At 41.8% G+C, this 214,729-nt stretch overlaps 4 protein-coding genes and 1 pseudogene across 5 annotated transcripts; 2 read left to right on the top strand and 3 right to left on the bottom strand.

The window, feature by feature from the left end:
- Positions 1–583: 583 nt before the first annotated feature.
- On the bottom strand, positions 584–96,981 carry SMC6 (structural maintenance of chromosomes 6). 2 transcript variants are annotated; one of them, XM_074947565.1, is made up of 27 exons: positions 96,825–96,981; positions 92,739–92,887; positions 90,724–90,841; positions 89,279–89,384; positions 88,156–88,292; positions 87,326–87,387; positions 85,724–85,804; positions 85,047–85,148; positions 84,673–84,792; positions 84,468–84,566; positions 81,334–81,480; positions 78,839–78,927; positions 65,351–65,515; positions 64,013–64,191; positions 60,025–60,226; positions 59,736–59,850; positions 54,364–54,524; positions 52,021–52,156; positions 49,030–49,110; positions 46,102–46,272; positions 40,525–40,662; positions 33,465–33,610; positions 22,162–22,287; positions 10,976–11,081; positions 9,358–9,510; positions 7,591–7,688; positions 584–3,778 (listed from the first exon to the last, which is right to left on the bottom strand). In XM_074947565.1, the coding sequence occupies exons 2-27, from the start codon at positions 92,880–92,882 to the stop codon at positions 3,670–3,672; spliced, it is 3,291 nt and encodes a 1,096-aa protein (XP_074803666.1). In that variant the 5' UTR covers positions 92,883–92,887; positions 96,825–96,981; the 3' UTR covers positions 584–3,669. The 2 variants fall into 2 exon arrangements, with proteins under 2 accessions (XP_074803666.1, XP_074803665.1); XM_074947564.1 differs by lacking the exon at positions 96,825–96,981 and adding an exon at positions 93,674–93,803.
- A 128-nt stretch (positions 96,982–97,109) lies between these two features.
- Positions 97,110–131,153, top strand: GEN1 (GEN1 Holliday junction 5' flap endonuclease). The gene is made up of 15 exons (XM_074946800.1): positions 97,110–97,216; positions 103,797–104,003; positions 104,471–104,657; positions 108,175–108,351; positions 110,348–110,458; positions 117,461–117,534; positions 118,145–118,236; positions 121,450–121,600; positions 121,717–121,753; positions 121,849–121,929; positions 123,919–124,049; positions 125,772–125,833; positions 126,430–126,573; positions 126,851–128,235; positions 129,811–131,153. Exons 2-15 carry the CDS (start codon positions 103,843–103,845, stop codon positions 129,865–129,867), a joined length of 2,850 nt encoding a protein of 949 aa, XP_074802901.1. The 5' UTR covers positions 97,110–97,216; positions 103,797–103,842; the 3' UTR covers positions 129,868–131,153.
- An 18,264-nt stretch (positions 131,154–149,417) lies between these two features.
- MSGN1 (mesogenin 1) lies at positions 149,418–149,936 on the top strand. The gene has a single exon (XM_074946799.1). It carries the CDS (start codon positions 149,418–149,420, stop codon positions 149,934–149,936), a length of 519 nt encoding a protein of 172 aa, XP_074802900.1.
- Positions 149,937–177,351: 27,415 nt separating this feature from the next.
- On the bottom strand, positions 177,352–202,078 carry LOC141984287 (uncharacterized). Its single transcript, XM_074947224.1, has 22 exons — positions 202,044–202,078; positions 198,726–198,852; positions 189,316–189,436; positions 188,282–188,409; positions 187,449–187,592; positions 186,696–186,779; positions 185,808–185,975; positions 185,643–185,739; positions 185,281–185,504; positions 184,567–184,720; positions 184,284–184,492; positions 184,079–184,196; positions 183,758–183,963; positions 182,029–182,143; positions 181,706–181,875; positions 180,738–180,811; positions 180,521–180,648; positions 179,667–179,856; positions 178,159–178,300; positions 177,813–177,909; positions 177,511–177,606; positions 177,352–177,409 (listed from the first exon to the last, which is right to left on the bottom strand). The coding sequence occupies exons 1-21, from the start codon at positions 202,076–202,078 to the stop codon at positions 177,539–177,541; spliced, it is 2,799 nt and encodes a 932-aa protein (XP_074803325.1). The 3' UTR covers positions 177,352–177,409; positions 177,511–177,538.
- A 1,616-nt stretch (positions 202,079–203,694) lies between these two features.
- LOC141983788 (small ribosomal subunit protein uS11-like) lies at positions 203,695–204,150 on the bottom strand (annotated as a pseudogene).
- Between the last annotated feature and the right edge of the window lie 10,579 nt (positions 204,151–214,729).

Here is a 214,729-nt window from a genome sequence, read left to right as displayed (position 1 = left end):
ACTGTGAACTGGTAGTGTTTGTTGCTCACCACAAACCTGAGGTACCTTCTGTGTGATGGTGTAATTGCTATATGAAAGTACGCGTCCTTCAAGTTGAGGGCAGCATACCAGTCCCCTGGATCCAAGGAAGGGATTATGGAGGCCAAAGAGACCATGCGGAACATCAGTTTGCTCATGAACTTGTTGAGCTCTTGCAGGTTGTCAGGGTTCTCGCCCCACTCTGAACTCTAGGGTATATGAAAGTGCATGAAAGACCGCCTAAGCTTATCGCTACCAACTTAGGTTAAAAACTTCCCCAAGGCACAAATCCTTCCTTGTCCTTGGATGGGCACTGCTGCCACCACCAAGTGAGTTAGACAAAGATTCAGGAAAAGGACCACTTGGAGTTCCTGTTTCTCTAAAATATCCCCCCAAGCCCCATCACCCCCTTTCCTAGGGGAGGCGTGAGAATAATCTACCAACCAAATAGGTAAACCAGATTCTTAAAAAACAGAACTTTATTATAAAGAAAAAAAGTAAAAGAAGCACCTCTGTAAAATCAGGATGGAAGGTAACTTTACTGGGTAATCAGATTCAAAACACAGAGGATTCCCCTCTAGGCAAAACTTTAAAGTTACAAAAAACAAACAAACAAACAAACAAACAGGGATAAACCTCCCCCTTAGCACAGGGAAAATTCACAAGCTAAAAACAAAAGAATTTAACACAAGTTGCCTTATTTAATTACTCTTTTTGCAATATTGAGACTCATTTTAGGATGATTTTAGAAGGAGTTTTCTGACCTGATGCTTCTCTGCTTCCCCAGAGAACACACAAACAAAGAGCACAAACAAAGCCTTCTCCCCGTCCCCAGATTTGAAAGTATCTTCTTTCCCCATTGGTCCTTTTGGTCAGGTGCCAACCAGATTATTTGAACTTCTTAACCCCTTACAGGTAAGGAGGAATTCAAGGCTACCCTTAGACCTGTGTCATAACCATACAGCTAGGATGGGCCTGAGCCTGCTTTTGGCTTATGGTATTAGGAAATACCGGGAATAGAAACCCTTGCCCTTCAGCTCCTGAGGAACCTCTTCCACTGCTCCTAGTGATAGGAGCAAGTGTACCTCCTGTATGAGGAGTTGCTCATGAAAAGGGTCCCTGAAGAGGGATGGGGAAAGGGGGTGGAAGGGCGGGAGTGCAGAGAACTGGAGGGAGTATCCCCTCTCTACCATATGGAGCACCCAAATATCCGATTGATTCAGGCCCACACAGGGTAGAAAGGAGATAGTCAGGACAAAAAAGGTAAGCTGAGTTGGATTCAGTCCAAGTTCTGTTGCATCATCCTCGTTCGCACCTTCAAAAGGCCTGCTTCTGGTTTGGATGGGCCAGAGCCCTGGCCTGAGGACAGCTGCAGCCTCTTCATGCTGCTCCTGTTTCTTCTGTGAGCCGTCCTCTGTTGGTAGAACCGTGGAGGAGGTTGCAGCCTAAAATGCCTCCGCTGAGTGGCATGGATGTGGAGGCCCAGCGATTTGAAGGTGGCTTTCAAGTCTTTTAGGCTATGTAGCCTTTTATCCATCTTTTTGGAAAATAGAGTCACACCCTCAAAGGGGAGATCCTGAATGGTCTGCTGGACCTCCTATGGCAGACCTGATACCTGGAGCCAGGAGTCCCTTCTTCTGGCAATCCTGTAGACATACCCCCAAGTGGCCACATCAGCCCCATCCAGAGTGGCCTGCAATGAAGTTCGGGAAATGAGCTTGCTCTTCTCCACCAGGGCTGAGAATTCAGCACAGGAGTCTTGCAGCAGCAGCTCTGTGAACTTTGCCATTCCCCCACATGTACTGTAGCAGTACCTGCTGACAATGGCCTGCTGATTAGAAACGCGGAGCTGCAAGCGCCAGTGGAGTAGACCTTTCTACCAAAAAAGTGGAGTCGTTTCACCTCCTGATTCTTTGGGGAGGGGCCTTGGTAGCCCTGGCGCTCGCGTTGATTAGTAATGCCCACGACCAGGGAATCTGATGGAGCCCTCTCCAGCCTCCTTTTCTTCTGCAGAACCAGTAATTGAGACCAGTGCCTGCCTGCGGCATGTGATCCGCGAGTGGAGCCATGACGGTGACAAGAATCCTTGTCTTTGCTCAGCGCTGATCCCCATGCCGACAGTGCCGGGGCACTGCATACCGAGGAGGAGATACTTGGTACCAGGTCTGCCGACTCAGGGTCGGACTAGGGCCGGAGTGCCGCTTCCATTAGTAGTATCTTCAGGCGCTGAACTCTCTCTTTCAGTGTCCTGGGGCAAAACCGTCTGCAGTTCCTGCAGCAATCCTTTTGATGGCTCTCCCCCAAACATTTCAAACACGAAGTGTGAGGACTGCTTCTGGGCATACACGTACCGCAGACCTCACAGGGCTTTGAAGCCAGGAGACGGCAGCATCCCTAGCGCTGGGATAGCACTGGAGGGGAAACCCCTCCAAAGGAAACTTAAGAACTAAGTAAAGTACCTACTAACTACTTAACACTAACTACAGAACTAATGAGAACTATATACAGACTGCTAAATGCGCTTGTCACGACAAGAGCAAGGGGAAGTTCCAGCTAACTGTCACTGGCAGTAAGAAGGAACTGAGGGGGTGGCCGGTCGGTAGGGCTCTATATTGAGTGCCAGGATGGCACCATTCCAGGGGGTGCCCGAACCGACTCCACGGATACCGCTGGGGAAAGGTTTTCCGGCTGCTGTGCACTTGTACGCGCACACCTGACTGGAATTGACATGAACAAGCACTCAAAGAAGAACCTATTGTTTTGTTACACTTGCATTTATAAGTGGTTCTGTTCTTAAATATATCAAGAACAAATACTGCAGATAATATTTCCACAGCTGAATAAGTAAACACAATTAATATACTCAAAACAAATCTCAGATACTGCCTGATGGCAAAATGATCCTGTCCTGGATAGACTGAACAGCAAAATCCAGTCTTGAAAATTTAGTACATTTTACGTCACATTTTAAAACCTTCTTGAACAGTGCTGAACAATATAAACTTAGCAGAATTTAAGTGTACTTGGACACTTTTTATTTTTAAAACATTACTACTTATATCAGTTTTTAAAGTTTTTTTAAATGATTTTTCTCCAGCATAATTACACAAAATATATTTCAATTTTTCAGAAAAACCAAAAGAGTATATTTTATGTTTTAATCTCCAGCAATTGGCAGTTTAAAAAAGGTTAATCAAAATGAACATTTTCATTTAATTTTTTCCAGTGAACCAAACTGATTTTTTTTTAAACTAAATTCTAGTTTTACTAAAATTACACACTTCATTTACATTTTCATTACACAAACTATTTCTCTATAAAATATAAAGGAGTTGTCTCCTGTACTAGAAATATCCTTCAACTGAATTCTCTTAACCTGCAATAAGAAGCAAGTATGGGTTTGTCTACACAGGCTGTGGAGTGAATTACATTAGGGAAATTTTAATGTGTACCAGCAGGGTATACACAGACCAATAAGCGTGCAACACGCTGGTATGCTTTAGAAATCCTACCCCTGTAGTGCACACTGCTGCACCATGTGTGTAAACAAGCCCTTAGTAATCTTACAGACATATAAATTATATACATTTATACTATAAAAACCTGAACATGAGGGATAGCATATTAATGTGTCAAAGGTATTTATTAATTTTAGTCTTCTTCCTCTTCTTGATGTCTACGTTGAAAATTCAGTGTTGTTTGTCCTCTTTCAGGGTCTTGCATTCGGAGGATCCGAATAAGGCCACTTGTAGGTAGGGAACTAGAAACAAAACACACAATTTAAATTATGACCCTTGCGAATGAGTTAATGTTTCTGCCAATTTGACTCTCCATTACCTGTTTGCCTTATATGACAGCAATTTTTCTTTGATCATATGAAACAGTAAAATGGAGTGAAATTCTGGCGCTACTGAAGTGAATAGCAAAGTTTCCACTGACTTCAATATGTCCAGGATGTTAACCTTTACCTCGAGCTGTGAACTCTATATATTTTATGCAACAATACCATTTTTATTCCAACCCCAAAATTTTAAAATCTAGACTGTATAAATTATACAAATTGAGTTTTAAACTGAAAGCACCAACTCCAAGAGATATAAAATTAGTGCTCAAACACCCCTTAAAGTTTACATTTACCTTAGATCCTGATGCGACAAACACACACTCAACCCAAGTGTAGTTATGCACATATGTGTATGCAGGATCCAGGCTTTAAATTGTGGCAACAAAATAGCTTAACTGTACTTTCTTTGCACTTTTGTTTCCATTATATTAGTGTTCCTCCATATTAATACTGCAATTAAATGCATATACTTTAACAAAATGTAAAATTTGACTTCATAATACTTCACTTAAATGTATGAAACCATATAGCTAGAATTCGATCAAATGGTGAAGTCCAACATACCTAACTAAATGTAGCTTCATAAATTATTCAGAAAGGTATTAGCTTTTTTAAAATATTATGATAGAATATAATTCAATTCTGCTCCTAAATTAATAAGACATTTATAAAAAATAAATTTCAACATAAAGGCTTTAATTCCATCCATATCTTCTGGTGACTTCTTGATGGTTCACATTCCATATTCAAAAAAGTTATTAGCATTAATGCCTTTATTAATACTAACTTTGACTTTTTATGATGTGATTTTACTTACTCTAAATATTGATTATCCATGGAAAAAGAGTCCCCTATATTTATGGAAAAAACCCACAAAACAACCACAAACCTTCCCTGTTACGTCAACATTTTTCTTATAGCTACGTGGTTTGATTAGATTAAGTTTGTGATCTCCTTAGATATACAGTATCGTATTTCCTTTTCCTGGATTATAACACTACCATGTTGACTTACACTAAATTATCTTGAGCTGGGTTTGTGGGGACTTTAATTGTGCTCTTAAATCCTAAATGCCTTTAAAAAATCCCAACCCAAATGCTTGATAGAATAGCTATGATACATCTATAGCAAACTTGCTCTGTGTTCCACTTCAGGCACATTCTTGTGATAAAAACATTCCCTGTTTTTTTTAAGTTATGTAACATTTATTTCTGCTCACATTATTCAGAGCGACAGACACTAAGACTAGCATCAATTGTATTTCATATCATATCCTACTCTCCATTTCCCAAAGTAGGAATTTTTTTTTTTAATAACCATGTCCAGTATTTATTTAATCATTAGTTTTCCAGTAACTTAAGTATGCTATCCTCATCTTCAGGGACAGATTGTGCCTCACCTCACATAGCTGCATAGATTAAGGGGAGATGGTGCAAGCAGTATTCCACACCTGTCTCTTGGGTCCTTGCAAAAGGGCCAGGCACAAAACCAGATCCTCATGGTTCATGAGCATAAGGAGAGACATCTTTATTGGCACCAGTGTGGCTAGTAAACATCAAATGAGGAGGGGCTTGTAATCAATCTACCCTCCTGACTGATCTGATTGAAGCCAGGAGGGTGCTCTAATAGAAAGCTCAAAAGGAACTTCTAGATGTTTAATGATCATCAAGCTCAAACCTACAGACTCTCAGAGGTGGAGATACAACAGCCATTCTTTCCTAAACGATTTTACATAAGGATGCATGAAAACAGACCACTGAAAAGCAAACCTGTCGACTCACCTAGATATAACAGCATTTCTGAAACACCATGGCACAAAAATTAGTAATTCCTGGCCATCAAACTATATAGTACTCCTGGGGGAATTCTGCACCAAAATATTTTAAAATTCTGCATATTTTATTTGTCAAAATAACACTACATAATTACACCAGTTTCAATTATTTTGGTAATTTATTCCAAAATACCTGTCAGCAAGTATGTCTGTAACAATACAGACACGCACAAAAATTCCCCCAGTAGTAGAGAGTTAATGAAACCCCTATGACAACCCAGTTCCTGTTTCTCTAGTCCCTTCCCCACCCCTCCAGAGTTCAGCTGGGGGGCCAGACATCCACAACGCTTCCCCGCCAGAACCCAGCCACGGGGGCCTCCCTAACCAATACATCCAAACAACCTTTCCCCCTCCACGCCTGAGCGTCCCCAGGGCCCAGATACCCACACCCCCTTACCCTCCCAGAGCCAGCTGCAGACCTGCCCACGATATCCACACTGCCTTCCCCCCCTCAAAGCCCAGCCACAGAGCCCGCCCCCCCCAACACTCACACACCCTCCGCCCCAGAGCCGAGCTGCAGGGCCCCCCGTTGCCCACACACCCTCCATCCCCGAGAACCCAGCCCTGGGGACCCCCCTGCCCAGATGCCCGCCACAAGGCCCACGCCTGCCCAGATACCCCTCTCCCTCCCGCAGAGCCTAGGGATTCAGAGGGAGAAACAGCCTGATGCTCAGTGCCAGGCTTGCACAGTTTCCTGTATGATGCCCTGTCCTTCCCTCAGGGCATGCTGGGAACTGCAGCTGCCAGGAACCCTCTAGCTCCCTCCCCCCAGCAGTGTCTTCTGGGAGCTGGGCTCTGCTGGGTCTGGCAGCCCCTAGTAGCAGCTAGCAGCACCACAGCCCATTTCTGTGGGGGAAAGGAAATTGTGCACACACAATGTTAATTTCTGCAAAATTCTGCATTGCGCATTGGCGCAGAATTTCCCCAGGAGTAAATACAGGGAAGAAACTTGGTCACCAAGGTGGAGGAATACTACAGTTGCACTGGCTATCAAATGAAAATTTCTAAGGGCAGAATATGTGTAGCTACAAAATCCAGTCCATAATATTAACAATAGTAGGGGTGTATTAACAGCTTCTGAATGAGTGAACAAGTCAGAATGTTGCAGGAGATGAGAAAAGCATCAAAATCTACTAACATAATGAGAGAGAACAATAGAGAACAATTACTCCAGATAAAATGGTTTACTGTAACAGTAAAACAGTTTGGAGAAAGTCTGATATCTTAAGCAAATTACTTCTTGGAATAGTTTCTTCTGGAGCATACAGAGGAGAGATGACTTTGAATTAATTTTAAGTAACACGGGAAGTGGTTCAGAGAGCTAGTGTAGCGAAGACACTAAGGCGACATCTACACTATAAGCTTGGGGCCTGACTCCCAGCTTGTGTAGACATACTAGTGCTGGATCTCATCTCAGCTTGCACGCTAAAGCAGTAGTGTAGCTGTAGCAGCACAGGCAGCACCAGCCCAGACTGGCAGCTCCAGCTATGTACCCGCAGGGTTTGCCCTCGGGGCAGCGAGCACAGTGCCACTGCTGCCGCTACCCATGCTACCACAGCTACACTGCTATTTTTAGTGTACTGGCTCAGATGAGAGTTAGTGTATGTCTATGTGACCTGGGAATCACACCCTATCTCACAGTGAAGACGTACCTTAAATAAGAGTGACCTTAAATAAGATCTTGAAACTTGAAATCGTTGAAGGAGAATGGAGTAGGGAAGTGAACAAATACCAAAAATCCCCAAATCATCACGGTGGCCATTTAAGAATGCTTTTGATGCTGATATCCTAGGCATATATACTGTGAAAAAAGTCTATTGCCTTCTTTCTTACGTACCTATTTAACATTTCTAGTGCACTTTTTGAGCTAGGAAGTTTAAGGAAAAATGATTACCTCATGCTCTGTGGGGTGAGCAAAATGAATTGTCGATGACGTTGAGAATCTGCCATCTTGAGCATCATGTCCATTGCAATTCTTCTATTAACCATGTCCTAAGAACAGAGGATTGACCAGTTACTGATATTTAGAATATATTTTTATTGTCTTGCATTTCTGTACAGACAAGCTATTAATATAAACACCTGCAAAAACTTAATTAAGTTTGGAGATATTTTGCTAACACAATTATCTAATTAACTAACTAAAACATGTACATTGAAATTCCATCCAAAAAAAAAAAATCTACATCAAGAGAACATGAAGGTTACAGTCAAGCACTGAAATTCAAGAAGTGAATAGGGGCTGTGTGCCTGTCATTACCACTATCCCTTTGCATATGTGTATTATGATACAGCCTTCAATTACGCACTCACATACGATATCTTAATACATCATACCTTTTTCTACTACTTTGGATATGTGCAGCCCCTTATGCTATCATACACCACTCAGCATACGCTTAAGAGTGCTTGGTAGTCACTTATATACAACATGCACAATGTACAAAGCACAGACTCCTACAATGACCTGCCTCCCCTTTGCTGTCAACTACACAAATGGACCATACAAAGATGTAGAAAAACATGCATGTATATTGTATTTGAAAACCAGAATATGACCATGAAATTAAAGACTGTATTGTAATGCACATGCGCAGTGGTGTTGTTACCTATGCTGTCCTGATCACTTCACCGTGCAACCTTAAAAGTTCTCTCAACAAAGTTTCTCACTGGAATTTTCTAGATTTGTTTGTTTTTAGGACAATGTTCAAACAACAACTGAATTATATCACAAAAACCCCAAATCGGGTAGGAAGTTGGCATTTATGTTTCAGGTACATACACTGCAGAGTGTCTGTATCCTCCCTGTCCAGATTCATGATATTTTGTAAAACCAACGTATAGAATGCATCTATCATGCAAGGTCTTGAAGCCATAAATGCCCATCCTCAACATAATCCATGATCATGTTCTGGTCAGAGAGGTACTCAGCTATAACAGAGGAAAGATGAATGGCAACTACTTGGCTCACCACTGACAAATTGAACACACACTACAAAGCAGTCTGCCTGATCTCCACAGAGACATCCTTTGGTAGGAAGGTGCTGTACAGGGTTTTCCTATATACATTCTTTATAAATCAAGTAAGAAGATAGGAGTGTGTATTGCTATTTTGATACTAATTCATCGGTGTTTCAATAGCTTTGGAAGAACTCTGGTGTATAAGCGTGGAGAGGGATGTAAACCTACCTCACGTTTCCAAGAAGCAACACTGAGCTAAACTGCTACATTTGTTCTACCAGTGAAGGCAAAACTGTACACTGATGAAGTGAGGGCATGAGCTAGGACCAGAGTTTCCTTAGCAGACCTCTGAGGAAACTCAGCGATGTTATGTGGACAGTTATGGACTGGGGAAAATGTTAAGATCCAGAAAAGCAAGTTATGTGGAAGTTATATTTCTGAGTTATCTCATGAATTCGACTTATATTTTAAAGTAGTCAGACTTATTTACACAGACAAGCGCCTTATTTCTGGTTACCAACTTGGAAAACGAGAGAGTAAAGTTAATGTATTCTCTAATTAGCATTATGGAGGGAAAATGTTAGTAGGTTCACAACCAAAATTAACTACCATAGTCTTTCAACTTTCCAATGATCTCCACTTAATTACTTTGGTAGTTTATCCAGCAAAACTGGAAGATGTAGCTGAAATTTATACTTACCATGAAGACATCAAATTCATCCAAGCATCTGAAAGGAGATTCAGCAATGGACCATAGAGAAAGAATGAAACAAACTGTTGAAAAAGAACGTTCACCTCCTGATAGAGATCTCATGTCATTTAGAGCAGCCTTGTTTATATCTCCAGGCTGGACCTTGAATTAAGTTAAGACATTCATTTAATTAGTAGATCATGATTGATACTTGCATAAGAAGAATACTGTAATTTTTTCATACAAGATTTAAGTTTACAAATATTAAACATGAAAATCTATCTATAAAATGTAGCGACACAGTAAGTTTGTATACTTCAGTGTAAATGTGTTTCAATGAAACTAAAATAGTTCAATCACACACAATTTTGTAAGGGGTAGTTGCAAGGCAACTGTCCCACTGCTTTGCCCAAATAAAAATGGAACAGATTTAATTTAAACCAATAACTCAGCCTGTGACTTGTTTAATTCTCCATTTTTATAACTGTTAACCTCATCACCCAGTGTAGTTATGTTTCTGTCAAACACCAATGATCTTAGAACTGCAGCTAATTATATCACTACTGGTGTTTTAACAAGGAATAGCCCCTCTGTATGAATACATGAAACAGGGTAAACAGTTCTGTCTTCCTTGGATTACAGTGACACCTTGTGGTATCTATTTATATTTTTTTACTGGTATTCTGAAGTGCTTGAAAAAAATAAAAAAGTTGTTTTAATTAAAGATATTGTAACAAAATATACTGGTAAACAAAATCTGTTTGCTGGTAAAAATTTTAAACAAAGTGTATTGTATAATTTGTTTCTTCCTTTTTTACCTTTCAGGACTCATTTAGGTGTTGAATCACTCTCCACAATACGTCAACAGGACAGAAATCAAGCCAAGAGGGACCCAAAAGAGGGACTTGATGCATCTGAGCCGCAGAAATAATGAATTGCCTTGTTTGTTTTAAGATAGTGTTTGTATGTTGCAAAAATTTAAAATGCTATGCAAGTTTTGTACCTTATTCCATATTTCTCCCATCTAGAGAAAAACATTTTGATCACAAGTAATTTCTATGATTTTTTTAAAAAAATTATAATTGGCCTTCAACTGTTCAAGGGTCTGAAAAATTGTGCAAGTCTAGTTAGAGAAACTAACCACACTAAGGTGGGAGGACATCAAATGATTTACTAATTGTAAATATCAGGTGGAATTTACTGGACACCATGACTTCTCTTGTTTTCATTTTCTAATCATTATTTGAAAAGTTAGAATGCAAGTCTGAAACAATGCTGACCAATTATACATTTACTACATCTTCACATTTTAAATTTACATTTAGGCATCTACTCCTGTAACAGCTCATCTGTTCGTCTTGTTTTTTTCTGCATCTCCATCCTCTGACAGGATAATCAATTCACACTAACTGTAATGTCAGATGGAGAACAGAAAATAGTAAAGTAAGTTGACAGAAACCAAATATTTTATTTTCATGCAAAAAAATCTGTATTAGTAAATGCCAAGTAACTGAAATACAAAAAAGGTACCGGAACAGATTTTTTTAAGGGTTAAAATTCCACCAAAGTTTAACATCAAACATAACTTTTGGTAAGGTATTAATAAAGAAAATACACAGTGACTTACTGTTATTGAAAGTGTTTCATTCTTGTGGTCAAAACTCATTTTTCCAGAGTAAGATCGCTGACATAATAAGAAGTCAAAATAGAGCTTGCATCGTAAAGTAAGGCACCTTTTTGGATAAATTGTGCAAATAAACATCAGATCAGTGATCTTTAAAAATAATATACATAAAAAGGTGAACAGATTTAGAGTCGAAGATCCCACATCAAAAACGAAAGAGTGGAATCTTAATCAACATTTAATTACTGCTTCATTTTAATAACAGAATACATAACACACAACAATACCTTTGTTCTATGTGTTAAGGTTGCAGCTATAACATACCTAATAGAACCACAAAAACAAGGAAATAAATCAAAATATCTAAAAGCACATACCCCTTCTACTCCTCTACCCAGACACACGTACACCCCATTACTAAAACACTCGACAACTTAGTTTTACTTTAGTATGGATGGGAGCCATCTAGCACCAACTTCCCAGACTTACTCCCACTACTTTCCATTCTTCACAGTTCTGGGGGAAAAAAACCACATTCACTCAACGTTTGGAGAAGGGTTTGCTGGAATGTTGGCATTTCTATTGGGGCAAAGTTGAAGTTGAGATGCTTTGTGTGGTACAGTGGTTATTTTAGTTGTGAAGTGTGGATAGAGGAGTAGAAAGTAGGAACTGCTAGAGGCCTTAACTTTTCGTTGCTTGCTTTAGTGGTTTTGCATTGGATGTAAAATCTACAACTTTAACTCACACACACCATAGTGCTTTTGTCTATTAATTTCCCACTTTAACATTTTAGATTAAGAAAGGCTCTCCAATGCAGCAATGACTACGTTTATGAATAACAATATCTGCTCCTGACCCAGAAAGGCACTTTCATGAAGAGCCTAGTATTTGTCAAAGTTCCTGTTGCTTATTCATAGATCCTATTTTCTGTTGGTTCAGAAGAGGAACTCTTAAGCCAGCTGAACAGTTTGACAAAGAACAGGATCTTTGAGATTGATAGTGGTTGCTTTCATGAAGTCCAGGAGCTCCTGTGCTGGCTGCATGATTTCACAAAGAACGAGATCCTTGACGCAGTATTAACTGCTTTATCAAAGAGGCTGCTGCAGTTTTATGGAGCTCCTAGTTTTCAATAAACCAGCAGCTATTGCACAGAGGATCCTAGTCATCGTGAAAGCTGTTCAGCCATAAGTGTGTCATAAGAGGGCCTTTCTTTGAGAAACCAGCAGCTACATGATAATTATAAATCTTGATCTCCCCCTGGCTAACTTGCGCAAAAGACCACTCATGGGGGCGGGGGTGTTTACAAAATATTTTAACAACTCCAGAGAACCCAACAAACCAGCACTATGTACATTTTTTTGACTTTCTATAATTTGACATTTTGAAGCCAAAAAATGAGATTGAGAATGTGAACTTATTTGGGGGACAAAATTAACTGATTTTCTTGAAAATCCTCAGAAAATGCAAGCTTTAATCAGAAATTATATACTAAAATTTGGGACAGATGCACTGTCTTTGAGGTTGAACTCCCATTTTAAGAGCACAACACAATGCAGCCTTAGCTGTGATGTCTCAATGGTTCCACCATAACATATATTAGAAAAGTTAAATCCACTTCTGGAGATCAACACCAAGTAGGTATTTACTGCACAGCATCTTAAGATAGTTTTTTAAAAGCAATAATTTAAACTTTAGTTATATACTGCAATTAACTTGTTACTCTACAGCCAATACCCAAAAGCCACTGGAGATGTAGAACGGGGAAGGATCTACAGCTTTTTTGTTAAAATATATTATCTCCCCACTCTACAAAAGCTCCACTTCACAATTCCTTCAAGAAAGAACAGTTATTTACCTTACAGTAAGTATGGTTCTTTGAGATGTGTTGTTCACATGAATTCCACTCTTGGTGTACGTGAACCCCATGTGCAGAAGATCAGATTCTTTCGGCCAGCAGTGTCTGCTGGGGCTGCACCTCCATACTAAATGCTCTCACCCCAGGGAATAAAGGACAGAGCAGACCCATCTGACCCTCAGTTCCCTCACAATATAGAATTCCAGAGAAGTAGGACTTCATAGCAGCAGGGAAGGAGGGCACGCTGTGGAATCCATCTGGACAACACATCTTGAAGAAACACAGGAAGCGTACAGTAGAAAGTGTAAGTGATTTTCCACATGGATTCCACTCTCTTTGACTAACAATAAGTTATCTATTTGCTTGGAGGTGGGTAGTTGAAACCTACTTAAACAATGAGTGCAGGGAAGCCCTACCAAACTGGGCATCCGATTTGGAAGCCTTTACCAAAGAATAGGTTCCTGTGAACATGAAGACTGAGCTTTACAGAGCTAGTCTATATATTTCCAGAATAGGGACATTCTTCACAGGCAGAAGAAGCTGCTGGAATGAGCTCTAATGTGGCTAAGGTGGATCTAACCTGGGTAACTCATAACATGTCCTTATGCAAACGGAGATCCACTTGAATTGTCTTGGAGAGGATAGCTCCTGACCCCTCAGCCCTCTTTGGAAAGGCCATAATCAGTCTAGTGCATTCTTGAATGGTTTTGTCCTGGCAGTGTAAAAAGACAACAGATAAGAAGTGTATGAAGTTTAGTTTCCCCCAAGGTCGAAGGAGTCTTGGGGAAGAAAACAGATAGATATGAATTGGTTGATGGGGATTTCTGAAACAACTTTGGGTATGAGGAGGGCTGAGAGTATCAAACTTTCCTTATCAAACACAGTGGAAACTGCCATGAGGGCCTGAATATCACTACCCTTGGAGCTAAGGAAGCACAGAAGGCTTCATTGAGAGGTGGCAAAGGAAGGACCCAACAACGCCATAAATACTACACTGAGGTCCCAAGAGGGAGGGGGCTCCCAGACTAAAAATAAAATGTTTAGGGAATTTTACCACAGTGTCACAGACAGGTCATGGGCAGCCAGACCTAGTAGTTCGAACCAAAGTCCAAAGTCATGAGACAGGAGTCAAGAGTTGGCTGGGTCAGAAGTAGGAGACAAACTAGAAATCAGAACCAAAAGACTGGAACCAGAGTCGGGTTGGGATACCGGTGGGTCAGAGGCAGGAGACAAACTGGAGGTCAGAAACCACATCTTAGATGCCAGGAAATCAAGCCAGAGAAGCAGGAACAGGAATAAGTAGTGGGCAGCACGAAGTACAAGGCACACAGTCCAGAACAGGATGGAGCCCCATTGTTTGACAGCTTCCAGTTCCTGCTGCTGTATCTTACGTAGTGCCAGCAGGCCAATCAGACCTCAGGGACAGAGCCTCACACCAGTTTCAGAGCTATTAGATAGTCCAACACTACTGAAATGGGTATTGTCAAGGGAGACCGCTGTTGCTGAGAAGCTCAAATAGAAAACTTCTTCCACTTTGCTTTATAAATCAGTCTGGTTGAGGCTCTCTTACTTAGGAGCAGAATGTACTGAACATCAGCCGAAAGTCTTCTTTCAGTGGGCACCAGCCAGCCAGCATTCAGGCTATCAGATGAAGCAATGCTGGGTTCAGGTGCAGGATTTGACCATTTTTCTGTCAGGCTCAGCAGGTAAAGTAATTGGTGGTTCCTGAAACATTCCTCGGATCTGAATACCAGAACAGTCTGGGCCCATGCTGAAGCTATCATCACCACCATCCCTGAACCTTGCTTCAGTTTTCTTAGAACCCTCTGGATCATGAGGATCAGTGGAATGGCATCCATGAGTTCTGGGATGAGAAAGGCATCCATCAGGGAACCTGGGCTGGAACGCTTTGTGGGAAAAGAAGTTTGACACTTGTTTTGGCTTGTGGCAAACAGATCTTTAACTGGGAACTCCGCACCTGCAAAAGATGTTCTGCAAGACTGCGTATTTTAACCGACCTCTTGCGATTATCCGAGAGCCGTCTGCCGAGTTGATCTGCCAAGATGTTCTGAAGGCTGGGAAGTTGCAGGGCTCCAGAGGTAATTGTACTGAGTTGGTCATCTGTTACGGTGATCTCCCCAAATCAGCCAGTCATTGAGTTATGGGTAGACCTGATGTCTTTGCCACCTTATATGAGTTGCCACATATAACAAATACTTTGTGAATATCTGTGGTACTGTGGAAAGTCCAAAGAGCAGGATGCCTTATTGATAGTGAGAAGTTCCCACCAGGAATCGGAGTTATTGCCTGTGAGTTGGATAAATGGACATGTAGAAATATGCATCTTACAGGTTGAGAGCCATGAACCAGCCTTGAGGCTTTAACAAAGGAATTACGAAGGTCAGAGTTGTCATTCTGAACTTGAAACAGCAGATGAATGTATTGATATAGGAAAGGTCCAGGGTGGGTCACCAAACCCCTACCTTCTTTGGGGGATGAGAAAACAATGGGAATAAAATCCCTTGTCCCTGAACTCTAAGAGCACCTCCTCCACTGCTCCAAGTTGTAGAAATGAATCTTCTTGTTTTAGTAGTATCTCACAAGAAGGGTGAGAGAAAGAAAAAGAAAAAAAGAAAAAAGGATGGAATTGGATAGAATACCCCTTCTTTATAGTTTCTAGGACCCACTGCTCTCAGGTGATCCAAGTCCAGACTTCCTGAAAATAAGAGGCGGGTGCCAAAGGGAGGGCAGAAAGAGAAAGGTTCTCATGCAATTCTGTCAGGCTCTCAGTTGCATCAAACCTACTGTCTGGTGGAAGATCCAAACTGTGGGGTGGAAGATTAATTAAGGGTATCTTTGGTGCAACCTCTGACAGAATCCTCACTGGAGTTCATTTCTGACTCCCATTGTGCTACCCACCCAAGGAGGGGAAGGCGGGTTGGACGATGGCTCTCTGCTGTTCTCAGATGAGGATGAGGAAAAGGAGTAAATTCCTCCAAAAGAGGAGTCATTTTATTCAGAGTCTTCATGGGCATATCAGAGATATATCAAATTAAGGGGAGTACCAATAATTCAATAATTAGTGGCTTAGATATTACTACTCTGAGCCTCTCTAGGAGAGGCAGCTCCAGTATTGGGCCCACAGTTAAGTTTATATGTTTTTTGTACTGAGATAGCCGCTACCAAGGAACATAGTTCCAAGGTTACGAATACAGAGATAGTAGGTACTGGGTCTCTGGGCACTGAGACACCCAGTACAGAGATTGGTGCTGAAGGGACAGTACCAAAAAGAGAGAAAGTCCACAAATTCAGTGAGTACCACAAGCACTTTCTAACTAATCAGTATCAGGGCTCCCGAAGGGGTCTGATCAGGCTTTTGGCCAAGATAAGTCAGAATTCTGACGACTTCTGTCTTGGCTCGCTAGGCATTAGACAATGTGATATGCACTTGCTCCACTTCTCCATATTGGAAGAGAAGGTTCAAGGTCTGGAGAAACAAGTATCAACCCTGTGTTGCATAAGAGAAACTGAAGATTTCCTGGCAGACGTCAGGTCATGCTTCTACGGACACAACATACTGAAGATTCAGAGCAGGCTAGGCAGCGGGGACAGAAGAACAGTGAAGAAATTTGGCAGCATGTGACCTCCAGAAGAAGAAAGGGGAGCATCCATGTACCAGCAATGCAGATACAGGTAAGCAACCGTTTTCATGTTCTCTCCACAGGTACTAATGCAGAGAATGGACTAGATGATACATCTGAGGGAAGGGAACAGAAGGAGGCTCCGCCAATTGGAAGGCATTAGATGCACTGTCCTAGGGATGGGGGTTCCACGACCACCGCTCCCAAGAGAAGGAGGTGGGTGGTGGTGGTCGGGGACTCTCTCCTCAGGGGGACTGAGTCATCTATCTGCCGTCCCAACTGGGAAAACCGAGAAGTCTGCTGCTTGCCAGGAGTTAGGATTGACAGAGACTGCCGAGACTCATCAAGCCCTCGGATCGCTACCCCTTCCTGCTTCTCCACGTGGGCACCGATAATATTGCCAAGAATGACCTTGAGCGGATCACTGCAGACTACGTGGCTCTGGGAAGAAGGATAAAGGAGTTTGAGGCGCAAGTGGTCTTCTCGTCCATCCTCCCCGTGGAAGGAAAAGGCCTGGGTAGAGACCGTCGAATCGTGGAAGTCAACGAATGGCTACGCAGGTGGTGTCGGAGAAAAGGCTTTGGATTCTTTGACCATGGGATGGTGTTCCAAGAAGGAGGCATGCTAGGCAGAGATGGGCTCCACCTAATGAAGAGAGGGAAGAGCATCTTCGCAAGCAGCCTGGATAACCTAGTGAGGAGGGCTTTAAACTAGGTTTAAAGGGGGAAGGAGACCAAAGCCCTGAGGTAAGTCGGGACGTGGGATACCGGGAGGAAGCACGAGCAGGAGAGCGTGAGACAGGAGATCTCCTGCCTCATGCTGAGAAAGAGGGACGATCAGCGAGTTATGTCAAGTGCCTATACACAAATGCAAGAAGCCTGGGAAACAAGCAGGGAGAACTGGAAATCCTGGCACAGTCAAGGAATTATGCTGCGATTGGAATAACAGAGACTTGGTGGGATAACTCACATGACTGGAGTACTGTCATGGATGGATATAAAACTGTTCAGGGAGGACAGGCAGGGCAGAAAAGGTGGGAGAGTTGCATTGTATGTAAGAGAGCAGTAGGACTGCTCAGAGCTCCGGTATGAAACTGCAGAAAAACCTGAGTGTCTCTGGATTAAGTTTAGAAGTGTGAGCAAAAAGGGTGATGTCGTGGTGGGAGTCTGCTATAGACCACCGGACCAGGGGGATGAGGTGGACGAGGCTTTCTTTCAGCAACTAATGGAAGTTACTAGATCGCAGGCCCTGGTTCTCATGGGAGACTTCAATCACCCTGATATCTGCTGGGAGAGCAATACAGCGGTGCACAGACAATCCAGGAACTTTTTGGAAAGTGCAGGGGACAATTTCTTGGTGCAAGTGCTGGAGGAACCAACTAGGGGCAGAGCTCTTCTTGACCTCCTGCTCACAAACCGGGAAGAATTAGTAGGGGAAGCAAAAGTGGATGGGAACCTGGGAGGCAGGGACCATGAGATCGTCAAGTTAAGGATCCTGTCACAGGGAAGTAAGGAAAGCAGCAGAATACAGACCCTGAACTTCAGAAAAGCAGACTTTGACAACCTCAGAAAACTGACGGGCAGGATCCCCTGGGAGAACAACATAAGGGGAAAAGGAGTCCAGGAGAGCTGGCTGTATTTTAAAGAACCTTTATTGAGGTTACAGGGACAAACCATCCCGATATGTAGAAAGAATAGTAGATATGGCAGGCGACCAGCTTGGCTTAACAGTGAAATCCTTGCTGATCTTAAACACAAAAAAAGAAGCTTACAAGAAGTGGAAGATTGGACAAATGATCAGGGAGGAGTATAAAAATGTTGCTCAGGCATGCAGGAGAGAAATCAGGAAGGCCAAATCACACCTGGAGGTGCAGCTAGCAAGACATGTTAAGAGTAACAAGAAGGGTTTCTTCAGGTATGTTAACAAGAAGAAGAAAGGCAAGGAAAATGTGAGCCCCTTACTGAATGAGGGAGGCAACCTAGTGACAGAGGATGTGGAAAAAGCTAATGTACTCAATGCTTTTTTTGCCTCTGTCTTCACGAACAAGGTCAGCTCCCAGACTACTGCACTGGGCAGCACAGCATGGGGAGGAGGTGACCAGCCCTCTGTGGAGAAAGAAGTGGTTTGGGACTATTTAGAAAAGCTGGACGAGCACAAGTCCATGGGGCCGGATGTGCTGCATCCGAGAGTGCTAAAGGAGTTAGCGGATGTGATTGCAGAGCCATTGGCCATTATCTTTGAAAACTCATGGCGAGAGGGGAAGTCCCGGACGACTGGAAAAAGGCTAATGTAGTGCCCATCTTTAAAAAAGGGAAGGAGGATGATCCTGGGAACTACAGGCCAGTCAGCCTCACCTCAGTCCCTGCAAAAATCATGGAGCGGGTCCTCAGGGAATCAATTCTGAAGCACTTGGAGGAGAGGAAAGTGATCAGGCAAAGTCAGCATGGATTCACCAAGGGCAAGTCATGCCTGACTAATCTAATTGCCTTCTATAACAAGATAACTGGCTCTGTGGATGAGGGGAAAGCAGTGGACGTGCTATTCCTTGACTTTAGCAAAGCTTTTGACACGGTCTCCCACAGTATTCTTGTCAGCAAGTTAAAGTAGTATGGGCTGGACGAATGGACTATAAGGTGGATAGAAAGCTGGCTAGATTGTCGGGCTCAATGGGTAGTGATCAATGGCTCCATGTCTAGTTGGCAGCCGGTATCAAGCGGAGTGCCCCAAGGGTTGGTCCTGGGGCCGGTTTATTCAATATCTTCATAAATGATCTGGAGGATGGTGTGGATTGCATCCTCAGCAAGTTTGCAGATGACACTAAAGTGGGAGGAGAGGTAGATATGCTGGAGGGTAGGGATAGGATACAGAGGGACCTAGACAAATTAGAAGATTGGGCCAAAAGAAATCTGATGAGGTTCAACAAGGACAAGTGCAGAGTCCTGCACTTAGGACGGAAGAATCCAATGCATGCTACAGACTAGGGACCGAGTGGCTAGGCAGCAGTTCTGCAAACAAGGACCTACGGGTTACAGTGGACGAGAAGCTAGATAGGAGTCAATAGTGTGCCATTGTTGCCAAGAAGGCTAATAGCATTTTGGGATGTATAAGTAGGGGCATTGCCAGCAGATCGAGGGATGTAATCATTCCCCTCTATTCGACATTGGTGAGGCCTCATCTGGAGTACTATGTCCAGTTTTGGGCCCCACACTGCAAGAAGGATGTGGAAAAGTTGGAAAGAGTCCAGCGGAGGGCAACAAAAATGATTAGTGGGCTGGAGCACATGACTTATGAGGCGAGGCTGAGGGAACTGGGATTATTTAGTTTGCAGAAGAGAAGAATGAGGGGGGATTTGATAGCTGCTTTCAACTACCTGAAAGGGGGTTCCAAAGAGGATGTATCTAGACTGTTCTCAGTGGTAGCAGATGACAGAACGAGGAGTAATGGTCTGAAGTTGCAGTTGGGGAGGTTTAGGTTGGATATTAGGAAAAACTTTTTCACTAGGAGGGTGGTGAAACGCTGGAATGCGTTACCTAGGGAGGTGGTGGAATCTCCTTCCTTCGAAGTTTTTAAGGTCAGGCTTGACAAAGCCCTGGCTGGGATGATTTAGTTGGGGATTGGTCCTGCTTTGAGCAGGGGGTTGGACTAGATGACCTCCTCAGGTCCCTTCCAACCCTGATATTCTATGATTCTCTCTGGAGCAACGTTCCTTTTGGCCCATCAGTGAACAGTAACCCTGGAATGCGGTGGATGACTAGGGCCTCTTGGAACTGGTCCAAGATCTTGGGGTGAAATATTGGCTCATCAGGACACTAATGGAGAGAGACTGACTAGATGAGTGTAGTCCAACAATGATTCTTCTGTGTCTGTGGCTTGCATTGAGCTTTTTTGTAGAAACAACTTCAGGCACGCTTCTCTAGCTTTCTGAATTCACTTAAAGAAGGAGCGACATATGGAACTTCACTTGGGGATAAGTCCCTCTCACCTAGGTAGAGCAGGCATGGGGAGTGCCAGTCATTAATTAGCAAAGCTTCACATGAGGGGCAGATCCTGGAGCTTTAGCTTCTCCCATGCTGTTACCATCTCTGTACAGGAGAGCAAGTTTAGTCTAGCTGAAAATTTATCTCAGAAAAATAATCTAAATACAGATGTGACTAATGAGAGACCTGGGAAGTACAAGGAGTTCAAACGATTATATTAAAATGTGCCATTCAGGCCTGGATTTTGAGACAATAAGAGTTAAGTGGGTTTCCTGAGGAATCCCTACAGAGTGATTAATGTAAATTGCATAACCATGGTTATGCAAAAAATAAATAAATAAATCAAACATATTGAGGTTACTTACTTCTAACTCTAAGTTCTTTGATGTGTGGTCCCTATCTGTATTCTACATGTGGGAACGCATACCATGAGCCTGAAACTGGAATATCTTGCAAGTAGTGTCCATTAGTTTGTACCTCTGCCCTGGAATTCCTAATGCTCAGCACTGCGGATATAATGTGGGGTGTGGACTGACTGCCTCTCCAGTTCCTACTCTACCATGAATCCAGTCATGATCTGAAACAGAGGGGAAGAGGACTGCTCTAAATAAAATAATAAAGTAAGTACCAAGAAAGAAAAAAGATTAAGCTGAAGAGGTAGCAAGCTGCATAGATAGCCAACGACACAGCAATGCTCCGTCTCAAGCTGCAGGTGTCTGAGAAGGAACTGGTCTGTCCCCTCCCTATATACTCTCATACCAGAGCACAAGGGTGTCTATGGCACAGGCATGGATCTGCAGACACTACTGACAAAAATCTCAGTTGAGCCGTGAGCACCCCCTGGCACATTGGAAAGTTGGAGCCTGTAGCTCCACCCTGGAGTCGGTGCCTATACAAGGAGCCGCATAGTAACTTCTGAAGCTACAGGTTGGCTGCCCCTGTACTAGCACAAGTCAGAGAAGAAGATGGACGCTGCAGAGGTTCTCTCTTGCTGCCATGGGTGGTAAGAAGAAACTGAGGGATGATTGGGCCCGTTCTGCCCTTTATGCCCGAAAGCGTTTATGGCACAGGCACATCCCCAACCGACACTGCAGGCCAAAAGAATCCAATCTCACGTGCATGGGGCATACGCACACAAAAAGTGGAATCCACGTGGACAATCACTCTAAGAAGAATGAGTCAATGCCACAATATCCCACACAGAAGAGAGGGCTGCTAGAAAACAGTAGCTTCTAATTTTAAAACCATATTCTAACCCCAGGTGCGCATTCAATAGCATATTTTTATTTCTGAACTCTCAGCAATAAAGAACCCATTTGCAAGTTGAACAACATATAAGCAAAGCCTTCTGGTAACATCCAGTACATAGAACTCTCTTTGGAATTAAGCGATGCAAAGATTTGATTTTTTTAGCTGCAATTAGTTGCAACTCTTAAAATATTTTATGTTATACCTTTCCCAATTTCAATTTTGTTTGAGTATTTTTAAAAGACGGGCAAGAAGAGGATAATGGTCAGTCAGAATTATTGAAAAAAGCACATATGGTATGGAGGCCTAACATAGGAATTTTAAATGTGTTGAATACAGAAATTTCTTCTGAGTGGCCCTGGGAAATACCTACATTTTCCCAATCAATAGAATTTTATGACAAATATTTTTAATCTGCCCCATCACAGGTATTTGAACCACTAACACTAAAATGAAGATCACACTCACCTTCTGAACTGTTGATACATTTTGTATCTCTGTGTCATTATTTGATCCAACAATTTAATAAACTTCTTCAAATTCTTCACTTTACCTTCTGCATCCTGATATTTGTCCTTTGCTTCAAGAAGCTGCCTGTTTTAACAGCAAAAAGATTCTCATAAATATCTAGTTAAACTCAAAAGATGCTGTTAGGACCAAAGCAAACTCTTGATGCTTAATTTAAAACCATACTGACAACCAACATTCTCTTTTCAGAAAACAAAAACAAACATATGCTTACAATCTATTAAACCATCACTCTAAAACTAACATCATGTGGGTACATAAGCTGAATTTTCTCAGGGAAGAGAAAATCATTGTTAATAAAAAAAGATTATTGTTGTTTGCTGGGGGAGAAAAGGAATGGTAAATTCCTTAGCTGATACAGTGAAAGCTTTTTTAACTGGCATGCTGAGAGAATGGGGACGCTGGTAAATTAAAAATGCCGGTTAACTCAGAGGGAGGAGTTTGGAGGGGGGCGGGGGCAGGGGCGTGCTGCAAGGCACACTCTGAAAGGAAGTTTGGGTCCGGGAGGGGACTTGGGGTGCCGTGGGGGGTGGCACGCGCTCACCTCCGGCAGCTCTCCATCCCTGCTGCTCCAGGTTCAGGTGTGGCCAGGTGCCCCTGCAAGCAGGCACGCTGCCTCTATCTGTAGGCGCTCCCCCCCATTCTCCCCCGCAGCTCCCACTGGCCGCGTTTCCCGGCCAACAGGCTGGGACGGGAGCCATGGAGCCAGTGCTCGGGGAGTGGGGGACAGAGGCAGCGTGCCTGGCTGTGCCTCTGCCAGCAACAGCAGGGACGGGGAGCCACTTGCAGGGAGCCACCTGAGGTAAGTGCCCCCACCATCTGGCACCCCGAACCCTGCCCCAGCCCCCTGCCGGCCTCTCAACAACCGTACTATAAACCAGACTTTCAGTGCAGATCAGAAATGTCGGTTTATACAGCTTGTCAGCTGGTGAAGTGCCAGATAGAAGAGCTTTTTCTGTACTTTCTTTTCTGCTAGCAGTGTCTCACACAATTCTGATACGTTTGGGCTATTTCCCGCTCTTCTACTTCCCTTCCATTCTGATATATATGGACTATTCCCCTCCTGTCTTCAGTTTCCAGTACAAAGCTGTAGCACATCTTATGCTAGACAGGACCCCTTCTCTGGTTTGCTGCCAGATGAGTCATTTCAAAGTAAAAACTCATAGAACGTGATTAGTAACAGTAACTTCAGTGACAGCCAGTTAATTGTGTACGGCAGGCTACAGTCTACAAAGGTAACTATCAAAATAAAATTTTGTCCCTTGGCTATTAAGACATCCAAGGAGGGTCGAATTGTGGGAGATACTGCTAGCAGAAAGGAATTATCAAATAAGAAATTTATCATTCTGCAGCCCAGTGTCTCCCACAATTCTGATATACAGAGGAAGTAGCCAGCAGTCACCAGAAGTAGGGATGGATGGAGAGAGAAAAACAAAATTGGGCAGGGAACAGCATTGTTGATTGCTTAAAGGACAATACTATTAATGGACCACCATCTGCAGCACCATCTCACCACAGGAGGCCTCTGCTAAGGACAGAAAGTCCACTTTATAGTGCCTAAAAGGTGTTAGCCTGAGACCATGGTGCTGTCCTGCAGATCTCTATGGTGAAAGTACAACTATTTTGGCCCATGAGGTTGCCACAGATCTTGAAGAATGTACCTTGATTCCACCTGGAATAGGAGCCCCTCTTATGCCCCGTATACCTAAGATACAGAGCTTGATCCATCTAACGAGGGATAGTTTGGAAACTCTGAGCCCTTGGCACTTCAGATGAATGGAGACAAACAAGGATCCCAAGCTTCTTGTTCATTCTGTGCACTTGACATAGATCTTTAGCGCTCTTCGAACATCTATAGCACGCCACAGCTTTACACTCGGGTACTGTGGCTTTGGACCGAATGAAGTAAGGATGATCTCTTATGAAGCATGGAAAGATGAATTCACCTTAGGCAAGAACAATTCTGGAGTTCTTAACACCACCTGGTCATCTTGGAACCCACAGTGGGGTTCCTGCATGGATAGGCTACCAGTTCAGAAACTTGTCTGGCAGACATCATGGCCACCACAAAACAGGTTTTGATGGACAGATAGAAGGCAGATATTTATGTCAGTGGTTCAAAAGGGTGAGTGGTTATGGCTTTCAATACCAGGGGTAAATCCCACTTAGGGAATACTGGTTTTGCTTGGAGGAATCTGGATACCTGAGGATTATCCACTAAGGAAACAGAGGATCCTACAAATAGTATGCTACTTATGGCTGACATCTGAAGTGCTATGGTGCTGGACTGAAGTCCCTTCTCTTCAAGAAAGTCCTGAACAACAGGAGTACTAGAATCCTTGGCATTCTTGACACCATGAAACCTGCTCCAGATGGAGAAGTAAGCCTTTAATGTGGAAGCTCCTCTGGAGGAGAGCAGAGTTCTGATCACTTTGAGGATAGACCAACACTTCCCTCTCAATAGCCAGGCTATTAGTTGTATAGATGGTCTGGTTGGAGGAATGGGCTTTGGCGAAGGATGTCTGTGTTCTCACTAGTAGCTGCAATGGTGGTCCCAATTTCAATTCTACCAGATCAGAGAAATATGGTCTCCTTTGCTGTTGTGAAGTTGGCAATGTCACCTTTGTGCCTTCTCACTTTATCTCCTGGATCACCTTTCCTGGATGTGTAAAGGGCATGAATGAATATAGCAGGCCTTGGGGCCACATCTATGTGAAAGAGCATCTGTCCCCATGGACACTGGATCTCTTTCCCTGGTGAAGTATTTCTCCGGTGAAGAACCCTGCTTTGGGTTCTTGCGATTGGCAAACAGGTTGACTGAAGTGAAGCCAAATGTCTACAAGATCAGAGTGAAGACTTTCTGATTTAGGCACCATTCTAAGTTGATGACTGTCTGCTGAGCCAGTCTGTCTTTTGGTTCAGTTCTCCTTTTGTGTGTATCGCTCTAATGGAAGGAAGGGTCCTCTCTGCCCATTCCAATACTGATATTTTTTCTACATGTAAAGTTGAACTCCTTTCTCTTCCTGGTTGTTCAGATAGTACAAACTTCTGTGGCCTGTCCAACTGGTCATCCTCTAGACAGCTCTAGAACCTTAGCAGAGCTAGTTTGACTCTCTGGTTCCTTTCCCACGAGTCTGAGGCATCTTGTGTTGTTCTGTGGCTCAGATGCGTGCTCCCCACCCCATCAGGCTGGCATTGGTTGAGAATTTCTGTGGGTCTAAGAGCATATGAGAAGACCCCTGCGGATGTTCTCTGGGATTGTCCATCATCTTAGAGAATCCAGAACCTGGTTCAGGACCCGATCCTGGATGTGTTCCAGAAAATGGTTCCATACTTTCAGTACAAAGGCCTGGAGACCCCTGATAAAGAGACCTTGTCCATGGGGTGATCTCTATACAGGGTATCAAGAGACCCAATATTTGGAGACAACATGTTATGGTTGGCCTTATACACTTGACCAGCACAGATATCACATACTGGAACTCCTGGAATCCATCCAGTGATAGGTAGACCTTTGCTGCAGAAGTGTCCATTTCCACTTCGAACTGAATTATCTGGGGGGGGGGGGGGAGGCGAGGGAGGGGAAATCAACATTTTTCTTGGTGTTTATCACAAAGCCATGCATTTGCAGAAGTTTGCCTGCCCGTGTCCTAGGTCCACAAAAGTGAGATGCAAAATTTCATTCAACGCCAGTTCATATTAGATGGGGCTGCTGGGGATTGGGTGAAGGGATCATAGAATATCAGGGTTGGAAGGGACCTCAGGAGGTCACCTAGTCCAACCCCCTGCTCAAAGCAGGACCGATCCCCAATTAAATCGTCCCAGCCAGGGCTTTGTCAAGCCTGACCTTAAAAACTTCTAAGGAAGGAGATTCCACCACCTCCCTAGGTAACGCATTCCAGCGTTTCACCACCCTCCTAGTGAAAAAGGTTTTCCTAATATCCAACCTAAATCTCCCCCACTGTAACTTGAGACCATTACTCCTCGTTCTGTCATCTGCTACCACTGAGAACAGTCTAGAGCCATCTCTTTGGAACCCCCTTTCAGGTAGTTGAAAGCAGCTATCAAATCCCCCCTCATTCTTCTCTTCTGCAAACTAAATAATCCCAGTTCCCTCAGCCTCTCCTCATAAGTCATGTGCTCCAGCCCACTAATCATTTTTGTTGCCCTCCGCTGGACTCTTTCCAACTTTTCCACATCCTTCTTGTAGTGTGGGGCCCAAAACTGGACACAGTACTCCAGATGAGGCCTCACCAATGTTGAATAGAGGGGAACGATCACGTCCCTCGATCTGCTGGCAATGCCCCTACGTATACATCCCAAAATGCCATTGGCCTTCTTGGCAACAAGGGCACACTGTTGACTCATATCCAGCTTCTCGTCCACTGTAACCCCTAGGTCCTTTTCTGCAGAACTGCTGCCGAGCCATTCGGTCCCTAGTCTGTGGTGGTGCATTGGATTCTTCCGTCCTAAGTGCAGGACTCTGCACTTGTCCTTGTTGAACCTCATCAGATTTCTTTTGGCCCAATCCTCCAATTTGTCTAGGTCCCTCTGTATCCTATCCCTACCCTCCAGCATATCTACCTCTCCTCCCACTTTAGTGTCATCTGCAAACTTGCTGAGGGTGCAATCCACACCATCCTCCAGATCATTTATGAATATATTGAACAAAACCGGCCTCAGGACCGACCCTTGGGGCACTCCACTTGATACCGGCTGCCAACTAGACATGGAGCCATTGATCACTACCCGTTGAGCCTGACAACCTAGCCAGCTTTCTATCCACCTTATAGTCCATTCATCCAGCCCATACTTCTTTAACTTGCTGGCAAGAATACTGTGGGAGACAGTGTCAAAAGCTTTGCTAAAGTCAAGGAACAACAAGTCCACTGCTTTCCCTTCATCCAGAGAACCAGTTATCTCATCATAGAAGGCATAGAAGGATGGGGTGAGGCCTTTAGTACAAAGGACTTATCTGTAACTCACTACCCCTCTTACCACTTGCCTGTGGTTGATATGTACCATTCTTCTGAGAAATAGGATCTGGTCAGGCACACATTTGTTCCTTGTCATAGTGGGTTCTTACAGGCAGTGGGACTTCCTCTGGATTTTCCACCCAAGCCCTGGTTCCAGGGTTTTCCCCTGATATGTCTGTTGTCTTTCCTCTGGTACTTTTGTGAGGATGGATTAAAGGAGCATTTCTGTCTCTTGCTGGGTTTCTAATCACTCTTCAGAGCACTGCATAGAGAAGGGAGGGACTGTTTCCATTTGGCAGCACTTTCTGCCACTATCTTATCCAATTTTTCCCCAAATAGGAGAGAGACAGACTGTTAATTTAGATGAACATGGGATTTGTTTGGTTTGTTCCACAGAAGAAGCCATACACTGTATCTGGCTACTGACCTGGATTCTATGGCCCTTGCTGAAAATCTCATTACCTGCATTAAGGCACCTGCCATGAAGGCTGTTGCCAGGAAAATTTTCTTAATTAGCAAGCCAGAAGTCTAAGTGGTCTCCGTTCTTCAGGCAGGATACTGTAACTCTTGTAACTTCCAAGGATGCTCTAAGGGCAGACAAGGAAGATTCCAAGTCCCTTCCAAGGCTGGCTTCCACCTTTCTGTTGGCTGGATCTTTGGGAAAGAAATCCCCTTCAGATGGTATCACCATATCTTTTGCTAGTAATGTCACTGCAGCATTGACCTTTGGAACGTCAAAATTACACTTTTTGGGCCCTTGACATTTATAGTATTTTAGGTGCATGCCTGTTTCTATGTTCACCCTTGTCTAAGGTTTCCCATTCTTCTTGGATCACATCCTCAAAGCATGGGTACAGGGGAATTGCTTCCTCAGGTGAGGATTTGGAAGGCAAGTATTTGTTTTTAGGCTTGTCCTAGTGTTCCTCTTCAGGTTGGATCTGGATCGTGGATGCAACCTTTCTGAACATGGTTCTGAACATCTCATGGTGAAGTCCTTGGCTGCATTTTTCCCATGTCCTGCTCAGAAACAGAACCTCAGCAGAGGAGGAGCTGCCTGAGACAGAGGACTTTGTACCTTTCCTTACCCTCTTTAGTGCTCTGGGGATTTTTTTGTCCTGCTTTGTAGATGTTGCTGCCCAACTGTGGCAGAGCATGGTCTCTTGCAGTTTGCTGAATGCAGAGTCTTGTGCGCTCTGGATATGCCTCCCTCATTGTCCTCCCACTTTAAGGTCCCATTGCCTCTGCTCAGGAGATGGGGTCTAGTTCCCTGGTTTGAACCAGGAAGAAGAGGAACTAGATAAAAGCCCCGCTTCTCTCCCCAGGGAATAGAGAACTCATTTTAGGACCTAGGCAGGGGGAGCAGGAGGCCCCTAAAAGTTTTTTTTCCCCTCCTTCTTTCCAGTCCTGTGCTGCCCTGGGATTTACACCATGGGCTTGCTGACTGAAGTCCTCCTCATTCTTGGAATCTCTTTCGCCACTCTGTCTGGGTCTCCCGATTGGACTTTTTGGTGTTGGAGTTGCAGCTTTTTGGGGCAGTAAGAGACTCAGCATGCCTTTCTGATTAATAACCCTGTGCTCTAGCAGTACAACAGTAGGCTAGCTGAGAACAGGCAGAGCACAATTTGCCCTCCAGAGAGCCTGCAAAAGCTGTCTCAGATAGAACACTGCTTGAATTTAGCTTGGTGATGATGCAGCTGCTCTGCCATACCTTGGGGGGGAGGGGGGAAAAGGGAGGGAGGGGAGAAGAGGGACAGGAGTCTTGCAGGGAGTGCTGCACTGCTGGCTCCGCGTGGCTGGGACCATAACACTGCTCAAGACCCAATCCAGGGGAGGAAGAGAATGACAACAAAGGACAGCTGCTTACTACTGCCCCTCACCTTCAACTAAAAAAAAAAAAAGCCTGGCAAAGAAGAGTCAGGAGCAAAGCAATTAGCCATGTGACTAATGCAATGAAAGCAAAAAGATCTGGCGGCTAGCCAGAGAAGGGGACATGCTAGAACAGTGCTGTGCTACCACTTTGAACTGCCTCCGGAAACTGCAGACATGAGAGGAATAGCCCATACATATTAGTGTTGTGGGAGATGCTTGACGGTTGAACAACAATTTCAGTTTTACCTCTACATTTGTGCTCTCATAACAAGAAGTTATTTAGTCTAGAATGAACTATTGGATTGACTGTGTCCAACAATACACAGCAGTACCTCACTGGTTGAGATTTGCTATCTAACATCTCCCCAAATAACGGTATTACAAGCTCCATTAGATAAATTTCAAATGCTTCTAACTCTATAAAACTCAAATTTACAAGGAAGAGAAATAATCCAGACCAACAGATTTTCTGTTATGAGCAGATAAATTACAGGTAAGAAAAAGTCTCACAATCTGTCAGTCTGGAAGAGATTGTTTAGAATTAGCAAGCAGTCCAAACCCAGATTCTCCACCGCTCTGACTCTTCAGAGTCAATACTCAGAAGAATCAAAAGAACATTTGGCAAGGAACAGGCAGACAAAAGGACACTGAGCTGCCTTCCCAGAGTCAGGACACAAGATGTCACTCTAAGACTGGATAGACTTCTGAAATCTATGGGCAAGGATACATTGGTAATGGTTCATATTGGCACTACTGACACTGCGTTGTGAGATCTCTCGCAGATAGCGGATGACTTCAGGGAACTTGGAAATGTGCTGAAGAACAAAAATATCCAAGCAATCTTCTCTGAAATCCTTCCTGTCCCACAAAGAAAGACAGGAGGCGGAAGATTCTGGAAGTGAATTGCTGGCTAGGTAAGTGGCATTGGGGGTTGGTTCTGTGGAAGATTTGTCCACCTTCTAAGCTATAGGAAAACGGAGCTACATAGTTTACATGGTCCTCACCTCAGTAGAGGGTAGACTAATCTCTGACTACTCTAGGCTGGCTAGAGTAGTCGAGAGGGGTTAAACTAATAACAAAAAGGGGAGGATAAAAAGAGGGAGAGATAAGCAATCAATACAAAAATCAGGATGTTGATTAATCAAGGAACATGGGCATGAAGACAAGAAATTACTGAATTGCCTATACACTAATACTGAAAGACATGGTAACAAAAAAAGAATTGGAATTGCTAATTTAGGAGCATAAATTCAATCTAGTTGGTATTACTGAAACCTGGTAGGTTTATCTGCACACCTGGAATCTTAAAATCAATGGTCATAACCTATTTAGGAAGGAGTAAATGGGCAAAAAGGGGAGGGTGAGTAGCACTCTACAGCAAAAATGGCATTTTTTCCAAGTCATGGACAACTCAGAAGAAAATGGTCTTGAATACTTATAGATCAATGTCCTAACAGATAAAGCACAAGATGGGGTAGTAGTTGGTGTGTGCTACAGACTATCAAATCATGACACAGAACAGGATGACTTCCTTAGGTGCCTCTCTACAATGTGTAGGAAAAAACCCTGATCACAGGTGTCTTCAATATGAATGATATAGGCTGGAGGTCTCATGTTGCCTGTACTAAAATATACTTAGAATTTCTAAACGTATAGATGACAATTTCCTAACTCAAAAAGTGCTGTAGCCACCACAGTGGAATTCTATATTAGACCTTGTTCTACAGATCAAGTGGAACTGATGACAGAACTAAAAGTTAATGGTAACTTAGGTACAAGTAATCATGGCTTGATGACATTTATAATGTACAAACAGAAAAAAGTCTAGACCGGTAACATAAATTATTTGATAGACAAACAGACAGAGCTTTAGTAGGGCCAATTTCAGAAAGATGAAAACAATTGTGAGCCAAACCAGCTAGGAGGAAGAATTTAACGAGAAGAGTGTGAATGAGAATTGGAAATCATTTAAGAACACCTTACTAAATGCCCCAAAAGCAACAATCCTGCAACTGAGGAAGAAGGCTGTGCTAGTTAAAAAACAACTTTGTTTAGAGGGTAAGTGAAGGCATCTGTAAAAAATAAAAAATAATATATAACAAATGGAAGAAAGGGGAAGTTGATAGAAATGATTATAAATGAGAGGTTAGTAACTGTACATAATTGATAAAGAAAGCCAAGGGACACAAGAAGAAATCTAGGGCCAATGAAGTTAAGGACAATAAGGAGTTGTTTTTTTCCTAACTATATTAGGAGCAAAAAGAATCCTGAAAATGGTACTGGTCCACTGCTAGATCCAAATGGTAGAATTATCTGCAACAATGCACAAAAGGCAAAGGTGTTCAACAAATATATTTGTATTTGGGTAAAAAAACCACATAATGAAGACTCACCACATGGTGATAATACTCCATTCCACTAGTATCTCTGGAGAATGTTAAATAGAAGTTATACAACAGTTATACAACTCATACATTTTTAATCAGCAAGGTCAAGATAACCTGCATCCAAGAATTTTTAAAAAAGCTGGCTGAGGAGCTCACTGTACCATCAATGTTGATTTCAAAAAAATCTTGGACCATGAAGTTCCAGAAGACTGGAAGAAAGTGAACATGCCAATGTTAAAAAAGGGTAAACTGGAAGGCCCAGGTAGTTATAAGCCTGTCAGCCTGACATCAATCCCAGGCAAGATAATGGAACCAGCTGATATGGTACTTGATAACCATAAGAGTTATGACACACTGCACAGCAGATTCAAAGCCTCACCTATAGCTATTCAGACCAAAGATTTTTCATATGTTTAGTAAGGAAAACCCACATTGTGTCTCCCCCTGTCCCCCCGCCCCTCCCCGCAAAAAAAATTGGCTTGATAATTAACTAATGGAGGGTAATGGAAATAAACCCAAAATAAACAAGCTAATCTTCAGCCAATTATCCACCAAGTACCTACATGGGGAACAAATATTTAATAATTGGCTCTTCAATCTAGGAGAGAAAGGTATAACATGCTCCAATGGCCGGAAGCTGAAGCTAGACAAATTTAGACTGGAAATAAGACAAATTTTTAAACTGTGAGAGCAATTAATCTTCAAACAATTTATCAATGGCCAAGGTCGATTCTCCATTACTGACCATTTTTAAATCAAGTCTGGATGTTTTTCTAAAAAATATGCTCTAGGAATTATTTTGGGGAAGTCCTATGGCCTGTGTTATACAGGCAGTCAGACTAGATGATCACAATGGTAACTTCTAGCCTTAGAATTTATGAAATCAAGACTAGATTTCTTTTTCTAAAAGGCAGCTCTAGTTCAATACAAATTTTTGGACTTGATTTAAGAATTACAGAGCGAAGTTCAGTATCATGCAAGAAATCAGACTAGATCAGTGATTCTCAAACTATGGGACGGACCTCACAAGGGAGGCATGGGAATGCACCAAGGGAAGTGCGAGCTGTGTGCCATTATTTAAGAACTCTGGCTGTCAGTCCCAGGGGCTGGGACATGTGCAGAAGGCCATGCACACCCAGGAGATGGGGATACAGGTAACAGCCAGAGGCCTTCCAAACTACTCACCTGGAAGCAGCGGGGGTCCGGCTATCAGCCCCGTGGTGGCAGCAGTAGTGTAGAAGTAAGGGTGGCAATGGAGTGCTAAGTCTACTGTGAAAAGTGATATTGACAAATATCACTTTTCATTTTGTTGCCCTTACTTCTGTGCTGCTGCTGGTGCAGCGCTGCCTTCAGAGCTGGGAGCCCAGACAACAGCCGCTGCTCTTCACTCTGCCTTCAGAGCTGGGTGGTGGTATACGTACTCGGGGGGAGGAGGGATGGCGGTGCGCAAACTACAGACACAAAGAAGGGGGGAGGGCAATCAAATATATTTGAGAACCACCAACGTAGATAATCATCCTGGTCCTTCTGGCTTTAAATCTATGAATTCTCTAACTCCAAAAATGCAAATGCCCACAGCAGCTGGCACCACTTACTTTGATGAGTATGATGGACCCTGCCTTGGAAACAGTGCCATGCAAAGTGAGGTGGTCAGCATCCTAATGCCAGAGCAACAGACATAGGTGGACAGAGGTCCTTACTCCACTCTTCCTATTTTTGTTACATTGTATATAAAAATAGAAATTGTAAACTGTTTATGGTAGGGACCATGTCTTATTCAGTTTCTCTAGAGCACACAGCACCACATTTGGGTGATGTAGAAATAATGCAATGAGCAGCCAAACATATTTAAGGCTATGACTACTCCTTAGTTCAAGAAGAGCACCCGTCACCATTAATCAGACTTGTTTTTTAAAAAAAAGTTTAGAGATAATTAAAATAAAATTAATCTACTGTCCCAATGAAGCAACTATTCTGCCCCCCAACCCCAAAATACGTAGCCACTGTTTACTTTATTATTTCTTCTCTGTTTCCATGATGATCTCTTTCTGAATTGATCTTGTCTCTTAAGCGATTCATTTCTGTGTCAAGACTCTTGACAGTTCTGTTGACTTCTATCCGTTGCGGGCAGATTTGTGTGGCCTGTGCAATCTTTTCCTAAAGAGAAGTTTGAAATGCTAAAAAACGCTATACAAATAAACCATAATGTATCTTCCTCTCAATAGTTAATATTTTGTATGGTGAAAAGCAGTACAAGAGAAATTCTGAGTTCATTACTAATGGGCTCTCCACCTGTGGAATTCAGAGACAGTCCGGTGTTGTAGCTGGAGGCTCCAGGACTAAGCTCTGTCTTTCATCTCAGGCCACCCAAAAAAATTTCCACAGCTGTAGAAACACTCCAGCAACCAATCATCAGTATAAAGGCAACCGGATGCAAATTGTCAATGTCTAAGTCTCCCTTCAGAGAAAAATTTCAATTTATATTCTGATCATTTACCAGACTACCAGGGTGGATGGAATACAGAGAGAAGCTGCTAAAAAGAAAGAAAATTATCAGGTAAGATACTGATCATTCGATTGCAAAGCTTTTCTGCTCTTTAATTATTCATGGGAATTAATAAGCAGTGTATACCAGAGGTAGGGAGGGAAAGAATAAGTTGAATTATTAGAGCAGAATAATTTAGATGGAAGTTCCCCCCATTTTTACCTTCTCCTTGCAACAAACTTGAAACTGTGAGGCCTCGGCATTTTGGATAGAATGAGATGAAAAGGTACATATGTACTTCAGATGCTTGAGAGAGATCTTTCGTACTCAAGGAATGCCGATTTATGCCACACCTTCCACAGGTTAGAACAAAATGGTGGGAGAACTATTTGCCAGAAATTGTGGAAAAGGGAACTTATCTTGAACTGAAAGGTTTTTGGACCTATAAGCATAATCTTTCTCTCGTGACAAAGGCAGTGTGGTTCTTGTATGAACATGGGAATTAATTCCAAAACTTGCCTTTCACAGGTAGTATGACTAGCAAGGCCAACCGCAAACCTGTCTAATTTGTCACTGTGATTAAACATGGTACCTGATACTCCAAGTACTTGATGACAAAACGTTATGGCTGGTACCCACATTTTTATCATGCTTGGTTGTAGGACTCCAACCAAGCCGCCTGAAGAAACTCTAGTGTACCTGAAATCACATCAGAACTTTGGGATTATTATTGCATTTCTATGACATTATCATCTAGAGGTCAGGGACGCAGTGTGCTGGGGACTGCACAAAAAAGCAGTCTTTGCCCCAAGGAGCTTTTTGTTTCCCCTCACACCAGGAAAGTAAATTCGACTAAACCAGTGATGATACACCCTGACTGAGTTTTGTTGGGAAATCAACTTTACCGGAGGTTAATGCTAAACTACACTTCTCTTCTGATGCCCAATTTGTTAACTGTAGATGTTCCCAGTCTGACTGAAGGAGTCCCTGCTTCAAGAAGTCTGGTGTTCTGTGTAAGTATAATGTGGGGTCTTTGGCTACCTAGCAAGTCCAAAGTGCCTTCTGTAGGAGGACCACTACAATCCTCTCTCTTTCTCTTTTCTGTACCCTTTATGTAAACTATCTTGAAAAGTAGCAAATTCTTCTCTACTCAGGACATTATTTCCATCATCAAGGAGAAGCTTTTGACCGCTGTTTATTTCCTGATTTGGAAAAGGATATAAACACTCATGTCTCAATCGTAAGCCAACCTCTTATGGTGTATGGGGTCTTTTTGGAAGGAAGTCCCCTTATGAAGGTTTGACTGTCTTTCACTGGTGGAGCTACTACTGCATCAACTGTAGGCTCCCAAATAAGGCTGTCAAGAGATTAAAAAAATTAATCGTGAGATTAATCGCACTGCTGAACAATAATAGAATACCATTTATTTAAATATTTTTGGATTTTTTTTTACATTTTCAAATATATTATTTCAATTACAACACAGAATACAAAGTGCACAGTGCTCACTTTATATTTATTTTTGATTACAAGTATTTGCACTGTAAAAAAACAAAATAAATAGTATTTTTCAATTCACCTAATACAAGTATTATAGTGCAATCTTTTTACCATGAAAGTTGAACTTACAAATGTAGAATTATGTACCAAAAAAACTGTGTTCAAAAATAAAACAATATAAAATTTTAGAGCCTGCAAGCACACTCAGTCATACTTCAGCCAGTCGCTCAGACAAACAAGTTTGATTACTGTTTGCAGGAGATAATGCTGCCCACTTTGTGTTTACACCTGAAAGTGAGAACAGGTGTTCACATGGCACTGTGGTAGCCAGCGTTGCAAGATATTTACATGCCAGATGTGCTAATGATTCATATGTCCCTTTATGCTTCAACCACCATTCCAGAGGACATGCATCCGTGCTGATGACAGGTTCTGCTCAATAACAATCCAAAGCGGAGTGGATCAACGCAGGTTCACTTTCATCATCTGAGTCAAATGCCACCAGCAGAAGGTTGATTTTCTTTTTTGGTGGTTCGGGTTCTGTAGTTTCCGGTATCTGAGTGTTGCTCTTTTAAGTTTTCTGAAAGCATGCTCCACACCTCATCCCTCTCAGATTTTGGACGGCATTTCAGATTCTTAAACTTTGGGTCGAGTGCTGTGGCTATTTTTAGAAATCTCACATTAGAACCTTCTTTGTGTTTTGTCAAATCTGCTGTGAAACTGTTCTTAAAATGAACATGTGCTGGGTCATCATCCGAGACTGCTATGACATGACATTTATGACAGAATGCAGGTAAAACTGAACAGGAGACACATAATTCTCCCCCAAGGCGGTCAGTCACAAATGTAAATAATGCATCGTCAACATGGAAGCATGTCCTCTGGAATGGTGGCCGAAGAATGAAGGGGCATATGGATGTTTAGCATATCTGACATGTAAATACCTTGCAACACCAGCTACAAAAGTACCATGCGAACACCTGTTCTCACTTTCAGTTGACATTATAAACAAGAAGTGGGCAGCGTTATCTCCTGCAAATTTTACCCAAACTTGTTTGTCTGAGCAATTGGCTAAAGTAGGATGAGTGCACTTGTGGGCTCTAAAATTCTACATTGTTTTATTTTTGAATGCAGGGTTTTTTTGTACATAACTCTACATTTGTGAGTTCAACTTCCATGAAAAAGAAATTGCACAGTACTTGTATTGGATGAAGTGAAAAATACTATTTATTTATTTTTTTTACAGTGCAAATATTTGTAATCAAAAATAAATATAAAGTGAGCACTGTATACTTTGTATTCTGTGTTGTAATTGAAATCAATATATTTGAAAATGTAGAAAACATCCAAAAATATTAAATAAATTCAAATTGGTATTCTATTGTTTAACAGTGCGATTAATTTGTTTGAGTTAATCGTGAGAGTTAACTGTGATTGACAACCCTATTCCCAAAATTTATTAAATTTTTCTTTTATAGAAACATTTTAATTTAATGTTTTGCTTAATCAAATATCCCCATTTGAATTTTATGATGCTCTCATCAATGGGAAAACATGTATCTAATTATATCTGAAAGGGAAGATATTGTATAAATATCAATAAGTTCCTTGCAAGCCATTGATTGGGATCCACTCTTAGAAATGTCTTGCTGGTTGGTTGTTTTTTGTGTGTGATGTATTTATGGTACCTCTTTCCCTGGCTGTTTACAGAAGGGAGGTAATACATTATTCATCCTGGCATGGATACCATACAATTCATAGTGGGAGGAAAGGGAGCTGTGTTGGAGCCCTGGTTCTTTCTCCAGGGAACTGAAAACTCACTTTTGTATCTTCGGGGGGGGGGGGGGGGGGGAAGGGAAGAGACAGAGAAGATGAGGACTCTGGATCTTTTTAGGCTTTTTCCCCTCCAACCCGGGTCTGTTGCAAGAATTTACCCATAGCTGACCAGATAGCTTCCTCCTCATCTTTAGACTCTCTCCCAAAAGCCCAGAATCACTTAATTGGACTTCTCTGTGTTCAGATCACAGCTCCTCAAGCAGGGTGGGGAACTGACATGCTAATCTGACTGAGCCCCTTAATCTGGCAGGGCAAGGGCTGGCTAGCTGGAAACAGGCAGGGCATAATTCACCTTCTGTAGAACCTGCATACACAGCTTCACATAGGGAAAACTGCTTAGATTTAAGTCAGGGCTTTATAAGATAGTTCTGTCACGCCTGAGCAGAGGCACAGGAGTCTGGTAGGAAGATGCTGCAGTGGCAGATCCAGGCACTTGAAATCAAACACTGCTATTTACTCAATCCAAGAGAAGAGAAGGATGAGAATATTGGAAGTCGCAACTGCATGAAAATGAATAAAAAAAATAAAAGATTTTAAAACAAAATGGTCAGGAAAAACAGAACTGCCAACTTGTTCCAACACTGGACACAGAAAATCTGGTGGTCTGAGCTGAAGGGAAGAGCTCAGTCCTGGAGTCTCCAGCAACAACACTAGACCGCCTCCAAATTCCACAGGAGCAATAGCCTATTAGTAATCTATGAAAGAAGCTGTGCAACAAGAAATGAAGTCCCTAATGCAAGCGTGTCTCTCTTGTTTGCACATAGCACTCAGTACAATGGATCTCCTCTTGGGGCTCTTCGTCATTATTTTAATAGAAATGTGTAGTAGTAATAATTTATTTATTACAATATGAAAAGGGAGTATCTGAAAGCGCCTATATATTGATAGTAATTTATCTATATCTATAATAAACTATATTTTAGACACATGATCTAAATCAGTAGGTTTCTAAAATCCTACGTTCTATTCATTTATTAACAAAACAATGAAGCTGCACTCCTTTAGCCATCTAGTGTTGTTTTAGTCATTTTTCCTTGATGCTTGTAACTTAAAATCAACTTCTAAAGGCAACCTGGTAGCAGTGAAAAGGGGAAATGTGGGATGCAGCATGCACCCCAACTTGTTGATGCTTGACTTCGGCATAAACTTACTGCCCAAGACTAACCAGACCAGATGAGGCATCCAATTCGAAACCTTATGGCTCCTGGCAAGTTACTGTACAAGGAGGCCCCACCCCTGCAGGCTACCAATAGGACAGGACGCCTTTATCAATTGTTTGCTGTTCTAAATTAAAATAAAGTTACAGCCACTGGTCAAAAATCTAATGCTTGTGTCTGTCCCCTGCCATTTGCTAGATACTTTCCTATAAAGTTTAGAATCTAAATAGCCTTTCTTTTGTCCTCAGTCTTGAATCCTTTCATAGAGCTCTCTTGATGATTACATTTGTGTTTAAATGCCATATTGATGGTTTTATAAAAACTATCTGACTTTTCCTGTGATGCATCATCACCCTGAATAAATGTAATGCTCAGAAAAACTGGTATTTGTTTTCAGATCGGAGACAGTAAGTATACATTTTACTGAGTGAAGAAATTTTCATCATATATTCCCCACTGGTACAAAAGCAGCACTCTTGGCTTGATAAACCTGAGTTATCGAATGGAAAAGTTCTTACCAATCATCTCCTTTCTGCTAGCAGTGTCTCCCACAATTCTGTATGTCTGCATTGCTCTCTTCTCTCTGCAGCTCATGGAGGCAGATCAGTGTTTTGGTGACACACACTCTGGCCATAGCCCATCTGCTCCTGCTTGCTGCCAGATGAGTTATTCCCAAGCTTTACAACTTGCATAATATCGTTAACACATATACCAGAGATGATGAAATAACTATATACATTAGATGAAGGAAGACAGTCATATGGTAATGATTCCACTTAATAGCTGACTCTACTCATTAACAATCCTTGGTGGGTAAAACCGTGGGAGACACTACAGGCTGAAAGGAAAGCGGTAAGAAATTTTCTGCTCTGCAGCCCAATTCTCCCACAATTGTGGATGTCTGGGAAGTAGTCAGCAGTGAACAGATATAGGAAGGGTTGTGAAACAAGAAATTTGGTAGGAAAGAAGTACCCTCCCCTATTCATGAGCTTGCTCAAAAGTCTATTATTTTTGGACCACGGCATGCAGCACCTTCCTACCATAGGTGGTGTCCGCAGAAGGTAGAAGGTCCACCTTGTAGTACTTAAGATGTTAGCTGTAGACCAAATAGTCACTTTGAAAATTTCCCAAACTGGATGCATTTGCTTTTTCCCCCCACTCATGAGAGTGTGAGCCTTGATCCCTTCTGGGAGAGGAATCTCTGATGATTTATAAGCTTCCACAATACATAGTCTATCCACCTAGTGATGGAGGACTTGGAAGCTCTTAGTCCAAGGTATTTCGAGTGGAAGGAAATGAATTAGGAGCCCAATCTTCTTGTGGAATCTTTATGCTTTCAAAACTTATGACACCTAAGATGTGTCACACCTTTGCAGTTGAACAGAATGAAGGAAACACAACCTCGTGGGAAGCAAGTAAGGAGGAATTTCTCTTGGGAAGAAAAGATTTTGTCCACGAGGGAGATGCAATAGGGGAGGCTCAGGGAGGGTTAAACCCTGAACGATTAACTGATCAAGAAAGAGGAGGAATGCCAAGGAGGGAGAATACTGCTCCCTGCCAAAAAATGTGCAGTAAAGTTAAAATAGAAGGAGGGAAGGCAGGAACAAAAGAAACCACCACTGTCTGCGGCTGTGGAGGTATAGAATCTGGCAGCACGCAAGAGCAGAGTAGGTGTGACCAGACCATGTGGCGCCAAAATGCTGAACCTACCTCTATGAGTGGCAGAGAGAGGAGAACAGCCCAGATGTGCAGAATTGTGGGAGACGGTGGGCTGCAGAAAGTTTTAAGTTAACTGGTAGGCTTAAAATCACAATAATGTTTCATTAAGACATATATCAAAAGGAAACTACACTCCATACACTTCAAGTTCTTTTTAGCTGACCTAGCAATCAATACTTAAAGACAACTAAAATACCGACAATAGTATGCAGGACAGATTTCTTGAGTACTTGGGGTTAGAGCAAGGGACTATGATACTAATTTTAAAATAACAGAAACTTCACTTAGCAGAGGGAACAGCTGACTATCCAAGTAATAAATGGACCTTGAATACCCAACTTCTGTCCCCTACAAATTGTCAAAAACCCTCATACCTTTAATTCTTTTTCTTTAGCAGCTAGTTCTCCTTTAAGCTTTTTTATGGATGCCAAATGCTCTTTCTGTTTCTCTTCATAGTGCTGCCAGTGGTGTTTACTCTTTTCCACTTCTAAGTCAGCTTGGTTTAATTCATCCTGTTTGGAGCAAATCAAAATGTCACATTTAATCTGGAGTGGCAGATTTGTGAACATCTGCCAATATTTACTGACTTAAAATGGGGGAGTATGTTCAGTCATCACTGCTCCACTAACATAGTTTATAGATTTTCACATTTTATAATGTCATTCCCTCTTAACTCCAGTGGCAGTAACAGCAATTTATGTGAGTGCACATACTCAATTCTGGCAGAAAGAGTATAGTAAGAGAATGCCTTGTGTTGCTCTTCTGCCATACTGGTAACTTTTAGGGGTGGTACGTGGTCTGTAAATGAGGAGTAGTATTCTTTACTCATTGGGAAGAAGAGCTCAGAAACGCTGAGCTGAAAAATGGGAAGAGAACAGAGAATCCCATTAAATGAACACTTCTCTTATAAAAAGATATAAAATGTACTGTAAGCATTTACAGGCACACTGTACACACACACACACACCATCCGCTTTCAAAACTTTGAAAATTCGAAGTCTTTTCCCAGTTACAAAATGGAATATTTTCCCAGTCAGAAAGTGACTGCAAATTGTACCATATGCCGTTTTCAACTATAATACATACATAATATAGCAAATGCCATACCCAGATCAGACCAATGATCCAGCCTCCCATCTCTGACAGTTACCAGTACTACATGTTTCAGAAGGATCAACTGTAGTAGACAATTATGGAATAACCTGCCAAAAAGGAAAATCCTCCCTAAACCCTATTAGGTTAGTGGTTGTCTTATGATCTGAACAATGAGGGTTTATATCTAATATAGCTTTGGATCTTCTCATTCCTATAAATGTTTAATTCTTTCTGGAATCCTACATAAGCTCTTGAGCTTTATTATATAATTTGGCAAAGAGTTCCACAGGTTAATTTTACATTATATGAAAAAATGTGTCTTTTTATGAATTTTAAAAATGTATTCTTTCAGTTCCATTGAACGTTCCCTTGTTCTCATATTATGCAAAAAGGTAAATGGCAGTACTCAGTTTATACTCTCTAAAGCATTCAGTATTTTGTATACCTCCATCATGTTCTCTTTTAGAGTTCTCCTCCAAACAGTCCCAAGTTTTCTTACATTTCCTCATACAGAATTATAGCTCTCTCTTAGGGTATGTATATACTTTAGAACCCATGGCAGTGAATCTCAGAGCCTAGGAGTCTACGGACTCGGGCTCGAGCTACAGCATTAGAAGCAGCTGTGTAGAAGTTTGGGCTCGGGCTCTGAAACCCACCCCCCTCTCCAGGCTTCAGAGCCCAAGCTCTACCCCGATCCCAAAGCCTTACATAGTTGGTTTTAGCACTGTAGTGTGAGCCTGAGTCTGTAGGCTTGGGCCCTGAGACTTGCTGATGTGGGTTTTTAATCTCAGTGTAGACATACCTTGTCTTTTCTCACCTGGCTGAGACCCTTTCATTCTGTTGCATACCTTCTCTCCTAATTCATTACTCATGGGCTAGTGGTGCCCCCCACCTGTGGAATTAGGATGAGGTCCAATGTTGTTGCTGGAGGCTCCAGGACTAAGCTGCGCCCTTCAGCTCAGACTCAGGCCACCAAATTTCCTGCCACTGGTGGAACAGGTTGGGGGTTTAGTTTTTCCTGACCATTATTAAAACCTATTTTTTCTTCTCTCTTTAGTTATGACATATAATCTTCCTCCTCTTCCTCCCCTGGACAGGATAAACAGTAGTGGGATTTCAACTCATCTGCCACCGCAGTACCTTCTTGCCAGACTACTCTGCTCCCATTCACACACAGCAGAGCTGTCCTGTTAATACCTGGCTTAAATCTAAGTGGTGTCCCCAATGTGAGGCAGCACTTACAGGCTCCACAAAGGATGAATTATGCCCTGCCTGTTGCCAGTCAGCAGACCTTTGCACTGCTAAGGCATAGGGCTTAGTCAGACCGGAATGTCAGGTGCCCACTATGCCCTGAGGAGCTGTAACTTCAACACAGAACTTCTGAGCTTTTGGGGAGAGAGTCTAAGGACAAGGAATAAGCTATCCAGCCAACTCAGGGGCTAAGTTCCACAACAAAGCTGGAGAAAAAACCCTACAAGGATCCAGAGTCCCCAGCCCCAGATACAGCAGTGGGTCTGCAGTTCCCTGGGAACCCACTACTGTATCTGGGGCTGGGGACTCTGCCAGTGTCCTTCACAAGGCAGCGATTAGTATTGTTAATGAACAAACTGGGTGACAATCGCTTCTCCTCCCCCTGGGGGAGTGTTTGCTGGGGCATTTCTCCTACATAGTTTCTCTCACAGTAATCTGTATCATGCTCACCATCCTTCCCCAACCCTGCAGCATGTCTGGGCCCGGCAAACAGCAAAGCTTGTTCCTCCTCTGCAGTCCAGCCAGTAAGTCAAAAATTCCAATTAACTAAGAAGGAGGGAGTTTGGGTGCAGGAGAGGGCTCAGAGCTGGTGTGCTGGAGGTTAGCACCCGGGAGTTACATTTCCAACGGCGGTCAGCATTTATGAGGCCCTTTACCATTAGCCAATGTGGGGACCAGTATATTTGAAAAAGTGGCTTTTGGTGAAGAAGCAGTAGTCTCAGATCTGTAGTTGCTTTTTTAACAGTAGATACAGTTGTATTCCATTGGGTTGGAGATAGTTGGGTATCCAAAGCAATTCTCAGATTATCAATCTTTTGGCAGAGTTTTTTTGCACCAGAAAACCAATGTAAGGATATTAACTGTCCGAATAAATCTAGAACAGTGGTTCCCAAACTGGGGTTCATGAACCCCTGGGAGTTCACGAAATGTTACCGGGGGTTCTTGGGAAAAAATTCCCTACTGGCAGACAAAGACGTTCCTAGGGCAGCCCTGAGTCCCAGGGATTTTCAAGAGCTATGCAGATCAAAGCAAACTCATCCATCACACTGAGGAGATTTAAACATTAAGACTCCTTATAAGAAATGGAAAAGAAGGTGGATATTTTTTTCTATTTTTAGAATTAAATAGGCTGCTAGTGTTGGTTTTAAAATTATGAAGAACAAGTTTAAGCTTTGTTGTAATGTGCAGTGTTTGCCTGGACTGCTCAAGACCCGAATGCTTGGGCAGGAGGAACTCTTTATTTAAGTTGGTTACATCCTTTATGCTGTTTTATATCTGATACTCCTTGATGAAACGTAGGAGCCTTGTCTTATAACAGGCTTAATCAAAGTGATGCAAGCTACAAAAGTGAGATCTTGGAAGAGTGTTGCCATTTTCATAATGTAATAAAATTAATACTGTAGTTATGAATAATAATAAATAAATAAATAGTGTGTAATAAGCATGTCATAAAAATAAATTTTATATTTCCAAGATCATTGCTTTTATAATTTATGCTCAGGTAAGGGAGACCATCCCGGGAAATATTCATTTTTAGGAGGACATTTTAGTGACAGGGGTTCGCGGGATGTTAAAGTTTGGGAACCACTGATCTAGAAGTTTCCTCCAAAGTATAAATTCTGGAGGTTCTGGAGTTCCCAATGCATCTGGTCCAAATACATTCATAAGTAAATGCTTTAACTCAGTGATATTCAGACCTCAGTGGTTCAGGAGCCAGATTAGCAAGCAACCACAAAAGATCCACAGAAGTATGAATTCATGGTTTCATTTAATATACATATATATATTCTCACAGCAAAATAACTGACCAAGTATTCTATAATTGGTTTAACAACATAGTAAAACCATTCTGATTGGTTAATAATTTAGATTGATTAATCATTAAATCACATAGCATTTTAAGATCACGGGCTGCAAAGAGCCACAGGAGAAACACTAAAGAGCCACTTGCAGTTCATGAGCTTCAGTCTGAGTATCACTGCTTTAACTAGAGATATTTTCATGCTCTAGAGCAGGTGAAGCCAAATTGTTGTGAAAGATATTTTTAATTTATCATTGTCAATTAGCTGCGACATAGTCATAATTCCTCTGTCCACCCACTCTCTCAACATCAAAGTTTCGCCACTGATTTCAAGGAAAGGATTGCTCCATAGGCGACATGTCCCTGCTGCTCCTAAGTGGAGGCACAGCCAGGCAGCTCTGTGCACTGCCTTTGCCCGCAGGTGCCACCCCCCGGCTCCCATTGTCCGTGATCTCCAGCCAATGGGAGCTGTGGAGCCAGCGCTCGGGACAGGGCAGGGACAGAGCATGAAGTCCCTGTGGCTGTTCCTCCACTTAGGAGCATTGACCGTGGTGCCAATTGGAGCTGCAGGGGCAGCCCCTGCGGGCGGAGGCAGCGCGCAGAGCCACCTGGCAGCACCTCCACCTTCAGCTGATAGGGAAGGCAATTGATCACAATCTTCTTTATAACAGCCCTTAACATATTTTGAAAATTGTTACCAGCTCCCGCTCAGTCTTCTTTTCTCAAAACTGAACATAACCAGTTTTTTTAGCATTTTCCTCATAGGAAAGCTTTTCTAAACCTTTGATAATTTTTGCTGCTTATCTCTGGACTATCTTCAGTTTGCCCTCATCTTTCTTAAAATGTGGTGGCTGAAACTGGACACACTACTCCAGCTGAAGCCTTACCGGTGGCCAAGTAAAACAAAACGATAACCTCTACTTTCTTACATACAATGCTCCTGTTAATAAACCTCAGAATATTAGCCTTTTTGACCTCATCATATTGTTGGCTCCTGTTCAATCTGACACACCAGAACCCCAGACCCTTGTCAGCAGTATTACTGCCTAGCCTGCTATACTCCATTTTGAAGACATGCATTCAATTTTTCTTTCCTACGGGTAGCACTTTGCACTTGTCTTTATTGAATTTCATCTGCTGATTTCAGACCAATTGGAGAATTTGTCAAGGTTGTTTTGAACTCTCATCCTGTCCTCCAAAGCACTTGCAAACCCTCCCAGCTTGGTGTCACTTGCAAATTTTATGGGCATACTCTCTATTCCATTATCCAAGTCATTAATGAAAATACTGAATAGTACTGGATCCAGGACTGACCCCTGTTGGAGCCCACTAAATACATTCTCCCAGTTTGACAGCAAATCATTGATAATTATTGAGAGTATGATCTGTCAACCAGATGTGCATTGCCCTTATAGCAACTTGATCTAGATTCACATTTCCGTAGTTTGCTTATGAGAACGACATGTAGGACTGTATCAAAAGGCCATACTCTAATCAAGATACATCATGTCTACAGCTCCCCCTGCATCAACTAGGCCAGTAACCTGTCAAAGAAGGAAATTAAGTTGGTTTGGCATGATTTATTCTTGACATACTGGCTATTTCCTATCATCCTATTATTCTCTAGGTGCTTTCAAACTGATTGTTTAATAGTTTGTTCCAGTATCTTTCCAGATATCAAAGTCAGGCTGACTTGAATAATTCCCCAGATCCTCTGTTCCCCTCTTTAAAGATTAGTACGACGTTTGCCAACAAATGAAAATCAAATATGTTTTTAAAAGCTGTATATTTGTACGGTTTCTACCTTGACTGGACTGGCTATTTCTTCTACTTGGTGAAGTTTTTCTTTAATTTCTTCAAGTTTATGTTCAGCCACTCGCAGAATATTTTTCAGTTCCTCCATTTTTCCCCTTTGCTGTTCCATATCCCGCTTAACGGATTCCATCTTATGCTTGTTTTCTTGAGCTTCATCTTCCTGTTAGCATATAAACATAGGTTTGAAAATTAAGAGAAAAAACACCACCCTTGGTTGTTGTACAAGATATTCATTTCAGACTCACTTTTATGGCTGTGAGATTACATGCAACAGAGTATTCAATTCTCTAATAAGAATGCCTATGGATCAACGGGCTAACTAACAAGCCCAGGAGTGGGGGATACTGCAGAGGGCTGTTACAGACCACCAAATCAACCCAGAGAACTGAATGAGTTACTCCTCAGGCACTTGTCTGTAAGGTGTGGAAAGAAAAATTGTGCTACAAGGGACTTTGATTTAGGAGACATATGCGGAGGTCTCATACAGCGAGTGGCAAAATATCAGAGTCTCAAAAGTCCTAGATTATATAGTCTTAAGACAGAAAGTATTACACCCAACATAAAATAACTATTTTGAACATCGTTTTCTGCATACAGATGCATTAATCACTCAACACTGATTATCGCCTAGGAACTAGTGATCATTAAGGCTACGATTTAGTCACAGTGATGGCGGAAGTCACAGAAACTGTGACTTCCAGTGATCTCCGTGACTTCAGCGGTGGATCCTCTGCTGCCCCCGGGGCTGGGAGCTGCGGGGTGTTCCCGGCCGCCGCAAGCAGCAGAGGAAAACCCGAGCTCCCAGCCGGCGGTGAGGGAACCCCTGAGCTCCTGGCTGCCGCAGATCCCCGGAGCGGTGGGTAGTAGGGGGTACCCCGCAGTTCCTGGCTGACACAGGAGACAGGGCACCCCACAGCTCCCAGCCCCCACTGGCAGCGGGGAACCCCAGAGCTTCAGGCAGCAGGGGTACCCCACAGCACCAAGCTGCTGCAAGTGGCTCCTAGCCCCCACCAAGCTGCCCCCGTTGAGGTAGTGCGGGGATCCACAGATCCCCATTCTGTCCTGGACATATTTGGTAAAAGTCACTGACAGGTCACAGCTTGCATGAATTTTTCTTTTTCATCCGTGACCTGTCCCAGACTTTTACTAAAAAATCTTAGCCTTAGTGATCATGAACTGATTACATTCAATATGAGCAAACAGAGGACAGTTCCCAACCAGTCATATCAACACACACAAACACACAGCTTCAAAAAGAGCTAGTTTCTCAAAGCTGAGAAAAGTTGAGACACTGATTAGGAGAAAAAAACATGAATGTGAACTGACAGTTCTTTAAGAAGAGTTTATTAGATGGCCAAAAAGCCATGATGGCAATCAACACAAATTAGAAAATTGATAAGGGAAGTTAAAATTATCAGGGAAAATATCATGACTGGCAGCTGTTGAAACAATAAGGAGTTTAGGTGTATTAATAGCAAAAGAAATTACAGCAATACTATAGGCACAATACTAGATGGAGATGGTAAAATTGTTAACAACAATGCGGAAAAGGCAGAAGTATTCATTAAATATTTCCATGCTGTACTGGAAAGAAGCAGAATGATGTACTTGTATCACATGAGGATGATTAAGCTTCTTTCCAGTACATTAACTAACAAGAATATCTACTAGGGATAAAAATAACTTAAAACAGGCTCAAAGAACTTGCACCCAACAGTGCTCAAAACAGTTGGCTGAGGAGATTTCTGGCCCGTTGATGTTCACTTTTAATAATAAATCTTAATAAATATTCTAATAGAATACCAAGGAAATTCAAGAAGACTGGAAGAATGCCAATGTTTTGTCAATACTGAAAAAGGGCAAGTAGGATGACTCAGTTAACTACAGGCAGGTTAGACTGACCTCAGTCCCAGGCAAAACAATGGAAAAGCTTATACGGATTCAATTAATAAAGAATTAAAGGATAAGAATATCATTAATGCCAGTCAACATGGTTTTACTGAAAATAGGTCTGGTTAAACAAACCTTAATGAAATCAAAAGTTTAGTTGATAAAGATAACTGGGTAGATGTCATATACTTAGACTTATGCAAGGCATTTGACTTAATACCACACAAAAATTATAAACTACATGATAAATGGATTAAGGACTGGCTGGCAGATCTCAAAACTAATTGTCAATAGGGAGTCATCATTAAACAGGGGTGTTTCTAGTGGGGCTCTGCAGAGATTGGTACTAGGCCCGATGCCATCACAGTACAATTTAAAAGGATGCTGCCATTATGGAGATTACTTAAGGTGGAGTCAAACATCTTGGTCTGGACAGACGTCACTGGAAAAGATGGGTTGCTTCATTTGCCCTATGCACAGGAGATTCTAAGTCTGTCTCCAACACTGTCATCAATGATCTCAAAGTATCAATTTTAAGAAAGATATTGAAAAATTGGAGAGCACACAAAAAAGAGCCACAAAGATGATTGGAGAATGAGAGAAAATGCCTTATAGTGTGAGGCTTAAAGAACTCAATCTTTTTAGTTTATCAGAAATATGATTGAGAGGTGACTTGATTTCAGTGCAAAGAAAATACTGGGTACTAAAGGGCTTTTAAATCTAGCACAGAAACGAGTGACAAGAACCATAACAAGAAAATATCAGGTACTAAAAGGCTTTTCAATCTAGCACAGAAAGGAGTAACAAGAACCAATGGCTGGAAGCTGAACCTGACAAATTCAATCTGGAAGTAAGGCACAATTTTTTGTATTTATTACTTTTTAAGTGAGGGTGATTAACTATTGGAACAATAGTCTTGCTGTCTTCAGATCAAGGCATGCTTTAGCCAAAAAAGTTCTCATTACTAGTATTTAAAAAAATAGAATAAATACATGAAGGTGAGAAAGAATACAGTAATCATTCTTACTAATGTAGAGATGTCTACTGATTGGTGTTCTTCTACGTTCTCAAGATCTGCTATTTCTATGTTTATTCTTCTTATTTTCATCTGAAAAAAGAAACAGTTTTTTTCTTAGAAAGTTAAACAGGTAACACAAAATCATACCAGAACAAGGACATTTTGATCCAGAAGTGCAGGCACTCCAAAGAGAAGTGATTTTTAAAAGTTACATTTTCATTAATTACTTTTTTCTCAAAATAATGGAGAGTAAAACTTTCCTATATTACATAAAAAAAACATCAAAAATATTTTTCTGCAGTAGTTAAATTTTGGTCCATGTGCCGATACTGTACAACTGTTTATATGCACTTCAGTGCACATACTTCCATAATAGGACACTAGGCGATTGTTTACCTGATAATTTGAGCATCATTGGCCAATATAAGTGAACTGTAGAACCTAGCCTACTACTATAAAGAGGCATTCTGAGAACAAGAAAAATGACTGATTGGAAAGAGATTTATAAGGAAAGGTAAAAGTAACTAAATATGCAAAACTCGATTAAGCAATAACTAAGGGAATGTGGAGGGAAGGAAAGATATCTGCGAACAAGGACCATTTTGATGCCAATTGGCAGAGGGCACAGGAGGTCGTAAGGGCTACAGAGATCCCCTGATGAGGTGTTTACACTCTAGTTTACCAAAGTGTCTCTCAAGGTTTCTGCTGAAAGCCTTTATCACACTGGTCATCATAATCTCTGCGAAACATACATGCCAATAATATCTATAAATATACAGCTATAGATAGATATAGATAAAGAAATTATGTTCTTCAGGCCTTGTAGCAGTCACATGCCCTGAGACTGATTCCCAGACAGGAGGTGGAAGACCATTATCTCCCTAGCTTTCTGTTGTGTCTTTTACAACAGAAGTCTACTAGCATAAAAAATTAAACGCCAATGCTGAGACCATAGCGACTTCAGGAGGAAACTTATCAGGAACAGTGGGAGGTGGGGTGTCTGTTTGAAAGGTAAAGAACAAAGGACTGGTCTTACAATATCTAGCGGTGCATAAAGATGCCCTGGCATCCTTCATCTGGGGGGAAGACAGGCTACCAGCAGGCTTGGTCTCATGTAAGGTGGATCTCAGTCATCCTGGTTGAAGAATGCTGTGAGACAGTCTTTGGGCAAGCAGTACTTTATAAGACAAGAGGGCATTTTATTAGCTGAGTTTAGACACTAGTATGTGTGGTACAATTTTATTTTATTTGTAACCCTTTGTTTCCAATACAATATATTTACATTTATCCAAAACCCTATTATCTTAACCTCCACATTATGTGAATTCCTTCCTTGTCCCCCAGCACGAAATACATGCCCTCCGCAGCATGTATCATTTATCCTGCTGGGGGACAAGGAAGGGATTCAGATAATGTGGAGGTTCAGATAATAAAGCAGAGCACCCTGGCCAGAAATGAGAGAAGGACAACAAGTCCCCAGCAGCAGGGAAGGCCATCCTGCTGCTGAATGGGTCCAGCAAGTCTACTGTCATGGGAGTAAGCAAGCAACAAGACCATAATAATAGAGCTTCAAAGGGCTCCCTGTACTGCCACAGGGCTGGTGACTCCCCTCTGGAGATTGCAAGGTGCAAGATGGCTGTGGTCCTGGTGGGGCAGGGTAGAGTTCTGGCTGGGGGTCTCTGTTCTTCTTCACCAGGACTGCAGCCTCCCTCGGGTGTCACCAGCCCTGCAGGGAGACCTTTGCAGCCCCACAGTCAGGGGATTGAGTAAGTGGGGGCAGAGCAGAGCCCCCGCCCCAGACAGGACTGCAAGGAAGATGGCTGTGGGGAAGGCTACCCTACTGCTGAATGGATGAATGGCTCCTGCCCTGCTGATTATCCAAACTCCCGATTATCAGAATCTATGCTATTCAAATAATCGGGGGTATACTGTATTTCTGTTTGTTATCATTCGAATCTATAGTCTTCATTAACTAAATTTACACTTGATTTTCTCTATGAATGAATCTAAGTATTGTCTGTTACACAGCTCTGTGTTAAGCGGTGGTGTACTGTTCCTTTGGGAACAGTGTGTCTGGTAATTCTGTGAATGTCCAATGGATAAGGGGCTTAACATTGCAGGGGACTGCTCGGAGGATTTGGGGTCTGGAGTACGCCTACAGCTAGTTGCATAAGGGACAGCAGAGCCTGCGAGCTTGTGTGGCCTGTGGCTTGGAGAGTCAAGGAGTTGACCTGAGGAAGATACAGACAAGGCTTCCTCACATTAAAAATAGGTGTTAGCAAGGTGCCTCACAACCCTGGATACCCCTGGGAAGTGTCACAAAATTAATACACAAACAGCTGAAGGATGCAAATGCTAAACAGGAAGAGAACTTAATTATGTTTGAATAAAGCATAAACAAGGATTAATAGGACAAAATTAAGAAAAAGAAATTAGACTGAAGATCAGGAATACACATCCTAGAAAGCAGTACACCTCTACCCCGATGTAACGCAACCTGATATAACATGAATTTGGATATAACATGGTTAAGCAGCGCACCCGGATGGGGAGGGGGGCGGCGGGGCTGCGCGCTCTGGTGGATCAAAGCAAGTTCAATATAAGGCGGTTTCACTATAACACAGTAAGATTTTTTGGCTCCCGAGGACAGCATTATATTGGGGTAGAGGTGTATTTATTATATTGGTCTCCCAAGGAAAGCAAAAACCCTAATTTTTAATAATATTTTACATAGAAAGGGAAAAAAATCAATAAAAAATATGCTGTAGTGAGCATTCATAGAACCAGGGAAACATGCTAGCATAAATCTAGCTGCATAATGCAAGGACGCTCAATGACACTAGAGCCTGAGACTCTGCACATCTTTAAACAAAAGCAAAGCCACCAAAATAAATATATGCGAAAATCACTTGTTTAAAAGTGTACTGTTTAAAAAAAGACTAATACAATAGGCTAAAACAGATGCATTTTTGACTTTAGCAGTCTATTACATATTTGTACCTGTAATTCTTTTTGTTGTCTACGACGATGATTAAGATAATCTTCATTCTCTCTCGTCTCATTTTCAATGGAACGTAAACGATGTTGAGATGTTGACAACTGTGCCATTTTGTTTTCAATTTCTTTCTGCAAGTGACTTAACATATACAATTTATCATAAGATTATATGCTCTCCAATTACAAATTCTACCAAATGGACTGAACCATGGCTATAAAACAAGAATTCTGACACAGGCTCTAATGACTGATAGGGAGATTGAGCGCTTTATCATTAGTTCACTAGTTCATAATTGGTTATCATCCGATAGCTATTTAGTAGTCTCCGTTCAGTCCCTAGTGGGTACTGCATTCATGTCAAATAAACCACCACCTCATTAAGAGCCCTTATCGGCAGCCTTAGCAGAAAGGCCAAGTACCTGAACTAAACTGTGTTATTAGTTCTAAAAATGCTAGTATACTTTAAGACCAGATAGAACTTTGGTTGGAGCAAAGTAACTAAGTCAGTATGGAGAAACTTGGCCTACCACCTCCCACACTTGTTCTTTTTAAGAAGGATTTCAGTCCTCAGGACTGTTAATATGGCACTGTTAGTGAGCAGTAAATTAAAAAGCAAACAGACACGCTAGTTAACCTTCATATATAGTGGACAAAATACTCATATATAGCGTTCATAACTGGAAATGGCAGTGGCAGCATCTCAGCTGACCATACTAAAAAACACTTTTTGCAGTAGAACATGCATAATTCAATATAGGCTTTAGTGTTTAAAAAGGAACAACAGATTAAGCAGGATCCCAATATAAGGTTTAATAATATTTTATAGTATAAGAATTAATAAAAATATAATGTTTATAATACAAAAGACTAAAAAAAAAAACCCACTTCCCTCCCCTCACAAAATTTGCAACAGAAATATTGTAGCATTTTGGTAACAACTAAAAACTTGAAAAAAGTAGTGGACTAGAAACTGGCTATGAACATAAGAGAAGCTGACTGGTTTATTTCAATAATCTAAATGGAGAAAAATATAAATACTAAACCATACCCTAAATAGCAAAAAGTTGTTATTAGAACTCACAGAATTTAAAAAACATCTTAGCTGTTAATAGTTAAGGAAAATTTCTTTTCAATACATTTTTAATTCAACGGTGCCCTATTTTCTCACTTCATCTGCATTATAGCTCAGTCCCCAAAATAAAGTATTTTAATGGTACTAATTGGAGTTGGTCAAAGAAGTTACCACCACCACCTCTGAAATCTCTCAAAGGTAAATGCTGGTTTTCTTTTAAAGCTTGCTGTTTTGAAAAAGTAACCAGAATAATCAAGATGACTACATATAGCTGCACGTAGGTATGCCAAATGCTTGGAACTGCGGCCTGGTCTACACTACAGAGTTAGGTCAACACAAGGCACCTTATACTGATCTAACAAGATAAGTGTCTACACTAAAATTTTGCTCCCATCGAAGTAACTGCCCTGCTATGCCGACTTAACTCCACCTCCACGAGAGGCACAGAGTCAACGTCGAGGTATTTAAGTTGACACAGTGCTACACTGCTTACACAGACGTATTGGCTTTCAAAAGTCATCCCACAATGCCCCAAACTGACAGTATAATTGATACAAGTGCTCCTGGTGAAGATGCACACCACTGACACACGGAACAAAGTGTAAACATGCACAAGCAATGTAATTACTGCAGTGGCTGTATGTGGACCTAAATTAGATTGACTTAATTTTGTAGCACAGACATGCCCTAACAAAATAGCTACAAATCGTTTAACAAAGGGCTTTTGGCGTGAGGCTAATTTAGAATAGAAAAACTAAGTTATCTTACTCTCAACCAAAGCACTATTCCATTTTCAGAGTACTTTTAGAGACCTTTCATTTCAGACTTGCTCTTTGACCAAGGCTACAAAAATGAAAGGAAGGTAACTGGATTTTTCAGAGTACGTTGCCTCTGCAAATCCCATGTCTCTGGGCCACATCCACATGCCACAAGATCAAAACAATTAAGAAGGAACTCAAGAATGTGCATCTATTACAAAAGGTACTTCTGGAAAATATATACTTGATTTTAATAAGTCTGGATGAGGAAAAAAAACTTCACAAGAAAGAAGTGTGATGCAGGTACTGTCATGGAGTTAAGTCTACGGGAAAAGAAAGGTTAATTGAAGAGAGGGGTACCTTTTTCTACAATGCAGAGGGGAGGGGTTTTTTTAGATTTTGTGCTATAAAACACTCCTGAGCCCCTCAAACAGGAGTAGAAGGACAAAGAGCAAGATGTTACTTCTAACACCTTGAGAGAGAATACTTTACACTTCAGCAATACATGACACTAACCTTATTTCTGCTTCCACGTCTTTACTTAGGAATTTTGGCCTGGTATTATCAGATGAATAATAGCGTCTCTCAAACACTTGATCACCCTCCGCAGTAAAAGCTTCTCTACAGTTTTTTGGAGGCCTCTTTCTCTGCATTACCGCACGAGCCTCTGGGTTACTCTGAAAAACAATGTTTTTTCTCATAAAAAGTACTCACAATGGCTAGCAATTTGAAATGCTATGTTTCTGATCCTTAGAGCACCCAACGCTCTCACTGACTTCTATCAACCTCAGGCGTGATATTTCTTGCTTTCAGAACGGTAATAAAACTGAGTTTAAGATTTAAGAATTGATTTGAAATTTAAGAGAAGTTTAAGCCCCTTACACTTGGAATAAAAAAAACAACTCACTTAAGAGTTACCTGGACCAATGAGTCTACTAAAGGGTCTTAAGATGACAAAAATACTGATATTCAAGATGGAATACACCCTTAGATCATCTACTGAATTCATCTGGCAGTGTTCTTTGTACAGCTGCATTTTAAATCTCTCAATTAAATGACATTTTCCCTGCTTCCTTTGGAAAAATACTCCACAACTAAATGATTGTCTACATACAGAAAGTTGCACTGGTTTAATCAAAACACCTTAAAAATCACATCTTCAGTAAAACTGATGCAGCTTTGTTTAGGCCAAGCCCAGTATGCTTGGCATCCAGTTTCTTTTAGGGCTACATTGGGGACTTATATCAACATAACTACGTCTCTCAGGGATGTAAATAATCCACATCCCTGAGAGATGTTGTTATGCCGACCTAACCCACACTGTAGACAGTGCTAGGTCGATGGAAGAATTCGCCACTCGGGGAGACGGATTACCTACACCAATGGGAGAACCCCTCAGTGCAGGCAGTAACTTCACTGAAGCATTACACCATTTTAAATGTAGACAAACCCTTAGAGGACTGTGTCCTTTTACTTACTCAAGCAATACTTATCAGAAGAAAAATTAATCAAATACTTGTAATACTAGTTTCTTTCCTCATAAGCGATTATTTCCTGCCCTGTAATCCGTTTTCTTGCTCCTCTCCACGTTCCCTGCAATTTTCTATATCTTTCAGATATTAAGATGCCCTGAACGGGGAGCAGTATGTTAAGTGCAGTCCGGATAGAGCTAATCCCATTAGTCCCGTCCCCCCCCGCCATATTACATTGTAAACTTGTATCTATTTTGCTGAGAACCAGAACTTCGGGGGGGGGGGGGGCAGGGGAGGAGGAGAGAAGGTCTCAGATATTACTGCTTTTCAAAGCTTAGTCTACATTAGGAAACAGACAACAACTGCCAGCAACGAGTCTCTCTGAACCATGGTGGATAAAAATCAACGATTTTTTAAAAAAATAAAAAATTGGATTTTATTTAAATCTGATTTTTTGGATAAAATGCTTTTTGAGGAAAAAACAATCTAAAGATAGTTTTAATTAAGATACATTATAGCTCAAAGATATCTCATCATGGAATAGGGATTATAAATTCTAATTCTATAGTATGAGACAATAAATTCATGTAATGTTTAAGAAAAGTTTTGTAAAAGAGTTCCATTAGTTCATGGATTAGGGACCCAATCTTATGGGGTTCCAAAGGCTTCTGTATAGATTATTTAGGTTAATCTTTCTAGCTACCCAATGGGACTCAGTGCTAAGTCTAGAAGATACCATCAGAGATGTTTAGTTTTGCAGTTCTCAAACTGTGGATTTGTGTCTCCAGAGAACATGCTTGTTAACAGCAAAAATGTTTTTAAATAAATAACTAAATAAATAAATAAAATATAGAGGTGAGAAATAACAGACCTCAACCCTATTGTCCCTCTGCAAATTTGTGTACACAGAGTCAATCCCTTACCTCTCTCTAAAAGTGCAAAATTTCAAAAAATTCAATGAACAGAAGACTGTTGGGAGCGGAATAGATCTGGACAAGGAGAAGAAGTTCTGGAGATAAATGTGAGATGGGAGGGACAAGCAGTAGAAACAAAAGTGAAACTGTCTGAGCAGCATATTCCAGAAGTCTTGAGGTCTCTCTCAGTGTAGCCTTCATTGATTTGAGATCTACCATACCATTCTCACTAGAAGGGAAAACCTATAATGGCAGCAGGCCGTAAAAGAGACCCAGTTTGGGTCTCATATCTCTGAGTTGTGAAGAATATGTATTAAGGTTATAACAACCAACAAGAACTCACTTTTATGTAGAAATCCATGATTAAATAGAGTCTTCCTGACTAGTGATTTAAATCATGATTTAAATCAATTTGATTTCAAATCCACCCTGCCTTGAACCAGTGACAAGAACTATTTTAACTGCTAGCAAAATCGGAACAACGTTATTTAACTCATTTAAAGAAAAGCTTTTTGAAAACACGGCTTTCTGAGGGTGCTGAAAATAGCTTTGACCAACAGACAAAGGCAGTTAAACAGTTTTCAGCTCTGGTTCAGGCGGACTTGCTGTCATCAACTACTATCAGTAACAGGTTAAATTTCCAACTGTAGATGGTTCTCTGGTGTGTCCTTAATATTATATATAGACTTTAAGGGCAGAAGGGACCATCCGAATTATATAGTTGGACTTCCTGCACCATTGCAGGCCAGAGAACCTCAACCCTCCACTCCTATAATAGTCCCATAGCCTCTTGCTGAGTTACTGAAGTTTTGATTTAAGAACTTCACATTACAGAGAATACATGATTTACTCTAGTTCAAACCAGCAAGTGACCCACACCCCACGCAGCAGGAAAAGGCAAAAAACCTCTAGGGTCTCGCCAATATGACCTGGGGAAAATTCCTTCTCGACCCCAAAAATGGTAATCAGTTAGACCTTGACCATGTGGGTGAGAACCACCTGGGAAAGAATTCTCTGTAGTAACTCATACCCCTCCCCACTAGTGTCCCATCTCCAGCCATTGGAGGTATTTGTTAAATGCGGTCACAAATGGGCCATACATCACTGTAGGCAACCTCATCATATATCCCCTCCATAAAACTTATCATGCTCACTCTTGAAGCCAGTTATGTTTTTTGCCTATACTACTGCCCTTAGAAGGCTGTTCTAGAACTGCAGTCCTCTAACAGTTAGAAACCTTTGTCCAATTTCAAGCCTAAATGTGTTGATGGCCAGTTCATATCCATTTGTTCTTGTGCCAGCATTGGCCCTTAACTTAACTCCTATCTCTCCAGGATGTTTATCCCTCTGATATATTTAGAGAGAGCAATCATATCTCCCTAAAGCCTTCATTTTATTAGGCTAAACAAGCCAAGCTCCTTAAGTCTCCTCTCATAAGACAGGTTCTCCATTCCTCTAATCATCCTACTAGCCCTTCTCTGCATTTGTTCCAGTCTGAATACATCTTTTTTGAACACAGTATTCCAGATGTGATCTCACCAGTGTCTTCTACAACGGAAAACATCACTTCCCTATTTTTACTGGAAATACCTCGTCAGATGCACCCTAGGATTGTGCTAGCCTTTTTCACAGCTGCATCACATTGGCAGCTCAGTCATCCTGCAATCGACCAATGCACGCAGATCTTTCTCGTCCTCCCGCTTACAACTGCTAAGTCCCCATCTTATAGCAAAAATTCTTTTAAGTAAGCCATTAACCTTGCAAATTGCAGTTACATTTCATCCCATTTCTATTACTCCAATTTCAAAGTTCATCCAAATTTTCTTGTGAGATATTCCAGGCCTCTGGATTCTGTATTGGCAATACCACGCAAACTCTAGGTTATCCGCAAATTTTATTAGCATACTCCCATTTTTTGTGCCAATGTCATGAACGAAACTTTCAAATAAGACTGGTCCCAAGAACCATCCATGGGGAACTCCATTAGTAACCTTCCATCTGCCTGACAATACACCTTTCACTATGACCCGCTGTAGTCCCCCATTTAACCAGTTCCTTACCCACCTTTCAATTCTCATAGTAATCTACATCTCCAATTTAACTAATAATTTACCATGTGGAATTGTAATGAATGCTTTCCTAAAATCCAAATAAATTAGATCTAGTGCATTTCCTTTGTCTAGAAAATCAGTTAGCTTCTCAAAGAAAGATTAAGTTGACCTAGCACGGTGGTTCCCAAACTAGGGGCGCTGTTTGTTCAGGGAAAGCCCTGGGCAGGCCAGGCCGGGCCAGTTTGTTTACCTGCTGCGTCCACAGGTTCAGCCGATGGCAGCTCCGACTGGTCGTGGTTTGCCATTCTCGGCCAGTGGGGGCTGCGGGAAGCAGCACGGGCCGAGGGATGTGCTGGCCGCCCTTCCCGCAGCCCCCATTGTCCTGGAGCGATGAACCGCAGCCAGTGGGAGCCGCAAATCGGCCGAAGCTGCAGACGCGGCAGGTAAACAAACTGGCCCGATCCACCAGGGGCTTTCCCTGAACAAGCGACACTCCTAGTTTGGGAACCACTGATCTAGCATGATCTACCTTTGGTAAAATAGTGTTGTATTTTATCTTAATTACCTTTTACCCCTATGTCCTTAACTAATTACTCTTTCAAAATTTGTTCTAAGACCTTGCACAAAATTTAGGTCAAATTAAGGGGTCTGTAGTTTCCTGGATCACTCTTTTTTCCCCTTTTCTTAAAGTAGGATATCCACATTTCTCCAGTCATAGGATATGACCCCAAAGTTGACAGATTCATTAAAAATCTTTGCAATTGGGCTTGCAGTTTCATGTGCCAGTTCCATTAATATTCTTGGATGGGGGTTATCCAGGACCCCCTTTGATCCTATTAAGTGAGGTGCTGTTTTAAGCACAAGTCTTGGACCACTTGAGTCTTATTTTTAAAGGAGTGGCTAATGAAGAACCTCTCTAATGTGCCCCTCTCCTCAGCACAACTAACAGCAAATATGGGGGTCGTTATTGGGAATAGCCATCTCACATGAAGGACAGTTCTCAAACCCTGGCGAGGGCATAGCACTATATAACACTAACACAAATGAAAGCCAGCTAACTAACTACTAATTATTTACAAATAACTGATGTCGAAAACCAATGAGGAAAAAACAACATGGGAAGCTCTGACTGTAGAATGAAGGATGTAAGCACAATTGGGGCTGCGCTGCCCTTAAATAGCCATGGAAAGGTCTTAGGGCCAGAGTGCAGAAGCACCACCCCTATGGGTACTGCTAGGAAAAGTTCTCCAGCTTCAGTGCACTGGCTCTGTGCACGTGTGTACTGAGTGGAATACACATCTGCAACCACTCAAAGAAGAATGCCTTATTTCTATAGGTATCTTGGGCAGCAAGAAGCAATCAGGTTGCCTTTTTTTAATTACAAAAAGCCTCATTAGCATATAAATTCATTTTAAAACATAGCAAAAACAAATACAGCAGTTATGTCCTACCTTAATTAGCAGGATTGTTTCTATACCCCTCATGTCAATCAAACAATTAGCAACAACTGCATTATCTATTTCTAAAGCTGTAAGGACTGATGGGAATTCTGGATGGTGAACAGCCCTATGAGAAAAGAAGAAAAGAAACAAAACTAAAATGTACATATTTAAACAGTGCAAACCGCTTTAAAGATTCACCTGACTGTACATTAGAAAATGCATTATATATTGGAGTTACTATTAAGCCATTTGGATCAAGGTTCTGAAGCAGCAATTTTATTCAAAACTTGGAACTCACCTAGGTCTGACATCATAAACTTCATTTCGAAACCTACTGACAATTATTTGGGGCCGATATCCAGATGGATAAACCTTTGACATCAGTGTCTGAAGTGTTCTCTCATCATGGTGATTATCACAACAAAATGCCTGCAGTAGGCTTTTTAAACAAGTTTCAACAGCCAAAGTAAGTTCAGCATCTTTGAGACTAATGAAAGCACCTAAATATAGACAAAAGTCAAGACTTCAGAGGCACAGTATCAAATATATTTTAATATGTAACTGCAATTAAAATGTAACTACATTATTCTTTGTTTTAGTTTAAAAAAACATTTGAGAACATATATTTAATTTTTTTAAGCTCAGGTTAGGTTTTCTAAGCAATAATGTAAATACAAATAGATAATTTGTTCTCTTACATGCAAATTTCTCTTCTCACAAACACTTTGAGAAGCAGACCCTCACAATGGGTGGGTCCTTTCCCCTGAAATCTCTGGAAGTAGTTCATGGCTAAATCCATGAATCTCCATGGTAGCATTCTCTGAAATGCTTCCAGTTCCATGAGCAGGGCCAGACAGGCAGAACTAAAAGGTCTCAATGTGTAGAATGACAGGTTTCAGAGTAGCAGCCATGTTAGTCTGTATCCGCAAAAAGAAAAAGGAGTACTTGAGGCACCTTAGACTAAAATTTATTTGAGCATAAGCTTTGTGAGCTGTAGCTCACGAAAGCTTATGCTCAAATAGATTTGTTAGTCTTTAAGGTGCCACAAGTACTCCTTTTCTCAATGTGTAGAAAAGATTATGGCGATCGGAGGAGGGATTTAGGTTTATTAGTAACTGGGGACCTTTTAGGAAAGGAGGAGCTTATACAGGAAGGATGGGCTCCACCTGCACCAAAAAGGTGCTGGCATGTAAAATTAAAAAGTTCTTAGAAGAATTTTTAATTTAAGGCTGGAGAAGGCTGATAGGTGCAGAAGAGCACATTGTTTGAACAGACACATCCCTTAGGGGAAGGTTTATTAAAAGGGATACTCTATCAACTTCTAACTTCTCCTCTTTAATAGGATATGAAGTACAGGAAGAAACTGAAGAGAAACAGTCCCATTCAATTACATCACATGGAGGCAGATAACTAAATACTGACAAAAAATTTTCTGCTTGCTTCTACAAACATGCTTGAAGTCTAAATACTAAGATGGGTGAACTATAGTGCCTATAAATTCAATGAGGGCTTCAACTATCCATACTGACTGGGGTACATGTCACCTCAGGAAGGGATACAAGAGATAAAATTTCTATACACCATTAATGACTGCTTCTTGGGAGCAACTAGTCCTGAAACCCAGAAGGGCAGAGGGAACTCCTGATTTAGTTGTAATGTACGGGGAGATGTCAGAAAACCACTAAAGCACCTGAAACCACTATGGCTTATTGCTAAAAGCAGACAAGTCAGCAGGCTGTAAAGTGGCCATGTAGCAAACTCAGCTTGACCAAGGAAGGAGGGGAGGGGCTTTTGGGTGCCACAGAAAGGGCAGCTTGATCCCGTGTCCTTCCTGATAAGAGTTGTGTTGAAGTTGCTGATACATGCATTTTAGAAGAGCAGGATTGTGCCCCAGGAATGTCTGTTGGGGCCTCAAGGCTGTAAACTCTGGAAAAACCCACACGTGGTTAATCAATAATCAGAAGGAGCTTCTTGCTTGACCATTGGAACTGCTTGCTTAACAAGTTTTCTTTAAGGGACATGTCATTCTATTACTAACTTCAGCGTATAAATAAGGGGGAAAATTTGAGGTAGTGGGACGCTTCAGGACTGGACTCCCCCTCTGGATGCATCTTGTGTTCCCCACTGGCAGACGGGCTGCCGCTGTGCCACTCGAGAGCCACGCTCAGCTTTGGTAATTATCAAGGGTTGGGGGGTGTTTTACTAACCTGTTGTGGAGCTGTGTATAAGTGCTTGAGACTAAGTAAAGTTTAGCTTTAAGTGAAAGTACTCGTGTTGTCCTGTTTGTGCCAGCCATCTATTGGTCGGACGGCCGTGTCTCCCCTGATTTATTTCCTGACACCACCTCGCACAGAGTAAAAGTTACCAAGAGCTTTGGGTTGAAAGAACCCCGGGTAACAGTAAATGATGCACAGGATGTGGTCCAAGAGGTGAATACAACCGAATCGCTTGGCAATAGCAACCATAATGTAATGAAATTGAACATCCTTATAAGGGGGAAAATACCAAAGAAACTCACCACAGTGGCATTTAACTTCAGAAAGGGTAACTACACAAAAACAAGGAAGCTAAACAGAAATGAAAACGGACACTCAAAAGAATGAAGTGCCTGCAAGCTGCATGAAGACTTTTTAAAAACACCGTAACAGAGACTCCAACTATACGTATACTTCAAATAAAAGAAAAAACAACAAGAGGACCAAAAAATACTGCTTCTTTTACTCTGTTTAACCATAGTATAAAAGAGACAAAAATTGGAATTCAAATCCTACTGAGAAAAATAGAAAGGAACATTTACACTTGATTTGCTAGACTTCAAGTATAATTAGGCAGGCCAGAAAATAATTTGAAGAGCAACAAGCAAAAGACATGAAAACTAATAGCAATTAAAAAAAAAAAATCAGAAGCAGGAAGTCTGCTAAACCATCAGTGGGGCCGCTGGACAATCAGAGAAGTAAAAAGAGAAGTATTTTGAAGAGCTTGCAACTATGCTGCAGTCTATGTCAGATGTCAGTTAAAGATACACCCCCACAATTGGTCAATACCATCTATAGTGTAGGAGTACTCTTGAATTCCTTGCTGACACAGAACTCTCACATAGCAGCATCTGTAAATAATACTTTCTACCATACCTTCTTGGCTAGGAAACTGTCCCATTCTGGAGGACAAACATTATTCATGCTTTCATCACCTTTCAGCTGGATTACAGTTATGCAATATACCTGGGCATGGAGCCTTCACCACTTAAACTCCAACTAGTTAATAATGCAGCAACACAAGCTACCACAAACATATCAAACTAGTCCTCTGCTCTCTACACTGGCTTACCATAGAATTTCAAATCAAGTTCAAGGTCTCAGTCCTTCTCTTCAAAGCACTCCATGACCTGGAGCCAGGATACCTAAGAGATCATCTAAAAGCTCCAGGATGAAGACCACGGTCGACAAACTTTGCTTCTCTGGCACAATGTAACTCTTAACAATAAGAGAAAAGTTTGTCTGTGAAGGAGACAGAACTTTTTCCAGGTGCTGTCTGAGATGGTGGAATGAACTCCTCCAGGAACTAAGGACCAACACAAACCTCACCACTTTCTGCTCCAAGTGGAAACCACATTTCTTTGACCTTGTCTTTTCTAACAAGACATAGCAACAGCTATATTTATGTTAAAATAAAAAAACAAGACATTACAAAAACAAAACACTCCACTGTACATGCTTCTCCCTCTGGAGAGAGGATGTAAGCAAAGAAACACATGCTAAATGCAGTTATATGTTGCTAAATGCACTACCGCAAGGTGCTCAGATTATATCACGGTGATGAGCATGGTATAAAAACCTATACACAGAATAGAGGAGAACAAGATCATTTCCTAAACTCCATTTTCCTAAACATAACTGCTATCTTCAGCAAGGCCTGGGGTGACCCAAAGACAGCAAGAATTCAACTCAACAATGAAACTACATGAAAATTACAATTAGATTCAGACTGAGTCTACGCACAGACCTATTCAAACTATTTAAAATGATTTCCATTCAACTAACCAGCTTGGTAGAGGATGGTTCTGTGACTGCTCCAGTAGATTGAAAAAGAGCGAAACTGAGGTACAGTTAGTGGGCTGGGGTATTTATATATTTGGTCTAGGAAATGCAGACCTTAAGAGAATTGGACATCATGCCCCTTAAGTGACAAATACTTTTCAAAAAGGCTCCGTGTTCACATGACCAAGTGTACAGTGGGACTCTATAGAGGCAAACTTTTTACGTTCCTTTATGCAAGGGCTATCTTACCTAGAGGTCCAATAGGTTTGTGTTTAAAATGTCCTTTTCTATAGGCATCTTCAATTGCTTCAAGAAGGACTGGCACATGTTGTCCAAATCTTTTCAATCTATTTGTTTTACTGTCTGTCAGCTCCTTCAGCTGTCTTTGCTTGGAATCCAATGCTTGTTTCACATCAAGTTCTTCTCGCCTGAGAAAAGGAAAGGCTACTGAAACATTTACTTTAATTAATATAACAACTTTTGACAAAATTTTATTAGCTGTCAAATTTAGCAGTCAGACTTTCTTGTTGCCGTAACAAAGCTTGTTACAATTGGAAAAAGGATTTAGGCTTCAAAATGAAGAGTATGCTGAACTATCCTCATTGCTCTAGAGTACATGGATTTGAAAAACATTTTCATTTGTACCAAGGTGACATGCACAGAGCAACAACACAACACAAGCAAGAGTACCAATAATAAAAACAGAAAGAAAGATTTCCAAGATAACTTCAAAAAGGTACACAGTAGTAATATCGGAAGTGTGACTACAGAAAGGAATTTCACTAACTCGATGTTAGGTGTACACAGGCTCAGAACCGAAATGTGAAGGTAGGGATGGTAACATAATATTAAGTGAGCTCAAGAAAGTGTAAGCTCGAATATGAACATGTGTTCCATTGTACATGTGAGCTTACCAGAAGAGGCTTGATAAATGCAATTTATAAATATGGTTCTACCATTTATCTTATGGATATCATCAACATTTCATAAATAGTCTCCACAAACAAATGATATACAAAACATACAGGAAATATCAGTAGAATTCAAGTGGTAATCATGTTATGAATGTAATTAGAAGTCCAGCATCTTCCAGAAACGTTCTTCTAGGTAACAACACACCAATAAGAAACAATTTTGATGTAGAAGTAAGATAGTGGGAATTAAGGAAGATTAACAGGACTAATATGAGAAGAGTAAGCATCAACATATGTCAAGTCCCTTATTATATTACAGTCACAACCACCATTATCTGCCTTTGATTTTTTTAAAAAGTCAGATTTTTTTTTAATTTAAAAAAAACAGGTTTCACCCACCCTGTCTTAGATTAAATCAGATTTTAATTTTAGCACTGCATGTCACCTTAAATGCCAGCACATTTTGTATTTTGCGCTGAGAACTTTCAAACTTAGTCTCACTGTGGATGATGACAAAGAAGTACCAGATCATAAGGTGCTTCGGGAGAATTAGAACTAAAAAATAAATTAAGTCTAGTGCTGCATGGAGTACTTTGAAATACAGGTAACGAAGCAGAACACCTATTGCCACTTGTAAAGAAACTTGGATAATTAAAAACAAAGTTAAACTTACTTGAGTCTGGCATGTTCTTCCTTGGATTTGTAGACAGCCTGCTGAAATTGATCCATATCTTGAACCATCATGACTTCTTGATCATGGACGATCTTCAACTGCTCTTTCAACTGGGCTATTTTTTTCTGTGTTTCCAGCTTTTCAGACTCTGAAACTTGATCAGCACTGTAAAAGTACACAGACCACAATTCAACATTTTAAAATCACACACAATGGATGACTGTGAAAAGAACAAGGAGGAGGAGACCAAAAAGTGGCAATTCTTCAACAAAAAAGCTTCAAAAACAGACTCCAGAGAGAGAGTGCTGAATTGGAATTAATTTGAAAACTGGATACAATTAAATTAGGCTTGAATAAAGACTGGGAGTGGATGTGTCATTACACAAAGTAAAACTATTTCTCCTTGTTTATTTCCCCTCCTACTGTTCTTGTAAAGTGCTGGAAATGGCCCACCTTGATTATCACTACAAAAGGTGTGTCCCCCACGGCCCCACCCCTGCTCTCCTGCTGGTAATAGCTCACCTTTCCTGACCACTATATTTTCCACTGTATGCATCCGATGAAGTGAGCTGTAGCTCACGAAAGCTTATGCTGTAATAAATTTGTTAGTCTCTACGGTGCCACAAGTACTCCTTTTCTTTTTATGGATACAGACTAACATGGCTGCTACTCTGAAACCTGAAGCAAAAAGACCTTCTGTTATCCATTTACTGAGGAGAACCCAGTAGATCCTGATTTGACTGAAAATCAGCAAGCTCTACAGAAAAACGGAGTGTGAGAAAACTGCTTTAGCCAAAGGACTGGCTGGTAGGGAGTAGTCTGTTATGAAAGAAGTAGAGCCTTTGATCACAGCTGAGGCCTGACTAGGGCTCAGGGTTTCCCTAATCAGCAGGCCTCTCAAAGCAGCCAAGCTGTCAGTCAACACACAGAGCTGAAAACTAGGTGAACATGATGTTCTGTGTTTTATTTATTTATTTAGGACAGCAGCTTAGGAGGGACATTATTCTACAGAGGGTACCTGAATGGTGCTTCATTTGTATCAAGTGCTGCCTGACAGAACTGATAAAAAGGAAGATCCAAGGTTTAGAGATGCAGCTAGACACTATGGTTGAGTTTCGACGGGAATTTCGCAGACGATGGAGGCTGAAGGGAAAACTCAAGACTTGCAGATACAAGCTGGACCAGATAACTGTGAAGGTAGATTGCTTTCGTGGGCCACCTTCCTCATCCAGCATGTGACTACGAGAAAAGGGTAGGGGAAAAAAAAAGACAGGCTAGCAAAAGAGAACAGAGGAATGTGTTTGCTGAGTTGCAAAATGAAGGAGCGAGGCAAGTAGTAACAAAAGAGTAGCTAAGTCCTACAGGAAGAGAGAAAGTCAACTAAGATAGCCAGAGCTCAGAGCCCCAGGAGGACAGAGAATGACTCTCAGAAGATTTCAAATGAGAACAAAAGACAAGATGACTTGCAACCAGAAAGAACAGAAGGAAGGAGGCAGGCCAGAGAATTGCACCTACACCAGGAAAAGAGGGGGTCTATGTGACTGAAGACTCCCTACCAAGAACAGCAAACAGGCCTGTCACCAGAGCTGATCCAGAGAACAGAAGGATGGGCTGTCTGCCAGGAGCTAAGATATAGGATGTGGACCTGAGGTTGAAGAAGATCATAATGGGAGCAGGAAAGAAACCAAGTGTCCCTTCACATGGGAGCAAATAATACTGTTAGGTTCTCATGGAACACACCAAGGAAGACTATGCCAGGCTGGCGAAGATTATTAAAGAAATAGACACTCAGGTCATCTTCAGTGGCATTCTACCTGTCCCTAAAGGAGGAATGCGAAGAGGAGACAAGATTATGATAATCAACAGATGGCTCAGGAAATGGTGCTATAAGGAGGTTGTTCGACCACCAAGAGGCATTCATGGACTGAAGACTGTTCTTATGGGATGGACTCCACCTGAATAGGGAGGGTATCGACTTCTGGGATGGACGCTGGCAAAACTGATTAAAATAGCTTTAAACTAGTAAATCTGGGGGAGACGGTTGGGAGATATTTAATTAAAGATATCCCTATCCACAAATACTATTGGGAATTGTGTGATTATGGGAGATTTTAATGTACCAGGTCCAGCTATGAGCACAAATGTTACTAATACCAACTGGGCCCATATATTCCTGGATGTGATAGCTGACAAACTGAAGGTCATACACTTAGGAACGAACAAGAATTTTTGCTATGAGCTGGGGACATATCAGTTGGAAGCGACAGAGGAGCAGCAAGACCTGGGTGTATTGATCGATCACTGAGAGCCATCAGTGTGATGCAGCCATGAAAAAGGCTAATGCAATCCTAGGATACATCCAGCAATGTATTTCCAGTAAAGACAGTGAAATGATATTTCCATTGTAGAAGGCACTGGTGAGACCTCCTATGGAATAGTGTGTGCAATTCTAGTCTCCTGTGTTCAAAAGAGATGAATTCAAACTGGAACAAGTGCAGAAAAGGGCTACTCAGCTGATTAGAGGAATGGAAAACCTACCTTATGAGAACAAGGAGTCTGGTGGCACCTTAAAGACTAACAGATTAGGTTTAGATAATCTGTTAGTCTTTAAGGTGCCACCAGACTCCTTATTGTTTTTGTGAATACAGACTAACACAGCTACCCCCTAATACTTGCTACTTTATGAGAGGAGATTAAGGAGCTTGGCTTGTTTAACCTAATGAAATGAAGGCTGATATGGTTGCTTTCTATAAATACATCAGAGGTATAAACACCCTGGAGAGAGAGGAGTTATTTAAGTTTAGGGCCAGTGTTAGCACAAGAACAAATAGATATAAACTGGCCATCAACAAATTTAGGCTTGAAATTAGACAAAGATTTCTAACCATCTGTCAAGGTTCCTCCCACACTCTGAACTCTAGGGTACAGATGTGGGGACCTGCATGAAAAACCTCCTAAGCTTATCTTGACCAGCTTAGGTCAAAACTTCCCCAAGGTACAAAATACTCCACCCTTTTGTCCTTGGATTGGCCGCTACCACCACCAAACAAATACTGGTTACTGGGGAAGAGCTGTTTGGACACGTCTTTCCCCCCAAAATACTTCCCAAAAACCTTGCACCCTACTTCCTGGACAAGGTTTGGTAAAAAGCCTCACCAATTTGCCTAGGTGACTACAGACCCAGACCCTTGGATCTTAAGAACAATGAACAATCCTCCCAACACTTGCACCCTCCCTTTCCTGGGAAATGTTGGATAAAAAGCCTCACCAATTTGCATAGGTGACCACAGACCCAAACCCCTGGATCTGAGAACAATGAAAAAGCATTCAGTTTTCTTACAAGAAGACTTTTAATAAAAATAGAATTAGAAATAAGAAATCCCCCCTGTAAAATCAGGATGGTAAATACCTTACAGGGTAATTAGATTCAAAACATAGAGAACCCCTCTAGGCAAAAACCTTAAGTTACAAAAAAGATACACAGACAGAAATAGTTATTCTATTCAGCACAATTCTTTTCTCAGCCATTTAAAGAAATCATAATCTAACACGTACCTAGCTAGATTACTTACTAAAAGTTCTAAGACTTCATTCCTGGTCTATCCCCAGCAAAGACAAAATGTAGACAGACACACAAACCCTTTGTTTCTCTCCCTCCTACCAGCTTTTGAAAGTATCTTGTCTCCTCATTGGTCATTTTGGTCAGGTGCCAGCGAGGTTACCTTTAGCTTCTTAACCCTTTACAAGCGAGAGGAGATTTCCTCTGGCCAGGAGGGATTTTAAAGGGGTTTACCCTTCCCTTTCTATTTATGGCACGCCCCCCAAATCTCAGCTAGGGTGAAACACTGGCTGGGATTTCTTCCTGGAGCTCTAGGAAAACAGAGTTAATAAGACACATGCATCTCTAAATATGCTACCAAGTACATAAAGACTAACAATATTTTCCACATCTCAAGGACGATTTTAACCAGTTGAGTCTGGGAAACTTTCACGTGAGAGTGCATCAGCCACTTTGTTAGAAGCTCCTGAGATGTGTTGGATGTCAAAATCAAAATCTTGGAGAGCTAAACTCCACCGAAGAAGTTTTTTGTTAGTTTCTTTGACGGTGTGAAGCCACTTCAGTGCAGCATGGTCGGTTTGCAGGTGGAAACGCCATCCCCAAACATATGGGCGTAGCTTTTCCAGAGCGTAGACAATGGCGTAACATTCTTTTTCAGTGATTGACCAGTTGCTTTCCCTCTCAGACAGTTTTTTGCTGAGGAACACTACAGGGTGGAATTCTTGATCAGGTCCTTTCTGCATTAAAACTGCTCCCACACCACGCTCGGACGCATCTGTGGTTACTAGGAACGGTTTGTCAAAGTCTGGGGCCCTTAGTACAGGGTCAGACATGAGGGTCGCTTTTAGCTTGTTAAAGGCCTTCTGACACTTTTCGGTCCACTGAACAGCATTTGGCTGTTTCTTTTTGGTTAGGTCTGTCAGTGGGGCGGCGATTTGGCTGTAGTGCGGTACAAATCGTCTGTAATAACCGGCCAAGCCTAAGAAGGATTGAACCTGTTTCTTTGACTTTGGGACAGGCCACCTTTGGATAGCATCCACTTTGGCCTGTAGGGGGCTGATAGTTCCTTGACCCACCTGGTGTCCAAGGTAAGTCACTCTGTTTAGGCCTATTTGACACTTCTTAGCCTTAACAGTTAGTCCTGCCTCCCTTATGCGCTCAAGGACTTTTTGTAGATGTTCCAGGTGGTCTGCCCAGGAATCCGAAAATATGGCCACATCGTCAAGGTAGGCGACTGCATATTCTCCTAATCCCGCTAGGAGACCATCTACAAGTCTTTGGAAGGTGGCGGGTGCATTTCGCAGCCCGAAAGGGAGTACATTAAATTCATACAGCCCGAGATGTGTGGTGAAGGCTGACCTTTCCTTGGCAGATTCATCTAGCGGTACCTGCCAGTACCCCTTGGTTAAGTCCAAGGTAGAGATGAACTGGGCCCGTCCCAGTTTCTCTAATAGTTCATCTGTGCGTGGCATTGGATAGTTGTCTGGGCGAGTTACAGCATTTAGCTTACGGTAGTCCACGCAAAAACGTATTTCCCCATCTGGTTTGGGAACTAGAACCACTGGAGATGCCCATGCACTTTCAGAGGGGCGGATTACACCCATCTGTAACATATCCTGGATCTCCTGTTCTATAGCAGTTCTAGCTTGAGGAGACACCCAGTAAGGTTGGACTCTAATTGGGCGAGCATTACCTGTGTCAATGGAGTGATATGCCCGTTCAGTCAGTCCTGGGGTGGCTGAGAACGTTGGCGCGTAGCTAGTGCACAGCTCCTGGATCTGCTGTCGCTGCATACGCCCAAGGTCATGGAGAGGTTCACCTCTTCCACACCACCAGCACATTTCCCTTCGTAGTAGACACCTTCAGGCCACTCAGCCTCGTCTCCTCCCTGGGCTGTAAACTGACAAACCTTTAATTCTCTGGAATAAAAGGGCTTTAGAGAATTAATATGGTACACCTTAGGCTTTCGGTTGGAGGTGGGGAATGCTATGAGATAATTAACAGCTCCCAGGCGCTCCTGGACCGTGAATGGCCCTTCCCACGATGCTTCCATTTTATGGGCCTGGAGCGCCTTTAAGACCATAACCTGGTCCCCTACTTTGAAGGAACGCTCTCTGGCATGTTTATCATACCAGGCTTTTTGCTCTTTTTGAGCATCCTGTAAGTTTTCTTTAGCAAGGGCTAAAGAGGTTCGGAGGGTGTTTTGTAGGTTGGTTACAAAGTCCAGAATGTTAGTTCCTGGTGAAGGTGTAAATCCCTCCCATTGCTGCTTCACCAACTGCAATGGCCCCTTAACCTCACGGCCATATACAAGTTCAAATGGGGAAAACCCTAAACTGGGGTGTGGTACAGCTCTGTAGGCAAAGAGCAACTGCTGCAACACTAGGTCCCAATCATTGGAGTGCTCATTTACGAATTTACGTATCATGGCCCCCAAAGTTCCATTAAACTTCTCCACCATGCCATTTGTTTGATGGTGGTAAGGAGTGGCAACCAAGTGATTTACTCCATGAGCTTCCCAAAGGTTTTTCATAGTTCCTGCCAGGCAATTAGTCCCTGCATCTGTGAGGATGTCGGAGGGCCAACCTACCCTGGCAAAAATGTCTGCTAGTGCCTGGCACACACTGTTAGCCCTGGTGTTGCTTAGAGCTACTGCTTCCGGCCATCGGGTGGCAAAATCCATGAAAGTCAGTATGTACTGCTTTCCTCTGGGTGTCTTTTTCGGAAAAGGACCCAGAATATCCACAGCTACTCGCTGAAATGGAACTTCAATGATGGGGAGTGGCTGGAGAGGGGCTTTGACCTGGTCTTGGGGCTTTCCCACTCTTTGGCACACCTCACAAGACTGGACATAGGTAGAAACATCCTTGCCCATTCCCTCCCAGTGGAATGACCCCCCCAAACGGTCTTTGGTCCTGTTCACCCCAGCATGGCCACTAGGGTGATCATGGGCTAAGCTCAAGAGCTTGGCCCGGTATTTAGTTGGGACTACCAACTGTCTCCGAGGATGCCAGTCTTCCTGGTGTCCACCAGAAAGAGTTTCCTTGTATAAAAGTCCTCTTTCTACAACAAACCTGGATCGATTAGAAGAGCTGAGAGGCGGTGGGTTGCTCCGTGCCGCCGTCCAAGCTCTCTGGAGGCTTTCATCTGCTTCCTGTTCGGTCTGGAACTGTTCCCTTGATGCTGGAGACATCAGTTCCTCATTGGATTGTGGACCTAGGCTTGGTCCCTCTGGAAGCGATATAGGGGATGGAGCTGTTTCTGTTGACTGTGAACCGCTCTCCGCTGGTGCACTATGTTGGGGTTCAGGCTCCGGCTGAGCCTCTTGTGTCGGGTTATCGGCTGCTGCCAGTTCAGGGTCGGTGGGGCCCTCTGGTGTTGAGGTTGCAAGTACTGGATTCAGTGCTGGCAATGGGTCTGGTGTTGGTTGTTCGGCTGGTTCCGGTTCTGGGACTGGTTCCGTCTGGGTCTCTGGGACTGGATCCACTACTGCTGTTGCAGACATTGGTCTGGGGTCCGGGTCCATCACCTCTGACCGGGTCCTGATAGAAGTTTCCGGAACAGAGCTAGGCCTCACGGCTTGTTTAGCCTGGCTGCGGGTGACCGTTCCCACCCTCTTGGCCTGCTTCACATGATTGGCCAAGTCTTCCCCCAACAGCATGGGGATGGGATAATCATCATAGACTGCAAAAGTCCACGTTCCTGACCAGCCCTTGTACTGGACAGGCAACTTGGCTGTAGGCAAATCGAAAGAGTTGGACTTGAAGGGTTGAATCGTCACTTGGATCTCTGGGTTGATTAAATTGGGGTCCACTAAGGAAGCATGGATAGCTGACACTTGTGCTCCGGTGTCCCTCCACGCGGTGACCTTCTTCCCGCCCACACTCACAGTTTCCCTCCGCTCCAAGGGTATCTGGGAGGTATCTGGGCCTGTGGACCTCTGGTGTGATTCCGGTGCAATGAACTGTAATCTGTTGGGGTTCTTGGGGCAGTTGGCCTTTACATGCCCCAGCTCGTTACATTTAAAACATCGTCCAGCTGATGGGTCACTGGGGCGAGGAGGGTTGCTGGAGAACGGGGTGGTGGGACGATAAGGGGTCTGGAGGGTTCTTTGGGAGGTAGGTGGGGCTTTGGGCGGCCCCCGGTAATAGGGTGTGGTCTGGGGTTGTCCCTTCTGGTCTCCGCTCCAACTGCGACCAGTTTTTTTCTTCTCTGCCACCTCCACCCATCTGGCTCCAATCTCTCCTGCCTCGATTACAGTTTTGGGCTTCCCATCTAGGATGTATCTTTCTATTTCCTCAGGAACACCCTCTAAGAACTGTTCCATTTGCATTAGGAAGGGCACATCTACTGGAGATTCAACACTTGCTCCTGATATCCAGGCATCCCAATGTTTCACAATGTGGTAGGCATGTCGGGTAAATGACACGTCTGGTTTCCACCTTAGGGCTCTGAACCTCCGACGAGAATGCTCGGGTGTTATCCCCATAGTAAATAGAATAGTAAATATGGCAGGAGACCAGCTTGGCTTAATGGTGAAATCCTAGCGGATCTTAAACATAAAAAAGAAGCTTACAAGAAGTGGAAGGTTGGACATATGACCAGGGAAGAGTATAAAAATATTGCTCGGGCATGTAGGAAAGATATCAGGAGGGCCAAATCGCACCTGGAGCTGCAGCTAGCAAGAGATGTCAAGAGTAACAAGAAGGGTTTCTTCAGGTATGTTGGCAACAAGAAGAAAGCCAAGGAAAGTGTGGGCCCCTTACTGAATGAGGGAGGCAACCTAGTGACAGAGGATGTGGAAAAAGCTAATGTACTCAATGCTTTTTTTGCCTCTGTTTTCACTAACAAGGTCAGCTCCCAGACTGCTGCGCTGGGCATCACAGAATGGGGAAGAGATGGCCAGCCCTCTGTGGAGATAGAGGTGGTTAGGGACTATTTAGAAAAGCTGGACGTGCACAAGTCCATGGGGCCGGACGAGTTGCATCCGAGAGTGCTGAAGGAATTGGCGGCTGTGATTGCAGAGCCCTTGGCCACTATCTTTGAAAACTCGTGGCGAATGGGGGAAGTCCCGGATGACTGGAAAAAGGCTAATGTAGTGCCAATCTTTAAAAAAGGGAAGAAGGAGGATCCTGGGAACTACAGGCCAGTCAGCCTCACCTCAGTCCCTGGAAAAATCATGGAGCAGGTCCTCAAAGAATCAATCCTGAAGCACTTACATGAGAGGAAAGTGATCAGGAACAGTCAGCATGGGTTCACCAAGGGAAGGTCATGCCTGACTAATCTAATCGCCTTTTATGATGAGATTACTGGTTCTGTGGATGAAGGGAAAGCAGTGGATCTATTGTTTCTTGACTTTAGCAAAGCTTTTGACACGGTCTCCCACAGTATTCTTGTCAGCAAGTTAAGGAAGTATGGGCTAGATGAATGCACTATAAGGTGGGTAGAAAGCTGGCTAGATTGTCGGGCTCAACGGGTAGTGATCAATGGCTCCATGTCTAGTTGGCAGGCGGTGTCAAGTGGTGTGCCCCAGGGGTCGGTCCTGGGGCCGGTTTTGTTCAATATCTTCATAAATGATCTGGAGGATGGTGTGGATTGCACTCTCAGCAAATTTGCGGATGATACTAAACTGGGAGGAGTGGTAGATACGCTGGAGGGGAGGGATAGGATACAGAAGGACCTAGACAAATTGGAGGATTGGGCCAAAAGAAATCTGATGAGGTTCAATAAGGATAAGTGCAGGGTCCTGCACTTAGGATGGAAGAATCCAATGCACCGCTACAGACTAGGGACCGAATGGCTAGGCAGCAGTTCTGCAGAAAAGGACCTAGGGGTGACAGTGGACGAGAAGCTGGATATGAGTCAACAGTGTGCCCTTGTTGCCAAGAAGGCCAATGGCATTTTGGGATGTATAAGTAGGGGCATAGCGAGCAGATCGAGGGACGTGATCGTTCCCCTCTATTCGACACTGGTGAGGCCTCATCTGGAGTACTGTGTCCAGTTTTGGGCCCCACACTACAAGAAGGATGTGGATAAATTGGAGAGAGTCCAGCGAAGGGCAACAAAAATGATTAGGGGTCTAGAGCACATGACTTATGAGGAGAGGCTGAGGGAGCTGGGATTGTTTAGTCTGCAGAAGAGAAGAATGAGGGGGGATTTGATAGCTGCTTTCAACTACCTGAAAGGGGGTTCCAAAGAGGATGGCTCTAGACTGTTCTCAATGGTAGCAGATGACAGAACGAGGAGTAATGGTCTCAAGTTGCAATGGGGGAGGTTTAGATTGGATATTAGGAAAAACTTTTTCACTAAGAGGGTGGTGAAACACTGGAATGCGTTACCTAGGGAGGTGGTAGAATCTCCTTCCTTAGAGGTTTTTAAGGTCAGGCTTGACAAAGCCCTGGCTGGGATGATTTAACTGGGAATTGGTCCTGCTTCGAGCAGGGGGTTGGACTAGATGACCTTCTGGGGTCCCTTCCAACCCTGATATTCTATGATTCATTCTGACTCTCGCCTTGGATTTAAACAGTTCATACTCATTCATGCGTTCTCTAGGCATTTCAGCCGCCACCTCAGCTAAGGGTCCACTGAGCTGTGGCCTCAGCTCTACCATGTATTGGTCGGTAGAGATGCTGTACCCAAGGCAGGCCCTTTCGAAGTTTTCTAAGAAGGCCTCAGTATCATCACCTGCCTTGTAGGTGGGGAACTTTCTGGGATGGGAAGTGGTACCTGGAGAAGGATTGCTAGGGTTTGTTGGTATATTCTGCTGAGCCTTTATCTTCTCTACCTCCTCCACATGCTTCCTCTCTTTTTCCTTCTCCTCCTCCACATGCTTCCTTGCCTCCATTTCCCTCTTGTGGGCAGCCTCCTGTACCTCCTTCTCCAGCGGCATGAGTTCTATCTGTCTTTCATGTTCCCTTTGTTTTTCCTCAGCCTGAAATTTGGCTAATTCCAGCTGTAGTCTAGCCGCAGATTTTGTCATTCTAACCTCTCTGTTTTTAACTAACTTTACACCCGAGGTTTAGAAATAAACAAACAAAACTTGGCTGTAAAATTTTGCTGTGCTGGAATAGAATACCTATTCTCTGATCGTGATTGTCAGCCTACAGAAAAAGACAATTCCCTTGTCTCTGCTCTGGGCCCAAATCAAAGCAAAAACTTCCAACTACTTGGAAACCTGTTTACCCAGCCCAAAGAAAAAACAAGTTTCCTTTTTAAACTTGTGCTCCTTGTAAAAAATCAAAATCCAAAAAAAAAAAACCCCTGCCACTTTTGTCTCCAGGCAAATGGGTAGAACACCCCTCCTTCTATTTACTTTTAGGGAAACAAAAAACTCTGGGTTGGAAGACTGTGAATTTCCCTGCAGGAGTTAAGTACCCTGCCTCCAGGCAAAGAAAACCTGCAATTCACAAAGATAATCCCCTTTTGTCTCTGCTTGGCCACAAAGCAGAGAAAAACAAGCTGACACCATCAAAGGAGTGAAGTTCTAGAATAGCCTTTAAGGAGTGTAGTGGGGGCAAAAATCCTAACTGGCTCCAAGACTGAGCTTGTTAAATTTATGGATGGGATGGTTTGATGAGACTGCCTACAGTGGCTTATAGCATCCATGAGTGCTATCAGTAAATATTTTAACGTCTGGAGATGGGACACTAGATGGGAAGGAATCTGACAACGGAGAATTTTTTTCCAGGTGTCTTGCTAGTGGGTCTCGCCCATATGCTCAGGGTCTAATTGATCACCATATTTGGAGTCCGGAAGGAATTTTCCCCCAGGTCAGATTGGCAGAGACCCTGGAGGTGGTTTTCACCTTCCTCTGCTGGTCTGAACCACAGTAAATGGTCGATTCTCTGTAACTTGAAGTCTTGAAATCAAGACAAACAAAAAGGCAAACTATTTATTTTAATCCTCATTTTCTACTTTTAAAGAAAACAGGTAAGAATTAAAAGATCAAATGAGGAACAAGAAACAGGCAATCATGGCAGTTCATGTATGGTTAAATATGAACAAAAGTGGAAGTTTGGGGGTTTTTGAGCCCTTGTCTAAGTGTTTTACATTTCTCTTGTCCAACTGTTTATCATTTGCGTGTGTGTGTTCGTGTGTGTGTGTGTTCGTTCCTGCATCTAGGTCAGATTTCTAAATGGTATAGCTCCAAATTCTTCGGTCAAAGGATTTAGTCCCGTTAAGAGCAATAAATGGGCACGTAACTCTTCTTTTTTTTTTTAAATCAAACCTCAATTCCCTACCCCCAGCCAAAAAATTCACTCCTTCACCAGAAATGTGTGTCAAAAACTCACAGATGAATATAGTAGGTGCCAGTCACACTAAAAACAAGACACAAAACAGCAAGAATACAACCACTACTAAAGCAGTACACATTAAAAGACTTCTGCTCCTGGTAAAAGCTTTAAATACATGTTTTAGTCCAAGGGTTCTCAACAAAATTTTGGTGGCCTCAGAGTGCGGCCACCAACTCTTGCTGTGGCCACACTGACAACTTTTCCTAAAATACTTAATTAACTTTAGGAAAAACAAATATGCACATATACATGTCCAAATCATTGTAATTTATCTACAGAGGGGTGTTTGGTTTTTTGCAAACTCAATAATAAAAATAATGTACAGTTGTCTCTATTCTTTACTGGACCTACACAAAATAGAAACACAAATAAGGTGCTTTGAACATTCTTGTCTTTTTTATTTTTGTTTCTTTTGCTTTTTGGTTTTGTTTTGTTTTTTAAGACTTGCTAGCTATAAGTCTGCTGTGAAAAGTGATATTTGTATGTTTGTTAATAGCACTTTTCATAGCAGACTTACTCAACCCCGGCAAGCCCGTGAACAAATTAAGCTCTGGATAGGGAGGTACCTGTAGACGCAGCTACAGGGGCACTGGGGGAAGACAGCGGGTGCCAGAGATGATGGGGTGGGTGAGCTCAGGGCCAAAGCCCACCACCGCACAGCTTGGGAATGGAACCCAAAGCCCTACACCCTGGGGACAGAGCCTGAAGTCCCGTGACTGATGTCTGACGCCCACCACCCCAGGGCTGAAGCCCAACCCTAACACTTCCGGCAATGTGGGGAACTCACTGACTGCCTGCTCCCTCCAGCTTGTCTCTCCCCAGAGGTGGGCAGGGCTCAACCACTGCTGGTGGCCCCTGGGGAGGACGGACCGCTGCTTTGCCCCTCCCCCCCAAAATCAGCTCCCAGAAGGCTGTGGCCACAAGAAAAGCCCCTGGTGGCCGCATGCGCCCACAGTGGCTGCATTTGAAAAACGCTGCTTTAGTCAGTGTCCTCTAAAATTAAACTGTGTTTGAAGCCATGTTATCTGGTTCTAGATATTTAAATGAATACTCAAATTATGAGAGGTTTTTTTTTTTTTTTTTTTTAAAAAAGAGAAGTAAACTCAAAAATATAACGTCTGGAGAGAGTAACAACTTGAACTCCGAGTTTCAGTTCACTAAAGGCTTTTGTAACGGAGACACTGAAATCTCGGATATTAGTTTATAGTAAAAATGCTAAATCAGCCTTGCATATAGCGAAACATACCTGGAAGGCTTGCTCTGTCAAAAAGCCAGATTTTTCTATTTTGTTTCCAACTTCACCTGTCAAAAGTTACATTGGACCAAAAGTGTATATCTAATGACGACACTTCTCAGAAGTGTACTTCTTCTCTCACAGACCATACTATTTTCAATTGAAGTGGCTATTAATAGAGATTAGAAAAACAAGCCAGGCTGTGTGTGTACGTCAGTCCCAGGACAGAATTTTCAACCTTTTTATATTTTGCGTTTTAAGCAAAATTATAGAGTCGTGAAAATCTTAAATTCTGCTGGAAGCTAGAGGTTTTTTTAATAAAGATATTGAATCATCCAATTCTGAAAAGCTCATTCTCTGCATACCACAAATGTGTATTACAAACGCTGTGGGGCATTTACCTATTTTTCAGTTCTTCAATTCGTTTCCGTAGCTGTTCATCATCTTTTTCTAGTCGTTTTAATTCTGTTCTCGAACGATTATAATGTGCCTACCAAGAAAATTAGACACACAAAATATATTCATTCTTATTGGATTTGGCTTACTTGGTCTTCACAAAGAATAAATTAAACACATCTACTATTTTTCTGAAGACAAACACTAATGTTATTTGATTTACCATTTTGCAATACTGCAGCAGAAGATCAGAGCTTGAATTTCATGCTAATCATTTTATCAGTTCCTTTTCTAATTATGTTAATGTGCCACCAATAGCCATCCAGTCTTTAGTACCATTATAAAGGATGTGCACACTATAGTCCTGATCACACAACTGGCTCCATTCAAGTGGAAGCCTCCACGTGGATGAGCTGTTTGGCCCTGTGCACTCTCTTGTGGCAAGGGTGCCTCTACTCTGCCCTTTATTCTGCCTCTTCTAGGCCTTTTTACAGAGACTCCACACAATCGCAGGTCCATTCACCACTCTTACAGGGTGTGGGTTAGAAAATAACTCAAAAGTAAAACGCAGAGTCCCAAAAATCTGCCCCAAGGCACGGCTCTTGCCGCAGAGACTGGCGAGAAAAAGGGTGCTTTCCTCTAGTCCCTTTAAAAAAAAAAAAAAACAGACTTCTTAGGGGGTCACCAACCTGTGGTTTGGCTTGCAGCTGTCCTGCTCAGAGCGGACATCCTAGAATCACCTCCCTCAAACAACTGCTTCAGCTATCTTATTAGAAACCAGCTGTTTGCGGTTCCCTCTCCATGCAAGGTGTATCTGGTTAGCTCATTTAGCAAGCCTGCTCCAGGCTTCAAGTCTCCTGCAGGCAGCTCCCTCACTCCCTCTACTCTCTCACACTGCATTTGCCTTAAGTCACTATGATTTCAGTGGGCCTCCACATAGATGCAGGAGTCCACCTGGGCAGAGCTCAGAGCACGACTGGGGCCTTTTTCATAAAGAACAGAAGGGATCAATGCGGTCATCAAGTCTGACCGCTGTAGCCAGACAGCCAGCCCCCCCCTCTCAGACCAGCATTGCGGAAGCCAAAACAGGGCACGTAACATAAATAGCAGCACAGCCTTTGAAGCTGTGAAAAGCACAGGTGTGCTGCTACAATGTGCCTCTGGGAACATATACAACAATTGGGCTCACAGCAGGCAGAGGCGCTGTGACAGACATGGCTCTTAGCCCCTACTAAAACAGCATGATGCACACACACCAACATCCTAGGTGGGAAAACATTTACCCTAATAAAAGGAATGTCCAGTAGTTGACACTTACTGTTTCTCTCCCTTGCAAGTGTAAACTACTCTTGCGAGAGCTGGCGTCACCCAGATAGACCAGCCCCAATTTGGCACAAGAAAGGAGAAAGAGAATAAAGGAGTACAGAGGTATAAGTAGGGGACCTACAGCACCATGATTTTTGAGTGCTTTTCACTATCTATCTGCTGGTCAGATAAGTGACAGCCTCCCAAGGCTTCTGCAGCTAAGAGGGTCCCTAAGCCTTGTCCCTTATTCGTCTTTCCGCGGAATTGAGTGACCGATCCTGGCTTGGCACCGCTGGAATCGAGAGATGCAAGGAGGGTAAGAAGCACCCACACCTGATCTCCTATCTTTAGTGTACACATATTTTGAAATAGAGCTCTATACTTTGTTTTCTTTCTTTGGGATTGTAGCTTCAGTTTTGTAACTTGTTTGTGTGTGTAACATCTCTACACTTAAATAAGTAGGCACTAGCAATTTTGTAACCACATGATTAGAATCTAGTTTAATAAATTTTGGTAACCATTTATGCATAAGCCTGACTTGTTTCTCTGGTTTACTGTAAAGCAGCCAACACAATTAAAGAACCTCAGCCATTTTGGCTATAAAGCCTGGCCATTAGGTGAGAGTACTAAGAGCCTAGCGTTGAGTTGTGCCGCCTCCACGGGGCAAACTCTTGGGGCACCTGTCAGTCAATCCTGACTGCCCGCTGCGAAGGAGCTCTGAGCTCTAGCAGTTAAAGTCACGGGTGTGGAGAGGCTCTTAGTGCTGCCATTGGGGCACCTGTCAGTCAGTGTTGACTGCCCGCTGCGAAGGAGCTCTGAGCTCTAGCAGTTAAAGTCACGGGTGTGGAGAGGCTCTTAGTGCTGCCATTGGGGCACCTGTCAGTCAGTGTTGACTGCCCGCTGCGAAGGAGCTCTGAGCTCTAGCAGTTAAAGTCACGGGTGGTTAGGACCTTGGGGCATCCGTCAGCCTAGCCCGGGCTGCCCGCCGCGAAGGGACAGTGCGTCCTAGCGGTTAAAGTCACGGATGGTATAAAACGGGCATAGCTGGCACCTCACCAAACATCCCTGGCCATCGGCTAACAACCGCCTATATACACAGGACATAGAACTTCCACAAAGTAATTTGAACTACAGCATATGTTTCAGAACACCACCATTAGCATTATAGGATTAGAAAATGTGTTTTTCCACCAACCTCAGCCTCGTTGTATGCTTTTCTTTTTGCTTGTACATCAGCTTTCAAACAAACACACTGAGGCTGCAATGCTTGTGCTTCTTCACTTATCTTCTCTAACTTATCTTGGATGGCCTTGTACTTTTCTTCTGCTTCATTTACTTTGACCTTACAACAAAATATAGAGAATACATGAGTTCACGTAATGAAACAAAATATTTTATTTCCACAACTCTTTAAACCAGGAAAATCTTTCTGAGACAACCTGAAGCCAGCTATTTCAAGTGATTTTTTTCCCCAAAATTATATTCCACAGGGACATTAGAAGATATGAGTAAGTCAGTCCATGGTTTAAGAAACATATAAAAAGTTACCCAGTAGTTATCCTTTGAGTTGAAAAATTTAATGCAAAGAGTTTGTTTTGTTGTCTGGCAAAATTTACTACATTTGAGTTACCAAATGTGTGGCTTCTGGGAAAGTAAAAGGATATTTGGTTCTGCGCATTTTAACAATATAAACCAGAAACTTTGAAAAAAAAAGTGTCACGAGTAGTGTCACAGTGTGACTAACTCCTTTAAGGAGGAGCAGGCTCCAGAGCACCTGTGGCTGACTGGCTGCCTCCCAGCATACCGAGTTTATAATTGATATATTTAAGGTTTGCCGTGTTTTACAATGTACCTTAAGACACTGTTTAAAATACTTCTATATTTAACGTGGTTTAAGTTACAAGCTAAGTTTAAGAGGAAAGCCTTCAGTATTAAAATAATAGGTCTGTTGCTGTCATTGAGATTGCTCTCAGTCCTTAAAAAAAAAAAAACTGTATTCATGTCAAAAGAAAAAAAAAATGCCGTTAAAAGAAGGCACCTGGGCCATATAAAGGAAAGATTGGAAAAAGCATGTGATAGCTGTCTGGAAAAATCAAGAAAACATGAAGAGGACAGATGCCTGAGAACACAAGCTGAAAGAGCAAGGAGAGGTGCAGGTGAGAGCTGCCTGAGGATCAGTCAGGAAAGGGACTAGCCTGCTGACCTTCCTGAGCTAGAGAGCCAGTGCCAAGAGATTGAAAAGGGCTGAGTTGTTGGACTGTGTTTTGAGCAGAAGAGTCATGAGACTGGTCACTCTCTCAGATGGATGGCCTGAAGAGTGGGGCTCTGGAACAAGGGCAGAAAGGAACTGCTCGTAGACTCACCAGGTGGGTGGACCTTGAAGTGATATCTCTGGAGAGAATTGAAAATCCATGTCTCTTTCTGTTTTACTCTGGGAACTGGGAGAACGGTTTTACTATGAGGATTCTAAGAATGAATAAATGATGCCCAGAGATGGGAGTCTGAATTAGAAAGTGAGAGCTCTCTTTACATGGCTAGACAGAGGGGAAACTGAGATGGGTACACTGATTGTGCTACAGTGGCCTACAGCAAGAGGACGCTCCAGGTGGTGGTTGCCTTATTAAAAGTAGTTTTCAAGTCTATCTATCTCTGTTTCCTTTGTTCTTGTGGTTTTACAATTTTTTTAATTTTTATTGTAGGCACAGATGACCCCTACAGAGGAAAGTCCATTAAACTGATCAAACACAAAGTGCTGACAACGGCACAAAGTAAACTCTTACTGTGATAACAGTATGTAAAAGAGATTAAGCTAATGGCCTATTTTTAAGACGACTGAAATACTCCAACTGAAAAAAGTAACTAAAATCAGCTTCATTTTAAACATGTGTATTTGGCTCATATGTAATTTTCAATCACGAACAAGTGCTTCGCTAAGTTTGAAAAAAAAAAAAAACAACACTGAAAGATTTTAATGGACTCAAAACCACACACACAGAACAGTAATGTTTTATAGATCCAGTGTTGAACAAATTCTACGCATATCACCCGAATATCTGATTCGCCAGGTCCCTCTCAACACATCTGAAAGTTCCAGTGCCATGAAAGGTCAATTTAGTCTCTATATGGCTCAGGGAATGATTTCTTTGCGGAATACTTGTGCCTCTCTCTAGTGGTCTCCAGTTCTCAAATGGCCAGTGCTGACTTGACATAAACACATGACAAATGTTAGTCACGTTGCTTAATACACTATTGAAAGGCATTCAGATACTATTGTGATAAGCATTGTATAAGAACCTATATATAACAGAATTAAAAGTAACCATCATTCAAATTCTACTCACTAGTCTATGCAAAATTGGTCATCTCAGTTTGGTTCTCAGTGAGTGATTCCACATCACATAACAATCACAGATACTCATTGAGTGAATCAACGAAACAAAACACCTAGGACTCAGCAAGCACAGAGAACAAACTACCTTCCCATCCTAGAATTGGTCCCCAGTGAACTGGAGGGGTGAACGAGCACTAATCTGACCATGAAGGTTCAGACTGCTAATCAACAGTGCATAAATAAAGACTGTTATTTAGATATGGCTCTTTAGGCTATACCTGGAAGAAACTGAGGAGATAGCTCTAATAATCTACTTAACAGTGGAGAATTATAAATTTAATTAAACTAATTTCACTGCCTCACTAGAACAAAAAAGCCATATAGTCTGGGAGCAATTCCAAGGGCAAGTTAATGACAGCAAAGTAAGGAAGGAGTCTTTTGACTGGTAAAAAATCTACAGAATCAGAATTTCAATGATGCCACCCTTTGTAACATGGCAAGGGAGACTCGCTGTTCACCCACCCACCTTCCAACTTGAAGTATCCTGTTGGTGGAAATTTTGATCAAATGTCATCAGAAATGGGTCGAGAGGAGTGGCATTCGAAAGCCCTTTCTCCCACAAACATAATGTTACCAAACACAACAAACCTAGAACAATTATATAGATATATATATTCAAGAAAATGTTTAAAAATCAACTTTTTAAAATTATAATTTAACATATGCATGTCAAATACGCTGGCCTCACAAAGTTAAATTGTGGCCCTTGACTGATAGTACTGTGTTATCAGTTAATACTAAGAATATGAAACCTGATTAACTCTTTGAATGTTACAAATGACTATAAACGGACGGAGTTCTTCAAGTTGATTTGCCATCATCAGCAAAAAAGAAGCAGTTCAGTGGTATTGATTATCAGCTTTGTTTACTATGAGATTTTACTACATTATGCTTCCAGACTAAATTCAGAATTAACATGTTGTTTAAGACAACCCTACCTGCCATTCGTTTAACTTCTGATCATACTTTTCAGTACGTCCTTCCTCAATATCAATACTATCTTTGATTGGTTTCATTTCTTTTTCAGTTTCATTCACCTGAAATGTTTAAAAGAAAGACCGAAGTATACATCAGACCTGTCAAGGTAATTTGAAGATAAATGAACTTCAGTTGAAGAAAAAGATATTCTAACAAGAAAGTTACCACTGCCCAGGCCATTTTATGTTTCAAAGCCTCTAGATTGGTTTGCATTTCGCTCACGAACGCAATACTTTTGTAGTGCTCCTCTTTCTCAAAATAGTGCTGCCTAAGGTCTTGAAGAAGCTAAAAAAAAGTAAAAAGATTCAAATGTTAATGAGCACAAAGGATTGTTGGTGTAATATGGAATTGTAGGAGGATAATTTTTTAAAAGTTTAAAATGACTCAGATTAATGAATGTAAGCAACCCAGCTAAACTATATTACAAGTCGATAGTTAATTTATGGTGCAACTGCATTTTATAATGGGTAATATCTGTATTTCTTATATTATTTCAGTGTCCATGTGTGTAGTAGTTAACCACAGTAACCTTTACATACCCCTACTCCTTGTTCTATCTGGTCATGAGTTCTTGACTTAGTTTCCATAATGTATGAATAATCAGCTTTCATCTGCTCCAGCTGGGTTGCTTTCATAAAGAACTAAAACCAAAGAAGAGAGAGATCGAAACTTCAGCTTTGGTAAAACTGTAAAGTGAATTAAGTGGATTTTAACAAACTGTTAGAAAACGTGCACCCATCCAATACTCTGAGCACCCTAAACAGTCTTATAAAACATTAAGCCAATGCACCAGACACTGCAGATCACATAAAATCAAATAACCCAGCAATAACATAACAAATAACGGAACTACAATAAGTACTTAACCTCCCTATACAATTCCCCATAGTCCCACACCACCATTATCCCGACCTACCAATAGCCATCTCCTCACAGGCCAGGGAGTAAAAGTAAGCTTTGCAATGTGCTTTGAAGGCTGTCAAATTCAGACAATTAACTTTTTTTTTTCAAAATTATTTTTCAAATGCCATTGGTAAATTCTTTACACAAATTTGAAACAAATATATTCCCATTTACGTCATTTTTCTGAATATAACTCTGCTTTCATTGAACTGCATGCAACAACCTCACAGAAGTTTTCAAAATTAAAAATGACTGAACAGGAACTGTATTTTATAATATTTTATTTAAATGCCATTGATCTTGATTAGCTTACCTTGTATTTGTCACCTTCATTTTTAGACTGTAAGAAGTGCTTGCTCATCTCTTGGGTTAAAACAGACACAGGATTATCTACCTGTAACACCACATTTACAAACAATATAAGTATTTTAAACTGAGTTAATATTAATGAAAGCACAGACAGAAATGGGAAATGAGGTTTCCATTTTTCCTACATTCCTCTATCAACTTGACTAAGTCATGACCTGGACGAGCCACATCTCAAGGAGAGACATTAGTCCAGTCTTCTTGTTCATTAAACTGACTGCTGAGTCTTCCAAGAAGGCACACGCTAAGACAAAAGAGAGGTACACTGTGGGAGTAGTGTTTACAACGTGAACACTGGCTACTAGGACGCGAAATGAAGGTAAAAATATATATGTGGGGAGGGGGGTGGAGGAGGTATGGTTTGGTATGGTTAAACAGACCACTGAACAGCTATAGAGTGTCATGATTTTCTCCACGACTGATCTGGAATCAATTCTATATGAGTGAAATAAAGATAAGACTCCATCTTCAGTTCCATAAACCATTCAGCACATCCCAAAAAATTATACTTGGTACGGAAATTCCAACAGAATCAGTACAATATTTACATTAAGTTGTAACATACTAAAGATTTTCTCTGCATATGTGTTGCTGTAACACATTTTATAGGGCTCTGCATAGTAGTACATATTGTTCTTCACCGAATCACTTAACAGGAAGAAAACCAACCAAATAGGTCTCTGCTAGAACAGGTTGATCTACAGACCGTCTGCAGAAACTGAGTAACATAAGATACCATAACAATCCCCAATTATAGTAGAACCTCAGAGTTACGAACACCTCAGGAATGGAGATTGTTCATAACTCTGAACGAAATGTTATGGTTGTTCTTTCAAAAGTTTACAACTGAATATTCGCAAAAAGAAAAGGAGTACTTGTGGCACCTTAGAGACTAACCAAATAAGTTGGTTAGTCTCTAAGGTGCCACAAGTACTCCTTTTCTTTTTGCTAATACAGACTAACACGGCTGCTACTCTGAAACCTGTCAACTGAATATTGACTTAATACAGCTTTGAAACTTTACTATGCAGAAGAAAAATGCTGCTTTCCCTTCATTTTTTTTAGTAGTTTACATTTAACACACTATTGTACTGTATTTGCTTATTTTTTGGTCTCTGTTACTGCCTGATTGCGTACTTCAGGTTCTAAATGAGGTGTGTGGTTGACTGATCAGTTCACACCTCTGGTGTTCGTAACTCTGAGGTTCTACTGTATGGATGAAACAACAGGCATCAATACATAAACTGGGAATTCCCAGAACAACATGACTGAATCCCAAACATGAGGTCACATCTGGTTTGTTTATTTGGTTTATCCAACCTCTATAGCAAATTCATATCCTGCAGAATGTAAATTTTCTGTTTTTCCTTTTCAAACCTGAGTTCCTAGCCACTGCCTGTAAAGATAACCTTTTGAATGTAACGGACGCAGCACTGTGTTAGTATGAAAGAACTAGTGCCCTCGTTCATCAAAATGCAGCATGCTTTAGCAAGTGTTCAGTTTGCCTCTACAAGTAACGTAGAACTCTAACAAATATTTCAGCAATTACCTGTATATTAAAGTGATCCAATATTGCAGTAAGTTCTTCTTTCTTAGAAGAAATTAACGTCCCTGAAGGTATAAAAAAAAAACAAACAAAAAAAAAACCCGTATCAGTTTATATCCAAAATCATAGATAAGTACAAAAAATGTATAGCTTGATATACTGTGACTGAATGCACCACTGTATTCACATTCTACACACTATTCTAATAATCTCTGTACAAAATATACATTGTGAGGTATCACTTGAAAACTAATAGCTCACTGGTCAATAATATGATCGTGAAATGTATGCAGCAACATTATTTAAAGTTATTAACATAACATTATGCAAAGTTATTAACAAACTGCAATTATGACTGAAATACGTTTAGGAGACAAGTCTGGGGACTGGCTAAACCAGTTTCTCAAAGACAAAGGACAAGTTGATGCCTCTAGCCAGGTGTCAAAGTTAATTGGCAACAAGGGGTGAACCAACCTGTCACTAGTCAGAATGTGACAAATACTACTTAGTATTTCTTAATTAATTGTAAGAACATGGCTAATAATTTCACAGTACCGTTAAAGTCAGAATACAGAAATGCAAATATGCTACTAGAAAGATATTACGCTTTACTTTTTAAAATAATGGAAGTTACATTTTTTTGTTTATTCATTTTATTATTCAAGCATCTCTCTCTCTCAGAGCCAGTATAGAAAAACTAGCTAACGCTGTCATATCCTTTTGAATGTTCACTGGCTCACAGGAAATACCTAATCCTCCACAAACATACGAAAGGCAGTAATGAAAATATTTTTTTCAAATGCTTTAAAATTGAAAATGAAGTACTGCCAAACCTGTTTTGCTTTTCAGTTTATAACTTCGACTTCCATCCATGCTAATGTGCTGAGTCACAATAATAGAACTGCCATATACTTCTGGTTTAAATGCATCTTTACCTCGGTTTCTTAACGTTATTGAAACATCTGCAGAACTAAAATAAACATTAACTTAAAATATCTGAGTTTGAATCATTCAAGATAAAGAAATAGACTTTCCCCCAATAGATTTTCAATTCCTGTTTATGCCACAACCGAAGTTAGTTGGGTCTGTTTCATCCAAATTGTAGTTCAACAGAGAACTATCGTGGCACTGTGTTTGCATAGGAGAGTTTGAGCTCCAAAGCAAAAAGTTCTATAGGCCAAACTGAGATGCATGGCCAGAGCTGTCTGAGCTATGTGTCTGGATCTAACCATGACCCTAGACCTTTACTTTTATGGGCACTCAGCTATAGTACCATGTAAAACATAATGTTAAAAAAGGCTTTAAGTAGTATGTTAACAGAAAGTTTAAATCTATCTGAAAGGGTAGGATGCAGACTGGCTGTGCTGCAACAATTTTAGATGCTCTGATATTAGAGCAAAAGGCATTCCATTTGTCTCTGCTCAACTCAGTGAAAAAGTAATAAATCAAATAGATAACTGAATTAGTACATAAGTCAACTTTCTACTTTGGGGGCTGAGAGGAACATTAACAATCAGCTCTGGGGATCGGACAACCCATTCCAGACGAAAATAAGGTTGCCACGGCAGAAGGGGATAAATAGGCTGCTCAGAGTAAAGAAAAGAGTTTAAAGAAAGTTCAGTACTTATGGGCATTCTTTAAAATATTTAAGTTATCTTAGAATTGACTACTGAGAGGAAATGAAATTTCTATTTATATAGCAGTTTAAAGACTGACTAAATTTCAAATTAATTTAAAAAATTTAATCGTTTCAGATATCACACCGAAGTCCAACCTACTAATTTTTATTATTTTAAAACCACACGTTCCTGTATTTTTAAAAATGTTTCTCATCCTATAAAAGGCCCAAAAAAGCAAAAAGGAAAACTAAGGACCTTGTAACTCAATGGACCAAACTAATTTTAAACATCAAACTAACAGCCCACCTCAAACAAATAAATACACTGTTTCGCTTACTTCTCTCCATCTTTCACAAATACTTTCAAGGAGGATCCTCTGTTAGTTGTGGTAGCTTTTCCCCCAAGCCCAACAATAAGAGCAGTTAATACAGCACTCTTCCCACCTGAAAAAGCAAACAAGCAATCTTCTATTTATACAATTCAATTACAGTGTATATAATTTTAGCCAAACCTGTACACATCTAAGTCAGACTAATAAAATTGAAAATAGACTTTAAGAATATCTATTGTAAAAGATCTGATAGGCGCATACACCAACCATTCCAATGTTGGCAAAATATTACCACTTTTCCAGTTTTTATTCCACAAAAAGCTTTCTTAGTTCAATGTATTCAAACTGAGTTGAAAAGAATATCCCTAATTTTGTCTCCTAACATGAACAAGTATAGGTCAAGTAGTTCATGTTCAAATTTGAGAAGTAATAGTAGTGTTTGTGCATTTTGTTTTTTCAAAGCCATACTAAAAGATTTTACAGAACAAAAAATTCAAAGATCACCATTTTAAGTATGAAAATAATAAGTTTCTCCAGTGTCTGCAATCCAAACATTGCAGTGCTACACTAGGACAGAACACACAAAGAGCAAAAGTGATTAGAAATGCAAGCCGAGGTGACTAGTTATTTTTCTATTTATTGATTGTCCAAGCAGGTGAAATGCACAAGAAAAATTTAAATTGGTTTGTTTTACTTAACACCCGTCCTTTAAATTGTGAATAAAGGACAGATAAACTTACTAAAAACCCAACTTGAAAAAGCCCCAAACAAAACAAAGTCATGCATTTTACCCACTTGAAGGTAACAACGCATTTAACAAGAGTTATTTTCCAGAGCTTGAATGTGCAAGAGTTCAGTTCATACTGACCTTTTACCTCTAATCACAAAATAATTTTCAGAGAACAAGAATTAAGACAAATCATGCACCAGATAAAGTTCTCTCAACTTTTGTACATTTTGGATCTATTCTGAAAGTAGTGAGTCTACCAGATGCGTAGTATTTTTCTTTTGGACTTTTTGGTTTCTTTGTCTTATCACAATTCTGTTCTCCACCTGAAGAATATTTATTTTATATATATCAACATTTGTTTTGGGGCATACTTTACAGATTTTTGTAATGAACTTCCATAGACTCACAGAATCGTAGGACTGGAAGGGACCTTGAGAGCTCATCTAGTCCAGCCCCCTGCACTCATGGCAGGACTAAGGACTATGTTGTATTGTATAAATTAAAATCACAACATACAGAAACCTCTATCTTGTTTAGCACTGAGACAAACATTAATGAAAAAGCAGAAGTTTGTATAAATAATGATTTTCCTTTTCTGTAGTTAAAAAGAAGACTTTTTAATGAACTTTGGCTCTAAATATTTAGGAACATATTTGGTTTAATTTTTGGATAACTCCCCCAAAAATGCTCCTGACAGAGAAATGAGAAAATTAATACTTACTTCCATTGTTTCCAACCACAAAGTTTACATTGGATCCAAACTGAAAGGGCCCCAACATTGAATGGCACATGAAGTTCTTCAATTGGATGCTTTCAATTATCCCCACTTCCCCTGAAGTCTACAGAAATATCATGAAAATGACATAAATCAAACACAAATGTGAGTCACGTAGAATGAGAAATTAAAATGAGAGCTTGGTGATAAAATGGCAGTGGTAACAAAAGTCATACTTTTGTAGCCAAAACAGGACAACAGATGGAATGGCTTTAGGTGATGATGCATACAAATTACACAACAATATGAAAATGTATAGTTGGTGGTGTAATTCAGACATAAGGTAGCATTAAATGCAAATAGTTATCAAAATCCTTCATTTATCAAAGATAGTTTTAGGGTACATCTACACGGCATACTCCTTTCCATTAGCATGTAGAGTATATACACCACAGACACCCCTCCGGCATGGGTATAAATAGCAGTGTAGATGATGAGTCACTGCGTAGATTAATAAAGACACTTCCCGAACCCTGTGGGTATGTACCCGAGTATGTACCGTACAGGGCTCTCTACTTGCCCACACAGTGCCTCCCTACGTACGCTGCCCTATTTAGCAGTGCAGTGTCCTGCTGTTGGAGTCTTCCCCTGCAGCAGGGAGGCAGTGAGGAAAGGCTCCAACAGCTCCCTGCTTCTGGGGACACATGTAGCTACACACAGTCGTGTGGATGCAGCCTGCTTTTCACTGTGGGGTGTAGGTACACAAGAGGTATGCCGTGTATATATAGTCTTAGTTTTTCCCCTTTAAATTACCGAGTCATGAACTTCTTACACAGCATGCTTTTATTATTTAGCTTCCATGTGGTATAATTTTCTTCATACACCATATAGATTTTGTTTGTTTGTTTGTTTTAGAATAATCTTTACTCTTTTTGAACAACTTTCAAAGTTGGGAAGAAGGAGCTGAATTTAGAAGCAGAAGGGATAATCCAGTGGCAAAATGTTGAAATATATTTTGTTAGAAAGTTTTTAGGGTAAAGTTAAAGCTTTTGGAATACATTTCTCTGTACTTTGTTTCCTAGAAACAAGTAACAGTTTTAAGCATATATAAAAGCCACCTGTAACTTGAGTTCTCACATCAGACAACACAACACTGCATTTGAAGAGCATTTCTTCTTAAAGCATTTTTTCTTAAAATATTTATCTCATTATGACTCATCTACTCTAGAGAGCAATAACGATGACATTCATCCTCATTTTATTTTAAATTACCACTTTACACAAAAAAAAATATTTCAAAAATATGATTCTATTTTGATGGTGTCACAAAGTATTTGGGATATGTTTAACAAGCTACAGTGGCTCCAACTGCTCCTTCCAAGTCACTCATTTATCTTTTAAATACTTCCCACCCACCCCCCATTTTTGTGCAACATAAAATCAACCTGCACAACATATTTGGTTCATTTTTGGATGACTAACCAAACATTTTGTTTCCTTAACTTGGTTGCCTATGTTTTTTGACCTCAGAAGTAATGCAACTGACTGTGGTTGCCAATGCAACTTATGATTTTAAATTTTAAACAATGCTTAGATGCCATGAGTATGTATTGCACAAATTATTAAAGTTGAATTTAAAAAAACGTAATCTTTACTGTCTATTCCAAAGGACAACTGGGGACTGTAACAGGCTGTAAAATTTATAAAAGGATCAAAACAGAATGCTTCAAGAAATTGTGTAACACGTGCGTATGAATCTGAGGAAGAGATCATTATGGTTGATAGCACCCTAAAAAATTATTCCAGAGGAAAGATGTTTCCTCAAATGTAGCAGAGGACAACTGAAGAAGACAAGATAGAAACATCACTGGTAGCTTTATTTTCATATTGTTCCCTCTGCAGCCTACATGCAAGACCCTCCTGCTTTACAATCAACCTGAGTCAAACTGCACTATATTTATACCAGTTTGCTTATTTCCTCTTTTTCAACACTACCATTTCTAACAGGACACCCATCTTACCGACTGCGAACTGGAATTACTGTCAGACTGAAACTGTAAACGTTCTTCTTCATCAAGCTCATCATTAGATTCATCTGTGTATTCCTGTCTTGGCCTTTTGTGGAATCCAGGTTTTGAAAAGCTTTCCTCTTTTCTCTTACCCATAAGTACTGAAAAAAAAGTAGGGTAAATCGTAAGTTCCAGTTAGCTAAACGAAAAATATCTCAGATTGTAACACATAGGTCTATATCGACGTAAAAATATGAATGATCACAAAGAGCAAACTGACAGAATCTGCCCACTTTTGAAGCAATATTGACATGTCCCAGTAAAACAAAGTGAAAATTAAGTCGGACAAAAAGAAAAAATTTTGAAAACCTAAAGCTGAGCAAACCCAACAGAGAGGCATCAGTGCTGGTACAATTATGGTAATGACGACAATTGGACTATAAATGGATAGCTCCTATTCAACTTAGAGATTTAGTTATGACACTAACAAAGTACACATTGTACTGGAATTTATTTATTTCCACAGTACCAAAGTATGGTTAGCACTACACGAAGCATGGGCGGGGGGAAGCACACTTCTGCATCAAAAAGGAACAATAAAGCTTCAATCATGCAAACACTCATGCACATTTTAATTTTATGTATCTAAGCATTCCCACTAACTTCAGTGGATCTGCCCAGTAAGTAAAACTAAGCCTGTGCAGAAGTCCTTGCAGGATCCGGAAATGTCAACAGTTTCAAAACACTACTCCAATGTTAAAAGATTTCTAACTGGTTAAGTTCTTCTACTCAGGATCTCAACTTTGTATGACACACGATTTACTTGAAAAATATCTTTCATGAACATACAGCAAGGGCACAATTTTACAAGTTACTAAACACCCTGTGCAAGGTGCTTAGAAGCCCTGAACACTGAAGTCAACAGGTGTTAAGAACTCAGTACTCACCTCTACAAGATAAAGCACTAGCTGGCAGACGAGGACTGGTTTCAGATTTAAAAAAAAATAAAGAATTACCAGTCTTAAAGAATTTAACATATCCAAAGTTAACAGAGCAAGTGAAGTTACTCAGCAGGTGAGGCTCAAGAAAGATAAATCCCAAGTGCATACAAGTGGCTCTGTCATTAGACCATGAAGACACTTGTCACTTGACAAGTTTACAGACAGCGCAGAGCCTATGCTGAAAGCCAGTCACTCATAGCCTAAGGAAAAATAAAACAGTATCAAGGAGGCCTTACACCAGGGTTACATCTGTTCCATCCTACTTCCTGTTTGATTGAAGAGAGAAGAGACAAACAGATAAAGATAGAACAGGGTAAAATCACCTCACCTGCTGTCAGTAAGAAAGCTGGGCTTACTTTGTCATTGCAGAGACAAAGTCCCCCTTTCATACGTTTCTGAAATGAACCCAACACAGGTTTTAGATGTTGTGTAGAATATAATATTAAAGAATTAGAGTTAACTTAAGTTTGGTTAAAGAAATACGTGTTGTAAAGAAAAACACAAACCAGTGTTATTTCAAAAATTAGGGCCGAGGTTAACCCACATGCAAGGGAAAAACTGTTGTTCAGCAAGGAGCGAAGAGATAGGGAGGAAAGGCCTTGGGAAGACAGGAGATTGTAAATCTTATCTGAATTAAGACCGGAAATAAAGATGAATTGTCTCAATTGTTTTTAGGTGAAGTAGATAATTGGCAATGACATCATTTGTTCATTAAAGGGCATTAAAAAGTAAGGGTTCATTGCTAATACCTGCCTGACCAAGATGATCTAAGCACTCCTAGGTTTAGCCCATTTGTAAGTATCTTCATCAAATGTTTATAAATGTTTTATATTACTGTTTGGACATAGTAAATTACTTATTATTTTGACTTTTTAGTCATGTTTAGAGCAAATAAAGGAATTTATGGTTAAATTGGTGTTGTGGTAATACACAGCACGAATAATAATTAAGGCCAAGATTTTGTCATGGATATTTTCAGTAAAAGTCACAGACAGGTCACAGGCAATAAAGAAAAATATCCATTACAAAATGGGAAGCTGCTGGGCAGCTGCAGGGTGAGGGTGGCTGGGAGCTCCGGGGGCCCCTACCACTCATGGAGGCTCATAGCTCCAGGGTCCCCCTCCACCTGCAGGCATCCCCCTGCCACGTGTGGGGAGCTGCTGGGGTAATAATAATTCTAGCATGCTGTAATCAAGTAAAGATTAGGACTGAGATTTTCAAAGTTAGCATTAATTTTTATGGGAACTGAGCTGAAGAATTCCTTTAGGCACATTTGAAAATTTCTCACTGTGTCTAAGAGACAAATAAACAAGTGTCACAATTTAATTATGTTGTTTTCCTATGGAAATTATAAGCAGTGAGTAAGCTTTTAAGATTAACATTAATGAAAAGAAACAAAAAAAATACAGCTAAACTGGTTAATTTTCATTACTAAGGCCTCATCTATTCTGGAGATTAGTTCTGATTGATTAATCAGTGGACAACCACCAGCGTCATGACCAAATTTTTCCTGCAGATATGGAAATATTAAAAAAAATTATATCTTTCCTTCAGATAGTAGAATACAGTTTCATTTGGGATGTAAAGTAACAACATGGACTGAATAATCATCACACTCTTCACTTCAGCCACTATAATTGATGAACAGCAATTTAGAGTGGGTTTTCCTTGGGGAGGCAGAGGAAAGAGTGGAAATTCTCCCTAGTCACTCTTTTGTTACCAGAATTATTTGTTCCGTTGCTCAGAACATTCAATAGCTGTCTTGCTACAATATATTTCTTCCCCTCCCCGCCCATATTTTTCTGTAGTGGTCTTTCACCAAGTATAACAATAGACTATTCGCCTTCATCAGCAACTCTAAGATTTCAGTGGCTTCTCCCTTATTCCATCCTTCTCTAGTGATTTTACAAATAATTCACCCTAAAGGAAAGTTATAAATGGAGCACCAGAAAGAAATAACCACTCTTTGTCCTAAAGCTAAAAATAAACCCACATCACTTCTCAACCACACCCTGGCTCCAACTAGAAGAGTTTCCCATTCCTTCTAACCTTGTGTAATAGGCAATATGTGACAGTTTTAGGATTGACAATCTGGAAAGCATCTAACACACTGCGAGTACTACAACGAACAAACATGTGAACCCTGGTTCCTGAAACTGTCCCACACAAAAATATACTACAGAGATCTGAAGACCAGGCTAACAGATCCCTCTGTTGCAAGGTACCATATTTTGTCCAATTACAGAATGGTTTCCAGATTTTGCAGACCACTTCCATTGGCCTGATCTAGTGTACAGAGACTACAGTTTATCATGCTGACCAGTATTGTCTCACTGTTTACACGTACTCCGTTGTCTTTAGCTTAACAAAACAGAATTTAAGGGGTATCTACATAGGGAAAGAATATACAATGGGCTCTTCAGTCTAGCACAGAAAGATAGGACACAATCCAATGGGTGGAAATTGAAGCCAGATACATTTAAGATGGAAATAAAGCATAAATGTTTAACAGTGAGCATAATTAACCACTGAACAATTTACCAGTGTCATGGTGGAGTCTCTATCGCTGACAGGTCTGAAATCAAGATTAGATTTTTTCTAAAGGTAGGCTCTAACGGATACCAGTATTAGTTCTAGGCAGTCCCGGGTTATGATCACAGGGGTCACTTCTGGCCTTGGAAGCGACGAGTCTTGTCTGTTTCCCCTAGTAAGCGCTTCTGGGCAGGGGCTGTCGTGTTCTGTGTCTGGGCAGCGCCGAGCACAATGGGCTCCCTGGCCCCCAGCGCTCACGAAAACCAGGATCTAGCTTAGTGGCACCTGGGGGTACAATACAACCCAACAGTTTTTGATACACTGGGAAGACCCACGTTAGTGTGACCACAGGTTTCCCACGGCCACCCAGGGACTTGGCAGCCTGGCCACCAAGGACGCCATCCTAACGCGCTGCCCAGCAGCTCCACCGGCCCGGCGAGCGGGGGCGGGGGCTCAGGCGACCCCCACTTCCATGAGGGTAGGGCGATTTGCCTGCGCCAGCGGCTGTGCCGGAGAGCCCCGCGCACACCGCGAGGAGAAGCGGCTCCCCAGGCGCCCCGCTTACCTCGCGGGCAGGAGGGCGGGGCTGCGGAGAAGGAACGGCCGGTATCGTTAGGATCCGTTTAGATTTGAAACCCGCTCCGAGTCCCAGCGTTCGACCCCGCGCTGCGCTGCGCTGCCGCTGCCGCTGCCGCTGCCCCAGCCCCAGCCCCAGCCCCAGCGAGGCTGCAAGCCTGCGACCACCGGCCGGAAAGGGAAAGCGGGCGCCCCAGGTCCCCGCGCCTGAGTGCGCACGCGCGGCCCGAGTACTTCCGCGCCCCGCCACCTTGCGGAGGTGGAGCCGCTTCCGGGAGGGAAGGTGGGAGGGTCCCGCGCCAAATACGAATCCGACGCCGAGGCCGGGACTGAGTGATACAGTCTGTAGAGTGCGACGTCGTGGTGCTGCTGGCCGCACAGGTGGGACCCCCTGGAGACTGGTTCGTTTCCCAGCCCCCACCCCGCTTGGGCTGTTCCCTTCTCTCACCCTCCTCCCCACCACACCCGCGTTCGGTGCCCAGCCCCCACCTCGCCTGGGCTGTTCCCTCCTCTAACCCCCCTCCCCCACCACACCCGCGTTCGGTGCCCAGCCCCCACCCCGCCTGGGCTGTTGTCTCCTGTCACAACCCGTCACAACCCCCCCACACACAAACACATCCGGGTTTGGTTCCCAGTCCCCTCCCTGCCTGGGGGGTTTCCTCCTCTTTGCGTCCCATCCCACACTAGTTCTCCCCTTACCCTCCCTCCCGCCCCCCGGCTCGGATCCCCTCCCACACTCACTCTCCTGACACCCAGGTCACATCTTGGTCTCCCTAAAATATCCAACCCTGTGTTACATCCCAGTTGTTCCTGCTTAGCATCCTGGGGATGTGTGTTTATATTCGGACCTCATCAAGACTGTTACCTGCTTCCCACTGTGGGGACCTGAACTCCAATCCTGGCCTTGCCCTGGCTCTATTTGTCTGTGTTTCCTCCACTGCCCCACCCCAAAGATCCACACTGCAACTCTCCTCTTCCCCACTCTGGTGCCATTGCACCCCAGAAACCAGTGCAGGAGCCCTGGGTGCAGTGTAGCCTATAGTCCCCCAAGAACCTAGTATCAGGAGTGAGCTGCAGCGGTTTAGTGAAAAGAAAAGGAGTACTTGTGGCACCTTAGAGACTAACCAATTTATTTGAGCATAAGCTTTCGTGAGCTACAGCTCACTTCATCCGATGAAGTGAGCTGTAGCTCACGAAAGCTTATGCTCAAATAAATTGGTTAGTCTCTAAGGTGCCACAAGTACTCCTTTTCTTTTTGCGAATACAGACTAACACGGCTGTTACTCTGAAACCAGCGGTTTAGTGGTGGCCCCCCAGGGATATTAGTTGACAGTTCCTCCATGGAGCCGGAAGCACAGGCATATGTATCTGATGCAGTTCGCAGAATTCCCTAACACCTGTCCTTTCTGCAGCAAGAGGGAGACTGTGGTGCACATTTGCATAGAGAAGAGGTCCCCAAACTGTGGGGTGTACCCCCTTAGGGGGTACAGAGGAATATTTGGGGGGACACAGCAGGGCCCAGACCAGCCCCCACCCGGGGGGGGAGGGGGGGTTGTGCAGGAGCACCACCCAGCTCTGCTCCCAGCCCTGGCCATGGCTCTGCACCTGGCTGCTGGCTCCCACCATGGCCCAGCTGCAGCCCCAGCCTTGGACCCCTTACCTGGTCCATGTCCCCCTGCCCCTGGAGCCACAGCCTCCTGGGGGGGGACAGACAGCAGTAACGGGGGGCAAGACCCTGAAAACCTTGGGACACTCTACTCCAATGGTCTTGAGGGGCTGCCACCTGATGAACCTCCTACTGAGGTTCTGGCTGCACTTCTCCCCACACCTCATTTACACACACCCCATCCATGTCCTCAGAAAGTCACAAGACCTCGTTGTCAGCCTCCTGGCACTGGTGTCTCTGTGACTGTGGGGTTTATTTCTGGTCCCTTGTCTCATACATCCAAGCAAAGTTCCTTGGGCAGTGTCCACTGGCTCCCTAGACACCTTTGAGGAGCAGTGTGCACTGCTGAGTGTTCTCTGGTCTATTTCTTGTTCTAGTTCTCTGCTTTTTAACTTTTGACCCTCCCTCCATTCTTGTTTGTTCATCTGTTGCCCCAAGACTTCAATTGTGGCCTGGGTGAGTGGATAGACCTTTAGTTCTGGGTGGGCCGTCCCAGTACCCACAATCATAGGTGCTGACTCCATGGGTGCTCTGGGGCTGGAGCACCCACAGAAAAAAAAATAGTGGGTGCTCAACACCCACCAGCCCCAGGTGTTTGGTGGCACCCTGAAACAGCTGATTGTAGGCTGGGGGAGGGCAGTGAGCAGGTGAGGGCCTTGGGGAGGGAGCAGAGCAGGGGCAGGAAGAAGCGGAGTGAAGGTGGGGCCTGAGGGAACGGGATGAAGTGGGGGTGGCCCTAAGAGCAGAGTGGGGGTGGAGCACCCTGAGGGAAAAGAAAAACTCAGTGCCTATGCCCCAATGGGTTCAGGATTTTAGTGGTTCTCTTCCCTTCCCCCCTCCAAAATCCACTAATGCTGAGAATACACATGGATTGGTAAAAGTATTGGTATTTTAAGGGCAGATGCAGCATTGTGTGCAGCCTAACCAGCTAGTAGCATGGGGACTTAATGGTTTTATTCTTGTGTTTTACTTACAGAAAGAAAGAATTGCAAGTGTTTAATCTTGTGCAACGTGTCTTTTTATATTTGAAGAGTAAGACTAAATTGCACAGAATGTGTTTTGCGTTTCATTTCATAAAACTTTTTCACTCTTTTGTCCTACTGAAAACAAGGGGATATCCCACAAATGAAATAGCAGTGGGTGATGCACTTTGGGAGCTTAGGTGTGTTGGCAAAGCTGTGTGGTGATATCTCAGGACTTGGAATACTGGTGAGGATTGTAGTTCAAAACAAGTAATTGCAGAACTCTCCCCTGTGGGGAGATCTCAGTAGGGGAAGGGCAGGGGAACTGTAGGGCAGAATTGAGGGGCATTGGCCAAGATTTCTTGGATAAATTTGCATAGTCAGATGACCTGTCTAAAGCAAACCATTAATTGTCATCAGCTTTAAATTCGTTTACTCATTTTAAGTACTCCTTTTGTTTTTGTTGAGTTAATTGTAATCATGTAAAATGTTCATTGTTTGTAGACTTACTGGCTCTAAACTTTTAAAGACTGGTTTGGACCTGATGTCAGTGTCTGTATTGCAATTCACTTTTGTGGAAGCCAGACCAACTCCCTAAATTTTGTTGTTGTTTTTGTTATAACATCAACAGTGTTTTAGGGTGATTTACAGACTTACAGGAAAAATAAGGTCCTGCTGTGAAGATGTAACCTTCTCTAAGGTATAGAAGGTGGGATGGGAGATTTGGTATAACTGAGGCCCCTGAAATAAAATCTGTTTAGATGGGTCTTTTGCAAAGAGCCCCATTCAAGACAGTACAGTTTTCTGCAAGATGGATTAGCACCTAAATCATTTAAATGACAAAAATAAAAGAACCTCCAAAATTTATTATGGCACGTCTACCTACTTCAGCAACTAATATACTTTGTTTGAATCATGGAAAGGAAAAATCACATCCCTAGTTATAAATTAATATTTTACTATGGTGTTGAGAAACATTGTCTTGTTTTATTTTTCATTTTGTAAGTTGCCTTAGCCACATTTTTGTCTATATAGCTACTTCTGCATGTGTATGGAATTAGAAATACTTTTTGATGCATTTATCCTCCCTTTGCATTAATACTGATGTGCTATGTCATCATAGTACTAATAAACCAATTAACACAAAGGTTATAGGAAGCTATATAAGAAACGTAGACTGATTTATAGGCAACAAATGGTAACATCAAAAGGGCTTTTTGCTAAGTGTTGTCTCGTTCACCTCCCAAAAAGCTGGAAGTCCCAGTTAGGTGGTAAGAAGGTTAATTTTCCCCCTGCAGAGTGCTCTGTTCAAGGCTTTCTATTTTTTAAAGGTAACTATTGGAAATATTAAAATATTATGGTGGCAAAAAAGAATACTTCTGTGTAGTTTTAAAGCATCTTTTATCTGAGTAAGTATATACTGTTGAGGCTACTACTTAGCAAATGAGTGTCTCTGCGGTCATGTCTACACAGCAACTAGACACCCACAACTGCCCCGTACCAACCACTCAATCTTGGACTGCAGGATTCTTTCATTGCTGTGTAGACATCTGGGCTTGGGCTGGAGTCTTGGTGCTAGGACCTTGCAAGGTGGAAGGGTTCCAGAGCTTGGGTTCCAGCCCAAGCCCTGAAGTCTACACAGTAGTGGAACAGCTCTGCAGCCCCAGTTGGCTGGCACAGGCCAGCCCCGGGTGTCAGCAGAAACACAGCAACTAGAGTGGGAAAAATCTCAGTTTCCCGTTTCTGTTCTCTTGCCTGTGCTGTTCACAACATCAGATTTCTTACAGTGCAAGAGGTAGCCCAACACACAATTTTTTTTTTTTTTTTTAACAGATTTGCACTCAGGGCCACTTAATTTCTTACAATGCCTGTTCTGGTACATAAAACTTCAGAAGCATAGCTATGCCAATGTATTTGACTTGTATTACTAGATCTTTCCAAATGCCCATCGGGCACAAAAATGCTTAATATAAGTCATCAGCTCTTTACTAGCCAATTAATTAACTTCTGGGATTTCCCAGCATTTAGAAGCTGAAGTTCTTAAGTTCTTAGAGAAAGGAAGCCTACATTGTTGCTAAGGGGGATAGTTTTCTTGCCAGATGCAGTACTACAATTTAGCAGGCATGTGCTTTTTCTCTCGTTAAATTTATCTGTTTGAAAAATTATATTGGCTCCCACTGCAAAGCAACTGGTCACCTTACCATTATGTTTATGAAAAGAAACAGCAGCCTTTGGGCTTCAAAAACCAGCAGAGAAGCCCTTTGCTCAAGAGCAAAAGTATCAATATCCAGTAATAAACTAAAGCAGAAATCTTTCAAAGGTCAAACAAGGTAACATTTCCAAGCTTGGATTCTTAAAGGTAGGAGCGTAATTAAGTGACCTGATTGGGGCCAGGGAACAAAGGTGCTTAACCACCCAGAGTGAGTGATTTCCCTAGAAACCTGCTTCAGTTCAAAGGAAACTGTATGTGGTCTGCACTTCTGAAAATCAGGCTTATTTGAGTGAATTAATACAGATTTAGGACCTGCAAATTCCAGAGGCATGGACCATCTACTGGGAGAATGTAACCCCTGAAAATCAGTAGTGAGAAGTCCTTCAATTAGAACAACTTGTAATTCCTGCAATGAGAGCAAGAGAAATAACTGATCAATTAGCTGAATCCCAGGTATATAGGGCTTTATACTTCTTTGTTAGTGTTGCATTAACACTGTTTCTCTGATACCCCTTTTCTGTGAAAGCCACATGCTCAAGAGGCTGCTAGATGGCAGCATTCCTCATCTGTATCCAAACTTCTCCGCGGTTGTCTTCCTATTTGATACGATTTTGACCTACAGGGTCATGATTTGCTCTCGAAAGTAGTGCAAAACTCTTTAAGCACAAACAATCTTTTTTCTTAATGTGACAATGTAACCTGATTGTTGTGTCATTTCTATGAGAGATTTTCTTTATTTCAAAAGTAAAATAGACACATTCATAAACCATTAACAACAGTGATTTTAAAAAAATCCAATTTCTATTTAAGTCTATTTCATATTGAAATGTAGAGAAATAAGCATAAGGAAAATGTATTCCTCCTCCTTCCAAGAGGAATGGATTGGTGTTGCGGTGAAGAAATGGACACTAGCAAAGAAGCAGGGTAGAGGTAAAAGGCTGATATTTTAAGAGTGGCAGGGGGTGCAAGTGAGAACAGCACTGGAAAGGAGGGTCGGTTAAGGCTGAAGGGGATGGGAAAGAGGACGAGAAAACAGAAATAAAAGGAAATCAGATTACAGGAAGGAATGGGGGAGGGATTCAGGAAAGGAAGAATTTAGAGTCATAAGCAGAGAGAGTCAAAAGGAATGTATCCCATTTAATATACTGGGGTAGATCCTCAGCTTGTATAAATGATCATAGCTCCAGTGTGGAGCTGTGATCACTTCCACCAGCTGAGGATCTGTTCCAGTGTCTTTCTGGTTGTGGACAAAAAGCATTATTTCTATAAAAGTAATTCCCAGATGTTCGATGGAAGTGGGAACTTCAAGAAGAAATAAAGGAGCATGAATTTCAAACAGTCTCACCCTCAGTTTTGGAATAGAAAGAGACAATGGCATGTATCTGTGCTCTTTTCTTGTAGTCGAACAGAAATATGTTTATCCATAGAAATCCAGATTTTCTGTGAGAAATGATTGGGACAGTAGATGTTCAGTTATCATGTAAAGTGAGAAAGAAGTACTTCAGATGTAGATGAAAATGATTTCTTAAACTGGACATCTTTACTATTCTGTTCAGACAGCACTGTAGCCTGTTTATAATAAAAGTTGTCCTACAAGGAGCTCATCCATTAAACAAGGGGTTTATAAACTGAAATCTCTAAATATTTGGATGGCTTGATTGTGTCCTTCACTTAGTCCAGTGGTTCCCAAACTTGTTCAGCTGCTTGTGCAGGGAAAGCCCCTGACAGGCCGGGCCAGTTTGTTTACCTGCCATGTCCGCAGGTTTGGCCGATCACGGCTCCCAGTGGCTGCGGTTCACTGCTCCAGGCCAATGGGAGCTGCTGGAAGCGGCGGCCAGTACGTCCCTCAGCCCACGCCGCTTCCAGCAGCTCCCATTGGCCTGGAGCAGCGAACCGCGGCCAGCGATCAGCCAAACCTGTGGACGTGGTAGGTAAACAAACCGGCCGGCCCACCAAGGGCTTTCCCCGCACAAGCGGCGGAACAAGTTTGGGAATCACTGACTTAGTCATTAACAGTTATTTTTAGAAGTACTTAGAGCACTTACTTCTGCCCCCCCCTCCCCCCCCCCCCCAAAATTACCACATTCCATATTATGAGCTGTAAACTTTTGTTTTGATCAGTCTTTACAACTGATGCCCTCACTTTGGCAAGGAGGAATTCAGGACAATGGGAGTGACTAATCTATGGCAGATCCTGGAGCCTGTGAAAGAACATGTTCATCTGAGAAGTCTCAGGGGAAAAACCCTTGCTGTTGATTTAAGTCTGTGGGTGTGTGAGGCACAGACTGTTAAAAAGATGATTGGAGTAGTCACCAAGCCTCATCTTAGGTACAGTATCTTTTTTTTTTCTCCCCCTTTTTTTGGGTGGGTAACTGTAACCGGTAAGTGTTTGAATCTGTATGATATAGTTTGCTCATTTGGTGCTGTGCTTCCAGAGTTATGCCAAGGTACTTCCAAAATCCATGGTAGTCCATATTACCATATAGTTATGTACCTGTACAAAGACTTGCAATACAAAATGGTATGAAACCTTTTCTGATGTTTTTGTGTATGTTTTCCAAATGGCAGCTATAGAATCTTTTTGGGTGGATGGAGAAGCATTGGGGTAGGGCTATAATCCAATTGTCCTTAAGGTGTTTCTTTTGTTGTTTTTTTTCCTTGGTTTGAAACTGTGTAGGTTTCATTATGAAGTTCTGACCAACATGAAATTTCCATTTAGTGTATACACACCAGTTGTCATGTGGCTTAATTTATAACTAAATTTTTCAGTGAAATTATTTACTTTGTTAATACAGGAATCTATTTTTTCGAATCTCTTCTTTAACCTCAATGGAAATCAAATTGGTGTTTGTGATGGAGGGGGATGCCCCAAAGCTGAAAGCAGAAACAATCAGTAAGAGGAATGAGCTGCGCTATGGGTCTTCGAAAAAACCTAGGGCTGCAAAAACAGGGAGATCCTATTTTAAATCCATTTTAAAAGAGGTGAGTGATAGAGGAATTTCATTATTTGTGGTATTAGAGAACGGAGATGGAGGAAAAAACATTTAAAAAAAAAAAAAAAGGAAAGAATTTACAATAAATCTGACAGAGAAATGACTCCACACAGATTTTTCAATGAGATTCTACCCCCTCCCCCAAAATTTGCATCACTTTGAGATTGGATATAAATCCTGTAATTTGTTAAATTAAAAGTTTATGAACCCCCTTTTTTTGTGAAGTTCATATAAACTTCTTGGGGCAGTGTGTTCCCATATGTACTGTACAGCATTGAACACAAAGATGTCACTCACTGCAGAATGATCATTTGAACTAGCACATGTAAAAATAATGATGCACACTCTGGAGTCTACACACTTCGTAGTCTCCCCTAACTATGCAAATTTCAATACATTTTCATAAAACCCCAAGGTATGCATATTGACAGTAAATCCTAAGTAAATATAGTGCCTGTTAATAGTTCTAGGTTGACAATGCTGGAGACTTGTCTCTAGCTAAGCACACAATAGGCATTATGCAGGTAGTGTTGGTACAAGCTCTCTTCACCATTCCTTGGATGCATCTTAAACCTGACTTACTCTGTTCCATTCCTTAATTTCTTTGCTGATCCTGGTAAGAAGGTGGACTATTGTTGTGGTGATTTTGGCATCAGGACACCCATCCATTTGAAAGTAGATTGAAATTCTAGCACTTCTTCTAACAGCTGTTGCATGACAAGTCGCTCCAGTCATTATTGATCTGTGCTGGATTCAGACCAGTGATTATGAGGTAAAAGGCTTTGTATCTCATTACCAATTTCTTAAGCCATCTAATTCCTCAAAGCCTTTTTTCTTTTATATTTTTGATTACTTACCTAATAAACATATTTGTGTTGTATAGACCTATGTATATGTCTCTAAAGCAGGGGTTCTCAACCTTTTTCTTTCTGAGGAACTCCAAACATGCTGTAAAAATTCCACAGCCTGTCTGTGCTGCAAGAACTGTTTTTATGTATTTTAAAGCCAGAACCAGCATTAGTGGGTAGCAAGCAGGGCAACTGCTCAGGGCTCCTTGCCACAGGGGGCCCTGTGAAGCTAAGTTGCTCAGGCTTCAGCCCCAGGTCTGAGGCTTTGGCTTTCTGCCTTGGAACCCAGCAAGTCTAATGCCAGCCCTGCTTGGCAGACCCCTGGTTGAGAACCACTGCTCTAAAGCATCTAGCACGCTTTTGGTCATTACATAAATAACACAATAGACTTCTTTTCTAGCTTAGATCTGTGAACCAGGCAAATAGCCATGTGTCATAAACATACAGCTAAGGGTAGCATAAAATCCCTCCTTTACCTGTAAAGGGTTAAGAAGCTCAGATAACCTGGTTGGCACCTGACCAAAAGGACCAATAAGGGGAGAAGATACTTTAAAATCTGTGGGGGAAGGTTTTTGTTTTGTGTTTCTTTGTGTTCTCTCCTGGACAGCGAGGAATCAGGGCAGGGAAAATACATCTCCTAAAGCCATACCTGAACTAAGCATCTAAGATTACAAATTGTAAGTAATAGAAAGGAAATGCATTAGATTATCTTTTGTTTTAGCTTGTGAATTTTCCCTAGGCTAAGAGGGAGGTTTATTCCTGGTTTTTTTGTAACTTTAAAGTTTTGCCTATAGGGGAATCCTCTGTGTTTTGAATCTGATTACCCTGTAAAATTACCTTCCATCCTGATTTTACAGAGGTGCTTCTTTTACTTTTTCTTTATTATAAAGTTCTGCTTTTAAGAACCTGATTGGTTTTTAGCATCCTAAAACCCAAGGGGCTGGTCTGTGCTCACCTTGTTTACTCTCAAGCCTCCCCAGGAAAGGGGGTGAAGGGTCTTGGGGGGGGGGATATTTTGGGGAAACAGAAACTCCAAGTGGTCCTTTTCCTAAATCTTTGTCTAACTCACTTGGTGGTGGCAGCAATACCATTCCAAGGACAAGGAAGAATTTGTGCCTTGGGGAAGTTTTTAGCCTAAGCTGGTAGAGAGAAGCTTAGGGGGTCCTTCATGCGGGTCCCCACATCTGTACCCTAGAGTTCAACTTAGTTAGCTGTGAAAATGAGAAATGTATTTAACTAGGTTGAAAGAACCAAGGTTGCAGCACAAATAGCTCTGTCAATCTGTATGGAAGTTTTTGTTTATCGATATCTTTCGTTACTAATTCCTCATTTCCTTAGTGTTCAGCTCTTTGCTCTCGTGTCAAAATAATGTACTACATGATGGCTTGTGGCATGTAAAAATACATGGCAATATCAATTTGCATGTTGAATTTTGGGGCCTTGGACCACAATTACTACTGTCCTTTTAAATAACATTGTAGAGCAATTAGGATCTTGGGAGATACTAATTGGGAGATTCACTTGTTTGCCAGATTTCTTTTGTGATTGAAGTAAACTGTACTTAAAGTTTTTGATAGTGTTGGAAAAGTACTTATAGAACAGGAATGAAATGAGAGAAGACATTTTATTTGCTTTGTTTGTTTGCTCTTCAAGGGCAAACAAACAAAATAAATAAATATTTATTTTGGAAATAAATATTTCCAAAGCCCAGTGGAAATATTCCCTTTGATTTCAGTGGGTTTTGGCTCTGGCACCAGATGAATAACCTGAATAAAATATATTAATATTGTCAAGCTGCTTGGACTGAGCTATACTCCACTAGGACAGCAATTCTTACAATGTCACTTTTGTGGTTTTGATTTGTTAAAAATCCTGACTTGTGAAGAGAAGCCACCATAATAATTCAGTACAGTAACTTCAGGTAGTTTGCACACAACACTTCTACAAAGATAACCTTCCTTTTCTGCTGTTCTGACCATGATTTCCCCTGGACCCCTACCTCACTCATGCACATGCACAACTTTCTTGCATCTATGGATTGGCTCCTCTGTTCCTCTGCACATTCCCGTCTATTACTTTTCCACTTAAGCTATCGCTGTAATTACCACAGAGATGTTATGTGATCATGAATGGGAGGGGACGTGGATCCCTGAGGCACTTCATTAAGATGTGATCCATGATGAAAGTTTAAGAAGTCCTGTTTCATACTTTGTCTTGCCTATGCTCCACCCAAGCTTCGCTCATTGTCTACTTCTGTGCCCCTTTCTGCACAGAAGCCTCCTAAGCAATGTATGCCAATCCTCCAGCCTCTCTCCTTCAAAAATCTGATGAGACTATCTGATCTGTGAATTGTTCTGGCAGGAATGAGCACTAATCACTCAGTGTGAGTTTAGTACTGGGAAACTGAACATAACCATGTCCCTACTCACTATAAATTATAAATTAATTCAGTCAAGGATCTATTCTTTGTTTGCAATGCCACATGTATTGCAAAGTGACACGTACAATGATAGTACTACGTTGATGATGATAATACTAATGATGGCCACTGCAGACATACACATGACCCTGAGGACCATTTAAAAAAAATGGTTAATCGTAGAAAGGGATGATTGAAGATTCAATCTCTGTCTTCTCTTGAATATTTGTTTTTTTTAGTGCCTTGAAATGTTGGAGTGTTTAGGATTACCTTGGGTTCAAGCAGCTGGTGAAGCGGAGGCAATGTGTGCTTACCTGAATGCAAATGGATATGTGGATGGCTGCATTACCAATGATGGAGATGTTTTCTTGTATGGAGCTCAAACAGTTTATAGAAATTTCACCATGAATGCAAAGGTACTGTGTTAGGTTTTTTGGAGTCTTTTTTCCTTCAGACTACTTCACTCTCATTATATTGCTCAAATAAATGTGAAGCACCATAAATATTTTGAACAATTAAGTAGGTATCTGTTAGGGCTTCTCCCTCACCCCTCCCTTGATTCTTGTCAGACAGACATAAAGCGGAAGACAAGAATCCAAAGAGGAGGCAATGTAATGGTTATTGGGGTTAATCAAGCAAGTATATCCATAGCTCTGTACACTGCAGAGCTTTTCCCCATTCCTTTTTCCCACCTCCTCCTTCTTAATTATATCTGTAGTGCACACCACTGGTCCCACCCCTTACAATTTATGGTCATGCTCCGTTTTGGAGGGTCATGAGTCTTGGGTCTTTGGTATCACCTCTTTTGTGTCTCATCGGAGGGGTAGGGAGCGAGGTTTTGTTTCAGCCAGGGTCATGATTTCTTTCTCTTTTTGGTGTTTCTTATGCCGCCCCTCCCAACTGGTTGCTTGACCTTGCCTTGCGATAGGAGTTGAGGCAGTTGTACATACTAAACTCCCACCAAAACCAGCAACACTTTAACTCACTTCCTTATCTTTTTTCATTGTGCTTTAAACCCCATCTGGTTGTGGGCAAATGCAACACAGTGACTTTGTTCACACATATTGGTAAAAATATAAAAAGTCAAACAGGCAAACAAACCCCAAAATTTTATTTCAGGCAAATATACAGGCCTAAATACTCTATTAACGTCACTAACAGTATCATACTTTTGTCTTCCTGTATTTGGTCTTGCTTAAAATCTGTTTTTATACAGCAGACTTTCTTCACTTGATTCATTAGTGTTCAAGCACTGAATGAATGAGAAAAACAGCTGAGTTGAACAACAAACATGAAATTATCTGCTGTCTGTTTAGGTTTTCTATTACATGAATTCTTATGTGACTTAAAGCTGTAAATTTATACAGGACACAGCCCTGCAGTGACAGTTGTGTGCCTATAGGAGCAACAGGTCTATGGGGTTATATAAATGCAAATTCACTCATTTGCATCATACATACAAATTAAAATGTGTAACACTTTCACACTTGATAATGGCTGCTGCTCCTTAAATCAAGCACTGATGATGCCAATAAAACAGACCACCTGATTAAAATTATGGATACATTAGGAATGTAGTTTGATATCACCCTTGGAGAAGACAGAACAAATAACTTCGTTGGGCACTCTTCTATAGTATGCAGAGAGATGAATGCTAAGTCTAAGGCATCAAGCAAGTGTGGTAGCAAATGGAATAAAGATTGGGAGTTTTAAAGGTATCCTGGTGTGAGAAACTGTTTTTTAGCTTAAAAAAAAAAAGTGCTTGTATCTTTGTGAGAACTAATGGAACAAAGAGAGGCAGAGCTGGGAGCACATAATTTAAAAAAATAAAATGGTGTAGGGCAATTTGCTTGTGTTCACTTGGCTATACATGTGTACAGAGTAAACTAGAGCCCAGTTTTCAAAGTGGGATGCCCTAAATTAGGTGTTCAAATCAGCATTAAAATGGGTATTTACTATAGTTGTCTAAATAGCTGTCGAGGTGCCTAAAAAGTTTGAAAATTGGGTTATAATTTTTTATATTTTTTTAGTTCAGATACTTTGATAGAGGTCAATCCTGACTTCCTCCTGTTCATTCATCCTTTGCAGCTTCAGAGTGTTCTTTTGTAATTCTATAAGCCTAGGATGTTGGTTAAATTTCTAATCCTCGATTGTTTTACTTAAAAACAGTTACATTTGTATGTAGATTTTGGAAGCTGCAGTTCTTAAAATCATGTGGTCAGTCTTCGATATAGGATGATATTTTTGTCAATCATACTTTGTGTAGCAATGACAAATGGCTTGGTCTCTTCTATGCTAGCCGTTGAACAACAGTAGGCCAAATTGTTGTTAATCTGTGTCCGCAACAAGCCAATTTGCTAGTCACCTGTGGTCCTGCCTACACTATTCCCAGCTGTAATATTTTTCTTGTAGGACCCACATGTTGACTGCTATACAATGTCCTCTATTAAGGAGAAACTGTGTTGTGACAGAGAGTCTCTGATTGGGCTAGCAATTCTTCTCGGTTGTGATTATCTTCCGAAGGTGAGTAAGCTGCAAACTAATTATTTACCATGTTCCTGTGACTTCTATTTTCAGAACATACAGTACCAATTAAGGTTTGAGCATGTATTAAAACATATGAAATGCATGGTAGGCTACAGACTTCTAGCTGAAGAAAGTACTTTAACTCATACTGTAAAGGCATTTTCATAATACTTTGTACTGAAGATTAATGTTGGCAACTCTGTGAGATAGGTAAGTATTATCATTTACAGAAGTTTAGATGGCATGCAACAAATATGTGGATGAGCTGGCATAGGTAAGTAGGAGCCTATTAAAACTTTGAGCTCCCACTCCCACAGTTAATCCATTAGATTATGCTGTCTGTCCACATTGTGGCTGTAACTATGCTAGTAATAAGCATATTTGAAAATGGGGTAGTCTGCAGTATGTTTATGGAAAGCACAGTTGCCAATGTGATTGCTGGTAGACTTTTCTAGACACCGTGGATGTGACCAAAAAGCATGGCTATGTTTAGAAATTGGGGAGTTAACCACTTCTGCTGCCGGGCTTAAAGAAATGTCTAATGAATGCATTTGTCTGGTGTGACCAGACCAGCCTGATACTGAATGTCCTGACATTTCATTGGAAACTGCTGCTGGAATGCATGCAGAGGAAGCTGAGAGGAAATAATAGTCTCAGTTTGTAAGTACTGCTGCTCTTGACTAGAAAAAGATGAGCTGAAGTGGAAGCTGCCAGTAAGGTTGATGTGCACTACTCTTTGCAAACTATGGCAATGAGCACCTCATTATGAAGCTGTTATGATGTTTAGTCTACCCAACTGCTTCTTCATTCCAAGTGAAATGCAGTGATCCCAAATCCAGTTTACCAGACTAAAACCTCATTTGTGTCTGCCACTTCCACTCAACCAAGAATGGCTCTTGAGCTGTGCTAAACCCTAGTCTCTCAAATATGCAAGATTATCCTTTTGAGAGCTGAAGCTCATTGCAGATTAGAATGTACTGAGTTACATGGCAGAGGCATATCATTCAAACAGGGAGGTGTAACATGTCCTACACTATCTGTTTAGTTTAATTTGCACATATTCACTAATCCCGCTCTAACAAAGTCATTGGGAATTTTGCCATTGACATCTGAGGCTCAGGATTAATTCCAGAACAAAAACTCAAATAGAGAGATTCTCTCCCTCCCCTGTAATGTTTCTGCAATTTTTTTTTTTTTTTAAAAGGCAAGCGTTTCAGGTACTACTTTCTACTCTAGACCAAGCCTCAGGAATAACTTATAAAATTTCCAAAAGAAAATGACTTTTGTTTCAAGTTGATGGTGTCTGTAAATCAGGTGTTTAAAACCTTCTTTGAATCACCCCACCTGAGCTCCTTTTTTTAAAAAAAAGCTTGGAGCCCCTTCTCCCCAAAATAGCGAGAAGGTACTGCCACCTAGCACTCAGTGTTTAGATGGCATTGTTTGTTCAGATTAGGGGGGTCAAGCACCACAAGTTGCAACACCACTCACTCAAATTTGGTCCCGCCACCCCTCTGTCAAGACAGGCCATATTTGAGTGAGTGGCATTGTGACCTCTGGTGCTTGGGTGTCTCACACACTTTTACTTTACTTACTGCATTATTAGAAGACTTGTTTTGCCCTCCCTAGAAACTTTGACATACCTCACACCCTGCCTGAGAACCTCTGCTTTGAATCATGGAGCATCAGTCGTCTGCAGGACCTCTTTGGTAGACAATTCTGACTTTTTTTTTTTAATAATTAATTGTCTCACAAGTGAATAACAAACAATTTTTCTATATGTACTGGTGTATAGTATGCAAAGACCAAGATTAAGTTATCGGAATCAAATGAAGAATTTGAGAATCAAGCAGTGGACATTTGTGTTTTTGGAAGGGACTATCCAGGAGAGGATTTCCTTTTCTTAATGAAGTGCTTTGTAGGCAAAAAGAAAACCAAAGGAAAAACAGAACCTCTGATTTAATAAATAGTACAATGGACTGGGAGCTTCTGAAATACTGGGTTCTTATGTGGTTCTAAAGTGAGTTGGCTATGTAATAGTCAAAAAGGCTCTTGAAGTATTGCAGCTCAGTAAAAGTGAATGAAGGTAGGACCTCCCAGAAAGAGTTATACTACTGACCCTTAGCTACTACTACTGAAATCTTAACTTAGAAACCTGAGGGAATAGGTTTTGGGTGAAATATCAAAAAAGAGCTAAGCAGAAAACTGCACCATTTCAGAAAAGGTCTCACTTTTCTTTCTGCCGTGTCTCTCTGGCTGGCTTCTTATGACTGAACATCTTGAGTTGTCAGCCAAAAGGCTTTGCAGAAAAACAATCACAACTCCTCTTTTTTCCTACACGTGTGCTTGCTCGCTCATACTCATATTACTTTGGTTATCTCTGCAAGAGATATTTCTAATATGCAAAGAAAAGAAATCTGAAAACAAATTATGTAACTGATCTGTGCTGTATACATCACGTTTGTCAATAGGGAGAGAATTCGTATCCTCCTCTGAAAACACAGGTATCAGTCTTTTGAGGAACTTAGCCTGTGTTTTCAATGTATTGTAGGGTTCTTAACTTTATTTTCAGTGTCAGGAAACGTGAAAATATAAAATCGTATTTGGGAAGAATTGCTCTGATTCTGGAGTTGAGAGTTAAATAGCAAAATTATGAAGGTTAGGGCTTGTCAGGGCAAGATTAGCATTTAATGTTTTTCATAACAGGATTAAGGAAGTACATCTTTTAGCCTTGTAAAGGTGTCAGAAAACCTAATGAAAGGCTTGTGAACCAACTCTACTTGGCTCTGCTTGCATTCCACCAGTTATTTGCTCTGATCTGATGTAGATGATGATAATTTTGATAGGATAAGGGAGGCACAGTCATCTACAATTTGAAAAAATCTCTGAGAAAAAGGTGGCAGAACCACAGAATGAAACAGATGTCAGAAAAAAAGTAAACCTCCAGAGTGAAGACTAGAATGAAGGGTGTGAGGAAGGGAGTGAGTCCATATAGCAGCTTCTGTCTTTTTTATTTTAAAACGTAAACCAAATAATTAGGTGAAGAAACATAATATTAAGGAGCCACATTCACAGTGGGGTCCAAATGGCCATGTGTACTATTTATATGCAACATGCTCCTTGCAGGGTTCTGATGGCTTTGAAAACATAGAAAGCAGTAAGGGCTTTTAAACGCCTCACAAACTATCTAAAGCAGGGGTGGGCAAACTTTTTGGCGCAAGGGCTGCAAAACTGTACAAAGGGCTGGGTATGGAAGGCTGTGCCTCCCCAAACAGCCTGTGTCCCCCCGCCACTTCCTGCCCCCTGACTGCCCCCCTCAGAACTCCCAACCCATCCAACCCACTCTGCTTCTTGTCCCCTGACCACCCCCTCCTAGGACACCTGCCCCTGACTGCCCCCCAGGACCCCACCCCCTATCCAACACCCCCCCAGACGCCCACTCCCTATCCAACCGCCCTCTGCTCCTTGTCCCCTGACCGCCCCCTCCCGGGACCCCCCGCCCCTAACTGCCCCCCAGGATCCCACACCCCCACCCCCTGACGGGCCCCACCGGGACTCCCAACCCTCCCTGTTCCCCATCCCCTGACCGCACGCCCCCTCCCTGAACCTTCGCCTCATCCAACTGCTCCCTGACTGCTCACCACCCCCTTACCATGCTGCTCAGAGCAGCAGGAGCTCGCAACCCCGTCGCCCAGCCGGAGCCAGCTGTGCTCCCCACGCTGCCTGGTAGGAGCAGCGGGCCAGAGCACTGCCCGTGCAGCGGCATGGCTGCGGGGGAGGGGGAACAGCCAGGGAGGGGCCGGGGACTAGCAACACCACCCAATTCTTATATACAACAGCTTTTTAGCTAAGTTGCTGTGATCAGAATTGATATTTACCAATCTTCTTCTGAGGCAGCTGTTGTGGTGGTGGTATTTCTGAAGCATCATGAGAGTGTTTGGCACTTTATAGACAAAATGTACCTGAGAGACCGCAAATCATTAATATATGATAGATCAGGAAAGATGTATTGATTAACCTAACCTTATCTAAATGGAAACTGTCTTGAGCCAAAGATAATTTCAGAATATCCTCCTGGGAGGGAAGGGGGCAGTCTGCCTGCTAACTCCTGAAGAGCCAGAGACTACATAGGCCAGAGATGCTGACCAGAGTACTTGAGAAGCAATCTGTACTTTAAAGACCAGCTGCGCCAGTACTTTATGACCAGACATGGGAAGAAAGAGCTAGATAGGACAAGCCTGATCTGGTAACCTCAACAGAGACAAAACTATACCTTTACTGAGAGCGAAGCACAACCAGATCCTTCAGGCCAAACCTGAGATGCACTAATTAGATACCAGAGTCCTAATACAGATCAAAAATAAATTTAACCTGACTATCTCATTCATGTTGTCCTCAGCCATTGAAGAGTATTGTTTAGTTTCTCAGAGGAAGCTTTTAAACCTCAAGAAGTTGTAACTGGCTATCTTCTGGAGTGGCTTCCTGATAACTGTAGTATTAAAAGGAAATAAGAGGTGGTTCATTCTACTTTGACTATAACCATTTATTTCCATATTCCTAGTTAGTTACTCTGAAATGATACATTCCTTAGAAGTAGTTGGAGATTGACATGCTGTAATTAGATGCCTAAGCAGCTGGCCACAGTCCAGTGACAAACTTTTAATTGATTTTTAAATGTGTATTCAAGCTATACAGTTACGTATCCAGTTTATTCAGCTGCAACTCTACAGCTCCCCAGTCCTCTTGAATTATCAATTTATTCATTATGCTAATGATATAACCTATGTTTGTGCTGCAAATTCAAGCCATGTAACTTAGCAGTACTCTGTAAACTGTAAGCTCCTCAGAGTAAGGACTTTGTAAAAAGTCATGCACGCCAGTGGTTCCACAGGAACAATGGATTATAAAAAATCAAAATTAAAGTAGCAATCATTGTTTCATTTACTTTGTCAGTAAATGCCTCCATAGTAGAGCTCTCAGGACTACTGTTTGCTCATATATGGCATGAACAATTTGAGTTACCATTTTTGTAAATTGTCTTTATTTTGTTTAAAGCCTTAATTAACATGCATTAAGCTTATTTGAAGTGATCAGTTACTCTTAACTATACAAAAATATTTGATAGGACACACTTCTGTCATACAAACATAAGGCCCTTAAGTTTATGTCAGTGTAGTACCAACTAGCTACTTAATTTAATAAGATCTATACATTTTATTGCCACACACAATTTTTCAGTAACTACTTTTACCCAATACGTGGGCAGTCATTATCAAATTGGGAATTGGGGGAAGGGGATGGAGGGAGCGACAGTAGAGTTAAACTATTAAATAAAACTGTCTGGTTAGTAGATCATCATCCCATGTGATAGAGATTGGATGTTTTGGTCTAAAGTCGTTGGGATTAATATAGCTGAAAATGTAATAGCCTGTGGTATACAGGAGGTCAGACTAGATAATCCTTTCTGTCTTTAAACTCTCTCAAACTCAAGTTTGTCAGGAGTTCAGGAATTCAGTTCTCCATTAACACAAGCAGATTCTCATTCTGTTGCCTTGGATTTCCCAATATCCAAACATTTTGCACTCTGGCCTTACTCTTCAAAGATTCCAAACATTTTTTTACCAAACTTTTTTTTTCTTATAGGCCTCTCGCTTTAATTTTTTGAGTTGTCATCTCATCTAAGTCTCCAATACAACAAAGCACTTACGCGTGTGTTTAAAGTGCTTGGGTGAATCAGGACGTAAATCTCTGCTTTAGCATGATTTCAAAACAACTCTGTTTTGGCCATTTGACTGTTTAAGGGCCATATCATGCCATTGGTTTCAGTGCTTAAAAAAATAATGTGGAATTCTTCTTGTAAATCAATGGCATAATGTCTCTAAGCCCTGGTCTATACTACACAGTTAGTTAGGTCAACATAAGGCAGCTTACATTGACCTAACTATGTCATTGTACACACTACAGCCTTGCTCCCACTCATGTAAGTGCCCTACTACACCAACATAATAACTCCACCTCCCTGAGAAACGCAGGGCTTATGTCGGTGTAGTTAGGGTGACGGTGTCCATGTAGACACTGGGTTACTTACATTGGCTGTTGGCTGTCATTCTTGTCAATTTCATAGCTCTCTGCTGGAGCTATGAAATTGACAAGAAAGTCTTCCCCACTCCCAGCTGGGCTGCTGCTGGCTGCCTGGGCTCCCCACTCAGAGCCCAGGTGGCTGCCCCATTCCTGACGGAGAAGCAGGAGCTCTGGCAGGTAGCTGGAAGCCCATGGTGCAGCTGGGCTCCCGACAAGGAGCAGAGTTGAGAGCCCGGGCTGTCAGCTCCCTCCATGGCCTCTCTGCTAGCCTGTCTTCCACCCCTTCAACAATATTGTGAATACATTATGGTGTGTACTGTCTCTCTGAAATCCAAACCCATGCCTTTATCTCTTTTTATCAAGACAATAGAAGCTCCCTTCTCCGTGGAACTCCTCAAAGTCCCAGCTTCTCAGACCTCTGCTGATGAGAATGTTATTCCCCTACTGAGACATGTAAACAAATGTGACCTTCTCTTTTGATTGTCTTTCCAGTCACATCAGGAGACACAGTTGAAAATTACCCTCCTGGTTTACACAACGCTTCTTGAAATTGCTCCTGTCTGTCACTATGTTTTTTCTCTACTTTACTTTCCTGTCATCTAATACTGGTACCACCTCTCTCTTCTTCTGTTAGTGCAAGACCCTCTTCTGCAGCTCCTGTCATTTAAAACTACCTTCCTGTTTGTGTCTGTCTTATTGGTCATTTCAAATCTTAGTCAAAACCAATTTTTGTACCCCCACCCATACCTCTGAATTTCTTTCCTTTTTTCTTTTTTAATGCATGGATTCTGTAAAGCATTTGGGATGCAGTTTGTGTGAAAGACTACAAAATCGTGTTATATTACACCTAACAGATATCAGTGTTTTACATTAGTTTAAACTTTAATATGTACCATGTTTCCCTCTCTCTCTCTCTAAAAGGGAGTGCCAGGAGTTGGAAAAGAACAGGCTTTAAAGTTAATTGAGACTTTGCGAGGTCAAAGTTTACTCCAGAGGTAAAGTTAAAGTTTGTCTTGTCTCCTAAAATATTTCGGGGTTTTAAATTATCTTATTGAAAGGCAGTATTATGATGCACTTTGAACCTGAGTCTCTACACTACTCATGTTTTAATTTTTAAGGAAACAAAATATTAAATTTCTTACATGATGATCAGCTGTGTATTCAAACAATACATTCTGCCAGGCAAACTATCTTTTTAAAGTTAATTATTGCTTAAAATTGCATTAACTCCTAGTCCCTATTCTTGCAAACAACAACACACGTATACATGTTTGCAGGATCAGAGCAGGTAGATCCTGATCCCAAGACCACAAAAGTAATTTGGAAAGACTCTCGTTGACTTTAATGGACTTTAGATCCTAATGTTGTCTGGTATGACTTGCCCTGTTGCCCCAATGAGTCTTAAAGCTAGACATCCCAATAATCCATAGTACATACTCAAAAGTACATTTACTGCAAACAAATTGTGTAATGGAAAACTGAATAGTTTTAAGAGGATGAATTAGATGGTATGATTTTTTTTCCCTCATATTTAACTTAAGTGGTAGATTTTGCATGAATAAGCTATGGGATTGCATTACATTAACGTTTCTAATATAATTTTAGGTTTGATCAATGGAAAGGACAGCTTCAATGTGGTAATGCATCTGCTCTAACAGTTAACAAGATGACTCATTATTCTGTGTGCCATCATCCAGGTCAGTATGAAAAGGGGTAGATTTTTGTTTTAATTTGAGATACATTTTATTTGCTCCCCCAATCAGCGCCCCTGGGTAATGATGCTGCCCTGCATTCTGGAGCCTTATAAGTATAATACCTTTTTAAAAAGGATAATGCCCTTTAAAATATTTTAAATCACTTGCATTAAACATTGCTTTTTATGCAGGTCTCAACTTCTGGATTATCTTTCTTTAAAAAGTATAAAAGGTCTCTCTTGAGGATTGGTGATGGAGTAAGAACTTTTTTTTTTTTAACCAGCAGGCCACTGGTACAAGCCTAGGCCCTGTTGTGTGCAGAAGTTGTTAACAGTGAATTGCTGTTAGGTATTGTAGGTCTAGTTTGGGCTGGTGTATACATCACAAACTGCCATCATAGTTGGTACCTTTTTGGCAGTGTCAAGAAAGAGGGCAAAGACTGAACTGACATTGAGACTGAACGACTCAGTCATTCATGCTGGCAGGCCCTCCATTGACAGGATTGAGATATATTAGCAGAGAAGATTTGTATTGCTATTCCTCTCACTGTGTCTGGATTTTATTTTTAAAGTGGCATTCAGTCTCAAGGACTCTGTTCAAACCCAATGCTGCTTACAGCAAGAATATTTTTTTTTGGAGGGGGGAGAGAGAGAGAGAGAGAGAGAGTCTTTCATTCCACAGTTTTCTCACTATCTCACGTATGCATGATATTTGTGGGCCTTTAGAGAGAGAATTTTCCAGAATAACATTCTGCAACATTTGAACTAACAAGAAAAATCTGATTTTTATTGTAACTATTACTCAGTATTGCTAGTGTGCTTAGCTCTGTATACGGCAGCTTTGGTGATATACCCATGTATATGCGTTTATGACAGGTTTCAGGGTAGCAGCCGTGTTCGTCTGTATCCGCAAAAAGAAAAGGAATACTTGTGGCACCTTAGAGACTAACAAATTTATTTGAGCATAAGCTTTCGTGAGCTACAGCTCACTTCATCGGATGCATTCAGTGGAAAATACGGTGGGGAGATTTATATACACAGAGAACATGAAACAATGGGTGTTACCATACACACTGTAACCAGAGTGATCAGGTAAGGTGAGCTACTACCAGCAGGGGGGCAGGGGCAACCTTTTGTAGTGATAATCAAGGTGGGCCATTTCCAAAAGAAACTACACCATTTGTTCAAGGAACTCCCTGAAAAAGCACAAGAACAAATCCGCACAGACACACCCCTGGATCACCGACCAGGGGTATTCTAACTGCTACCCAAGATCCATAAACCTGGAAATCCTGGATGCCCCATCATCTCGGGCATTGGCACCCTGACAGAAGGATTGTCTGGCTATGTAGACTCCCTCCTCAGGCCCTACGCTACCAGCACTCCCAGCTATCTTCGAGACACCACTGACTTCCTAAGGAAACTACAATCCATCGGTGATCTTCCTGAAAACACCATCCTAGCCGCTCTGGATGTAGAAGCCCTCTACACCAACATTCCACACAAAGATGGACTACAAGCCATCAGGAACAGTATCCCCGATAATGTCACGGCAAACCTGGTGGCTGAACTTTGTGGCTTTGTCCTCACCCATAACTATTTCACATTTGGGGACAATGTATACCTTCAAATCAGCGGCACTGCTATGGGTACCCGCATGGCCCCACAGTATGCCAACATTTTTATGGCTGACTTAGAACAACGCTTCCTCAGCTCTCGTCCCCTAATACCCCTACTCTACTTGCACTACATTGATGACATCTTCATCATCTGGACCCATGGAAAAGAAGCCCTTGAGGAATTCCACCCTGATTTCAACAATTTCCATCCCACCATCAACCTCAGCCTGGACCAGTCCACACAAGAGATCCACTTCCTGGACACTACTGTGCTAATAAGCGATGGTCACATAAACACCACCCTATACCGGAAACCTACTGACTGCTATTCCTACCTACACACCTCCAGCTTTCATCCAGACCACACCACACGATCCATTGACTACAGCCAAGCTCTACGATACAACGGCATTTGCTCCAACCCCTCAGAGATCTTATAGGTGTTTGTCTCTGTCTATCAAGTGTTCTTACAACTACAATACCCACCTGCTGAAGTGAAGAAACAGATTGACAGAGCCAGAAGAGTACCCAGAAGTTACCTACTACAGGACAGGCCCAACAAAGAAAATAACAGAATGCCACTAGCCATCACCTTCAGCCCCCAACTAAAACCTCTCCAACGCATCATCAAGGATCTACAACCTATCCTGAAGGATGACCCATCACTCTCACAGATCTTGGGAGACAGACCAGTCCTTGCTTACAGACAGCCCCCCAAATACTCACCAGCAACCACACACCACACAACAGAACCACTAACCCAGTAACCTATCCTTGCAACAAAGCCTGTTGCCAAGTGTGCCCACATATCTATTCAGGGGACACCATCATAGGGCCTAATCACATCAGCCACACTATCAGAGGCTCGTTCACCTGCACATCTACCAATGTGATATATGCCATCATGTGCCAGCAATGCCCCTCTGCCATGTACATTGGCCAGACTGGACAGTCTCTACGTAAAAGAATAAATGGACACAAATCAGATGTCAAGAATTATAACATTCAAAAACCAGTCGGAGAACCCTTCAATCTCTTTGGTCACTCAATTACAGACCTAAAAGTGGCAATACTTCAACAAAAAAACTTCAAAAACAGACTCCAACGAGAGACTGCTGAATTGGAATTAATTTGAAAACTGGATACAATTAACTTAGGCTTGAATAAAGACTGGGAGTGGATGTGTCACATTACACAAAGTAAAACTATTTCCCCATGTTTGTTCCCCCCCCCCCCCCCCCGTTCCTCAGACGTTCTTGTCAACTGCTGGAAATGGCCCACCTTGATTATCACTACAAAAGGTTCCCCCTCGCCACCCCACTCTCCTGCTGGTAATAGCTCACCTTACCTGATCACTCTCGTTACAGTGTGTATGGTAACACCCATTGTTTCATGTTCTCTATGTATATAAATCTCCCCACTGTATTTTCCACTGAATGCATCCGATGAAGTGAGCTGTAGCTCACGAAAGCTTATGCTCAAATAAATTTGTTAGTCTCTAAGGTGCCACAAGTACTCCTTTTCTTTCAACTTTATGAAACACTTGTGTAGTTTGGGAAACATGGTTCATCTCGTTCTCTTTCTTCCTTTTTCTGTAGGCTCTTGTAAGGACCATAAGCTCAGTGGATGTAAACTGTATGGAAGTGTTAAGTACTGTGAACCCCATGACTACCCATACTGCTGCCCTTGTGAGTGGCATTGTTCAGAGCGAGCGAAACAGACAAATGCAGTGGAGGACAATATCAGAAAGTAGGAATGTCTTCAAAATGAACTGCTCCTCATTGCTTTCAGGTGCAGGTTGAGCATGCAAGTCCTGCATCACACACATTTCTATCCTATTCCTAATGTGTATGTTTTACTTGCAGAAAAGCTAGAGGTTGTGAGGGCTTTCCATTTTCTGAGGTAACTAAAAAGCCTGCTAAAGGTTCATTTTGAATTAGTGAATTGGATTTTCAGCTAACTTTCTTCTAAGTGTCCTCTTTTTGCTTTATTTCAAGGTTATTGAAGAATTTCTTGTAAACAAAAACAAGCTGGTCAGGATAATGGAGTGCCAGAGGCCAAATTTATTGTCCTTTCAGGTACAGAATGATACGTAGAGAATCCAGCTCTTTGACGTGTTGCATTTGTTAGTATGCAATGCACTTGAGAATATTAATGTTAATTAGTAACTTTTATCAGTGGGAAGAATGAAAGAACCTTGCTACAACCTTAATATACATATTTGTTTGGAAATCTGAAATTAAGGCCTTAGAATAGCTGTAGAAGGGGACAATGTAGTGAGAGAAACAGGAAAACAGGGTCACTCACAACTACTGCAGCTTTAGCTAGATATGAAGTTCCTTTTCACATCCTGTCCTGAATAGTTGAGTTATGGCAGCTGGTCCTCACTTACCAGTTCTGAATTGCCACCTACCAAATTTAAAGGCTTTTCTGGGACAGTCCATCATCCCAAAAATTCAAAGATCTGCCCTGGCATGCTCCCCAGAGGTTATGTGAGTGGATGTAGATTTTTATCAGCCTACAGTGTGCGTGAGAGAGAAAGAGATCAATGTATCATTAACACTGTTTTCCAGTACAATGGGTGAGATCCTCATCTGGTGTAAAACAGCACAGCACAACTGACTTCAGTGTAACTAGTATGACTTACAGTAGTTACAGATCTGGACCATTAATAGATAGCTCTATAGGGGTGAGCAGGATGTAGCTTTCTGCCTAGTGGGAAAGGAGGAGGATGATCTATTAAACGAGAAAATAATGGGGGGCCAGGAAATAGCTGAAAATAACAACCCTACAGAGAGAAGGAAAGCATGCAAGGGAGAGAGCGGGCAGAGAACACATGAGAGAAACTGGACAGAATAAAAGAGAATTTGGTGGCAACTGTCATGGGTTGGTAAAAAGGACACATTGTAATGTCCATTTGCTAATCTGTAGCAAAGAGAGCTGCATCATATATTATTTAAAAAAAAAAAAAAGTGAACCGCTGGTCTCTTCTTTCAAGAAATCTGTTTCGATATTGATGTTATATTTTTCTTCTGAGCATTAGTGCTATAAATGATGCCTTCATTGTGCTGTTGAACTAGGCTGACTACCAGTAGCCTACCAGTGAGAACTCTGCATTTATACATTTAATCAAACTCTAAGATGTGTTTTAGTTGTACTCTTATCAATACAAAAGGACACATAATTGAAATGTATACATGAAATTGTATTTAATCAACACAGTTGAAGAGGTCACCTTACAGTAGAACAGCTTTGTCTAAAAGTCTGTAGATAAAATTTGAGACTGATATTTACAATGCAAAGATTGGTGATGCCATTTAGTGCTAATCACAGAAATACGTCAGCCCTTTATGCCTTGAGTGAGTGATTATGTTCTTGTGCCCAGAAAAGAATTCTCCCAGTTTTATTGTGCGGGGTGATTTCAGTGTCCATTGGGACAATGACTCTTCTAGATTGACTTACAGACTACCCAGCAACATAAATGTGCAATATTATCAAGTGGATTCTTGTGGCATAAAAGAGAACTATCCATCTGAATTTTGTTTTGGGGCTGATGTACAGAAGTTGGAAACTATACCCTTCTTGGTTAGGTCATCTCCAAGGCTAATGTTAAGGCTCACCTTTCCTGGCAGGGCAGAAGATCTGTTTCGATGTTCCACCTTCTCAGACTACTGGCACTGTTTACAAGAATGATGTATAGACAATGGACCACTAATGAGTACTCTAGTGGAATGTGATAAAAATCTGTGGGGGTACATGCATGGGAGAGATACGTTACCAGAATCTGATGAGAAAATTTTTAGCTTTCAATGTGGCCTTCCCATTCCTCCTGCTGCTACTATACAACTGCTCCCTTAATTCTCAGGTGAGCAGGCTGCTATATCTATCCTCTTATGGATGTCCATTATTGTGCCATCTTGCACTGAGAGGTCATTAGTGTCTTACCATAAGGTGGGTATTGAACCGATGTATAAAACATAATAGATATTTAAAGTGTCCATTGAAATAACTGTTAAGGACACTGTAACAACAAAGTAAGAAGGTATTAAGGTTGTGTTTCTTAACAGAGATTTGCTTTTGAGAAGATGGAATGGACCAAACACTATGCATGCAAGAAACTGTTGTCACTGTTGACACGCTATGACATGATCAAAAGAAAGTCTGGTCAGACAGATACAGAGCAACTGCAGGCAATACGGTAACGTAATTTGTGAAGTTTTTGAATTCACTCCATGTTTCTGTTCACTTTTGTTGATGGAGAAAATCTTTTTACTTAGGAAGTAAAATTTACTTCCCCCTTTTACCTCATCCTTGAGTTATATGCTGCCTTTCGAAAAAGGTAAAAGCTTAAAGCAGTGTCACATTTCTGTCATTGCTGCTACACAAAAGTAAAGTGTAAAGTAAAATGTGTACAGAAGTTTCTTTAATGTTAGTTTATAGATCATGATTCTTCACACCCTCACTTTTAGCCATAGTCTCCTCAACTTCAATGGGACTATACATGACATACCACACTATGGGCATGAGTCTTTGCTCATTGAAGTCCATGCACGATCAGGCCTGTGGTCTATAAATCTTAGTGGGTAACAGTTTGCAGCTGGGGAGCTGAAGTTCTTGTCATACCTACTGGCTTTTCTCTTGTTATGGCTAATAGTGAATGGTCTTGCTGTTGAATTCTACTATACTTTCTTGTCAAGAACGAATATCATTATTGTCTAACTCTGTTAAACTTTCAGTTCAGTATTACCATCAAATTCTAGTACCAATTCAGCAAAAAAGGGGATGCAGAGAGGCTGTGCACTGCTTAGATGATATACCCACACACATTGCCAGTATGTACCTGTGACAATCTCATCACCAATCTTGCACCCTCATGGATAGCCAAAGACATCTGATTACCCTTCTCCTTTCCTGCATGGGTGCAAAGCCACTACTGAGCAGAGTTATGCCTACTACATAGCATAGTAATTTCCCCTTCTGCTTCTGTGTAGCACATCCAGTTTCCATATATGCAGGATTAGTGCCTAAAACCTGGTTCAGCACACATTTACCCATTTTTACTTTATTGTGAGTAGTTCCATTGATTTCAGTGGGACTGCTCACAGATGTGAAATAGCACAAGCGGTAAGGTGAGTTTTTGCAGGATCAGTGGTGGTTATTCAGAATTCTGTCCCAAAGAAATATTGGAAGCAGGGACTGAGTGGTTTGTAGGAGTGTTAGTAGAATGTGGAACTTTTTAACCTCTAAGTTGCTGGTTCAAATCAACTTAATTTTGCTATTGGCAATGATCATCTGATGGCTGCTCAGTTGCAACTGTCAGTGTAACAAAAAAACATCGGCAGCATATGTACACACACACACACACACACACACACACACCTAAATAAACTGCACAATGCAGACAAAATGAATATTGCCCCCCAAGCAATATCTCTCTGGCTCAAAACTCTCCAGTCTGAGCAAAGAGACACAAGAAGTGAATGAACTGAGTCACAACTACTGTGTCAGGTCGTCCACATGCTAGGGTTGATGGCAATAGGCAGGGCAGTATGAGGACGTTTTTCAGTATCACTGCCTTTGTATCTCTTTTGAGAAGGGGACTTCACTCTCCAGTGATTCTCATCTGGTACCTGTTTATGACCTCTACGTTCACTAATGGTCTGTTTAAATGTTCAAAGTCAAGAACTGAAGTTTATTATTTACCTGCACCAAAGAAAAAATTACAATCTTAAAAGAAAATCTTTCTGATTTTTAGAATCTGTACTAAATCTACTGATAGAGGAATAGGATTTTTTTCCCTCTGATTAATTTGCATGGATTATAAAATTAAAATTTTGCAATAGGTTTGTGATTTTTCATATTTCTTGCTTTTGCAAAATCACTTAGTGAAGTTGGTACCATGTCTGCTTTTGTTTCACAGGATAGTCAAGACACGTGTTAAAAATGGAATTCCTTGTTTTGAAATTGAATGGCAAAAACCAGGTTGGTGCTGTCTTGTACACGCATGGGTTATTCTGTAATGTAACTAAAAACAGTGGACAAAAATCCCCTTTAAAGGAAGTGGGCAACCAGCAATATGCACAAGTGACCTATAGTACAGATTGGACAACTGTTCTATGTATGTATGCAGAAAACGCACACTTTTAAAATCAAACAGATTGACAGTGCAAACAATGAACCCTTGGTGGGGGAGGAGTTGTCTGTGGCAGTCTTTAGGCGTGTCAGAGCAGCACTTGGTGCACAGTTGGAGGAGAGCAAAGATGCCCCTTACACTGGCTTGGGATCACGACAGCACATTGGACTCCAGTTTTATTTCTTCTTGGCCCCAGCATATCCCCTGTATTATGATGGCACTACTTCAAATGAAAAAATCCCCCAGGATAGGAGAATCTCAACTGCCCGCATCAGACTGGTGCAGAGGGGCCTTAGCATGACCAGGGTCTGGCCTGTAATCTTCTGCTACTGACATTTATATTTGAAAATTGTAGGTAAGGACAAGGAAACTGCATTGTTCTTGCTTTTGGTCCTTTCCCTTTCTCCATGCCCTCAGCCCTAATGTGCCTTTGTTAATTTTCTAGAGCATTATGTTACAGCAGATGATCAGCCCACAGAGTCCTTTGTGGTTACAGTAGAGGAAGAATCTTTGTTTCAGTCTGCCTATCCTGACATAGTTGGTGTCTATAAAGTGGAAAAGTTGGAAGTTTTGGAAAAAAAACAGAGAAGTAAGTTTGAAAGCTGACCAGTGCTTAGCACTCTGTGAGTACTGCCATAACACAAATAATAAAGATATTTTCAGGACTGCATCAGCTCTTCCATAGCTGTTTATACATCATATTCAGTGGAAGATTATGGCTCTAGCAAGATCCCATCTCCTTCTCTCACCCTGCTCTTTTTCATCTGCTAGCACTATAAATTCTGAACAGCTGAGGTTAATTTTTGTTTTTTACTTTGACAGCAAAGAAACACCTGTTGTTATATATGGTCTTTTTGTCTTTTCAGGTAAGAAAAATAAAGAAAAAGAACACTCAAATATCGATGGTAAAGTTGCTGATCTTCTGTCTCTGATGAATTTGCAATCTACATGTGAAAGCTTTCCTGAGCAGAATTGCAAGTCAGATTTAAAAACTTTTCCTGATAATCAAATGCAGCAGAAAATTATCTCCAAATCTAATGATTCCCTTTTAGCTGCAGATTTCTCCACTGTAATTGCGCAGTTACAAAACCCAGTATCTACCCTTCCTCTAACTGCTTCACCCAACTCTCAATATCAGAGTGTTTTAGGTGACTCTCTTACTTCAGCAGCACAGTTTACTCAACTCCCTGAGGCATCATCCTCTTATGTTTCCTGTATGATAGCTGATCTGCAATTGAGTGGCATTGATTGGGAAGGAACCTCCTTCAGCATTTCACCAGCACATGCTGATTCTGCCTGTTGTTCAGTGTCTGAGCTTGGTGCATCTAACAATTGTATAAGCCAACCATGTACACTTCAGCACAAAACAAGAGAAAACACAAAATATTCTGGTGCTACACAATCCGATGATCCTTGCAGCAAAGCAGAGTATTTGGTTCCTATCCCTACTGATCTGGTAGGACAGCTTCAGAAGTTGCCTTTAAGAGAACGAATATTTCTGAAGACATCTGTGCAGAAAGATACTTCACTGTCTCTAAACATAGTGCAACCAAAACCTTTACAGTTGTTGAAACAAATGAAAGAAACATCAATTCCTGAGACTGTTTCCACTTATCCTTCAATTCAATTAAGTGACTCCACAAAGAAAATCAAAATGTTATCAGAAAAATATTTGAGGGTCTCTAGTATACAAAATTACCAGGAACAGTACAAAAAACCTGGCAACCTGCTACAAATGGAGCAAAAACACCCCAAACAAAACTGTTCGAAGTCTGTGGGTTTGAGCAGTCAAGCAGCAGAGCCTTTGCACTCCAAAGATGAATCACTGAAGTTAGCAAAGGCCACAGATAACTGTCACATTAGAAAATTCTGTTCTCAAGCTACTTGGAAAACTTCCATTAAAAAGAGTGTTTGCCATGAGAGACCTTCTTCTAGTGAGGACAGTGATGATGGGAATATGATGGATAAAAATCAGACTTATAGAATTAAACAGCAGAGGCAACCGAATCCAGCTCAGATGAAGGAAAACACCACCAAAGAGAGGGGTAACGGAGGATCAAGTCTTTCAACTAAACGGAGAGAGAAAGCGGCAAATTTAAAAATAACTAGCAATAATTTGTCAATGGAAGTATCTCCAAAACCTGCCTCGGTAGTGGAAGCTAACAGTATTGGGCTTGGGAAACTGTCATTTAAAAGATTAGATTCCTGTTCTTCTCTGCAACGAAGCAAAAATGACGACTCTGATGTATGGGTAGGTAGTCCCCTGCCTCTGTCTGAAAGGCTCAAACTAAGACTCAAAAGCAATTAGTACTTCATAAAAAATACATTATGCTAAACAGTTAACTTGGTGTCTAAAACTCCTACATAGTTCCTCTCCTCATATTTATAGCATTGGTATATGCAAGCTCAAGAGACACTGTGTTGCTAAGTTGACATAGTCCTAATTAATAAAAAGCATTGTGAAGTCCTGCTTACTTGGTACTGAAGTTTGAAATGTAAACTGTCAAAATTATGCAGTCCCTGGAGTACAGCTGACATGCACTGATATCCATTTACAACTGTATAGTGTTTTCTTGCCATAAGCACCATAGCCATGGACATAATATACAACACTGATATTTTATTCCAAAGGAGGTAAGGTTTATTTAATGAAGCATTACCCTTTCGGCTTGTAAAGATAGACTCATAATATAGTTACAGTGTGCTATGCTGCTACCAGGTATCCTCAGCAAGACAAACTGATACAGCTTTTGTGTAACTGAAATTCCCCATTGTGCTCCACTCTCTTGATAGGGTGTTAACTTTAAAACAGGCTTACAAATACTTGGTTACCAGTGGTTTTGAGCATTTTTAAAATAAATGACCAGATAAATTCAGCAGTTGAGCTTGTCCAGCGTGGCTGAATTTATTTGTCTGACATGTCCTGTAATAAACTGCCAGAACACATGCATGTTCCAGAAAAGGATTAATAACCACTTGAATCAGTGCCAGCTGAGTGGACTCAGAGTGAGTATTTTAGGTGCTTTCTATTTCTGTAATTGCTATTGCTAAACTTTTATTTATTTAAATGTAATTGAATTAAATTAATGTTTGTAGCTGGTGGCATTTTTTTTGCTACAAAACAAGAAGCATGAAATCTCTGCAAGATTTGACTTGCCTTTAGGTAATAGCACAGAAGAGGTTAAATTATAGGAAACCTAAAATTAAATTTGTTATTGCAACTTCATTTACAAGCATGACATATTTTAAATCATTGTAAAAGGAGCCTTGAAATTAGACTTAAAACAAAAAAGCAACACAATAGTTCCCGTCCATTAATACAGAGATACAGCTCAATGGGACTACATATCCCAAAATACATACTACTTCCCACAGATCACCAGTGAATTCCCCATTGGCTGTAGGTCAGGGGTTCTCAAACTGGGTGTTATGACCCCTCAAACTGGAGGTTGTGACCCCTTGGGGGTCATGAGGTGGTTACGTGGGGGTCACGAGCTGTCAGCCCATGTAGGGGTCTGGCAATGGGCAGGACTGACAGGCCTGAGCCCCTGTTAAATTAAATTAAATTTAATAGTAAATTAACACACACTCCTATTTTTAATTTGGGGGGGGGGTCACATTCAGAGGCTTGCTGTGTGAAGGGGGTCACAATACAAAAAGTTTGAGAACTGCTGCGGTAGGTGAAGTTATGCATGACTTCATCATAGCTAGCAGTCAATGAAGAAGACTTTTTGATCAAGAAGCAATAATGTCAGGTTTAGAGAATTTGTAGAAATTAGAAGGAGAACCTCTGATCTCAACTAATCAATCCCCTTCCCTCTTGCAGGACAGTTCCCTTCAATATATTTCCCAGGAAAGGGGAGAAATGGCTCCTTTACAGTAATTTTCCATGAGTTCCTCTTCTCCAAAATGAGGGAAATAGTATTTCCTTCCTCACAGGAGTTTGTGAAGGTAAAAATATTTAAGTAGTGTGAGATGTTTAGACACTACAGTAATGGAGGTTATAAGTACATAAAATAGAATTGAAAAGAGACATTTAAACAGAAAACTCAAGATCGGTAACTTTTTAGGAGGGTCAAGCCTTGGTCCAGCCAGGTGGCAAGAGAGAGTGATTAAAACTACATCTGAAAATAATAGCATTTATTCTAGCTACATAAAGGAATGAAGCAAAAGAATCATTAGTATACATATGAAAAGGTGATCATGAAATGCAGTTACTAGAAAATGTGAGTAGGGATCAGTGGTTGACTAGGTCAGGACTACTACATTTTGAGAGACCAATGCTATAGGTAACTTACAGAATTGTCTGTGTGGTTGTCTGTCGTCTTTTTACTTGGTCATGATTTTATCTTTTGAAGGTATTGTTTTTAAAACTGCCCATTGATTTTGGAGACTGAATGAATGTTGGAAGAAGAACTGTACTTTCTTTACCTAGAAAAACAAGAAAGATGCAGCTCCTACTCTTTTGCTTTGATGGAATAAGATTTGGAATTGTTAAGCATTTAAAATTAGTGTCCTCTCCATTTTGTGACCATTTTCCTATTTTTCCCTCTTGGAATATGGGGCCTGATGATTATTAGACATTAGAGGTGTTCTCACAGGATGTTCCACTACAGTCATGAATTTTGCTTGGCCTTTGTAACTGCATAGATGGATGATACCTTGTAAGTATTTTGTCAGGATTCAGATTTGAACCCACTCTTCCTTGGCTGATCGAGGTCAGATATGTAAAGTATATCTATTAAAGATTCCAGCACTGCTGGGAATTAGTGTATTCTTGGAATCCCTGTAAGAGCCACATTCAGTCCTACAGCTCAGGTCCAGGCATGTGAAACAGACAGGAAATATATAATTTCTAATGCCTGATTCATCTCTACTTTTCACAAGCTTTGCACCTGTGTAACTCCATTATCAGGAGCAACTTTGGTGAAGACATACACCAATATGAGAGGAAAATAGTCCTAAGACAGTTCAGCTCACCCTTGCAATGAGTTGGCACAGACCATATAGCCTTGTGCTGGTGAATCTGTTAAGTAAAGCTTGGGACATCTTTCCAATGAAGAAACTCACCTATGTTAGAAATGTTACTTTTCTGTTTTGTCATCTTGCATTAAATATGCTGAATCTAATTAGGAGACTGTTAGGCCAGTAAACCTTTAGTCCTATACTGAATAATGATTGTGGTAGTGCTAGACTTCTAAATAGACATCTAGACATAGAAAATGTTCTTACATATTATTGTATCTAATTGTACCATTTGTACTGAAGACCAAGATATGTGTTTACCTTTATTATGCTTATTATATCTGAATTTTTTTCAAAATGTTCTTTACCTACAAAATGTTGTGGATAAAAGTAATTAAGTGTTTAAAATGTAATTAATTATGTATTGCAAAATATAATTTGTACCAAAACAATCTCTTCATGATTTTAACTTAATGCAGCTCTTTTTTCTATTAAAGTATTAGGTTTTTGATTAATTTCTGTGGAAAATGTAAGTGTTAAACTAGCGAAGAGAAGTTTACACTCTTTACTGTACTTGCAAGAGGGGGAAAAAATCAGAGGATGATACAGTTTAAACAGCTGTATTTAATAGTTCATGTTACAAAATTGTTCTCATGTTTGCACTCGCTTGCTGTCTGGCCCAGTGACTCTCTTTAGTTATTTATCCACAGTGGCACTGCTTCAATGGGAAAGACTGAGGGAGCCCCACATCAGAATACCTCTTAGCTAGTTTTGGCAGAATCTGATTTTATTTTTTATTTATTTATTTATTTATTTTGCAAATTTGACAGATAATATTGATGTTTCTTTTTAACCTTTTTCTCTGATTTGTATCCTTTTTAAATTTTCAGTTTGAGTGAGGCTGCAGGGGGCTCAGTTGGGATATTGAATCCCTGCAGATGCAATGTGCGGGGAAGGCTACACTTGCCAGCTGCTATCAGTGGATGATTTTTTTTCTTAGATTTCACCTGACACAAATAAATCAATGTCTACCAAGGAGTAATGACTTAATTCAAATCCTTCCAAGCCTATCCATAGCCCAATGGCTAGAGCTCTGACCTGCAAGATGACAGATCCCTGTTCAAATCCCTTCTCATCAGCTGGGGGTCTCCCACAGCCCAGGTAAGTACCTTAACCACTGGGCTAAAAGTTATGAGGGAGGTCTTCCTCCCCTTCTCCCTCAGCCTGTTTTGTGTGAACTCACACAATATGTTAGGCTTGTTCTGGGCACAGCTACCAGATCGGGCCCCACACATCAGGTCGGTGTGTGAACACCTATCTTCCCCAGTTTGTGAATCACTTTGAGGCTTAGGCAGGAGTTGGGTGTCTAGATGCCTAGAGTGAGGCAGCAGTGTGCATGCCAAGAGGCAGAAACACAGTTAATGAGGGAACTTTTTACTGCAAAAACTTAGGTGCCAAGTGAGTTTAGGAGCCTACAGGGTTCAGCAGGAGTCTGTGAATCACAGTGAAGCCTAAAACTGGGACTTAGGTACCTCAGTATTATGAATCTAGGCTTGTGTGTGTTTGTTCTAAAGAGCTTTGCCTAATTAGGGCCTAGTTCTGTGCTAAAAACACAAAGGAAGGGGAGACTTGGCCCCTTTTTCTGGAGGGAAGGAAGAAAACCCAGCTGACACTGCTTCTGCATTGAGTAGAGGAAAGCATTAATTGTGCTGTGTGCTACTCTTAGCCCCAGTGCGATGTCCAGATTCCACATCAAGTTTGGTCTTTTATCAGGTGTAATGCTAATGCACTATTTTTCTAAATTCGGTCAAGTCACAGCAGCAGCTCTGTCTAGGCTGCTAACAGAGGTATTTTTCTTAATTGTCTCATGTTTTAATTCATGGCTGGGGCCAATACTCTTTCTTAATGTTTTATTTTTACAGTTCCTAAGCTGTCTGCTTTGCTATCCAGAATAGAGGTAAATAATGGACGCGCAACCCACGTACAAGCTAAAGCAGAAGGGCTTCTGATTTCCTCCCCCCCACCGTGGTTTTCAACACCTAGTCTACATCTTGCAAAGAAATACAGGCTACACCACACACAGTACTGCACTTCTAGGATTACTCTAACAAACTTGCTCTTTTCAACCCACCCCGATACACCTTAAGGAAAATCCTAAAATAAACCCTCAAAACATAGTAATATGAAATATAGCAAATTTCCTCTGCAGGAAATAATTCTTACAAGGGTTACATTTCTTTAGCAGCATGTATAAGTGAATGAGATGAATCGGCCAGATAACCAAAATGAAAAGGCATTCAAATTGATCTACTCATGGTAACTCAAACGGAACATGTCAAGCTGTTGTAGATCACCGGTGTATTAACCATAGTATGTCCAACATGGAGATGGTGCAAGCAAATACATTGTGGCCTTCGTTGTGATGTCTTGCTGCCTCAACTCCAAGCAAACTGCTCCTTCCTGCTACAGAGACCACTGACTGACTAGAGAAGGCAGCAACAAATTAGTTTTGACATAATGACACCCACAATGACCATTTTATTTTTATATATATATGTGTGTGTGTTTGTGTCAGTCATTAGAACCTTTATATTGTCCATTCAGTTCCCAGCTTGTGACTGTTGGATCTGGGTTCATGGCCCCATGAACAATATTAAACCTTTTTCCTCACTTTGGATTGTCCCCAAACCCTAGGACTGGGTAGTCTGTAGCTAGAACCTAGAATTTCTAAATTTGACCACATTGCATTTAAAATACAAGGGTGTATAAATGGTGCTTTGTCACTCATACATATCCTGACAAATGTATATCTATAAAAACTAAAATTGTTAAAAATGATGTTGCTCAAATTTCTCTCTACTCATTGTGATTTAAACCAAAATAGATGACTGACTAAAATCCATGTATCTGATCTAAATTATAGGTAACTATTTTCACTGGGTAAAATTTTCAAAAGGACTCAAGCGCCCTTTTCAGATGTAATTTTTGGCATTTAGGAACCTAAGTCTCCCATCCCCAAGTTCTTAAAATCATATTTGAGAAGGGGGCTTGTGCTCCTAAATAATTAAGGCCCTTTTGAAAATTTTACCCACAATCTTCATTTTTAATGGATAAAATTAAAAGGTTAGCTATTGATAAACTGAGTTTCTCATGTGCAGATTATCTGAACCTGGGAGCTGAGTGAACAGTAGTACATGCTGGTTATATCACACATTTTAGCAGTTTTAAGAATGCAAATTAGTTTGTTTCCTGAAGGAGAGAGTGCTAAATCCACCACTGACTTTTACTGTTTTGTCAGTAGCACTTAGGCTGCAGCAGCTCCAGTAATATTACTAACAGCAGCTTCCTTTTATCTATTGATGTAATATAGAAGGGTTTAACACCTTCTTAAACATGAAAAGGTCTTATCTTGTCTCAAATAACAGCTCCCATTAATCTTTCTCACCATAGAAAATCTCACATTTCATCCCAACAGCAATAGCCCAAAAACCAGCCTTCACAAATTCTCAGGGCTCAATTCAACCCTCCCCTTTTGAGATTAGGAACCTTTTACTGATCATTCTCTTAAAGTTGCATTTGTCATGAGTTCATCTTTTCTGTTCAAAGTAAATGCAATGAAGATGAATGTCAGTCACTCAAGATGCAAAAAGGAAAGGAGTACTTGTGGCATCTTAGAGACTAACAAATTTATTTGAGCATAAGCTTTCGTGAGCTACAGCTCCCTTCAACAGATGCATGTAGTGGAAAATACAGTGGGGAGATTTTATATACACAGAGAACATAAAACAATGGGTGTTACCATACAGACTGTAACGAGTGATCAGGTAAGGTGAGCTATTGCCAGCAAGAGAGCGGGGCTGTGGGGGGACCTTTTGTAGTGATCATCAAGGTGGGCCATTTCCAGCAGTTGACAAGAACATGTGAGGAACTTTTCCACAGGCTGTATACCACATCCTGAACCTTGTTTATAACTGTTTAATGTTGGGCAGTGACATCTTTAGCCCATATAATTCATCTATGATAATACAACAGGGGCATTCCTCCTTTCCATGTGGACAGGCTGAAGGAGAAATCCGTATCAAGTGGACATGCTAGTCTCGTGTTTCTAGTGCTTAGGGCTGATAGCAGAACAAGGAACTTGTACCCATCATATAGTTATTTTCCTTTTAAAAAAAAAATCCTTGCACTATTCTGTTTTTATATAGAATATTTCTTATTTTTTAAAAAGTCATGAGGTCTGTCACATTAACTGTTATCTGTATACTTTTGTGAATATTGTTTATTATTTTTCTTCCATTATATACAAAATATATTGCACTGTGGGTGCCTATCCCATGACTTAAAACACACAATGTGAATAACTGCTACCACCATAAATCTCTACAACACCCACGCTCAAGACCTCAGCCTACCCTTTCCTCAAAAACCCAAGGAAAAAATGGATTTTCAGCCTCCCCGGAGGGTTAACAAATGAAGGAGTGCTGGGGAATAATTTCCAGTGGTCCCATCCCTCAGAAAGAACACCCTGCTAGCCAACCCCTCTTTTGATAAATGTTGGGCACAATATATCAGCTTCTTTGCTCTTGCTTTGTAGTGATTCAAATGTTTACACATGCACTTTTAAACTCAGGTTAAATTACATACAAATTAATATAACTACCTATAAAAAAGCAAAGAGAGAGTACTGCTTTTTCATGAATGTAATTAAGTGCTCAGAATGGATTAATAGCCTTAGGCAAAGACATGTACTTAGTTTATATTAGGGCTGTCAAGCGATTACAAAAATTAATTGTGATTAATCATGCAATTAAAAAAATTAATCGTGCAATTAATCGCACTGTTAATAGAATACCATTTATTTAATTTTTTTTTGTTTTCTACATTTTCAAATATATTGATTTCAATTACAACACAGAATACAAAGTGTACAGTGCTCACTTTATATTTATTTTTGATTATGAGTCTTGCACTATAAAAAACAAAAGAAATAGTATTTTTCAAGTCACTTAACAAGTGACAAGTACTGTAGTGCAATCTCTTTATCATGAACGTTGAACTTACAAATGTAGAATTATGTACAAAAATAACTGCATTCAAAAATAAAACAATGTAAAATTTTAGAACCTGCAAGTCCACTCAGTCTTACTTCTTGTTCAGCCAATCGCTCAAACAAGTTTGTTTACATGTGCAGGAGATAATGCTGCCCACTTCTTGTTTACACTGTCACCTGAAAGTGACCACAAGCATTCTTATGGCATTGTTGTAGCCCGCATCGGAAGATATTTACGTGCCAGATGTGCTAAAGATTCATATGTCCCTTCATGCTTTAACCACTATTCCAGGGGACATGTGTCCATGCTGATGATGGGTTCTTCTCAAAGACAATCCAAAGCAGTGCGGGCTAACATATGTTCATTTTCATTATCTGAGTCAGATGCCACCAGGAGAAGGCTGATTTTCTTTTTGGGTGGTTTAGATTCTGTAGTTTCCACATCAGAGTGTTGCTCTTTAAAGAAATCTGACAGCATGCTCCACACCTCGTTCCTCTCAGATTTTGGAAGGCGCTTCAGATTCTTAAACCTTGGGTCGAGTGCTATACCTATCTTTAGAAATCTCATATAGATACCTTCTTTTCATTTTGTCAAATCTGCAGTGAAAGTGTTCTTAAAATGAACAACATGTGCTGGGTCATCATCTGAGACTGCTATAACATGAAATATATGGTAGAATGAGGGTAAAACGGAGCAGGGGAGTTCAGTCACAAATTTAATTAACACATTTTTAATGAGCGTCATCAATATGGAAGCATGTCCTCTGGAATGGTGACCGAAGCGTGAAGGGTCATATGAATCTTTAGTGCATCTGGCACACAAATACCTTTCAATGCTGGCTACAAAAGTGCCATGCAAATGCCTGTTCTCACTTTCTGGTGACATTGTAAATAAGAAGAGGGCAGCAATATCTTCTGTAAATGTAAACAAACTTGTTTGTCTTAGGAATTGGCTGAACAAGAAGTAGGACTGAATGGACTTCTAGGCTCTGAAGTTTTACATTGTTTTGTTTTTGAGTGCAGTTATATAGCACAAAAACCTCTACATTTTTAAGTTGTACTTTCACAACAACGAGATTGCACTACAGTACTTGCATGAGGTGAATTGAAAAATATTATTTCTTGTTTATCATTTTTACAGTGCAAATATTTGTAATAAAAAATAATATACACTTTGATTTCAATTACAACACAATACAATATATATGAAAATGTAGAAAAACATCCAAAATATTTAATAAATTTCAATAGGTATTCTATTGTTTAACAGTGTGATTAAAACTGCAATTAATCACAATTATTTTTTTTGAGTTAATCATCTGAGTTAATTACAATTAATTGACAGCCCTAGTTTATATGTAAAATGGACAGTACAGGAAGTAGCCATTCTACGTTTTCCCACATTCTCCCATAAACGTGCCTCTTCCCCACCCGAAAAAGGCCAGCTCTAAGAGCAGAAGGATGATTCAGTTTCCATCCATGACCATGAATTCTCTGTTAAGCCTACCAGTGGCACCAGTTAGAGTACTGATTTTTGTGACAGGGATATCTATGCAATAAGAAGTCCATTGAGATCACTTTCAGTCATATCACTGCAAACCTTGGTTGGATTTGAATTGGTAACCCGGAGAGGAAAGGCACCATAACTCATGCATTGCTGGCACAACAGCTTTTAATTTGCTGACCTCAGAAAGGAATGGCATTTTTATTAATGCAAATGACAGTAATGGTTGCTTCCATAAAATTCTGAAATGTATGTAGATTTCCTTCTGTTGTAATAATGTATTTACAGTGTTTCAGCATTTTAAACTTTAAAGTTTAAACCTTTTAAACTGAGTAAGGAATAAAGATACCCATCCTGCGATATGTGCCGCACAAGCAGGGGTGCTTTGTGTAGCTCATTGCAGAACTGGGGCCTAAAATGTAAGTTGGAAGGACATGGAAGTGACGTAGATGCTGGGGATGGGGGAGGATGGAATTTTGCAGAAGACCTTTCTTTCTACATGAATATACCCCTAAATACTAAAGAAATGTTATTTGTCACAGACAATATTAGAAGTTTGTAAGACTGACATCTAGAAAAATTCCTAACCCTTATACTTTGCTCATTATAACTTTTAAAGGATCATTGACATGTACAGTTAATATAAGATGTCTGTATTTTCCAGTGTCATATATTGATTTAGAATGGCAGAGTTATTTTAGCCTACAGTGTAATAATTAAAAAGTGTCCTGCTTATAAGGATTCGTTTGGCATTACAAATAAACCATTTCTATAGTTATCAACACTTCAGCAACATTGCCATATCTGTCAGTTAACTGTAATGACACCATTATGTGATCACTGCTATTTATTTATAGGTTGCCTGAAGAATTCATTGTGGAATAATTGAGTAATAGAGTATTGTGTAATTAGCCAAATAAATCTAAAAGGTAACAAAACCCACAAGAAGATAAATTTGTTGTCTTTTGCTTGTTCTTTTCAAATAATTCAGGCTAATTTGAACCTTTCACAGAAAGGTGATAATGAAAGATTTGTTCTCAGCAACATTATGGCAGGTGATTTGCATTTTAAAGTTTGACGCATTTATAGACCTTTTGATCTTTTTTTCCCCCCTCCCCTCTCCCCCTCTACATTGTACCAGGTGGAAAATCTTGAAGTGATAAACTAGTTTCAAAAACATCCTGGAAAACTTACATCAGCAAAAGTGAATATTCATATATTTATAGATTTGTAAGGTCAGGAAGCATAGTTAGATCATGTAGTCTGACCTTGTGTATAACACAGGCCAAAAATATTTTAAATATATGATGCTAGATTTTTATCTAGGAAAAAAAATCCTCCTGGAAGGGTTTAAGGGAAATACAGGGCTTTGAGCCAATGTACCCTGAAGTCAAAATCAGACTCATTTATCTGTAATTTGAATTGTATTGTTTTTATATTTTACAATACAGTCCATTTTGGGGAGTAGGTGTCTGTGGTCACTGTTTTAGTATTCTGGGCTGAAAGGCAAAGCTTTAAAGAGAGACAGAAATGAAAACAGGGAGCTTATCCGCCCCAGGACTGCGAACAGGTAAAATGAAGCTTATCATCTAGAGCTTGTAAGTGATTTTTTAAAATTAAAATTCCTAACTTCTTTTGAACTATAAACCCAAAACTTTGACTGGGAACTTGTCTAGATTCCAGCTAATTAGTTGAACCACAAATATTTTCTCTCATTTAATGCAACAGAAGATATCCTCACCTTTTTGTCAAAATGGCTGATCAGAGAACTGAGTACTAGGAACTCATCTAATCGTGGGCTTGACATTGATTCCCTTTGTAACCTTGGTTAAGTCAGTCAGTGTCTCAGCCTACATTTCACTTACTGTACAAAGGGGGTAATTAATACTTTCTTTATGGTGCTTTTCATTTCAAAGGAAGGTAGGCATCATTCTATGGATAGGGCAAAATACTTCACCTCTCTGTATCTCACTAACTGGCCAGTGCCAGAGATAGGAACAGACCACAGGTCTCCTGACTTCCAGTTACTTGCCCTATCAGTGGGCCCACACTGCCTTCCATAATATTTAGGAACTTTAAAGGGGGGTTAAGATTATTAGTTATTGTTTGACAAGTTGTATAAACCCTATCTTAAAATAAGTGCTAAATTACTTTTTGATACTATATTTACATTTTAACATATATTTAATATGCATTGTATAGGCCCCTCTTCTGTTTTCTCCATTAAATGGTCCTGGCAGCTTTTAGGATAATTAAGTTCTAGAAGCACTTCCTAGAAAATTCAGTTACTGGTACATTTTGATCTCCAAAAGGCAGATATCTGCCTGTGTTATTTCAATTTCGGCACGTCAGTGAGCATCAGATCTCAGACAAGAGTCTTAGATTGATGGATGTGTATCAGAGCCTGACAGAGCAGGTCAATGTTAAGGAAATTAAATATTCCCCTTGGTTCTGTTTGTTTCTGTCCCACTTGCCAATATGTACTTTTGTAAATTGTTTCTGTACGGGGCTTGGGTAGTGTTAAAAGAATGTCGTCATAGCATCCTAGAGGACAATACAGATTAAATTTAACTCCTTGCTGTTGGTGTCTACAGTCTATCAAATTATTATTTGTATTACAGTAGCACCTACAGGCCCCAAATGTGATCAAGGATCTATTGTGCTGAGCGCCATAGAAATACCTAGTAAGAGATGGTCCCTGCCCTGAAGAGGTTACAATCCAAATAGACAATACAGATACAAGGGAGGGAGGAGAAATGGAAGCACAAAGAAGTAAAGTGACTTGCCCACCATCCTGCAGCAGATCAGTGGCAGAGGTAGGAATAGAGCCCAGGTTTCCTGGTAGGGATGTGTGCCCATTACTGAGGGTGAAATTAGTGGCCCATGCTATACTGGGCTCACAGAAGAGAAGGGAAGGAGTGAATTTGATTACAGGCCTTTCTTCATTGCAGGTCTCCATTTTATTGTCACTTCCTTTGAGGCGACAGATTGATGTGCTTCACTCACTGTTCTGTTCAGCATTTTTTCTGGTAGGTTGGCCTTTCTATTCTCTCATTTGTTTTAAAAATGGAAGTGAAAAGAGTTTAACATATTAAAGCAGAGTCTTCTCCAAGCAACAGTAGCTTATGCAGGGTCAATAACGGAGTGGAGAACTTCGGCTGAACCCCAACCCTAAATCTATGGACAGACTAATTCTCCAACCTATGCTTTGGGGATTTCCCATGTGTTGCAGCCAAGGGGAAAAAAACAAAACAAATCCTGTCCCAGGTGGTGATCAAATGCTTCCTCTCCACAGTAAGTGACTCTATTTTTCTGTGGCGGTGGCAAAGAGCTATTCAGTCAGTGGTGCAGGTGAACTGGCATGTGTTATGTATGTGTGATTTGTGAGCATGTTCTACTTGGAAAATCCAGAAGGATGAAGAAAAGAGAAGATGAATTTAATGGGGAAACCTACAGGAGATGAGAGGATGGGAAGGGGAGATGAGATAATGAGTACAAGAGAAGAGGGATAATCAGGGAAAAAGGAAGATAGTAATAGGGGGAGGAGGCAGAGGAGACAAGATGAAGGTAGGAATAAGATAGTAAAGAGGGAGTTTTGTCATTGACTTGAATGGGACCAGGATTTCAGCCAGCGAAAATCCAGTCCCCCAGGAACTGTGCCTCCTATATCACTCAGCCACGGGGAGTTCTCACTGAACAAGAACCAATTCAGGCATTAGGAGATGGCAGGAAAAATACTGGAGTCCTGAATCACCAGAGCTATGGTGGGAAATCTGAAAAAAATATTGAAATTGTACAACAACTTATGGGTATGAGACCCAAAGAAGGTTAAAAGCTTAAAAGAATAAAAAATTGGCTAGCATGTGATTATTAAAAAGTCGATGCACATCTTTGCTAGGTTGTAGAAAAAAATGACAAATTTTGCCACGCTGAACTTAACCTTCAAAAATACAAATTGTCAGGGTGAAAAACATGATAAGTGACAACCCTAGGAGCAAGATGCTGAAAACAATTTGAGCACAAGTACCCAACTTGTATTGTGGCCTCATTAGGCAACACATTCCTTCCTGGTGATTACCTGGCACTATTCTTCACAACATAACATTTCCTGGACTTTGTATTGATTTTAACATGGAAGAAAAATGGAAGAGCCTAATGATACCATGTGAAAAGGCAGCATTCTCTAGTTAGAACTTAGGACCAGAAATCAGGAGATGTGGGCTTTAGTTCCAGATCTGCTATCAACTTACTGTGTAGCCTTGAATAAGTTACTTGACTTTGTCTCAGTTTACCTACCTGTAAGAGGGGGATAATACTTTCACACCTGTCTATTTCACAATGGTGTGCCATGTTTAATTTGTTAGGCCTCACTTCAGCAAGGCACTTAAGGATGTATGCTTCACTTTAGGCATACGCTTAATTTCCATAGCAGATAAAAAGAGCTAAGAAACATGAAACGGTTGCAGTTGAAGTCAATGTGACTTTAGCATGTCCTTAGAGGTTTTTAAGGTCAGGCTTGACAAAGCCCTGGCTGGGATGATTTAACTGGGAATTGGTCCTGCTTCGAGCAGGGGGTTGGACTAGATGACCTTCTGGGGTCCCTTCCAACCCTGATATTCTATGATTCTATGAAGTGCTTTGCTTAAAAAATTGGATTTTAGTCTTTGTTTAAGTACTACATTGAATTTGGGCCCTGATATTTGCAAAGTTCTTTGAACATGCAAACTATATTAAGGCTAATTATTGTTAGTGTTTATGATCTCAGATTTATACGTTGCCCTTTTTCATAGGATATCAATAGTTTTATAACTATTAAATTGATATGCCAGCTATGTCCCCGGGGATCATTTCATCCAGTACTAAAATGGAGCCACCTCTGGGATGAAATAGGGCAACTATCTAGCAGCACACACCAATGCTACACAACAGTTTTAGGACAGGAAGTAAAGATGATCTTTTCCAATTGAAACTGAAGAGGGAATTTAGGCAGGCAAAATAGAACAGCATGTGCTGAAATTTGGCCTGAATAACTGGTTAGCACCCCCTGTTCATACCCACTCAGGTTACTACTAGGTAGCATTTAAAGAATATACAAATTGACTTGAAATAAACATAGATCTTTGTTTTCAATTTGATTTTTCTTCAGCTGCTGGAGCTGGTTGTGAGCCCTGCAAAGAGGTTCTGAACATCCTGATGACAACTGTCGCTCTGGAAAACTGTCCATTCAGAATGCAAGGCACTGTGTGCTGTTTTAATGGAAGAAAAACATGTTTTACTTGTTAGTACAATGCCTTATCCCAACTGGGCCATGGTCCCTGTAGGCATCTGTAGACTCTACCACAATTTAAATAAGTAATAAGTAGGGCTATGATTTTGTCACAGAGGTCATGGAAATCATGAATTTGAATAAAGTCCATGAAATCTTGGAAGTGGTTGTAAAAACACATTTGATTAGGCCCCCAAACTGAATGGTGTTGCAAGATGGTACACAATGTTGCAGTGCCACTCAGGTTTGGCATGTCTGCCCCCTGTCTCCATCTATGGGGGCTGGAGAAGGGAGGGGGGCAGACAAGCCAAACCTGAGGTTACCTGAGGGGTGCTGTGATCTCATGCACCAGGTCACAATGCCTGGAGTAGGGAGCTTGGTCTAGCCCTGCAGGACAGGAGCCGTTTGCTGAAGTGTAAGCTTACTCTCCAACCCCAACGCCCAGACCTCACCTTTCAGCACCCCCCTCTATACTCCTGTATATATTAATGTAGAGAAAACTACAATATTTTGTGACCTTCAGGTGGCTTATTGTTCTTTTTCCTGTACCTCTGCCATGAAATATACTAAAAATTTCCATGACAAAATCATAGCCGTAGTAATAGGTACTATCTGAACCCAATAAAAAATGTTAACCAAAAAAAAATTAAGCTTTTCATGGAAAATATATGGGAATCCCTTGGAAATAACTTGGCTAGGCTTTTAATGGAATATGGGTACTGTTGTTGGTCTTCAAATGTTTTTTAAATATCAAAATTAACTTTGAAATATGCCAGATTGAATTAAGGAGGTGAGATATCACTGCAGGTGTCTGAAAAACAGCTGAAATAATGGAGCCGTAGAACTGGACACTGAAATTCTCCTGATTGAATAGGTCTCTATTATTGTGATCACATCTGTTGTCTTCCATTTTCTGAGCCAAATAAGCCAGTTTAGGCTATTTTTTCCCCTTTGCCCTTTCCCTCTGATTGGAATGGCCAGCAGACATTAAAGACCAACCACATAGACTATTCTCCTTTCAACTTCTGTTAACAGGGGTATTAAAAAGACATTCCCAAATATCAGTTGAAAAACACTAAGTAATAAAATCCGTACTTAAAAGGTGGGTAGGTGTAAATTCCACACGTAAGTCTTTTCATCTAGGAAGCCAGTTGCTTAGAGATCAGTTGTTTTAATGAATTGGGGAGCTGCTGTCACTTTTCAGTCAGTTGGGATTGCCACTTTTTGGAGGATCAAATACTCACATCTGAGGTTTTAAAGTCAAGCTATAGGCCCTGATCCTGCAAAGAGAACTGTGTGGGTGACTCTTGTGACCATACGGAGTCCAACAGAAGTCAATGGTATCTGTCTGCATGATTCTCTTGTAGGATCGGGGACCTTGTTAGTTTTTTTTTAAAATGTGTCTTAAGAACATTGAAGTGTCTGAAGTTTAAGGATCACATTTTCAAAAGTGCTTAGAATAGTAAAACTCCAGTTGACTTTAATGAAAGCAGAGTTAGACCAGCGCTTAGAGTGTTTTTAAAAATCCCATCCCCAACTGTTCATAAATGTTCTGCTAATGTTGAAAGTAATAGTTATTATCCCAGTTCTAACCTCACATGTGCACACACAACTCTCATTGACTTCAGTAGGAGCTGAGGACTCTCGGCGTTTCACAGAGTTAGGTCCACTGTCCACTGTTGGGTCCACCCACCTTTTTGTCTTCTTGTCTTAAAGACTTTTAGTTTTCTTTCTGAGTGAATTGTAATTTGCTATTCATCAAAGTTATTTAAAATATTGTCCTCTTAAGAAAATTCTTATTTATCTGAAATGAGATCATGGCCTACATCATGAGCAAGAATACTGAAAAAGTCCTTGTGTTTGAAAAACCCAGTATCCAAATTACTGACAAGCATGGGAGGAAGCATAGTCTATTGGTTAAAGTGCAACTGAAAATTGGGAATCTGGGGTACTTTGAGTGTGACCTAGGGCAAGAACCCTATGGGCTAATTTTCAGAAGTGCTGAACTACTGAGGTCAATGGGGACTGTGAATGCTCACTCAGCATTTTTGAAATTCAGGTAATTAACTGGTCTGTGCCTATGTTTAACCTCTGTAAAACAGGAAATAAAAGTCTCACAATTGCTGGATAAGAGGTATTAATTAGTTAACATTTGTAAAGTGTCTGGGGAATTGTTATCTGAAAGGCAACACAAAGTATGGTTGTGTAAGCAGCGAGCGGCAGGGACTGTTTCTTTGTTATATATTTATATAGTTCTCAGCTCCTGGAGGCCAAGGTCCCATTGCAATTGATGATAATGTATCCTCCATCTTTTTGAAATAAACAAAGGCGTTCTCACTGGAATTTTGTCCTGCTTGTAAATAAAATTAGATTAAAATGTTGCTTTCTCTTTTTGCTACTGAAACACATTTGCCCACGTTCATTCATTTAAAATCTGATGCTCCTATATTTTTCCGGAATTTCAACACTTTTTCCTCTCCTTTTGTACTCCTCCTTACTATTATATGTTTGTTCTGCCTACACATTCCCCAAGCTTGCCAAAAACACACTACTGGATATATTTATTTCTCATAGTAAATTTTCCCAAAGGATAAATTTGCATTAATAAAAATTTTCCATATTCATGGGTGAGAGGGCTTCTTTACACAATTTGGATGGATATTATAAGATAAATCTTATATTCTATTCTACTGCCTTTTCTGGTTATTTAAGAAAATGACTTTTGTCTGCAATGATTCAAACAGAAACAAACTTAATAATAATTTCCTACTTTTCTTCCTCCCCCGCCCTTCTCTTATAGGTCAGAAATCTGACCAAGAAACCTCTCATTTTAAAGGAGATGAAGATTGAAACGTTAGCCTTTATACTGCTGAATAAATTACTGAAACAAAAAACAAAACTATCAGGCAAGCAGAAAATGCCTTATCATTTAAGTGTCAGTGAGTATTACTATGATATTAGACTCATAACTCAATGACATTCAATATTATTACATTGTGGAAAGATTTAAAAAAGGGACATTCTGAGATTTGTGTGAGATGGAGGGAAATTAAGATTCCCAATGTATGAATTTTGCATATCTTAAAGGAAAGCTGTGGGGATGTACTGCCCATAATAACTGGATTTCTCTGTTTTCTGATTTTCTACTGAGACTTGCAGGGGAAAGAGTATCAAATATTTTATATTGTACAAAAAAATAAATCTGGTACCTAGTTGGAGAATGAAGGCTATTTGTAAAATCTTTCCGCCCTGTAGCACATTTTAAATAATCTCATTTTTACTAGTGTCAAAACAACATCATGAAGTGTTCAGCAAGTATCAACAAATTATTCCTGTTATGATTGTAATACAAATTAGTTTGATAGAGACCATCTATTTGTGATTCCAGTGCTTGCACACTGAGGCTTAGGGCCTAACCTAAAATCCACTGTAGACCATGTAAATCTTTCCATTTACTTCAAGTTGCTTTGGATCAGGTCCTTGGGGCTCATCTTGACCTCCCATTTTGGGCCACAAAATTGTGAGCGCAGTGAGAGGGCACATCTCAGAATCTGACCCGTTGCCTTCTTTCCCCCATTTTGTAGATTTGTATGAACATAGGAGTCACCATAATGGATTAGACCAGTGGTCCACCTAGTCCAGTATCCTGTCTGACCCTGGCCGGCACCAGATACTACAGAGGAATGTATAAGAAACCCCATAGCAAGCAGATATGGGATAATCTGCATTTTCCTATCATCCCCCCATAAATATCTTGTCCAAATCCCTTCCAATTTTATGTACATAGTATACTAGACAAGCTGTTCATATGCAGCCAAAATTTATAGCTATGGAACCTTCCTGTGTTTGTGTCTGTTGTTTTTACATGATATTGCTCAGTAAAAATGAACTGTGAACATACATACATACTTGCGCACGCTGCTGATGCATTTGTTGTTGATGGTTTCAACTACTTTAAAATAAGGAAACTGTAAGGATGGGCGAAATCATTGAGTCTAACTTTGATTTCACCTTCAGGATTCAAAAATTTGACCCCAAATCAAATATTAGTGGTAAGAGCAATTTAATTTTTTGGAAACTTCCTTGACCCAGCACTCCCCACTCCCAATTTTTTCCCCTTCTTGTGTTAAGAGACACTATGGAAAAAGTACTTTGATAGAAAAATGATAAATAAAATGGAAGAAGGTAAAATTTGAAAGAGATGGTCACCAGGGAACATAAGAACAGAGAAACTGGGGTGGAAGGAGCGGGGGAAGAGGTGGGAGAGAGGTTTTAATGAGGACAAAAATAGCTACCATACATAGGTGCCCTAGAACTTTCTTTCTTGTTCTTTTTCATGTTATCAGTTGCACGCATATCCATCAGTTTGTATCATTTGGTTTTTAATGTCCACAGGCAGGGGCATGATCTGTTTCTCATGGTTAAGTCAACTGACTTTCCTAGATGAGGAAATAAACCAGCATACAGCATGGCAATAGGCTCACTCAGCGTAAAATCTGGAACAAATCCTGCTTGGGGCAGTAGTAGAATTCCTAACACGTTACATACTCTGTTGCTCAATATTGTTAAACAAGCCTCCACTCCAAGTGCCAGAACTGTTCACCTTTGCTTTGTGGTTCTCACTCATTTACCTCATGCACAAGAACACTCTAATATCATACCATGCCTCCCATGAACTGATTGCATAAAGGCCTGTACACAACTTATTGATCCAAAGTCCATTGCAGTTAATGGGAGTCTGTTGATTTCAGTGAACATTGGCTCAGATGCTAACTGAACACAAATAAATTTCCTTAATGAACCCAGTGCAAGTGCCATAACCACAGAGAAATGGAATGTTCCCATCAATGTTTGATATTCACTGGCTGCATAACATTCTTGGGCATCTCCCCTCCATCTTTTTCAGAATGGATGTTGCCCCCCACCTGAATCCTGTAAATGAATCCTCATTTACAGGATTCAGGAAAAACTTGCAGAATTTCATGGAATTTAGTATCATTTTCCAGATTACAAATTAAGGATGAAGTTTTGCCTTCATATATAGATTTAGGATTTCCACTGATTTCAATAAGAGTTGCATTTGGACATGCAAGGGCACAGTTTGGCCTTAAAAGGGAGCCTCTTGCTTTTCCTCCCTCCTGACTCTAAATTTCCTCTCTTCTATGTTTCTCGCTCTTTCTGTGACACGTTCATTACTAACTAATGTTAAGTTGTGTCTGGAGGCTGCATGCTTAAGTGGGCAGTGGAGTCAAAAGCTCTGGGTTCTATTCCAATCTCTGCCACTGACCTACTAGATGACCTTGGGCAAGGCATCTCATCCGTCACCCCCTCTGGAAAAGGGTAAATGATTATTACCCTCTTTAAAGTGCTTTGAGATTTACAGATGAAAAGTGCTATATGTGCATGGAGTTTTATTAATTTAAGAACATAAAAACAGCCATCCTGGGTCAGACCAAAGATCCATCTAACCCAGTATTCTCTCTTTTGACAGTGGCCAATGCCAGGTGCTTCAGAGGGAGTTAACAGAATAGGTAATCATCAAGTGATCCATCCTCTGTCACCCATTTAAGGGATATGGATCTAATGCTGCACTACTGAATTCACTCGGTGTTTTATCAGTGACTGCAGTGGATGCAGGGAGAGGATTTCTGTGAATATATGAAAGTTGCCTCTCTTAATACAAGGGATGGATTTCTAGAAGTACTGCATCTTACATAAATAGCTTTTAGTTTTGTTGTGTGTATGTTTGCTGTACTTACGACTTTCAGTTAAAAACCTCTATGTAAATGTTTACTGTCTGGGCATAGAGCTTATACACTATTTTAAAAAAAATATACCTGTATTTCTAATTTTTCACTTATAATACTTACTTCAACTTTGTTTACAGTTACCGATTCTTTTTGTCTTGAGTTGGGCAATTTATAATGGTAAATGAATGTGCAGGCTGCAGGGAATAAGCCTTTATGCTTCTTGTTCTACTAATAAAAACAAAGAGCTTCAAAGAGAAGTTATAACCAAATGTCAAGGGAAATCTGTAAAGCTATAAGTGTAAACAGAAACCCAAGCAACCCATCTTTCTGACTTATGTCTACAACACAGATTATCAGTGAATATCGCTCCAGCAGTGAGTGTGGGCCAAATTAATCACAGATATAATACACTGACTTCAAATAACTACACAGAAAATATGCTACGTGGTTTTAGATGATAATTTTTTCTAGCCAAGTGATCGCTTCACAGTATATAATCTTTGTTTAGATTCAATGTTAATAAAATCAAATAAAGCTGTTGCTGTGTTTTGTTTTTTCCTTTGACTCTTTTAATAATTATTCCCCACTGCAATGTTAAATGTAGATGTGCAGTCTTAATTGGTTAGTTACAAGAAGATAATCTTTTTTCCTTCTCACTGTTGCCTGTTAGTTTAAAGGTATTTTAGCTGAAGGTTGATAATTATCGGTGAGAAGAAAATAACACTTCAGGAGTTCATTTTCCATCTTAGCACTTGGGACCTCCTTTGAACTCCCCTCACCAAACCCTCTTTCCCACTTTGTCACTTCTCCCCACCCCGTCATAAAAGGGTCTCCCTGCATAGACTTCAGCCATTGCTCGTAAGCTAAGGGAATTGCTTCTCACAACTGCTCTTCCTGGATGGATAAATTGCATGAGACTTTGCCGAATATGGAAGATGGTTTGGGCACTGATAATTCTGTCTTTCTGTCTTCCTGGGACTGGAAGAGCAATGCAGGAACCTATGAGCTGAACCAGATCTCATCCCCTCACAGCTTATCTCCATCTCCTTCCTTTGAATCGTACTCTTCTTCCCCTTGCCCAGCTGTGATTGAGATGCCCTACAACAGCAGCAGTGGTGGCAGCCTGATCGGATACAGCTTGATGGATTTTCCTTCTACATACTTACCAAATGCTGGACAGGCCAAGGCTCAGAAAGGCACCAAGGCCAGGATGTCAGCCCAGCGCAGAAGGAAAGCCAGTGAGAGAGAGAAGCTCAGGATGAGGACCCTGGCTGATGCTTTACACACCTTGCGCAATTACCTACCTCCTGTCTACAGCCAAAGAGGCCAGCCTCTCACCAAAATACAGACACTGAAATACACCATCAAGTACATCAGTGAACTCACAGACCTGCTGAACAATGTCAAACGGGCATAGACACCCTTCCCCCCACCGCCTGACAAACCTGCCACTGGAACTTTGAGATCCCTCCTCCTAAAGAATGGTTAAAAATTATCAAATGGAACTTTGAGCTAGTTCTTCCTTTAAAAAATCCTGAGTGTCTTGAGCAAATGAAGACAGAACAAAAGGAATAGGGGTGGAGGGGTAGCTGCTGTACATATCTCAGAATGCTCTAAGTCGAAGGGGATGTGTAGACTTGTACATTACTTGAGTTATGGGTTGTTGGGTTGGGTTTTTTTTTAATGAGCTTCAAAAATATATTAAAATCAGTCTGATTCAACAGTGAGCAAGGCAAATAGATTCTGATAGGATTCACTCACCACAAGTCTGACCAATCTTCTGTTTAATAAGGACTAATTATTTAACCAAATAATCAATCTACTCACTTTTTTTTTAAAGATCAATGGGTTTAAAGTGAATTCTTAAAAGTTGTAAAAAAATAAAAACAAAAATACTAAGCATAATGGTCTGTAGGCACTTTAATATTAGGGTTTGGAAGAGCATGGATATTTAGTTCAGGTATTGCTGATAAATCAGGCTATTTATCCACATTTCTAGAATTATCTAGAATATCTAAAAATGAAGTATCTAAAATGAAGAAACGTAAGTAATATTAAGAATGTCTTTGAAAACAAATAAAAATATCACTGCTTCATACTCCATATCTTGTATTGTATCTCTGACAGAAAAGCATATTCCAATAATGACTGATTCTTAGATCCATATAGAATCTAATAGAAAATAACCTCTTACAGAATTGTCAAACTTTGCCTACAAGTTTTCACAGCAGGGATATTAAATTCTATAGAATGGTTTAAAATGCTATGACGATATTCTCTCTTAAATTCTATTTGTTTTAATAATTTCTATAGAAACATATTTACTGTATATAGAACCTGTTTGGTTAAATTCGTATTAAATTCTGTGGGCCTTTTATCAGAGGGCTAGATTAGATCATGACCTCCTCTTTCTCTCCCTCCCTCTTCCCACAACTCAGCCAGCCAGAATCTAAATGTTTAATCTCAGTGAATCACTTCAAGTTACAGAATTTTGCAAGGTTCACACTCTAGGTGCTTTTGAAACCTAGGGTAACTGTAAGGTCTCCGTGTCAAAAGATCAGCAGTTTCCTGCAGCCAAGAACAGTTTGTTCTGCTTTCTCTATAACCAGGAAACAGTTCAAATCTTAAATTACTTTGACTTTCCGTGATAGATGCAACACAGGCTACATCACATTTATACAGTGAAAAGAAAAGTTTGCATTATATATGTTCCTCCAGATTAATTCAGAAAGCCCTCGCTCTGCACTCGGAGGCCAGCAATATGCAGAGCGGACTGAAAGAGGAGAAGAACTGGTGCACTGCTGCAATGCAGGTCTGAGCTCTGTGGAGCAGAACAAAGTGGGTTAACCCTTTCCCAGCCCTGGGATATAAGACATAACCAGGGCAGCACCATTATTTTACACAGAATCTAGGGATGTACAGCATACTGTGTACATGGGAAGGGTGAATAGATGAGTGTCACTATGTTGGATTCCTGTTTTGTGTTCTTGGGGGACATAACATGTTAAATTTGAGCACTAAAGGGTTATTTCTTTACTGTATGTTTCCCAGCTCTTTCGTTTCTCTTTACATATTCTGAGACATTCAGTTGTTGGGGGGCAGTGGGGTTGGGGGATAAATCTGTCCCTGGAATGTGTTTTTCCAAGGCTAGGCTTGATCTGACACAATGTTATTTTAGCATGGTACGTGCATATCTATATGTTCAGCATGTCATTCATATAGTAGCTGAAATACATAGCTGAGTTCAATACTGTGCTGTAAATAGAATATGTCTCTGACTTCAATAACAAGCCACATTTTTAAAAGTATTCCATATGCTCCAAATCTGTTTTAACTCAGCCTAGGTTTCCAGTCCAACTGGTGTGTTCAGTGAAACAAGCTGAGCGATCTCACCTGCATCCTGAGAGATGAGTAATCACAGCACAATTAAAGAAGACCTATTAGATTATCAAGGCAGAACATAGGCACATATCACACAGAAACCATATACTTCACTAACCATATAAAATTCCTGCATATAAATTTGTACAACTGCTGTACTGTGTCCAGGATGTAGCAGTACAGAGACTGACAAATCCTAAAAGTCAGACTAGATACAGTCTTTACTGTGATTTTTGATTCACGCCTAGTTCTTTAATCCCCCACAAACTAAAATAATCAGTAAAACCAGTGTTACCGGAGACAAGGAGGGCCTTGTGATTAGAGCCACAGAATAGTGGGCAAGAACCCTGGCTCTTATTGCTAGCTCTGCCAGACTCAGTGTTTGACCTTGGTCAGGTCATGTAGCCTCTGGGCCTCAGTTTTCCCATCTGTTAAATGAAGATACTACTACTTAGCTGTTTCACAGGGGACTTTTAAGAGATATTGTTACATAGCACCATATCAGCGGGGGCTGTGTGGAAAAGCACTGCCCCAGGAGGAACGCCTGCAGGTGTTGTGTATGTCTCAGAATCCGTGCCTCCCACAGCTCCAGAGAATGCTGCAGCCTAATGTCCCTACACCCCATAGGGCCACCTCTGCTGGTATGAAATGGGAGCAGAACCATGGGCCCACTTGCTGCCTATCCTTCAAACCCAATCTGGGGTGACTAGTGCCAGCAGCAGCATTGGGCATTGCACAAGGACCAGCTTTTGACCAGACCCTACATAGGAGCCAAGGTGTCAGGATGGAAATGCTCCTTCTCAGTGAGAAAGAGCAGGTCTAAGGCCATGCACTGGAACTCAGGATATCTGGCTCCAGTTCCTGGCTCTGCCATAGACTTCCTGTGGGACCCAGTACGTCACTTAGGCTATGTCTACACTTGGAGGTGAGGGTGCGCTTCCCAGACAGACATACTTGTGCCAACTTTCATGAGCTAGGATGTCAAAAATAGAAGGGTCACTGTGGTAGCTTGGCCAGCAGTACAGGCTAGCTGCCCCGAGTGCAAAACCATCCGGACTCCATGGCTACATACTCAGGTGGCTAGTCCATGCTGCCACTCACTACTTTGTGAACTATTATTTTTAGCGAGGTCGTTTGTTGAGTGCTAGCCCCAGTATGCCTCCACCAGCTGGGACTCACAGCTCTAAGCATGGACATAGCCGAAGGGTGGGAGCCATGAAGAGACTTAGGCACTGCAATGCTGAGCATCTTGGGGGCCTAACGTTTAGGCCCCTAAAAAATCGCAAGAACAGCCATGCAATCCACGAAATGGAGTGAGGCATCTAGGTTCCCAATGGAATGAAGTGGGAGAAGTGGGCACCTTGGACTGTGAACCACAAAAGCCAGCACATTAGGTGGGGAGCCAATGGAAGATGCATAGATGACGACTTCCTCTGTAGGAAGGGTGCTCGACCCCAGCTCCACCCAGGCACCGCTCCCTACCCCACCCCATCCTGCTTCTTCCTGCCTTCATTCCATCCCACTCCACCCCTTCACCCAAGGCCCCACCCCACTCTGCATCTTCCCATCCCTGCCCCACCTCTTTCCGCCCCCTCCTCTGAGCGCTCCCCATCCCCACTCGTCCCCCTCCTGCCAAGCCCCTCCTGCATGCCACGGAAAAGCTGATCTGCATTGGGCGGGAGGCAGAGAAATTGATCAGCGGGGCTGCCAGTGAGCAGGAGGCGCTGGGGGGGGAGGCGAGGAGGTTAGCTGCTGGTGGGTGCTAAGCATCTGCCAAAAATTTTCCGTGGGTGCTCCACAGAGTCAGTGCCTATGGGGAGATGCTTAGCACACACCCCTCTCCTGGAGATAGGTACCTACAGGCAGGCTGCAGGGAGATGCCTATGTCACTTTAACATGCCACAAACAGAAACCTGACACCTGCAGTTAGGCGGCTAAGCCCCTTTGAGGGGGTGGGGGACAGAAGGAGGAGGAGCTGTATAACTTTATAGTGTATGACTTTAAGCCCAGTGGTTAGAGCAAGGTTCAAGTCCCCCGCTCTCTCTGCCAGAAGGGGAAGGCAAGGATTTGAACAGAGGTTTCCCCACTTTTTAGGAGAGCACTCTAACCACTGAGTGCTGGGATATTTTTATGTGGGTCTCCCTCAGTCTCTCTTCTTGAAGTACTTGGATGCTGGATAACTAATGAAAGAGTGATGGGAGCAGAAAGATTGAACCGATGGTCTCCCCACTGCCAGGTGGGTGCTCTAACCATTGGATGACAGAATCATACTCGCTTTCCCAATAACTTGTCCTCCACGCATAAGTATTTAAACAATAATTGGGCCAAAAAAGAGAGGAAAGGCAAACTTGAACCTGGGCCTTCCACATCCCATGTGAAAATTATCCACATCCCACACTGAAAATTATAAGGTGCCCAGTTCCACCTCTTGCGTGTGACCTGCTCTGGTAGGCAGTTTCTGAGCACACCTGCTGGCTCAGGCCCCATGGCTGGTTCATGAGTCACTCTGGGGCTTAGGCAGGACATTGGCATCTGGATGAACTGGCAACCTAAAGTGAGGCTGCAGTGTGCATGCCCTGAGGATCCCATGGGAGTGGAGGGTCCAAGTCTGAGTCCAGGTGGGTGGGACCCAGGGTTCAAGCCCTATTGCTTTGCAGTAGAGATGCAGCCCCACTGGAAGTCCACCAAAAGTATCCCACAATCCCATGGGCCAACTTTTTGTCCCCTGGACAGTCAAGTTTTCCCACACTGCACCATGAATAAAGGCTAGAGTGGCCACATTTTGGATGGGCACCAGGAAGTCCGGGATATGGGTGGTTGGACTCAGGCTCGCATAATGCAGTGAAGACACTGGAGCCCCAAGTTGGGACCATGGTTCAACAATTCCTAACCTCAAGTTACAGACGAGTGCAGACCCTCAAACCCTGGGTTAACAAACCCAGGGGCTGCTAGCTTGAGTTTTACTAAGCATGGGCTTACATTGCAGTGTAGACATACCCTACACTGCATACCAAGTCTGGGTTTGGGGACCTGGGCTTCTGGACTTAGTAGTTCCAAGCCTGTGATTGTGTCCACACTGCGCTACACAGACCTTCTGATGGGTCTGTGGCCTGACTGGCGTCCATGCTGCAAAATGACAGGGCTCGGACCCAAGTCACAGGGGCACTTGGGCTCTGACCACCTCCCTTAGCAGGGCCCTAGGACCTGGGTGCTGAGGGCTTGTGGACCTGAGTCAGACTGATTTGTGTGTGGACAGAAGAGCTTGGGCTTAGTGTGCAAGGCAAAGCCAGAAATGATCAAACCCTTAATGTTTATACAGCACTTGGAGCGTAGCAAAACCATCTGTCTGGTCTGACTGCTGCCTCAGTTCCCCCTCTTGGGCTCTCCTATAAATTCAGCATACGTGTATCATATACCAATTCTTCTTGGGGTCTGGGTTTAACAACAGAGTTCACAAGGAAACATAAGAACTCCCACCCAGCCTTCCTAGCTGGTTCACAACGCTTGGTGCAGGGTTTTTAGTCCTGTCCCAGTTGAAGCGTTTCTCTAGCAGACTTGTTCTCCACACTCCAGCCTTCCTAGCTGGCTCATGTTCCTTGCAGGGCTCTGTTGCTCCTGGGACTCTATTACTTATCACACAGCAAGGCCCAGGACAGGAAAGAAGAGAACATTAGATCTTTTGCGGACTTTAATGTTTCAAACCAGTAACTGAGATAGAAATATTTTAAAATCACCAGGCAAAGGGGAAGAAGTAGCCATAACACAATGGTTCCCCTTTTTCAATTTTCTGATCATCTTCCTTATACCCACAGACAGGATGAACCAAGTATCAGTTGTTGCACACTTGGCTTAGCTATTATTATTTTATAAGGCATGTTCTCTCTCTTTCAAAACTTATACTGAGTTGAAGAGGAAAAACCCTGGACTATGCACACACACTAGCTGCAAAGAGATGAGGAAGTTCAATGAAAAAACAAACAGCAAATAAAATAATTTGCATGCCAATGATTAAGACAGTTTGCTGTTGGACTCTCCTTTCCAGAAGAAAAGGAAGGAAAGGAGGTGGGATGGGAAAGGGGAAAGTCAGTGTGCTACCTAACCGCTGATATTAAAAATGTAATTAATCTAGGTTTGTACTGATACTAATTCCCAAGGGCTAAATCCTGGTCTCACTGAAGCCAACGGAAATTTTGCCACAAATTTCAGTGAGACCAATGTTTGGCACCAAAAGCTAAACCACTGGACTAGAGGTCACCAGATACTTCCCTAAATTGCTCTTAGCTTGCAGCTATTTTATATGACTGCTGTTTTTTGAGTTCTGGAACCATAGAATATCAGGGTTGGAAGGGACCTCAGGAGGTCATCTGTCCAACCCCCTGCTCAAAGCAGGACCAATCCCCAGCTAAATCATCCCAGCCAGGGCTTTGTCAAGCTGGGCCTTAAAAACCTCTAAGGATGGAGATTCCACCACCTCCCTAGGTAACCCATTCCAGTGCTTCACCTAATGAAATAGTTTTTCCTAATATCCAACCTAAACCTCCCCCACTGCAACTTGAGACCATTACTCCTCATTCTGTCATCTGCTACCACTGAGAATAGTCTAGATCCATCCTCTTTGGCACCCCCTTTCAGGTAGTTGAAAGCAGCTATCAAATCCCCCCTCATTCTTCTCTTCCGCAGACTAAACAATCCCAGTTCCCTCAGCCTCTCCTCATAAGTCATGTGTTCCAGTTCCCTAATCATTTTTGTTGCCCTCCACTGGACACTTTCTGGATGCCAGCTGGAGGAGCTACTGAAAAGGGTCAGGGCAGGTTTTTGGATTGACCAAGTTCTTTTCCCTGTGTCTCATGAACGAGAATCATGTGTGAGCTTTCCCCTACTTTTTGCTAATTACTCTTTACTCTGTATAAATAGTTTATTAATAATGTTATAATTAGACTGCACTGGGAAAGTTGGGCAGCACACTGCTCATATACATTTCAGAAACTGTACATTGCAGTCATCAGTGGAGAGTGATTTCTCAATTTATTACTACAGCGCAGGAGGAGGGACCCTGCACCTATCCCCAGCCAGCAGGGAAAATATGCTACCACTTTAACTGTGATCTTTTATTTATATGCATGAGGGACTGACCTTATGGCAGTGTGGTTAGATCAAAGTAGCTAGAGGCAGGACTCTTTACCTTCTATTGCCAGCTCTCCCGCTGACAATGTGTTTTGGCAACTCACTTAATTTCTTTACTTCAGTTTACCTATATATAAAATGGTTATAATACTATTACTCTCAGCTGTGTGGAGAGACTGTAATGTACTTTGCGATTCTAAACTGAAAGGCTGCGTGTGAGCATCTAACAAATTGCTATGGTTAAACAACTGGGTTACATGTAATTGTGCTTTTAAAGAGGATAATCCCAAACCTAGAAAAGGCCATAGGGCTGCAGCATATTCCCTGGCTGTGGGTGAGTGTGTGTGTGTGTGTGTGAGCGCGCGCACTATTGCACTAGAATAACAGACACCACTACTCCGTGGACCTTGTGTAGGGGTCCCCACTCAGAGGGCCCTTTCCTCCAATACTGTAGCCCCTTTGAAGCTGGTTTACAGGCCCCAGTTATTTAAAGTACTTATATTGCCCCCAGGCCACTAGTATCTGAGCACCTCTGTATTTAACATCACCTTTGTGGGGTCAGTGATTCTAGTATCTTCGTTAGAAGCTGAAAACAGATAGAGAGGCCAAGCACATCATCCAAGGTCACACTGTAATTCTGTAGTGGAACAGGGAATTTATCCCAGGTCTTCCAAGGCCTAGGCTAGTACCCTAACCACTGGACCCTAGTGTCCCAGTGTATAGACTGAGGGGAAGAAAAGGAGAGAGGACATTTAGCTGCTTTCCCCCCCTTTTAATTTTGCAATATTTTTTACAGTTCAATGCCAAATACCAAAAATCCCTAATACTGTAAACCTTTCTTTTTTAAAAAATGCCAAGATATGGTTCATTTTGAAAGGTTTACCCTAATCTAAATTCAGTGTTAATAGACATTAAACATGAGAAATATTGAGGCAATAGCTCCAGCCATGAGCTGAAATAACAAAACTTACCCGAGTTTATTTCAAGTGGTAATAACTGTGATACATTTCTGCAAATGTTTCTGTTTTCTTATCAAAATAGTCACTAGATGTTTCTTTTCACTTGGTCTTTTATCATTCACCTGTTGAAATGTGCAGTAGACATTAAGCCTAAACAATGAAGACTGATCTCCTTTCAAACTTGTGTTAACAGGGGTATAAAAATAACATCCCAACCACCAGTGGGAAAAGTATGTGGTCATAAAATGGCCACTTAAAAGGCAGGTAGGTGTTGATTCAACACTTGTGGGGGTTTTTGTTGTTATTTTTAAAATTTAAAACAAGGCAGCCAGTTCCTGAATTTTAATTTAAACAGGCACCTGAGGCGGAGAGGTTGTTTAATACCATTTTCCTTATAAAAAGATTTACTGTTTAAAATAAACTTTTGTTCCATATGTAGAAGGTTTTCCAGCTGTCTGAAACTAATGGTGAATCTTAACCCAGTTGATTTAATGGGAGTTTTATTACAAGACCACTAATGAACAGGGTTGTAGGTATGATGAAATAGGTTTTATTTTAATTCACATAAAGACATTAAACTTGTCCAATTTTACCCCCAAACCTACATTATTAACCTTTCTGCACTTAGCTGACTTTTAAAATGCCTTAAAAATTGCCTAATGTTTAATTTATTAATTAAAAAAGACAAAACCACAACTATTGAATGAGCATATGCTATTTGACTTTGACCATAGTCTGTTGCCTCGCCCCTTTTCAGATCATGGTGCTAGCTCAGCAGTGGAAATTACCTTCATGAAGGTTTCAGAGTAGCAGCCGTGTTAGTCTGTATTCGCAAAAAGAAAAGGCGTACTAGTGGCACCTTAGAGACTAACCAATTTATTTGAGCATAAGCTTTCGTGAGCTAAAAGTGAGCTGTAGCTCACGAAAGCTTATGCTCAAATAAATTGGTTAGTCTCTAAGGTGCCACTAGTACTCCTTTTCTTTTTGCTTCATGAAAGGGAACACTAGGCACCTCTGTTGATGAAGAGGGCTTTTCTATTTCAAAGCAATAAAGAGAATAATGAAGTTAAACTTCCCTACTGCTTTTAGTGACCTTAAAAGACAGCAAGAGGATGAACTAGCTATGTTGAAGAATGGGGGAGGGAATGGGTGTGTAGGTTCTCCATGATCTAAAGAGATTTGCTTACATCATGGACTATTGGAGATAGGGATTTTTGTTACACATGTCGAGTAGGGATCCAGAGCACGACTGCAGTACACAGTGGTAATTCACATTAGAGAGACTCATTTTACTTGAACAAAAGCCCTAGAACTCTCAGTGAAGGGTGAGCAATTACTGCAAGTAGGCTACGAGCTGCATCTCTTTGTACCTGCCCAGGATTACTTACCACATGGACAAATTTTGAAGAGTGAAAAGGGAAATCAGCAGCACAAACCTTATTGAATGATTCAGAGGGCAGTACTCCAAAAATCCCTTGGATAGTTGAAGATCTCCCATGATCTCTGACTTCACAGACATTCGTAGTAGCAGCAGGAGGGTAGCAGCTCAGAGGTGTGAAAGTTGATTGACAAAGTTTAGGTCATTGCCTTGAGAAGGGGGCAGATACACCATTTTACTAAAGCTGATCAACAGGTCATAGCTCTGCCAAGTGGTTATGACTCTAAGGCAAGGAGGAGCACCTTAAAAATCAAGAGCGCTTAGCTACATAGTTATGAGTTTTATTGAAAATGTTTATAAACCATGCAATACAGCAGAGAACAGAACAAATCCCATCCCTTAAAAGAGGGCCCATCCTTCCACACCCACACTTGTACTAAGAACCATACTGCTTTGACTATGGCCATAGTGTTTCTGTTAAAAAGTGAATTAGCAGGAAATTGTAGAAACAGTTTTTACATTACAGTATAGCTTTAAGATGGAGTTGAGATGTGAGAGTAGCCTGCTTTAAGGGAGTGATGCTTATTTACAGAGCACAGGGTTGGAGATTATAAATGTTCCTTCCCATGAGAATAAAGATATCACACTTTGGCAGCAGACATACCTCTGCTTTATTGCTCCAGTTGACCCAAAAAAACTCCACTAAGTTTCTGCTTTAATGTTCAGTTCAAAATCAATAGAATGATATGTATATCATGCAGTCTGCAATGTTCAACTGCAAGTCAGATTGATGGTTGCTCGCTCAGGAATGGTTTTCCTGATGAAAGGGTATTAAACGCTCTTTATTTCCTTTTCTTATTTATCTCAGGGGTCTCCAGCCCCGCTCTGTGCTATGCCTGCGTCTGCCCCTCCTCCGGCTTATCCTCGGCTTTCTGACTTATGCCCATCACCTCCTTGCTTGCCACCCCCAACCCGTACAGGCCCACTATTGACCCGCCAGTTGCTCTGCAAGCTCCCCTTGTTCAACAACCCCTTGTTAGCCATGGTACGGACGACGGTGAACAGATCATCTTCCCCCATGTTCACCGCCCCTTCGGCCCAGGCGATTAGTAATATGGCAACAGCAGATGCCCCGCCTGCGTGACGACCCAGAGAAGGTTCTGCAAACCATTCGGTCTGTGTTTACTGCATTCAATCCTACATGGGGAGATGTTCAGGTAATCCTGGACACACTTTTCACCCCTAATGAGAAATATTCCATTCTGGATGCCAATTGGCGCTGGGCAGGGGAGGATAATACCCGGACTCCTTGGCCCCTGACTGATCCCAATTGGAATCCCAGTATGACTGACCAAATGGGCCTTTTAAAGGCTGGTAAGAACAGTCTTTTGGAGGCTATACGTAAAGCTGGTAGTAAAACGGCTAATTGGTCTAAAATCCGCGAATGCCAGCAGGAGCTTAATGAGCACCCCTCTGCCTTTTTGTCTCAGTTGTCCAAATAATTCCAGGTGTATGGGGGCGATATAAACCCTGAAGCGGAGGAAAACCGTCCTGTGATGGTCTCCTATGTTGATCAGGCAACGTCAGATATAAAAAAATATTTTTCAAAGCATGTTCCCGATTGGCCAGGAAAACCCTTGTACGAAGTAGTGCGCCTGGCCACTTTTGTGTTTAATGGAAGGGATGAGGAGAAAGCTTAAGAGAAATGTAAACAAAAGAAAGAAGAGGTAAGTATGTTGGTGGCTGCATTGCAGGTTCTTCTGGAAAATCAGCATTGGCAGGGACGTGGTAATACGAGAGGCAGAGGGCAAGGGCCGGGAACGGGACGGGGGCGGAGGCTGGGGTGGACCACAAAATGGGAATTGTAATTATTGTAAGCAACCAGGGCACTGGAAGAGGGAATGCCCCCTACTTCTTAGAGGGCCCCCTGGGCAAAGTCAGCTTGAGGCTGGGTCTTCTCTTTCCCCTGTTGCTCCTCAGTGGTTTCCCGCTAATTCTCCCCAGGACCTTGTTGACCCCCAGTGTCTATAGACGGAGATTTTGGGAACCTTGGGAGAGTTGGAATGGGATTTGGGGTTACAGTCGCAAATTTATTTTTAAAGTTGGGGAACAGCTTGTGCCTTTTTCAGTAGATACCGGTGCCACACTCTCCACTTTAACTTTTGTTCCGGGCTCTCTTTCCGATACCAAAGTTTGGGTGCAGGATATAGAGGGCAATCCGTGCCCGGCTCCCCTATCCTACCCTGTCCCTTGGTTCTTTAAAGTTGTCACATAGATTTGTTGTAATGCCAGAGGGCCCCACGAACCTTCTCGGGTGGGATGTGCTGAGCAAACTGGGGGCACACATATATTGCGCCCCCTAGGGGCTCTGCATGTCCGTCCTGGACTCAGCTGTTGCTTCTCTTATGGCATCGGTTACCCCTGTTCCTGATGTCCCCTCTGAATTGTCCAGTGTTCCCCACAGTTTGTGGAGCACGAATTCTACCGATGTGGGTCTTCTTAAATCAGCCATCCCAGTCAGTCTAGAAACAAGGGACGGACCGCCTCCCTCCACGAAACAATACCCCTTGCCGAGGGAGGCAGAGGAGAGCATTTCTCTTCTTATTGACAGCTATTTGACTCTAGGGGTTTTAGTCCCCGGCAGTTCGCCCTGTAATACTCCCATTCTTCCTGTAAGGAAGCCTAAACCGGGACCGGACGGGCGTCCAGTCTATCGGTTTGTTCAGGATTTAGGGGCTATAAATTGTTATGTTATAGCCCCCCATCCAGTTGTCCCTGATCCGAGCACCACTCTAACACTGATTCCTCAGTCAGCCACTTGCTTTACTGTCGTAGATTTGTGTGCGGCATTTTTCAGTATCCCTTTGCACCCCGATTCTCAATATTTGTTCGCGTTCACCTGGAAGGGCCAGCAGCTAACGTGGACGCGTCTTCCCCAAGGGTTTTCAGGATCCCCCACTATTTTTTCCTGGATTCTCACTGAGGATTTAAAAGATATTGTCTTGCCTAGTTCGTCTGTCCTAGTTCAATATGTGGATGATTTGTTAATTGCTGCCTCTGATTATAATGCATGTTTAATTGACTCTGTTATTTTGCTTACTGTCCTAGCCAATAAGAGTGATCGTGCATCTCCATCCAAATTGCAGCTGTGCAAAGATCAGGTAATTTATCTAGGCTTTGAGATTCGGCCCAGAGAGCGTTTGCTCTCTCCTGACAGGGTGCTGGCAATCTGGGATTGCCTGCGCCCGGTTACAAAAAAGCAGTTATGGGCTTTCTTGGGGGCTGCGGGGTTCTGTCGACCCTGGGTAGTGGCCTTTGGGGAACTGGTCAAATGCCTAGTCCAGGCCACCACAACATCGACCCCCAATCCTGTCTCCTGGACCCCGGAAATGGAAGCCACTTTTGAATCCACCAAGAAGGCTCAGATCTCTGCGCCCGCCTTGGGATTCCCGGATTATGATAAACCATGTTCTCTTTTCACTCACGAACACCAGGGGGTGGCCAGCAGCATCCTTTTGCAATACCTGGGGGATCGCCCATGCTCCGTAGCCTATTACTCAGTGCTGCTGGACCCTGTCATTCGGGGCTCTGTCTCCTGTGTGCGATCGATTGCCGCTGCCACGGTCATGGTTGAACGGTCGCGACCTATTGTTTTGGGGCACCCTCTGACTGTCTGGGTCCCTCACGAGGTTGAGGTTCTCTTAAAACAACATTCTACACAGGCATTGTCTCCACAGCGGGCTCATAAATATGAACTAATCCTGTTGGCTGCTGACAACGTTACTTTACACCACTGCAATGTCCTCAATCCAGCCATGACTGCCCCTCCCGGAGGACGGTACCCCTTACCATGTATGGATGGATGTCGCCACGCAGGATGGTAAGCCTCGCCTGGATTTAGCTGACTCCCCTTTAACCAAACCTGATTTACTCCTTTTCACCGATGGGTCCTCGTACTATTTGGATGGCCACCGGGTCTCGGGCTATTCAGTTACCTCTCAGGTAGACATTATCAAGGCTGCCCCCCACCACCTTCCTTCAGCGCCCAGGGTGCAGAGTTATACGTGCTTACCATGGCTTGTTTGTTGTCTTTGGGAAGGACTGTTACTATTTACACAGACTCTAAGTATGCTTTTAGTGTTTGTCATGCTACGGGCCAGCTCTGGAAACGACGAGGATTTTTAACCTCCTCAGGCACAAAAATTGCTAATGGCCCTCTAATTTCTGCCCTTTTGGATGTCATTCAGGCCTCTCACCAGGGGCGGTGGTTCACTCTTATGTGCATAGGCACCTTAACACTTTTGTATCCCAGGGCAATGCATTGGCTGACTCAGCCGCGAAGGCTGCAGCTCTACAGCCCCTCCTGGTTTCGGCTTCCCTCCCCCTGGATACGCCCTTCCCGCCTGCTGACTGGACGCTGTTGTATGCTGACATATCCTCAGAGGAGCTTCGAGACTGAAAATGCTGGGAGGGATCTGAGGGCCCCGACAAGGTTTGGCAAATCAGGAACAAACTTATTCTCCCCCGCTGTTATCTACTCCCAGATGCTTATTATGTTCATTCCTTGGGTCACGCTGGTATGCAGGGCACAGCGGCTGCTATTCTAAAATCTTGGGCAGTGCCCCATGTCTATCCAGTGGTGAAGCAGATTCTCGGCTCATGCCCTACTTCCCTGGCCTTCTCTGTTAAGACTCGGCTCATTGCCAACTCGAAGCGGCGGGGACCCTGGGCAAACTTCCCGTTTCAATGCTTGCAGATGGACTATGCAGAAATGCCTAAAAGCTCAGGGTTTCACCACCTCCTTGTTATAGTGGACCAACTTTCCGGATGGCCTGAAGCAATACCAACCAGAAAGGCAGACGCGAGATCTGTGGTAAAGTTTTTAATGAAAGACATTGTACCCAGGTTTGGTGTCCCTGAAGTCATTGATTCAGATCGGGGCTCACGCTTTACTGCAAAGATTTTGGAGGAATTGTACTGGTGCTTGGGGATTATTTGACAATTACATACTCCGTACCACCCCCAGTCTGCGGGTCAGGTGGAACGCATGCTAACCGAACAGTAAAGACAATGGTAGCGAAGTTCTGTAAGGAGACCGGACTTAAGTGGCCAGATGCCTTGCCTATAGTCTCATGGCACATAAGATGAACCCCACTCATGCCCCTAGGCCTGTCCCTGTTTCAGGTGTTGTTTGGGAGACCAGCTTTAGTCCCGGGAACTTATGTTCCTGCACATGCTAGCGTCTTAGATGGAGATGAAACTTTGGCCAGATATGTTGCCAGACTGCAAAAGGAGTTGACTGACAACCAGTCTGAAGCTCAGTTGTTTCAAACTGCACCCATAGGGTTACAGGTTCATTCTTTTAACCCAGGGGACTGGGTAATGGTAAAAAAGATCCCCCCCACCGAGCCCCTGGAACCCTGGTGGGAGGGGCCATACCAGGCTCTGTTATGTACTTATTCTGCTTTAAAAGTTGCAGGTAAAGGTTCCTGGATCCATCATAGCTACATTAAGTTGGCACTGGGACCCCCACCTGACCCTGACAAGCCATTGGATGAGCCACTTCACGAATGAACACCACTACCAACCCATGGACTGAGTTTTCCAGCTATTGGGACCTTTACAGCCCACCAAGACTTCTTGTGTTCCTGTTTATTGGACTTACATTGGTGGTGGTGGTTTTTTGTATGGTATAGAGGAGGATGCTGACATTGGTTTGCCTGGGGGTTCCTCTCCCTATTCCCAAGTCCAGTACAAGGATGGGAGGGCAACAGCTTTTTGAATTTAACCCATGCTATAAAACAGGGTGTAAATTGAATGCAGTGTTGGATTTGTATTCATAACCCCACATATTTGGGTCAGGGGGTCCCAGTGGTGGGGTACCTATCCCTCTTAATTGAACACTCTAAGCTATGGGCAAACACTACATTTAACTGGAATGTTACAATCCAAATATGGTCTATTGATATGGTGGCCCAGGGTAATTATGCTTTATGTGTGTCATGATGTAAGGCCATGGAAAATACAGTTTTTGTGGGGAATTTTGTGGGGTGCAAGGACACCACCCAGATCAGCTCTGGTGCAGCAGGCCCCTCCACCTACTCTGGGGCCAGTCCCTGAGGGGACAGGCTAGTATTGATTATGCAATCACACAGCTTATAAGGTTCTCCTGGCAGGGTGGTGTAGTACGGTACATGTACCTTAAGGGCTATAGTACCAGCCATAACAGTACACCAGACCCTGACCCAGGGAGAGATCCACAATCTAGTATGGAGAAACTGATGAAGTATTCCTTTAAACCCTCTTTGTCGACAGCCCACAGGCTTTCACTCCTTTGTACGTTGGTTTCTGCCAGGGTAGAAGTAAGCGAGCTAGAAAAAGCTAGAGTTAACATTTCAGCAGCTTTAGAATTAAGGCATCTGCAGTAGCATTTACTATTATCTGCCCTTCAGATTGAAGTAACTCAGTTGTCCCAAACTACATTGCAAAACTGCCTAGCCCTGGACTACCTCCTTGCAAAGCAGGTCAGGATTTGTGCTCTGGTTAACTCAAGCTGTTGTGTATTTCTAAATCAGCACCACAGGGTGGAAACTGACATCCACATCCTCATACAGCAGGTAGCCCTATTCCACCATGCCAGCCTTGACAATACCAGTGCTAGATTTGGCTTACTTCATGGCTGCCAGATGTGGGGGCTTGGGGACAGCATATGTTGTCCTTGGGGCTGTTATTGCTTGTGTTATTTTTTGTATGCCTACAATGTTGTAGTATGTGCTGTTGGCAACTGCTAACCTTGCATTGCAGTTACTCAGCCCCGATACAGCTTACTGACATACTAACTTTTCCTTAACAGTCCCCCCTTTTCTTTTGTATGTGTGATTCCATTTTGGTTTGGGGCCCACCCTTGTCTAAAAACATCATGCACCAGGAGGAGTGTTCCTTAGATACTGCATTCCAGTGAAAACCCTCCCCCTTGTTTCTAGCCTGTCTCAACTCCTGGTTTCAGAGTAACAGCTGTGTTAGTCTGTATTTGCAAAAAGAAAAAGGAGTACTTGTGGCACCTTAGAGATTAACCAATTTGAGCATAAGCTTTCGTGAGCTACAGCTCACTTCTACACTTTCCACAGTATGCATCTGATGAAGATCTTTATATACACAAAGCATGGAAAAAATACCTCCTCCCACCCCACTCTCCTGCTGGTAATAGCTTATTTAAAGACACCTACAAGATCTCTATCTCCAGCAGGAGAGTGGGGTGGGAGGAGGTATTTTTTCCATGCTTTGTGTGTATATATAAAGATCTTCTGCACTTTCCACAGTATGCATCTGATGAAGTGAGCTGTAGCTCACGAAAGCTTATGCTCAAATAAATTGGTCAGTCTAAGGTGCCACAAGTACTGCTTTTCTTTTTGCGAATACAGACTAACATGGCTGTTACTCTGAAACCTGTCATTATGCAAGGCACTGCATTTAGCTGTATGGAGTGGAAATCAACTGCATGAAAAAACTTGTACAGATACAAACAGACATCTTCCTTTCCAAATGCAAACAGATGGACATTGTACCAAGAGGACTGAAGGTAAAAAATCCATTACAATCTACATACCACACAGACTATGCTGACAGCTTGTGCCACATGCTCTCAAAGAAACTGTGGAATCACCTGATCAGTATCCTCTACAGCAAAACAGGGAAAGATTAAGAATGAGCTCTCAAAAATGGATACTCAAAAAACCAGCCTTCCATGCAAACTTTGTGGCTGGACTTTACTAAAAGTAGACAGGCCATTTACAACACACACTTTGCTTCTCTACAAAAGAAAAAGGACACTAAACTTTCTAAACTACATGCTACAAGGGGCCACAGCAATGGTTCCCTCAACCCACCCAGCAATATTGTTAACCTATCCAACTATACTCTCAGCCCAGCAGAAGCAGCGGTCCTATCTCGGGGCCTCTCCTTCTGCCCCTCCACCCCCACGAACATGATACAGTTCTGTTGTGACCTAGAATCCTATTTTTGACATCTCCGACTCAAGGAATATTTCCAACACACCTCTGAACATACTAATCCACACAGAGACCTCCCTACCAACACTACAAAAAGGATTCTAGGTGGACTCCTCCTGAAGGTTGAAACAGCAGACTGGACTTCTGCATAGAGTGCTTCTGCTGACGTGCACGGGCTGAAATTGTGGAAAAGCAACATCACTTGCCCCATAACCTCAGCCGTGCGGAACACAATGCCATCCACAGCCTCAGAAACAACTGACAATCAAAAAGGCTGACAAAGGAGGTGCTGTTGTCATCATGAATAGGTTGGAATATGAACAAGAGGCTGCCCGGCAGCTCTCCAACACCACTTTCTACAAGTCATTACCCTATGATCCCACTGAGAGTTACCAAAAGCAACTACAGCATTTGCTCAAGAAACTCCCTGAAAAAGCACAAGATCAAATCTTCACAGACACACCCCTGGAACCCTGACCTGGGATATTCTATCCTGGATGCCCCATCATCTCAGGCATTGGCACCCTGACAGCAGGATTGTCTGGCTATGTAGACTCCCTCCTCAGGCCCTACGCTACCAGCACTCCCAGCTATCTTTGAGACACCACTGACTTCCTGAGGAAACTACAATCCATTGGTGATCTTCCTGATAAGACCATCTTGGCTGCTATGGATGTAGAAGCCCTCTACACCAACATTCCACACGAAGATGGACTACAAGCTGTCAAGAACACTATCCCCGATAATGTCACGGCTAACCTGGTGGCTGAACTTTGTCCTCACCCACAACTATTTCACATTTGGGGACAATGTATACCTTCAGATCAGCAGCACTGCTATGGTTACCCGTATGGCCCCACAGTATGCCAACATTTTTAAGGCTGACTTAGAACAATGCTTCCTCAACTCTCGTCCCCTAACGCCTCTACTCTACTTGTGCTATATTGATGACATCATCTGGACCCATGGAAAAGAAGCCCTTGAGGAATTCCACCATGATTTCCACAATTTCCATCCCACCATCAACCTCAGCCTGGTCCAGTCCACACAAGAGATCCACTTCCTGGACACTACAGTGCTAATAAATGATGACCACCACCCTATCCTGGAAACCTACTGACCGCTATTCCTACCTACATGCCTCCAGCTTTCACCCTGACCACACCACACGATCCATTGTCTATAGCCAAGCTCTGCGATACAACCGCATTTGCTCCAACCCCTCAGACAGAGACAAACACCTACAAGATCTCTATCAAGCATTCTTACAACTACAATACCCACCTGCGGAAGTGAAGAAACAGATTGATAGAGCCAGAAGAGTTCCCAGAAGTCACCTACTACAGGACAGGCCTAACAGAATGCCACTAGCCATCACCTTCAGCCCCCAACTAAAACCCCTCCAATGCATTATTAAGGATCCACAACCTATCCTGAAGGATGACCCAACACTCTCACAAATCTTGGGAGACAGGCCAGTCCTTGCCTACAGACAAGCCTCCCCAACCTGAAGCAAATACTCACCAGCAACCACATACCACACAACAGAACCACTAACCCAGTAACCTATCCTTGCAACAAAGCCTGTTGCCAACTGTGCCCACATATCTATTCAGGGGACACCATCATAGGGCCTAATCACATCAGCCACACTATCAGAGGCTCGTTCACCTGCACATCTACCAATGTGATATATGCCATCATGTGCCAGCAATGCCCCTCTGCCATGTACATTGGTCAAACTGGACAGTCTCTACATAAAATAAATGGACACAAATCAGGCGTCAAGAATTATAACATTCATAAACCAGTTGGAGAACACTTCAATCTCTGGTCACGTGATTACAGACATGAAAGTCGCTATATTACAACAAAAAAAACTTCATATCCAGACTCCAGCAAGAGACTGTTGAATTGGAATTCATTTGCAAATTGGATACAATTAACTTAGGCTTGAATAGAGACTGGGACTGGCTAAGTCATTATGCAAGGTAACCTATTTCCGCTTGTTTTTTCCTACCCCCCCCCCCCCCAGACGTTCTTGTTAAACCCAGAATTTGGGCTAGAAAATGGCCCACCTTGATTATCATACACATTGTAATGAGAGTGATCACTTTAGATAAGCTATTACCAGCAGGAGAGGAGGTATTTTTTCATGCTTTGTGTGTATATATAAAGATCTTCTACACTTTCCACAGTATGCATCTGATGAAGTGAGCTGTAGCTCACGAAAGCTTATGCTCAAATCAATTGGTTAGTCTAAGGTGCCACAAGTACTGCTTCTCTTTTCTCAACTCCTGGTTTCTGTTCTTTGTCTGTTCCTAACTCCCTGCCTCCTGGCCTTAGGTTACTGATGCATTGCTTCAGGACCATGTTGTGTAGTTGAAGTAATAGTTTAGCATGGGGAATGTACCTAGCAAGGATAGGTGGTAGATAAGGAAAGGGTTTGTTTATTGGCTAAGGTTTCCGATGCATGAGGGCAACATGCTGTGCTAAAAGGTATATAATGTTTGTATAACCTGCATTCAGGGGTCCCCTTCTGACTAGTGGGGGGGGGGGGGAGAACCATGCTCGAGCGTAATAAACTTACTATCTTTGGGAACTTTGCAGTTGGACTTTGTTCATGTGTCTCAGCCTAGACTTAAACTGCATGTGACCTATCATGTATAATTTGCAACACACCCTCTCAAAAGAGGAGAAATACCTTTCAAAACTAATCTGTTACTGTGCAATAATAGAAGCAAGGTATCAGGGGAAGAAAATGGTTATTGTACTATATCTATTAAAGCCCATATAAAAATCCATAATATGCCTGCACCTTGAGTACTATGTTTAAGATACTAGAATTGGAAAACATTCAGAGAAGTAGAATATAATTAGGAGCATGGAACAGCTTCCATGAGGAAATAGAAAAGCGGCAACTTTTTTTAAAAAAAAAAACCCACAAAAAAAACACCCACCCTCTCTGTTAAGTGTTATTTACCCCTACACAAAGCACAAGAACCAGGAAACACCTGCTGAAATAGGTAACAGGTTTACAGACAATACAAAAAAAACACTTCACATAATGCAGTGAACCTGGAGAACTCATTGCCAGGCCATGTTGTAAAGGCCAGAAGTGTAACAGTTCAAAAAAGTTCTCTTGGAGGATAGGTTCATGAATGATTAGCCAAGCTGATCAGGGATGCAATCCTATGCTATAGGTGTCCTTAAACCTCTGACAGAAGCAGCCACAGGATTGGTGACTTCACTAAGTTGCCCTGTTCATTCCTTCTGAATCTCCTCATATGGGCCCCTGTGCTAGATGGGCCATTAGTCTGAGGGAGTATGGGTATTCTTATGAAGATCAAAAGAAATCCTAACACTGGGCTAGGACTATTGCCAGATGGGCATAGTGAAATTGTTTTGCCCTTTCTGTCAGTAATTACAACATTTCTGTTCTGTATTTGGAAAGCAGCAAGATTACTCAGATGAAGAGCTCTCCTATCAACTAGTAGTGGGAAAAGATGTTAGACATAGGCCATGGATAAGTTTGAGTCAGAAGGCCTAGAAAACTTGCCTACTGGAATTTAAGGGTGATTAAGCAGATTTTGCTCTAGCCCAGAAATTCTTTAACAATTTGAATACTAGGGAAATTCTAAAAAAAAAAAAAGTGTTATGCCTATATTTTTTTTAAAAAAAAACAGGATAATCCAGGCAACTATAGAGCTGTTATAGGAATGTCAATCCAAGGCAAAATAAATGGATGAGCTGAGGTGATTCTACTGCTGGACATATAAATAGTGCCAGTAAACAGTTCCATGGAAAGTGTCTTGTCCAACATGCAGTTTCAAAGAAGGAAATAAGTATGTTTGATTGTTAAAGGTAATAGTATAGACTTGAACCACTGTCTTAGTATTATGGCATTGTTAAAAGTTTGCACTACACCAACCAACCCTGTACTATGTAGACCAAGAACTGGCTAAATAGTCAGTGGGTATGTTTCTAGTGGTATTGTACAGAGCCCTGTACTACAACCTGTGCTACTCAAGATTTTAAATCAAGGATATGGAAGTAAAATCGTACCAGAGTTTGCAAACAGATCGGCAGAGAGAGTGACAGAGCAGTCTCACAGCACTCTGGATCTTTTGATAATCTGGACTCTTTCAAAGAAAGAAACCATAGAATATCAGGGTTGGAAGGGACCACAGCAGGTCATCTAGTCCAACCCCCTGCTTAAAGCAGGAGCTATCCCCAACTAAATCATCCCAGGCAGGGCTTTGTCAAGCCTGACCTTAAAAATATCTAAGGAAGGAGATTCCACCACCTCCCTAGGTAACGCATTCCAGTGTTTCACCACCCTCTTAGTGAAAAAGTTTTTCCTAATATCCAACCTAGACCTTCCCCACTGCAACTTGAGACCATTACTCCTTGTTCCGTCATCTGCTACCATTGAGAACAGTCTAGAGCCACTCTTTGGAACCCCCTTTCAGGTAGTTGAAAGCAGCTTTCTTCTGCAGAAGGCACAGTCCCAGTTCCCTCAGCCTCTCCTCATAAGAGATGTATTCCAGTCCCCTAATCATTTTTGTTGCCCTTCACCGGGCTTTCCTGTTTTTCCACATCCTTCTTGTAGTGTGGGGCCCAAAACTGGACACAGTACTCCAGATAAGGCCTCACTAATGTCAAACTGAGGGGAACAATCACATCCCTCAATTTGCTGGCAGTGCCCCCTACCTATACATCCCAAACTGCCATTAGCCTTCTTGGCAACAAGGGCACACTGTTGACTCATATCCAGCTTCTCATCCACTGTAACCCCTAGGTCCTTCTCTGCAGAACTGCTGCTGAGCCATTCAGTCCCCAGTCTGTGGTGGTGCATTGGATTCTTCCATCCTAAGTGCAGGACTCTGCACTTGTCCTTGTTGAACCTCAGATTTCTTTTGGCCCAATCCTCCAATTTGTCTAGGGCCCTCTGTATCCTACCTCTCCTCCCAGTTTAGTGTCATCTGCAAACTTGCTGAGGGTGCAATCCACACCATCCTCCAGATCATGAAGATTTGAACAAAGACTATCAATGTAAAGTTGTACATTTGCAACAAGGAATTAGCCCCCCATTCTCTAGACATGGCCTATCTTAGCAAGCAGTGACTGAGAGGACTCCTCCTCCTCCCCCCCCCCAAATGGACTAATGTGATCCTCCAATTTATAGGACAGGAGTGCATCAATAGGATGGCAATTTTACCTCTATACATGGTATTAGCTGGACCAATACCACAATGTTAGGAGTTGTGTCCACATTTTAAAAAGGGATATTGAAAAACTGGAGGGGTACAGAGTGCCATAGAAGTGGTTTTAAGGGTTAAGATTTACAGAGTAGGATTCTATCTACACCAAGGGTGCTATTCCCTTGTTTGTGTACACAGGTGTGCTAGTCTTATTGAGCTCACTGAGAACTAATAAGTATGTGCAGCATGTTAGCACTGGTAGAGGTAGAGGAACAGCTGAGCCATGTTGATTATATACTGGCTGAAACCTGTAGCTATATACTCCATGGGCTGGCTACCTCCACAGCTACATTTATACTCATGCTAGCTCAGTGAGTGTATTTTGGTGAGGGGGCAGGGAAGGAAGAGAATTAAAAAAGTGAATAACCATCAGAACAGACTAAGGGAATAGTAGGTAGGGTGACAAGACAGTAAGTGTGAAAGATTGGGATGGGGTAACAGGTGCCTATATAAGACAAAGCCCCAAGAAGTCAGGACATCTGGTCACCTTAATAGTAGGTTCTCCATCCATTGAGGCATCCAAGTATTTTGTTTGAAGACCTTATTGGAAGTCATGCTTTTGCCTAAAGTTAATGGGCTTAGAGGGGTAACTGGGTTAAATAGAAGTCAGTCATGGACCACTAGGACTAGATTATTCAGTAGTCCCTTCAGGGCCTAGAACTACAAATATCTAGACAAACCTTGTTTACAAAGCTTAACCCCCATAAATAATCAGACCAAGTCACTACCTTCAGCCAGAGGTGAAAGTAAGCTGGTACAGCATACTGGTAAGAGCTGGTGTGCTGTACCAGGATTGGCTTTGAGAGGGCCATTTAAAGCCCTGGGGTAGCAGTGGCAGGGATTTAAAGGGCCCCAGAGCTCCAGCCCCCACTACCCTCCCAGGGCCCTTTAAATCCCTGCCAGAGCCCTGCTGCTGGAGCCCTAGGGTAGTGGTGGCAGGGTTCCAGAGGGGACTGAAAGGGCCAGGGCAGTAGTGGTGGCTGGAGCCCTTTAAATCCCTGATGGAGCCTGGCCACTGCTACCCCAGGGCTTGGGCAGCAGGGCTCAGGCAGGGATTTAAAGGGCACAGGGCTCCAGCAGCTGCTACCACAGTGGAGCCCCAGGCCCTTTAAAGCTATGCCAGAGCCCAGAGCAGCAGTGGCAGCCAGGAGCCCCCAGGGCTCCTCAGTGATTTAGAGGGCCCAGGGCTCCACTGCAGTAGCAGCAGCTGGAGCTCTGGGCCCTTTAAATTGCCCCAAGCTCCCAGCTTGGGGGTGATTTAAAGGGCCCTGGGCTCCCAGCTGCCACTACTGCAGTGGGAGCCCTGGGCCTTTAAATCAAGATTTAAAGGGCCCAGGGATTTAAGGCCCTGGGCCTTCTGGTTGAGGTCATGCTCCCTGCTCAGGACTGGCATACTGGTAAGTCCAACTTACTTTCACCTCTGCCTTCGGTACACAAATAGGAACAGGCATCTACAAACTTGTTAAAGTTTATAGTTTAGTCTTTAAGGAAAGACTCAGGAGAGATTAACAATTGTGTGCACAATTAATATCTTGGGGACAGGGTAGAAAGGGAGAAGTGCCATGCATGCTTCATATGGTTGCCTAGAAACAGGCAACCAAGTCAGGACTGCCTGGAAGGCAGAACAGCAAGGTATTCTAGATCAGTGCTCCTCAAAGTGGTCTGCAGACTGGTGCTGGTCTGTGTGAGTCATTGGCTACCAGTCTGCATGCACACTGAAAAAGATTGCTGGTCCCTCAGAGATAATCTAGAGTGGTGCTTTTCAAGCTGAGTCATGAGCAGATTGACACAGATAAATATGCCAAAGACACATGCATCAGTTACACATAGCTTGCTTTGAGCTAGTATCAGAGCAGAAGTGATACCCCAACTAAAATGGTTTAGATGAGGTGCAAGTCAAAGCTCATATTTATAAGCAGGATTATGCTCCATTTTACACTGTAGCTCTAACTAGTCAACTATCTCCTGACAGACTTGTAGCATTGTCATCCTAATGTGTTCTAACAAAAATTACTTTCTATTTCCTGAAGCAAAGATCTGTTTGTACCCCATCTTTCTGAAAACTTTCCTAAAGAAGTTAGGAAAGTACTTTGGTGCTCTTGTTTTTGAATGGAAAATTGTTCCTCAGAGGGAGAGGCTCCAGGAAAAGAGCAGTACAAATTTGTAACTTTAATTATGAAGTGGATCTTAGCTTGTTTTACCTCAGACTGTTGCTCTGACTTTAGACTGAATTTTTAGAGTTTAGATTCAGTGCTACCATTCAAAAAACCCCCATAAACTTAGCCTTGGGGGTAGTTGGTGTTTAACATGAGTAAAACTCCACCTCCCATTTACATTCATATTCTTGGAGGGAAAGGGTTGGGGAGAACAGAAATAAGACCTCCCATCAATGACTTCAGTCATTCTGGCAGAGACAAAGCTCTTACAAGACTGACCACTGGTGGGGTGGGGGAGGGAGGAGAGAAGATGAGGTACTGTTTCAAAGAATCAGTTGACCTGGCCTCTGCAACTTTTAGTTTACCATAAGGACAAGTGAGCACAAGTTTCCTTTGAGAGACTTGTTTCAGTAAGGTTGGTGTTCAGGCTCTAACAGATGGTGCTGGAGCACAGCCCAAGTAGTTTAGATAATTGCTGTCTGCCAGCCAAGACTATACTGACAGCCTTTGAAAGGAGCACAGAAGTGCAATCTAAGGGCATTAAGAAATCTGCTCTTAAGTACAAGCTAGACTGTCAATACTATCATCACCTCATACCATTGAGTGAGGTATAGCTCTCCATGCTTGGAGTTTAGTTCACCATTTAATTCAGAGGACTCAGTTGATTCTTTCCTTTGACTAGTAAGGAAGTCACTTTCTCCAAAGTATCTCCCCACCTATAAGGTCTGCAGGATCTCCAGAGGAGTCAGGTTAGTGTGGTAGCACTCTGAAATGCAGCCAGCTCTATGTTTAGTGCAAGCAGCAAGTGTCAGCAGAAGTGAATTCAGGCCACCAGAGCAATGTTTTATTTGGCAGATTTTTGGCCAGAAAGCATTGCAGCAGTGCTAGAGTGGTTTAATGCACATGAACTTTAGTTTAACTAAGATCTGGGTTTGGCCTCTACACCAACAATCCCTTTATTCAGCATTGTGATTTTATGCAGCAGCAACTAGCTGGGAGCTAGCTGCTAGAAGAGCCATTTCTACATTAAGATACAATCTTGGTTACTATGCTACAATCTAGTAGCTTCTTAACATGCCAAGAGGATAGCAAAGATTATCTATGTCAGACTACAATCAGTGGAAGTTAACAGAAGTTTGTCCCATCCACTGCACAAAGCCTCAAGTAACTGAGAGCAGCCCAGTAGTGCAGATGAAAAGAGGGAATTAAGAAATTGCACAAGGATAGTTCTTGATAGTCTAGAGAAGTTAAAAACTCCCTGCCCTTGTGGCTTAGTAGAGCAGTGAGTCCAATGGAGAAGTTTAGGTTTCCCTTCAGAAGGAACTTCTGTTAAACTAAACAGTGTCCTTAAAGGTGAGGACAGAACTGAACTAGTTTGGACAATAGCTTGGAGGAAGATAATCTAGTACAACTTGATTTGTCAGAATCAAAGGAGGTACTCTGCTGCGATTTTGGCTATGCAGTTACTGAAAACTGCATTCAGAACCAGCATTCTGTAGTTTAACATGCAATTTCAGCTCAACATTTATAGTAATTGTGTTTTCCTACATTATGGAACTTGCTAGCAGGAGGCTATAAGATTAATTCTAAGTGCCTGCTAGAACAAGTACAATTTGCAGGTCAAGTGACAGATCTCTATGGTAAGGGAGGAACTAAAAAGTTTCTTGAGCCACAGTTTAAGAACTTTTATCCCCACTAGATCTTAACAGCACTCTTGCAAGGCAGCAATGCATGCTTGCACAAGTAAAAGCCTTAATGTTAGTTTATATGCAGTTTGCACAATGGACAAGAGGAAGGAAGGTGAAGGATTGCCCCAAATGGTCTAAGCAGGTTTCTTTTTTCATGTTTTTGTAGAAAAATGGTAGTTTGACCCAGTTACAGCTTTGCTCAACTTTTAGGATCCACCATGTTGAATAGGAGCTATAGAAAAAATTCAGAGACTCTAAATAGAAGTGGTTTTAGATAGGACAGTTGACTAGAGGTGTTCATCCCTACACGCCTAGCCTCATTTGAGGTTTAGTCACTTAGTCTTAAGTCACTAGAGCAATCCAATCTTGAGATGATTACTGTTTTGAAGGAGGGGTGCTTAAAGACACTGGGAACTGACATTTAAGGAGCAGGCTTGTCCGAGATTCTGTTTTGGGGAATTTAAGAGCACTTTATGCTACAGCTGTGTTAAGCAAGACCTCAGGGAGGCTGTTAGCCAAAGGGACCATCTGAGTCAGTGTTTCCAGTAGTAGCATGAACAGGTATTTTGTTTCATTAATTTATGATGTGACCCACCATGAGCTCTGTGCTTAGTTATAGCCAATTTAACTTTCAGATACTAAATAGTTTCCAGCTAGATTTCTTTTTGTCCCTTGCTATGGAGTTAGGTAAAGAGGACCAAGCTTCTGCTAGTTAGACCTAGACTTTTTTAAAAAGCCCTCACTTTAATATTAAAGCATTAATTAGTTGCCACTGGGAGGGGAAGAGTTCATTAGAGATTGAGAAAGTTATAGTTCAGCATTTGAATCTAATTCTTACTTCCAGTAAGAAGGACAAGACCAGACCTCTTTAATTCTCATTTAATAATTTTTGCATAGATAGATTAGGTTCAAAGTGTCAGTCTTCATTTTGCTGAAAATTAAAAGAGGAGAGAGAGAGAGAGTGGTTTAGCAATGTAATAGAACAGGTTTCTGTAGCATCAGCCTAGTATGTTAGAGTCCTTATGTAATTACCTTGTGGGATGATAGCATCCAATTCACTTTAACTTTCCATAAGGACTGCTCCAGAAGATACGTGCCCGTGCCTATGATATGCCTCAACACTACGACCTAAAAGAAAAATAAAGTCTCAAGAGTCTGGCCAGCCCACAGCAAAGCCATTTGTAATACTTCAGGTATGAGCATTATTCCTCAGAGTTCTAAGTTAGAATACACCTGCAGTCAATACTTAGTCTGACATACAGAATGTAGGTAAAGCTTGTTGCACTCTAATGGACTCTTGAGAGAAGATCTGTGTCTCTTTTTGATCTACTTACCAAGCCTCTGTTTTCTAGGAATACATCTCCTTGCACAAAGAAGATCTGAAGCTGGCCGCCTAGCATCACATATCACCACACTGCAGTGGAAGTATATCTACAAGATAAAGAATTGCAGTTGCTATAATGTTCCCTAAAGATTTGGAAAGTCATGCTCATTGGGACTCAGCCATTTGATTCAGTTCTCATCTTGCCTTCCCCCTACAGTGTCACTCTGGTAACCTCCAGGAAGGGTTGTTAGTTGTAGAGACAGGTTAAGCCTTTGTAATAGTACTTTATACAGGCATTCCAGGCTCATTAGAACCTTGACTGGCACTTAGAAAGAGTCTGCAGAAGTGCTACTCACCTGTTCCAGTAGTGCATTTCCATCTTGCATGAATGTGAACATTTTCACCTCAAATCTCTTCAGATGAGTGGGAAACTTCACTCTTGAGTCACTATCCACTTTGTGGAAGATTGTTTGATGGGAGTCCTCTGCATTTTCACAGCTTGGAGAAACCAGACTCAAATTAGAGGCCTTAGATTAGCAGCTACATGTGTCAACATGCAACATCTCCAAGCATAATAGTTAAAAAAGTAGGCTAGGGAAGAATTACTATCATAGCTAGCAGATGTAGCTCAGTAGTAAAGGATCTCTGTCACAAAAAAATCCAAGTCTGTCCTCACTCAGGTTGAGAGCACCCAGTCATGGAGGCTCATGGTGTTTGTATTTTACATCTCTGCTGCAAGAAATGCCTTATGTAGGAACCCCATTGCCCCTTCTGATGACTTCTTTCAAGGGCATAGTAACTGTTTTAGTTCAGAGCTAAAGATAGATTTCTTCTAGTTTAGGTTAATGCTTGGACGGAATCAGGGAAGCCATTTCAGATTTCAGTGGGGGCAACTTTAGCCCCTGGGAGCACTGTTACAGTGCTCCCAAGTTATTGCACAAAAAACCCTAAGATGTTCTAAACTTGCATGTGGAATTTAGACTAAGATATTGGCTTTATTCTTTCCAATCTCTAGCCTTGAGGTATCAGAAACAAGTTTGATACTTTGTACACTACCTTTAGTACAGACATAAGTCAGCTTTACTGCCTCAGACATTGTCCAAATGAAATTTAATGGACTAAAAATCCAGTAAGTGCTTACTAGGAATATTTTGGCATTTATTTTTACTGATCAGTTATGTACATGACTCACTAACATTTGAGTCCATCCTTACTGGTAGAAGGATACTTGAACTGCATTTTCGCATAAGTTAAGCTTACAGCTATAGCTAAATACAATTTGAAAATAAGCAGCCTTTATCTGCAGTGTCTAAAGCTGAGGGTTTTGATATGGGCACTAAGGGGAGTACAAGTTTATGTTCTAGAATGATATTGGATTGTACTACTTTAAATTATGAATGACTAACACATGTGCATTGTCATAATTACTCCAACCAGGACAGGTTAGGCATTTCAGAACTCTACCCCAAAGAATTAAAAGTTTAAGCCTGAGAGAAATAAAGTGGACATGCAGACCAGTGTAAAAGTGCTATTACAGAATACATGTGCATTGCACTTTGACAGGACACTGAGGAGTACCACCACGAGTGTGCTGGGGCGGCATCAGTACTTTGTCTCTTTAAGCTGACCACTCAGGAGCTTGAATGCTTGTTTAGTACAGCAGCAGCTCCTACTCCTGAGAGAGAAGCTCCCTGTCCCCTCACTCCAGCTCACCAGAACAGGAGGCAGGCTCAGTCCTAAGTAGTGTAGCCAGTGGTAGCACCATGGCAGGGCAGGAGAGGCCAGAGCAGTGCAGCTGCAGACTGCATGGGGCGGGGGAAGGAGGAAGAAGTGTGGTATGAGACTGAGGAGGATATTGTGTTACCTGTCTGTAATGACAGACCACTGTGGGCTGCTGTCTCTGTCCTGGGAAGCGGTAGCCCAACAGTCTTCTAGATATAGTTCTAGCTGTGGATCTTCAGAATGGAGCAGTTCTACTTCAAAATACAGTGCCTCTTTTAAGTATTTTACCACAGGATACTCTATGTCCTTGTAGGAGTCAGAATAAGACTTATCTAGAAGTGGAGAAATAAGAGTTTTAAGTCTTGATGTATTAAACAAGCCCTTCTCCCAGAGCCAGAGTTTTTGCCAAGTCCTTACTCACCTACACAGTCTCATTTTGCTATGGCAGGGGTTTAAGGATGAGCACGTGGGTGTGAAGGGACCATCTTTGGAAAATGGGAATGAAAGTGGTCAGGGCCCAGGAAGGGGATTTGCAGATTAGACCCCTCCCCTGGATCCACACAAAAAAGATAAGTGCTGCATTTATACAGGGAGAAGAGGGGGGCAAATGGCTCATGTACAGAAACCGTGAAGGTCATCTGAGCAAGGACTACAAGCCCTCCTTGATAAGAGTTATATTTCATGCTTGTGTTTCCATCCTTACAAAGGATTACATTTGTCAAATACCATCCCTTTACTACAGAGGCCCAGCAGTGTAGGATGTAGGGTGTTAAGAGAATGGCTTCCAGAAGTGTCTGTTCCTAAAAAGGAACCCTCCCTTTGTGTACATTCACTTATTAGAAATTGGGGGTGGGATGGGTGGATTATGCAATCACTACAATGATAGTGATGCAACAGTGGTGTTTATTGCTTCTAGGGTCAGTCATTTCCTGCTACTCCCATCCCTACCCCCTTGAAAAAGCCAGCTCTTAGGCTGCTCAGCATTATCATCCTTACCTTTGAACAGCCTCAAGGCTAGAGCAAGAGAGCCAAACCCTGGCTCAACACTGGGTGCTGGGTTGTTTTTGGAGCTGTACTGTACAACGATGGTCTCATTTATTATATATTGACATGCACACTTCAGTCTGGGAGTGAGGAAGTAGAGTTTAGATGGTTATAATCTTTAGGTTTAACCAAAGAACTCTTCCCCTTCTATCTGTACAGCAATACTTACTGGTATATTGGTGTAATGCTGCCAGGTCTGAAGTAGGAGACATCATTTTCATAGGTCATAAATGTGTTCTCAAACTGAAAGAACCAAGCATTTAGCGGGAGACCATTAACACCAAAAGCAAGTCAAGTTTTAAGTTGCTAGAGGTACTCAAGTGCTGCAACAGCTACTTAGTACCACATTAGCAATGGAGGCAAAGGTGAATCACTGGCACTCAGTCAAGACCCACTATTAGAACTGTGGGTCAGTTTCTTCAACCCCTGGAGAGATCACTGGGCAGTGTGCGCATTAGTGTTGCCAGTATTCACTAACAGCATAAAAGCCAGTAAGTCCAGGGTGTCCTATGCAGTGTGGTGAAAGGGTGTCATGTGCCCAGTGACACTAGCAACTGAAGCCTGTGGTAGGTCACTGGGACAGTATTCTGTGTGAGTTGATTACTTGATAATGTGAACAACAACAAGTTATTACCAAGTAATCCATCCCCAGGTCTTACTGTGTAATTTATAGGTGGTCTTTGATGCAGGATGCTTCCTGCACTTCAAGGGGTCCCCCTCTGCTAATCCTGCTTCAGCCATTGGATCACTACAATAGAAGCAGTAGCAACACCTGCCTCTAAAACAGAGGTTATTGAGTTTAGAAAACCTTGTCTTTGTTCTCTATGTGAGAGTGACCTGTTTTGGCTGTCAGATGGTGTGGCCATCCTAAACTCATGCTATCAAAACTTTTAACTAGGCAGAATGTAGCCTTCAGTTTAAGGCTGAAGATGGCTAGAATCCTGCCAAGTGTTGAGGCACTTGATTAACTAGAGAATACAGTAGGTGGGACAGAGGTCAAGATCATGGTTAGGACCAAAGAGGAAGGTGGTATTGATTTCTGGAAAGCCAGTTATCAACATCTCATGGGTATGTTCTGCAACATGAGCTCTATCTGAGAGAGTCAGATGAGATGGAAGGTCAATGTGGTTCCTTTACCTTTCTACTTGTTCCACAGGTGTTCACATGGAATATGAATGTTGCACTCTTCTCAGTCACTGTAACAGGCCTGCATTGTTTGTCTCTCAAGACAAATAAGCTGGTATCCAGGTCTGGGATTCCTGCTAGCTTAACTGCAGTGATAGCCATTGTTCCATTTGGCAGACAGTCTGAAAACAAGCAGACATCCATTGTCTAATTACATTCAGCATACTCTCCTCCCCCTGCCCCAAACCACAAACCTCCCCCCACAGCAGAGGGCCAGCATTACCAGTCTAGATCATTTGGTCAAGTATTCCAAGTAGGGCAACAAGAAATTGTACCTATTAGTTCTTTAGGTGAAAATCTGCAAGAGATTGAAAAGTCTGTCATGTCAGCAAGAGTGTTATCCTTCATTGTTACATGGAGTGAAGCAGTTATTCCAGAGGGATGAATATCCTAGGAGAGATCACAAGTTGAAAATGTCTAACTCCTATTGATCAAAGTGAGATTGTTTGCCATGCCAGTTTAAAAGAGCCAAAAAGGTGAAAGCCTGGTCCAGTTGTCACTGATGTCTTCAGTGAGACCAGTGTTTTATCCTTTGTCACTGAGTCATGTGACACTTCTGCAGATGCACCATTTGCCCCCACATTTGATGCCAACAGATTGGCCTGACCAAACCTCTTCTACAAACATCTTTATTAAAGAGAGTCAAGCCTAGTGCTTGACCAGGTGAGTTAAGCTGGTCCATGGCCTCCAATGCCCTGCAGAGCTATGATCAGACAAAGCATTAAGGGAGAAGCTACCTAGTAATTCAGTGTAGTTTTGAAATCCATGATTGACTGGGACCCCAGTCAGAGTACTGTTTTCTGACTGTTTGCTACTTCTGCAGCAAAGAAGCTTTATGGTGCCATGTTTGAGCTCTTTGTAAGGGCTCATGTTTCATCAAGTTTAGTGGATTACTGTTGGGATTGTTTATATTGAGTCTGAAGTTGAGGGGAAAAACAAAACTCTGGTCTTAGGTTAGGAGTGCTTCCCATGTGTATTTATTCTTGCATGAGAGGTTCTACCACCAGTGGTAAGTTACCCTACAGTAACTCAAGATTTGTTCCATTTCTGATGCAGCTACCATTTCACAACGGCAAGTTTAAAGCAAAGCCTATTGGGAGGGCTAGATGCAGAGCATTAGACCTCCAAAGCCTCCTGTTCAATTGGTGCCTAACCCTATAGGCATCAAATTTCTGCCCATGTACTGGCAGCAAGCTGTTTAAATCCTAACAAAGCTACTTGGCACCTAGTTCATGCTGAAGTTCCATCATAACTGAACTATGTGTGCCCCTGTCCTATCTTATCTGCAGGGACCAATCCAGTAGGCCTACTTAGAAGTGGAGTAGCTGATTGACCCTGCATGCAACAGCTGGAAGGAAAGTTTAGTGCTGCTTTAGTACCATATGTGGTCAAAAGCCCACTGGGTAGAAGGGGGAAAAAAATCCAGGTTCAAATTCCCCATTCTGGAACAGATTTTTGATCAGTATCTCCCACACCCTGGGCTCCTGAGGGCTGTTGATTCTACTCAGGACTACTTCCCACCCTGTGGCTCTCAACCTTTCCAGACTATTTCAAGAGTGTCATGCCCCCTCAAGTTTCACTTAAGCTGTACTCTTACAGAAGAGATGCAATACAAAAAATGTCAGTTCATTCAAATGACTACTTGTTTACTCTTATTTTACCATATTCTAAAATATTGGAATATTAATATTTACTTACATTTCAGGGTACAGTAAGTGTAAACAAGTCATTGTCTACAAAATTGGTTTTTACTGACTTCACTAGTGTCTTTTATGTAGCCTGTTGTAAAAAAAAAAAAAAAGCCATCTAGAAGACCTGTGTACCCCTGCTCTGAGACTGTAGGCTCAGCATTCCAATGTTGGGCTAAGTCCTTTGAGGAGACTAACCCCAAGTTGCTTGCTGGAAGGGTTTCCTCCTCCCTACTCTGACAAGCTTCTGGAATTCTAGCTCCCCTCCCACCAGTTATAGTGGGTTAGACACCATGCACATTTGTGGTCCCTTTACCTCATATAGTACATGAGGTGCATAAAGAGGAACACGAATGGTGAAGTGGGTGCCATTGTCATCTAGTCCATAGTTGTGCTTCTGAGCAGCATCTGGTGACAGGCTCAGGTTTGAAATGAAGGGCAGCCAGTTTTGATCCACATTGCCACGAACAACTGTTAGATAGAGGTTTTCATCATCACAGAATCCTCTTGCACTAGGCAACACTGTAATAGATGGAGAAGTGATCATTTGTACATGGAATATTAGTATTTCACCTGACAGTTTAGGGCCAATGGAGTTCCACCATAAGTGGGTGACCATTTGTCTTGGTCCTGTTACCTGCATCCTTGACAGGAGAGATTGTTATGACTGGAACAGTGAAGGTCTCATGTGTTGGCTGTACTATGAATCCAAGTGTGACATTCAGTATATAGAGTCTAGTGTCTTCTGTTAAGTACTGAGAGAGAGAGAGAATATCAAGTCACATTTAGAAACTCCAACCAGTAGAGTGTTGCAACATGTGCATTAGGTACAAAATAGATACCTCTTTCTTAATGCTAGGCACATTGAATGGTGTTTCTATTACATAGCCTTTGCTTCCATTGGGGTATCTAGTCTCATAGACTTTGTATCCATGCTGAAGGGCTTCAGGCACAGTTACAGTTGTATCATCTATGGTCAAGTTCACCAGTTCCACGTCTGGGAGGAATGTTCCCACAGTCACATTGACCAGCCTAATGCTGGAGTTGGTATCTAGGAAGAAGTGGTGTGGTGTTAGCCTTTGCTAAAAATGAAGTGTGAACTTAAAGGTTCATCCAGTTACTTACTGTTTGTTATGGTGGGTGGTACAAGTTTAAATGGAGTTTCTATTTTCTTGATGATGGTATGCTTGGTCACTCCCCACCTGTTGTCTTCCCACTGATGTTCCAAAAACAAATTAATGTAGTATTTGGTCCCATGCTGTCCCTCACTCACATGGGTCTGAAAGGGCAAGTTGTATGTTAGACACCTAGATAGTTGAGTTGCATGCAATATGTAGTTTCAGGAGCATTAAGGTGATCTGACAAAAGCCATTAGTTTGCATTATCCTGCTTTTCTGAGAAATCTCTGTATAGGAGCAGAAATGCAAGGGGCAGGTGGTTCTCTACTCCAAATGGCTCAACCCATATCCCTGTTCCCCCCTGCATACTGCCAGCTTTATGTTCTTTCAAGTTTAGTCCCCTCAGATTTGATCTTCCCCCCACAAAGGTGGGGTGGGGTCTCAATCATTAAGTGGCAAATGCCTCATGGGTTCTGAGGGTGTTTAGCTCTTCCAATTGACCATGGTTGTCTGATGTCAATGAGGGCTGGTCTCTGGTCATCAGGTGCTGTATGAGAGCTCCCCAGGTCAGTGTTCTTATGTGGAGCATTGAGAAGTGGGGCATAACACCCCTCTCCCTCAAAGTCTAATGAGAGGAGAAAGGGGTCTTTATGGGGAATCCTCTAACCCTACTAGCCATTAGCTTTCTGCTTGTAGCCAAGATGGATGGTTATCCACTAACCTTGTAATAGCCACCTTCTGCACCTATGGGCATCTGGATGGTAATTTCATCTGTATTGTTTGATAGCACATATTTCCTGGAAGCAATTTCTCTGGCAGAGAGTTTGTGAAGATCCACACCAATTTCAACAAGGAGATCATTGAAGCTAGTTGCCCCAGCAGAGAGGGTTGGGAGGTTTTTTGGAATGGTCCATGTAATTGTGTCATCTGTATAATCCACCCCATCTTAATTTAGAAAGAATGGGAGGTATTTCCATTAGTATCAAGAACAGTACTTAGGGCAGTTAACAGCTAGGCATGTCTCAGTGTATCTTCAAGATGTTTGAGTGTTTAGCATTAGATCAAAGGGATACCAAGTCTCACCTATAGGGCAGGCCACAGCAGTATCTACCATCAAGATCATCCATCGTTGCTTGTAGAATGTACTTGCTCTCACCACAGAGAAAGTCACTCCTCGAACCTGCAAGAGTAGATGCTGTTAGAGCTGTGTAGTGGCAGAGCACACAGATGGTGAAGGAGTGTACCAACCTTGACTAGCTGTGCTTCTGCAGCATTGTATGGTGCTCTCAGCAAAATCCTAGTGTCTGTTGTATTGAGTCCATAGCCAGCATTCTGAGCATCACTTGCTAGCAGAGCCTTCCTTCCACTGGGCAGGTGAAATACTACCTGCCAGATTGACACTGCCCCAGCGGTTGCCTGAGGGAGACAAGTAGCTCAAAAGTTTTGCCATGTGTTTTTACTAGGCTACATTTCCATTCTCATTTACACCTGACTTGGAGAGACAATTGAGACACCATCTGAGATCCTTTGTATTCTCCTCCCTCAGCTTCAAAAAAGCTCATCTTGCTGTCCTGGAAAGAGACTGTACTCCCTATGCTAAGGTGCCTATAGGCCTAGTGTTGTGGCTGTCTCAGTTCTAGGATATTAGGAGAGTGAGGCAATGTCTTTTATTGGACCAACTTCAGGAATTGGTCCAATAGAAGACATTGCCTCACCTACCTAGACTCTATAAAAATCCAACAATTAAGCAGCTGGTTCACTGACTGGTTTCATGTTCACCAGCTCATTGTTTCCTTGTACTCCCTATCCATCTGTTGCATAATCTACGCATGGATTAGAGAGGTCTTTATCTAGTAGCCACTATGATTGTGCACTGGCCTCAAGATGCTACTGAGGTAGTGATATCAGTCACCTCATTTGTGAGGCGATTCCTATTTTTCCTTCACTTATCCTGTTGCTTTACATCTGTTGCCAGGAAGCCAGAAGAGGTCTCCACCTGTATCCTTCAGTCCAGGAGTTTATTCCCTTCCTTTTTTTGGAGGCTGACTCTTCAATGCATGCTTTCAATATATTGCTGGAGTAGTTGTACACAGGAGACCTTGAGCCAGAAGTAACAATGCTAGCAGCTAAGCTTACCTCTGGAAAGGCTAGAGCCCAGTCCTCAGGTTCATCTTGGAGCAAGTCTGTTGTTATCTGTGGAACATTCCTCCTGACAGACACCTTGCAAAGGAACACCCATCATTAGTGACACCAAGTGGGAATAAGGAGACAAACTGTGTTAGGAACATTTGAGTTAGTGATCATGTTCCCTGGTTGGGAGTAACTCCTCTTTTTAAAGAGTCTGATCTTGGTTGCTTGGACTGCTAAACAGCCTTTTAGTGACAGCTAATGGACAGAGGCTATTTGGCTTCTCTGCATTTCACCATTTGATTGTACCCTTTGTCTAGGCACTGCACCTACTTCTCAGGTTTCCTATTTCCAGTTTGGAGGCAGTTTTTCTGACTCCAACAGAACAAAACAGTAACCAACTATTTCCATCTTATGGATGAACTCCCATACTTGGTGTATGAAAACAGTATGCCAGTGAAAACCCCCATTTGGCTTTAACCTATTATTGGACATTCAATAGGTGACAAGCTCAACATTTGAGCACCTTGCTTCCTAGAAATGAGTATGCTTCAGGCAATATCCATTAATTTATTAGATTAAAATAAACCCAATTTTCAGGTGGGCCCTGGACTGTTTGAATCCTATTACTACATGCCCTGCATTCTGCTTATAAATGCTTTAGTGGCCAAGTGTTCAGGTTCCCATCTAAGGCCCTATCCAGAGCACACTCCTTTACAAGTTCCCCCCTTCCCCATGGAAGATCAGTGCTTGGGATCTTACCTCCATGTAGTTGGTTTCACATACTAACTCTCTTGGATGCCATGGACTGTAAGGGCAACTCACAGTCTTCAAGTGAGTTAGAGCATTTTTCATATCAGGATTAGTAGCTGTTTTGATTTGTACAGTTACTGTGTATACATCACTCTGCAGAGACACAGGAACAGCTCTTACTCAAGGTACTAAGAGTGTGCTAAACAGGTCCCCTCTCCCACCACCACCTCCTATTTGCTCAACCCTAACTAGTGATGCAAAGCTGCCTCATAAACTAGTGTTTAGACATTACAACTAAGTCATCTGTGTCTAAATAGACTAGATAAGTGTAGCTCTTGAAGGGCATTTTGCATGTCTCCCTAATCCAGATATTTTTAGACAATACTTGAGATGGAGTGCTTGCCCCTTTCCCAATCATCATGTTATAAAAGCAAGTGCCTGAAGTTGCAGTGGGGGAGGTCCAAATTAGATGATGAATTACATAGCTAGTCAGATATCAGGTTGCAGAGAGGGATAGTTACCTGCTGCTAGCAGGACAGATATCCATCTGTTCATACATTGGAGGGAAAATTGTGGCAATTAAAGTCTTCATGCTTATGTTAACACATTAGTTTGTGTTTTGTAGTAGACCATTGGTATATTCTACCACAATATACCCAGAGGCCTGGGAAAGAGCTCTGAGGGAACACTACCTAGCTTACCAAGTGGCACTAGTTAGTAGACATGCAACATATTGCTACGTTACAGTCTCTGTACAACTCATTGGAAGTCAGAACTTTGTGAAAGGACAGACTTTGTAACTAAAATACAAAAGTAGGGCATTTTAGATACAGTAGGCTTACCTCAATATGAGTGTAGCAGCTTATAATGGAAGCACGGAATTCAATGTTACCCCAATAATTATACTCTATTGTATAGCCACACTGTGCTGCCAGGGTCCCATCGATCTCCTGGGCTGTGCCAAACTGGTCTGTGAAAAGGTATTTAAGTATAGCTGTCAGGAGACCTTCATAGTTGTTCAAGCTACACTCATGGTCTGAGCTTTTTCTTGGACATTGCATGCAAAGTTACCTAGTTCATCCCGGAAAGTCATTCCAAGGTTATACTGTACAATAATCCCTGTTGTAGACTTTACAGTGACAATTGCTTTGGTGTCATACTTGGAAGGCCATTAACTGTAGCTGATTGGATCACCCTTTTTAAATTCTGTAGTACTAGTTCTATAGCTGTGATTCAGTGCCTCCATTTCTTCTTGGCCCTCCCCCCCCCCCCCCCCCCCCCCCCATCAGCTGCTATACTGGCTGTGACCCAAGGTCAGCTGTCAGCAATTTGCTAGGCTATCATACAGCTGAGTTAGGTACTTTGTGGCTTCCGTCTTGCTGTAGTCCAATGCATGCATTAACAGAAAACCAAGGGTCTATTTGACCACTTGACCACCAGGCTAACCAAAGTAGAGTTTAGTCATTGGTGTTTACCTGGGATATCAATAGCCTATTTCATACTATAGTTGATCTAAAATAGTGATCTTAATAAACCCAGATTTGGCAATTTAGTAGGAAGAGTAGGTACAGTTACCATGACATCTGTGGATAAGGTACAAATGAGGATTTCTCACAAAACTCATTGTTCAGATTAGCTAGACTATTAAATGTTTTTTGGCTTCTCATTAGAAGTTACTTTAAATATTGTTGTGGTCTTTACATTGGAAGACCCAGTGTAGATACTCTTATACAACATTCCGGGATTAGAGACTTGGCACCCCAATGCCTGGTAGCTGTAGGTAACCTAGAGTTTAGGTATTTATAACTGGGACATGCTGTTAAGAGGCAATAAGCATTTTCAAAGCCGCCCCTTATTCTTCCCCCCTTTAGCTTACCAACAGCAGCAAAGATCAGATACTTGTCCTCAAAGTACTCTGCATTCAGTGCAATCCGCAAGAGGCTCCCCAGGCACTCTGAGCTCAGGGAGCCTGTAGAGATGTTAAGACAAATTAGTAACTATCACCATAGGAGTCACTTGGATGCAAGATGCTAAGTTCTTTATAAAGCAGACTTAGCTACTGAAATGCAGCCACTTCTGGGGTCAAACAGCAACCCTTTATCAGTACATGGTTAAGGCCATAGCCACCTGTAGTTTCACCTGGTCAGAGAACACAAACTCATGCACATCAAGGGTCTGAGACCAACTGGCAGATGGCACAGGGATCCCATGAGTTCACCAGAAAGGGTCATGTAAAATCTTTATAATTAGTGTGATATCTTTTTCAGTAAACACAAAATTATGTTCTCTGAGTGACCTGCTTCTAACTGCAGATTTAAAGGTAGCATGTCTTGAGTGAAAGATGTCTAGATAGTGATGGGCTATCCAGTGGTCAACCATGGATATATCCCTATTGTATGACTACCTATTTTGTTATTTGACTTAGAAGGCTAATGACTTCTAAAGGCTCTGCCAGAGTTTAACAGGAAGTAGTAAACAGCAGGGGGAAGAGCTGTTTTGAGGTGAACATTAAAGGTCTGTTCTAGTATATTTGAGGTTGCTGAAAGAAGCCCTAGCATCTTTCACCTAGGATGAAATGGAGAGTGGATTTGCTTCCTGAAAGGGATCTCAGCCAGGCTTAGTTGGCAACACTGGAATAACTCTGGGTGAGAGCTTGTCAGTTAAGTTCAGGCACAAGAATGCATGGTTACACATAAAAAATAAAGTCATAGCATTCAAGTCTCTAAAATTTCCTTTTTAAAATATAATTGAGCTCAAGTGCTGTGCATAGTACAGGAGCAATGGTCTAGAGTATGACTGGTAAACTGCTTCTGTGAGGGGGTCATGAGGGGCTGGATACCACAGGGGGACATTTTGAAGTGACTCAGAGGCTGGGGTGATCACCACCCTGCAAGGTAGTTTTGTTTTTTCAACCTAGGATTGAGATTAACAGCTTGTCAACAGAAGGCTTTAAGTTGCTGCCTTGAGCTAAATATCTAGTTTAGATTTACTGCTCTCCAGGAGTTTTAGAAGCAACCCCAGCTATAAACTAAGGACTCAGTCCCACAGACCCTCCTTCATGGGAATCACTTTACACACAAGCAATCCCACAGAAGTCAGGGACTACTCATATGCAGAGCTACAGGAACAAGTGTTTGCAAGGCTGAGGCATTAGAAGGGTCTTTCTGACAAGTTGTAAGACCACTTGGACTAGAGAGAATTACTATAGCTTGGTATGAGGGCACTTAGGTTCCAAGTCTCCTGCTTAATGACTGTAAGATGTCATCCAAAGTGAAACAGCTTCACTAGGAGAAACTGAGTGAGCCCCACATGAGAATCTTAAGTACCCTAACAATTGGGTTATAAGAGGTGGAGACCCTTGTTCAAGTCCCCTTTTTCCCTTGGGGGAGGGTAGACGAGAGAGGACTTGAACAAGGGTCTCCCATGTTTGAGACTTCAATTAGGGAGCCACCATCTCTTCCTCCTCCAGAGGAATTTCTAAGCAGGGGCAGAAGACTGATCCATTAGGAATGCTCAGAGCAGGACTTCTGCATTAATCCCACAGTAAAGCCAGTGGGCGACAGGTGGGAAGGCTATTCTGAGGATCATGCTAGAGGTGCAGTCCCCAGCTTGAGGGGGGGGACACAGTCAGAGAGGCTAGGTACTTACAGCCTCTAACTTCTCACATTGTTGCAGCTACATTGTTTTTCATGTTCTAGTTTGATCAGAGCTAGTGCAAGTAGGTCTTGAGCTTGGCCTCACATTTCTGGGGGTAGCCATATCCCTAGAGCAGTTTATTGGGCCAGTGCAACACTCACACTTGCGAGCGTATGAGACAGTATTAAGTACTCTAGGTATAAATTCATAGAGCAGAGCAAGTTGTCTACTGAGACAAGAGACTCACGTAGAACCACCACACCTGGCCAGTGCTTTAGAAGCCACACGCCTTCCCTAGCACCACACTAGAGCATTGAAGCAGAACACCATTTACTGAAAAGCAGGGGGGGGAGGGGACTGTCTGAAAACTGCAAATAGTTAAATCTAGTTACCTGGCCTGTCTTGGGTCCATATTTCAGAGGCTAATACACCTATTAGGAACAACCTGCAAGAGAAAGACATATGTGCAGATACACAGTTGTCTTAGTAGCAGTTTCTTTAGTTGGAAAAGATTTCATTTAAGTATTGCTTAATTCTAATGTAAAGCTTCTATAGATAGGATTAGATATTTAGACTTTTCAAGTCTAAGTCTCCTCCTTTGGGGCATACAGGCTTGTTCTCCTTTACTTTTAGAGTTTAGGAGACAGTCATGAGACTACCACAGCCTACACCCCACAGAGAGAATCCTAATCAACAGAAACACCACAAACACTCACCTCAACAGAAGGTTTGGCACCATTGCGCTTTAGAGCAGCTACCAGCTGTAGCCTCTTTTCTCTTGCTATGATAAGCAGACCAAAAGTTTGAGAATCCTGAGCAAGCTTGCAGTGTAAAACCCCCCAAACTGCGTTCTCAAGGCTTTGGATTCACAATAGAAAGAAAAGCAAAGGCTCCATTTTTATACTCATGCAAATCATTTACAGCTGCTTCCCCAGTCAGACACCTATAATTCAATTCACCTAGTAATTCACTTTCATGGTTAATTATATTATTTTCCGTGGTCCTTCAGAGGTGATTTTTGCCAATTCCTGAGTGACACTGATGAGGCTGTTAGAGACAATGAGATAATTAATAAACTCCAAATGGAGGTAGTTTGAAGACCACTAGCCTTGAGTTACTTTCCTGCAAGTGTATCTCCCAGTTAGAGCTAGCAATTCCAAACAATTAGGAAAAAAATTAGTTTGAGTCAAACAGAATCAGAATTTTCGGTAAATCAAAAATGCCTGTTTTGGGTCAGATGAAACCAAAGTCTCATATCAGTGGTGTGTGCTTTAACTGCCAGTCTATTGGATATTCTGGCGTAGAGGTGTGTGAGGGGCTCCCTGAATCTCTCCTGCTGAAGCTGTTCTACTTTGTATAAATACTGGACTAGTCTGTGGCCAGACAAGTGAGAATGACTGTATAGTGTAGTGCTTAGAGCACTCACCTAGCAGGTGAGTGCCAATGAGTTCCTGGGTCAATGAGTATTTCATCAGTTATACAAAGTGAAACAGCTTCAACAGGAGAGAATGAAAAAGTCCTGTTGTGGAAGATCTCATTGCTCAGTGGTTTGAGGCACTGTCTTATGAAGTTGGAGATCTAGGTTCAAATCCTTTTCCCCAGAGGGGGGAATAAAATCTGTCTCTCCCAGATGAGTGCCCTAGCCTAGAAATTATAAATAGTGTACCATCACCTCCTCCTGTTCTGTGAATGGCATCTAGGTCAAATTCACAAATAGTTCTAGGTGGACTGAAATTTCATTTTTTTTTGGCAAATAAACTATTAATGCAAAAAAATGCACCCAGCTCTGCTCCTAGTATTTGCAAGATCTGCATTCCATTAACATCCTCCTTACACTGTCTGCTTTCCATCTTGTGAATTAGGTCTATCTTACCTTTGAATATACTAAGAACAACATGACATTACAACTTTCAGAAAAAAAAGTATAGAAACTGAGAACAGCTCACAAAGGCTGCAGTTAACTTTGTTTATTTTAAATCGGGATTTTAAAAAGATTTCCCTTTCAAAAAGATTTGGGGGTGGGGGAGGGTGGAGAGAGGTACAGGTTTAGACATTTTTGCCCACCAATTTTAAGCCTACCTAATTGCTATAGAGACAATGGCCTATATTTTCAAAAGGGATTGTAAAAAAAGCAGGATCTGTCAGCTCACACAGTCTGAGATATTACTGAGTTCATGATAACCCCTGACTACTTTTGTTGTATAGTCACGGTGCTATCAGGATCAAACTCATTATTTTGCAAAACACTTTGGAGTAGCTAAAGAGCAAAAGACACTGTAAAATTCAAGTCAATAACGAGGTGAGTCCATTTTTTAATATAATCATATTATAAAAGAGCTTATTGGGGGCCTTATCTTTCAAGATTTCCATTATAAAATCCCTATATGGCTGCTATATAAACTGTGAAGGGTAAAAATCTATCCCACAACCTGCTTCTGCAACACTATGGCTATGTGTAAACTTGGCACAGGGTGTGTGATTCCCAGCCCGAGTAGACATACTCACTCTAGCTCTCATCAAGTTACCATGCTAAAAATAGTAACGTAGCTGAGTAGCGACATCGGCTAGCAACCCTGAGTACAATCCCAACTGGACCCCCGGGGTATGTACTTGAGGCAGCTAGCCTGTGCCTCCACTCGCTGCTACCAGGTCTACAGTTTTTGTGTTAGCTTGATGAGAGCTAGCACAAGTATGTCTACCTGAGCTGGGAATCACACTGGCAGCTGGGGTGACCAGATGTCCCCATTTTATAGCGACAGTCCCGATAGTCAGGGCTTTTTTTTATATAGGCGCCTATTACCCCTAACCCCTGTCCCAATTTTTCACACTTTCTATCTGGTCACCCTACCTGCAGGTCTAAGTGTAGACTTAGCCTTTGTCTTTACCTTATATACAAGTGTTACAAGAATAGAAGGCTACCAGCTCTGGCCAGGCAGATCACAGAATCAGGCCGATTTTATAGATGATCTCTCATTCCCTAACTAGATAAATGGGAAGCTCAGCATTGCCAGTCCTGCAGGGATATGGACATAGTGGGTATTAAGCAATTATTTTACCTAGTGCCAGCTTTCACAACCTGGCAAAGTTTCCTCTGAACAGATGAGCAAGTCCCATAGAGACTAGGAGTCTCTGAGCCAGGAATTCACCCCATAGGTAGAGCTCTGCACAGATACAAAATTTGTATCCGTATCCGATCCGCAATCTGCAAACATGGTCTGCGGATATCCACACTTGGATGCAGATATCTGTGGATATAAAGCAGGTGTGGATACAGATATCTGTGGATATAAAGCAGATATCCGCAGTTTTGCAGGGCTCTAGATATAAAATTTGGATTTGCATCCATCGGCAATCTGCAAACATGGTCTGTGGATATCTGCGTCCGGTCTATGGATGTGGATAGACGCGGATATATAGTGGATGGATAGCCACAAATTTGCAGGGCTCTACCCATTGGCATAGGTCACAGAAGGCACAAATGTTGTGTAGCATTTAGGAGCACAATTCTAGTCTTGGCATGTGAATCTTAATAATTGTGATGGGAGTTATGCTTGCACATTGAGATGAAAATGTTCTGGGAATCTTAGGATGCAGAGCCCTTGAATAGTATGCAATATTGCCTTAGGAAACTGCTTACTCTAATAAATTAAAAAGATAGAACAGCTCTTGGATGACGTGCAGTTCCTGATTATGAAGTTTAAATTATTGCTTATCCTTGTTTCTCTCTCTCTTAAGGTTTTATATTGATGCTCATCACCATAGTATCTGATTAGTTTTCATATAAAATCAATAGGCAGAATGAACTCCCTGTGACAAATATGGCATTTTCCTGCAATATCTTTGGAGTCCATTGTATTAAATCAAAGTTTATGTATTATTGTGGGCCAGGATTGTATGCAACATCTGTGTAGGGAAGGAGGTGAACCCAGGATATGTTACAAACGTCAGATGACTTTGCTGAACAATGTGGCAGTCAGGAGTGGACTTTTGCGACAAACAATATCATGTGGTCTGCCTGGGGAATCTCTTGGGGGAAGAAAATGCAAATTCCCACCTTTGGGTGTGCAAAAACCCAGCCTGTGAAGCTATGCCTTGAGGAGAGGACCATTATCTGCTGATTATCTGTTCCCAGGGTTTTAAGATCAAAGGCCTGAGCTGTGTAAAGAAAGAGTAACCTATTTACAGGTGTTCTGGTTCCGAATCTGAGACAGTTATTAAATTGTAACCATGAGGAAAATCCAGTTATTGGGTTTTGAAGGGCTAACACCTACCCAAGTGGCCTCTGGTAAGCTTTTTAGCATGCATGTAGGTTCTTTTATTATTTTTATATGTTTTCTCTGTAGTGTTTTCACCTTAAGAATAACTGTGCTTGCTTATAAATAGCTGTGTGGTAACTTGTAACTACTGGCAATTACAGCTGTTCATAATCTCTAGATAAAGTAAAGTAGAGATGGGGCAGTCCTGTTTAGGCAGTCTGGCTTGCTGGGGATATCACAGTATTGGCAGGGAACTGTTGGCAGCCTAGAAAAATCCCAGTCAGGAGGGGAGAGACATGGGTCTCTGTCCAAGAGAGGTGATGGCTGAGGAGCCAAAAGGATAGAGTGAGTGCCCTTGAGGAACCACAGAGAAGGAATACAGGTGCAGTTGTTCTGAACTGTGTCACTCCCTCCTAGACTTCTTAGAGTATCTGGCTCTTTTTCCTTTTAGGGATCAACACTCTGCTTGGGATAAGCTATTTGTTCATTTATTATGATTATTAATTTCCTCTCTCTTTTTGTGCTTGGTGGCAGGGTGTGGGATAGAAGCCAGTCACAACATTGGCACTCTCGTTCTTATGATGCAAAGGAAGAGGAAGGTTTGGCAGCATTTTCCTAAAGAGGCTCAGAGTGGCCTGCTCTCCTCTGGAAATTTGTTCCATAGCTAGATCCCCTCGACCAGGGTGTTTTGTTCCCAGCTCTCATGTGCAGCTCCCAGGGCTTGTTTCTTCCTGTAAATGTGTGAAGAGCATTGCTGAAGCATATTAGGTTGTCATTTTCAAAGATATCCTCATGAGGGAGCCTAAGACCATCTTATCTGGTATCTCTCCCTCCCAGCATCAGCATGAAGAAGGACACATCTTGTTTTAGAATTTGTTAGAGGTCACGCTAAATCAGGTTAGAATTTTCCTTAGGCCAAACTGAAGCTGTTTGATCTCCTTGCAGCATCTCTTTATGCTGCATCCCTTCTTTCCTCCTTTGCCTGGGCTGTGTCCGTTCAGATTTTTACCTCTTCAAGTCAAGGAATTTGCCTGTAAAGCATCATGCACACCAATGGTGCTGTATAAATAATACTACAGTCAAGCAAGCAATGTTTAATCATTGAATAGTGCAGCATACCCTCTTGTTAAAATGCACAGCACTCTATTCATGTTTGCAGCATACACTACGCTTAGCTTCTCTTCTCACCTACATTAAACTTGATATTCAGTGCAGTTGGACCATAAAGGGGGGGGGGAAGGGACACAAGGGGAGGAAGTTATTCTGAATCACTGCTAGCGTGACCAGATGGTAATTATAAAAAATCAGGATGGGGTGGGAGGTAATAGGCACCTATATAAAACAAAGCCCCAAATATTGGGACTGTCCCCATAAAATTGGGACATCTGGTCACCCTAATCACTGCTTCCACACCTCCTTCTAAACAGGATGGCTTCTTGCTTAGCATAACTTTGTTGTGTTTGTGGAATAGTGGCTCTTTGGGCATTGTCATTGAGTGGGATATCCTTGAACAATTCCCAGTTTTCATTAAATACTCCTTCATTAAGTTTGAGTCCTCATTCTAATAATTGCTTCACATTTTGGCAGAGTGGCCCTTTAAAGTTTCAAACATGCAAATTGCTGGTTGATACCCCATTCTGGTTGCAGAAAGTAGATATAACCAGACCATGATCACCAGATTCCATTTTTTATGTCTGTTTGTCCTGGGCTCCAGTGAGATTTGGTGATCTGTAACAGATTTGCACCAGTACCTCACCTTTAGTTTGACTGGTTAGAAGTTTAATCCATAAACATTGGAGGTCCTGCATTGTATATAATTAACATCTTTTATATAAATTGCCATCCCAGCCCCTTTTCTGCCCATTCCATCCTTACAGAACAAGTTTAAACATCTATTTTAATTTTCCAATAAAAGGATCTATCCCACCAAATTTCAGTAACATGAACCCTCCTTTCTTTTCATGCATGAGGATCTCCAACTCTTGTTTCATACCTTGGCTCCTAGCAGTAGTATATAGACAAAGAATATGTTCCTTACATGCACTTTAGTGCTTGGATTTGTCATGTGCGATGCCTTGGTGCTGATTTACAGATCTGGATGTTTGTACCATGATTCCCCATCATCTACCTCCCCCTTCAGTGATAGTGTAAAGCCCTCCTGCCTACCCTAGCTGGTCATCCTTGAAATTGGTGCCCCTACTGAGATGGAGGCAGTCAGAACCCTATAACCCCTTCTCTTGTAGTAGGCACCCCTGTGTTCCCTAAAACCTCCCTCATCCATCCACACCACTTTCTTAGCCACTGTTCACCTCTAGTATCCTCTCTTTGTCTTCCTCAAGGAACAGGAAAGGCACATGATACTCCTCTCCTTTGTCTCCCTTCCCTGAAGTCTTCCAGGAGCCATGAAATGGTATCTGATGCAGTGTTGTGACTGCCACTGTAGATCGCCAAAGGAGAGACAAGGTGGGTGAGATAATATCTTTTATTGGATCAACTTCTGTTGGTGAAAGAGACAAGCATTCAAGCTACACAGCCAAACACAGTTACAACAACACTGTGATCACCTAAGGAGTCACTTCTGTCAAACTCAGAATCTTGTTTATACTTGCAGTGGTGGCCTTAGTCTTCACTCCTGGAAGGCAGCAAATACTCCAGCTATCCATCTGTGCCTGGCAGAACTCCCTGTCCACTCCTCTTAGCACTGGGAATCCCTGATGAAGACTGTCTGTCTTCTTTGGCTAGTTGTGGATGCCGGCTTGTCTAAGTAACTTGACGTAAAATCCTCATGTTTAATGGGGTAGTACACAGCTGTCATCTGAAAGCCTAACTGTAAACTTAGGGCTGGACTACACTAAAGCTGTAAGTTGATCTAAGTTACGCTACTTCAGTTACGTAAGTTACTTAACTGGAGTTGATGTAACTTAGGTTGACTTACAGCAGTGTCTACGCCATGCTGTGTTGACAGGAGATGCTCTCCCACCGACTTACCTTCCACCTCTTGGGGAAGTGGAGTACAGACGTTGACGGGAGAGTGCTCTGTGGCAAACTCCAGCAAGGATTAGACTAAGTTAGAGAAAGCTTTAACTTTTGGAGCAGTGGTCACTGTGTATAGTTATTCTGGAGTCATGACTCAAGAGTGCCAGCTCCCAGACCACTAGTAGTTTTAGAGCACTGCCTGGCACTGTGGAGACCTGGGTTCTATTCCCAGCTCGGGAATAGAACTGGGTGACCTAGGTAAGTCAGTTTACTTCCTTCTGCCTTAGTTTCCTTATCTGCAAGATAGGGATATGATCCTAAGCTTCTTTGTAAAGCACTTTGAGATCTATTGATAAAAGCACTGCATAAGAGCTGGGTATTATTTAATCAAGAGAAAGGCTGCAGAGGTGCTACTCACCTGTTCCAGTAGCACATTTCCATCTTGCTGGAAAGTGAACATTTTCACCTCAAATCTTTTCAGATGAATGGAAAACTTCACTCTTGAGACACCATCTACTTGATGGGGGTCCTCTGCATTTTCACAGCTTGGAGAGGCAAAAGTGGAGTTAATGGAACAGCTGATATGAGATTTGATTAATAAGGTATTAAAGGTGGGTAATATAATTAATGCCAATCAACTTGGGTCTATGGAAAATAGATTCCGTCAAGCTAACTTGATATCTTGTTTTGATGAGATGAGAAGTTTGGTTGATAAAGATAATAGTGTTGACATCATTGACTTCTGTAAGGCACTTGACTTGGCACCACATGAGATTTGATTAAAAAACTAGAACAATTCAAAATTAACATGGCACACATTAAATGGATTAAAGATAGCTGATCGATAGGTCTCAAAATGTGACAGTAAATGGGGAATCATTGTCCAGCAAGTATGTTTCTAGTGGGGTTCCTCACGGATGGGTTTTTGGCCCTGTGCTATTTAACACATTTGTCAATGATCTGGAAGAAAACAAAATCAGCACTACTAACATTTGCAGATGACCAGAACATTGCGGGAGGGGTAAATAATGAAGAAGATAGGTCATTGATACAGAGCAATCTGGATTTCTTGGTAATCTGGGCACCAGCAAACAATATGTGTAATATGGCCAAAATGTAAAGTCATATTTCTGGAACAAAAAAGACAGACCATACTTACAGGATGGGGGATGCTATCTTGGGAAGCAGTGACTCTGAAAAAGATTGGCAGTCATGCTGGATAATCAGCTGAACATGAGCTCCCAGTGTGATGCTGTGGCTCAAAGGACTAATGCAATCCTTGGATATATAAATAAGGGAATGTTGCGTAGGAGTAAGAAGGTTATATTACCTTTGTATTTGGCACTGGTGTGGTCACTACTGGAATACTGCGTCCAGTTTTAGGCTATGTCTACACTTGGAGGTTGGGGGTATGATTTCCAGCTCAAGTAGACATACATGTGCTAGCTCTTATTGAGCTAAGGTGCTAAAAATAGTAGTGAGCTGCAGTACACAGGCATTGGTGACATGGGTTAGCCCCTGAGTACATACCTGTGTGATCCAGGAGAATTTCTACTCGGGGCACCTAGCCCATGCCACTGCCCGTGCTACTGTGGTTACACTACTATTTTTAGTGCACTAGCTTAATGAGAGCTAGCGTGAGTATGTCTACTTGAGCGGGAATCACACCCCTTGCTTCAAGTGTGGATATAGCCTTAGTGAAATAAAATTCAAGAAGGATCCTGGTAAACTGGAGAGGGTTCAGAGAAGAGCCATGGCAATGATTTAAGGATTAGAAAACCTGCCTTGTAGTGATAGACTCAAGGAACTCCGTCTAGCTTAACAGAGAGAAGGTTAAGGGATGACTTGATCACAGTGTCTGAGTACCTACATGGGGAGCAACTATTTGATATCGGGCTCTTCATTCTTTTAGACAAAAGTATAATAAGATCCAATGACTGGAAGTTGAAGCTAGACAAATTCAAACTGGAAATAAGGCACACATTTTAAAAAGTGAGAGTATTAAATAACCGGAACAACTTACAAAGGTTGTGATGGATTCTCCACCTCTAGCAATTTTTAAAAAAAGGCTGAATGTTTTTCTATGAAATATGCTGTAGTTCAAGCAGGAATTAATTCAGGGGAGTCCAATGGCCTTTGTTTAACAGGAGGTCAAACTAGATAATCACGGTGGTCCCTTCTGGCCTTATAATCTAGGAATAATTTCTGGTTTATTTAAAAAAAAACAGTGTTTCCAAGATGCAGAAGTATACAATTGCCAGAGAATAACCTGGTTACACATGAAGCTTCTAGACAATAAAAAGCAATATTAAATTTTAGTAAGATGCAAAAGCCAATGTATCTTTATATACAAGAAATACAAAAATAGAAGATACCACCTCTCTACATGCAGGGCACAGTATCAGACTAAGCTTATGAATGATCTCTCATTCACTGACTGGGCAGATGAGCGCTCAGTTTTTCCAGTCCTGCAGGGATACGGACATAGTGGGTGTTAAGCATTTTTTTTACCTAATGTCAATTTCCACAGCCTGCCAAAGTTTCTTCTGAACAGGTGCGCAAATCACAGAGACTGTGGGTAAAATCCTGACCTAACTGAAATCAGTGGGAGAAATTCAACCCAGAGACATAAGGTAAAGAAGGTGTACAAACTGTGTAGCATTTATAAGCAAAATTCTAGTCTTTCCAGGTGATTCCTAATAACTGTAATGGGAGTTATGCCTCTACATTGAGATGAAAATGTACTGGGCATCTTAAGATGCAGAGCCCTTGAGTACTATATAATATTACCTTAAGAAACTGCTTTCGATGCATCCGATGAAGTGAGCTGTAGCTCACGAAAGCTTATGCTCAAATAAATTGGTTAGTCTCTAAGGTGCCACAAGTGCTCATTTCTTTTTGCTTTCTTTAATGCATTCTACAGTAGTTTTCAAAAGATAGAACAGCTCTTGGATGACTGGCAGTTTCTGATAATGAAGTTTAGATTATATCTGTCTACCTATCTAATCTAATCTAAAGGTTTCATTCTGCTGCCCATCACTGTTGTATCTGATGTTACCTCCATGTTAAAATAATTAGCAACAGTAAAGTCCCTACTGGATTTCATGCACCCTTTCCATTGCCCCTTTTCAGGGTTAAAACCTTGCTTGGCATAGTGTGGGTGTGTTTGTTTTAGCTTGTTAGATTTTATTGATTTCCTCTTTTTGTTTGTTTGTTTGTAGGGGGTTGAGATAAAGGGAGTGTCAATGAAGTCAGTAAAAAGAAAAAAGAACAGGAGTACTTGTGGCACCTTAGAGACTAACAAAGTCACTGTCATTCTTATGCTTGGAAAGGCCTTTTCAAAGAGGAAGATATGGCAGCATTTCCTGAAGATGATCAGAGTGGCCTGCTCTCCTGTGGAAATTTGTTTCATAGCTGGATCCCCTCGACCAAGAATGCTTCATTTCCAGTTTTCATATGCATTGCCCTGGGCTTTGTTTCCTCCTTTAAGTGTGTGAAGGCCACAGAAGTAGTGGCTCCTAAGGAGGTGCTTCTACATGGCTGGACCATATTAGGTTGTCATTTCAAAGGTGCCCTCATGAGGGAGCCTAAGACCCTCCTATCTGGTATCTCACGTCTTTCCCTCAGCTAACAGCACCAATAGGAGGAGAGAGATGTCTTGTTTCAGAATTTATTAGCGTTTGGAATAGAACAGGTTAGAATTTTCCTTAGCCAGGAAACAAGGTGTGTCACAAACCCAAGCTGCTCAATCTTTTTGCGTTTATGCTGCATCCGTTCATTCCTTCCTCGTCTGAGCTGCGTCTGTTCAGAGACAAGGTGGGTGAGGTAATATCTTTTATTGGACCAACTTCCTGGCCAATAAAATGTATTACCTCACCCACATCATCTCTCTAATACCCTGGGATCAACACAGCAACCACTACACTGCATACAACTGTCTCTGTTCAGATTTTTAACTCTCTAGGGCAGGGACTTGGCTGCAAACAACTGTGCAGACCAATGGAACTGTGTAAATAATAAATGATAAAAATTAATAATAGTCTAATCAAGCAATCAGTTTTTAATTATTGAACAGTGCAACATATCCTATTGTTGTTAATATGAATAGTGCTCCAGTTATTTAAATATGGATTTATTTATTTATGTTTGCAGTATACACTTACAATATAACAAATAGACAATTTCCAGAGCCTGCTTTTGGGTATCACTAAAACAATAGCTGAAATTTCCTCAGGCGGCTACAGGGCCTCCAATTTGCAGGAGAAACAACTTTTTGAGAGTAGTTTTGTGCAGGTAGTGAGCCCTTTCCCATCAGTCCTGTATGAGCCATTTGTGTCTGAGATGCTTTGCTACAGATGGTCAGCTACTTGTGGTTAGCAGTTACATCTCTACTGTGCCTTTATCATGTATGGAATGAGTCTAAGGGGCAGTGTCACAAGAGAATGAAGCTCACTCAAACAACACGGTGAGGTTTGGGAGGTGCTTCTTAGTAGTGTAGAGTTCCTCTATTTAGTTCTTTCTCATTTCTATTAGAGCTACACGAGCTGCTCCTGCAATGGTCAGATCACAGCAGTTGGCAACAAACCAACCATCAGTAGTGTGAAAGGAAGTTGAAGCTTGTGATCATTCAAAACAAAGGATGCTGGGGAGTCCTATGTGACCAAAATGATCAGCTGATTCCAATCTAAACCCAGCAGGAGCCTGATTATCACAATCTCTGTTTCTAAAGAATACTGAAATTCTATGGCCTGCATTAACCAGATCAGCTTAGAGATGATCACAGTGGTCCCTTCTGGCCTTTAAAATCTATGACTATCATTATAATTATGGGACAAAGTGAAGGAAATGATATAGTATCACACACAACACAGGTTTTGTGACTGTTTGGTAGCATGTGGCTATATTAGCGGTCAGTATTGTCATTTCTTAATTTTGTTTTACCTTTTGGGTAAAAGATGATTCTCTCGCTACTAATAACCGTAGGATCAGTAGCAAAAACCCCACAACTGGCAAGTAGGGCAAGGAAACCCAAGACCCTTAGACTAAGAAAGGAGACATAATGGCTACAATTTTCTAAAGTGACTACAGGTTAACTGGAACTTTAATGCTTTTTTTAACTCCATATCCTCATGGCCAAAACAACATGATAATTCCCCTGTAGTTGGATAATAAGTTACTTTATGGTAATGGAAACAATAAAACCAAGAGGAATTTTACAATCTCCCCCTTAGATGACAAGAGCAGACTAAAAACCCTGGTAACACATCTAAGGGGAAATTCAGTATAATTTTCTTCAGTGAAGTTTACAATGTAGTGTTTTTGGGGTTTTTTTTTGTTTGTTTGTTTTCTTTCAGAGATTTAATGGTGAAACAAAAGCCAGCCACTGTTTACAGACGATGACCCAGGCGATCACCCTTTCTGCGAGTGCTGTCAGAGGGGATGGAGGTGACATCCACAATGTGCCCAATCTTCATTCCAGAACTGGGCACCAGGTGACTGGGCACCAGGTCCAGGAGTCTTGGTCCTATTTCCACAAGTAGCTCGCAGCTTGATGTGAAGGGCAGTGATGCCCAGCTCCTTGCACCACTGGGCAACATCCTGGGCTGCCAACATAGCAGCATAGGGCAAAGGCTCGTCTCTGTTGGCCTTCACCTTCATACCACCAGTCACTCGGCAGATGGGTTCCTTGCCACAGAGATCAGTTACATGGACAAAAGTGTCATTGAAGGAAGCGAAGATATGGCAGTCACCAAACACATTTTCCCCTTTGGCAGCCTGCGGTCCCAAGCTGATGACCTGCTCTTCCTTCTTCTCCTTACCCTTACACGGTGCCATTTTTGTGCATCTTCTCGTGTTAGGACGTTTGACTAACTGCCTCATGAACCTCTTGTTCTGTTTCCTACCAAAGGAAGATGTTTCCAGGCAGCTTGCTCGTGTACTAAGCTTATTCAAATATTTCCCATGTAAAAAAAGTGAAGCCAAAAAATATGCAATTCAGCTGTAAGTGCTGCCTACAAAAGCAGACACATTAGCTAGAAAGGTAATTAACTAGGACTCAGCCTTCTGGTCTGCACTGCCTCCATAGCCAGATATGAGTCCTTGGGGGATACTAATGAGTTACTAAATCATTTAGGACTTGATAGTGGCATTCAGGCACAATCCTGCTTTGTGGGTGGGGTGGAACCCACATTCCCCAGAGAGGACTCTGTCTCAGAGCTGCAGAATGACTTCTGGGGCTCCCCAGTGCACAGGGGGAGCACGTGGGATGGCTGCAATCTTGGCTGACACACCAGGGATTGAACTGGGAACCTCCAGAACTGAAAGCATGAGCTGAAGCTCCCTAGGTGGGGCTGTAAAATACTTACCCATATATACTCATTCATTAGCCCGTTTGTTTATAAGCCGACCCCCCAAGATGGTTAGGTAAAAATAGCAAAAACTATACGACCCTTTCATAAGCCGACCCTATATTTCAGGGGTTGGCAAACTTTGGCTCCTGGCCCATTAGGGTAAGCCGCTAGCGGGCCTGGACATTTTGTTTATCTGGAGTGTTCCCAGGCACAGAGCCCCTCAGCTTCTAGTGGCCGCGGTTTGCCGTTCCCAGCCAATGGGAGCTGCGGGAAGTGGTGTACCACTTTCCGCAGCTCCCATTGGCTGGGAACGGCAAACCGGGACCACAGGGAACTGAGGAGCTCTGTGCCTGTGAATGCTCCAGGTAAACAAAATGTCCCGACCCACCAGCAGCTTACCCTGACAGGCCGGGAGCCAACGTTTTCCGACCCCTGCTATATTTTGAAAGCTGGCATCACAAGAAACACTCAAAAGTTTTGCTAGAGTTATTTTAATGTAATCTAACAAAAAACCTGTTGTTGTTAGAATCATAACTGAACAAATATGTATTCACCTTCAAAATTACAGTCACTATGTAAAATCAGTAAATGGATATTTAAAACAAGTAACATAGAACAAAATGAGACTTTAAAAAGTCTTAAAATCCTTCAAAGTCTGAATCAGTCTCTGATTCACCAAACAGTTCATTAAACTCGGCTTCAGTCACAGCTGCACCTGCATTGTCATTGTAGATGTCGGCAGTGTCATCTTCAGACTCAGATTCCTTCTCATCATCAGCCTTTGTTGTGCCGTCATCTTCTGACCCGTTGAGTGCATTGCTGATACAGCATTTCCTGAATGATTTTTTTTATCATTTCCGAGGGAATGGAAACCGATGTGTCCTTGATCCACTGGGCGACCAGATTGGTTTCGGGCTTCATAAGATTCCTGCCTTTTGTCAACTTCGCCATGCCTGAGCACATCCATTCAGACCACATTTTGTGTAGCCTGTCTTTAAAGGGTTTGTTGAGGCAGACATCGAGCGCTTGTAGAACTGAAGTTAAGCCTCCAGGTATTACAGCCAAAGTAGTTTTCATATTTTTGGCCACATTTTTCACCTCATCTGTCTTGTGTGCCCTGAACATGTCCCAAATGAGCATAGCAGGTTTCTTGAAAAGTGCTCCTGGTCTCTTATTCCACACTTTTTCCAGCCATTCAATAATCCCACTTTCATCCATCCATCCCTTTTCGTGTGCACGTACGATGACACCAGCAGGAAATTTCATGTTTTTAGGCAAGGTTTTTCTTTTAAAAATAACAACAGGAGGGAGCTTTGATCCATTTGCCAAACACGATAAAATCACCATAAAATGGATTTTTTCATGGCCAGTTTTAATTAAAACTGTTTTTTCACCAACACCGGTTACCGTTCTGTTGCTTGGGAGATCGAATGTCATCGGTGTTTCATCCATATTTCCTATTTGTGACAGTTCAAATACATATTCCTTTTGATATTTTATAATAAACCTTTGGAAAGATTCGATTTTTTCTTCTAGATCTCTCTGCAGCTTTTGCGCTATCTTTGTTCGCTGACGAAGACAGAGACCATGATGGTTCATGAAGCGAGTTCACCAACCTGCTGATGCGACGAACATTGACGGCTTTACTGACTTGTATTTGTCGTCTTTCGACATTTGCAGAGCATGCAGACGAATTACAGTTCTAGTGACGATCTACCCATTTTGTGGACATTCAACAGCCCAATTATTGAGATCTTTCTCCAGCTCAGGAAATGAAGTGCACTTCGTTGGACATTTTTTCTTGCTTCTTGGCATGTCTCTTAGTGTTGTTTTATTTTTTCGCCTTTCTCTGACTTGCTTCTCATTGATACAGAATTCACAAGCAGTGGTGCAATTACTGTTTGTTTCTGCATATTCAACAACTTTAAGTTCGAATGCTGCGTGATAAGCAGACCTTTTTCTTTTGATTTCATTGTTGTTCATTTTAAATACTAGTATGAAAATAGATTATTATTAGTATTGTAGTTATAGATTTTGTAGGACTTTATATAGGAATGTCACCTGCTTTATCACTGTCAAATTATTATTGTTCTTTGTTTATTTCAAAGCAGCCCTGTAGATTGGCATGTCTGTGGGGATAACAGGCTATTTTAATTTTATTAGAGATTCCATCGATTCTGCACATTATATTTTCATATTGGCTCGAGACTTATGAGGTCTATTGGTAGAAATGCATGAAGAGATCAAATTACATAGTAGCGGACGGACACCAGTGCTATAGTACTATCGTTCACTGTATTTTTCTGATTGGCTTGTAAGGCATAGCATTTTGTGAAATGCGTGGGTCAAATGTCTTGCAGTTCTGTGGCACTGCTCTTTTAGTATTCCTTTCAAGCCAATCTAATCCACTAAACAAAGCCTTTGCAACTTTAAAAGGCTGCAGTATTGACATCAAAAAATGGGTTGGCAAACTTTGGCTCCCAGCCCGTCAGGGTAAGCTGCTGGCGGGTCGGGACGTTTTGTTTACTTGGAGCGTCTGAACCGCGGCCACAAGGAGCTGAGGGGCTCCATGCCTGCAGACGCTCCAGGTAAACAAAACGACAATGTATTAGATATTCAATTCAATGATTCCACAGAGTTTAAAATCATCAAATTTTAGTGTAGACCCGTTTATAAGCCGACCCCCGCTCTTTGATGCATCACTTTTTTACTAAAAATATTCAGCTTATGAACGAGTATAAACGATATATTTTCTGTGGATCAGGCAGAGCAGGGGAACCTGCAACAAACAGGTTACACCACCCCATGGTTACGCACACTTAAGGTTATACCACCTCACGAAGTGCAGTGTACTCTATAGCCAGCACATAAGGGGCACAAATCCATGACTCCACCTCCTTTTTACCCTTCCTGGCTCCCTTTGAGGTGTGGGCACCCTTGGCATCCTAGAGTGACTAGTGAAGGAGTCTGCAGTCCACTGAGGAGGGACTGCAATTCTGGTCAGCCCTTATGTGGGCCTCACAAGGTAGGGGAATGTCCTCACAACACCCAATCCCGGTTTGGTAACTTCAGCAGTTTTAGGACATATGCAGCTTGTCTTCTTTATCCACTGATGCTGGCTGCTGAATGATGGAGACAGCTCCCTCATGAGGCCATTGGATCAATCTATAGATGTTCTGTCCCTAGAACAAATTGAACCTGATGGAATTACATCAGGGATTAATTTGGCCTCAAGTTTAGTTTGCAGCAGAGAAGTCTGCTGGGTGGGACAGTGTTTTGCACAGTTTGGAACCAAATGAGAAGAAAGGTAGAGTGTTATGATTACACAGAAGAGTTATGTGTTGACAAAATATAAGGACTGCCTACTGTCCAGGGACGTTTGTGTGTAATGCATGATATTTATGTGCGATCTTCTTATTTACCATTCAGTTATGTCATTCAATTATTGCAGCCAATTTCTCGCTTCCTATATGTAGTTATAGATGGCTATCTGACAATCAGAATAAACAGAAGTGAAGACTTGCCTGCTCTTAAAATGTATGGTAAGGTATGGTAATCTGTGTAATCTGGTTTTATACCTCGAATCTAAATACCGTTCTTCTCTCTCGCTTTTTTTAGGGGGAGTGTGAGGGAGCAGAAACTGCTGTCCAGTACAGCGGGAATTAAAGAAAACCTTTGGGTACAGCTAGTCTCGCCCTGCTATATCTTCAGCCAATGCCACGCTTGGGGGTGGGGGTGGGGGATAAAAGAAGGGAGCCTGGCTCCGTTTGGGGCTGACTGGTGAGGAGGCAGGGGCTCTCTGTCTGCCTGCCCGAAAGGGATGAATCAATGACCTGCCAGCCAGCGCAGCCACTTAAGGCAAGTAAAGCTTCTCCCACCAAGAGGAACCTGCAAATAAACCCCAACTGCGGTGCAACAGGACTAGCAGGGCCATGGCCCATTCTAAAGAAACTTATAGGAATTAGCCCAGGGAAACTGGTCTTGACTGCTATCCTGTCCCCCACTATGAAGGGAGACTCATATCCCCTGTTTAGGAGTTAAACTACACAAGGTCCTGGGCTGGGACCCAATAGAGAGGTAGGGCCCATGTCTCCCTATCATCCCCTCTGGCCTTACAGACCGCAAGACCAGCAATCTAGCCGCTAGGCCACTCAGCCACAGAAGACCCTAGCACAGGGAGCAATGACACATTATTTCCCCTACCTGAATATAAATTCCAGACTAATATGCACATTCATTGTTCTGACCCTCAGGTCGCATACACAGAATCCTCTTGTTTTGTTTTGTTTTTAGTGGAAGTTGAGCTTCTTTTCTTCTTCCTCTCCAGAGTCACAAGCTAAAACATTATGGAAGTCCCTCTTTTCATTCATGCAGATTTGTCTTCTGTGATCACTGCCAGAGACCAGCTAAGAATGTGTCACCCCATCTCCCCTTCTCCACCCCAGCCTGCCTGTTTGTGCCAGCCACCTGTTAGTCTCGTCTTGTCTTTCAGGTTGCAAAGTGTTTGAAGCAGGGACTATTATTTATCATTTGCTTGTACAGAGGCTAGCACAATGGGGCCCAACCTTTTGGTGACCTTTAGGTGCTACCACAATATAAATATTTAATAATAATAATAATTAATAAATAATCTGGGGACTTGGGCCAAAATTTTAAACACTGGGTGCCTAAATTAAGTCTTCTGTATCCATATTTAGGCACCTTGATCCAGACCCTCAAAGGTAGTTAGGTCCTTATCTCCAATTGATTTAAATGGGAATTAGGTGCTTAAATACCACTGAGGATGTAAGGCTTAAGTTAATAGCCTGATTTTCAAACATGCCGATAACCCAGTGAAGTCAATGGGAACTGCTGGGTGCTTAGCACTTTTGAAAATCAGGTACTTATTTAAATATCTAAATATGAGTTTAGAAGCCTTAATTTAACCACACCATTTTAAGAATCTTGTCCTTAGTCTCTAGACTCATTACATGTGCTCTCCTGTACCTGGACTTACGAGTTTCTAGAAAATATAGATATGATTAAATATATTTTATGTATTTAATCTACTTATTCCTGCTTAGGATATGAAGAGAGATGTGTTATGTTCATGCTTATGTATTTTTAAAAGTCTTTTCATTTTGCTTATCAAATTTATTACAAAGAATAAATTTCTCTTCTCGGGTGCTGTATATTAATGTTCTATTTCAGTTTTTCTGGGATATTAATCTTTCAAATCCTCACATCTGATGATTTGTAGCATCACATCTGATGCTACAAAGTCAGTTTGTCACAGAATGGTCTATAGTTTAACACTGAGAGCTTTCTTTGGTGTGAAGGTCAACTGATCCTTCAACTGACAGCAGATTTAAAATGGCAGGAATAGAGATGGAAAGTGAAAATAATGTGTCATCCCCAACAAGTAAACAGAATTACAATATTTGGTAATAAAATAGAAGATAATGTTTTATCAATATCCAGACTGAAGCTATATAGTTCTCAGTTCATTTTAATGAATCTCAACTTCCAAGCCTAATTTTAACTTTTAAAATTCACTTTTATGCTAGTTCATGGTATCAAAAGCCACAGAATCACCAAGGGCATGATGCTGCATTCTTGAATTGCCCATGCCCTGATCTTCTTTCATGTCAGTTGGCCTTGGATTAGACCTCAAAGAATTGCAGGATCAGTCCCTTAGTGTTGCCAATCTACAATGCAGTGGAAACTTCAAAAATGTTTTCTACTGATTCATTTATTTAAAAATTCTGAAATGTTCTTGACTGCATCAGGATTTGTCAGCATAGCTCTCTTGGTAGGCAACTTGGTAAGTTGCCAATGGGGAGAAAGATAAATTCAAGTTCAGATGACTTGTTAAATTGAGGTCTCCTCTCCCCACAGCTGCCAGCCATGTAGAAGGAAGGTAAATGTCTCATAGCACTTTTCATAATGATTAGGGGATCACTCTGGCATTTTGCTCAAGACCCTTTACTTCTTGACACAAGTTCTCATCTTGAAGAGCCAGATTGTGGCTGGCTTTTATTCAGGTGCATGGGGGTGAAGTGACACCCACAGGAAGCCTTCCTTCCTTGCATGATGACCAGTGTAAGGACCCATCAGTCCCTGAATACAGGGACTGCTCCTTCAGTGCGCCCTAATGTGCATAAGAGGGACAGAGGCATGGCTCCGCTTCCAACCCATCCCCATATCAGCCTGTGGAGAAAATCATTCAAAAGAATGGTGTAGGTTGCACACCACACACCTGAGAATAGCTCAGGGAAGGGAAAGGAAGGATATTCCAGTGGTTAGAGGGCTATCTTGGGGTTGGTTCAATTCCCTGTCCTGCCTCAGAATTTCTCTGTGATCTTGGGAAAGTCACTTGGTATCTGCCCCTCAGTTCCCCATCAGTATGTTGGGGGTGATAATAACACCCTGCCTTACAGGGATATTATGAAGGTAGATACATTAAGAGATTGTGAGGCACTCAGATATGATACTAGTGGAGGCCATATAAGTTCATAAGATAGAATGTGCTTTAGTGTAAGTCTGCTAATTTGAATAGAGTCACTCTAGATTTACTCTGCTCTGGTGTAATGGAGAGAAGGATTTGGCCCACAAAGTTAGTTAAATATATTACAGGAGAAAAATTCTTTTCTCATTTTGCCATTTGTTGTACATATTTCTCTTGACCTTGGATATGGCTAAATGTTCATGAGAGGTAGTCAAAAATTTGTCTCAGGGAAATTCCAATATTTCAACATTTATTTTAATCCTGAATAGAAATGAAAAGTGTAAATATCAAATTATCTTGAGGAACAGAAAGTTCTGAAAAATTTGAATTTGGAAATGTTTTGGTTTGTCAAACTAAATTGAAACGTGTTGTTTTGGCTCATGTTGACATTGAACTGTGTCCTTCTGAGCTGCGGTGGTGAATTATGGGAGTTATAGTTTGAATGCTTCATGCCCCCTTTGGTCTTTATGGGCCAGGCTCCTGGCCAGACTACATCACCCACGATGCACTGTGATCTTGGGACTCCCACGATACACCAGAGTGGTTTAACCAGAGAAGAGACTGCATACATCATGGAAGAAGTAGTCTACCTTGGGAGCCCAGCCCATAGAAGAGACTGGGGACATAACAATACCAAACTACATCACTGACTAGTCACTGCAGCAGCTCAGGAAGTCACAGATTAATGTCAAACTGACTGGAATGAAATGTTCCCCTTCAGTTTAAGAAACCAAAATATTTTTATTTGGGATGACCAGACCTGAAATAAAATATTTCATTTAGATTTTCCCAATGGAAAACTGAAACATTTCAGCAAAATTGAAATTTTCCATGGGAAACTGCATTTTCCATCAAAAAAACATTTCCACTGAAAATTCCTAATGACCTAACATTCACTTGCCATCAGAGTGAATAGACTGATATGTGGCTATCTCTTTAATTGCACAACTTCTGCCTCACAATGAAATCCAGTATTAACAACACCAGTAGAATAGAGAAATATCCTCACTGAATTTACAAAGATTTAGGATATAACCTTTTGCACAGGTGGTGGGTGTGAACACCTTTTGATGCTACAAAGATCATGTGCCATACAGATTTCTACTGTCACTGATATTAAGCTACTTCTAGCAACACTGACGAAGTTGAATCAACACATAGCTGAAGCTGGCAGTCGGTTGTGGTAAGATTAAATATAAATTGTGCCATCACCCACCTGAAAGGAATTACTCCAATATTATAACTGAAAATTCTACGAAGGACTCCCAGACTATAATACAGACTTGGGAACAACATGTAACCAACCCCTATGAGAACAACTTGGCCTGATTCTGATCTTACTGTTGAGTTGCTGTGATGAAAATAACTCCTTTGAAGTCAGTGGAGTTACATTAGCAGAAGACTGCTGTACATGAGCCAAGAATCGGGTACTCAAGTGCTAAATAACTCTTGACTCTAATTACATTAGTGAAGCTGTAAGAGGGATACAAAACTAGAGTTTCTCAAAGAAGTCAGTTGTAGAGTTGGGAGTTGTAGGACTGGGTGCCACATGCCCCTATTCTCCATGGGACTGCTAACCATAGTAAAGTTAAACATGTACATATGTGTTTGCAGGATTGGACCCTCAGGTGTTATGCAACAGGGGTTGGGGGGATCAGAACATGGCTTTTAGCAATCTATTGAGCTCTAAGGTGGATCTAAAACCAACTACTTTCCTGTATGAGCTAAAGGAAAATCTCCAGTGTCTAGCAGCAATAAAGTAACACTGTACAGTTCCTACAGCACAAGTAATACACAAAAACAATATATAGTTCTAGGCCTCTAGACAGTAGAGGAAAGCTAATCAGAGCTTGCTGCTAAACAAATTAAACATGAGCAGAATACTTTCATTCCACTAGAAGTTAGAGGGATTCCTTTTCAGTGTGACTTTAGATTAAATAGCAGCAGTCCAATGGGGCTGATGATACAGCACTTAAAACTCTTTGCTAGCCTCATCATATTACAGATATATTCATAGCAGTCCAACGGAAGTCCCAAGACTGTTTTTAGAGCTCTTGTGCAACGCTAGTGAATCCTATATTGCTGCAAAGGAGTCTGTTTTCAACTCCATAGCAGTCTCTTTATAGCATGGAACTATATTACAGTGGGGACACTTTCTGAGAAAGAAGCAGTACAGATGCTAGTCAGGTTGATTTTCTTCTAGGACACACTGATTTGAATGTATTATATTCTTCAAGGCAGCGAGTTAGTTATTTTTGTCTTATACAGCACTGAACATGCTTTTTGTGCACAACAAATTAATAATAAAGTAATGGACCCTTTTACAAAGATTTACACCAGGAAAATTCAGGTGTTTCTGGAATCATCCAGAAATCTTCCATGCATCTCTTGGGGCCAAGGAACACAGCTGGAGAAGCTCTGTGTCAGAATCCTTGATGCTCATTCAGATAATTGTCACACTTTGGACCTGATTCTCCATTGCCCTGCATTGTAGGTGGTTGTTTACACTGGTACATGCTTCAGAACTTAAACCAGTCTCGAACTATTAAAGAGCAGGATGATACCTAATGTACAGAGGCAGATTATCCCATAGTTGCCTTCTGTAGGGTTCTCATATCTTCCTCTGAAGCCACAGCTGGAGAAAGGATACTGAACTTTGGGTCTGACCCATTATGGCAATTCCTAGGTTCCTTTGTTCAAAGTGAGTGCAAAGTGGATGTCAGATGCTACCATTCTGATCTGGTAATTTCTTACAGCCATTCTGGGGCTGTGTAAATGGTTGCAGAAGTTGCACGGCACTGGAAAACACTTTCAGGAACAGGATTCAATCGAGTTGGAAAGATAATCAACTCCCAAGTGTCAGTTATTATTATTATTGCAGTAGCACCTAGGAGCCTCAATCATGGACCAGGACCCCATTGTGTTGGGTGCTGTACAAATACATAATAGAAAGCTCGTTCCTACCCCAAAGAGCTTATAACCTAAGGGCTTGCCTTCATGTACAACGCTACAGTGGCACAGCTGCACTGGTACAGCTGCATCGCTGTAGCACTTTAGTGAAGACGCTACTACACCAACATGAGAGCTTCTCTCATCAGCGTAGCAAATCTAGCTCCTCGAGAGGTGGCAGTCATGTCGGCGGGAGAAGCGATCCCATTGACATAGCGCTGTCTACACAGGGGGTTAGGTCAGTATAACTACATCGCTCAGGGGTGTGGATTTTTCACACCCCTGAGTGACGTAGTTATACCGATATATGTTTGTAGTGTAGACCTGGCCTAAATATCTGACAAGACACACTAGGTGGATACAGAAAAACACAAGGAAACAATAAGAAAAGGAGTACTTGTGGCACCTTAGAGACTAACAAATTTATTTGAGCATAAGCTTTTGTGAGCTACAGCTCACTTCATCGGATGCATTCAGTGGAAAATACAGTGGGGAGATTTATATACACAGAGAACATGAAACAATGGGTGTTACCATACACACTGTAACGAGAGTGATTACTTAAGGTGAGCTATTACCAGCAGGAGAGCGGGGGGGTGGTGGTGGGGAGACTTTTGTAGTGATAATCAAGGTGGG

The sequence above is a fragment of the Natator depressus genome, chromosome 3 (genome assembly GCF_965152275.1).
Source record: "Natator depressus isolate rNatDep1 chromosome 3, rNatDep2.hap1, whole genome shotgun sequence".
Taxonomy (NCBI): Eukaryota; Metazoa; Chordata; order Testudines; family Cheloniidae; genus Natator; species Natator depressus.
This window is presented reverse-complemented; position numbering and strand designations above follow the sequence as displayed.

What these genes read in the sequence shown, in the direction of transcription:
- SMC6 (XM_074947565.1), bottom strand. Translation starts at nt 92,882, where the DNA reads ATGGGTAAGAGAAAAGAGGAAAGCTTTTCAAAACCTGGATTCCACAAA. An exon ending in AAATAGCCAGTCCAGTCAAG is followed by an intron (nt 40,663 to 46,101) that starts GTAGAAACCGTA and finishes TGCTCCAAACAG; the next exon opens with GATGAATTAAACCAAGCTGA. An exon ending in CTAAAGAAAAAGAATTAAAG is followed by an intron (nt 33,611 to 40,524) that starts GTATGAGGGTTT and finishes ACTTCTCTTTAG; the next exon opens with GAAAAGATTGCACAGGCCAC.
- GEN1 (XM_074946800.1), top strand. Translation starts at nt 103,843, where the DNA reads ATGGGAGTGACTAATCTATGGCAGATCCTGGAGCCTGTGAAAGAACAT. An exon ending in TTAAATCCATTTTAAAAGAG is followed by an intron (nt 104,658 to 108,174) that starts GTGAGTGATAGA and finishes TGTTTTTTTTAG; the next exon opens with TGCCTTGAAATGTTGGAGTG. An exon ending in GTGGAGGACAATATCAGAAA is followed by an intron (nt 121,601 to 121,716) that starts GTAGGAATGTCT and finishes TTTTACTTGCAG; the next exon opens with AAAAGCTAGAGGTTGTGAGG.
- MSGN1 (XM_074946799.1), top strand. Translation starts at nt 149,418, where the DNA reads ATGGATAAATTGCATGAGACTTTGCCGAATATGGAAGATGGTTTGGGC.
- LOC141984287 (XM_074947224.1), bottom strand. Translation starts at nt 202,078, where the DNA reads ATGCAGCATAAACGCAAAAAGATTGAGCAGCTTGG. An exon ending in TTCACCTAAAGAACTAATAG is followed by an intron (nt 181,876 to 182,028) that starts GTACAATTTCTT and finishes GCTTGTTTTCAG; the next exon opens with ACTGTCTGCCAAATGGAACA. An exon ending in TCCTAGAAAACAGAGGCTTG is followed by an intron (nt 177,607 to 177,812) that starts GTAAGTAGATCA and finishes TTTTTCTTTTAG; the next exon opens with GTCGTAGTGTTGAGGCATAT.